The 288,358-nt window shown below is 35.6% G+C and overlaps 18 protein-coding genes, 3 long non-coding RNA genes and 1 pseudogene across 29 annotated transcripts; 8 read left to right on the top strand and 14 right to left on the bottom strand.

Annotated features, from left to right (window-relative positions):
• Positions 1-2,921: 2,921 nt before the first annotated feature.
• Positions 2,922-11,946, bottom strand: LOC110706868 (splicing factor 3B subunit 2-like). The gene is made up of 18 exons (XM_021884845.1): positions 11,592-11,946; positions 9,508-9,627; positions 9,253-9,378; positions 9,053-9,115; positions 7,931-8,038; positions 7,282-7,359; positions 6,648-6,740; positions 6,446-6,532; positions 5,411-5,512; positions 5,218-5,337; positions 5,016-5,078; positions 4,770-4,906; positions 4,556-4,637; positions 4,390-4,448; positions 4,249-4,294; positions 3,542-3,633; positions 3,360-3,429; positions 2,922-3,267 (listed from the first exon to the last, which is right to left on the bottom strand). Exons 1-18 carry the CDS (start codon positions 11,832-11,834, stop codon positions 3,196-3,198), a joined length of 1,761 nt encoding a protein of 586 aa, XP_021740537.1. The 5' UTR covers positions 11,835-11,946; the 3' UTR covers positions 2,922-3,195.
• A 23,419-nt stretch (positions 11,947-35,365) lies between these two features.
• On the bottom strand, positions 35,366-37,676 carry LOC110706870. The gene is made up of 3 exons (XR_002508400.1): positions 37,433-37,676; positions 36,732-36,787; positions 35,366-35,589 (listed from the first exon to the last, which is right to left on the bottom strand). It is a non-coding gene; the product is annotated as an uncharacterized LOC110706870 (long non-coding RNA).
• A 23,522-nt stretch (positions 37,677-61,198) lies between these two features.
• On the top strand, positions 61,199-66,735 carry LOC110706871 (probable polyol transporter 4). Of its 2 annotated transcripts, XM_021884847.1 has the most exons (3): positions 61,200-63,670; positions 64,669-64,842; positions 64,936-66,735. In XM_021884847.1, the coding sequence occupies exon 3, from the start codon at positions 64,947-64,949 to the stop codon at positions 66,309-66,311; it is 1,365 nt and encodes a 454-aa protein (XP_021740539.1). In that variant the 5' UTR covers positions 61,200-63,670; positions 64,669-64,842; positions 64,936-64,946; the 3' UTR covers positions 66,312-66,735. The 2 variants fall into 2 exon arrangements, with proteins under 2 accessions (XP_021740538.1, XP_021740539.1); XM_021884846.1 differs by lacking the exon at positions 64,669-64,842 and having other exon boundaries at positions 61,199-63,670.
• Positions 66,736-69,300: 2,565 nt separating this feature from the next.
• On the bottom strand, positions 69,301-70,801 carry LOC110706722. Its single transcript, XR_002508388.1, has 2 exons — positions 70,656-70,801; positions 69,301-69,521 (listed from the first exon to the last, which is right to left on the bottom strand). It is a non-coding gene; the product is annotated as an uncharacterized LOC110706722 (long non-coding RNA).
• A 5,909-nt stretch (positions 70,802-76,710) lies between these two features.
• Positions 76,711-78,542, bottom strand: LOC110706872 (lactosylceramide 4-alpha-galactosyltransferase-like). Its single transcript, XM_021884849.1, has one exon. It carries the CDS (start codon positions 78,411-78,413, stop codon positions 77,091-77,093), a length of 1,323 nt encoding a protein of 440 aa, XP_021740541.1. The 5' UTR covers positions 78,414-78,542; the 3' UTR covers positions 76,711-77,090.
• A 9,987-nt stretch (positions 78,543-88,529) lies between these two features.
• Positions 88,530-91,944, bottom strand: LOC110706873 (protein RTF1 homolog). The gene is given in 3 exon segments (XM_021884850.1): positions 88,530-89,538; positions 89,540-90,775; positions 91,722-91,944. Coding segments are annotated over 2 exon segments (1,947 nt in total). The 5' UTR covers positions 90,743-90,775; positions 91,722-91,944; the 3' UTR covers positions 88,530-88,794.
• Positions 91,945-92,967: 1,023 nt separating this feature from the next.
• On the top strand, positions 92,968-96,101 carry LOC110706763 (annotated as a pseudogene).
• LOC110706874 lies at positions 95,949-107,799 on the bottom strand. 2 transcript variants are annotated; one of them, XM_021884852.1, is made up of 13 exons: positions 107,025-107,799; positions 104,116-104,215; positions 102,791-103,130; positions 101,674-101,786; positions 100,550-100,675; positions 100,316-100,412; positions 100,035-100,145; positions 99,144-99,772; positions 98,397-98,668; positions 97,417-97,561; positions 96,863-96,960; positions 96,690-96,756; positions 95,949-96,425 (listed from the first exon to the last, which is right to left on the bottom strand). In XM_021884852.1, exons 1-13 carry the CDS (start codon positions 107,576-107,578, stop codon positions 96,342-96,344), a joined length of 2,736 nt encoding a protein of 911 aa, XP_021740544.1. In that variant the 5' UTR covers positions 107,579-107,799; the 3' UTR covers positions 95,949-96,341. The 2 variants fall into 2 exon arrangements, with proteins under 2 accessions (XP_021740544.1, XP_021740543.1); XM_021884851.1 differs by having other exon boundaries at positions 96,690-96,771.
• A 3,045-nt stretch (positions 107,800-110,844) lies between these two features.
• LOC110706723 lies at positions 110,845-112,715 on the bottom strand. Its single transcript, XM_021884680.1, has 2 exons — positions 112,172-112,715; positions 110,845-111,707 (listed from the first exon to the last, which is right to left on the bottom strand). Exons 1-2 carry the CDS (start codon positions 112,437-112,439, stop codon positions 111,169-111,171), a joined length of 807 nt encoding a protein of 268 aa, XP_021740372.1. The 5' UTR covers positions 112,440-112,715; the 3' UTR covers positions 110,845-111,168.
• A 573-nt stretch (positions 112,716-113,288) lies between these two features.
• On the bottom strand, positions 113,289-115,203 carry LOC110706724. Its single transcript, XM_021884682.1, has 2 exons — positions 114,807-115,203; positions 113,289-113,709 (listed from the first exon to the last, which is right to left on the bottom strand). The coding sequence occupies exons 1-2, from the start codon at positions 115,051-115,053 to the stop codon at positions 113,405-113,407; spliced, it is 552 nt and encodes a 183-aa protein (XP_021740374.1). The 5' UTR covers positions 115,054-115,203; the 3' UTR covers positions 113,289-113,404.
• A 13,428-nt stretch (positions 115,204-128,631) lies between these two features.
• LOC110706875 (late embryogenesis abundant protein D-29-like) lies at positions 128,632-131,223 on the top strand. Its single transcript, XM_021884853.1, has 2 exons — positions 128,632-129,279; positions 129,833-131,223. Exons 1-2 carry the CDS (start codon positions 128,979-128,981, stop codon positions 131,023-131,025), a joined length of 1,494 nt encoding a protein of 497 aa, XP_021740545.1. The 5' UTR covers positions 128,632-128,978; the 3' UTR covers positions 131,026-131,223.
• Positions 131,224-134,700: 3,477 nt separating this feature from the next.
• LOC110706876 (RNA polymerase II C-terminal domain phosphatase-like 1) lies at positions 134,701-146,258 on the top strand. 4 transcript variants are annotated; one of them, XM_021884854.1, is made up of 17 exons: positions 134,701-135,633; positions 136,286-136,765; positions 137,043-137,253; positions 137,388-137,545; positions 137,642-137,712; positions 137,934-138,039; positions 138,211-138,294; positions 138,460-139,185; positions 139,305-139,368; positions 141,534-141,664; positions 141,764-141,817; positions 142,373-142,469; positions 143,370-143,578; positions 144,239-144,325; positions 144,653-144,718; positions 144,873-144,943; positions 145,346-146,258. In XM_021884854.1, the coding sequence occupies exons 1-17, from the start codon at positions 135,349-135,351 to the stop codon at positions 145,449-145,451; spliced, it is 3,006 nt and encodes a 1,001-aa protein (XP_021740546.1). In that variant the 5' UTR covers positions 134,701-135,348; the 3' UTR covers positions 145,452-146,258. The 4 variants fall into 4 exon arrangements, with proteins under 4 accessions (XP_021740546.1, XP_021740548.1, XP_021740547.1 ...); XM_021884857.1 differs by lacking the exon at positions 134,701-135,633 and adding an exon at positions 135,648-136,159; XM_021884856.1 differs by lacking the exon at positions 145,346-146,258 and having other exon boundaries at positions 144,803-144,897.
• A 1,584-nt stretch (positions 146,259-147,842) lies between these two features.
• LOC110706879 (clathrin light chain 2-like) lies at positions 147,843-152,522 on the top strand. The gene is made up of 3 exons (XM_021884859.1): positions 147,843-148,369; positions 151,502-151,655; positions 151,744-152,522. Exons 1-3 carry the CDS (start codon positions 148,011-148,013, stop codon positions 152,203-152,205), a joined length of 975 nt encoding a protein of 324 aa, XP_021740551.1. The 5' UTR covers positions 147,843-148,010; the 3' UTR covers positions 152,206-152,522.
• Positions 152,523-152,752: 230 nt separating this feature from the next.
• LOC110706878 (putative serine/threonine-protein kinase) lies at positions 152,753-157,859 on the bottom strand. The gene is made up of 7 exons (XM_021884858.1): positions 157,439-157,859; positions 156,763-156,840; positions 155,437-155,549; positions 154,857-155,067; positions 154,520-154,757; positions 153,748-153,898; positions 152,753-153,474 (listed from the first exon to the last, which is right to left on the bottom strand). The coding sequence occupies exons 2-7, from the start codon at positions 156,836-156,838 to the stop codon at positions 153,169-153,171; spliced, it is 1,095 nt and encodes a 364-aa protein (XP_021740550.1). The 5' UTR covers positions 156,839-156,840; positions 157,439-157,859; the 3' UTR covers positions 152,753-153,168.
• Positions 157,860-166,261: 8,402 nt separating this feature from the next.
• Positions 166,262-184,593, top strand: LOC110706880 (mediator of RNA polymerase II transcription subunit 16-like). Its single transcript, XM_021884860.1, is given in 18 exon segments — positions 166,262-167,133; positions 168,145-168,213; positions 170,277-170,365; positions 171,475-171,587; positions 171,807-171,908; positions 173,276-173,366; positions 174,307-174,900; positions 176,205-176,820; positions 177,122-177,201; positions 177,420-177,502; positions 178,908-179,144; positions 180,177-180,348; positions 180,816-181,066; positions 181,068-181,325; positions 181,732-181,908; positions 182,612-182,989; positions 183,362-183,522; positions 183,885-184,593. Coding segments are annotated over 17 exon segments (3,723 nt in total). The 5' UTR covers positions 166,262-166,867; the 3' UTR covers positions 183,509-183,522; positions 183,885-184,593.
• Positions 184,594-186,509: 1,916 nt separating this feature from the next.
• LOC110706882 (trafficking protein particle complex subunit 13-like) lies at positions 186,510-195,808 on the top strand. Its single transcript, XM_021884863.1, has 12 exons — positions 186,510-186,959; positions 187,057-187,141; positions 188,935-189,065; positions 189,144-189,246; positions 189,365-189,379; positions 190,738-190,880; positions 190,957-191,158; positions 192,212-192,286; positions 193,019-193,132; positions 194,194-194,238; positions 194,857-194,955; positions 195,336-195,808. Exons 1-12 carry the CDS (start codon positions 186,673-186,675, stop codon positions 195,354-195,356), a joined length of 1,320 nt encoding a protein of 439 aa, XP_021740555.1. The 5' UTR covers positions 186,510-186,672; the 3' UTR covers positions 195,357-195,808.
• A 204-nt stretch (positions 195,809-196,012) lies between these two features.
• Positions 196,013-199,467, top strand: LOC110706881 (isoflavone 2'-hydroxylase-like). Its single transcript, XM_021884862.1, has 2 exons — positions 196,013-197,623; positions 198,525-199,467. Exons 1-2 carry the CDS (start codon positions 196,751-196,753, stop codon positions 199,140-199,142), a joined length of 1,491 nt encoding a protein of 496 aa, XP_021740554.1. The 5' UTR covers positions 196,013-196,750; the 3' UTR covers positions 199,143-199,467.
• A 12,305-nt stretch (positions 199,468-211,772) lies between these two features.
• On the bottom strand, positions 211,773-215,942 carry LOC110706883. The gene is made up of 6 exons (XM_021884864.1): positions 214,732-215,942; positions 214,328-214,502; positions 214,006-214,169; positions 213,634-213,919; positions 213,352-213,521; positions 211,773-213,185 (listed from the first exon to the last, which is right to left on the bottom strand). Exons 1-6 carry the CDS (start codon positions 214,748-214,750, stop codon positions 213,022-213,024), a joined length of 978 nt encoding a protein of 325 aa, XP_021740556.1. The 5' UTR covers positions 214,751-215,942; the 3' UTR covers positions 211,773-213,021.
• Positions 215,943-229,556: 13,614 nt separating this feature from the next.
• LOC110706725 lies at positions 229,557-231,614 on the bottom strand. Its single transcript, XR_002508389.1, has 3 exons — positions 231,559-231,614; positions 230,904-231,472; positions 229,557-230,478 (listed from the first exon to the last, which is right to left on the bottom strand). It is a non-coding gene; the product is annotated as an uncharacterized LOC110706725 (long non-coding RNA).
• A 20,132-nt stretch (positions 231,615-251,746) lies between these two features.
• On the bottom strand, positions 251,747-253,629 carry LOC110706884 (stem-specific protein TSJT1-like). The gene is made up of 4 exons (XM_021884865.1): positions 253,110-253,629; positions 252,659-252,899; positions 252,437-252,557; positions 251,747-252,080 (listed from the first exon to the last, which is right to left on the bottom strand). Exons 1-4 carry the CDS (start codon positions 253,328-253,330, stop codon positions 251,887-251,889), a joined length of 777 nt encoding a protein of 258 aa, XP_021740557.1. The 5' UTR covers positions 253,331-253,629; the 3' UTR covers positions 251,747-251,886.
• Positions 253,630-257,927: 4,298 nt separating this feature from the next.
• LOC110706885 (stem-specific protein TSJT1-like) lies at positions 257,928-259,791 on the bottom strand. The gene is made up of 4 exons (XM_021884866.1): positions 259,466-259,791; positions 259,013-259,253; positions 258,776-258,896; positions 257,928-258,389 (listed from the first exon to the last, which is right to left on the bottom strand). The coding sequence occupies exons 1-4, from the start codon at positions 259,684-259,686 to the stop codon at positions 258,196-258,198; spliced, it is 777 nt and encodes a 258-aa protein (XP_021740558.1). The 5' UTR covers positions 259,687-259,791; the 3' UTR covers positions 257,928-258,195.
• A 4,395-nt stretch (positions 259,792-264,186) lies between these two features.
• LOC110706886 (splicing factor U2af large subunit B-like) lies at positions 264,187-277,468 on the bottom strand. 4 transcript variants are annotated; one of them, XM_021884867.1, is made up of 18 exons: positions 276,313-277,468; positions 275,579-275,751; positions 275,340-275,405; positions 274,084-274,160; positions 273,438-273,508; positions 273,284-273,328; positions 273,117-273,176; positions 271,953-272,013; positions 271,708-271,820; positions 270,759-270,874; positions 268,124-268,222; positions 267,897-267,972; positions 267,392-267,480; positions 265,738-265,804; positions 265,550-265,648; positions 265,390-265,471; positions 265,158-265,225; positions 264,187-264,683 (listed from the first exon to the last, which is right to left on the bottom strand). In XM_021884867.1, exons 1-18 carry the CDS (start codon positions 276,406-276,408, stop codon positions 264,546-264,548), a joined length of 1,596 nt encoding a protein of 531 aa, XP_021740559.1. In that variant the 5' UTR covers positions 276,409-277,468; the 3' UTR covers positions 264,187-264,545. The 4 variants fall into 4 exon arrangements, with proteins under 4 accessions (XP_021740559.1, XP_021740562.1, XP_021740560.1 ...); XM_021884870.1 differs by lacking the exon at positions 276,313-277,468 and adding an exon at positions 273,740-273,905; XM_021884868.1 differs by lacking the exon at positions 276,313-277,468 and adding an exon at positions 273,663-273,905.
• Positions 277,469-288,358: the final 10,890 nt, after the last annotated feature.

Genomic DNA, 288,358 nt, shown 5'->3' on the forward strand with positions numbered 1-288,358 from the left:
CTTCCACTTATATTACTTGTATAATATAAAGTATTTATAGCATAAAATGGTCAATTATTGAAGTGTAATATAATTACTAGTAGTTTAAGCTTAAGTGGTAAAATCCTAATGGTTTAGTGTGATCTTATAGGCCAACAAATCTATAATACGCACAATTAACTAGTCATCTCATGTTGATCATTGATGTGACAAGTAAGGAATTTTGTTCTCTTCTCTCTCCTTGCGTCATTTGCTACATCAAGCTAGGAGGGTTTATCATATAATTAATTATACTTCGTAAGTGTTATCTTTAATGATAATCTTAACATAGTTTTTTTTTTAAATAAAAGACTGTTAAGTGTTAATGTAAAAATCCCAAATAGTCATTTTATATGATTTTTAATTGAATTTGTGATAATGACCTTCAAGCTAATGTGATACACTCGTATTAGTTGTACTACCTCCGTTTCATATTATTTGCAATTTTGAGGTATTATTTTATAAGATATAAAATATTCCAAAGTTGCAAATAATATGAAACGAATGTAGTATAATATAGAAAGGGAATGTGTACTAATTAAGTTGGGTAGTGCGGCCTAGATCAATCTATTCATTTGTTTAGTGATTAATTTGTGAACATTATATGTATATATATGAAGCATATTACTTCAACTTAATTCCTGGTTAGGTTTTTATTAGTTGTCTGTTCAAACTAGTTTGAGATTATGATTTACGAATATCATCATTTTTGTGACCTTTATTATTATATTATTCCCACTTTTATATAATTTGGTTCACTTATGTGCTTACACAATTACATCCTATATGGTAAAAGTTAACTAATGCGCTAAATCAATAGAGAAAATTAAACCTCACAATTATTATAACATGTATTTTGTGTAATTTAGAAAAGTAACTTAACCCCGATGATCCAAATTATAATTGTGATGTGTCAAAAAAAAATAATTATAATTGTGATATGCATTTTATATTAGATGTCCCAAACGTTAAACTTCCTCCCCAAAACACTCGTTCCTACTTCCTAGATCTTTAATTCTTCATACGTGCATTTTATGTGCTCCAAATCGATCAACCTAACGAACCAACACTATAATAAAAAAAAAAAAAAAATTAAACCAACACGACGAGTCGATCAAGTGCACAAAAATAACGACATTATGGATAATAGTCTACGTACTACTCATAACTTTAATAGTTGTACCATATGCCAAGAACTAAAAGTCTATCCATCCATCCATTTCCACTTTGTTTGGTTTCTTAATAGATAAGTACCTTAGTAGGCAGTAATACCAAAAATGTCATAGAAAATAACAGAAAAACTATAATTTCAACTTACCAATAACTTTATATTATACAATCATCACTTTTATTAAAAATGACTTTTAATTTGAATTCATGCAGAAAGTAGTGAGAGTGCATGCATGTGATGAAAGCCCACTAGAATAGACTAGTGTATTTCATGCTGCCTACCTCTACAATAATATCTACATGCAGTAGCTATAATTTGTGGGTCTTATGTTTCATTGTGCCTATTTTAGAGGTTTTAGGGTATAATTTTCCAGAATTATGGCATGTTATTCAACTATGTCATCATTATATGACAATATGTTTATGTTCCGCACAATTTTGAGGATGTTTTTGGACCTTCCCATATGTTTTATGCTCTCTGTTTTTGGTAGGTTGTACAATTTTATCATATTTTATAGACTTTTGGTTGTACTTGGTGTGAACGTCAACTACGTTGTGTGGCTCTTTTACAATCGGAGTAAAAGCACATCAATTACTTGTATAGTATAGCCGACTTTCCTTTATCCAAAATTGATTGTCACGTTAATAATATAATTTAATCTGTAAGCCTATAAAAATGACCACCATTTCTAATAGAGCAAGTGTCAGCCGAATACAACTAGCCAATTTAAACTTTTGAAATATGATAGACACAAAATTATAAGATTAGACGGACAAGTGATCACGAGAAAATAAATTAAAAAAACCAAATTACGGAAAAGTAAACAAGTATCCTTGTCCATGAACAATTTATTGCCTTTAAGTAGCAGCCTGTTAGTCATGAGCTCATGACCCATGACTTCATGAGTAGGGTTCAATAATTTCTTGAATAAACTCATTGATAAATTTAGTATTGAGTTAAACTTGGACTCTTTCGATTATTAGAGCCCCATAAAATGTAAACTTTCAGACAACAAACCAAAAAAAAGAGCCCTCTAGCCTCTGATTCATGAACAAAGATTAATCACGTGACAAAAAATCAATGGCACATATTTTTGATGCACCCAGCATTCTGTTGTTTCTAAACTTGTCGCTTACCGGGCAGTCGGACACCAAGTTCACCTCGACCATTCAATATTTTCCAGTAGCTACAAACTATTTCAATCATGAATGAGCAAGCATTTCTTGCTCTTAATTATAATTGCTGAGAAAACCAAATTCGGAAAATGAGTAACTGGGCGCTATTGGCCATCGCCCTTCCCTACTTGAAGTAGCAATGTAACAGGTTCACATTCTTACTGTCCCCTTCTCATGTTCAAAGGACATGATCTGTTAAGCCTGTTAGATTTAGAATTAACTGGTGAAGCCATGCGAGTTGCGCCGTGATTAGAGCTCAGACCACAGCACCATGCTTTGCAGAGCAGAGGACCCAGTCCATCAAGGTAAGAGACTACTACCACCCGCGTTATGATGCATCGTGATTAAAACAAGGTGCTACATCCACATTTCGGGTCAAAGCTGCAGGCGATAAGATTGAATTGATATCTATCAATCAATGCCTTGGCGTAAATTCAGATTTTTACACCTGAATATTATCACCTCCAATCAACCAAACTAAAACCTCACACCAGTAAAACAAAAACCTATAGAAAGACAAATCCAAAACAAGATAGAAAAAAAAGTAAACTAAGAAATAAGTACATAAAGTGTTATCTTTTATACAAGTAGGTTCATAGGTTTATACATCCAAGTTCAAGACAAAACTTTTAACAGTGGTTGCGGCAACACAAACAGAACTATATTCTCTGAACTAAGATATTGCAGAACAGAGGCTGGACTAATCTCTGCTTAGTCATTAAACAAAAATGTATGCCACCAAGGATCTAGACCACACGGAACAAATCCCAACTATGCGATAAACTGCTTAACCTGATACAGATAAAATACAAAAAATGCATTTGAAACATCCTAAAACTTGAAATCCTTCTTCTTCGACTTCCCTTCCTTATCTTGCATCTTGCGCTTCCTTTTTTTCTCGTTCTGTAGCAGAAAATATCACAGAAAAAAAAGAATTAGCAATGACAGAAACATGGAGTTCTTAGTTAAATTAAAATAAAAAAGCAAGCACCAACCTCTGCAACCATATCACTGAAATCTTCACGCTGGCTACGTAATCTTTCCTCTTCCCTTGCTTCTTCATACCTGAAACAAAGCATAGAAATAATTTACATAAACAAAATGACAAAAATTTGAGCTAGTAACAATGAAGGATACAAAAACGGGTGGACGATATCTCAAATAACTAGAAACTTACTTCGCAGCCAATACGTTGTCAATGGTCTCCAATTCTTCTGGCTGTAGAGACACATCCACTTTATCTGCCTTTTGACCCCTAAGAAGATCAACCTGCAAACATAAACCATGAATAAACATCAATAAGTGAATTAAGAGTTTCCACAGGACTAATTCCTGTAACCTCATGTTCTATTAGTGAATGCTTACCTTCTCTAATTACTTACTAGGTCAAGTAAATAAAAACGAATTGACATACATTACAAGACTAGAAATCTGTGTTATATCTTGTTATATATATGAAGACATCAAATGCCCAAAAACACTTACAATGTTCTACTAGGATCAGCTATTAAGTAGTCAGTACAAAAATTATAAAGTCATTCTGAAGAATGGAAAATTGGGCTACATAACACATCCTGAAAAGCTAATGGTCTGTTTCTTTCTACTTATTTTGTCTAATTTCAGATAAATAATTTCAAACGAGGTGATATAAATTAAGATAAGTTCAGATAAAATCAAATTTGACACTGACAAATAAGTTATGCTGTAGTGAAATAAGTGAATAATATCAGTTGAGTATGATTTCAGACAAAATCAATTGAACCAAGCAGAGCCTAAGACAACCCGTCAATTTATTAATCTATATAAAGGACTATTTTGTGACGGTAAGAAATATAAGGTTCTGGGGGAGGGGAGGAGGACAAGAAAGAGAAGCATATTTTTTACCCTCTTAGCTCCTGCTTTGTCTTGATTAGTAGCTCCAACAACATACCTGGTAACAATAAAAGATACTTCAGCAACGTGAAAATAGACAGTAAATATTCCCAGAAACAAGACAGACAAATTAACAAGGACAAGAATACATACGTATGACTTGTTCCCAACAATGTGCCTGGAGCAATTCTCTCCTCTTTTTCTTCAAGTACCTTAAAAAACACACGAAACAAAAATAGATTAGAAAACAGTCAATGGCACATTAAGCACAAAGATTATAGCCACTGAAGAGCAGTAGCAGTCCTAAATCCTAGCTTACTTGATAAAGAGGTTTCTCGGGCTCTTTCCTCTGTTGCTTACGAAGGTCAATAACATCAGGTGTTTCAACACCAGTAGGAGTACTGCAAAAGAAACAAAGTAAAAAATTCATCACCAGAGGAAATATACCATGAATATCAACTCGATAACAGCCTGACATACACGGATATTTCTTTCCTGAAAACAGAAATGCAGCACATTAACTAACTGAATACCTTGATAGACTATCGATAGACTGAATGCCATCTTCAAGCTCCTCCTCCTCGAGTTCTTCTTCCTCTTCCTCCTCTTCTTCCTCCTCTTCTTCTTCCTCTAAATCTCCCCAATGCTTTGACTTGTCCACTGGTTCTTCCTGAATCCATTAAACACAATTAATTTATCTTTAAAAAACAGAACGGAAAATGAGACTGGCCACATAATAAAGATTAAATATATAGAAACAACCCATGAACCCAGTATACCTCGTAATTAGGTTGATCTTGCTGCTGAATACCAAACACATCTCCATACAGTGGGCGTCCATACTATCAAACACAAAAATAAAAAATAAAAAAATAAAAAAATCAATAAAAAAAAAAAAAAAGAAACAAAAAATCAGCAATCAATTATGGGAAACAGAGCTAAGAACCCCTCAACTCAATTAGAGTTAAATAAAACACTTACTTCATCAACAGGAGGTTTTCCCCAGCCACCAGGATGATAACCAAAACTCGCACCAGGTGGAATAGGAGCATTTAATCCAGGGATTTTCAAGTGTGGGTATGATGGTGGGGGGCCATATCTCTGAAACAAGAAAGAGAATTATAAGTAACCAAGAAACAGATGCATACCTAAGGAGAAGAATTACAAAACTTACCTGCATATTAATAAGCCATGGAGGAGGGGCACCCTCTGGCATCCCAAGAGCTTCCTTCAGCTCCTTAGACAAGGTGCCGGGCTTCATCTCCCTGAGTTTTACCTGCATTAAAACCAAAAAGAAGTTGTCACTAATCATTTGATGCCATATGCGGAAAAAACGTGTACACCACCTTGCTCTTTAATAAAGATTATTACTTCAACATTATAGCCCATTTGATATGAGAATGAATAATGGTGGTAATGATAATGAATAATAGAACTCCAACAACAACAACAACAAAGCCTTGGTCCCAAAATGATAATGAATAATAGAACTCCATCCCCACATATTGAGTTTTACTTTATAAATTTACTCTATCATTGAACATCTACTTTAGATGCAGTAATGAAAATTTATGAAGACATTGAGAATTCAATGGGAGGACAAGCATTACTATAGACCTTGAAATGAGATTACACTTACAAAATTACAATATAAATCCGTTACCAATACCATCATTTATCAAAGCCACAAGTCAAAACTGATTAAATGTGAGCAATTACATTAATGGTGAAGTCATTCCCAAACACACGCACTGTCTACAAGGCCCTAGTCACAGAAGCTACAGCAGATATAAGAAAACTGTACAGATACTCAGCATACTCAGGCTAGAATATTAGGGAACATGTCCGTACAGATCGAGAAATAACATCACAAATAACAAGAGAATTCATTATTCTCTCCTTTCCTTGGTTAGAATGAATAAAACAAGACAGTCATTATCATTTACTCATGTCATCCAGAGAGCACCATTTCCAATAAGAAACCAACTACAATGATACTTGGGACAGAAGCAGCCAAAGCTCTTGTCCTCAGGTATAAGATTGTCATACAATTCAGCACATTAGGCTTAGACATCCATCCAAGCCATATTCTTTTATGGTGATTGAACATGTAAGGAAGATGATAATTTTGGCAAAGGAACAGACTGTAGAAGCAAAATCAACATACAAGGATTAATCGCAGTAAAAATGGAGATTCAAAAAACCATACCTCAAATTCTTTTCCTTCATAATACAAATCACCATATGACGTCAACTTTGGCTTCGTCTGATATTTGAAAAATGCATCATGCAGAACCTAAAAGAATGAAAGAAAAGATAATGTCAAACCACCCATCACCAAGACTATCGAGGACATTTCCATAACCAAGCCATATAATACAAGGCACAGCACAATGCACCAGTCAACAAACCTGATAATCAATATCCATTTTGCCCATCTTTGGCTGCATGCGTTCCCGTTGTTTTTGCTTTAACTTCTTACTATCCTCCTTTTCAATATAAGCCTGTAGAGGTAAAGAAATATAGTGAAGATTAAACCTTACCAAACCCATATTCATGACCGAGTATTCTTAGTAACAGCAAAATTATCTTATTCAATTACAATCTAACAAGAACCCCTAAACTACAAGTAAATATTACCTAGATAATGACAACAAGACAGCAATTAGAGACGTCAACATGCACTAATAATAGCTCATCAATCCAATCAGAAAATAATTATCTAGGACAACTTTTTGTTAAAGATCAGACTATGTCAAAACAAGGACAGGCAATCTAAGCAAATTTCTTCCCCTCAAATTCCAAATATGAATTTTAATTGAAATTGATATGAAGGAAAAGAGGATGACAATGAGCTTAACTTTTTTCCAATGTCACCAAAACAAAAAATAAAAAGAATCATTAATAAAAGTACAGAAGGCTAAGACCAAATAAAGATTGCTTCAGCATACATGGGGAGTGCAAGCTTCCTTATCTCAAGTTTACACTACATTCCACAATTTAAAGCTATACAGGTCAACAATCCCTTATAGTTTTTAAGGTTACCTGTCTAATCTTTTCGATACCAGTTGCAGCAATAAAATCAGGAAGTTGAAACGGCTGCTTTTCGATACCACGCTTCCCCTGCAAAACATTGGTCAACGATCGATGAGGGAAAAGTTCATAATCCAATATGGGCATAAAATTTAACCGATAATAAAATACAATTTAGAATTTTAAATGTTAAACTGTGAGTCCAATCTAGAATTTTAGCCAGATCTCAGATCATCTGGGGCAAACATGTTCAGCCTAAGCAATACTCAAGTGTGCTGAGGAAGCTGAAACCAAGTAGAGACATAACACTGACAAGATCACAAACACACTGAATATCAATGTGGGAAAAGCAAATATACAGCTTAAACATCTTTAAACCAACATTATCAGGTATCAATCATGTTCTACAACCCAGCCCACACCGCCTGACATGTTACAAGAGAACCCATTCAATGGTCCCTCAGCAGAAACCTACCTGTCTCGTCTCCGTGAATGTCACAGCCGCTACCCTGCAAGAACCACATATATGCGTATAAGATAACACCTCATCGACTGTTATCGACCTCATCCTCTCCCCCAAATCACACACACTAATAGACCCATGCTTATGCATACATATAGTAATATAAGTGTAGAGGGTACATCAGCAACATGTACTAACCTGCAAATATTTCCTCTTCTGACACCAATGCCTAGGGACAGGAACTGTATTTCTGTAGGACTTGAGAAACACCAGCAACTTCGGGTCATGAGCAGTTGCATCCCAGATCTAAAAAAAATCAAACATAATCAGAAGTAATCAATGGGGCAGAGCAACAAAGATATGGTTATAAAATCCCAAACTAGTCAAAATCCAGTTACAAAATCTAGGTGTAGAGTTAATGTATAGGTATATAGCAAATCTTTGTCAATCAACAGCATAAACTATGTTAACTCTTCATTTCACCTCAAGCATCCCTGTCCAATCAATGACGCTCCAACAGTCATCTGAACACTTTGACATTCAATTAAGGCCAAAACCATGGATCAAAGAATAGCAAATTCGGACACTTAAAAAATACCTATGTCAGACATAACTGAGTTCGAGTAACATAAGTAACATATTAGACTCTTCGTGTCACTTCAAGTACCCATGTTGCATCTTTAAACATCCCGACAAGGGTATGGACACTTTATTTTAGGTTTTTCAGGACTTTTTGTGAAGAACTACCTTATACATTACCGTTTTTGTGAAAAACTACCTTATTAAAAAAATATTGTAAGAAACTACCTTATAAAACTTAGATGTCGTAAGAAACTACCTTATAAAGCACTAAATGCTGTAAGAAGCTACCTTCTGCCGGATTATTGCATTGAATAAGGGACTTTTAATGACCCATTTTCAATCATTTTTTCTCCTTTTCCCACCCAATTTCTCCGTAGCCCCCATATAACCCCTAATTCTCCTTCTCTTTCATTGCTAAATCAAGCACATGGTAGCAACTTACAACATTTAGTATTTATAAGGTAGTTTCTTGCAACAACCTTTTTATAAGGTAGTTTTTCACAAAAAAACCAATTTTTCAAATATAGTATCGCCAGACAATTGGACACATAGCCATGTCAGACACAAGTACTCAAGTTCAAGTAACATTATTACCAAAGGTGATCATATCACCCCTCAAATTTTATAATCTGGATTTGTCCCACACATCCCCCAACCCAAATGAAACAAAAATGAATAGGCAAGAAACATGTTGCATTAATCAGTAAAATCTTTAGAGCATTAAAATAAGCTACACACCTCTACCACATCAGGCCTTCGGCAAATCTGCTTCAGCTCGGCAATCTTCATCCTCCTTTGCAGCTGAAAAGGAGTAAAAAGACACAAAACAAAAAAAAAAAAAAAAGAAAGGTATAAATTGGAGGAAGACATTACTTTCTCGAATACATACTACACACAAAGGAGAAAATAAACATAAAATTGTAAAATAAAAGCAATACCTTCTTTTTCTTATTTGAGATCCCTTTCTCCTTCTGTTGATTATCCTGATCTTCCTCATCAGAATCTGAGTCAGCTTTCTTCTTTCCAACTGCATCTTGATCTATCTCATCCTTTTTTTCATCAGCCTGAGTCAATTAAAACAAACAAAAAAATGCTGATGTTAAGCTCAAAGCATGTTTTCAATAATCTTTGAGAAAAAAAAAAAAAAAAAAAAAAAAAAAAAAAAAAAAAAAAAACACTAGCAATCACAATACCTCATCTCCTTCAGGTTCTTTGAATGAGAACTTCTCAAAAACCCTTTTGAAATCATCAAGCAAGTCATCATCCAAGTCAGCTTTTTCAGGCACATACTTCACCTCAACTTCCTCCAAAACCTGAAAAAATGGAGAGAGCACAAAGGTAATATATTGCCCAAAGATTTTCAATGAAGAACAGGAAAAGCCTCGCAACACACCGTAGATTCCAGAATAGACAACAGAGGAAGACAATGGAAGCTGTGATTATCAAACAAAGAATCAATTATACATTCACAACTAATTACAAAATCTGCAATCACAGCAGAGGAAGACGGAAAAAACTTTTACAGTGTGTTTGTATAGAAAAAGGAGAAGGAAAAGAAGGGGAAGGGGTTGGAAGGGGAGGGGAGGGAAGAATGATGAGTTTTCCTTCCAAATCTCTCCATTGATGGAGAGATCAATTTCTAGCAATTTTATTCCTCCATTTCCCTCCCTCCAATTCTCATCCTTCCTTGTTTGCTATCCAAATGAAAGATTATCCATCCCTCCATTTCCCTTCCCTTAATTTCCTTCAATCCAAACAAAGTGTTAAATCCAATGAAGACACATTAAAAGTAATTGCAAAATTCAAACACCAGCAGAATAAAACAAGAGAAAAATCTATTGATCTACATTAAAAATATAATATTAAAATAGCCTTAAGTGGATCACAAATTTCGACCAAAGCCTGCTCACCATCAACTATGTTTTGGAAAGAGAGACTGCTTGTAATTACAGCTAGACCTTTTGATCCCTTCTTCAACTCGGCTATACATGCCTGATGCCTCTATGCATAACTTAACCACTGAAACAAAAAGAGAATTCTATCCACCCCTTCCAATACCTGAGATGAGCCTCTCTATAAATTCTTTCAGTGAACTCAAACTTCCCTATGCTTAAATCCTTTCTTTTACCCCCAATCAACGCTCAATCGACTCACAATAAACGGTTTTCAATCCAAACTCCATATTTCAAAATTACCCTTGAGAACTCACCATAAAAGTTTTTGGTACCTGACGTCATGACCCACAATCAAACTTATATTTTATCCATTGAGCTATATAAACTTGATCCATACCAGTCTAGTTCTGCAATATAATTATAAGGATTCCCCTCAATGACACTTTCAAACTTAACCCTCTTGTATTTCACTAGAACTATTGCCTCACCTCCACTAGATAAGTCAAATATAGAATGACACAGACAAAGTGACAAAATTATGTTGAGCATTTTGTCTTTGTAGTAATTTGAAAATACCAGGAAAAGAAAAATTATTAAGCAAAACTGGCCATTAACTTCTAAACAGCCAAAAGAAAGAAACCACTCATGACTAGTGTAAAGTGCCCGCAGATAGGACAAGAAAAAACTGCCCCTTTACATGGTAGAAGCAACCTCACGATGATAGCATTAGCATCCAGATCTTAGCAAAAAACAAGCAAAACAATTTAATTCCGAGCAATTTATACTTGTTCATTATCATTTAATACAACAAGGTTTACCAATCAAGTATATTCAAGTCGAATGACAATACTGATAGCAAAGGGACGGGAGGAGCAGACGTTTGAACATAAAAATCTACTACTACTACCCATGCTGTCATGCCCTGTTTTACTGTGATCGGAAAATCTTCGAGGGGAAATTGTATAGCCTATCATTTTTGAATGTGCAAGCAAGTTGTTTTAAATGATTCCTCATCACAAGTAGCCTTATAACGAACATTCGAAACGGCATGAGAATTAGAAATAACTTCCAATTCATAGAAAGAGGAACAAGATGAATTCAGCATGATTAAATCCAAAAACATAAACAACAATCACATTAAAAACTCATCTCTAAACAAAATTCCTCAAATCAACTAACTCAATTTAAAGAATAGGCCAGAAAAGAAACTTTTATCACAGCATAAACAGTAAGAAACCCTAAAACCTAATGTAAATCAAAACCATACACAAAAACATCAACCAAAATACAAACCCCAAAATCAAAACCCTAAACTCACCAAAACCCAAACCCTAACCCTAACCATAGAAAATCAAAAACAAAAAAAAAAGAGAGAGAAAAACCTGTTGAGGAGCGTCGCCATTAGAGACACCACCATCAGCATCACTATCATTTCCATCATCTTTAGCTTGAGAAGAAGCACTCTTCTTCTTCTTCTGCTTACGACGGCGGCGGCGACGATCGTTCTCCTTCGATTTTTTAGGGTTTGCATTGATATCTCCATTAGCGACGCCGCCGTTCTGGAAAACCGTCGCCGTCGCAGCAGCAGCGGAATCGACGCCGGTTTTCACTAGTTCCACCGTCATGGCCGCCACAACAGTAGGCTCTCTCACTATTTCGGAGTGTCTGGGTTTCCGATTATCAGATTGAAGGAAGGAAAAAATTAGAGAATGAAAAAAAAGGGTAAATCCGATAGTTTTGTTTTGATTTTTATATAAGTATATACTCGGAAAGGTATGTCATGGCGCGTGACATTTGATATTTAAAGTAACTAACGTGTGCCTGGGCGTTACACCGAATTAACGTAATGTTAATTTGAAAAAAAAAATTAAAAAAAATAGGAAAAATTAATTTAAATAATCCTATTTTGATTCGTTCAAATCTATTAATCTAACCTTTCCAAGCTTTTGGGGTGTTCTTTTCTATTAGGCCAAAGTGACCGGAGGTTGTTTGAATCAATAATTGTTCATGTCTCAAATGACAATAACAAAGTCCCGTTGGTATTTTTAGATTTCATGTTGGTATAATTACTATACCAATATGAGGTCTAAATATACCAACAAGATTGTTGGTATTTTTAAACTTTATGTTGGTATAATTACTATACCAACATAAAATATAAATGTACCAACAGACATTTGTTATTGTCATTCATAACAATAGTAATTATGGGCATGGACTTTTTCAAGTGACTGAGAAATTCTCAGGCTCTAGGAACTTTTATCTTAAAGGCCTCTAGTAAACAGTGGGCCCCACGTTGGTCTGCATTCTAAATGACTTGGCTTGACAAAAAAGGAAATCTTAAAAAAAAAAAAAAAAAAAAGACAATAATGTTGGCCCTTGTGTCATACTTTGTCCCTTAAGTTATTGTTTCTTCCGCCAAAAAGAAATCGGTAGCGGCAATTTTCTCAATCTTCCCCCCAAACTCACAAATTTTTTTATTTTGATTTTTCTTTTTTTTTTTGGCAAACAATAAAAATCGCCATAATAATTTGTTGAGCATTTCTTTCTTATAATTTGTTTTCCCATTGAATTCCTTATAACTCATTTTTATTTTCTCAATCTCCCCCCCCCCCCAAACCAAAATTGGATTTGCTCTGTTTGGATTAATTTTCTCAGATCTGGAAGGTGAAATTGGTAAAGATGCTCAGTGTTTGTAATTGTAGTGGTGATGGTCGTAGTAATGAAGAGGTTAGTGCACTTTACATTTTTCAATTTTTTCAGCTTTCTAATTATTTGTGGAATTATTGTCACTAAGTAGTGGAATTATTTGTGGAAGAATAAGCATTAATTAGTATTGTTGTTGAATACCAATTATTAGGTCGAAATTATTGATGTAAGTAGTGGGATTATTTGGTGAAATTATTACTAGTGTTGTTGAATAGCAATTGTTGGAATGAATAAGAATAATTTGTGTTATTTTGTACTGTGTAATTAATGGTAGTGATATATTAGGTTGGATTTAGAAATTCTGTAGTTAATGAAGTATATAGAAATTTTGTAGTTAATGAAGTATAATCATGTAGGAAGCTGTTCTACTCTAGTATGAAATTGAGAATCATACCAATTACTCATTTAATTGATTAAAATGTGTCGCATTATATACCAATTATTGATTAGTTGGTATTCGATAGTAATACCATTTGTGCCAATTACTCATTAGTTGGTATTCAACAGTAATACCATTTGTGACAATTACTGATTAGTTGGTATTCGATATTAATACCATTTGCGAACTGAATTGTTCCGTTCTGATATTATGTTTATGATTGTTAAGATGTTTATACAAGGTGTATGTGAAAGTGAAATTGTTGTTGTTTAGAACACAGTATTAGACTTGCTATATGCTATGATGATTGATATTGTGAGTTACTTGTATAGTTAAATTGTCCAGGGAAATTATGTTGATGTTCAGGGAACGACCATTGATCGAGATGTAGAGCAAATTGGTAGTTCATGTACAGATGATGAGAGTTCGGGAGAAAGTGATGTTTGTGATCATGTAGGGGGTGATGGTATAGACTTAAATCATGTAGAGGTAGAGGGTGATGTTATAGACATAAATCATGTACGGGGTGATGGTAATGACATGAATCATGTAGGGGGGTGATGGGATTGACTTTAATCAGATTGCACAGGGAGGTGATGAAGGAGTGTTTGTGACTCCGTCGAGGAATGTCCCCTTGGTGCCTCATCTAGCAGTGGGGATGGTTTTTTAAACTTGGGGTGAGTTAAATAAGTATTATCGTAGTTATAGTAAGCAACAAGGATTTGGGGTTGTTTATGCTGGTGGTGGAAAGGAGGTGAAAAAAGAACTGGGAAAGTCTAAATAAATGGGTACCTATGTGTGGAAATGTGAGTGTTATGGAAGGACAAAGTATAGGAGGAGGGTGAATGGGAAGTGGATTATTGTGCATGATGAGCCGATAGTGAAGAAAAAATTGAAGAAATACCAGTGCCCGGTAATGATCTATGCCAAAGTGAATAAGGAAGGACAATGGCAGCTGAAGAAAGTTGTGAATGAGCACTAACGTCATACCCCTATCCTAGGAAAGTCAAAGCACATTTCTATGTATAAGAAAGAAAATATAACAAAGCATATTGAATATAGGATTGAGAATAACCACGGGTCAGGTGCTCCAATTGCTCAGATTTTTAATAACATGGCCAGCGAAAGGCACGGTGTTGAAAATATGGCCTGGGGTTCAATAAGAAAGATATGCATAATTTGGTGAACCGGAAGAGGACGTTGAAGTTGAAAAATGGGGATGCAGCGACGATGCTAGAGTATTTTAGTAAAATGGCCGATGACAATCAGAATTTTTACCATTTGCATAGGCTAGATGAATGTGGGAAACTGAAAGATGTGATGTGGGTTGATGCTAGGATCAGAGTAGCTTATTAGTACTTTGGTTATGTTGTGTGCTTTGATTTGACCTACCTCACAAATCAATATGAGTTGTCATTTTCTAACTTTGTTGGTGTGAATTACCATGGACAGACCATCCTATTAGGATGTGCTTTAGTGTCACATGAGAATGCTGAGACTTTTGAATGGCTGTTTAGGCAATGGGTTAAGTGTATGGGTGGGAAATCTCCAGCAGCGATCATGACTGATCAGGATGTTGCCATGTTCAAAACTTGGTGCCCTTGCCACCTACCCAAAAGTGAAAGAGTTACTTCATCATGTGATTTACAATAGCTTGACACCCGAGGATTTTGAACAGTCGTGGTGGAAGCTGTTAAGCAATTGAAGCTAAAAGAGAAAGAGTGTTATGAGTGGCTTGAAGATAACTTACATTAATATTTGTAATTGTATTATACTTCATATGAATTTCATGGCAATTGTTGTTGTTTGTGACTGTGTTACATAAAAATTATTGCTGATTTTGAACATGTAAATGCATATGTTTGTTAATGTTGATATTGTGCTTTCATGTGTTTGTTTGTTAGTTGTTTGTGTGATATCTGCACAGAATTTGGACATCTAAATCCATATATTTTTTTATGTTGATATTCTACTTTCATAGGTGCCTTGATCCTTCAATTTATGATTTAGGTATATGCCGTATTTTCATATACCAATGCAGATTCTGTTGGTGTATTGATGGGTGTTGTTGGTATTTCAGTAATATAGTAATTATGATGTATTTTGGTAAACCCATGCGGATATTGTTGGTGTATTAATGGGTGTTGTTGGTATTTCAGTAATGTACTAATTATGTATGTACAGGTTATAGTTTAAGGGCTGTCCTTTTGTTTGTATTAGGTTTGTATGCGGAGCGAGAAATGTGGATTCCTGCATACGTGAACGACGTTTTTTGGGCCGGGATGCAGACTACACAACGGGTTGAAAGCATCAACAATTTTTTTTATGGCTGCCTAAACAAACACACAAGGCTGTCCGAGTTTGCTCCCCGTTACTGTAAGGCAATGGAAAGTCGGGCTAATGATGAAAGGGAGGCTGATGCAAATGCATCCTGGTATGTAAGGCCTTTAGCCACATAATTCTCTATCAAGAGGAAATTCCAAAAACTGTATACGGATGCCAAGTTCTTGGAAGTACAAATTCAGTGTAATAGGCTTGGGTATCTAACTTGTGAATCTAGGAAGATGTTGTCTAAAAGTGAAGTGGAGTATGTCTTTACGGACCGTGTATGGATATATTCCAAGTTTTTGAAGAGGGAAATTCCCCTTAAGGAGAAGTCTAAGCAGTATGTTGTTGTGTATAACAAAGAGAGGAAGGAGGCGTTTTGTGATTGCCGCCACTTTGAATGCCATGGCATTGTATGTAGGCACATAATAAAGGTGTTGGATGTGAATGATGTGACGGAGGTGCCCTCTGTGTATATTTTAGATAGGTGGAGAAAAGACATTAAGAGGAAGCACACCCTTGTGAAAAGTGGCATATCATGATCCCTCAAAAACAGAAGAAGTGAGAACGTATGATAAAATGATGGTTGGCCTTGAACCATTGGGTATGCGTGCTTCTGCCTCGGATCAAGATGTAAAGATACTTATAGATATGATTCAGTTAATAAGCCTCGTTTGGATGAATTAGGTGTATCAGAAGATGGTTTTGCCCCTTCTTCTGTCGGTACTGCGAAGCCACTTGAGGAAGGGGGAGGGGGTAACTCTCATGCTATACCTTCCACTCCCTGTTCTGTTAATAAAGCTAGCTGCTCCAGTACCCCCACCCCACACAACACAACACAACTACCCTTACCCCACTGAACACAACAAGTGGAATAACCCCAAGCTCGCAACACACACCAAGTGATCAATGTCCGCATCACACACCTTGTATAGCTGCTGTTCAAGACTCCGAACCAAGGGGTAAAAATAGAAAAGGAAGACCACGGGCTGGACGATATGTGTCTGCTGCTGAAACGGCTACCGTTGGGAAGAGTGGAGGAGGCCGGAAAAAACAAGCCACGGTGAAGGTCAATGGCCAAACTTTAAACGAGGGAGCTCCTCAAGACATTGCGCATTAGGTGAATTTTTGTTGCCTTTATTGTGTAGGTATTTTTTGTTTCAGAATGTTGAGTGTAAGGTGGTTGTTATTTTTTGGTTTAATATGTTGTTAGTAATTTTTGATTTTATGCTAGGGTCCTCATGTTGGTATATCTTCTGAGGTTTCAACAATGCAAATACAGGTGGTTGGACCTCCAACATTTCCACCTCTAAATACATTACTGAGGATGCATGACCAACCCACAAATAACATGTGGTCTGATATGTATGGCCATGCTCAGAAGTTCACCCAAGCACATGTTATTATGAGCAACAATACATTTGTTGTAGGTTATAATGTGTCGGTTGGCTAATTAATTGTTTTTTTACTTTGTTGTAGTGGGAACAAATGTATTTTTCTGGAATTGGTAACAACAACACTTCAATATGCTATGATGATGGTGGTTGGATGTTTGTTGGTGGGATTCACTTGAATTAGGCGAATGAAGCGCATGAGGCGCTGCCTCCACGATACTTTACAACGAACACTTTGCAGGGCCAAGTGCGTTACGGTGATCCCAGAGCTCAATTTTTTGTAGGAGGACATGTTCCAAACATGGAAATCGGTGACTTTTCAAGCTGTGGCACCCAATGACAAATTAATTCACTCGTTTAACGTTGTCGGACTTTTTACGCATTTACTAGTTTGTATAATGTTTTTTTTTTTTTTTAAGTAGAACAAGATTGGACATTGTAGTTGTTATTAATGTCAACTTGTGATTAATATTATCTTATTCTGATATGTTATACCTAGGGTTGTACACAGTTTGGTCTGGACCGTAACCAAACCGGAGTCTTTGTTCGACCCAAACATTTCGACCCACCACGGGTCAACCCAAACTCTATCTGGGTACCCGATTGGCCGATTTGACACCTCTACCTCCGTTCCCTATTTTTGCAACATTTCCATTTTTAGTGCCAACTTCTATAAATTTTAACGCAAAATGATATTAATACATAAAAAAAAATATAGTCAAGTGGGGTCTCGTTTGAATCGTCACAACGTAAAGTTCAAAATATCAAATTTGTTTAATTTTTTTCTATGTATAATTAAAGATATAATTGATCAAATATACATTTAGGATACCGTGTTGGGTCAAATGTTGCAACTTTAGAGGGACGGAAGGAGTACCAGCAAAATTATTTAAGCAGAAAAAAAATATGGAGAACAACAATTTTATTGATAATTTGTTGGCTACAATTGTCGTAACTCTTTTGATTCCTCACTCCAAGGGATAAGGGATTTGTGTTTTGTTTATGGTAATCGGGGTCTTGTCGACTTAATTATTTCGAAACATATCCCTACAATTTGAGGCAATGGGGTCCTTGTGACCAATGGCGGATTCAGGGGGGGTTCAAGTGGGTTCATTGAACCCACTGGTTTTTCGGGAAAAAATTATAAGTTTTAATTTTTTTTTCTTAAAAAGATAAAAATATAAAAGAAGGATAAAAGGATTATTTGTATACAAAATATTTTTTTTCTTAAAAAGATAAAAATATAAAAGAAGGATAAAAGGATTATTTGTATACAAAATATAGTGAAGATGGGAAGTGGTGCAGTGGTGTATGTTTTGAACAGAGATCTATCACCTAATTATAGTTCTCGGGTTCGAGACCTACCCCCCACCAAATTTGTTTTATTTTTTTTCCAGGTCGTGGGTTCGAGTCCCACCCCACACCAAATCTGTTTTATTTTTTTTCGAGTAAATATAAAAGTTGGGTACTAAAATTTGATGTTTGTTGCAGTTTAGATACTCAAGTTTGGGATGTTGCAGTTTGGGTACTAAAGTTTGCCTTGAATGAATGTTTACCTATGATAACAAGTTACCATTAATTAATATTTAAAAAAAAAATCTTCATTATTGGAAGTACCACAATGTCAGAGAATTAAAAAGTAGATGTTACAATTCATCCAACTATAAATATGAATATATCAGTTGTTGTGAATAAAAAAATCAAAATTTTCATGTTAAGTAATTTCTTGCTCCAGCAGCTCCAAAAAAATTCCTAAGTACCTAGTTTTTATATTTACTCATCTTAAGAATAATTTGGCTGACCAGAGATGCCAAACAGCCACACAAAAGAGAATGCTCCAATGGTTGTCAATTTTTACATAAGCAGCTAGTTCAGGTTCAACATTTGAAGCACACTCTGTCTTGCATTGTTGAATTCAGACAAGACATCCTCAGCAAACAACATCTTCTGTGCTTCTTCAATGTTACCCTACTGCCATACATTTAGTTGGTTAGAATACCCTCTCCCCATATATCTAATTTAGTTAGAATAATGACCAAAATATATTATTGAGACACATTAAGTATCTTACCACGGAAATACAACCCACAAACTGATATGCATTTAACTTGATTGCAGCTAGCATGTGAACACCACAACTAACCCTGCAATAAGCACACAAGAATAAAATGATTTGTTCCAGAATAATAAAGATTAAGAAATAAAGAAGCGTGTGATAGAAATATTACCCATCTTTTTGTCTGGGCATGTCAAGAGAAATTCTGCCCCACTCAGAAGTATTTATGTTGCAATTTTTGTCGATCATTTTGAAACCTTTGTCCATGGTGGAGCACTGATAATATACCCCAAAAAAAAAAAAAAGCAGAGCTAACAGAATTAGAGCACCACAATTTCTGATGAGGGACACATGTCACCTCCTATCTAAATTCTAAATTTTAAATTCCAAATTTATATTTAAAAACAACATTAATAAACCACAAAATTAATAAGTTCAGTTCAATATCTACAATAGAATACTATAGCAAGGTTTAGAAATTTACCGCAACAACCGGATCTAACATAAACATGTTACACTTTTGAAAGTGCTTTTCCCACACCTTTGTATACAAGTGCGCGGACGTTTTCCCAAAGTGAGCTTTAATAACAAAATATATACGTAAGTAGTTCCGTGGCAAAAGTATTTACCAAACTAAGCTTCCAGGGTAAAACGTTGTCTCGGACAGCGTTTTATGCCCTGGTTTTTTTTATAAAAAATTCAACTTAAAAACGCTGTCTGGGACAGCGTCTTTGTTGTTGACCTTTTTTTTTAAATTTTTGTAATTGCCTTTTATTTATAAAAATGTTTTTTTAAAAAAATAAACAGTTATTCAAAAGACGCTGTCTGAGACAGTGTTTTACGCTATACTGTAAACGTTGTCTCAGACAGCGTTTAAGGTTGTTAATGAAACGCTGTCTGAGACAACGTTTCTGTCGTTTTTTTTTCCCTCCAGCAGCGTATTTCATTTCATTTCCTCCTCCTTCATTCTCAAACCCCTTCTTTCCCAAACTCTAACTTAATCCCCCTCTCTCTCATACTTGTGCTCCTCCGTGTAGACCGCCGCCGCCACCTCCACCGTCGCCCGCCGTCACCTCCACCGTCGCCCTTCGTGTAGCCCATTGTACACTCCCCTCACCCTGAAATAGGTATTCATTCAACTTTCTTTGTGTTTTAAATTCTAGGGTTTATGTTGGTGATTTCTAATTTTTTTCGGAATTGGGTTAAAATGTTGATGAGGTTGAGTTGTTAGTGTTTAAAATGTTGAATTGTTAGTGTTGGTATTGTTGAATTATTAGTGTTGGTAATTGTTGAATTGTTAGTGTTGATAATGGTAGTGTTGATATTGTTAGTGTTGATAATAGTTTGGATAATGTTGAATTGTTGTTGTTGGTTTTGTTGAAAATTGTTGAAAATTGTTGACAATGGTTGATAATTATTAGGTTTTGAACAATTGTAATTACCTACATTGTTGTGTAATAATGGTGATTTAGGGGTCCTTAGTAGTTAATTTGTAGAGTATGTAAACATTTTTTGTTTGATTGTGGTGATTTAGGGATGATTTAACGGCTTTACGTAAAATGTGTTTTGGTTGTTATGTAGAATATGACGGGACAAAATGTAGTGTTGTTATGCCGTTGGGGAGGTGAAATTTTGTGCGATGGATCAAATGTTGAGTATAGTGGAGGGAATATGGAACCACTAACTCTTGAACCGAACATGACAGTTAATGAGTTGATGAACGAGGTTCATAGTAGTATTGGTTCAAACCCAATGAATGTGGAACTGAACATTAAAATGAGGTTTGATACTAGTCATGGGGTTCAAGTGTTACCTGTCTCTACGAACAGACATTTGAAAGCTTTGAGGAGCATTGTTGTAATGAAGGGTGTTCCCAATGAGATATATGTCGAAACGGTGCCTATATGTACCCAACAAAGTACTCGGGCAGAACAGCAAGCTACATATGTCTCCGATTACAACACCGCGCCTTCCAAGTGCCCTCAAATCACATTGCATCAAATGAATATGGGATGGGATCCTTCACTCGAATGCTGCAGGACGACCAATTTCACTTGTTGTTAAGTTCTCATATTGCTTCACGAGTACAGGCGGGGGGATGTGTGACAATGTTCGTCCAACCCGGTCCGTCGTCATCGAACACCGTTGCATCTTCACTGATGCAATTGCATAGCTATTCGCCTATGCAAGATGATGTTCAAGCATCACCGTCTCGAGAAGAGCCTAATTATTTTGATGATATTGTAAATAATGAATTGTCGGTGTATGATGTGTATGCGGAAATGGATGATGAGGACGAGAACGGAGAGGAGGATGATGAACCTGCACAGATGGAAGTTGCCGAGCCCTTGGTTAGAACTCCCATACCTTGGTTTAGTGAGGTCCCCGAGAACTATGAAGTTGATCAGTATTGGACCGAATCGGGTAGCCACACATCGTTTGTTCCTGGGGGGAATTTGAGAGGGGAATGTATTTTGAAAGCAAAAAAATGCTTCAAGAAATGGTGAAGATGTACTCTATACAGAGGAATAAATTCTACAGCACAGTGACCTCGAATGATGGAGTCCTACATTTGCGATGCAAGAAGAAATGTGGTTGGATGCTAAGGGGTACCAAATCCAGTGAGCACTCCCGTGGTTTTAACATAGCGACGTACAAAGGCCCCCATCGGGAGACATGTGTCACTGAAGTACTGTCTACTGATCACCCACACTTGGATTCGTCCATAATAGCAGAGTATGTGAAGTCGTTTGTGCGGAAAGATCCGTCTTTGAAAGTTGAATTCATCCAGGACCTCATCTCCAAGCAATTTCATTTCGATGTCCCTTATCGACGAGCGTGGTATGCCAAGGAGAAAGATATAGCTGAAATATTTGGGGATTGGGAGAGTTCTTACGGCAGACTTCCGCACTTCATGCAAGCACTCCTACGATCAAACCCGGGAATATGTGTCGTATGGAAACACAAAGCTTTGGTGGATGGTGTATACTACAGCAACATGGAAGTGTTTGAACGAGTTTTTTGGGCCTTCGGTCCTTGTATTGACGGCTTTAATCATTGTATGCCTGTTATCTGTATCGATGGGACGCACTTGTACGGGAAGTATAAAGGAACATTGTTGGTTGCTACAAGTGTTGATGCAAGCTTTCAGGTATTTCCTCTAGCATTTGCGGTGGTTGAAGGGGAAAACACATCCAGCTGGTCTTGGTTCCTGAGTTGTATTCGGGATCGTGCCACGCAACGGGATGGCCTCTGTGTTATATCTGATCGACATCCTGGGATCATTGCAGCAATGAATGATCCTAATGTAGGATTCATCGAGCCGCGAGCCTGTCACAGGTTTTGTGTCCGTCACATAGCTTCTAACTTGAAGACTCACGTGCGAAGTAACGACATGAGAGATATGTTCAAGGTTGCGGCGTACCAAAGGCAGGAAAGAAAACTTCTGGCTGATTTGTGTTTCATCGATGAGGCATGTACCAAGGCCATGGAGTACATTGCTCAAGTCCCGTTCACAAGCTGGCCTCTCTTTCACGACAATGGTCGCAGATACGAGATATGTACTACAAACTTCTCGGAAACATTTAACAACGTGTTGAAGGGAGCTCGGTTTCTACCGATCATGTCCCTTGTCGAGTTAACCTTCCACAGAGTTAACAAGTATTTCACTTTGAGAAGAGAGTCTTCCGAGGCTAGGTCTGATCAGGGACTTCCATACCCCCCAAAGGTCACTTCGATCCTGGAGAAAAACACCGCAAAAGCCAGATATCATAGAGTGGATGCGTATAATCGCCGTTTGCATATTTACCAAGTGACAACAGAGAGGGGAGAGCGAATTGGTTATAAAGGAGGCCACAAGCATACTGTTAACTGGCAGTTGAGAACGTGTACATGCAACAAACCGAAGATATTCCACCTCCCATGTTCTCATGTTCTAGCAGTCTGTGCGGCGTACTCATTTTCGGAGCGGCCGTGGGTGGACCCATTGCTGCAATCGGCCGCCTACACGAACACCTATGCACCACAGTTCTGGCCTATCCCCTGCGAGACAACTTGGGCATAGTGGACACAGTACGTCGGCCCTAAACTCATTCCGGACGGCACCATGGTTCGTGGAAAAGGTCGTCCAAGGTCGAAGCGCATACACAATGAAATGGATGACACCAACCGGCCTCCGACCAAATGCAGTCGTTGTCACCAGCAAGGTCACAACCGAACTACTTGTCCATCTAGACCTACATAGTACCCTTGTTTATATATGTTATTTGTTGTAGTAGTATCTAGTAGTGTTATTCTCAAAACTTCGGTCACTCGGAGGATTTATATGTCACTTGAATGATTTATATGTACTACTCTGGCTGTTGTAAGTAATTTTCTATCTTTGCCTTTAAATTGTTAAATCGTCCATCCTATTTCATTGTTAAATTGTTATTCCAGTTATTCTGTTGGTGTATATTATGTAACGTTTTCAATGAACAGACACCATGCACGGACAGGATTGGACGCCCGGACCCCTTGATCCTTCCGTCCTGACTATGCAGGACACACATCGAAGCGTCGACGTATGGAACTAGACGGTAATATTTCATCTTGTACTTTTCTGGATTCATTGATGTACTATCTAATATTAATTACAAACGGATCATGCTTTTTCAGGGTGACATAGTGAAGGCGCTGAATTGCAGGCACTACACTTCCCGGGCTCTGGGCGGATGGGTTGTCGATGAACGCTGTCTTGCGTACGTCGAGTACGCTGGCTTTGGTGGTATTCATCGGGTGGCGTTCAGGGAGATCGACCGACAGCTTGTCACTGCGCTAGTGGAGCGATGGAGGCAGGAGACGCACTCCTTCCATCTACCAGCCGGGGAGGCCACCGTTACATTGCGGGACGTGGTGATATTGACACGCCTTCCTGTGCATGGGTCTGTGGTGACAGGATCTGCGATAGTCGATCCAGCCGGTTTGGTTGTCCGTGTTCTCGGGGTGCAGCCGGGTCCCGACGATATTAGGGGCTCCGGGTTGAGGACTGTTTGGTTACGAGATACTTTCAGTCACATGCCTGAGGACGCTGATGACATCACAGTTCAGAGATACGCTCGAGCATACTTGTTCCTGCTCATATCCGGCGTGTTGTTCGGGAACAAGAGCGGGAGCCATATGCAGCTTATTTACCTACAGCTGTTAGACCACGACTGGGATCATATCCGTGGATACAGCTGGGGTAGTGTCTGTTTGGCGATGTTATATCGCAATCTCTGTAGGGCCTCCCAGAGTGGTGCAGTCGAGATATGTGGACCTCTGATCGTGCTTCAGGTAACCAGCCTAGTTTTTCACAAGCTAATTAGGCAATGGCCACAGATCATACTTAACATACTTTTTCATTTTTCTATTGCAGTTATGGGCTTGGGAGCACATCCACGTAGGAAGACCAGGTAGGCCTGCTGTACATCGTCCAGGGCAACAGGACAGGGATGACCAGTATGAGCCGTACATCTCTCCACCGCTCCCGGCAGCTGATGAGGCATACGGTTGCAGGTTTGTGGCATTTTTCAGTCTTTTTTGTCCCCATAAGGTTTCATTTTGCTAACAAACAAAACAACTTTGTTGCCATAGGTGGGTGGTCCCCAGACTCACACAGGCGCATGCGGAGACGGGTCTTCCGTACTATCGAGACGCCCTTGATCGACTCACTGAGCAGCAGGTGGAAACTTCTTAGATATTTGTGAACAATTATGTGCTTTGTGTACCGTATGTGGACTAACTTAATTATAATATTAATGTTGATGTGTTATTGCAGTTCACCTGGGATCCGTATGAACCGGCGTTGGTAGATGTCATGCCTGCACATCTACTGGATCATCAGGTAGAGTGGCGTGCCAGAGTCCCCCTGATTTGTTTCGAGGTAGTGGAGAGTCACCTACCCGACCGCGTCATGCGACAGTTCCGACTACGCCAACCTATTCCCCAGCAATGTGACACTAGTGTACGCCTTCACGGCATTGACCGTCGGGGAAAGGGGGAGACGAACTGGGCATTGGAGCATTGGCGTTTCCTTGAGCTATGGCAGCAACGGCTGGAGTTCGTCGTTGGCGGTGACCCGATGCAGGGCGATATGGATCCTCACGATCCGTACATGGTATGGTACAGGCGTATTACACGCCGTTTCATCAACCCCAGCTACATACCACCGTCCACACATTACCAGCCAGCACATGACGTCATTCGCGGATATGTAAGTTTCTTTTATTGTACATATCGTCCTCATTTTTTATTTTTTTATATATCATGTAACTGACTGATCGATGATTACTGCAGGCGGCGGATATGGTGTCGATGTTTGATGCACTGTCACTCGCCCTTGTAGACGGACCCACCAGAGCCCAGGTCGAGCGGATGCGAGATATGTCCGTGACTTCCTTACAGAGACATGGTCACGGTTATCTCATCCACCAGCGGGACGGTCAAGATAGTGCATCCCATTTCCAGGCACAGTTCGACCCCGGCCAGAGCAGCGGTGGAGGTGATCATACGACACCGACAGACGCAGAGGAGTACATCATCCACACTACTGCGCCCCCCGGGACTCAGGAGGACACATCGGCCAGCCAGCTCACTCCAACACCGCAGCGAGACCCATTCACCACCATGTCTCATTACAGTAGGCGTCATAGACGGACGGACGACACTCAGGCTAGGGAACCTTTATCCCGAGTTGATGAGTAGGGATAGTATCGTATGATTTATTTGTTGTAGACAAACATCTTCTACAATGCTGTATATAACGATTACATTATTAATATAATACATGTTTGTTGAATGAATCTGTGTGTGGTTTGATGTTTAGTTTCCTTAATTAGTGCTGTTGGTTGTGGTGGGTGGTGGTCGACGGTGGTGGAAAGGTTGGGGATGGTGGTGGAGGTGGTTAAAGTGTTGTTGGGGGTAGTTGGACTGTTTTGAAGTGCATAAGGGTGGTCGAAACTGGCGGAAGGTGGTGGTCGATGGTAGGGGTTGGTGGTGGGGGTGGTGGTTGACTGTGGTGGCTCAATCAAGGCAGGGGGTGGTGGGTTGGGGCAGAAATTGGAGAAATGGCTGCAAACTGCTGGTGCATTGCAGATCAGCAGAAAAACGCTGTCCCAGACAGCGTTTTTGGTTGTACATAAGACGCTATCTGGGACAGCGTTTTTAAGTTGATTTTTTTTAAAAAAAATAACCAGGCATAAAACGCTGTCCGAGACAGCGTTTTAGTCTGGAAGCTTAGTTTGGTAAATACTTTTGCCACGTATACATTTTGGTAAATATTTACCAACAAAGACTTACTTTGGGAAAACGTCCCAAGTGCGCAACTACACGAACATACTGGGCAAAGCAAATCATTGTTCATTGAATTAATTAGATTGAATGAAATAAAAGAATATAAGACACAGATTGTAAAGAAGTAAACACTTACATTTGTTGAAACTTCCCCATTTTGAAGCACTACACCACAATGAATAAGCCATGCATATTGTTCACCACAATCTATGAATGAGAGATTCCTGTAAATGAGCAAAAAAAAAGTCTATAGGTCAATTTCCGGCCTCGCATGTGTCGAAACAGAAGAGGAGGGTAGGCATTCTTACTTATCCGAATAATCGCGCACAAACTTGCACAATGAATATTGCTTTTTCCAATCCCCAACCCTCCTCCAATAACTCAGATTGTCGTTATTCACATAATTATATGGCCCTTTTGTGTTTTTGCCAATCCTCCGAGGTCAGCTATTAATTTTCATAAAGGGGAGTGGATTGGAAATTTGGGGAGGGGTGTCTTGAAAACTAGAAGTGGAGGGAGTGGGGGTTTGAGGATCGGAAAAGCTGTCAGGGTGGAATTGAGGATTGGAAGAGTTGCAAGCCGGGTGAACTGTCAGTGCCTGACTACTGACCCGCCCTGACATTCAACAAAAAAAAAAATAAATTAGCAATGGTAGGAAAATCTTTTATTGGAGAAGGTCTGATCGATGATGAAGGACTTGGTGATGGACGTGGTGATGAAGGACCTAACGAACCTGACAATGACGAAGAAGACTCTGATGATGAAGGGCTTGGTGATGAGGACTTGGTGATGAAGAGGCTGATGAAGATGAATCGTCTGAGAAGAAGAGGATCACATTAAAATAATATGGAGTAATGAGCAAAGGTGGCATAAAAACCACAACAAAATATGTAAAACCAAGAAAATTAGTTCTCTTTTTTGCTTTGGTTTTCGAAAAATTAGTAGATATTTGTTTTTTCAAACACCCGAGCCGAACACCCTCTTACCTCGCCTCTTTTTTTCTCTGTCTAGCTTGATGCAAAAAGTCATTGGGACACGGATAGGTTCTTTTCCGCTTTGCAGGTTTTGCCAAAGACTAAAAAAAAAAAAGAGTTCAGGGTAAGTTTTTGTTTACATTTTATCTTTGAATAATTTGAAATCGTTTAAGATATATGAATATTCTAAATTATCGTACCTGGTGAAATTCAAAAGTTGTGGTTACGCATTCCTCATCAGGAGGCAAGGCGTTGAACATCTAGTTTGGGTGGTCTTTCCCATACCAAACTCCAGCTACAAACTGAAAGAAAAACTATTAAGTCAAAAAGCGTACAAACTAACATTTGTTAAATTAAATTTACCTTGATCTCCCTATATCTTCGGAAATTATGTGTAAATCTAAGAAGCAAGAAGGGCTAGGGATTCAAGATTGCATCAAATGGAATGTGGCTGCTGTGGGAAAATATATTTGGGATATAGCTAACAAAAATGACAGCTTATGGCTCAGATGGGTTAACCACCATTATATCAAAGGCAGAAGCTGGGAGAGTGGGTTGCTAAGCCCAGACAAGCTGGCAATGGAAGCAAATCTGACAAGTGAAAGATCAGCTCAAAAATGGTTTTTCTGGCAACACTTGGAAGCATAATGTGCATGGTTATACAGTGGCTTCTGCTTATAGATGGCTTCAAGAAGAAAGGCCTGATGTCTCTTGGTGTAATTGGGCGTGGAACAGATACAATATCCCAAAGCATCGTTTCATTCTTTGGATGACAGCTTGGGGAAGGATGAGAACAAAGGACAAGATAAAACTATATGGTATGTTGAATGAAGATGAATGCCCTTTGTGTGGTAACTACACTGAATCAAATCAGCATTTATTTTTTGAGTGTGACTATAGCAGGAAAATTATGAGCTTTTTGCAGACAAGAGTCAAGAAAGGAATGGATTTCAAGTCCATGGAGGAGTGAAATGAATGGTGCTGGAAAGCTAAGAATATATTTCAGAAAAAAGTGATGCATAGCTTATTGCAGCCATGTTTTACAGCTTTTGCTTTTCTAAAAAAAAAAAAAAATTACCTCAATGTTGCCAAAATCCCCTTTTGAGCATTTGTCGGCATTCTTAGCATCACGGACTTGTTCATCCGTCCATGCACCAATTCTTGGGAAAAAATTCCATCTCAAAGGTGGTCGATTGAGATGATCTAAGTATATGATCTGCAAGTATTGTATATGGTCAGTCCTTTATTCAATTGTGAACATAAAAAGAAAAGGCAACAAAAAGTAACAAGGAACTCACCATTAAGACATATACAGATCCTCCGATACCCTTTATAGGTTGACGGGCAGAGCACTACACAAATGGCATACAAAAGAAACGCTTCTTTAAATTCTTTTTCAGAATCAGAGTTCAATGAAGCTGTCTTCAATGTCTCCTTAAAGACACCTGAAGTTTTATTTTTTTTACCCCTCGTTGTTTCATACTTAGCATACATTTGTTTGGATTGTGACAGTATCTTGAGGCATATATTTTTTTCCTTTATTGGGATTCCCTACACCCATATGACCTTTCACTTCGTCAATGAGAATTTTTCCTCCGTGATGGTCACGGATAGACATGTCTGTATAATTCATCCTAGATAGGACTAGTATGCAAGCTGTCGAGAAAGGGACTTCCCTGCTAATAATAGCAGGTGCTTGAATCCCATGTTAGTGACAAAGTCGACCTTGTCTTGCGATTCCAGCAAAGAGGCAGCAGTGCGCCCAAAACCTATAATGTCACAGTTTAGGTTCGCCGACTTTGCCTTTTTCACGTCGTCACGTGACTTCAAGTATGACTCTTTGTACGTACTTATAACGCACCTACTATCTCGAATTACGTCTCCCTTCGATCGCTCTAGCTAAACAAAACCATGTGAACTACAATATCATCCATGTGAACTAAAAATTACACGTTCACACATATTATGACTCTATCACTCTATGAGTCATTGAGTCTATGAAATAAAGCCTGAAACAATTACAATTCACAAATTTACAATTCCCATTAATCCATTATAATATCAATTTTTTTTAAAAAAATCAGAAATATCAAGAACAATTCCAAAAAAAATCAGAAACCCTATCTCCCAAATTGTGTGAATCATCCATGTGAACTAAAAATTACACATTCACACATACTATATGAATAAAGCATGAAACAATTACAATTTACAAATTTACAATGCCTATTAATCCATTATAATATCAATTTTTTTTTAAAAAAAAACAGAAATATCAAGAACAATTCCAAAAGAAAATCAGAAACCTTAACTCCCAAATTGTGTAGAATATATAACAATTTATTAGTTTAAAGCAACATACACACTAATTTGATAAATTAAACAACATAAACAACTGATTTAAGAATCAGATCAACCTAAAAACTCAAGGAAAATAAGAAATTGAAAACTTTAAATAAATAAATTCAATACATAAACAACTAATTACCTTCGTGAGCCGGTGAGGCGTGACTGGATGACTGCGTGGCAGTGTGGGCACACCGGAAAGTCGGAAACAACGGCTAAGGCGGAAGGAGACGGCACGGCAGCAGGGGCAGTATTCGGCAGCGGTAGTGACTCAGTGAGTTACAACTTCTTCGAACAGAGAGAAAGGGAAGAAGAGGGAAAGCAACGTTAATTATGGCGGCAGATTTTAAAGATCAATAATTGAATTTAAAATTCAAACTTAAACTTAAATGCAAGCAATAAAGAGCTAGATGCAGAAAGATTAATTTTTATACCACTACGCCAAAATATGCTTTTTACAGCGGTTTATAACCGCTATTAATCGATGTGCTGTTAAAGGTATAATGTACATTTTACAACGGTTTTAAAAACCGATGTCAAAAGCGTGTTTAGGATTTTCGGAATTTTTCTTTATTAGCATACTCCAACCGCTGTAAAAGGGTTCAAATTTCTTGACCCAAAGGCCATATTGATGAAAAATAAATATTGTTTTCAAATACTCGGCCTTGGCCGGAATTACATGGATACTCGGCACACAGGCCGAAAAAGCAACAAATAAACTAAGGCATCATAATCAATCCACTTTCTTGGAACCATGCCCGACAACATGTAGAGAAGAGAGAATTTTGGGGAGGAGAGTAAAAAACTTTATGTCTGTATTCGACGAAAAAACGAACACCCCTTTTAATTAAAAAAGGAAATAATCGCAAAAACCGCAGACAAGGGAAGCAGCGCGGGCTCTCCACCAGACCGCGCGGGCGCGCCTCCCCAATTCTGCCAAAATTCTGCAAATTTCCAGAAACTTGGCGCGATTTTGACGTGCTTTTGTCGCGGGCAGCGCTGACCTTGCACGGGCGCGCTTAACAGTGGCACGAGCGCTCCACTCCGACACTCTAAATAATCAACACAACATTCATCGGGTCCTCAGTTTCGTTGCCATCCTCCGCAACGTCTTCAGGCGACTCATCCTCAGCATTTTAGTGGTTTGGTTTGGTTTACGGTTTGTAAAAATATGGTATGGTTTCGATTTTTTTAATAAATACGGTTTACGGTTTGGTTTAGTTTTTCAAAAATTATAAACAAACCAAACCGTAAACCAGTAAACCGTATTTTAATATTTATATAATTTTAAATAAATTAAAATAATTATTATAAATTTTTTAAAGAAACAATCAAAATATGAAAAATCAAAATACAACAGGGTATACGAGTATACGACTATACGATCAGTAAGTAAATAAAAATATGTTGATGTTGGATGAGTGCTTGGACATGTGGTAATACTGCTGGCCTGATGTGAGCCTCTGATGTTATCAATCTTGTCATGTTGCCGCCAATTTGTTGTTGCCAATTAGACATATGTATAAATTATAATAATGACTATAATGTATTATGAATTTATGATGATAAATTGATTATTGTATTATGTGTCAACAATTAGAATGTTATTTTTATTGTAAATTTGTAATACAATTTAATCCGTTAGGCTAATTATTTAAACTTTATTATAAGTTAATCATGTATTATTTTTAGGGAAAAATGACGTCTCATCATAAACCGCAAACCAAACCGCACCAAACCATATTATTATAGTTTGGTTTGGTCCGGTTTCAATACTAATATGGTTTAGTTTGGTTTGAAAATTGACCAAACCGTATTTTGCAGTTTGGTTTGGTTTGGACTCAAACTGCATCAAACCAGACCGTGTTCACCCCTAGTTTTACCATATTAATACGAATGACACCAACCTTGGTATATCATGTTAATCTCATTGTAACTTCATTTGGTATATCAACTAGCTACCAATAAACCCCTAGTTTTACCATATCGTGAGTTGGTATATCATGGGAAAACCAATAAGTCATGACATGATATATCATGTCCATAATTAAATAAATACAATACAAAGTAATTAACACAATAATGAAATAGTACATAATATCCATGCCATAGTAAATCCAAGCCAAAGCAGTCAACACATACATAGTAGTGGTTCACTTAAAGCAAAAAGCTGATGTATTAGGGACCTCTTACATAGTAGTGTGGTAAACACATGAGATATTAGTACGACCTTACATAGTAAGCAAAAGGGGGTTCTTAAAAACTAAGTTGTTTTTAGCCTTAGCATACCAACGGAGACCAAAGTGGTGTTGTTTTTGAATGAAATAGAAAAGAGGGTTGAATAGAAATTCAATGTGATGTTATATTTTATGTCACATTTTCTGTCATTTTACGTGAGAAAGAGCACACCTGCATTGTTAAGGATTTTAATGCAAACATTTAATGTTCGATTTAACGTTGTTCTGTGCTTTGTATTGGTATGTGGTTTCTACCATTCAAGATAGAATTTGTACCATGTGAAATGTTAGCATAATATGCTTAATAAAATTAACAAATGTGCTTAATAAGTATTACACAAGGATAAGCTTAATAAGTATTACACAATAACATAATATGGTTAATAAGTATTACACAAGGATAAGCATATATAATAAATATTACACAATAATATAATATGCTTAATAAGTATTACACAAGGATAAGCATAATAAATATTACACAATAACGTAATAAGTCTTAAAATTAGTCTTACACATAATAGGTAATACATAATAACTACTACAATAACAACATAATTCCAAAAGCATAATATTTCTTTTACTATTACAAAATAGCTCCAGTACAATTAGTCGCTTGCCAGATGGTGGATAGTCAACTGTTCCCATACTTCAGTTCTTGCAAGATACGTCTCACATTGCTACACAAAGTCCAGTTGTACATTACATGGTATACCAACGGAATGCATATATCATTGTATTGGTATTATGATCGAAGATAGTTATACTAACGAAGAAAGTAAAAGTAAGTACTACCATTAGCCCATCAGTTAGTAGAACCTGGTTAATGGTAGATCCTGGTTACCAAACAATTACCTTATGGAGAAAGAAATGTCAAACAACTCATTGTAGAACGGATTGGAGGTGAGGTTAGAATTTGAGAACCTTGGTTCATATAGTCGGTTCCAAACAAGAACTACACCACCAATGTACCCATGAGGACATGTACTCAGGACGCGATACTACCCTGGCATTTCAGCAACAGTTTGACAAGGGTTTCCCGATCAACTCGAGATTCGGTAATGACCCATACAACTGGACGAAGATCATTGAATAGTGTTCTGAAGTTTTGAATGAATGAAGGACGATCAACACCCCTCGCATTCCAGCAGAGAGCAGTGGTACCTCTGGGGATCAAGTTGGCATTGTCAGTGTCGAGCCAACGTTCGCAATGGAGATCCACCTGTATGTAACGGCGTGGCCTGAAATACATTCTAGCTCCTCATAGTAACACCAAAGCATAACAAGTGGCAAGTGGAATCCACTCGAACTACATGGAGAGAATCGGTGTAGGGTGCTATAAACAGCGTAGTGGGGGACTTTAGGAAACTGTACACCACTGGGTTGTGAACTTAGAGGTCAGGAGTAGGATTTATTATTGAAAGTAATTTTTCTGGAAACAAATTGGTAGAACCAGATTCCCGCAACTTTGTTGAACACCAGTTGAAGAACTCCCAAACACCCGGATGGATGTCAGGATGATCGTTGACAAAAGGAAGATGTAGCACGATAGCCTGTTCACCATCAACGGTCATGACCCCAGCTATGAATCCATTCCGATCAGTTTTGCTGGAGAACATAGCCTTGATGACGTCATCCGCATTGTGTGGATTCCCATGGTAGTAGTCATTCTCACTCAGATAGTATTTCGTTTTGTTGTAGTTAATCTCTGGTTTGGTGTTTGATTTCAAAGGCTAAAATAGATTACAGCTTTAGGGTGGTAAAAAATGTGGTTGCCACCTTGAATCTCATTCATGGCTGTTTGTTTGGGAAGGGAGCTGTGTTTTTTCCTTGTAAGGAACATTTTATGGATTTGAATCTATTCTCTCCTTTTACATGTTATATATCATAATAATTTGTGTAGTGTGTTTCTGTAATACCAACACCTTACTCCAATGCTACCAACTTATGTTTGATAGTATTAACATTGTATACAAACATTGTTACCCGAGTTTTCAATACTTGAAGCACTTCATTTGGTGAACATGCTTGTTTTGATGATGTCGTATACCATTTCGCCTTAGGTTGTGCTAATTGCCATACTAATTAAAAATAAAGTAATCGTAATAGTATACTATCTACTTGATCTTTGAGTAAACAGCAGAAAGAACCCTTTGAGTGACCTAGCTGGTGTCCATATATGTACCAACAACACATGAAATCATACCAAAAGAATTGTTTTTGTTTTTTTAGACACATGTATTTTGGGGGGAAATTTCTTGCCTACGAATTCAACCTTATAAACCTCGTTCTTCACCTATGCTCCTTAAGTTTTCAAAGTTAGAACCAAAGTAATCCAAAAATAGCCTTTTAATCTTTCAACAATGTCAAGGGTTTCTTCAGGAAGTTTTGGGCAATTACTACTAGCCAAGATCTCAACCTAGTAGGACCTCGATGTATGTTTGATATAAAACTCGAAGGCCTTGCAGATCCTACAAATGGAGCTTCAATATCATAATGAACATAAGATTTTACACACAGAATAATAATTCCTTAATAGCAAAATATAATTTACAAAATTCTGGTATACCAACAGAACCTAAAATAATACCATAAGCCCCTGTGTTAGTATGCACCCATTGTTTGACATACATACTAACAAAATCATCAAACCATGTCATGGTATACCAACTTAACCTGAAATAATACCATCACCCACATGGCAAAATGTAGTGTCCATACGGAAACTACCATCACCTAATACCATCATCACCTACTAGCAGCATCATAACTATAAAAAAGTTTTACAACCACAAAAATAATTACAAACTGCACTATATTGAGATACATTCAAATCATTTCCCTTCCTCGTTGCCTCTACTAACTTGTGAACTTCCACCCGACGTTCGTTGGACGAGCAACGTAGGTCACCCAACAAAAGTCGCGCTATATCAATCTCAACCGTCTCTTGAATAGCAATTTAGCCAAAATACATTTTAGTACTCGTAATAAGGAAGTTACACAAACTAACTACAAAACCAAACGTAGGTGGCTTACCCAACGAAACTTAGTCTGAAACCGATCAACAGAATTCTTAATGCAAGCTAGCATCAAAGGGCCACAACAAATACTATAAAATCGGCACGTCAATGAATTAGTTAGGTCCTCCATGCAAAACATGAGCAATGTAAGATTACATGCAAAACTATCCTTACTCGTCAGTCGATTCTTTGATGTCCATAGCTTCTGTGGGCCATGTCAACATAGGTCCTATAATACCCTGGAAATTTCCTCCTTTTAAAATACTCTTTCTCTAAATAAAACTCATTTCAGGAAATAACCAAGATATTACCGCCATCGTGATAACGGCTAAGGCTATTTTCAAAGTCACACAGCGGAAGACTAACTTTTAAAAAGTCAAATGAAATAAAGTTTAGTAAAACAACTCAACTTTAAAATCAACTAACATTAAACCAATAACTTAGAACCATTGAAGGCCCTTTTAAAAATCAAACTAAAACATCAAAACAATAATTAGTGTTAGTGTCAACAATTACACAAATAATTCAATACAATAAATAGTAAACAAAGAAACATATAAGCCTCTTCGCTCAATCCCATCATGCTTGATATGCTCCTTCTACCTGTACCTCTCTTTATTTCAACCTCACTACTCGCCATATAAAATGGGTCATAGTAGGACCAATCCAAAGAAAAGCCAAACACAAACAACAAAGTACGAATCAGCAAAAGCTGAGTACATATGCACCAATAGGAATAATCACACTAACATGAATATCCTAACAATAAATAGATAAATAAATAAATAAAACATGCTTGCCATATAACACAAGTCAACTTACCTTTGACTCATGACTCTACTTTAATTTATTAAGATATAGTTTTGGATAACGCATCGAACGAGATTCCTTCCTTAAAAATAGCCCATTAAAATATTGAGCTTCCAATTAGGGAGCTACCCCAATTGGCACCTACTATGTCACCTTGTGACGGAATTTGAGCGCATTAATAATGAAAGTACAGAATCCTGTACCCCTGTAGAAGCTATGGTTAAATATAAAACCCCATAACTCCCCCCATATGTTCATACTCAAGGTATATACGTTCCAAGAGTTTTAGTGCGTATCCTCTTACACTTTACGTGATTTACCAATTTAACTTGTGATGACTCCAACCAATCAATCAAGATAAACATCACAACAAACAACACACACTTTCATTTCATTCTTGAATTAGTTAGTGAGCAAATACTATTTATTTTAATTAGGGTTCCTTGCCTAGTTTTGTGCACAAAATTGCACGATTACTATCTTGGTGCATAAAATGCACTTACAAACTTCCTTGACTCAATCTCAACTTATGTGAGTGAGTAATAAACTAACTTCTTTGACTCGACCTCAACTTTTGTGGGTGAGTAAATAAATAACTAACTTTCTTGACTCAACTCCAATAATAAATGGGTGAGAATAAAATCATGAATCATGCTCAATAAATATAACCTTATCTCTTTTCTATAAACATAAGACTTGCTTATTAAATACATGCTTTCTTGATGATGAATAATAAATAATATAACATGATTCAATTACTTTTAACTTGCATCAAGCTTATAATAATAATAATAATTCCAACATATTTACATGCTTACACATAAGACATGGATAACCAAATAATCAATTCAACCAAGTATCACCACAATAACTTAACATGATACTAATCTCATACTTGATACCAATTTAACTTTCTAACATGGTACTACGCATAATTAACACAGCCTACGCATATACGTACCTCAAATTGCCTTTCCAACTAGCCACAATGCTAGAAATTACTCAACTTAAAGTCTCCTACAATACCAAGTATATAAACTCAATTAATCCTTTGATTACACAAATTTCCAGCAACTTTTAAACACTTTAAAACCTCTCTAATAAGTCGAAATTTTGGTTTAAAACCTTTAAAACTCTTTATTTTTAAGTGGATAATTAAAACCACAAAGTAAAAACTCATTCATGGTGTTAATATAAAAATTCCAGCACACTTTTTAAGGTTTAAACCCCTCAATAAATCTGAAAATTCCATTAAAATCAATTAAAACCTTCTCTATCTATGGGTAATTAACCCCCTTTTATTAAAACATAAAATTAGTACTTAAAATAAAATTCCAGCAAAATAATTTTATTAGAATCTCATCAAAACTTCATAAAAACATACTTTATATGCCTTATTAAAATTAGAAACAAGAAACATATAAAACCCCCAAATTAATTGATATTAGAACCCTAAAAATCAAGTCTTGAATAAATTAAAAACCCTAACTTTTAATACTTATAACTTTTGAAATTATAACACTACATAATCTGAAATTATACTCTTTAGTTGTGAAAACACAGTTATACCACATACTAATATAATTTATTAATCAAAAATCAAAACCCAAAACAAATAATTACATAAACAATAATTTAAAACAAGGATGAGGAGAGACAAACCACCGCGGTGGCTGGGCTGGCCGCGGGTCGCCGGCTGGGCGACAGAAGGTGGCCTGCAGCCTTGGGTGACGTGGCAGCAAGTCTCGGTGGACGTGAGGTGCGTGGCAGCAATCCCACGCATGAAAGGAAAAGAAAAAGAAAGAAATAAGGGAAAGAAAGAAAAGAAAGAAAAAGAGAAAAAACAAAAGGAGAAAAATAAAAGAAAATAATACTTACCCCAATCTAATTATTAAGCCTCTTTGTGTGGAAAATTTTTGGGTATTGAGAGGTATTTATAGAGTAGAGAATAAAGATTAGGGTTGGGCTTAATAATTAAGTAGGCTTTAGTTATGAAATATTTGACCCACAAGGGTTCAAATATAAGAATTTGGCTTAGTTAAATGAAATGGGTAAGTCCACTAGGAGTATGTAGGAATCGTTTATATACCATATTTAAACAAGACCAAATAATTGATAAATGTTTAACCCAAAATATATTTACTTTTACAAAACTTTATAATTAAATTACTTTAGTCCTTTATAATATTTAATTAAAATACTTGAGCTCGTAAAAATATAATTTATAATTAATTAAATAATTTATAAAATACATAAAAATACGGAGTATTACATGTTCCTCTTGCTAGGTGTCGTCGAAATGCTTCAGAATCTTGTCCATTCCGACCCTCTGGTTTAATGAATACATGTTTGTTATCCTTTATTATGTATTAATGGAAAGTTATAAATCCGACGCTAAATTGTAACTATATTCTCATTCATACCAACTCATCTAGGGCATCATCGTGGGTGAAAGCTGGTTCTGGGTGAATGGAATCTATGAGCCATATCTTCTTATCCTTCAAATGAAAAGCAGCACACCACCAATGTTTTTCCATGAGAACGGGGACAAATACCTTTCCAAATGTCATGACATGAATCTCTTAGATTTATTTATTAGAATATGGCATAAATTAATATATTAGCACTATAAATCAAGTACAACTCACAACAGCTATATTCCTTGACGGGACATCACGCAAAGCATGACAATATTTGTCACCAATTTCCTTAGCGTATCCAGGTTTATGGGGTCATTTTGCAACACTATCCCTTTTCCTCTTACCTCCTTTTGTTGGAACTTCCCCCGTGTCCTAGACTACTGCACCCCCATTACCAGTACTAACATCATCCCGTAAAAAACCAACTTCACCCGTACCATTCCCACCAAATACCGCACTGAAATCAATTTCTCTTACTCCCTGGTTTCACGGACACATCACCAACACACAAAATATACCTTCAATATTAAACTTGGAAGACAACTATTCAAAGGGACCACAACACTGAATATGCTCAAATAAAACCATAAAAACGCAATAATTAAAATCAATTCAAACAACCCAGAGTCATTCACAAGTTTCAAACTAATAAAAACAAAGAAAACACCCAAAGTATGTGTCTTTACAACAAAAACTTAACAAGTAATTATAAGCAATACCGAAAACATACTAAAGTATTTTAGGCTACCACAAAACCATATAAAACCTCAGTTGTGGGACTTCATTGCTGTTTACTCTCCAAGTCTGCATAGCTAATGGCATGCGGGTCAATAATTATTTCAGTTTGCGGTTGTTCTTCTGCACGTGGCCCTTCAATCCCAGCAGTTCGCTCCCCAGTTTGGTCAACACTAGCCTCCTCAAGGTTAGCCTACAGGTTAGCCTGAACATCTGTGTAACACACCTAAATCTCCCTCTACGGAAACACTAGTATAATACATATAATTATACCGTAGAGGTAGACTTAGGCGTATTACCGCCGCATGATTACGCAAGGCTACTCAAACTTCTAATTAAAACTACAACTTCGCAGCGGAAATTCAAACTCTTTCTTTATTAATACTTAATAAAATTAGTAACCAATGTTATGAGTACTCAAAATAGAAACAAGGACCAATATTCCTAAACTAGGTGAAGAACATCCCAGGACTCCCAACTGCTCACTTATTGACTCCACCTGAAAATAGTCAACACTGCTTACCATTAAGGCAAACAGGGCGAACCATAACAAATAGGAAATACGAGTTAGCAAAATATGCTAAGTACGATAAGTGCAAGATAAGTAAATTCAATTTATTAGGAAACATGCTTTAAAAACCAATTCCGATAATTAATTCAATAATTCCAAAGTCATGATTTAAAAAAAAATTCTCAATATACTCAAATATAATTAATAACTCAATAATTCAATAATAGTGATTATTAAAAATCAATTCTTTTCAAAAACCCAATTCCTCTCTAAGTGTGCACACCCCCCAAGCTAGTATCTTTATGTTGAAAGGCTATCCTTGAGGAAAGACTAGGTCATACAAAGTCCATAGTTTTCAATGAATCTGCATAGTGGGATTAATATAATACTCATGCTTGTAAAGCTTTTAATAAATAATTCAATAATTCCTCTTTAACCAATAATTCTAATCTTTATAATAAAACAATTTAAAACCTCCTTTTTATTTAATTTAACATGCTTTCAAACTCAAACCTTTTAAAACATGATGAATAATTTATTCAAAACATGATATAAAAATCAATCCTCAATTTATTTATCAAAACCAATTCTTTAAACATGCTTTTATTTCATAAATCATAAATCATAATTCAATTCAATCACCATAAAATTATATAAAACATGTTTATTCAATCCAATAAATTTCAAAGGTATCTAGCCACCTAAACGTACCTTTGATCCTTGCTAGCAACACAAAAAGGGATTTCAAGAACTTTGATCAAATACACCCTACAAATAAATATAATCTTAATTAATATAAGGCTAATAAATAATCACAAAAATTAAAATAAAACCCCCAACTATATGTACATAAACCTTATAAGTTATTTTTCATAAACTTGAATAAAAATCTTATTTTATTTAAATAAAAACACTTATAATAATTTTTATAAAACCCCCATAATAATAATTAATTAATTAATTAATTAAGAGAAGAGAAGAAGAAAAGGTAGAAAACCAAGGAAAAAGGAGAAGAGAGATGGCGGCAAGGGTGGCTGCCGGCGGCTGTGGTTGGCAGTGGTGGTCGGCGTCGACGGCAGGTGGCAGCCGGCAGCCGGCGGTGGAGGTGGTGATTTGTGGTGGTGGTGGCGCAAGGGAACAAGAAGAAGAGAAGAGAATTAGAGAGAAATTAAGAGAGAAATTAGAGAATTTGGTGTGAGTGTTTAGCTATGATTCAAGGGGTATTTATAGGCTAGTTCATGCAAGAATCATAGTAAGAGAATTTAGGAAAAATTATGGTAAAAATAATGAAGGATATTACTTGGAGAAGAGAGCTAAAGAATATGGAAAGTTTAATGTTAAGATGACTAAGAAATAATTAATTAATGGAAAGTATGTTGTCATGAAAAATAATATGGCAATAGCTTTGCTTGGGGAATAATCAAGGATGATGTAAGGTAGGGAAATAAGATGATAAAATGTTTAGGAGATGGGAAATAAGAATTAAGGAAAAATAATAGATTTAGGGGAGATAATTAAAAATACAAATTACAAAAATAAATCACCCAAAAATCAACCAAGGTGGCCGAAAATTTTGAGCTTCCATAGCTCAAATTTTCGGACCCCTTATGTAGAATTTAGGAAATTATTTTGCTATATTCAAGGAATTAAAAATGATTGCGTAAATAATATATTTTTTATAAAATAATTAATTAGAAAAATACCAATTATTTTCTGTAGACACATGATTGTGTCTCCCCAAAAACCAAACCAGTGATGAGTACCTTTCACGTCTTTGATTATCGAGTTAGGTGAAGAGTTAAAGAGTCTCGTAAATTTCCCTTTAGCCTTGACCATTTCTAACCTGTCCTTAGAGTTTTAATCCAAAATAATTTATTTCGTGCCTTTAAACCCAAAATCATTCACTTCGTGTCTTCGAAAATCGTTCATTTCATGTCCAATTTATAAAAACGTCCAAACCAGATTATTTTGGTCCATTATTCTGGTTCAATAATTTTGTAGTTGGATGTGGCTTGAAAAGAGCTTTCCAACAATATATCATAAGCCCAAATCCGACTTATAACGAAGAAGATATAGCCAAAATACTAAATCGAGCCTAAACCGAGCCTTACCTGCGACCCTATGACCATGTGGAGGGTCCGTTAACCTTAACATCATTCCTAAACCAATTAGGATTTATTGTGATCTTCTAGAATCCTCTAGAAGTTTGTATTCGATCCTAAATCCCTTAGAATTTATTATTAGCTTCTAGAATTCTCTAGAAGGATCTAATTTATCCTGCTTTTGAAAAGATAAAGATTTAAGAATTTTACTTCGGATAAACTTGTTTTAATTTTGATAAAATTAGAATACGTACGGAAATTCGATTAACCCAATTTGATTGGAAGTGGGATTCCTTACGGATTCTATCTTCTAAAAGCATCGCTGAGCGATAGAAATATCGCGCTGCGATAAGCCTATCGCGCGGCGATAAATCTATCGTGTCTCGATAGAAATCTATTTTACTCCGAGTCGGATTCTGACTCTTTTCTGATCTTTCGACCCTCGTTTTTCCTTATAAATAGAGGTCGTTTTACCCCATTTTCATTCACCAACAATCATCATCTAATCCCCTTTCTAAGCTAAAAGCTTTTTTCTCTCTCTTGATTTCTTAGCCTAGCCTAAACACATCCCAACACTATTTTCTTCAATCACACACCATACTTCCTTCACGAGCTTTAAATACTCCAAGTCAATCTCGTAGTTGCCTTCGACCTCGACGTGAAAGGTTGATAGTTCTGAGGGTTTGGTCCCAAATCTATATTTCAATTCTTAATTGATTTGTTTGATTTAATCTTTCTTGAAGTTACTAACGTGTGTATTGTTTTGATAGAATGAGGTACGAGGCATCAAAGTGAGTAGATCTACTATCCTTATTCCTCTCTTTTGATATAGAAATCATGTTTAAGATATTATTATATTAATTCCTAGTATCATGTTAGAATGCTTTTATGATTTCTAGTACGTATCATGTTAAGATGCTTTTATGATTTCTAGTATCATGTTTAGGATAAAGCTTTGATCTTTATTGTTAGTGACATACTAGGGTTTTTTATTAATCCGTTTAGTATCATGCCTAGGATCTTGCTAATGATGTTTTGATGATATTATTATGATGATGATTGTTGTGTTAATTATACGTTGCTTGATTATTCATGATTGATTGTTATTGCTTGATCACGCCCTTTCTTGCAGGTTTAAAGGGAATTTGTACTTGAAATCACGCCTAATAAGATAATTAATAATTTGATTTAGGTTTAATATGATTTTAATTCAAGTGATCGCCAATAATAGATTTATTTGTGCATCAATAATCAACCAACATAGATTAAACAGGTTTAGGGCTAACTTGACGTATGTATGTTCATCGGGAAGCGAACATGAATATCATAAGAATTAAGTAGAGGCCGATTTAGGGCGGGTTCAATCTTTTTTAGGTTGGATTCGTACCATCGTGCCCGAATATCCAGTCATGGTTCCGGACCACTATGGAGTTAGCGATCTCTGTGATCGTGAATGGGGTGTAACCTTCACACCCGTGAACGGTTTACAAGTTCCTAAAACTTTTTGGCGACTCTTTTTCCTCTAGCTTCCTTCCCTTTGGACGCCACCATGCTTAAGTGCATGATCAAAGTGGGGCTCAAAGTTGATGTTTGAAATATTCCCTATAGTTTTTGGCGACTCCACTGGGGAGGATTTCTAATTTGGATTCCTAAAATTTATTTTGGCAATTGACTTTAGAATGAGTGGATGATACTTGAAAGATTCTAAATATTCATGTGCGTAATTTTGATTAACATTGTGGCATAAGCATAAAAAGGTCTGCATTGGAAAGACCATCCGAAATTCATAAAAAACATAGGATTTTTACACGTAGGAAAAGCCGGAAATATCTTTCACAACTAGAATCGAAAAGATACTGCGAAAATCGGAAAATCCGAAGAACACAGAAAACTGCCGCAACACGCAGGAACTGTTGCGAGACGACAGTGTCCATCGCCATGCGACAGCTCTATCGCGACGCGATAGGGTTTCGCTGCGCGATAGACCCTGTTTTCTCGCGCCGAGTTCTTTCGACATCGTGCCAGTAATCTGCCTTCTTGTTTTGACCGATTCTAGTACTGTCTTGCCGATTCTATTTCCTAATTGAGTTTTTTCTTCTTTTCTGAACCCATATGTGTTCTACATATGGCTTTAGCCCTTGGGAATTCACGCTTCATCTACCCAATCAAACTCTCCGTGCAACGACGAGTACATCCGAGTTTGTGAATTCACCATGGAAGCAAGTCTAACTTGCGGGGTCCCATCCATACGCGCCCAACCCTTCCAAAGGTAAGGCTTTCACGCGATGCATCCAGACTCATAATCATGGACTCTCTTTTGACTACCATAATCCTCGAACTTTAGAGAACTAGAGCCATGTTTAGGTTGCAAACTCATTACATCATATTGTGACTACTTGTGCATTCCTTGCTTGTTCATACCTTACTTGTGATGAACTAACCTCTTGTGTTTACTTGTGTTTGTAAATAAAGTCTAAACAAACTAATCATTGACTAAAAGGACTTTGCATAATTAATTTGAATTAATAAAGTCTAAATATACTTGAATTAGTGAGACTATAGGCTTATACCTTCAAAAGAACTACCGAAAACAAATTAAACTAACGCTCCAGTTTTGGTGCAGAAGTATGGTTTGTGCCGCCGAACGCCAGCTTTATCGCGATGCGATAGTCATATCGCGCCACGACGGTTCCATCGCCACGTGATGGTTCGGTCTTTTCCTTCCGAGTCTTCACGTCGAGTCTAAATTTCATAATTAATTAATGTAATGTTTAACCGATGTCCTAACCTAGTCCTTGTTTGAGTCTAATGACATATTTAGTCCATGGTCATTACACGAGTCTTGAGCATGTCACTTTCACTCACGAGCCATAGCACACACTTTGTACATGTCTTTTCACCATTACCATGTCTTAGGTCCATGCATGAGTCTTTTTTCCGTCATTTGAGTTGAGGGTTCATCTTATTCCCAAAAATTTCCATAACCTTCCACATTCACATATACCTTCCCACATACTTTCCATACATTACACTTTCCCTCTTTAACACTTTCCACATTCACATACTTTCCTCTTACATACTTCCCCCATACATATCATTCCCCTCATAAACTATGATCTTTCCCATCTATGCATGTCGGATCGAGTTTGAGTCAAGTCATTAAAAGAGTCAATGGTTTAATTCTATAGCGCTTGGTCAAGGAGAGAAGGTTGTTTAATTAAGGACAACACTTTTGTTTAATTATTACTCTTTGATAAACCGATTCGACACAGGAAAAAGTTCGTAATAATGGCCAGTCAAGGAGAATTCGAGAAGCTTGAAAAAACTATGAATGGACTTGCCAAAATGCTCAAGGGACTCACTACTCGAGTCGAAGACCCTAACAAGCAAGTACCCATTGAAACCATCAAGCGCATGGAAGATAACTTGAGTCAAATCTCCAATGACTACAAGTATTTTGGAATAAACTCCAAAGGGGTCTCAGTGGATAAGGATCTTCTTCCGCAAAAGTTCTCTGCCAATGACATCCCTAAATTCAAAGCTACCGACAACCCTTACTTCCACTTGAGGGCCTTTGAGACGATTATGGAGATTAAGGTAATTGACAAGAAGGTTTTCCCCTCACTTTTCTCTCTTTCCTTGGAACCAGTATGTCAACAATGGTTCTTTTCCATGGACTCTTAGAAAATGGCTACTTGGGATAGTATTACGCGTGCCTTCATTGATAGATACAAGTGTAACATTCAAGTTGAAACTGACTATAGAGAGCTTGAAATCTTGAGGCAAAGGGACAATGAAGGTTTCACCGAATTTTATACTAAGTGGAAGGAAGTTTCTGCCAAGATGATCATCGTCCTATATGAAAAGGAATTTGTGAGGATGTTCATAAAAAATCTTCAAGACAAATACCAAAATCATCTGATATATCAACTTCTAAGCACTTTCAAAGCTGTCTACAATATAGGTATCAAAATTGAAGATGACCTTTTGAAAGCTGCTAACAATAATAATGTGAAAGTAAAGAAGATCGACTATCCTTCTTCTTCCTCTCCCATTAATGAATTACATGCTACGAACACTTCTAAGCAACGAATCCAAAGGTCGAAAAGAGTGTTTACTCCACTCGGTATGAGCTACGAGACAACTTTCGATAAACTACACCACAAAGGACTGGTCATGCCCATAGGACCTATCAAAGACCCAGTTTCGAAGGCCAAACCACCTAAGTGGGATCCTAATAAACATTTCAAGTACCACTAAGGAAGGGGTCACAATATTGAGGAATGTTGGAAACTCAAAGAACCTATCCAAGATTTGATCGATGATAACAAAACTTCCGAGGTTCTAGCCATCGCTGAAGATCAAATATTATTTGATCCTTCTCTCCTCCTTACACCTGTTGGTGAGCCTATGATTGAAGAAGTCTATACAACTTCCATTAACAAAGTGGCCATGATTGAGGAAGATGAAGAATTTTTCTTAGATATTACAAAGGAAAATTCATCAAGTCTAAAAGAAGACGATCATAAACTTCGAGATGTCGTTGCCATGCTTATGAGTATGGTGGAAGGCCTAGCGAATCGAATATCAGTCTTCGAACAAAACTCTTATTGTCAAGTTTGGAAGAATAAAAAGAACGAGCATCCTCCTTCTTCTTCTTCCCATCAAGGACTTAAGGAAAAACTCAATGCTCCTAAGCCACAGGTAAAACATGCCATTGATGAATACACACCAATAGGAATGACTTATAATGAAGCTTTCGACTATGTCCATGGCCAAGGTCTCATTCATCCCATTGGTCCAATCCAAGATCCAATACCTGAGAAACGGTCTCCCAATTGGGATCCAAACTCCTATTGCAAATATTATAGAGGCCATGGTCACACCACCGAAAAGTGCTTCACCCTTAAAGACCGCATTCAAGACCTCATTGATTCAAATTGCCTTCATATTTCCCCAAGCAAAAAGAAGGCCAAGGCTAATAACAATAGCGATAACGGCAAGAGCAGGAAGAACGACAATCCTTTTTCCTCTTCTTCCCATCAAAATAGCAACTACATCAACGACGATGAAATCTGGGCTCTTGACAAAGATGCTTTAAAGACCAGGGAACCAAAAAGAGAGTTCACACCTATTGGAATATCTTATGATGTCGCTTTCGATCGTCTCCACGATCAGGGCTTAATCAAGCCTATTGGCCCTATTGAAGACCCAACGCCATAAAGACGATCTTTAAGATGGAATCCCAACTCGTTTTGCAAGTACCATCAAGGCAACGACCATACCACAGATGAATGTTACAGGTTTTAAAACCTCATTCAAGATCTCATTGATGCAAACAAGATTCCATTCCCTCCAACAGGCAAGCAGATCGAGTGATGACGAAATAAGGCATAAGTGATAGAACAATGTATACTATAAGAGGGGGGTTGAATGGTAGATTATGTAAATTTTTGCGGAATTAAATCTTCTACTAAGAGAATAGACACTCAAGATAGGCAATGAATAAATTCACTATGTAAAAATGATTTACATTCACTAATACACTGCCTAGACTCAAGTTCCGTGAGGAACTCATCCTTGTGATTCTACTCCGAATCACTTGTATAGTATGAAGTACTCTCTCAAGCCTCACACTTTACAACTCTCACAACCCCAATCCCAATTACACAGTAATTATAAGGATTTCCTAAAGAACTCAAGAGACTTAAGGATGGAAGGAACTTCTTTTCAAACACTTAGAAACTCTATGCTCAGAATACTTAGAATGTTTTTCCACACTTTCAAAACTTAACGTTGATCTGTTTTTATAGGGAGATTATCCAAGCTTCCATCAAGTTCCCACTTCCCCCTTAATCCCACGTTCACCTTGACTGGGAAGTTGGGATGTAAGTGGAGGAAGTTGTGAAACATGATTATTTCACTAGCTTGACTCCCAAGTTCAACGCACTCCTTGATTTAAGCAGTCAATATTTACCAAGTCAAAAATCAGTTAAGGATTTAAAAAGATAATTATTTATTAATTAAAAAAAATAATTGTTTATTAATTAAAAGATAACTAAATAATTAATTAATTTAAAAACTTATCTTTTAAATTAATGAATTATTTTGATTTTATTTATTTATAAAATAAATCTTTTTCAAAACTGATTTTATCTTTTCCTTAAATTAAGGGATATGAAAACTGTTTTTGAAAACCATCGTTTAAACACTTTTCTGACCATCAGTCAAGTTCCTTCAGGAATATCAGGTTCCATCAGGAACTTTGAGTTTCTCATGGGTTCCTTCCAACACTTTTGTTTCTTAAGTTCGTACACTGAATAACTAAGTATTTATAGTTGTGAGGGGATCTTAAAAGCTTGCATTCATCATCAAGTCTTCCAAACTCTGTTGTTCCTACTCCGCGACATATTACTTCAAACCTGAATCTTCTGCTTAACAAGACTCTTAAACATCATTAGTCGGAGTTTGTTTTACGTAAGTCAATCATCAAAATATAAGGTAGTCAATTCAACAATAAGGCACCTCAATTTTTAGGATTTTCATGACTTCTTTTTCTTATCTTTTGTGATTCCCCTTCCCCAATAAGTCTAGCATAGGCACCCTCCATCATTTCTTAGATTTACTTTCATGAGTTTGATTTTTTACCCTTTCCATTTCAATAAAATGAGCATTTTATTTCCTTGCATATGATCATCGCATTGCATTAAAAAAAAATCCATACCAAACTAAACACAAGGTATACCAATGATTTGAGGCACCCCTTGTAGCCACATCATATCACCTTTACCCCTTTCGAATATACAATCCTCTCTTGATAAACCACTTTGAGCCTCGTCTATTATAGACCTTTATTTTTTCAACTCACATCTACCTAACCTTGGGATGGGATGGTGTGTAACTTATGCAATATACAAATCCAAGTACAAAATCTTGAGTGATTTTACCAAAATTTCAAAAGTCAAAAAAAAAAATAGCAATACAAGTGTGCAAAAGGGCAAGTGTTCCAATGTCTTTGATACGAACATGTCTCAGATTGCGTCTCTTATCGAGTGATCGGTACCGTGTTGAGAAACATGAATGCCAAGTGAGTGATAGGCCGCATGATCAAGATTGACCGTGCTTATCTTGGGTTTTGATCCTTTATCCTTTTTTCTTTAACCTTTAGCCTAACCCCGTTGCAACCCTTGAAAGACCTCTTTAAGGTGTACACATACTTGTGCGAGGTTCGGCTAAGAGCTACGTTCGGCCTGATTCCTAATGGATATGTAGGAAACCTCACATCGGGGTGTGACCGTAATAATTATTCATCACATATTCATGCATAATCATATCGAGGGATCTCCAACGTTCATCCCTATCCATTTAGAGCTAGACTTGGGGGCTTGAACCCACATCATTTGCCTACCAGCCTAAGATTCACCATCACTTGGCTCTTCTCACATTTTTTTCCACTTTCACACACATCATAGATACGTAGCCAAATAATCCTTCCCATAGGAACCCTTTGTCATGAAATTTTGATACAACTCTAAGCATGCCTTGTCATCTAGAATCACTCATTATCATAATCATCATTGCATCACAAAGTATGAAGTACTTAGTCTCTGCTCCTAAGTTACCCAAATACTTTCATCAATTAAGATAGCCTAGGATGCTACAATCCTTGCACCATGAGATACAACATCAATTAAGCTCACTCAACATACACCGTCACTTGATTCATCTTTTTCCATGTGAGGAAGTTCAAAGACATCATCTTTCACCAACACTTTACCTCTTTTACTTTTCACGTCTTTCTTTTCGGGAGAAAGTCGGTACCCTCCACAAAAATAACGAAAATTTTTGCTTAAATTTTGCTTTTTTTGGCATTTTCGAGTGCACGAGCACAATCACAATACAATGCGAACACAAGTCATGTCAAGTCATATCACATCGAGTTGAGTCTGCACACATGTGTCAAAACACATCGGATTGATTTAAACACATTAAGTCACAAAATGACTCAAGTGCACCAAGCCTTGAGTCAACCTCAAGCTAACCAACCATAATGAGTCAAGTAACACCAAACCTTAGGTCAAACCAAAGAAAACCACTAGCAAAGTCCATTGGCAATATTTGATTTTATAGGATACAACAAATCATCGAAGCTTCTGTTCGGAGTCAATCGAGCAATCTCATCAAATCATCGAAGCTCCTGTACACAGCCAATCAAACACTCTCGCCATTTACCTTTCAAAGCTCCCTTGTTTAGAGACGCGTGGACATTTCATTCAAAGCTCTTGTGCTCAGAGACACATGGATGATATGTCTATTTTATATAGTGTTTTACTCCCGCCCCTTGGTGATATTTAGGAGTATTTTTGGCTCTACGAAGCTACTTTTATTACTCATATGCGCTTTATAGTGTTTTCGTAGCTTTGGTATTGTTTTATAGGAAATTGCAGATTTGGAGCTTTTTCCCAGACTTATTTGAGCCACTACGAGCATTGGAGTAGGATCACGTTCATATGACCACATTCCATAGCCCAAGACCGCGTTGGAGAAATCAAACCAGTGATTAAGGGCTCGACAGTTGAGAAGAGATCGAGGCAATGGACCGAGTGTTAAGGACCCAAAGAGGAAATTTGTATTGAGCCAAGAAATTAGCCCAATCGAAGTATCCATGATGCCCGGAAGCCCGCTCGACCGGGGAAGCCCTTGCCCTGAGGCGCGCCCGGTCAGGCGAGGAAGATAGGAAGGAAACACTCTCAGCTCTGAAGCGCGCTTGACCCGACGCGAGATGAGAAGGCTGCCAACCAAAGGCGGGCCCGGCCGGGCGAGATGGCGCCCGACCGGGCCCGTGGTTTTGAGGAGCGTTTTTGCGACTTACACTTTGTTTTACTTTAGGATTTAGGAGCCTAAGTATAAATACACTTTGTTAAGCAAGATTTGTCGACATCATCATCCATTAGTTAATTTCCAGATTTTTAGTTTTAAGCTTTTGATTAATACTCTTGTTCTTTCAACTCTCTTGGTTTATGCAATTCATTATTTCCGTCTATTTTGGTAACGATTTCTTTCCCTTTTATTTTCAGTAATTTAATTGCTTTGATTAATCATGACTTGTTTTATTGCTTTGTTTGATTTAGATTTTAATATGTTTGAGTAGTTTTATTTCTAGGGTTGTGGGGATCCATAAATAATATGAAGGGGTAATTTATTATTGTTTATTGTTAATGCTCGATTGATTTCCTATTGATTGATTTAATGCTATGTTATTAGATTTGGATAGGTTTAATTGTATGAGTTATGCAATATTGATTCGAGATTCGAGAGATGAGAATGATGTTTTGGCTTAGTTTCAATAGGCAGGTTAATTTATAAATGGTTAAGTCAAGATTCGAGAGATGCGATTTAATACCGGTAGATTAATTCTTTGATTGTAATATGTAGCGAAAGCCCTTTATGATCTGATTAATTGATGCGTTGATGATTGATTATTGTGTTTTACCCTGGAATATTATTTATTGGTGAACCTATACCGTAAGCCTTGATTTATTGATTTCCCCTTAGTTTAATTTTGCTTTCGTTCATTTATTCTCCTTAGTTTAATTCTCTCAAAACAACTTGGTTACTTATAGTTTAGATTATATTAATTATTTAGGAATAGAAAGACTTGTTTCCCTATGGAATTGACTCTACTTCCCTATCTTCTTTAGCTAGAGGACTTAGGTAATTCTTTTGATTTGGTGATACGACTAGATCCTGTCAAAATTTGGCGCCGTTGCCGGGGAGACGGTTTTAGTTTTATTCCTGATTATTTTTGTAGTCTAATTATTTTTCCTTCGTCTTAGAGAACGCAAGTTCTTTGAGATAGTTTCTCATATTTGTGTGTTTAGTTCTGTGTTTATGCCCAGGAGTTCTATATCAGGTTACATTCCATTTAATCCTGAAATCGAACGTTCTTTTCATAGACAGAAGAACCTTTTCAGACAAGTATGAGCTACTTCCGAGGGTAATATACCTTTGGAACCCCCATCTGATTCTAGCGACACAGAAGTTTCTTCAGAACCATAAGAGATGGCGAATCCGCCACCACCACCACCTCGCAAGCTCAGCGATTATTCGCAGCCGTCCCGACAAATTTCCCACATCTTGCTCCTACACCAAATCTCGAGGGAGTACAATTCGAGATTAAACCCCAGTTTATTACTATGATCGTAAGGAAGCAATTTAGGGGAGCTAAGAGTGAAGATCCAAATCTTCATATTTTGGATTTCTGCCAATATTGCAATACCAACAGACAAGCTGGGACCACGCAGGACCAAATCAAGGAGATTCTTTTTCCTTTTTCTTTATGTGGTAAAGCTAAATTGTAGTATAATGGATTGAATAGGAATGCGCTTGGTATTATTAACTGGAATTCTCTTGCTATGAATTTCTATAATAAATAGTACCGTGTAGAGAGGACAGCTTTGTTGAGGAGTTCGATCCTTAATTTTTCCCAAGAAGTGGATGAAACTTTATATGAAGCTTGGGAAAGATTTAAGGATTTGCAGAGAGAATGCCCTCATCATGGGATAACACAATGGCACATAATCCAAACCTTCTACGATGGGCTTGGAAATTCATCCAGATCAATCCTAGACTCAACAGCTAATGAAAGATTTATAAATCTTCAAGAGGATGTAGCAGGCACAGTTATCGAAGAGATGGCAATCCTAGAGATTTTGCAAACAAAGGGAAACACAATGTCGATTCCGTATCCTTTGTGGAAGCTCAATTAACCTCTATTTTTTCATAAATTAAATAATATTAGTACTGCTATTCCTGCTTCTTTAGCTAATGTTTCTGCTGTTAATAATAACAATACTAATGTTTTTTGTGAAAATTGTGGAATTGTAGGTCATTGGGCACAAGATTGTAGGAATTCAGTAGAGCAGGTAAATGCCTTCCAAGCCTATAGGCAAAATAACCCATACTCCAACACTTATAATCCTGGTCTTCAGAACCATCCAAATCTTTCCTGCCGGAGTACTAATGTGCTAAACCGTCCACCTCCAACACAACCACAACAACAAGTCCCACAGTAACCACAGCAAAAATATTACCAACCCCCTGACAAAAGGACCCAATCACAAACTCCACCTCCATCTACTGATCCTGCCCTGTCAGAAATTAAAACGATGTTAGCCAATATGAAAAAGCAGATTCATAGTAGGGATGCACAAACTGACCTGATCCTTGCACATAATAAAATCATAGATAATCAAATTGCGCAACTTTCCTATACTCTGCAAACTCGCCAGCAGGGAGCCCTACCATCGCAGCTAGTACAACCTACAGATCATGGTAATGCAATTACCCTGAGAAGTGGTTCATACTATGATGGGCCATTTATACCCAAAGATGATGAACCTGTTATAACAAAAATTGTTAATCCTGATTCTGTTATACCAAATGATGTTGTTACTAGCCCTGAAGGGCTCCAAGGTAAAACCAACACTTCTGATAATTCTTTGAAGGGTAAATCTCAAGACAAGAGTAAAGATGTGTAGGTCCCAGCTATCAAACTTTCAATCCCTAATAGACATTTAAAGAGTAATTTGGATAAGCAATTTGGTAAGTTCCTGGAGGTTGTGAAGAATTTGCAGGTAACAGTTCCTTTCACGGAATTAATTGTTGACCCTCTTAGTATTTTGATGGTTGACAAAACAAACAAACTTTGACTAATGATGTTTGATAATCTTTGGTAGAACGAAAAGATTCTGGTGTTAACAAACTATTCCGGAGTAGGAGCAACCGAATTGGAAGTCTTGATATTCATATGCAAGCTTTCAAGAAGAAGAGAAAATTCTAGTCCGTAGAATTCATTGTAAGCACTAGAGTCTTTATGTGCAGAGAGGAACTCAGTTAGGAACTAAATGTTTTAACATAAATACAAAATCAGTTTTACTCCTTAAAAGAAGATAAAATAAAATCAGTTTTCAAAATAAGTTATATTTTGTAAGTAAATAAATAATAAATAATTGTTTAATTAAAAGATAAGTTTGTTATTTTTATATTAAATAATTATTTAAAGTTTTTATCTTTTTAAACAATAAAATCTTTTTAACTGCTTTATTTTGACCAAGTAAAATTGGTTATCTAATTTTAAGGAGGCACGTTGAAAGCTTGAGAGGAAAGTCAGGGAGATCTTACTTCCCACTCTCTGATCAACGTTCTTTAACTTCCAAGGTTAAGGTGAACGTGGATCATGTGAGGAGTGGCAAACAAGATTAAGGCTTTCCACCTCTATATAAATTAAAAGGCTTGCAACGAACTCTGATTTTTGGTGTGGAAAAACATTCAATTTTTAGAGCTTAAGTTTTCATAAAATATTTACTGTCTAGAGCTGAGTTCCTTCCTGCCTTAATTTTCTCTAGTGCATTAGGAAAGTCTGTAATTACTTTTGTAATTGGGATTGGGGTTTAAGTGAATTGTAACTGAGATACTTGAGTGAGTCTGTTACAAAGTTGTAAGTGATTCATAATCGAATCACTAAGAGAGTTAAGCTACGGTAGAGGGACCGTAGCTGGGATACTTGAGTTCTTAGAGGAACTTAAGTGTAGGCTGAATCTTCACATTTGTAAAAGAGCTTTTGCATAGTGAAATAATTCAAAAAGCCTATCTCATGTGTTCTCTCTTTTCATACTTTGTTTAATTCCGCATAAAGCTCACAAATTTTTATAGTCTACAATTCACCCCCCCCTCTTGTAGTAGACATCAAACTAACATTAATTATACAAGTTCCTGCATATGCTAAATTTATGAAAGATGAAGAGAACCTTTAATGAGGTAGAGACTGTAGCTTTTACAGAGGAATGTAGTGCTTTATTGCAAAATAAATCTCCACCAAAATTAAAGGATCTCGGAAGTTTTTCCATACCTTGTCATATTGGTAATATCTTCCTTGATAAAGCATTATGTGATTTGGGTGCTAGTGTTAGTGTAATGCCATCGTCTGTGTGTTCAAGGATTAATATGGGTGATTTAAAAGTTATTAACATTACTTTGCAAATGGAAGACCGTTGTGTTAAATACCCCTTAGGTATTTTAGAGGATGTACCTATTAGAGTTGGTAAATTTTTTATCCCTATTGATTTTGTTGTTTTAGACAAGGCTGAGGATACACAAATTCCTATAATATTAGGTAGACCTTTCCTCCACACTGCAGGAGCCATTATTGATGTAAAAAATGGAAAACTCACTCTTTCTATCGGAGATGATAATATCACTTTTAATTTAGGGAGAGTTTTGAAAGGTCCTATGTTAGAGGAAAATTGTTGTAGTATTGATGTGATTGATATTATTGATGTTATTTGCAATGATAGCTTACCACAGGTCCTTGCAAGGGACCCTTTAGAGGAAGTTCTTTATGGTGATTTTACTCCAGGTGATGCTGGTATTTGAAGTAAAGAGGTGGATGCTATTGAGGAAGCTCTTGCACTTCAACAGCTTGACCCTAAGGAAAGCAAGAAGGTAGTAAAATTAGTTCAGGAATCGAAACCTGCAGAGGTTAAGAAACCTGAGCTAAAACCTCTTCATTCTCATTTAAAATATATATTTCTTGATGAGCAGGAACTGCACCCAGTGATCATTAGTACTGCACTCAATGATTCCCAAATTTCCCAACACTTAGAGGATCTTCGAACCCACAAAAGGGAAATTGGGTATAGTATTGATGATCTGAAGGGTATTAGCCCTGAATTTTGTATGCACATGATACACTTAGAGGAAAATCACAAGCCATGTATTCAACCCCAGAGGAGGTTGAATCTCAACATGCAGGAAGTAGTCAAGAAAGAGGTTATGAAATTACTTGATGCTGGTATTATCTATCCTATTTCTGACTCAAAGTGGGTGAGTCCTGTACAGGTAGTTCCTAAAAAGGGCGGGATGACTGTGATAAAAAATGACTTATCAGCTCGCATCGGATAACCGTTAATTTTGATACCCAATAACAAATTATCGGATCGGGTACCTAAACCGTTATGGTTATCGGAACGGGTACCCTAATTTTCGGTTCGGTTACGGTTTGGGTTTTCGGGTTTTTGATTTTTCGGATAATTTTGCTCAGCCCTAGTTGATGCATATAAACAGTTTATATGAGATCACCGTGAAGAAACGCATTTTTGACATCCAACTGATGAATAGGCCAATCTCTCCCCATAACAATACTCAAAACAGTACGAATAGTTGCAGGCTTCACCACAGGACTAAAAGTATCATCACAATCAAGTAATCAACACCAACCTATTGAGACTTGCCATTGACAACAAGTCTCGCCTTATGTCTCTCCAATTCACCATTTTCCCTGTACTTGTGTTTGAATAACTACATAAAACAAATAATATTCACCCCTTCCGGTCTGGGAACAAGATCTCAAGTATGTTGTTTAGTTAGAGCATTGAAGTCCTCATTCACGGCACAGTTCCAATTATGGTCAAGTATGGCTAATTTCGGACTTTTGGGTAAAGGAGAAATAGCATGAACCGTAATATTAGCTTGATATTTGGGGTTCAGCTTGAAAATACCACTTTGAGCACGAGTGGTCATAGAGTGTGTAGCTTGGACAATGTACGGTGGTTGAGGAGTGTGGACCGGTGTAGGGGATGGCAGGGATCCGAATTGGATCAAATTGGGTGAAGGTGGGCTGCTGGGTGATGTTGGAGAAGTAGGCAGGGGGTCCGCGGATGGGCTGTGGTGTGTTGGGTCTGGCCGCGGCCTAGACCTGATCAAGCATGGCCCGACCCGATTTTGGGCAAAAAAAATTCGGCCCAAAATCGAGTTTGGCCCGGCGCGACCCCATTTTTTTTTTTGTGGGGGCGGGTTTGGGAATGTGTTTTATGCATATTTAGTTGATTTTTTAGGCCTGGCCCGAAAATGGCCCGCACGGCCCGACCATTTTGGGCGGGTTTGGGCACAAAAATTCCGGCCCGAAGCTTGGCCCAGCCCGAGAAGTGGGCATAATTTTTTAGCTTTGGCCCGGCCCGGCCCGCCCAATGATCACCTCTACCGCGGTCCATCTGCGGTGTGGAATGTGTATTGTGGGGAATAGTAGGAGTGTTAGGCGGGTTTGTTTGAGGAGCTGGGCTTGTTGGGGTAGGTGTGGGCTGCGTGTGTAGGTTAGTGTGGGATTGATGTTGCAAGAACATGGGTAAAAATTAGAAGAGTTATTTGTCTCTAAATAATCGTAATCATTTTCCCTAGATTGCTGAAGATTAGAGAAAGAAAAGCGGTCTTCAACAAAAATCACATGACGAGAAATAATTATTTTATTGGAAGAAAGACCATAGCACAAATAACCTCTATGATTAGATGGAAATCCCAAGAAAACACACAGTGTAGACCTAGGGGCAAGCTTATGGAGTGTCGTGGCACTTGAGTTTGGGTAGCATAAGCAACCGAATATACGAAGATGATCATAGGTAGGAGTCTACGAAAAAGAATTTCGGTTGGATTGTGATTTTGTATGGTTGTTGATGGAAGAATGTTTAGAATGTAAGCAACCATATGTATCGCATAGACCCAAAACGAGGGAGGAAGAGAGGCATGGAAAAGGATAGTACGAGATATGTTATTTATTGTGCGTATAATTATTTCGGCTTTGCTATTTTGAGAGGATGTGTTTGGGCAAGAAAAGCGAAAAATCATGCCATTATTTGCACAAAATTTGTGAAATGGGTAATTATTAAATTCACGACCATTGTCACTTTGAAAGGTTTTGATGTCCCTTTCAAATTAGTTTTAACATATGCTCGGAAATTAAGCAAAATATCATAGCCTTGAGATTTATATTGAATAGGAAACCTCCAAAGAAAATGAGAGAAACCATCAAGTAACACAAGATAATATTTGTGACCCAATTTGCTAGAAATAGGAGATGTCCATAAATCCATATGAATAATGCCAAAGGGGGCAAAAGTAACAGAAGTAGATGACTTGAAAGGAAGTCATACATGTTTTCCCAATGGACAAGAATAGCAAAAATGAGAACTATTTCTCTTATTACAATGAATTAAATTTTTGTTTCTAAGAAGATCAAAAACTGGTTAGCCAGGGTGTCCAAGTCTATGATGCTAAACAGAAGGAGAAATTGCAGCTAGAGATAGATGACTATTGCCATATTAAGCTGAAGAAGTTGAGAATGGATAGAAGTCCCCTACACTATTACCGAGCTAGAGTTGTCCCCGAATGAAGGTCCTTCACAGAAAAACTGAGAGGGTTAAACTCGACAGAAACTGAATTGTCACAAGCAAATTTTCTAACATATATTAAGTTTTTAATAATGTTAGGAACATATAGGACATTCTTAAGGTGGAAAGGTGGATTAGGTGAGGGGGTAGTGGTTGTGCCATAACCATGAATAGGAATACGTTTGCAATCACCAACAAAAATATATTGAGGAATGCCAAAATTAAACAGTTTAGAAAAATTACCCGAATCTCGAGTCATATGAGAGGTCGCCCCTGTGTCCATATACCACCTGTTTTCGGGAGGTTCAAGACTCATCGAACTGTAAGCTTGACCCAAATCAGTAGGGGACATAGGTAGGCCGTAACCGGGTGGAGCCAGTCCAGCGTAGTATGCATGATTTTGGGCGGAGCATGGGCCCAAAATCGATTGCTGCCCATGGAATGCAAACTGAGGAGCTGGGCCAGTGGGAAATGGGCATGGCGGAGAGGCCCATTGATCTTGCTACTGGGGCGCCCAACTTTGCTGACTTCCTCATTAAGGGGCCTGCTGGGCCTGATTGCTATTGGGCCTAGTAGCTTGTTGTTGCTGATTATTGTTGTTGTTGTTTCCGTGACCTTTCCCACGACCCTTCCCCTAAAATTGCTGCCACGGCCTTTGCCCCGACCCCGACCACCACCTCCCTGCTGCATCTGTCGCCGGGAGATGTGAGGCCTGAGAAGCGATTAACGAGGCTGGAGCTTGAGAGTGTTGGGCAAGAGAGCATGCTGGCCAGATTCGTCTTGCACTACTAGAAAACAGCCAATCAACGACGGAAAAAATCCGTCGGAAAACCCTGAAATTCTGTCGGAAAGCGTTGTCGGAAGACCCTTTGTAGGTATTTTGTGATATTCCGTCGGAAGAGACCTTTCCGACGGATTTTGTTCTGTCGGAGTCAAGTTTGACTTAATTGTGAAGTCCGTCGTAACATTCCGACGGTCTGAATTCCGTCGGAACCTACAACCTTTCGTCGGAAACCACTATGCTTCCGACGGAATATTCCGTCAGAAAGTTTAATAAAAAAAATAAAAAAAAAACAGCCCCCCTACCCACTTCCCACACCCACCACCCCTAACCCACTGCCACCCCCTAACCCACCACCCACCACTACCCACATTAACCAACCCCCACCACCGTAACCCACCCACACCCTTAACCCCACCCACACCCTTAACCCCAACCCAACCCCCACCACTGTAACCCATCCACACCCTTAACCCCACCCACACCCTTAACCCCAACCTAACCCACCCCACCACCGTAACCCCACCAAACACCCTTAACCCACCCCCTAACCCACCACGACCATCCTAACCTAGATTCACGCCACTAACAACCACGCCACCAAACCCATGAAACCACCCACAACCCTAACTAACCCTAGCCCACGCCACCAAACCCCACGAAACCACCCTAAAATTCCCACCTCGCCACCCACCACTAGCCCACACGTTATACACACACACTACAACTAATAGGCTCAAAAATTTCAAAAAAAAATAAAAAAAACTCAGAAAACCGAAAAATTAAAAAATAAACATACCTTGAATTGAAGAGGGCTTCGAATTTCACCATGAAAACGGTTTAACAAGGCCAAATTCGGCCATAAAAAGTCTAGATCTAGACTTTTATTGGTCGAATTTGGCCTAATTAACCTTTAAAATAATCAAAATCGACGAATTTGGCCATGAAAATGCTCCGTTGTGTCGAAGAGAAGAAAAAGGAAGAGGAAGGACGAAAGAAAAGGAAGGACGAAGGAGAAGGAAGGACAAGGAGAAGGAAGGAGAAGAGGAAAGAGGAGAGGAGAGAGAAAGATCGAAAAGAAAGATGAAGGAGGAGGAGATAGAATGAAGGAGGAAGAGAAGAGGAGAGGAGAAAAAAGAAAAAAAGAGGCGGATGAGAGGAGAGAGAAAAATAAGGGTTTCCGGGTTTTGTAGGTTTTTTTTTTTTCAAAATTCCGTCGGAAGGGTAAAATTCCGTCGGAAATTTCCTACGGATTTAAACTCCGTAGGAAATTAATATGTTCCGACGAATTAATTTTCCGTTGAAATTTACAGCCTCCGACGGAAAATTCCGTCGGAAGCAGTAAATTCCGAGGGAAAAAAATCCGTCGGAATATTTTCGAGGGATTTTCCGTCGCAACATATATTTTCCGATGGACTTTTCTGACAGACCGAAATTCCGTCGAAAAATTCGAATTTTCCGACGGAATATAAGTCTGTCGGAACGATTCCGTCGGAAATAGGCCTATTTCTAGTAGTGTTGTTTATTTTGGCGAGTTTCCTCCAAAATGAACATTGACCGTGCTTTATTAAAGCTTGGGGTTGGTTCGAATTGAGAAACAATGGCAGCCATGGTATGGTATTCTCCCTAGGTGAAACCCGCAATGAGTTGCATAACCATCTTACGATCGGACACCGGGCAATCAACATTAGCAAGTTGATCTGTTTAGAGTCAATGTGGTTTAGAAAATTGAAAGCACATACTGTAATTTGAAAGAGTTCAACCCACGTTGCGTATTGTCCTTCCTCATTATCAACACTGACGCACACGTGATTTTTGATGTTTGAAACGAAAAAAGCCAGATGGAAGTTAGGTATGTTTGGGGGGGGGGAGGAGGAGGAGGAGGAGGGGGTACCTCGTCATCACCGGCCATGGTACGGATTGAAGGAGGTGATGTATGGTGGTTGTTGGTGGAAAACGACTAGAGTAAGGATCGAGTAGGGTTTGGCAAAAGAGAGAGAAGAGAAGAAAACCCTAGGTGGAATCTGAAACCATGTAGAATTGTGTAAATTCTCCTTAGTCGGAGTATTCTCATTAACTTGGATATATATAGGTGAGTACAAACCTAATTACGAGAATACAATATTTACTAAATTACACTTAGATATATCTTTACTAAATATTAACAAGATAATAGTAACCTATAATCTATCAAATTTATTCTTAACCTATTTATCATATATATCTCTAGATCTCTACTACTTATAAAGCAAAGGGGTGAAAACTTTTAATTCTTTAACAAGAGAGGTAAAAGCCAAATACGATTTAATAGATTAGATGACTATATACCTACAATGCTCAATATTGGAAAATCCTAGATGTCTAGCTAATAATCAAGGATGCTAAGCATGAGGTTGGCTTTATAGCTCCACATAGATGGTTGCTATCCATCCATCCATCCGAAGCTAGACAACACCAATGTTTCCTCCTCAATGTCTTCTTTGCACACAATTGTGGTAACAATGATGGTCAATATGCACAAGAGTGTAGAAGTATGATTGAACAACTCAATGTTTTCCTATCCTATAAGTAGAATAACCCTTATCCAAACTTATACTTCCTCCGTTTCATATTATGTGCAACAATTTCCAAAAAAAGAAGTTACACATTATGTGCAACAAAGTAAATATTTCCATTTGTGGTAAATTTTTTGTGTAAAATAACCAATCCACCCTTACTTAATTTCAATAACCTACCTTAAATGAGTAAGATTATATGTTATTAACATATTAACCTACATTAATTCATTCATGATTTAAACCCTAATCTCAATCTCTCTACTCCCTCACAACCACATCCACCACCAACATCACCAAATTTTCTCTCACCTCCCTCTTAGCCACCACCACCCCACCACTATTTTTCTCACTCTTCTCTCATAGCCACGACCTAGCCCGAAATCCCCCACCAAGCCGGCCACCCCCCAACCCCGAATCCACCTAAGCACCACCTCACTCCGCCCGAAATTCCAAGAAATCCTCCAGCCACCACGAACCTTGTTATTGCTTCTCTTTCTTCTCTTTTCTCTCACAACCACCACTAATCGATTCACCGGTCTCCTTTTCCCTTGTCAAAGTCGTCGCCGGCTCCTTTTCCCCTTGTTATAGCCGTCAGTTCTCCTCAAAATTAAAATCCTAAAAATTGATTTGGGTTTGTAGTGGTTGTGAGCTGGGCGAGGTTGGTTTTGGGTGGTTATGGACGGGTTTCAAATCTTGGTTGTGGTGATTGGGTTACGGTTGCGGTGTTGGTACGATTTGGCTGGGGTGAGTTTTGGGTGATTGGGTTATGGTTGCGGTGCTGGTGCGATCTGGCTGGTGGGGTTTCGAGTCATGATGGTGGTGAGAGGGTGGTTACGAGATAGGGTGGTGGTGGTGGTTTCAAGGAGTGCGGTGGATGTGGGTGGTGGTGGATGTTGATGCTGGTGGGGTGGCGTCAGAGATAGGCCATGACAGTTGGTAGTGGTGGTTGATTAATTTTCCCCCTTTCTCTCTCCTACCCTTAATCACAAACCCTTCACTTTGTTAATCAACCATAAACAAATTTTGTCTTTAAAAACGTGCAACAAGGTTTGTTGCACATAACGCGAAACGTAGCACATAATGTGAAACGTAGGAAGTACAATGAAGGAATTAGAAATCATTCATAATTATCATACAAGAGCACAAATGTTCAAAATCCTCCACCACAACAACAAACGTAGGAGTATACTATTGCATTACCGGAAGAGTTCTACTTCCTTACCCTTCTTTTGCAAAACATGATACATTATTTGAATATTAGATGATAAATTATTGTATTATACTATTGTATTTATTTTTGAAAAAGCTTTTCCAATTCTCCATTTCCTTCATTTTTTTCAATTTTCATTGTTTGTTTCATTAGACGGTGAAAAACAATTTTCTCATTTTAAGATAAGGAATTTTATTAGGAAAGTATGTCACAATTTCCTTTATACTTCTCACTCATTCCATCCCCGCTTCTCTAATTTCTCTCCTCTATCTTTTCCTCTCATTTTTTTTTTCCAATGTATAAGTTTTTCTATAATCAAACACTCAAAGGAAAAGCCTTTTTCATGATTAATTTTCCTTAAAAATGATTTTCAATAGAAAATGATTTTTCATAAAAGATAATTCTCATCAAAACTAGTGTTAAGCAAAACTATCCAAAAATCTGAACATCAGATTTGATACTTTAGAAAATCCGATCCCATACTATTTTTATGATTTTGAATATCAGAAAATGAATCCAATCTAAATATCCAAAACTTTAGGTGTTATTTTTATATTTTATTTATAATTTTTTTGGATATTGGATATTAGATATCCCAAATATTGAATCGGATTCGGATTCCTAGTTTTGGATATCGAATAATTGATCCAAATAAAATCATATAAAATTATAGAGTATATAGATTATAGAGTATAATAATTGATTAAATTGAATGAAGCGACGATAATCCTTGCACCGACAACCATCAACCAAATTCCTAACCAAAGGACCATACTACTCTACAACACATTCCACAAACCCTACCATGCACCTCACCACCAACAGCTGCCACGTCACTCACAGCCATTCATAAGATTCCATCAGTTACGTGGCAACACCTGATTCCATTACCCAAAAAGGAAATAAAGCGCAAATTCTCTCTCCAAGGATATTTGCGTGAAATTTGGGTTTATTTTTTGTCTTAACAAAAAAAAAAAAAAAAGGGTTGAAATTTACACAGCACCCACTTTTTGACTCACCATCACTTTCTTTGTCCAATTCTGCTCTATGAATTTTCTTCACTAAGATCTCTCATTTCATAAAATTTGATGAAATAATTGTATAAATCAAAATAAACCCAATATTTTTTTATTTCTTGATTTTTTAGGAGTCATAGAAGAAAAAATGAAAATGGGTATTATTGAAGAAAATGGGATGGAAAATATAGGATTGAAAAATATAAAGAATAAATACAGAAGAATGGATTCAGATTTGAGTGTGATTTCAGAAAATGAGGCACATATTTTGAGGAAAAGGAGTACCAGGAAATTTGTAATGGCTTCTGCTGTTTTTGCTTCTCTCAATTCTGTTCTACTTGGTTATGGTAATTTTTATTTTCCCTCTTAATTTTTTTTATCCCAATTTGGTTAGCATTAAAATCTTGCATTTATATTTGTTTGGTGCAAATATTTTTATTTGTGTTGTTGGTGCACATTCATTTTATATTTATGAATCTGATTTTATGTGCACTTAGAACAATGAAGTGTTCAAAAAGTTAAACTAAATGCTGAAATAAAAAAATATTATTTGTTGGTTCTTACCACTTTGGGTTGTACATGTACATTCATATATTTTTATTTATTTATTTATTTATTTTTAATGTTGAATTAAAAATGTTGTATACTGTAAGTACATATCGCTAATTGTAAATGTTTTGTGGGGTAAAAAAAGGTAATAGAGAGAATTTAGCCATGTAGTGTATTGAACTTTTCATCAATTAGACATATTTTAGAGAGTTATGTGATATTGATATTTTGATTTTTAATGTATCACATTAATCTGATGTACTCGTGTACGATAATTATGCTTAAGACGGAGTATACAACAAAAATAATGGTATGGAGTGATGTACAGTGTACACGACCCTTGATTTGTCTTGCGCGCTGCTAAATGCAAAACATTGTTTTTTTGGATGGCAAGGGAATTGCCCTACCGCTCTGGAATCTTGCACGGGTCAACTCTAGGGAGTGATGAGCAAGGTGAGGGCAATTCCCACCCCCAAAATGTCTCTAAGGTTTGATCCCACAACTTCATGATATGAGAGTTTGAGACACAAAACTTTACCACTAGACCTTGTGTATGAGGATTTGTGCACTCGTCATTTACAATGTCATGATATAGATACATTGTTTCATACTCCGTGACTTTTTGCTTCAAGTGAATACCAAAAATGAAGTATGAGTACTTGTTGTAGATGTGTATTTTCTTGTAAATGCTAGTATGCTACTTTCAAGTGGACATAGTATGGAGTCTATTTTTATGTAGAAATAGTTTAAACAGCGCGATCAATTTATCTAACACGGTATTGATCTCTACTTGCAGTAAGTAAGAGTTGAGGGGAGTGAATAAAGTAAAGACATTGCATCTTTTCACATGGTATCAATTTAATTTCACAACTGTTTGGTATCTAATCTGACTCTTGATGCGTACAATTGGGTGAAAATGTATGTACATAAGAGCTGTTAAAGACGATTTCAGCACTACTACTTAACTACAGTAAGAACTGGTGCAATTTTAACTGTTGTTTTTTTGTCATGCTTCGTCTAGAAGTGATCAAGTGAAGTTAATGTTTGCAAATTTTTGTTTCAGATGTTGGGGTGATGAGTGGGGCAGTTATATTTATTCAAGAGGACTTGAAAATATCAGATGTGCAAATTGAAGTCCTCATCGGAATCCTAAGCATAATTTCGTTATTAGGCAGTTTAGCAGGTGGAAAAACGTCTGACACAATAGGTAGGAAATGGACAATGGCATTAGCTGCCACAATATTCCAAGTAGGAGCTGGTATAATGGCATTAGCACCAAATTTCGGGGTGTTACTCGCAGGAAGGCTTTTTGCTGGAGTAGGAATTGGCTTTGGTGTCATGATAGCTCCTGTCTACATTGCTGAGATAGCACCAGCAATCGCTAGAGGATCATTAACATCCTTTCCTGAGATCTTCATAAACTTCGGAATTCTTTTGGGTTACATTTCTAATTATGTATTTTCAGGGCTTCCTGCTCATATAAACTGGAGAATAATGCTTGGTGTTGGGATTCTCCCTTCCATTTTCATTGGTGGTGCACTCTTAATCATACCTGAATCTCCTAGATGTCTGGTAATGCAAAATCATATTGATGAAGCAAAGGTTGTTCTTCAGAAAACTATAGATAACGAAAAAGAAGTTGAGGAGAAATTAGCTGATATACAGCAAGCTGCAGGAACCACCAATGCTGACAAGTATGAAACAAAAGCAGTTTGGCAGGAACTCTTACATCCAACTCCAGCTGTTAGGAAGATGTTAATTGCAGGGTGTGGAATTCAGATATTCCAGCAGATAACGGGTATTGACACTGTTGTATATTACAGCCCTACAATATTCAAAGATGCTGGAATTAGTAGCAACACTGAGCTTCTTGCTGCAACAATGGCAGTTGGATTTACAAAAACTTTCTCTATCTTAATCGCTATCTTTCTCATTGATCATCTAGGTAGAAAGCCTTTGCTTTATGTGAGCACAGTTGGAATGACTGTTTGTTTGATAGGGCTCAGCCTAAGCTTAGCCTTACTCGGGCATGAGCCAATTGGTATTAGATTGGCTTTGTTGTTTGTTTGTGGAAATGTGGCCTTCTTTTCTGTGGGAATTGGTCCAATTTGCTGGGTTTTGAGTTCAGAAATTTTCCCTCTTAGGCTTCGAGCTCAGGCATCAGGTCTTGGGGCTGTTGGAAGTAGGCTCAGCAGTGGCCTAATCTCGATGTCCTTCCTTTCAGCTGCCCATGCAATCACCGTGGCTGGAACCTTCTTTGTATTTGCTGTAATCTCAGCCTTGTCTATTGTATTTGTGTACAAGTGTGTGCCTGAAACCAGAGGGAAATCTCTGGAAGAGATCGAGGTGATGTTTGATGAAGATAAACACCCAGGATCAGGTGAAATGGAGCTTGCAGATACCGCGAGTCTTGTGCCAAAGGAACCAAATGGAGCATAGTTCATTGCTTCGTTCTCATCACCATGGGTCCAATGAGACTTCATAGACGAGCATTTACTTGCAGGGACCAGGGACTACAGAGTGTGTATAGCACAGGATGATAAGCATTGGGGATATTTTTTTTTTCGAGTTTGGCATCGACTCATGATACGCCTAAAAGATTGTTTGGTACGAGTCTAAGCAGGTTATACAAGTATTCTTTTCGAATGATAAGAAAACAGTAGTTTGCGCTGCAGCTGCAGAGCCTGCAGTATGTTGAGAACGATAGGGGGGGGGGGGGTGTGTAGGAGTTGCTTCATCAAATGTGAGTGTAATGTAAGTTGCTTTGATGTGGATTCCCCCAAGATTATTAGAGGATTGGTTTCATGTACGTATGGCACATTCTTTTTATGATATGTTATAAATCCTACATTTTTTCCTACAATTTGAAGCTCAAATCAAAGATCCGATTTGTACTAAATGTGACAATAGATGTCACAAAATTTGCGAAAGAATGTGAAATTTGAACTCCTAAAGTCTTACTACATACTATTTGGTATGTACAATCACACAGATGTAGGAGCTTCTTTTTAGTATCAAGAAAAACACAACTCAGGAGTTTACAATTACATATGTTACAGTAAGTTTCAACCAATAGTTTCCATGAATCTCAAAAAGAAGACCATGTTCCAACCTCTCATACCTAATGTTGTTAATAAATTATATTAGAGAGGTAGAAAAATTAATTGTACTACAATAATTCATATACGAAGTACTCGTATAGTCGTATATGTCAGTGATAAAGGCATCAAAATATTGAAGTTAAAAGTTGGTGAATCGCACAGGGCATACACTGGTTGCCTAGCTGGTCTAGCTAGTTCTTAGTTATAAGGTTGGGAGTCAAATATTGACATGTATATATCTACATTTACTCGTTTAGGAGTAGTTTATGTGTATGTTAGAGTTTTAACAAAAAAGAAGTCGTGTTCCGTAAATCTCAAAAGAAGACATACTCCAACCTCTTACCCCATGTTTATGAAATACTCCCTTTGTCCCCTTTTATTTTCACTATAGGCCCACTTTATATAAGAGGTTTATGAGTCATATGGTGCAATGTACTGCAAACATAAAGGGACAGAGAGAGTAAGATAGAGAGATTGAAAAATTAACCAAAATTTCCAATCCATATACTGATATACATATATGGAGCACATGTATGTTTGGGAAGAAAGATCTCAAAACAATAAACTTAAAATAAAATTTTCTAAATGCAAAAGCATTGACTCTTCAAAAGCTATAAAATGGACTTCTTACCTCTTAGTTCAAACATTTAATAATCGTTGTTGAAGGACCAACTCATCCAAAAACTTAAACTAATGGTTTAGGCTCAGAAATATGTTTTATACTCTATTACGTTCTCTCACACGAGTACCCGTTGGGTTTGAAGTGTGGATGCAACATGGGTTCTCCTCATAACCTTTGCTTAATATTCTACTTAAAAAGGGAGGAGTGGATGAGATTCGAACCCGTGACTTTCGTGTCACGCTGACTCCATGTTGAAGGACCAAGTTAACCAAAAGAATAAGTTAATGATCAGGGTCGTCATAGGGAATTTGGGACCATGTGCTATTTATACAAATCAAACTCAGATCAAAGTTATATGCACAAATTAGTTAATTAAAAAAATACACTATTTATAGCATCGGCCTAAAGAATAAAAAAATTATTTTATTCAAAAATTGACATTTTAGTCCAAAAAATTCACTCTTGCAGTTGTGCTTTCTACATAAAATTAAAAATAAAAAATAAAATAAATAAATAAATAAAAATCACAAATCCACACTTCAATCTTCAACAAGAGAAAAAGGAGAGCTTAAACTTTCTTCAACAAAACCAAATAACACGTACAAATTAAAATACGCTAAATAACAAGTAAATAAGATTTAGTGAAGAATTATTCAAAACTAGGAATAGCAATGGGGCGGGTCGGATGCGGAGGATGGTACCTCCACACCCATACCCGCCTAAAAATCTTATACCCATCCTTGTCCCCACCACCCATGGCGGGTACAATATTCACATCCATACCCGCCCCGTCGAGTACAAGTTAATATCCATCCCCGCCCCACCATCCATCTGGATATCCATACCCGCCCCATACCCGCTACCATAATGACATTATATGACAATAATATGAAGAATTATCATTTCTAATAAACCTCTTTTTTCATCCACTTGGCGAAATTCATATACGACGTTAATGTTATTAATAAAATATTTTATGCTTATTATTATATTATTATAGTCTAGATTCTAAGCTCTTCCAAGCTTGTTTCAACCTTTACAAAAATTAGTATAAGGCGGGTATGAGGCAGGTGATGGGGCGGGGCGGGGCGGGTTTACTCTAAAATCCATACCCGCCCCACCACCCATGGCAGGTACAATTTTTATACCCATCCCCGCCCCATCACCCGCCAAACCTCCCTCCATCCCCGCCTCACTGCCATCCCTATTCAAAACCGCTAAATACAGTACGAAGTATGAGGTAGTTAGAGTGTTTACTAGAGGGGAGTACAAAATTTTACCTACACCCCTATGTAGGTAGCTCTGCCTGCACCCCTTTTCCATCATAATGACATCATCTTTTAATTAATCGGGTTTTGAATCACATATAAAATGTTCATTTATATACATATAAATGTTCAATTTTGTATCATTAAATGTTCAATCTTGTTAATACGACGTGTTATATTCAAATTAGTATTATTTTTTTCCATTTTTATTTTTAGACAGTTTTTCTATTGATTTGTCTTATTATTTAGTTAAATTAATAGGCTTAGTTTGAAAAAATATCTTTCAAGGTAGAAAAAAATAAATTCAATTACAATTATAATATCATTTTAAATTAATACATACTCATTGTTTCTTAAGCATAAAAAGGAAATCTCTTAAGTTTTCAAATGTACAAATGCTTAATTTTATTAACAATAAAAAAAATTGCAAATCTTAATAAACTTCAAAAATATACATATCATATATATGTGCCTTACAAAACGATTATTGTCTTTTAATTTAATACATTTGGTATAAATAAAGAGTATATAGGATCATTGTCCTTGTCATACGGTCGTACCCCTTCTACTCTTATGATGTTTATTCATTTTCCTTTATACATATCTTTTTCTTAATATATACATAATCATTTTCAACTTTTTTTTTTACTTCATTATCCTGTGTAATGAGAGATCAAAATATTTTAAAGGAAAGTGTTAGTAACAATCATAATACACTACAAACAAAACAAAATAATTAAATAAACATTTACAAAACAAATTTGAACACATTACCATAAAATGAACATAGTGCAATATGAGAATGAACAAGTAGTAAAATCTATATGAACATCTTTCAACATATAAATGAACATATACCAAAAGTCAAATGAACATCTTCAATACGAGAATGAACAAATATAAAAATTTATTTGAGCATTTTTTTGATATAATAACAAACAAGTATTAAAAATTGAAATAGATATCTTTTAATATGAGAATGAGCCAATATAAACTAAATGAATATGTTTAGATATAAAAATAAATATTGTATTAGATTGCAAATGAATATATTTCAATATGAGAATGAACATGTACTGCAAAGGGAATGAAAATGTATCAAATTTAAATGAGCATAAGTTAAATTTTTTTTTTCTTAGATTTTTATTAACTAATTGTTACATATACTTCATGATCATTATTAAAAACGAACATTTAGTTATCTTAAATTGAACATCGAATATATATTGAATATAAACAGATTTTATTTTATTTATTTGTGCACTTATGTACACTAACATGTGTGAATTAGTCTTAAATAAATTTAATATATAGGGCATTGCATATAATTTACAAATGAGAATTATATAAATATGTAAATTTGATGAAGATGACAATAATATGAACATTTATCAGAAATCTAATGCTCGTTGATTGATATGCGAATGACCATTTACTAATACGTTAATGGGCATCTATCAAAACGAAATTGAACATTTTTCAAAAAATATTTTTCACAGTAAACTAAATTTACATCTCAAAAATCTGACGAAATAGATCAAACTATCCAGAAAATTGGGACAGTTAACCCCTCTGTTTTCAATTTTTTATGTCTAATAATTTTATAATATAACAACACACCATAAACTAATTCAACACAAGAGTACATTAAACATTGATATAATTCAACCAATATATTAAGATTTCCTGCTAAGATTTGACAATTAATTTGGGGAAAAATTAAAGTAATCAAATCATCATTTAAAAATTATATCAAATTGTTGAAATGAATAAAAGAGATAAAAGTTAATACCTTATGAATGAATTTACGTAAACAATAAAGCTCCGGTAAGAGGTGACATGAATAGATGATGATTAAACTTCTATGATGGAAAATATGAAGGTTTTTAGAGAGTAAAAATTGAATATCAAGGTTTTTGGAGAGAGAAAATGGAGATGGTGAAATTTTTTGGAGAGAGAAAATGAAGGATGAATATGTTTAGAGAGAGAAACCATAGAATCAAGCTTTAATTTTTAGAAGATAACAATTGTGATTTTTTTTTTTTTTTTGAAGACTTTATTTGGGAGAGAGGTAAATGGATGGGGGTGTAGGTATATTTTACCTACAGTATTAATAATATGGAGGGGAGAAAGATAAATTAATCAATAAATGGGCTTATCCTATGTTAATTATAATAAATGACAGTCTTGCTGATTAGAAGAGAAAGAAGATGACTTATTGAAATTTTCGAGGATATAATATGCATTCACGATACCTAGTGAGAGAGAAGTCGATTAGCTTTAATAAATGAGTAAATGACAGCTTTGCTCAGTTTTTGTCTCAATTGGGTTTTGATTAAAGTAAATTTCGGATTTTTAGGCCCTCAAAAATGTGGGATCTTCGCACACCCTCTTTAACGGACCTGCTAATGGTTGAAGTCTAAAAATATATTTTATACTCTATCAATCATAACTTTAAAAGTGACCACCTTTGTATCATCAACTCAATTAAATAACAATACGGAGTATCATTCATTATTTTAGAGAGACAAATTGGTTTAGAGAGGCAAATTAAGCAGCATACTTCATTCACAGTAAACTGTGGCTACATCTCACCAACCACGCATTTATTTTGTTTTGTTTTTTGTTTTCTTGCATCATTGTGATGTACTCTTTCTTAACATTCGAATTATATATTTGCCTTATCTTCATAAAGCAACTAAATATACGTTTTATTATCGTCATGGGTGGACTGCTAACAAGATTATATTCCTAAGTTTTGGATTATATTTCAATAATATATGCCCACGTCTCCATCAAATTACTCCATGAATACATGCCTTTAATTAAAAATGGGTACATTGTAATAAGACGTTACTTTTAATTGAAATTAAGTAATAGTATAATTATTTAAAGAGGAAATGAGCTGCCCAAAGGCCAAAAGCCCAAAACCATACCATGCAACTGCACGACCTTTTTTCCACACACAACGTTAATAACTACTATTGTACTACTTAGTTGTTTTCTTCTTTGTTAAATCTCAAAATTCTTGTGTTTTACCTAGTGGAACTTATTCATTCAACGGATGCATCATCATATTTATATGACCATATGCTTGCATTTCATCACCAAAATAGTTTTATTGTAATTATTTAATTTATCTGCAATAATCAACATCAAAAATAAATAAAATAAGGAATATATGATACCTTGCCTATTCAAATTCGTTCTTTTTTTAAAACAAATAGTTTATGTTTTTGTTGTCACTTTTTTTGTGTGCTGATTTTGTAACTCGAATCCGAACCATAATCAATTGTAGCCCCATACAAATGGAGACCAAATTAAACGCAAATAAAACCTTGTCTTTCGAAGGAGTTCGAAAAACCTTGTCTTTCGAAGGAGATAAAAAAAAACCTTGTCTATCGAAGGAGATAAACCCTTTCTTTCAAGGAGAAATTATTATAACCTGAGAAACAAAAAGCTTAAAAGAAATAAAGATTAGGACTTTTCACCGGTGAAATCCAATGTAAGCCCCTTTAAAATTAACAATGGAGGCTAGAGTTTAGGAAAGAGAAGCGAGAAAAGAGAGGTGGATTGCTAAACATCGCCCGCAAATCTCCACATAAAGCCCACAAAATTAGAGTGAAATGACACTTTTGCCCTCAAAGTAAAAAACACAATTTCTTCTCTCTATTCTCTACTTCCACTTTCTCTCTCTAAAAAACTTTCCGAGCGATGTCGAGGCGGCCCGGCAAGGAAGTGGCGGCACCGGCGGCGGGTGGACAGCGGTTTTCCGGCGAGAAGGTATTTTTTATTAATTTTGTTTTTAAAAAATAAAAAAAAAAAGTTCGGAGGCGGTGGCGGCGCCAAGGCCAGACGCCACCACCACGGCGGAGGCGCCTAGGCCAGACGCCGTGACGGTGGCGGCGGCGCCTAGCCCAGACGCCACCACCACGGCACCAGCGTCTGGCCAATGCGCCGCCGCCGTGGTAGTGGCGTCTGGGCTAGGCGCCGCCGCCACCGTCACGGCGTCTGGGCTAGGCGCCTCGTTATATATTTTTTTTTTTTAATTTTTTTTTGGTTTTAAATTTGAAATTTTATTTTCGAAAATAATTTTTTTTTTTTGTTTTTTTTTTAAATTTGTTTTTCTTTTTTTTAATTTTAAATTTTATGTTTCTGATTTTTTTTTTATTTTGTTTTAAATTTTGTTGCTTTTTTTTAAATAAAATTTATGTTCCTCTTTTTTTTTTTTTTTTTAATTTTTAATTTTATGTTCTTGTTTATTGTTTTTGTTTTTTTTTTTTTGAATTTGTTTTTTTACTTAAAAAAAATTTTATGTTCCCTTTTTTTTTTATAAATTTTTTTTAAAATTTTGATGTTCTTCTTTTTTTAAGTTTTTATAATTTTATATTTTTTAAGTTTTGTGAGTTTTTTGTTTTGGTTTAAAAGATGTATTAAAAAAACTTTATTAAAAAAATTTAATTCAAAAAAAAATTAAAACAAAATTAAACAAACGCAAACAAAAATCCATAAAAAAAACATAATTATAAAAAACAAATCAAAAAAAAAACAAAAACAAACAAATAAACAAAAAAAAAAATTCAAAACAAAAAAAAAGAAAAAAAAAAGAGAAATTAAATTAAAAAAAAAAAAATTTTAAAGCAGCCCATAGTGGCGCCTGGCCAGGACGCCGGAGCCACGGTGGGGGCGCCTGGCTAGGACGCCGCCGCCATGGTGGCGGCGTCCTGGCCAGGCGCCCCGGCCGTGGCTCCGGCGTCCTGGCCACGCGCCACTCCCATGGGTGAGGCTTCCCCACCAGGCGCCTATGCCACGGTGGCGGCGTCCTGGCTAGGCGCCACAACCACGGCATGGCCTTCTCGGCTAGGCGCCAGCCACCATTTCGTCCTTACGATACGTTACGAACCTCGTTTTCCGGCGACGATGGCGACTCTCCGGTGCATATCGCCGCCGACGACGTCTCTTCGGTGATCCACATTTTTTTAGTGCGAAAAATTTGTTTTCGGTTAAAATTATAAAAAGGGCAAATTTGTCAAAAAATTATAAAATGCGGGCTTTATGTAGTAATTTGTGGGCGATGTTTAACAAATCCCAAAGAGAGAGGAGGCTAGGGTTGTTGTCACTTTTTAAAATCAACATGATTATCATAGGTGTGACCAATTTTAAAATTTATCATTTAATATTATTATCATATACATCATTTTATGTTACTTCTAATACAATACTTTCAAAATAACCGAGATAAAAATTTAATGTCATAAACCAATACTTCGTATCTTACATTATTCTTAATTTTACTATGCCTTTGTCCTCTTCAAATTATTTAGAGAAGCTTTTTCGTGAGACCGAACTCACCGTGAGTTCAATATATCTGACAATAATATTTTAATATATGACATTAATAATCTAATATCTGACATTAATAATCAAATAATCTAATGTCAGATATTAAATTATTGGAAAAATAGAAACTAATAATCCCACCTTTGCCGATCTGCTTAAAACAATCCTACCTTTTCGAAATCTGGAAACAATCTCACCTTTAACTCCCATATTCTCAAAATAAGCCTTTTGACCTACAACCTGATAAACAGGTTAATTTTTATTTATTTTAACTCTCTTCTTCAAGCTTAAGTCTCCCTTCTCCAAGCTCCTTCCATGGCCACCACCGCACAAGCCTCCCCCGACCACCTTGAAATCCCTTAACCCCTGAATCCGACCACCCCTTACCCGAAAACCCCCTAACCCCTAAATTCGACCACCCCTTACCCGAAATCCGACCACCGCAGTCACACCAAAACCCCTCCCCCCCCCCAAAAAAACCCCTTGATATGAGCCCTTTTTATCAAATTTAATTGTTTTTTTTCTTGGATTTTATTTTATTAATTAATCTAATGCTTTTAACTTGACTCAATTCTTCATAATTCTTGCATTTTTTTTTTTTTTTTGGAGATGTTGAACAGGAGCAGACTTCAACATTTGGTGCGATTTCAAGACTAGAAGATGGAAAATGCATGAAATTTGAACATTACTAAAAAAAAAAAAAAATTGATTTTGTAAGGTGAATAAAAGTGAATTGAATTTGATGAGTATGAATAAGATTATTTCATCCTGGGTTCAATTTGGTTTGTGATTATCGAACTCGATATTGAATTTCATGCTTTAGTACAGTGTTCAGTTCTGATAATTGATTATAATGTTCGCCGGCGTGGGGCCGTTGTTCGCCTGGGAGGGGGGGTTGTTGTTCGCGAGGTGGGTGATGTTGGGTGGTTGGGATTCAGGGAGAAGGAGGCTGATTCTTTTTTGAAAAAAATATATATTTTTGCTTTGTTTTTTTTTTAATTAAAAAAATTAAAATTGGACCAATTAGAAGGTGCCACGTGGCAAGTCACCTTCTAAAACAAGTTATCAATTTCACAAACCGGTAAAAGGCCAATTGGGAATATGGGGGTTAAAGGTGAGATTGTTTTCAAATTTCGAAAAGGTGAGATTATTTTGAGCAGAAATGACAAATGTGGGATTATTAGTTTCCATTTTTCCTAGATTATTAATGTCAAATATTAGATTATTAATGTCAGATATTAGAATATTAATTTCATATATTAGAATATTATTGTCAAATATTATATTATCATGGTTAGATATATTAGACTCACCGTGACTTCAACTCGCCCAATTTTTTCCGAATTGTTTAAGGTGTTTTGATTTGAATTTTTTAAGTTCTAGTATGACTTGGCCTGGTTTGATTTGTTATATCGTCTAGCTAGATTTGAATAATCTTGGCCGCCTAATTTGGTCAACTTTTGTTTGATTTTTTAACTTTGACTAGACTAATTATCTTTATAATATTGTTGTCTTATTTGATCTAATATGATTTAAACAAGAATAGGGTGAAGAATATAAACTATGTCATACTACTTTTTGTTTTATGATAATTTTACCATAATTTACATTTCCAATCCTATTAATGCAATTACTTTGATCACAAGAAATATAGGAAAGGATCTTGAATCATCCCTTAGGAGTTAGAGCTAGCTTGAGGGGGGCTCCACCGCCCAAGTTAGTCGGGCAACAAGCTTCTTAATTATTGGCTTGTTATGTTTTTGTGTTACTAAAAAAGTAAAGCGGTGTGGCTTGTTTTCTTTGTCATTGATATTAGCTAGTAATACGTACTACGTAGTATAGTGTAACTTTCAATCAAGTAAATTAATTGATTTTAAAGAAAAAATACAAAAGCAAACCATGCATAAAGATAATAATTTTATTAATAAAATAAGTTTGAATCTCTAAAATTCAATCTTGATCAATAAAAATAAGTTTTAATTAGTAAGGGTAATTTAAACTTGTTTCATATGAAGTATTAAGGTAAAAAGAATAAAACTTAACTATGGGAAAAAAATTGTTGAGAATAGTCTTATATTTCCTCCATTCTAGTAATATTACAACAATTAAACTTTTGCACTATTCATCATGCTTGTTTGACCACAAATTATGATTTATACGTAAAATAAAATATAGTCATGTGGGGTCTTGTTAGATTCGTCTCGTAAAATATTTTCACAATATCAACTTTTTACAATTTTTACTCTTATATAATTATATATATTTAACATATAAAATGTGTTTTGAGATGCGTAATTTCATCCTTGTTGCAATATTTGTGGAACAGAGGAAGTATAGTATTAATATGGGAAGCATTATTGATATATTTAGGATAAGATCAATAAATTAAAATACAAAATATCTACTTAGCTTAAAGATGAGATCCTAATTAAACTCCAATTAAACTCCAACAATAATGCATAATGAAAATGATTTGAAACCTATGTTGCAATTTGCAAGCCACCATATTGACACGCTATGTTGACAACATTGCATAAAAATACTATATGTGCTAAAATCTTCAACCAAACATAGCTAAGTATTGAAAAAAAAAAAATCAAAATTATTACTACCTCCGTTACATATTAGTTGCAACTTTGGCTATTATTTGTGAGAGGTAAAATATTTCAAAATTGCAACTAATATGTAACGGAGGTAGTAATTACAACTAACGCTTAAGTTACAAAGGATTTTAAATCCCAAAAGTTACAAAATAGCATGACTTATGAATTAGACTAATCATGGAAGTTTTCATAATCTGATAAGTTACCATATTATATTTGATAGCAATTGCATGATCAAATAGTTATTGATACAAGCATCCAAGATTACCTCCTTTGTACCATTCCTAGGAGATTGTTCTTGACACATTGCAAAAAACACAAGCTTTCTTCATCAAATGACGAATTATACTCCCGTCTTCAACCTTAATCTCTCTACTTTGCCTATTCCACAAGTGAATCGCGTAACTATCTCTTTCAATTTGATCAATCTTATCATCCAACCACTTCTGATGAAGTTCATCCATGGGCTTTCTAAATAAGTCACCAACCTTACCCCACTCCACAACGTAAAACGCAGATGGGGGCAAAACCGTAAATTTACTCGCACCGCCTTTTGTGCTACTATTGGTTACCCTCTCCACAACCCTTGAAACAAGGTAAGGACCATTATGCCCCCACTTATTCCCATCGAAAGTAAGTGCAAATTCCACAATAAACTTGATCAAAAGAGGGTGTTTCTTATCAAATATCATCAAAGCATTGTTCAATCTACTCCAATTTTTCGTCTTTGGATCAACGGTTTGTGCTCCGATCACATTCCTTAGAGTGTCTAATCTCTTTATAACTATGAAATCAGTGTCCATATACACTCCACCATACTTATAAAGCAGAGAAAGTCTAAGCAAATTCGAAAGATTTTGGCCTAATGAAATTTCTCCTGGCTTAACATTTCCTTTCTCCAATTGTTGATACCAAATGGCAGCCATTGTATTCTTGAATATGAACTTAAAATCCGGCGAAACCGCCATAACCTTGAAATTCAACCTTACAAAGGGTTCTAAAATTTGTGATCCTCTGTTTGAGTCCATAGAATTTGACACTATGATCAAACAAGCATTTGGGTGAAACTTGAAGAGGCTCTCAATGGTGAACTTTTCTCGGTCTCCAAACGACTTAATCGACGATATCCATGTCATAAATACCCGAAACTTGCAAGAATTCTCATCGAAAAACCGCCTCACTCGCCTCGAAAATGATCTCATTTCATGAAGAGGCTCTTGAGAAGGAGGTTTGATCACTTGTCTGACTCTTCGGATTGTTTTAGGACTTAAGTGGGTGAATTTAGGAGAATTATGGGAAGATTTGACGTGGGTTTTCGTCGAAAATTTAGGAAAACTCTCATCATTCATTGCAAAATTAGCTCTTGATGAGGATAATTGAGAAATGGGCATATTTTTCTCTGTTTCTTTAACATTTTCCATGGAAAAAATTGGGATAAAATAGAATATAGTGAAGGAATTATACCCAAGAATTAAAAGAAGAACGATGGCGAAAATCGACGTAGGGAAGCAAAGATTAATTGGTTTTTTAGGAAGATTTTTAGAAAAAAGAGATTGAAGTTTAGAGAAATCATCATTCCTAGTAATATGAGTAGGTGGTTTATCCATGGTATTTGTGCGTTATTTTTTTCAAGTTTGGTTTAATAAAAATAAATGGGTGTTTAAAAGATTTATTAAGAGAATTAGAAGGGTGTAAAAATGATGATTTAGTGTATTTCATAAGTAGGCGCGCAAAAGATGTTAATAGTAAGTGTGAAATTAAAGAATTGGATTAGGATTAAGCTAACTTAGAAACTATGAGACGCAAGGTTCATGCCATATTTTATATTTGGAAATATTCTATCATAATCAAAATAATTTAAGAAATTATTTTGTGAGGGATATGAAAATTTATTACTATCTTATATCAAAGTTGACTTAATACGATTAATTCAATTAATCGTGATCTTGACTTGTCTATTATTTTAATGACCATATAATATCATTTCAACAATAATAAGGTATCACTATCAACTAATTAAGCATAGGTGGCTTCATAATTCAATTTGTTATGACATAGGAGAATTTTCATTCAGGTGGTTTGATCTATGATTTGTACAATAGTATATTGCAATAATTACATGAGGTATATTGAAAAATCGTCGTAAGGAAGTACTATGTATGTCCTTATTACCGATCAAATTTAAGTATATTCGTTTTTTGCCCTTTTTAGTTGAAGGGATTTGGTTAGAAAAGAAAGAAATGGAAAAGATTTTAATATGTTCTCATGTTTGATTTGATAAATGGCACTGAGAATTCACATGAAAAGAAGGGAAATGGAAGGAAAACTCTTTACAAATTTTACCAAACATTTTCTCCCAAATTGGAGATTGGAAAGAGAAAAAAGGTTGTATATCAAATGTCCCTTATTTCCCCTTGATTAACCAAATATTAAACAAACATTAAAAAATAAATGTCTCTTCCTTTCTTTTCCCCAACCTCTCTTCCTTTCTTTTCTTTTCCTTTACTAATATTAAACCAAATAAAACCTTGTCATATTTTTATGTCTAATATGTGTTTCATGGCACACATATTAAACTACTTCTTCTCCTTTTTTTTTTTTTTTTTATTTTTTTATTTTTTTATGTCTAATATGTGTTTCATGGCACAAATATTGAACTTTTTTTTTTTACAACAGCAAAACAGACAAAGAAAGTTAAAAAGAGCTACAGAAAGTAATTAAACCAATCCTACAAAAGTTAGCTATCCGATGAGCACCGTGCACTTGCTCCCATTGTACCTTGAGAATGTTACAAAACTCCAGTTGACGTCCTAGTCTTCTTATTTCTGTAATAGTTCAGTGTAAATTGACGTCCCTTTGATTGTTCTGACACAAAATTGAAATAAGATTTCAGAGTCTGAAAAGATTTGCAACTTAACAAAATTCCTTTGTATGCCCCATTTAATAGCTTCCAACACAGCTAAGGCCTCCGCATGTAAAGCCGACACCTCTACACCATGGTTCCCCCCACCCTCCAATTCCACACTATTATCCATAGTAACCGTCCAGCCTATACCATAACAACCCCTCCGCTTGTCCCACAATCCATCCACTCGAAGTAAGCAGCTTTGACTCCCTATCAAGTGATTAAAAAACTGCTTATTGAGACCTAGCCATACTTGGTTAAAACCAGGTGGAATGGCTACTTGTGTTCTCGTATTATCATCATTAATCCGTAGCGTTCCCAACCGTCGTAGATCTGGCTTATTAAATTCTTCTATAGAATACAACGCAACATCGATGTTTAAATAAAGCTCCCTGAGGTACCCATCGGAATACACGTTGACATCTATTCACCCATAATCCCCATAAGGTTGCAACAAAGGTACGCAAATTCGCACTATCAACACCATCCTGACCATAAAAAGAAGGATACATTTTTGGATCCACTCTTCAAAGGTAGTAGATCCACTATTTTCATAGCAAATATGAACTGAAAAATGATTCCACGCAACTTAGCCAACGAACATGTAACAAAAAGGTGTTTGGCATCCTCCACCTCAGTTCCACAATAATCACATAGCCCATCAACCTGCAAGGAACGAATTAAAAGATTTGATTGTACCGCAATCCTTTCTTTACTAGCTTCCATAAAAAATACGCAACTTTGGGGTAATTTTCAAATGCCAAATCCTTTTATAAAAATCATAAGTTTCTTTCCTATGTAAAGGTTCATCCTCCTTCATCAAATTTGTAAGGTAAGCATAACCTGATTTCGAGGTATACACCCCTGACTTTGTTCGTGGTCAGTATAAAAAATCAGCTTCCTCCTTCATCAGATGCCAAATCCTTTTTATAAAAATCATAAGTTTCCTTCCTATGTAAAGGCTCATCCTCCTTCATCAAATTTGTAAGGTAAGCATAACCTGATTTCGAGGTATACACCTGATTAGGGGATTTTTCCCAACCAATCACCATCTGACAAGTGGACCAATCAGGTTCTGCCATGTGTCCTTCACATGGGCTAATAGGAGCCTGCCACGTGTCAAGCAGTGATCCGTCCACCATGGACCAATTACGACACGACACGTGTCCACCCCATGACACATGGGATAACCGGCCACCAAGGCCCAATCCATGTGTAAGGCCCAGTCAGCTCTAGGTTTAACCTAAACCTAGAAATTGGCACGCTTCCCAAGGTTATAAATACCTTCATTAATCCTCATTAAAGGGGATTAAGCACATTAAACACTCTCACCTAGAGAGACTCATTTACCTTTTTCCGCATTAATTACTCCCTAAACAAGTATTAACTTGACCGTTGGAGGCGGAACTCCAATCACTCGGAGTCTCCGTTTGTTTTGCAGGTACAGGCGTCCGTTTCCAGTCTCGGAATTGTAATTCTCCCGCAGGACATCAAAAAACCCTGAAACAACACCCCTGACTTTGTTTGTGGCCAGTATAAAAAATCAGCTTCCTCCTTCATCAGATGCCAAATCCTTTTATAAAATTAATAAGTTTACTTCCTATGTAAAGGCTCATCCTCCTTCATCAAATTTGTAAGGTAAGCATAACCTGATTTCGAGGTATACACCCCTGACTTTGTTCGTGGCCAGTGTAAAAAATCAGCTTCCTCCTTCATCAGATGCCAGATCCTTTTATAAAATTAATAAGTTTCCTTCCTATGTAAAGGCTCATCCTCCTTCATCAAATTTGTAAGGTAAGCATAACCGGATTTCGTGGTATATATCCCTGACTTTGTTCGTGGCCAGTATAAAAAATCAGCTTCCTCCTTCATCAGATGCCAAATCCTTTTATAAAATTATAAGTTTCCTTCCTATGTAAAGGCTCATCCTCCTTCATCAAATTTGTCAGGTAAGCATAACCTGATTTCGAGATATACACCCCTGACTTTGTTCGTGGCCAGTATAAAAAATCAGCTTCCTCCTGCACAGGAGTTCCATCCTTAGAATTTTTGCCGCACTTTCCCACTCAAAACTTGCTCGTATAGCATCCACCTTCCAAGTCCTCGTATGCAGATCAATAAAATCCTTAATTATCCAAGTTCTACTATGCCTCAAAAGTTGGTTCGATCTGACAACCGGAACCTCAGCTTGCATCCACTTCTCACTTGTTGCAAATCAATCGACACCCCCTAGTGATTACCAAACACCAGTACCAGAGAGATCCGAAGTAAATCCTTATAAACTTGAGCTTTTTTAGGGCTCACAGAAGGGCTAAACTTCACAAAAGATTTGGAAAAATTGACCCTCTGGCCCGAAGCCGATCCAAACCTATCCAAAATGTCCGCCACCAAAGAGCATGAATCCTCATCAACTTTGAAAAAGAACATAGCATCATCTGCAAAAAATAGATGTTATATAGAAGGTGCGCGCCGTGAAATTTTGACACCTTTGAATAATTTGAGATCCTCCACTAAAGAGAGCATACGGGACAAAACATCCACACAGAAAAGGAAAAGGTACGGAGATAGGGGATCTCCTTGCCTCAAGCCACAATGTGGAGAAAAGGCCTCCGACACCTTTCCATTAACCAGAGCCTTATAGGATACCGTACTGATACATTGTGAAATCCATTGGATCCATTTAGGCGTAAAACCATACGCCCTAAGAGTCTTCAATAGGAATAACCAATCCACTCTATCATAAGCTTTAGACATATCAACTTTGACTGCCGTCAATTCTGTTACCTTTCATCTGGAATTGATAAAGTGCATAAGTTCCTGCAACAGAAAAATATTATCCTCCATATGCCTGCCCGGGATAAATGCATGCTGGAAATCCAAGATCAACTCCGACAAAATTGTTTTAAGACAATTAACTAGGCATTTTGCAATGCATTTATACACCGTATTACACAAACTGATTGGTCTAAACTGTGAAAGCAATTCCGGTGCATCAATTTTTGGGAACAAAACCAATAAAGTAGCATTAAGCTCCTTTAACAAAAATCCATTATCAAAGAAATGTTGAATACTCTGGAAAACTGTGTCCTTCACTACCATCCAGTGAGAATGAAAAAATTCTGCTATAAACCCATCAGGCCCCGGGGCTTTCGAAGGTGCTATCCTAAACCTGTTGTAAAGTAAAGGGTTTCTCCATATCCTCCAGGGCTAGAGATAGAGATTGTTGGGAAATTCATGAATTTCCCGTAGTAAAAGGTCAATATTCTCCCCATGTACAGGAGACAAAGAAGAAGCATAAACATCTTTCAATAAGTTAATAATAAGATCGGAAACCTGTTGTTGTCCCTCCACCCAATCCCCATCATCATTTTTGAGAGTAACAATTTCACAACGTTTCTTCCGAACTTTAACTCTATTGAACATTCTCCTCGTTGGCATATCACCCTCCTTGATCCAGCTACACTTCAAACGTTGTCGCCAATATTGAAATTCCAAGTGACATTCGGAATGAAAAAATTCATGGCAATACTCCGACCTTTAGCCCATTCTTTTTTAATAATCCGACCTTTCGATTATTATTTAATAATCCGACTTTTGGGGGTCTTTAATTTTTATTGGTCCCATTTGACCAGAAACCGGTTGAAGAGGTAATTTTTTTTTATTTTTTTTAAAATACACGTGTCATTACATAATTAGTCAAAAAAAAAAAACAAAAAAAAAAATAAAAAACACAAATAATTCAGCCACCACCATCCCCTGGCAGCCACTCCCCTGACAGCCCACCCCCACCCAAACCACCACCCCCACCACCAACCAGCCACCTACTCCCTTTTCCCCTCCCCTTGTAGCAACCCCACCACCGACTAAGCCACCAAAATCGTTGCCCCCATCCAGGTCAACCACGAAAACCACCCCATCCACAACCTTCCACCAGCTAGCCTACACTCATCGTCAACCACCACCACGAAAACCGCCTTACTCTAGAACCACCACCCAAACCCCAGAACCACCATCCCCCTGTGCCGGTTTGCCCCCTCCCCCACGCCGGTGACACGACCCACCCTCCCACCGCACTCCTTCAATTCCCTCCTTTATCGAACTCCCCATCATCGCATCTCCTTGAAATGGTCGAACTCCCTTAAAACCACCTCCATCACTCCCGAATACCTCCAAACACCCCTCCCCCACCATCAAAAACCCTAGCCGCTAGGGTTTCTAGGTGGGGGGAAGGGCGGCTGGAGGTTTATGGGCGTGGAGGAGGGGTTTATGTGGTGGCTGCGTGGGGGGATGGGAGGGGGTTACGGGGAAGGGGTGGCAATTTTGGCGGTGGGGAGAGGGAGGAAGTGGTTTTGTAGGTGGGGCTGAGAAGGGGAGTGGCTGCCAGGGGTAGGGCGTTGGTTTAATTATTTTTTTTTTTAATTTTTTTTTTTTGACCAATCACAGGCCGCCACGGGTCATGTAACCTGTTATAACAGGTTACATGACCGGTTGGGACCAATAAAAATTAAAGACCCCCAAAGGTCAGATTATTAAATAATAATCAAAAGGTCGGATTATTAAAAAAGAATAGGCTAAAGATCGGATTATTGCCATAAATTTTTTCTTCCGGAATTACCTCCCTTAAATTTTGAACAAACTCCGAATGTTTAAGGTAAATCTTATGAAAATTGGTATAATATGGAAAGGGAAAAACAATTCTAACGATAAGTAAAATTTTCTACCTACTATGTAGATTTGTTATACATGAAAAGATTCTCTTGTTATTTATTGTTACATTTCCATCAAGACAATATGTGGCTTTCTTAACATGTGCAAATAGACACATATTAGAAAATTCTTGTTCTTTAAATAAGAAATGTAATTGAAATAGCGAGGACATAATTTATTAACAATGTATTGTGAATTTGTGATCACACCTATAAAACATTTTATATTTAATTTCCCTCAAAAAAAAAAAAATATTGTTTCCATTTTATCTTATTAGTCCTAGCAATAATGAAAACAATAAAATACTTTTTTTTTAAAAAAATTATTTATTTTTTGTACGAGATAGTTTTTAGGGTTTTTTTTTTAATGGAATAGGGAGGAGTGATTTCATTAAATAATAATACAACGGCACTTACAATCATCCTTTAAAAGATCAAAATTCTCAATACAAGAATTAAACACCCCTAAACTAATGGCATCGCTTCTGAACTGTTCCTGAAAAATTTTAGATGTCTTTGCATCGTTCTTGACAGAGCTCCATTGATGTATAGTCGTAAAAATGATAAAACTTGATTGATCATCAAGATTTGCAAATTTGTAAGACGAATCTTCTAAATCTGCACCCTACCCCTATACCAACAGACCTGCAATTCTACAAATTTGCAAGACGAATCTTCCAAATTTGTATCTCTGTACACACAAAAAACAAACAAAGAAACAATACTAAACCCTACATGAAGGGACTGGCAAAACCCAACATGGGGGGATTGAATATAATCACCATACTGTTGGTGATAATCTTTATTGGCTAAAAACATTAAATTGAAGAAGAATTTGGGGCTTACCATCGATAAAAATTAATGACAACCCCTAAGTTTTACTATGGTCTGTTTGAAGAGAGAGAATAGAGAAGTTTTTTATTTTGAGACTTAGTCGTTAAAACATGATTCTCATAAACGTCCACTAATTATGTAGTAATTTGATAGAAATTGTCCAACATTTTCTTCAATTTATAAAATTAAAATTAATAAAGGGGAATAAAACCTATCCATGTTATTATTTTTATGCAATTAATCATCAATCGATTTAATTGTTGAATAATTCAAACCAATCATTTTCCTCAAAAAAATAAATTCAAACCGATCACAGCTTGACATGAGCTCGACCCTTTGCCTTTTCAGCTTGCTTATTTTAGGCATGATTTGACTTCTGCTTAGCTTATTCGAGCTCTAAGTTTGGGGAAACATTGGGTGACAATGGAGTACTTTGGTTTCAATTTTTTTCTCCAAACAAATAATGGAATCAATTATCGTGTTACAATCTCATGTCTCTCTAATTTTCAATGCGACGGTCTGATTTGCAAGATAAGGTAACAATATGAGAGTTTGAGACCTATTATTTTGGATCAATTGACCAGATTGTTAAATAAAAGAGACCCATAGCGATAATTTGGTAAACAAACAAAAAAAAAAAAAAAAAAAAGCAAGCTTTGGCGACAATTTGGTAAATATAATCATCTCAGGGAACAATTAACCCAAAATATACAAAAATTTTAGATAAAATACCTGCAAATGCTTAATTTAGTTCATTTTTCATGGTTTCTTACCTAATTTTCCAACCCCTTTTTCAAAATTATCAATTTGAAGAAAAATTATTGTGTAAATATTATATTTCACTTAATTTTCCTTCCCCCTTATTAACGATTTTTTTTAAAAAAAAACGGTTGAAAATAAATTTGATATTGGGATTTATGAGCAAAATAAAAGGAGATGACATATTAATTTTAATTTTTAAATGGGAAAAATAACTTTAAAAAACACAATAACAAATTAAATTAGGAAATTTGAAGACTTTTGTCGGCAAAATTTTATATTTTGGCCTATATGTCGCTTGATATTAATTTTTTTACCAACTTGTCGCATGAAGTTAACTTTTTTTACCATATTGTCGCAGGAGTTATTTTTTTTACCAAATTGTTGCTAGAGATCTTTTTTATTTAGCAATCTGGTCAATTGGTCTATTATTTAGTAAGACACTAGGTTAGGTCCCGTGCCATGCACGGTAATTTTCAATAACTACTCTATAATTATTAACACTATATTTAATTATAAAATAAAATCTATTTAAGTTACTACTTTGTAAAATGAATTAATTATGAAAGAGTCTATTATTAGCAAAATAGATAATTTAAAATACACATATATGTATATTTATATATATTTCACTAACTAATTTATATCATTTCTTCTTTTAACCAAATGAATATCGTATAACTATGTATCTAATTCGTAAATAGATTTACTTTTTATACACTATTAATCCATTCCCTCTTACGCAGTATTTATTTTTCTTCTCAATAATCAACTGGCTTAGAAAAAAATTCATATCTTTCCTAGCAAGCTTTTCAAACATAATTAAATACAAAAATATTTTTTATAAAAATAATCCTTGTTGTAAAAATGGTAAGAGTAGTATATAGCACTATGTATGTCACAAATCATATTAAGAATTTGATTTTCATTTTTTTAACTTTAGCTTATGGTATCAATATATGTAATAGAAGGATACATTAAATCTTTTTAATCTTCTATTTATATATAAGATTTGTTCCTAAATAGTTTTTTTTTTTTTTTTTTGGACACACCAGAAAATGACACTTGTCATTGCTGGTGTGTCTTTTAGTATATAGTTATTGATTGTACTTTATAGATGAAAATGAGTAAAATGAATTAGAGAAAATTCAATTTATACGAACTTATTTTTTCTACATAATACGCATTTAATTAGTTTAGCACTAATGTTCAATTTCATGTACCAGTAATATAAGGATCACGAGTTGGTTAGTATAGTTTTATACGGATTTTATACATGTGTACAAGTTTTTGTACTCCGTATTTCATTTTTTTCAATTATTTATTGTCAAGGCTAATTGAAAGATACCACACATTTTTTCTGTCAATCTCAAAAGTCCATTGTCATTAATTAAATTTTTAGTTGATCAGATTGAGGAAGTTAATGCAGAAGGATTAGCTTATTATCTGTTCGATCATGAAGAAATTTCTCACAAGCTCAAGCTTTCAATTCTCCATTGGTGAAGGGCTGTTTCGTGTCCCGGTATCTTGGAGGGAAATATGATATTCAACTATCTACGAAATTCCGGATTTTACTCCAGCAGAAGGATTTTTCACAGTATGATGACTTATCCAATGCAAGTTTCATTCATCTTTTCATAATGTAGGTAGGATATACAGACTGCAGAGACATCATTCAGTGGACAGGCAGTGAAGCAGATATCTGTTTTCGTGACGCTGAAGAGAGCTCTAACTTCTCAAGGAACAAAGGCAGGAAATCATGTTTAGCACACCCACACATCTGTATGTCTATTCTATAATACTATACTTAAATGGAAGCCAATGAAGCAGGTTTTCCTCCTTAAATTCCCTCCATGACGCGCTTCTTCTAGTGTATATTTGTATAGTAGGTTAGAATGAAGTCCCCTGATATAGTTCTCTGCCAGAAGTAATGGGCCTTTTTGTGCGCTTGCAACCAGCCGCGCATACAAGAAAAGAAAACTCCTAGGTTGACCTTTGTTAGTAATGACAGGCACCTCGATGTAGAGTCATATAAAAAAGGCATTTGTCATCCATAAACTCCAGGGTTGATAAACAATTCGTAAATTGTTCTTCCCATGGCTGAAACTGAGGGGTGATAGATGCATATCAGAAGAGGTGGTTTGGAATTGCTGGGACTATAAGGGGCAGTTTGTGTGACAAATGTACGAATTTGCTCGCGGGTATATATGCTTATACTTTCTTGCTTAAAATCAAGGGACATGGAGCTGTGTTTTAGTTATTACTATGTAATCTTTCCTGTATCTCACAAGCGAAAATTGTAATGGGAAAATTATGGCAATGGGCAACTGGGAAGCATCTTCTTTAGTATGTCTACAAGAAATCCATGACCCTGAAAGGCTGAAACAGAATGACAATTGATTAAAGCAAAATTAGATATAAGAAGTAAAAGAAAAAAGTATTCAAAACCTCATGCTGAATGGTCATTCTACGAGTTTACAACTATGAAACAAGCTAGCAAAAAGCTGACGAAATGGAGATGAATACCACAGGAAGTAATACCGCTATAACCTGAATTGTGTCCATCTCAGTTAATACACGAGTTCACGAGAGACATTATAGGCTTGGAGCACTACAGAAATACAAGTATGAGATTATTAGATCATAATGGAAAATAAGTAGTGTGTGTGGATTCTAATGTTACAAACTTACAATGGTTGGACAACCCATGAATCAACCCTTCTGGATTCTTTCCTGGGTGTAAATCAAATGTCCAACATAAACAGATACTAAGAAAACACAAATTCATAGCAGTCCTCTTCGCCTTTTGTAATCACTCACTGACAGAGTCAATGCATGTCTACGACCATCATTCTCTGGGACTTGAAGTCCCATCGTTGCCTCAAGCCTTTGCTTCCTAGCCATAAATCCTGATAAAACACCCTGTGCTCCTCCAAACCTCTGCAGTGTATTCAATGAGATTGGTAGGTCAAAGTTGTGCAGCATATTATATTCTGTCCCTTGGTCCACAGGGGCCATTGTATCCACCAACTTTCCAGCATCAGCGGCAGCCTCTAAGGCTGCTACTGTGGCAACAACTCCAGACTTCTCTCCTCCCTTGTTCTCGGCACTTCCTTCAGCTCCACCAACTTGCTTATTTTTATCACCTGCAGAATAATAATTAATAGACCTAGTCCACCTCCTAGAGAAGGGATCATAACCAGCTTCTCCCGATTTCAGGTTAGCACTCATTGGCTTCACTTCTGATGCATTCTTGAAGTTTTCAACTCTATTCTTTCTATTCATCTCTGACAGTCTGTGCGCCTTGGAATTTTTATTATCCTGTGCTAGACGAACAGCTGCCAGTTCCTCCAACCTAGCCTTAATTTTCTGCACCTGAGCTTCATCATTCCTGTATTGTGCTGCTTCCATTTCTCTTCTCAGCCTTTCCTTCTCAGCTGCAATGTTCAATGGCCTTGTTGCAGCTGATTTTTTCTCCTGTAACATATGCTTCACAGTTTCTGCAGAGTAAACAAAAGAATTTGTTTTTTTCGATTTCTTCCTTCTTTTCTGAAACTTCTTGCCTAGTGGGCATCCTTCCACTGCTGCGCTCCACCTCTTTCTTCCACTGGTTATACTCTTCTTCAAGAGGAGGAGAGTCAGAAACTCGAGCCATCTGCCACCTAGCAGCAGAACTTTCACTACCCCACACACAATTCAAGTACTTGTAAGTCATCTTGTTTTCCAGCTTATATTGCTTATCAGGGTCTGAAGCATCTACATTCCGGACAATGCATAACCTGTAAATGCTCTGCCCAGACTTCATACCAATGCCCACTCTTACGAAACAACCTATAATCAATTCTTCAAAGAAAGGCTCCATGAACCATTTTGCTAACTTTGACCTCCTAATTGTAATTCCTTTGATGTCTTCATATGTGGGGATGTTCGATTTGGGCTTAGACATCTCATCATCACTATCATCTAATCTCCCACCCCTTTTTGATCTCCCATCTTCACTCTGAGAATCACTTTCACTGTCGCTCTGGCTGGAACTGCTCAGACCAGCAGAGGTAAAAGCTTTTCTTTTGACAGGTGAGTAACCCCGGGACCCTGAACGATCTCTGGCTGCATCATTTCCCTGTTGCCTCATTCGCTTTGCTCGCAACTCATTCAAAGCTTCAGCCTTATCGCCCTTATGAGCTGCTCGGTCAGCAGACCTTGCAGATGTACGTACCCCACGAGAGGAAGCTAAAGGAGGAGTACTTTCTCTCTTAGGTTGAGGCTTACTGTCATTCTTCCACCTTGATTTAACTCTTTCATGCAATTTCTTATCATCTAGCTTCGTTGCTCGATCAGATAAGATCAACTCTCTCTCAAGCTCAGTCAATTGAGCAAGCTGTTGTCTGTCATCTTCGTCCTTGTATAGATCACTCCCAACATCCGAATCATCCCCACTTCCACCCCCACCCCCACCCCCACGACCAGAACCTTCCCCGCCCTCCTCATCATCCTGACTGCCCTGATCATCATCTCTGTCTTTGCCCCTCTTTTTCAGCGGGACTTGGGGTCCATTGGACTTCCTTCCCCCATAACCCCGATTCTCATCCGAATCCTCATCCTTGGAGTCACTCCCATCATCTGAATAGGCATTTTCACGTCGCCTTCTTGATGAAGGAGCCGAGTGCCTGCTTCTACCTGATCCTCCAGTTCTCCCAGCTGCCTCCAGGAGCAAGTTTTCCAAGTCTGCCATAATCTGCTGCTCCTCTATCCGTTATGCTAACCCCTGATTATATACAGTTACTATGAATTAGCTTATTTAGCACTGAAGACAAACTACAAATTCAATAAACTTCATACATATTATACTACAATATACTTATATAACACCCAATTATTCTCCAAATATTTGTTAAAACATTAGTATACCAATCTGAAAATCTGTGTATTCATACATGACATGAACGGCGAAAACTGATCAAATAAATATACAAAGCTAAGCTCTTATCACAACTACACTGAATTGTAACTGCAACTCGAAAATTTAACACTATAAACAGATTCATACTCATGCATAACCCCAAAAAAATTTTGAAAATTACTCTTACCTCTAATTTAGTAGTGAAACAACAAAATTTTCGTTACAAACTAGAGTAGCGCAACAATGTAATATTCATAACTCACTCACTCCACTACAAACTCGAACATTAATTACACTGATCAACTCAAGTCTCCATTGTTTTACCATTTTCGACGAAAAAAAAAAAATCTAAAGTCATTCGCTTTCAGCTACCAATTGCCATATGTCAAACTTAAAAATTCTTTCTTGATTTGGTAGAAAATCAAGTAGTGTAAAATCGAATATCAAAATTTTCCAATTGTAGAGGATATGCATCCAATTTGAATTGATTTTCGATCACATCATATCCAAATTCATCAAATTTTCATAAAATTAAATCGAATCCGCAGACAATCATGATTCTCTAAAACTAAAATCAAGTAAAAAAAAAAAAAATCAAATTTCAAGAATTATGCATATCAGTAGCTAATCAAACAATAGCAATTCTCAAAATCTTAACCAGATCTTCAATCAGAAATTAAAATTACTCAACGATCTGATCTCAAAATTTGAACTTCAATTCAAAAATCAGACAATCAAATTCAGCTCAAATTTCAGCCGAATTCTGAAATTCAAAAAAAAAAAAAAAAAAATCAATCAAAACAACTTTTACCAGAAAAATAAAAATGAAAAAATTGAGAAGTAAGATCTTGCACGATCGCATTTGAGTTGGTACTTGCTGCTATAGTTCACACTTCACCATTTTTCTCTCTCTAAAATTTCAGCTGCGATTTTTTTTTCTCTCTCTTTAGTTTACTTATCTACTTTTTTTTTCAAGCAATGGAGCGAATAATACGGTTGACTGATCTTGTCTTTATTTTAATTTAATTTTTATTTTGGAAGAAAGATTTTGAAATAAAGTCGTCACGCAATGTTTTATTACTGGGTGCTGTAATAAATTTTGCATATCTCCGGCGGAAAATTAACTGCCCAATGGAGGGAAAATCTTACGCCTTTGAATTTACCACTTCACCCTTGTAAGATAGCACTTATAAGGTCGACCCGTGGCCGTGGCAGTGGCACAACACAACCCAACACAAAAAGGCACAACATTGTTATAGAGTACTCGGTTAGACAATTAGTACTAGTGGTTTTACCAAATTATACTACTCCGTAGACCTGTTCACCAATCGGATATCCAATTTGTAATGTGATTTTGGATCGGACATCTGAATACTTGAATATCAAAAATTGATATCTAAATTCGATCCAAAAATTTTGGATATTCAAAATTTTCGGATCGGATGCATCGGATATCCATTATCCAATATTAAGTAAAATTGATTATGATTACTTTCTAAATTTCACTAATTTTACCGCTTTTTTATCGCTAAGTTGTACAACATATTTAAACAAAATAGTAGTCTTTTTGGAATAAATATTATCATTAAATATATTAAGATTATTATAATAAGTCAATAGTACACGTCAGTTTTATGTGAACAATTTAAAATTTTTATATATATTTTAATATTTCAGCCTTTATATTTCGGATATCGGATATCCGAAATTTTGAAAATCAATATCTAATCCGCATCCATATCCAATGAAAATTCGGATCGAATAGCCAAAAAAAACGGATCGATTGCGACTCGGATTCTCGAATAGTTTTGTGCAGGCCTATTACTCCGTATTTTAAACAAAATGTAAAGCCCGTAATACCAACAATTATTATTAATCAAGTTAGAGCTCCGTATTAAAAAAATGTAAAACCGTTAACGTTAGAAAAATATTAGAGCACATAAATATAATTGGATGTATAATAGAGTTATAGAGGTAATTTTTTAACTCGTGTATGAGTATTTAAATAGCTGTAAGAAGAAAGCAAAAGAGTGGAGGTTGGAGTTAGAAGTCAAAAGATGGACCAAATTCAGCACAGCCACATTGAAGTAAGAGGATTGAAACTCCACATTGCAGAAATTGGAACTGGTATCTTTCTATATCTCTCTCCTCTTTCTTTTTCCAATTTAAAATCTACTTCGTATATTATATATTGAATTACTACTCATTTCATATTATTTGCAACGATTACACATTTTATACTCATGCTTTATGTCAAATTGTTGCAAATAATATAAAACGGAGGTAGTATATATTGATCAAATTTCATCATGTGTTATGATTAGGATCAACGGTGGTGATTTTGCTACATGGGTTCCCTGAAATATGGTACACATGGCGTCATCAGATGGTTGCTTTGTCTAATGCTGGTTTTAGAGCCATTGCACCTGATTTCCGAGGCTATGGTCTCTCCGATCAACCCGCTAATCCTAAAACAACGTTGTTTAAGGATCTTGTCGATGATCTCCTTGGAATTGTCGACCACCTAGCCATTTCTAAGGTCTCTTTCTTACCTCCTCATTTTTAACCGTTATGATAAAAATCAAAGCGTGTCAATTACAAAGTATTATACGAAGTATAAAAAAAGGTCGTATATGGATGATAATTGTAGATATTTTTCTTTTATTGAATGTTACTCCCCTCGTTTCTTTTTATTTGTTATATTTTGATTTTTACGGTCTTTAATACACATTTTTAACTATAAATATGTTCAATTACATAAATGTTAGCAAGATCCATGTAAAAACTATTAAAATTTGATACTTAAAAATCACGTTAAGACGAAACCAATAACAAGGTTTTTAAAAATTGATCACAAAAGTCAAATTGTAATAAATTAAGAAGAGGTGGAGGGAGCAGGAGTATTTTTGGTAATATAGATTATTATTATTATTATTATTATTATTATTATTATTATATTTGATGTAGGTTAATAAAGAGATGGTAATTTAAGGCCTCTCATTACTCTTGCTTAGATATGATATGGTTAATTAATAATGGAAAATGCTATATATAGCGCTTAGGGCTATATATAAGCATTAAATACACACTAGAAAATCGTACAGTATAAATTTAGAAAATCATAAAAATATAAATACTAATTACATTAATTTACGCGTGTTTTTTGTCATAAATTCCTAATTTTATACAATTTTCAAGAGTATATTTAATACTTATAATATAGATTGATTTTATTCCATTTCCACTGATTGTTTCACTAATTGTAAATGATATACTATCTCCGTCTATTATTATTTGCAACAAAAAGGTATTATTTGTATTTTCTGTGTATTTTATTGCTTACCCCACTTTCTTTTACGGTCTTATGTTATTTTGCTCCGTTTCCTTCTTTGGAAAATTTTAACAATATTTTCTTACCCCACTAGTGCTCCTCACATATCATATATTAATACGAGTATTTTTCATATTCTTTCCTCCTCACTTAAACATGCTTTTGATTTTTCTTATTCTTTCGACAACCCCACTTTTATCATAAAATAATACTCCGTACATTCTACTATTCCTCCTAAAACTCTGAGTCCGCAGAAATGGAGCAACTAATAAAATACGAAGGGAGTAAGACATAAGTATTTCTTTGTTGCATATAATAAAAAAAAAAACGGAGGCATTGTGAATGAATTTAGTTGGAAGATTTTTGGTCATATAATTTATTTTAAAAAAAATTTAATGTAGAGAGATGGTGTTTTACTGTTTTACAGGCCTCTCGTAACTTTTACTTTAGTTTAATTGAAAGTACTAGACTACTAGGTAACATGTAAACATGATTTTAGCATTTCAAGTTATCAATGAGATTGTAATTTTCTAAAATTGTAAGATCCAGTGAGATTTTAAGAACTAAATTGCGATGTCATAACAAAATCCAGCTCCATCAACCATCTGTAGACATCTACCCGAAGGTTTCTACATAAGTAGATGGCAGGTACAAAATCCTTATCTTTCACCACTCCATCTCCTATTTTTTACCTTCCTAATATCAGGAAGTTGGAAGAGCAGAAGCTGATTTTAGTCGCTTTGATGCGAAAACAGTAGTGAGAAAGATCTACACCATGTTCTCCAGGAGCGAAATACCAATAGCTGATGAAAACCAAGAGATAATGGATTTGGTTGGACCGTAAACTCCTCGAGGAAGACCTTGCAAATTACGGTTCTTTGTATGAGAAATCTGGATTCCAGACTGCTCTGCAAGTTCCTTACAGGTAGTGATTTCTTAAGTGATATCAATCATGGTTGGTTTGTTTGTTCTTAGGATGAAGTGCAATCAAATGCCTTGATTGTCACAGTTTAATAGGTAGTTTATTAAATTTACTGTGATATTGATTCCAGGTCACTGAATGAGGAGTTTGACATAAAAGCTTCCTGCGTTGACGATCATGGGTGGAAAAGATTACACTCTCAAGTTTCCAGGGGTGCAAGACAACATCAAGAGCGGGAAGGTTAAAAAGTTTGCCCCAGCATCCGAGATAGTATTCTTGCCTGAAGGTACTCATTTTGCTCATGAACAGCTTCCTGAAGTGATTAACAAGCTGATCGTCGACTTCTTGTGTAGCAATGCTAAGGAAACATGATACAGAGAATTAATTAGCTTTGTGGGTAAAGACAGATTCTCCCATTCTATGTTTGAATTTAAAAAAAAATCTTTGCTGAAGAAGCTGCCTTGTGAAGAGACTTTCTCAGGGGTTAATCACAAAATATTTGATATTTTGACATGATATCAGCCAGCATAATAGCAGTTTGTTGTCAAATTTAATGTTAAATGAAGTATTAGATATGCTATATACTATGCCATTTCAGGTAATTACCAGTCTTCAGAAATAGTACACTGGAAAAATTATACCCCATCGTAATATAGTGATGCATGTCCTCATTGAGTTCAATGCAACGCAATGTCCTCAACTGCTGACGGAATTGCTAGCAGTGTAAGGAGGCCGCGGGAGGGGGATGAGCAGAGCAGTGATGCTGAGTCTCTGACAAGGACAAGGAGAGCAATTACACATTACAACTTTTGATTATAGGCATTGCCATCATCTTTGTATACACTATAAGCTATCCTCATCCTCAAAACAAGGTGGGATATAGAGCTAAGACTTTGCTGTGAAATAAAAGAATTACAAGAGCGCCAAAAATACAGAAACCAAGATCAAGAAAAAAGTGTGGCTAATGACTAAATCATAAACTACAATTTTCAACCTTGGTTGACCATTAAACATCGATTTTTTCTTCTGTGCTATTTTGGGGTTATGATATTTTGGAGTTGATAATCCCAAAAGGATCCTAAGAGCAAGGGCATTAATCACCATTAGTCAACCAAGACTAAGATATTATCGACCAATAAAAGCAGGGAAACCTGTACACAACCCTGTTCTTTCGCCTTTTAAGGCAGTCTACATGATTCGATTACTTCACTCACGGTTCTATGGGTCTCTGGTGAGATCATGTTCAATGTCAGATGAAACGTCTGAAAAAATATAAAACAAGTCAGATTAATGTGTCAATTTATCACTAAAAGGGTTACAAAGCTAAACGAATGGCAACGGAAAAGAGAGGAAGCAAATTCCATGAGTTTGTGTAGTCAGATAAATCATGGTACGACATTAAATACAGTTACTGACTTACTGTAAAACATCTGTTGCTCTCAGCTAACGTCCTGAACTTAATTAAATTCAATTTTGCTCCTTCCAACATAAAATGGAATAGCATTATATTGAGTGCATCAACTTACCACAAATCTCTCCAGCACGGGTACAAGAATTTTCAAGCTGTGATCCGGTAGATAATTCGCAATAGCACTGCGTATGCTTTTGCTGGTTATATCAAAGAAATGCCTTCAATACTAGGAACAAAGACAAGAAGCATAATCATAGGATATATACAAAGCAAAGGGAAGAAAAAAACCTCTCAGTTGAGAGAAATGCCAGCAGTAGTGCAGCGTATGCTTCTACAATCATCTTCTCAGCCTCTTTCTCCCCTTGCAAAACCACTTCTTCAGCATCCTGTGCATAACGGAGAAATATCCATGTTTAAATATAATACATGACATCAACATTTTGACCACGAGTAATATGACTTCTGTCAATTTTAATTTCTAAATTTCCACCATTTTGAATAGCTAAATCATTTGCATCATGCCAGATGCTAGTGTTTGTTGCAAATTTGCACTTGCAAATAAACACACCCTTCCCATCTCCAAGAAAAAAAAAATCTTCAAAAGCAATGAAAACACATTGTTATATACTTATATAGGCTAAATGTATTGCATGGAAGACCTCGCTAAAATTAATTTTTCGGTTCCCTTAGCAAATAATATACTGGTTCAGCCCTTGCCAACTCCCCACAAAATATTTTTGGTTCTGCCCCAGCCAACTCCCCAAAGGACAGATCCACAGTCGAATACTTGAAAGATAAGCAAAAGGGATGAGAACTAAAAATGGAAAAGCTTTATCACTCACCAAAGACTGAAGTTCTTCTTCGGCTGCTTCACCAGCTCCTCTATTAACCAAAAATATGGAGCATAATAGCGGTATCACCCCAGTATGAACTTCAGACAGCCGACTTGAACACTGTAACGAAACCTTAGCCGCTGCAAGCCGTGATCTGCAAAAAACATCATAACTTCGGCATGAGGACGAAGGAGCTAGATACTGATAAATATGAAGTAAAAATTTCAAATGGCATACATCCACAAATAAAGATCTCTGCAGCGAAATGAATTTTGATCACAATGCATCAGAAGTTTTTACAAAGAGAAACTTAGTAAAGCAGTTCTGTAATCATATAAATTTGGTGATAAATCTTCACTTCTTTTGTGATGCACAAATTATATCACGAAATTTCATCTCCCCACACATGATTATATGAACACTCTGAAATTACTACTTCACATATGACTTGAAAGCTGATAACCTTCCTTACAACCAAGCCTTGACCTTAATGGCTACAGTACTACAGAAACCTCCAAAACCACATAGGCATACAATACTTCGAATAGCTACATTTTTTCTTTAGCCAGAAATGGGTCAAAAGGAAAAGTAAATTTAGTCCAATCAGCACATTCACATCTATCCATACATATCTTCCAGATATTTCTCATTAAAAAGACATCTAGCAATCATACAAACTCAGAGGACACCAAGACAATACCAGATACAGTTAGATAGAGGCAACACATGGAATAAAAATGAAAAGAACTGTAAGCTTTCTCCCCAAATACCCACACTAACAATAAATCCAAACATCTCAAGGCAGCATATATTACAACTCCCGATAAATAACATAACAAAAGTTCACATACAAGTTACTAAAATTAATCATTAGATGACCAACTAAAGACAATCTTACGCTTAAAAATACACAGCATTAGCATCAACAGAAACAAGGTGGGTGAAACAGGAAGTAAAAAACCAATAGCAGGATTTTCATGCTGACTAACCTGTTATCACCATTGTTCTCCACCATATTAACAAGCAAGCCCAGAATTGTAACAAGAAAGTCTAACTCTTGGTCATTTAGATGTATATCTGTCTGACTTTCAAGTTCCATAGTTGTACCAGCGAACAAGGTCTTCTCTTTTTTCTCACTAGAAGTGAAAACACTGAGTTTAGGGAAGTGTCTTGCTATCAAAGATGAGAGCGTTTCAAGTCCACCACAAGCAGCAATTTGCTCACAGCCAACAGCATTATCATTTGTCAGGTTCATGAGCACCTGTAAGAAAATTTAGGGTCCATCTTGGCTTAAAATCTCATCTTAAATATATACACATGAAACAGCTGAATCCATAAACAGAGTATCCAAAGCGAGAGTCAAGTGCACAAGATATGACAGATTTTCTAGTCCTTGATTGGAGACCAGCCAAAATTCTAAAGAATCAGCAAGGCTGCACTCTCAAAAAAATGTAAACGATTTTCTTTTTAGAAATGTTAACCTGGCGCGAAGAAGAATTTCGAAGAGGATCCTGATTGAAGAAGAACACACCACAATACAAAGACGGAAAAAATTGATTTATCAACAAAAAGACAAAAAAAAAACACTGAATCAATCTGTTGATACAGGACCTAAAGAAATTTTCCAGGTGAAAGGCATACACAGATCATTGGGGAGATAAAACTCGTCAAGAACAGCATTGAAACAATGAATAGACTGTTAGGATTGTAGGCATAAACTGAGCAACAAATCTTACCTTGATAGCAGTCAACAGACAATCAGCAACAAGGCAAGAGTTTTCTTCGTCAATAGCAGTTGTACACGAAGTGTCACTTGAAATACGATTTCCCACGTTTTGTTCACCATTGCCAAAATCTTCTTGGCTTAACATTGTCTGAGATACAAAGTCTTCCTGACTAAACATTGGCAGGGAGAAACATTCCTCCGCAGCATTTCCAAATGATGGCCTTCTTTTTTGTTTGCGCTGTCCTCTATGCCTCCCTCGTAGCGTTTCCCACTTTGAGGGCGCAAGGTCCTCTTCATCAAATGCAAAAGGATCTTGACTGTCCTCGAGATCTATAAACATGTCGTCATCATCATCATATGGGCTTTTAGCAAGAGCCAGCTTTGTTTTTGAACTATGAGCGATCGCAGGTGCTCCAACACAAGAGCTTTTTGATGTCTGACTGCATGAACCAGATCCAAAGGAACTAGCTGCTTTCTCTAACAAACAATTTCCCACGCCAAACCCTGTTGTAGCTCCAGAATTTGATGATGACAATCGCTGGCTGCTCTGGGATGTACTCAAACCTGTATCCGAAGAGTACCTTCCTGAGCTGCTACACTCTTGAGAAGAACGGAAGGAAAAAACCCCATTGCTGTCCACTGAAATTTTAAGAATAAAATGAATAAGCCATTAAGAAAACTTATTAAAAGCAAATGTTTTATTAAAAAAAAAAAAAAAGAAAAGGCAATTTCTATGGAAACCCACATCAAGTCATGTACACAGCTACGCTGATAACACAAGCCTAATTTTACAAGTTACCGCTATAGTTATTTTGTTAAAGACAGACTGACCCCAAGAAATTAAGCAATTATTACACTAAAGTCAGATTATGCCACGATATGTAAAGTATATAGCAGCTACCTTTCTGTTCTGCATTAAAATTAAATTCATGATAACGATCCGTCCCATTTGAATGACTTGTAGGCATTTCAGGACTAGAGTTTGTGGAGGAAATTCTCAGTAGTGAGAGCTCTGCACATGAACGAAAAACAAGAAACAATAGGTAAATCATATCAACATGGAAAGGCTGATACTTCAAGTGAAAGATTTTACCAAACTATAAACACACAAAAGCAAAAAAAATAAATAAATAAAAATAAAATAAAATAAATAAATCCAAATCACCAAGTTGTCAAATTTACCTGAGAGAATCTTGATGAAACTGATCATGAGTTTTACAAAGGATAAAGAAGAGCCTTGACCAGCAGCCAAGTTTCCTTTTAGTCCAAGCAAGTGACTCTGGAATTATGAAGTTTAAATTTTAAGTGCAAGAGACTGGAAACTCAAGGATGTTGAAAATTTAGGAGTATTTTTGCCTTCAATATATGAAAGAAGTAGCAGAGAAAATGAAAAGTAAACTACGGTACATCATTTACCTGATTTTCCTTGCTCAAAAATGTTGAATTCTCCATAATCTTTAAGCACTTCAAAAGCAGTGGCAGACTTTGTAGTTTGCCATCTTTCAACTTCCTTGTGGAAGCTGTAACATGATCAATTGAATCCTGGAGGAGAATTTTAAGTCAAATTAACACAACACAGCAAAACAATTATTCAAACTAACTCAGCTAATAACTAGCTCACTGACCCTCATCCTACTCCCCGCTCCCCCTACAGAAGGAACTACATTTAAGAACAAGGAATCTATTCAAACACATTAACAATGCTGTCTCATTTTCAGCCAAGACATGTGCTGACATACTATTCATTTACACTTATATTCTACAATATATGAAATCACCCTCTTCACGAACTTTTTTGAATATTAACTCCAAACAAATAATATAACTAATCACAAACTTGCTTTCACAAATTACAATTTGCTCAGCAAGTAAATAGTTAACCAGACACAAAGCCATTAAATCATAGCACACTTACACTATGTTTGGATAACAATAGTGAAGTGAAAGGGAGGGGAGGAAAAAGAGGGAAGGGAAAGGGAGGTGAGGGAAGGGAAAGGTGACCTTTCATTTTCCTTCCAAATCCCTCCTACAATGGAGGGATTTGGTTTATTAAAAGGTGAATGAAAATGGATCCTCCCAATTCCCTCCCCTTTCCTCTTTGCATTAGGTATCAAACAAAGGATGATGCATCATTTCTTTTCTCTTCTCTTCCTTTCCCTCCATATCTCTCTATCCAAACATAGTGTTATTAGCTTCCAATTCATAATATTAACAAGCCAAACATAAACGAAAGGACAAAAAATTTACAGTAACCCAACTAAATAGTGAGAATTCCCATAATGTACTAAAATTCTTAAGGTACAGCCACACGCAACAAGGGTGTGATCATATGAGTTGTGTAGATAAATACAAAGGAAACAATACCACACAAATTGTGCAAACAATAAAATTATTTTACTAAAAGGGTTAATCGCCGCACCACACGCGCGCGCGCGCGCACACACACACAAAACAAAACAAAAATATTCACTTTTTACGCTTTAGCATGATAGCATCTCAATGCATAACAAACATGATGCAATAAACATACAAGCTCACACCTCCAAAGTGGAATGAAAATTTATTGCAAGCTCAAAAACTGCATCAAGTCCCCCCAGCTCTCGTAACTTTTCCTTGAAGTTGCCACCTGTTTTCCTTACTGTGCCAGAGGTATCTGAGAATACACAAAAGAAGAAAAGCTATCAAAGACCATGGAAGAAGTTAAGAAAAGAATCCAATTGTAAAGAAGCTTGAGAAGTCTACACAATGACAAAATACTACTATATAGAAATGCTAAAATAGTAATGACAATGAAGTAAATAAGTATTTTGCTGTACTAAAAATAGCAATGAAGTATAATTACAATATCAAATCTTCAAAGCAGCACAAGAACTGATATAGGAACATAGGTTTCTAGCTTTTGTACTATCAGGTGCAGGCTGACATATACACAGTTTATAATTTTAGATTGTGGATGGTTATAAATGTTTTTGGCTTATTAAAAAAAAGTTCTTTTTTTTACTTCGGGGGGGGGGGGGGGTCAAAACAAAATCATATATCAGTATACAGCTTCACAAATAGCTCTGACTTTTCATATTGCAAAATACAGAAACATAGGTAGAATCTTCTCCTGCCAGATAAATTATACTCCTTCACGCCTTTTAATGTTGATTTTGTTAATGTATTTTACCAAAATCCCGTGTAGAAAATATATAGGTTCCATAATAAGACGGGAGAAGCTAAAACAAAGGAATATAGGCCAAAGAGGGAAGGGAGTTCCTCATAGAAGTCACTTTGAGACATTCACCCCCATACAATTCCGATTAGAAAAAATAGAAGAACACATGGACGAACAAATATTTGGTGCCACATAGATAGCCTCATCAACACCCAAACAGCTAGTCATTGCTGAGATTTGAGAAGACAAACAGAAGACTTCTTCCCCAAGGAAAAGGAGTAATGCAGAGTGGAAAGCCTCAGCTAGATGGGAATGAATAGACCCAAATTTATAAGTAATGATGAACAAAATAAAGTTGGGTAGCCAGGACATGACTCAAACAAAGGAAAATGTAACATATCCTAACTCTTTAAGTTGAGTGCTTAAAAATATAAGAGACGAAAATTTTATATGACAATGCAATGATGCATGTATATTAAAAATAAAAGATTACGCCTTACCTTCAATAGAAATTGAAGACAAGCAAGCCTTTTCAAGAGTCAACAAAGATACCCAGTTTGGATTCAACTCTGGCCTAGAAAAGTCATCATTCTCCGCATTGCTAGCCTTCAAGTCCTTGCAGCTAACAAAAGTCTCCAAAACCTTTTGGAATATTGTAGAGGAGCTTGAATCAGCTTTTTTTGTCATATCCTGCGACAGAAGCAAATCCTTCCGCAGCGCAAGAAGTTTCTGGCTTATGCTTGGTGCTTTTTCAGGAGCAGTTTCAGCAACTATTGGTTTCAACAACTTAAGCAGAAATCGAACAGATGGAAATGAATCCAAAAGGTAACTGTCCTGACCCTAAAATAACAAATATCAAAACTGAAACACTTAAGTAACGATAACTTAAAAATATTTAGGAGAGAGAGAGAGAGAGAGAGAGAACAGCTCATCATCAATTTTATAATTCCCCAACTACTATCAATACAAGTAGCAAATTTTATTGAAGTTAGAAAAAAGCTTTTTTTTTTTATACAAAAACTTTACAAAGCAACTGGAAATCCTGTACAAGGAGACCTAAAGCTAGCAGAAATGAACACAAGATGAAAGCAGGACCAAGAATATGTCCTCCTTTTCTTAAAATTAGCAACACTTTCCTTTTTGGAATGTCTAAAAGACAGGAGCAACATTATCTTTTCTGACTGACTCAATGAAAAGCCAACTCAATCTCACGACCACTTTAAATCCATCACAAAGATGACATCTATTCGATTGTATAAGGGGGGGGGGGTGTGGAGGCTTTGCTGGTGTTCGAGACTGCAATATCATCCTATCCAACATGACCCAGTATGCAACCTAAACCATACTCGTGCAGTGGCTCACAGATTAATTAACAAATCCAGAAGATCAACGCCTTACCCACAGAAAACACATTTACATATATTGGGAGGCAATCTGAAGAGAAGAGTAACAGCAAGCTAATTGATGATTCAACAACCTAGAAAATCTGTAGTTCGATAATTCTGGACGTGAGCAACAACCAGGCAATATTACTCAACATGCATACCCATCATGGTTTGAGTGTAATATGGTGCAGTCCAACATATGCAACTTTAACCCTATACATGCATAAATTACACAGGCATACAAGAATAGGCAGAGAAACCAAGCCCCTAGATAACATAAAATAAATAAGTTCAAAATTATCATTCCAAATATAAGTTATAAGAGTAACATCAATTTTATATCAGCAAATAAATTATAGATTGAGAACGGTTACATCCAAAGTTCAACCTCAAAAAGGATTCAAGAGAAGCGTTTAATATAGATTCCAGCAATTACTTACATCACTTGTCAGTATATAAAACAGAGTCGCAGCAGCCAGATTGCTTGGTGAATCATCAAGGCTTAAATTCAAGATTGAATCAATAATAGTCTTTGCCATGCTGAAAAAATAGAACCACATCATAAACCGTGAGGAGTTTGTGTTGATAATGAGGTGAAGCAATTGTAATGAATGGTATATAAATCTTTAATGGACGTAATACTGGCATATATACAGAAAAATAAACCCAAAAAATATATCTTACAAGCAAAAAGAACCACCCCCTTTGTCTATGTACTTTACCAGCTTACTTGGTAAATGGTACAAGTTCATTAATTAAGAGGATGGTAATGTCTATTCCGTATTTGACTAACAAAATTGTAGCATTTAACTTAAGGAATCCCATGTGCTTCATGAATCATAATGCATCTCCCTATTATGTAGAAATTTTATTCATTAGTTATCGTTAACATAAAATGTACCTGAGGATATGGGTGTGAGTTGTAAAGAAATAGAGAAAATCAATGAAAAATGGGAATACTCTGTAGTCTGTACTTGTCTACTTGATGATAGCGGATACTAAGTACTGCAAACATCTAAAAAAATAACATACTTCCTCCGTTAATTGTTAATTGCAACAATTACTATATTTGGATGCTAAGCTTTAATTACAACAAAAAAATTTCTTTCCATTTTTGGTATTTTTTTTAACCAAAATGACCAAAATACCCTCACTTAAAAATTATTAACACATAATACTATACATAATTACAAATCATTATAACCCTAATTTAACTTAATTATCTTTCTCTCTCCTTCATCTTCTTCATCTCTCATTTCCATTATCTTTCTCTCTCCTTCTTCTTCTTCTTCTTCTTCTTCTTCATCTCTCATTTCCATTATCTTTCTCTCTCCTTCTCCCCATATATTTCTCTCTCCTCCTTGGACCCATTCTCATCAATTGAAGAAGAAGACCACCTTTTAGTTATTCAATTTCAGAATTGGGTTGTGAGGGCTGCGCGGGTGATTCGTGGGTGGTGGTTTGGTGGGTTCGTGGTGGTGGGTCGCGTGGGTCGTGGGTGGTTTCCGGGTTCTTGTGTGGTTCGTGGGTGGTGGATTGTGGATTTAGGTTCGCGTGGGTTCGCTAGGTAGGGCGGGGGTTCTGGGTTCTAAGTGGCGTAGGTGGTGGTACTAGGTAGTTCAGTTTAATTGTGGTGGTTATTTTTGTTAGATTAGTATTAAGTACATGCCCTTACTTTTCATTAATCATGGTTAAGAAATTTTACCTTGGGTTCCGCGCACACCCAATTTGCAATTAACAATTAACAGAGGAAATAAATAAAATACACAAAACTTACAACCATTGCTTTAGTTTATGAGTTACGACCTAATATCACACAAACCGCAAGTTCATCCCAGCAATCAATCAATCAATCAAACAATCAAAGCCTTAATCCCATAAGTAGAGTCGGGTACATGTAACAAATTTGATTATTCCGTGTAGTCATCGACAAAAATCTTCCTCCTCCATCCCTTAGAATCCAATGCCTCATCCTCATGCAAATCCATATCCTTCCAAATTCCTTCCCACCAAGTCATTTTCAGTCTCCCTCTCCCTCGTTTAACCCTTCCATGGTCCCACTCTTTCACTTTTCATACCGGCGCACCCTCGGGTCTCCATCTTACATGCCCAACACTTGACTTAAATTAAAACCATAGGCACTTGCATCTGACTCAAAAATGTTGAGCAAGGTTATGTCCATTTAACTATTTGTTGAAGACACTAACTCCATACTATGGCTCATTCTTCCAAGGTCATCCCAGCATCAGAACCAATAGCAATACCTAGTTCAAAAAACTAACTATGCATATAATATCCCAATATATAAACATTATTCTCTTCAAACGGCTTTCTGACACATAGATGGAAATCTTTACCCATCAAACTAGATAACAGTTAGCAAGATGATCCGACAAGATAGCAGCATAATTCAATATAGGCTCACAACATATTCAACATCAAGATAGCCTATCATACGTTATGACTTCCACTAAATCTCATTTACTTAAGCTTAATTTTGAGCATTTAAACAAACAGCCTACTTCATAGCTTTTCAATCTAATGTGCACAAATTATAAGGTTCCTCAATCGATCAATCCTGAGCCATTTAATTCTTATATTAATTAATCCTTCTATCCCAGCTCAAGGTTAACATTTACCCAAAAAGGCATTTTCTCTATGGTTTTTAAGTTGGGACTCACATTCACCCAACCACTTTTTTTTCTCTCCACTTTTTCTTTGTCCTTAGTTTTCGTACCTTAAATTAATGTTCACTTTGACTCCTTGACCTGGGAATCTAGGACTAATGGAGAGAAACAACTTTAGCAAATCACCTATGAGTGCATCTTCACCTCTCACCTTAAGTCGATTATTCATCTCATGTCTTTTAAGTTCTAACAATTGCTAAGAGCACACCAAGACAATACACATAGGCTTAATAAACATATGAATAATGTATCAAGAGTTTCAATTCATTGCCAAACTCAAAATGTTCAGCATTGTTCAATATAGGATACAAAATATAGCTATCAGAAGCACAATGACAATTCAGTATGGTTTGATCTTAAGCGAATCACCAACATACAAACTAAGAGTCAGTACCTTTCACAGGACTAAAATAAACTCCGAAGAAAATCCTATATTCTAATTTGTTCCAAAGTAGAGCTCTTCCTGTTTGTTTCGAAGCAAACTCACATTTTCCCTACAAACTCTACTGAAATCTAATCTGCCCTAGTTGACATACCCAATACTATAGAAGTAATATAATACACAAGTAATAATACAATCCCCAAATTCATAATATTACACTACATATGACATACCCAATTCAAAACAACGAAAATTAAATTAAAAATTCATTCATTCATACCCTTGAGCTTTAAGGAGACGCCGTTGATGAGTAGACCTACAAACATTCAACAAAGACAACAAACTCGCTCGCCGAACCCTAACCCCTTGCCGTCTCCTCAACCCATCCAATGCAAAATCAACCTCATCCACACACTCCATCATCTCACCATACTCCTGCGTCTCCATCAACGTCGTCGTCGTCGTTATCATCGTATTCCGCCTCGATACCGCCTTTTCTTTCCCCATATCCCTCCTCCCATCATTCAACTTCCTCGCTTTCTCTCTCCTCCCTTTCCCAGGCGCCAAAAGCTGCAACGACGCCACTGAGCTACTATTCTCACTCTCTGAGTTAACCCACCGAGTCGAATCTTGGGATGAAAATGTAAAACTCCCAATTTCTTGAGGGCTTTCTTGGAATTGCGAATACGAGGTTGATGTTGTTGTTGTTGTTTCCCTAAAAGTAAAAGGGTCATCTTTTTCTTCTTCTTCTTCATCCATTGAAACGTCGTCGTCAAACGATAAATCTGATAAACTTCTCCCGATCTTCCGCCGCCCGTATGTCCTCACAATCATCACTTTTTTGCTGAATTTTTTTTAAAATTGGGGAAACTGATTTCGAAGAATTTGAATCTTTGTCAAATTTTTCATGAATTTGAAATTCAACATTGGGGGTTTTTTAGAGGAGAGAGAAAATTGGGGGTTGAATGAGAGAAGAAGAGGAAGATCTTCAAGCTGTTTTTCGAAGGTGAGAGGAGAGAGAAAATGAGGATTTGATTTCTGGAGTTTTTTTTTTTTCTACTTTGGAAGTTTTGGGTGAATTTGAAAATGGCGTCTTGTAATTCCGGTTTTGCCCCTGAAAGTTTGATGAAATTACATTGATTTTTGTACTGCTTTTGTTGGAAGTAGGGGTAGTTGAGGTAATTTGAAAAAGGGGTTTGGGTTAAATCATCCGTTGACGTAGGGTTGAAATTGAAATTTAACCGTACGATTTAGGGCGAGTTTAATTTTTTAATTTTTTTTTTCAATTTTGTAATAGTATGTTTTTTTTTCACAACTTTGTCCTTGTGCAAGAACAAACACCAACTTTATTGCTGCATTCCAAATTTATGATTAACCCATTTGCCTCACCAGTCACCACAAGAACCATGAAGGGTACATCAAGCACCATCTTGTCGAAGATTGACCTTTACGGTTCCTATAATGCTCGGATAGATCCAACCTTTTTGAGTATGATGATAGCGTGGAACACATTTGTGTTACGAGAATTTCTCTGTCTCTGATAATTTAAGTCATAAATGACTCTAGTAACATACGTTGGTAATAAATTATATCATATAAATACCAACAAAGAATTATATCGATACCAATAAAACAAATTTCATTTATAGGTAACTACTAAAGAAGTATTTTGGAATAATGATCATACCATCTAAAGTACAATTTAATACCAACGCGTGTTATTAGAGTCATTCATGACTCAAGTTATTAGAAGCAGAGAATTTCTCTGTGTTACTAAGTGATGTGTCACTTTCTATTGGAGATGGATTAGAAAATACAAAGTCATTGGGATGTGACATTGGGTCGAGGAGGAATTACCTATTACCTGCCTTATTGGCTCCGCCCTAACATATACTTTCTCTTATTTCTTTTATCTGCAATATAGTGGCACGCTTTTTAAGAGACGATTAAAGTAAGTAAAAACGAACAAATTTATCAAAATATTTCTAGTGTTGTGAATAAGGAAGAGTTAGGTAATTCGTATATTAATCAATCTTATTAATTTGTTCTTGTACATTAGATTAGAGAAGCTTTTGCGTGACACCGAACTCACCACGAGTCTAATATATCTTACAATAATAATCTAATATCAGACATTAATAATCTAATATCTGACATTAATAATAATCTAATATTTGACCCTGACATTAATAATCTAATATCTGATATTAATAATCTAACATTAGTAATTTAATATCTAACAATAGTTATCTAATATATGACATAAATAATCTAGTATCTGACATAAATAATATAATATCTAACCTCATTAATCTAATATCTGCAAATTTAGTAAACAAGCTATGAACACTGGTATGACTACTCTCGTTTTCGATCGTCTCCTACTCCAATGCTCTTGCGTCTCTCATTCTCCTCCCTTTCTCTCTCTTCCTTCACAGTTTCCCTACTTTTCTCTCAATTCCCTCCTATTTCATCTATTTTCTTCTATTTTTACATGAAATTTACTCCAATTTTGTGTGTTTAATTGCAGATCAAATATTCCCCCCGCTAATTGCAGATCAAATCTCCCCCCCCCCCGCTAAGTTTAATTACAGATCAATTGCCTGAAGCCGACGTAGATTCGCTGGAAGTCATTGGAAAAATTATGTTTTCCGCCGTCTTCGAAATCACCGCCATCCGTTATGTTGACGAACTCACCGTGAGTCCGTTCTACACAATTTTTTCGTTTACATTATATTATCTAAGCTCTTCGTTAAATATAAAAATTACTCCCAACTGTTTTTTTTTTTAATGCATCCTTTGTTACTTTTTAATGTTTTAATTTTTTAAAAATGCATCACTTCTATATTTGATAACGTTATACCATTTTATATATCTATTTTCCCTAAAACCCCATTTTAACTATTTACAATATCATTTATTATTTCCCTGATCACTTCACCTTATTTTTACTGAATTAAAATTATTTTTACTGGTTCTCTATTATATTTCTTCTAGAGTTATTGATTTTTACTAAAATTAACTTATTTTTATTGAACTGAAATTATTTTTATTGAATACGGAATATTATTTTTTAAGGTGAACTGAACAGTGACTTACAAATTATCTCTTTCAAGGTCCACAAGCTCCATGTAGTACTTTTATTAAAATAAATTAATCATTCATTTACCCACATGTACAATATAATATTAAAACAAATAAAATCTCTTAAAACTCTTTGTAAATTTAAGTAATGCTTTAAAAAAAAAAAAAAAAAATCGAAGGGACTACCATACTACCTTTGTTCTTTATGTAACGATGTTCCAATTTACTTCATACTATAAAATATAAATGCACAATTTTAGGAAAGAGGAAAGAGAGTGTAAGCTATGAGGGAAGAGAAAACCCCCAACATTCTTTCTTACTTTATTAACTTTGTCTTATTTGATTCTTTTCACAAATGTGCATTCAATATATATGTTTTAAAGTTCGAGCAACCTGAGCTTAAACTATGTATCAAAAGTTAATTTTAAGATCGCATAGTGAGAATATGAGACACATTTAACAATGACATGAATATAATTTTCCTTGTATATATTGATGAATACTCGGTCAAGTTTTCTCTATTTCAATAATAAATTGTCTTAATAGGTAAAATAAAAAAGAATGGAGAAAATAGTAATTAATCTAGTCTTACTTGTATGTATGTGATGCATGTGTAAAAATTAAAAACTCTAAAACTAACATTGTGTATGAGTTATGACCACTCAAAGTACATTAATATTGACAAGAATATAATTTTGTATTAAAAGAGTAGAGAGTAAGGTAAGGACACATTTGGTACTTCAAAATTTGAGCACCAATGCAATACCTCAAATATTTAGCTAATATATTAGTCAAAAAATATTGCAATTTAAGTACGTATTCAGATAGTTAATCAAATATATAAACGAGTATTTAATAGTTAATTTTTGTAATGAAAACTGATAGATAGTCAAATAGCTACTTAGGAGGTATTAATTATACTACGTATTAATTAAAGCAAGTCAAAATTATAGTCAAATAGCTACTTTAGTTTATCAGAATGGTAAGCTTAATAATTTCAAAATTTTTACAATATTCATAAACAACTAATTTGTAGTTTCTTGCTCTCATGCCATCACAAAATTTCTAATTACTTATTACATCTATATCATCTAAGCACTTAACTATGTCCCAAAAACATATTCTATATCATCTAACCACTTAACTACGTCCCAAAAACATATTCTAACGATCGATAAACAATAATAAGATAAAAACTACAATTCGTTCTCATCGTAGACATCCCCAAGACCCTCCTTAACACAATGCAAATTTAACTCTTACCACAGTCCCTCCTTTATAGTAACATCATGCCCTTCCTTAGCCTTTTCCTTCACAAATTCCATCCAAGATCATATAAATTAAAGCTCATTCGAATCTTCGATCACCTTCCGTTCATTGATCACCTTCTTCCTCCTATTGTTACCCGTCGTTTCCTTAGCATTTCGAGCATTATTTTGGCTCACCGTCCACTTTTCCTCCTCGGCTTTTTGGGCAGCCATTTCTTCTTGATGTTTGCCCATTTCTTTAACCACCTCCAAGTCTTCCTTAAAATTCTCTTTGGTTATCTTACCCTTTACTTCTTGTTCTTGGCCTTCTAACTTGCCAAAAACTGAATTTTTCATTAACAAAGCCCTGTTAACTGCAGATTTAGCTTTATCCTTTATACGTCGAATTGTCTCGCCCATCTTATCCCCCCATAGCTTGGCATGTTTAGATGTCTCAACAGCGGCGAATTCTGTCACAGGAGGAGCCCTCTCAACCGGAACATCATTAGCAATTTCACATGATTTCATTGAATGTTGGCAATTGCGCTTTGCTCTAATGGAGGCTTCTTCGGCAGTTTCATATGCCCTTAAGGTTGCTTCTCTAGGAATGTTGGACCTTAGCTCTCCATCATCTGTATGCCCAAGAGATCGATTATTTAGCATACAGTTATCAATCAATTTTTAAGTATGATTTATTTTTAATTTCTATTTTTATTTGCTATATAACTATAAATAGCCTACAAAAGTGTCAATTGGATGGCAAGGTGACACAACTTCACCAACCCTCTCTCATTTCGATTCTAACAAAATCTCACCTGACTATTATTAAGTAAACAAAGATGACTAAAGAAAATAAAATAAATTGAATAGTGTACAATGCAAAGTTAATTTGATGTAATGAAGTAAATAAAAACCAATGAAAGTAATAAAAATTGCTATTTTTTTTTTTTTTTGAATGGATAAAAATTTAAAGTATATCTTTTATTTAATTAAATTTACACATGATTGGAGACATTAATGACTGCAAGTGTAAAAAGACAAAAAGTAAAGAACATAAGAAAACGAAGGTAGTACACGATAGTGTAATTAGCAATACCTTGTGGCGCCTGAGGAGCATCGCCGCCAACCCTACAACCCGAGCGATTCAACCGGAGGCCCTGCACAATCATATCCTTCCCCCAATCGGTGGCCTCCTTGGCAACTCGACCCCAACTCTTCGAAGCTGATCCTGGATCATCAATCATCTCTTGCACCGCCGCGCTCGCTATTGTACCATTACAATTCACCCTCGTCACTGCCACCACCGCCGCCACCACTAGTACGAGTACCTGTACCTCTAGTGCAGACCACCGAGATGCCGCCATTTTTGTCCCGGAAAAATAAAGAGTTGTGAATATATATACAATTATTCTTTCTTTGTTGTAAGTGTGACCAAGTTTTGTTGGAAGTGGTGTTAGAACCTAAAGAAATTGATGATAATGCAGCTGCTGGATAGAAATAAATAAATCAAATAACAGATGTAATAGTATGGTGTAACGAGTTGAAGGGTTTGAGCACGTGGCAACTTTACGACGTCGTCGTAGTTTGGGTACGATCGACTTTTCTTTACTTTTTTTTTACAAAAATTGGATATTTTTCGTTGTGATCATCTGGCTTTAAAAAAAATTGGACATTAATTATGTTTTCACATAAAAGACATTAGAGAGTGTCTTCTCAACCGTAGTGGAGCCAAAAAATATAACTCGAGGGGACAAATTTTGAATATTATATAATTTGTCAAAAATCAAACAAAAAATACACATAAATTATTTAATATTTGAATCGCACGCATAGTGGCGGACCTAGGAATTTCCGACTGGTGAGTCACAATTGATAACCAAATATGTAAAAAGAAAAAATTTACCAAAATTCCCAAGAAAAATTATTTACAAAGATCATCCAAATAGAAAATTGACAAGATTACAGTACTAACTAATAATTAACAAGCTTAAAATTGACAAGACTAAAATTAACAAACTAATAATTAACAAGCTAATAATTGACAACATGACAAGCTTAGCTCTCTAATAATTAACAAACTAATAATTGACAAGATTAAAATTTGTACAAGCATTAGGTTCACATTTCATCAAAAACCCAACAACATTAACAAAAGGTTCAAAGTTAGTATTTTTTTTTAAAAAAAAAAACTTAGAAAATAATTTATTTTTTTATTTTTTTTTAAAAAACTTAAAAAATATTTTGGGCCCTGGTGAGTCATTTGACCCACCAGGCATAAGGCCAAGTCCGCCAATGCGCACGCATATGAAATTTACACCATTATACACCATTATAGCTCCGCATCGTGATGCCGCCAAGACAGCATCCCCCGGACCTTCTCCATTGCCGTACACAAACTCTCACTCGCCTTCTTCTTGGCAACATCACTCCTTTCTTTGAAGCTTCCATATCCTTTCTCCGTTTTTGCTTCTTGGGGCTTCTTAACAAAGGCATCCTTAACATGTAAGGCCTCGTTGACTACTTCATCAGCAACTACATTTGTCTTCTCTTTCACGTTGTTAGAAACTTTATTAGCTGTTTCGCATGCCTCTGATTTTGCTTCCTTCGCAGTTTTGGCTGTATAATCTACTGCATCTGCCAGCACAATAAGTAACAATTCATACAAAGTGGATGATAAGTTTCATATATATTACTGCTGCTGTGCCATGTTACATATATATATATATATATGCATATCGTGCTAGTATGCTACTTAACTTCTCAAAGGTCTAAAAGACTAAAAGTAGATATAAGCATCACAATTAAGTGTAGTACTATGTCTTTTCTCTAATACTAGTATTTGAGTATCTCCATAAGTTAAAAGTACTACATACCCATTCTGCACTTTTATTACTCGTATTAAAAATTACTCCGACACATTTCAGCTTCGAATTCGCTATTAGTCCGTAGAGGTTACTAAAGGTGCATTCTATCTAGCTTTTTAAGTATTAATCTGAACTTATTAAAGCTTACTTTTCAAATATAAATTGAAATTGCATAAACCTTAAAACCATGTAAACTTATATGAGCTTATCTAATTTGCAATTGTACGTCAACCCCTTTTGAACTTGTTTTAAAAGAATTGAGAATAAGGTGAACAGAAATGGCCTAAAATGTCACATTAGATATTCTACTGGGCTTAAACATAATACCCTAAAAGTAAACCTCATGGCTAATTAATCCGGACTTATTAGGCTTTCATAAGTTAAAAATCAAGGTTAATTAGGTCTAATAATAAGTCGCTCAAGATTATAAATTCAAGGGAAAGAATTTACCAATGAACACAAAATAGGTACACAAGTACACAAGCACATAACATCCACTAAATTTTTTTCACTGCTCGAAGATTATAGACTACCCTTTTTTACTTATAGGATTATAAGAATTGAAGAACAAAAATTACCCCCATTAACTATTTAATAGCCTTTAAGAACAAGTGTAATGGATTAACCAGGCTACTATTTTATGGAGATTATTTTTCCTATGTACTTTTAGACGCTTTATCCTTTAATTAATGTTTTAGTTCGACATTTATCTCAAAAAAATTATATACCGTGGGAAGTTTATATTTTGAGAATAAATCTTGTAACAAAGTAAAATTTAAACTTGTTTGACACTAAAAAGTGAAATGAAGCAAGAGATTTAAGACCGAAAGAATATTAAACGAAGTATAATTTGTAATAAAGCATTACCACCAGCACAACGAAATGCGTCCTTCAACCCCATGCCACCTTGAATGGTCTCCTTGGCCCATTCCTCAGTGACCACCTCGCCAACCTGAGCCCAACTCTTCTTCGTTGCTTCACCGTGATCTGATTTCTTCATATTGCCCGTCGCCGCCTTTACTAACGTGGAGTTGCATCTCACCGCCACCACGGCCACCGCCGCTAGTATTAATAGCACTTGCACCACCTTAGTCGACCACCGAGACCCCGTCATTTTTTTCCCCGGATAATAAGAGAACAAACGACTAGTACAATTATTCTGACCACTAATTAACGTGTATTATTAAGTATTAACATTAATGTTGCATTTGTAAGCGGTTTTGGATTGTATGTGGTGAATGGTGATGCACTGATGCATGTACATACTCCCAAGTCCGTAATAATGCTATTGTGCAACATGTAGACGTGTTAAATAGAATTGGACACTTTTCGAATTCTAATATAATCCTATGAGAATTGAAAATACTTTACTGGGTAATACTTTATCTAGTGTTAAGACAAGGTTACGACTTACGAGATCAATTTTTACAAATTTGGGTGCGGATTTGCTTACTACAAATATTTAAAAAAAAAAGATGTACTTTTATTGTACATCCGTTATAAAGTTACCTTAAAATGATTAAAAGTTTTTGTTAAAAATAAAAAAATGATTAAAAGTTATTAGATAATGAATGAAAGTTACCCCGTATATATAAGTTACTCTCATATAAATAAAAGTTATTTATACTGCATATTGATAAAAGTTACTCTAAATTCAATAAAAGTTATCTCAATGTACAGTAATAATTAGTATTATTGTACCTCGGATGTATACAATTTTTTTTGTATTTTTACCATTCCCTTCTATTCCAAAGAAATATTAACTTACAAGTACACTAAGTTAGGTTGACCTGTGTGAAATTCTGAACAAATTAATATATTTAATCATATATTTACAAAATTCGCTTTGTTCAGATAAAATGTTGTGTGTAATATTAATGGATAAAAAAAACGTTTTAAGAAAATAATTGAACTATAATTTTGGTCGTTACTAGATTTGACTCAGAATTCTATTTTCGTAAGAAATAAGATTGAATAATTTCATTGTTTACGAATTTGGTTCTCTCTAAGTTTTCTTTAGGCCTGATCACGGATCAGATATCCGATCTCGGATCGGATATCCGAATCCGAAAATTTGCAAATTTGATATCCGTATCCGATCCGAAAGGTTTCGGATATCCGATATCCGAAATTTTTCGGATCGGATACTTCAATTATTCGTTATCCGAAATTTTAAAAACCTATTTTTTTAAATATTATTTTTTCCATTTATTATAATAAACTGTTTCATTCATATATTAAATTATTAATATCGACATCCCTTCAAAAAAAAAATTATTAATATTGACATTCCTTCAAAAAATATTTTTATTAATATCGACATCAAATTACTAACTGAGAGGCAGCAGCAACAAGTCAGGAGAGCTCCAAACACAGGCAACAGAAGGAGTAGCTTCAGCTGTTAGACACCACTAGATGGAAGACCAGAAATGCAGCAGCGAACCTACTAACCAGCAGCTTGCAAAGCAGCAACTTTTAGTAGCAGCACATGGGCAGCAACAAATGTAGCAAGCAAGCAGCAACAACAAAACATAAGCCCAACAAGGAAGCAACATCACCAACGAACATGGAACAGCAACAAGCGACTAGGCAGCAACATACAGAGGAGGTAGCAGCAGGATCTCTCTTTAAAGCAGGCACCAACAGCACCAAAGGCGGCAACCTGTCAGCCTAGCAGTATAGTAGCAAGAAGCAGCAATGAAGGGCAGGCAGCAAACAGGGAGCAACCAAGCAGCAGTAGGTCAGCCTTATAATCCCAGGCAAACAACATCAAAGCAGCAGCAGTACTGTAAGACAGGTAACAAGCAAAAAGCAAAGCAGTAGGGCCAAAACCACTAAACCAATTAACCAAATATTAAACACACAAAAATATATTAAACACACATAAAATAATCTCTACAAAGCTCCAAGCCACTAAGTCCACAAACTCCAAATTAGTAAATTACACCACAAAAAACAAAATAAAAAAATTACAACTTCATCTTATGTATTTCAAGCTCCAATCTCCAATCTTCAAGCTCATCTTCAACTTGTTACATGTAATCATCAACAACGCCACTTGAAGGTTGCTCAATAAGTGGTGATAACTCTACACAACAATTTTTAAAAAGAATATAGAATAAAAAATTAGTTAGAAGTTAAAACTAAATTATGCAAATTAATTAAAAAAACATAATAACTAATAAAATGTTATACCTTCTTCAATTCTCTCAATATCTTCAAGATTTTCTTCAACTACTAAAGGGCCACGAGTATTTCGCAACCAATCTTGAGCACATATCAAAGCTTCTACCATATTTGATGAAAGTGAGCTGCGAAATGGATCAAGTACTCGTCCACCCGTACTAAATGCAGATTCAAACGCTACAGTGGATACAAGAATAGCTAACACATCTTTCTCCATAAGAGCTACAATAGGGTATCTTTCCCCACGATTCTTCCACCAATCTAAGGCATCAAAGCTCTTTCCAATAGTGTTAGGTTCTCTTTCATCATTTAGATACTTATCCAAATCACTCTTTTTCTCAAAATTACTTTGACTTCCTATATCCCTCTCAAATTCAAATTCATTCATGTCATGCCAATCCTCAAAGCTTTCCATGTCTCTTGTAGTCAAATCAACCATATTGGATGGACTTGACCCACTTTGTGTTTGTTGAGAGGCATAATGTTCATACAAAGAATTCAACGCATCCCTAATCTTATCATACAACTCTTTACCCTTATCCAAATCATATTGATCATCAATAGCCCACTTCACATATTGCATCTTTCGCCTAGGATCAAGTACAACAACAACATACAACATCAAATTGATATTATTCACATTTTCCCAATACTTATCATGTTTTCTTTTCATTCCATGGGCCATTAATCTTTCACCAAGATCACTACTTTCACACTTTCTCTTTATCATCTTTCCAATGGTAACAAGTTCTTGCAAATACACATTAGAAGTAACATACAAGGACCCAGAAAGTCTTAAAGTAGCATCATAAAATATCTTTAAAAAAGGGAGCAAAGAAGCAACACGATCCCAATCATCATCAGTTGGAACACCATTAGACTTTGTCAATTCTTCATTAAATTTACCACCATCAGAAGTTTCAAGCAAATCAAAATCCTTACGAAAAATAGAAGCATATTCCAACATCATGTAAGTTGAGTTCCACCTAGTTTCAACATCTAAGCAAAGATGACGTTTAGACTCAATTTGCTCTTGATTGACACAATTCTTAAACTTCTGCAATCTTCCAGAAGAAGATCTAACAAACCTTACCCCATTTCTTATTCTTTTTATTGACTCGTCATTTTCTTTCAAACCCTCCCTCACAGTCAAATTGAGAATATGAGATGCACAACGCATATGCACAAATTCCCCCCCCCCCCAATACAGCCCCATCTTTCCATCTTTGAAGTCGTCTTCTTATGTATTGAATACCTACATCATTTGAACTAGCATTGTCCACTGTTATAGTCATGACTCTACTAATGCCTTACTCAAGCAAGCATTTTTCTATCCTTTTACCAATAGCCTCACCAGAATGACCGCTAATTAGACAAAAATTTAAGATTTTTTTGTGCAATATCCAATTATCATCTATGAAATGAGCAGTCAAACACATGTAACTCAAGTTTTGACATGATGTCCAAGTATCGGTAGTAAGACAAATGCGAGAAGAAGACTTGGAAAAGTAACTTTTTAGCTTCTTTTTTTCCTCTACATATATACGATAACAATCTCTTGCCACGGTAAAACGAGAGAGGAAAACAAAGTTGGGTTGTGCAAATGACATGAAATAGCGAAAACCCTCATGCTCACAACATCTAAAAGGTTTCTCATCTATTATGACCATCTTTGCAAATGCTTTTCTACATTCATCTTGCTTAAATTTCCAAAGATCTAATCTACCTTTTCTCCCATTTACAAATGTCTCCGACATATTGTCATCCACACTACCATCTCCCTTAACTTGTTCAGTTTGTTCACTTTGAAAAGAAAGAAGTCTTTGTGATTTATCAATGTTAGGAGGGTATTCTTTGCACCTTGTAATATGATTTTTCATAACACTTGTACCACTCTTTGAGTCACCACAAACATTAGTTTCACAATAGTTACATTTAGCCCTCTTGTGAATGACACAAAGTGATCCCAAACCCAAGATCTTTTCTTCTTACCTTTTTTTGGAGCTCCAAGATCATCAAGCGCTCTCTTGGTTGGAATTTGGGCCTCTGAATCAGGTGGAACATCTTGTGGCTTTGGTGGTGAAGCATTTGCCGTGGATGTCAATGGATCATCACTTGAGGGGGTAGCACTTTCCCCTGTCATATCCGCCATAAATCTGTCACTATAAGAGTATGTTAATATGTGAAAGACCATATATGACAACTATTGTTAATATGTGAAAGAGCATTTATATAAATCATCTATTAACATGTGAATGACCTTGTACTAAAATATAAATGAACATTCATAAAAAAGAACTTACCACTTCAAATTAAATCTACATGTCTATATTAGTACAAAATAGATCAAATTTTCTAAAAAATTATGACAACAAATTTACTCATTTTTAACAAAAACTAGTAAAACTTTATTATACTACTTCTCAGGTCGTATTTTTAGAAGCTGTATGTATACTGTTTCGGGGTTTTCTGATGTCCTGCGGGAGAGTTACAATTCCGAGACTGGAACCGGACGCCTGTACCTGCAAAACAAACGGAGACTCCTTGTGGTGGGAGCTCCGCCTCCGACGGTCAAGTTAGTACTTGTTTGAGGAGTAATAAATGCGGAAAGTAAAGGTGGGAGATCTGGTTCCTCTAGGTGAGGAGTGATCAATGTGTTTAGACTTCTCTAGGTGAGAGTGTTCCCCCTGTTTATGGAGGCTAATGACATGTTTATATAGCCTCGAAGTACGTGCTTGCCTCGGGAATTGGGCCTGCGATGGTCGTTTTCCAGGTTGGCGAATAATGGGCCGCATGATGTGACCTGATTAGTCCATGTTGGACCTCTTAGGGTGACAAGTGGCGGACGCTGATTGGCCCATGTGGTGGACACGTGGCAGGTCCGGATTGGTCCATTTGTCATGGGTAATTTTACCCTAAACATTTGCCCCTCGGAAGGAGTTATTTCTCTTTCCAAGAGGGATTGCTCCTTTTGAAAGTTAGACCCTCGAAGCTTTGCTAGGTCGGCATCTTGTCTAGTTCTAATGGGAGATGGACTTGATTAACTTAGAAAATTTTGATACCTTGGGCGGTATGACATTTTCAAAGTTAATCAATCATAATAATGATTGCCGCCGAACTAGACAGATGTCGATTCTTTGCCCCACTATGCAGATAGCCCCTGATCAGGTGGACTGTCAACTATTGCATAAGGGGTAAGCGTTTAGCATTATTCAGCCATTGACCTCTTTTGATTCAATATACTAAGTTTGGTACTTAGTTTATTTCGTTGGGGGATGGCTGGTCGTCTGCTTTGGTGGCTGCATAGAAGCAGGCGTCAGACAGGACGTCCAACCAAAGTAGCTACGCCTGTTGGGTTACAGACGACAGCTTTTAAGTACAGCCAACCTAGTAAGAATAGTGGTCGAGTACCTCTGTTTACTAAAAAACAGGCGGACTCCTCATACCTTTTAGGTTCCGTACTAAGGAGGGCGACTGGTTAACCTTGCGGTTAGTCAATCACTGCCTATTTTGTTTGAGTGGTAGGGAAACCAGGCGGCGGGGGCCGGATAGTCCCCTTGATTCGCCAAGTTTTGCTTGGCTATTAACTCAAAGGTTGTTAACCTAGCAGGAGTAGTGGTTGAGAGCCCCTGTTTGCTAAAAACAGGCGGGCGACTCATACTTTTTAGGCTCCATACTAAGTTTGAGGGAGTGACTATAAGTTAACATAGGAGTTACTTAGTCTCCGTCACACTCTAGCTTGAGTAGTAGAGGTACCAGGCGGCGGAGGCCGGCTGATCCCCTTGATTCGCCAATGTTTGTTGGCTATTAACCCAAGGAGTGGTTACCTAGTAGGAATAGGGGTTTGAGTGCCCCTGTTTGCCAAAAAACAGGCGGTCTACTCAAACCTTTTAGGTTCCATACCACGTTTGAGGGAGTGACTATGAGTTAACGTTGGTGTTACCCAGTCGCCGTCACTCTTGCTTGAGAAGTAGAGGTACCAGGCGGCGAAGGCCGGCTAGACCCCTTGATTCGCCAATGTTTGTTGGCTATTAACTCAAGAGGTACCCCCTGCATTTATCCCAAGTAATACAGGCGGTCATCTTGACTCAGATGTCAACTGCTACCACTGGTTTGGTTAGTGATAGAGTTATCCTTGTCTCAAAAACGGCTACGTGGTTTCCCTTGAGGACAGTCGTATAGGTGCCGTGTAATTAGTTTATAGAGCAATGTTCCACCCAAAAGGGAGCTGCTCTCTGCGACGAATTTCATCCGGAGGGATGCCGCCGGACGCCTGCTATGATGTTGGGACAGGTCGTATTAGTTTAAAGATTGGATCAGTTGGCTTGGCGCCTGGACTGATCATTCGGCTTGTGGCCTTGGTTAGTTCTTGGTGAACGTAGGTGCTAAGTAAGAGGAGGGTAGCCGCCTGTTTAGGCACAGGGTCGGCCAGGCCCTAATCTTTTTTAGCTAAGTATAAGGGGGGGTGGCTGTGTATTTGGAACCAGTCGGCCCTCTTCTATGGAGAGTAGCCGACTATATGTCCAGACGGCATGCCCCTATGGTGATAAGAGTAAAATATTCAATGGAGAGTAGCCGACTGTAAAGGTACAGACGACATGCCCCTCTGAAGATAGAGTAAAATACTCAATGGAGAGTAGCCGACTGTAAAGGTACAGACGACATGCCCCTCTGAAGATAGAGTAAAATACTCAATGGAGAGTAGCCGACTGTAAAGGTACAGACGACATGCCCCTCTGAAGATAGAGTAAAATACTCAATGGAGAGTAGCCGACTGTAAAGGTACAGGCGACATGCTCCTCTGAATGAGTATCAAGTATTGAAATAATTTCAAGTGTTAGAGTAGATAGATCACTTAGCTCCCTTCCATGGAGGATTGGTGACTACTTTCTTCGAATGGGAACAATTGTTTTAATGTGGTTTGCGACCTTGCTGTTCGGCCCACACATTTTCTGCCGGTCTTTAGCCCCTTAGTGAAATTAATGAGGGTCGACTGCTTTCATAGCTTCGAGACTTCGTCGTATAGGGGGCCGACTACTATTCATGCCGCCTCTCTTGCTTGATAGATTGTCACACAAATAAGTGGAGGACGGTCTTCAGTAAGGTGTCGCCTAAACAGAAGGGAGACGGTCTTCAATAGGGTGCCGCCTAAACAGCCGGTTTTACTAACCTTAGGCAAATTTTTATTTTTATTTTATTTTTATTTTTTTTACTTGCAATCATAATAATGTGCTTATGGTGACAACTCACACATAAGATGAGACTTCCTGAACAATCATGCGGCAGGTTTTATACGATATGCAAGGCGTCAAGCTCCACACATGCTTGCAATGAACAAGCAATCGACTACTCTTTGGGTTTTGAGGCCGGCTGCTTGAGCTACGACGCTTTACATGCCGCCTGCTCAAGCTTCACATCCGGCCAAGCATGGTGCCGGTCTCCTTTGTTGGTTGTTCAAAGAGAGCTGGCTCTCTCATAGCACCAAGATACGAGGGGGTGTTTTCAATAATCAATTGGCATGCCGCCTGTTGTATGATGTCGATTGCCGAGCCACTTGTATATAGCTTGCATATTCACAGGTGGCTTATTATGCCGCTTGTGTTTCTAATTCATCTTCAGTTTTCCACTCAGCAAGGAGTCTATCAAACATACGGCTTTCGCCCCTTGCTTGTGCTACTGCCGGATGCTTTAATCATAGGTGCCCATGCTCCACCTTGTACTTTGTCAATGATTTCAAAGGCCGGCTGGTTCTGCCGTGATGTGCCGGTTGGAGTTTGAGATGCCGCCTGCTAGCCTATTTGTGAGGACCAATGAAGGTGCTATCGAAGTGGACATGTCGGCTGAAGCTAGGTGACTAGCGCATGGTGCCGGTTGCATGCTATTTACGTGCTTGGCATTATTTAGACAAAAATGATCATAAGACTCGGCCCCTATTTAAAAAGTATGAAGACCCACTTTTGCTCATGCCCTTTCAACCAAGTGCCGGTTGTTTAAGGTGAGTCTAGCTGGGACTGGGCTTGAGTCTTGAAGAGCACTTGTGGCCGCCTGTTTTCATTAACAAGGGTCTGAGCACTGAATGCCGGCTGAAATAAGAGCAACGAGGATTCCCTAACTTAGCAAGTTATATACTCTTGGGCTCATAAATTTGGCTTGGATGATCACTTCATGCGGCTCTTCAAACACATGGATACACATTTGGTTGGACGAATGGATAGCTTAGCATCTACTTGGCATGTACTCGTACCCAACATCAACGTCAAATCTCAGCATGATATTTGAACTTAGCACGATAATTGTGTTTCATGTGCCGCATGTTTTACTATGGCTAGCTTCTTTGGTTGCAAGTGCCCCCTGCTAGCTTGAGCTACGAAACCTAGATGCCGCCTGCTCTCGAATGCTTCGACCATCTGAACTCAGCCAAGCCGGATGTGTTTTAGAGCCGCCTCCTTGCTGTGTTGCTAGGACTAGGCTGGCTGTCTATAGACATACAAGGGACTTGCTGTTGCGTGCATACACATGGTGGTTGTTTCTTTACAAACAATAGCAATGTGTCGTTTGATTCTTGATGTTTACCCATGATACTATGAATTTTCAAAAGGCACTCATTTTGAGCTTACATGGTGCTTTGGTAAGGACGCCGAGTTGCTCTTCTCAATGGAGCTAACTTTCAAAATTTTATTCGGCTACATGATGCCGTATGATCAGCTTGCCGCTTGTTTTAATTATGTTTTGATCATGTTGGGCATTATTTAGACCAAAGTGATTCAAGACTCGGCCCTCATTACAAAACATGAAGACCATATCACCTCACGCATTGCTTGATGCGTTCGCTGTGGATGCCGCCTGCTTTCATGAAAGACAAGTGGTTTGTTGGATTTACTTGATGGCTAAACAGCCGGTTTCAATGCTTCCCATACATAAATACAGCTGCCTAGCTGCCTATTTTTTACATACACACGAACTCATTCGTCTCGGCCTTTTGAGTTGCTTGTTTTTGAAGTGATCAATCCGGCTGTTTGGTGGCTCGGATTGGGCTGGTTGTTTAGGTGTCGCCTACATTAGCATGGCTAGCTGATTTGTCATGCTTCGTGGCTAGGACTAGGCCGGCTGTCATCTGGCCGCCTGCTTCCTTGGGCGAGACGCCAATGCCCAGCTTTCACAATAAGAGACTAGCACATGAACAAGTTAAAGCATTCACTCTCATGGCCAATTATATTACTACGAGCCAAACGCTACTCCTCTCGGCAGGCCGAGAGATTTTTATATGTGCGGGTATTTTGGCTGTTTGCTTTTGGAAGAACAAGCTGGAACCAAACTCATTTGTATCAAGTATACTTGGCATTATATTTTGAGCAAAAACCTTGCGACTGTACCTTGATAAAACATCATATAGAGCCGGCTGTTTATGCGAGAATGAGGGCTGCTCTTATGGTTGCCGCCTAAAAGCTCAAAGGCTCGATGTTGGCATGCCACTACTGCACTCACAGTCGGGCCTTTATCGAAGGAAAAACAGCAGGCTTCCTAGACATGTAGAACAACCGACCGAGGAAGCTGTTCGTGACAAGCATCATGGGAGCCGGCTATGTATATAGCGATGTGGGCTGGTAGTTATGATACTACTTATGCCACTTGATAATATCAAATGCTAAGATTAACTTTGTAGTAGGTTGCCACCTAAGGCTCTTAGGTGGAGCTTTGCCATACAAAATCAGTAAGTTAGGCGCATGTGGCCGTATGATAATGATTTGATAATAATGATTTTTTTTATTTTAAAATCAATATCATAATAATGATTTGATAATAAAATTAATAATAGCTTACAAGCTTATCCATACGAATCTTGGCATCCGACCGTACGACGCTTGTAGTACTTGGTTGTCGGGCCGAATGATGGGAGGTTGATATTTTGCCGGATGTACCCATTGAGTGTCGTGCTAGGCGTATGTAACTTCAACTGGGAGTGGTTTGATTTGGCCGACTGTTCCTTTGCAGGAACAAGCGCCCTTTGGTTGATCAAGTCTTGGATCTCCCCCTTGAAACTACTCATGAGGGTCATGAGTTCATTCCTGGTGATAGGGGCAGATCCCTCGGCCGCCTGTTGATGATTAGGCGGCGGGCCGACTGGTTTACTAGATTCAGCCAGGCAGTCTCCCTGTTCCTTCCTTTCGATGGGACGGGTGCGTCGAGCTCTTAGGTGGAGAAGCTTGACCGTCTGACTCTTTGCATTCGGCCGTATGACGCCTGCAGTAGTTGGCCGCCTGGCCGGATGCACGGAGGCTGGTATATTGCCGGTTGTACCCAGTAGTTTCATGCGAGGCGCATGTAACTTCAACTGGGAGTTGTTTGATCTGGCCGACTGTTCCTTTGCAGGAACAAGCGCCCTTTGGTTGATCAAGTCTTGGATCTCCCCCTTGAAACTACTCATGAGGGTCATGAGTTCATTCCTAGTAATAGGAGCAGATCCTTCGGCCGCCTGCTGAGTCTCGGGCGGTGGGCCGGCTGGCCGACTGGGACCAGCCTCTCGTTCCCTCCTTTCGGTAGGACGGGTGCGCCGGGCCCTTAGGGTCCCGTCTGAAGCTGTGTGAGCTTCAACTTCAAATTCTTCCTCAGTATCATGGTCCGACTGAACTTGAGGGTCGTCTAGGGGACGCCTCTCTTCAGGAGTCGGTATAGACGTGGATGCCATCTCAGAAGTACTCTCCCCACAGACGGCGCCAAATGTTTCGGGGTTTTCTGATGTCCTGCGGGAGAGTTACAATTCCGAGACTGGAACCGGACGCTTGTACCTGCAAAACAAACGGAGACACCTTGTGGTGGGAGCTCCGCCTCCGACGGTCAAGTTAGTACTTGTTTGAGGAGTAATAAATGCCGAAAGTAAAGGTGGGAGATCTGGTTCCTCTAGGTGAGGAGTGATCAATGTGTTTAGACTTCTCTAGGTGAGAGTGTTCCCCCTGTTTATGGAGGCTAATGACATGTGTATATAGCCTCGAAGTACGTGCCTAATACTAGGTTTTCTGGGAAAACCTAGGACTGATTGGGCTTGCCTCGGGAATTGGGCCTGCGATGGCCGTTTTCCAGGTTGGCGAATAATGGGCCGCATGATGTGACCTGATTAGTCCATGTTGGACCTCTTAGGGTGACAAGTGGCGGACGCTGATTGGCCCATGTGGTGGACACGTGGCAGGTCCGGATTGGTCCATTTGTCATGGGTAATTTTACCCTAAACATATACCTCTAGTCAATTACACCGCTACATGAACAGATGCATATTAACCAAACTAGATAAAAACTGGAATATGAAATAATAATAAGCCTGTGCATTATAATGAATGTTGCATATTAATAACAGTAACTCATAATTAGTTCTGTATTACTGGGAAATAATTTGTAGATAGTGACAGAGATATGCAATGCATCTTTTATGAATCATGAAGCATTAGAAACCTGGAGAGCAAGACAATAGATATACACAATAGATATACACAAATTAATCAATGGGTGATTCACTAATTCAGAATTTCAAATAGCATTCAACTATTCAAGAAAACCCTGATTTCAGTAGAAGTTGTGAAATTTGTAAAGATAGATGGAGTTTTACCTGAGCGAGCGTTAGTTGGAAGCAGTCAAGCAGTGCGGCGGCCGGCGAGAGGGAATGAGAGAGGAGTCAGGCAGAGAGAGAGGGGGGGCAGCGGCGCGCGAGAGACAGAGAGAATGAGTATGACTGAATTTTCGGATATTATAAAGGAGGTAAAGAGGGCAGCGGCGCGTGAGAGACGGTCACAGAGAGAGAGGGCGGCTGCCGACGAGAGAGAATGAGAGTTGAGAGAAGCAGAGAAGGAGGAGTCACCGAGTCAGGCAGAGAGACTAAGAGAGAGAGAGAGTGCAGCAGCGCGCGAGAGACAGAGAAAATGAGTATGAGGGATTGAGGGTTTAGGGTTTACAGTTTACACATTTTAGATTTTACTATTTTAGGCCCAAAAAGCCAAGCCTAGCTTAATTTTCGGATATCAAATCGGATACGGATACGGATATCGGATATCCAATATCTGATTTTATCGGATATCCGAAATCTGAAAATTTACTATCCGAGTTGGTATCCGGTATCCGACATCCGATCCGAAAAAAATCGGATCGGATATCCTAAAAAACGGATCTTACGGATCGGATTTTCGGATTTTCCTGCTCAGGCTTAGTGATCAGGCCTACCTGGGAGGGTTTTTTTAGTTATCTCTAGGTTTTCTCCCTTGGGAGGGTTTTCCTAGCCTCCATTGCTAGATTTTTTCAATTTTTTTTAAAGGTTTCCATTCCCTCTTATCCCTTTTCTCTCCATCTCTACCATCTCTTTCCTCTTGGTCTCAGTTGTGAATCTTTGTAGGGGCTTCTACTGATGTTCTTACCAGTGGTAAGCCCCAAAAACCTTTTAATTGTTTTCAATAAATAGATCTCATCCTTGAGATGATGATTTTTCTCTTGAGTTTATTTTCTTTTTATGTTTGTATGGCGAGAATTGAAGATCTAGGGTTTCTTAATCTCAACAAGAATCGGGAGGACCACATGAGTATTTTCACTCAAACGACTACGCATCACTGGAGATTTCAAGCCGAATCAGTGCGAATTCACAGATTGTATTGCTTCAGATGAAGTTTTTTTTAAGGCAATTGTTAATCAAATCTACAATGTATTTAGTTTTAAGGTGTGTATTTATGTTGGAATTCCTGAATATATATATTCGCCACTAATTCTATTCACATGATTTCATCGAAACTTATAATTACGTGCATCCTAATTTCCTAAGAGATAAAGATGAAGTTCACTTTGTCAATTGGTTCATATTTTATTTAGTAATGTAAGATTGTAAGGTGGGTTTGCAGAATGAAGTTATGAATGCTAAAAACTTTACAGACATGTCACATGTTAGATTATCCCTTACACCTAAACTGCTGCTATGATATACTATACGTAATACGTGTTTCATTGGCCACACTTCCTTCTACAGTAGGTTAATCAGTGCACTTTGCCCAATCCAGAATATTATTGGACGAGATTTATTGTTTTGGTCTGCTAGTTTTTGTCACCAATATGGCAATATTTCAATATAACTTTCAAGTTTAGTTGATAAGCTATGACTTCTTCAGATCATACACTAAAATTATAAATTAATTAGGTGCTTTTTTTTACTTAACCATAACAGTAAGAGCTACAACATACTACGAAAGATATAAAAGAATTTACTCTTAATTTTAATTAAGATGGTCTCTTATATAGTTTATACTAAGAGATACAACATACTACGAAAGATCTAAACGAATTTACTCTTGATTTTAATTAAGATAGTCTCTTGTATAGTTTATACTAAGAGCTACGACATACTACGAAAAATATAAACGAATTCACTCTTGATTTTAATTAAGATGATCTCTTGTATAGTTTATACTACGTACATGTTATTTATAATTTTCATTATGCATTTATCAATTAATATTTCGATTATGTCTTTAATTATTATTAAATATAAATTATTTAAAAAATATTAATATTGTGAAAATATAAATAGAAGCAAATCTAAGCTGAAATATATTAGGAAAAAAAAATTGTTTAAAAAAAAGCGGCAAAAATATGTCACATATTCACAGTGACACGAAGACACCACAACTTCGCTTGATAAGAGGACATGTGTCCATCCCATGAACACGTTAACCCCTTCTAAAATACGTACATATCATTATTTGTACCCCCATCAACTGCCTTAAACATTTTATGTACTTAAACAACAGTCTCTTACAGTTAATTTAAACACTACAAAAACAAACATACTCCATTATTCCAACCATTTCTATATTTTACGGGAGAAATATGGCGGATTTTAAGTGGTCAAAAGCGGTGGTAAAAGTAGTCCTACTGGTGGTGGTGGCGGCGGCGACAGTGGTGATAGTCGATAGCAACTCTAGCGTAGCGTATGGAGGGAAAACCGCGGCGGTGGATAAGATAGAAGGGAATCCAAAAGCAGCAAAAGATGGTATGGATCAAGCAGAGTATGAGGTCTCTGAAGAGGCTGCCCCTTGGACTGAATGGGCTAAGGAAAAAATTCAAAAGGGCCTCGGCTTGAAGAATACGGACACAACCAATAAAGATAATATCGACCAAGTCGTTACGGGTACGTATATATACTTAGTTGTACTAGTAATTGTACCGGCGTGGAGTTTTCTTCGTGAGGAGGGTCTTTATAAAATATATATGTAGAACAGTAAAATTATATGGTTTAACACTGTCTTAAAATTTTGATTGTTTGATTCATGCTAGTAGTTGGATTATACATGTGCGTTGATACAGGGGTTTGAGATCAATAGTTTGGACTTTGGATTCATAGTTATATCATGACTATAATAAATTTAAAATAGTTTGAAATTTCGATTTGATTTATGTTGTTTGTCTTGTGAGATTGCTTTATAAATTATAACAATCCGCGTAAATATTAGTTACCATGAGAAAAATAAGTTACCATGAGATCAAGTTTACTTTTGTTTATATATTTTGGGGGAAATAGTACTATCTTTAGAGTAGAATATATTATGTCTCGATTAGTTAAGTTAGAAGAAAATATGGTTGTATATATGGAAGATTTTCTTACAGTACACTGTATGTGATCAAATAATTAGCATGATGCAGACCATATATATAGTATTGATGTATGTCTCTTGGGCGTGCAGATACTGGAGAACATATGTCTGATGCTGCCAAGGAAGCATCCGGCGAAACAAAGGAGAAGTGTAAACAAGCAAAGGGTAAGACACATGAAGCTGCAAATGAAGCAGCCAATAAGGCCTCAAATGTCAAAGATGCTACTCTTGAGAAGTCCAAAGAAGCTAGGGATAAAGGATATGAACGTGCTAACGAGGCCGCTAACAAGGCTTCATCAGTAAAGGACTCCGCCACTGAGAAGGCCAAAGAAGTGGGAAACAAGGTCCGAGACAATGCTGAAGAGGCGTCGAAGAAAACTAGTGAAACAACTCAACAAGCGAAGGACAAAGCATATGAAACTGCTAATGAGGCAGGGAAGAAGGCTTCAAATGTTAAAGATGCTACACTTGAGAAGTCCAAAGAAGCAAGGGATAAAGGATATGAGCAAGCTAATGAGGCTGCTAACAAGGCTTCATCGTTCAAGGACTCTGCCACTGATAAGGCTAAAGAAGTGGGAAACAAAGTTCGAGACAATGCTAAAGAGGCCTCGAATAAGGCAAGTGAAACGGCTAGGCAAGCAAAGGACAAAGCATATAAAACAGCTAGTGATGCTGCTAAGAAGGCTTCAAATGTCAAAGATGCTACTCTTGAGAAATCCAAAGAAGCCGCTAACAAGGCATCATCGTACAAGGACTCTGCCACAGAGAAGGCCCGAGACAACGCTGAAGAGGTATCAAATAAGGCAAGTGAAACAACTCGACAAGCCAAGGAAAAAGCCTATGAAACTGTTAGTGAGGCGGCTAATAAGGCCGCTTCAATGAAAGACGCAACCATCGAGAAGGCTCAAGATGCAAAGGAAACAATCCAAGATGATGTAGAATATGCCTCAAAGAAAGTTAAAAACAAGGCTCAACGAGAAGCAGAAGTAGCAGCCCAAAAGGCTAAGGAGGCCAAGGATAATATAGCCCAAAAGGTTGAGCAAGCAAAGGAAACATTGTCCCAAACAGAACAAGATGCGGAGGAGACGGCAAATAAATGGGGGACTAAGATACCCGAGGAGGCGAAGTTCAAGGAGGCCGAGGCGGAAGGAAACTTAAATTGGGCCAAGGAGAAGGCCAAGGAAGGGTATGATAGTGCCAAAAAGAAAGCTACTGATAGTTTGGATGGCGCCAAGGGTGAGGGCCAGGATACGATGTCGCAAGGCCGTGGTGAGGAGCTTTGATTGCTTAGCGTTTAATTTGTTGCTTGTGTTATAGTAATCTTTCTAATTGGTTAGTGATGGTTTTTTTGGAGATCTTTTGATTCTCTTTACAAAATATAAACGTTAGTTTATTATGAAATTGTTCTTCCCTTAATTGTTATGATATGTAAGGATTATGCAGCAATTTGGTAAAGTAATTTGATAAAGTTAACATACTAAGCTAGTAGATTTCTTCATTGTCAATTTGTCATGGTTGTCAATTTATCATGTACTCTATACTGTATTTTGTTTTGGAGACTAATATTATACGTAATATTACATGTTCAATGAAATTCTTGTAAAGAATTTTTTTTGTTAGGTTTACACAGGTACTTACGATAAAAACATATACATATATGACAATTAGTAATTACTACTTGATGCGTGTATATGTGAGAAAAATATCTAAATGATATTGATTTCGAATATTATAAATACTTGTAGTATTAATGTGAATATCTGATAAAAAAAAAAAAATTATTAATTAATGATCAGGTATAAAATAGATGGTCCTATTTGGAATTAGCAAGCTAACTAGTATTGCTTTACAAAGCTACAACTTCAATTCTACTACATTGGTTAAGCTACAAGCCCACAAGCCTGGAAAATATATGGAAACTGCAAAAAAAAGGATCAAGCTCAGCTCGACTCCAAAGAACCACCGGAGAGACAGTGGAACGATCCCATGAGGTTCCGAAGCTTCTGCATAATATTCCTCTAGTCCTGGCCTTTGATACTACACTTGATGTGTTTTTACTTTGGTGAAAGGAACTTAGAATTCTAGCTTATGTTGATTGTATTTGGTTGGAAAATTCTAGCTTTTTTTTTTGGAAAATAATAAGAGATTTTATTACCAAAGTGTAACCAAAGTTACAGCAAAAGGCCTAGCTCAAAACAACATCAGCAAAGGCAGCTAATAGCAGACAGCCTTGCTGTTTGCAAAAGTAATCTACATCCATCAGCTTAAGAACATCTGCAAGCAACATGGAAGATAGTATCCTTCAAAACACTGATATCACTCTGATCCTATTAGCATTTCTAAAAATTACAGCATTCCCGTAACTCCAAATCTGATATATGGCCTCAGTAAAGCTTAGAAGAAACCTTGTAGCTTCTGCTAGCTTTAATTGCACTGTCTGATCCAACTCTAAATTCAAGTGCTCAAGAGATCTATTGCAACCCAGGACCCTCAAAATACAAGTCCAGATTTCAGCAGACTTAGAACACGCAAAGAAAAAGATGCTAAGCAGATTCAGCATTGGCTCGACAAAGAGCACGTATAGGATCACAGGACACTCCCAAGCCTGTCAGTAGCATATATATAACTTGTTCTGAAATGCCAACCATGTAATATGGATACTCCTAGGACTAACCTGATTATTATAAACTACTCTTCTCTAATGTACTTCAACAAAAAAATCACCTTGCAAACACTTATGCACCACCTTATCCCATCCTCCAATGTGCTGTATGAAGTTTCTGCAAGACATAATTTTCTTGATTGCCTAAGAGCAATTGGTAGGAAAAGGAAAGGAATAGAGATTGCTGCTTTTTTCCAGTTAGCCAAATTCTTAATGTTCAGGCCACCAGCAGACTTAGGTAAGCATATTCTATTCCAAGCAACTAGAGCTTTTTAAATTAGCAATATCACCAGTCCACAAAATTACTCTACAACAAGTTTCAACCTACTCAATCATCTTCTTTGGAAAAATGAAAATCTTTCAAAAAAAGCTTGCATCCCAAAAAGTTGAAAATGAAAATTATAGCTTTAATACTAGGAAAACAATGTTAAAAAGTTGATATCGAGGAAAAAAAGTTGATATTTTGAATATACATTTCAAATCAAATATAATGCCCAAAAAAAAAAACAAAAAGGTTACAATAGTTTTTAAAGTCAAAATTTTAAAAAGTTGATCATAAAAGCCAAAACTTAACAAATAAAAATGGAATATAGGAAGAATCTTAAATTTTATAAAATATACATATACAAGTATAGAAAGATATCCCTCCTTAATCATCGTGTCGCGTCTCTAAAATTGTACTCATGGTAAAATCTTGTGTCGGATTATGAGGTTCTTCCGCAAGGTAATTCTTGGGCTGATCCGGGTAACTAAGTTCTAGTTTTGGTTCTCTTTAAAGACTAATTTTCCAATCTAATTTTCAACTTCCTCTTACAGACGGAGCTGCGTAAGGGGAATATGGGAGGGATGATTACTCATTGAATGAACCTCAATGAAATATTGACTTTAAATGTTTTTTAACAATGCATTGTTATTGATTGCTATGGCAGTCGGTGGATGGTGGTGACCCACTATCCATAGAACCTGGATCCGCCGTTGTCCATACTTGTGTCAAATAAGTTAAAGTTACCTCATTTTTATGCCATCAACTTACTTTTGACAAGGAGAATCAGGGTATTAATTATAAAAGGAAAATGGGAAAAATCTTTAAAAATGTAAGTTGTTAACAATTTTACCGGTTTCACATTTGTACCAGATAGGTAACAACTTCATTTTACAACCATCAAATTATTTATTACAAAAAGGTTCCAGACAAAAAAGTAAATGGAATATAATGCGAAAAAAATGTTAAGGATTGTTGCAAGTAAATAGTTTCTTAAGTATTTTAAAAATGTAAGGACAAAACATAAAACATAATCTATTTATCGGTCTTTTTATTTTTTTTATTTTTTTTATTTTTTTGGAAATGGTGACATAAACCTAACTGTTTGCAATCTTTATTTTTTAATTTTTTTTTATACAAATTTGCAATCTTTATTTGTGGCAAAATATGTTAAAACTAAACATTGATTGTTACTCCATATTGTTAAGGAGGCTATCTTACCTTGCTCAAGCAAACTGTGTAAGTTCAACTTCTAAAACCCATTAGGAATCATTTAGGCCTTGTTCGTCACCATAATTAGTTTTATTAAAACTAAAATCAGATTTAATTTTAAGTTTTCAAAATTTTCAAAACTGTTGTTTTATTTTTTCCCTCTATTTAACTATTGAGAAAATATCAAGCTTGTCACTCACACTACCTAGTATTACTGTAACCATAAATAACATTATACGAACACTTTCATCGAATCTTCTTCTTCATGCTCAGTTTTCGCATGGATCTTACTGTAACCATAAATAACATTATACAAACATTTCCATAAAAATCATCTGCAACTCATGTGACAAAAAAAAAAAAAAAGTAGATTTTGAATCCACTGCAAAGCAACCCAAATGAAAAACTATTAATAATATGAACAAACAATCTATGAAACATAGCCTTAATTAATCCTTTTTATGTGTAAGAGTGAACTTTAGTCATTTAAAACAAAAGACTTTGATCATACCGGTAAGTGAACAAATTATCTTCATACTGTCTTATGATTTACGAAAGATGATAATAACATATCTAACCTTATCTTGCTAGATACAACTATAACAACTCAATAAGTGATATTAATATCACGTCCAATTAAGCATAAAATTTTAAGTGCAAGTGCGAGCATAATCAGGCGCAGATTTTATGTGCAGCGAACCTAAAACGTAACGCTCATGAAACCAAAAACTAGTGGTAGAAGGAAAACCCCCCTAGCCTAGCAAAGGACATAGAAACACAAGTACAATTATCACTATATATTTATACGAGTACCCTAAAGTTTATTTTATGTCTTAAAAATTGTAAATTGTAATACCCTCAACCACAGCTTTTTGGAGTTCCAAATTTAACCTCCTTTCGATTAAACTAGGGTTTTTCTCTCTCCACTTTCTCTCTCATAAATTTTTTGTTTTCCTCTTTATGTCGCCGAAGATTCCATCATACTATCATCATCAACAAAAATTACAATAGAAAGAGAAAAATTATCAAAAACCCTAATAAAAATCTTCATATGACGGACTAAATCTATCGAATTTGATCCATCTGAGTTGGTTGACGCTAGCGTTTTTGATCATTGTTCCTTCTTACAGATCAGATCTGCTTAAAAATTGGCCAGATTATTCACTTACAAACCCTAATTTCACCTCTTTCTTTTTTTTTTTTTTTTTACGGATTTTTTCTTTTTTAATTTTTTTTTTTGGAATTTGATAGATCTGCTTGTTTACATGTTGAATTTTGAATCTGTCGGAAGAAGACGACGAAGAAATTTGAAAATTCAGAAACCCTAATTCAATCCAGATCGAATTCGAACCCAGAAAAGTTTGAAGTCAGAGAATAATTCCCCCTAATTTTTTCTTTTACAATTTGATTTTTCTTTTAATTTTCTTAAAAAAGTAACAAAAAAAAAAAAAAAAAATTGAATCAAAAACAATGATCAAAACGGTAGTATACCAAGGTGATAATCTACTGGGTGAAGTAGAGATTTATTTTGAGAACAACAACAACAACATAGAATTACTGATGAAGGGGTTGAGGATAAGTGATTATTCACAAGCAAGTGAGAGATGTCCACCACTTGCTGTTCTTCATACTATTACAAAATCATCAGGTGGTGTTTCTTTCAAAATGATGGAGAAGTTGCACTATTTTCAACAACATCAACAACAAGATTCCCAGATTTTTGCATTGCATTCTACCTGTCTCAGAGGTAACAAGGTAAAAACCCCTAATCCATCCAACAACAAAAATACCAAACTACAACAACAAGAACTTATGACTCAATCGATTCATTACCGCGAATAGAACCGAACACGAATGAATTCGGATCATTAATAATAATAAGTGGACTTGTGGGATATATAAATTGGAATTTGGAATTTGGAATTTGGAATGTGGAAATTTTATTTTTGGTTGGGTTGGCTGTCCATTTTTATTAAAATTAGAATGTGGGTTAAAGTGATTGCCATTTTATCTGAACAACTGTACTAATTTGGATTGTGATGGATATTTTGATTTGACTCTGGATTGAATACATTTTGGACTTGCGTTTAGTATTTTGGTTCATGTTAAATTAAAGAAAAGATAAGAAAGAAAGAAAAATAACTTGTATTGGGTTAAAAAAGATTGAACCTTTGAAATAACTGGAGAAACGGAAGGCCAGCTCGTGTTCTTTGATAGTGTTTATGAGGAAAATGATATGGAGAAAAACAAAAACCTAATTTGTGGGTTCAATTCTTTTGAGGTAATGATGCTATGGACTGGAATGGTGTAGAGATTCATGGTTTGCGTGACTGTAATATGGGCTAGGCACCATATACATGTATATATTAATTACTAGTAGTATTATATTCTTGTGAATTTTTTGCAGACTGCTGTGGTGCCCTTTGGTGATCAGGAGATCCATTTGGTGGCAATGCGTACTAGAAGAACGGATGGTGTAACAGCCGCTTGTTTCTGGGGTTTCTGTGTCATGCCAGGGTTATATGAATCTTGTCTTGGGATGTTAAATCTTAGATGTCTTGGTATTGTATTTGATCTTGATGAGACACTAATCGTTGCAAATACACTGCGTTCTTTCGAAGATAGAATTGAGGCCTTGCAAAGAAAAATGGGTGTAGAAGTTGACCCGCAACGATTGGCAGGCATGATAGCAGAAGTGAAGCGCTACCAAGAAGACAAGGCAATACTTAAGCAGTATGCTGAAACTGATCAGGTGGTGGACAATGGGAAAGTCTATAAAATTCAAGCAGAAGTTATTCCAGCTCTTTCTGACAACCATCAAACTGTTGTTCGCCCACTTATTCGGTTACAGGATAAGAACATTGTCCTTACTCGAATAAATCCTCAGGTATGTTGCCTGTTTGATAACGTGGTTTATGCTGAACTGGCCGATATTACTGCTTTAAATTTTTCCCCTTTTAATTTAATGTCATATTATCTCTGTCTGATCAAGTGTTGACAAACCAATGTGTTTGCTTCACTTGTGAGTGTGTTAACATTGACATGTGAATAGGTGATGCTATCTTTTAGGTCAATGAATTTTTTGGTGTGTGGATAACTGAATTTTTATTGATAAGTTGTTTTGTTTCGGTTTCGGCAAATGCTTATTTGATGCATGTGTCCAGATTCGTGATACAAGTGTTCTTGTAAGATTAAGACCTGCATGGGAGGATCTACGCAGCTATCTAACTGCCAGAGGTCGTAAACGCTTTGAGGTTTATGTTTGTACAATGGCTGAAAGAGATTATGCTTTAGAAATGTGGAGGCTTCTCGATCCTGAATCAAATTTGATAGGTGGGAGGGAACTTTTGGATCGCATTGTTTGTGTCAAGTCTGGTAAGAGTTAAAAAACATGGTTTGTAAAATTTGCCAATTTTCCTCCTTGCCAATAAGAGGGTGCACACTTTTTTTTTTTTTTTTTTTTTGGTTGAATTGTATTGTTCATTTTCTATGTTTCATTTATTTGATAGGATCAAAGAAGTCGCTGTTTAATGTTTTCCTTGGTGGAATTTGTCATCCCAAAATGGCCTTGGTGATTGATGATCGTCTAAAGGTGTGGGATGAGAAAGATCAGCCTCGGGTGCATGTTGTTCCTGCATTTGCTCCTTATTATGCACCCCAAGCTGAGGTATGTATATCTAAGTCGTCATGGAGCCATTAATTGGTTATTAATCTATTTTGTTCACATTCTAGCATTTTAACCATATGTGTCTTATTATGTTAGGCAAGTAATGCCATCCCAGTTCTCTGTGTGGCTAGAAATGTAGCTTGCAATGTTCGAGGTGGTTTTTTCAAGTAAGTCATTTCCATTTGTATACCAATAGTATTAATTGTATCAAGGTTATGTTCTTGTGAGGACATTACATGATTTTGATATATATCTATCTTGTTACTTATTAAGTAAAAAAAGAAAGCCTTTGATCATTGCCTGGACTGAGTAGGGCTTTTGATTTTTGCATTGTTCTATGTTATATCTTCTTCTAAAAACTTCTGCTTACATGTGAGTTTCACTACAGAGAATTTGACGAGGGTCTCTTACAAAGGTTGTCTGAGGTTTCTTTTGAAGATGATCCCAAAGATTTACCTTCCCCACCTGACGTGAGCAATTATATGGTATCAGAGGTATTTTTGCTACCTTTTCCATTAATTTTATATATTCTGGCCCCTGGAAGATGTCTCCTGTTGTTATTGGTTATTTGTTGCTTTGCTTCTGTATATGGGCAACAGTCGTTGCTGTTATTTGTCAGCTGCTTGTTTTCCTGCTTGGCATGTTGTTAACATCGTTACCTGCAGGATGATGGATCTGGTTCCAATGGAAATAAAGAACCAATTTGTTTTGACGGGATGGCGGATGCAGAGGTTGAAAGAAGGCTTAAGGTAATTTATCCCTCCTTGGGGGACAACTAAGGGGATTTGGCAGCTTCTTTTCTTCTTTTTTCTGGGTACAGTTAGGAATTCAAGACTTTGTCCATTATAATTTTGATCTTCTATGTTATTCTTCTTATCGAGATGAAAATATATTTGGCTTTTCTCATCCTCCAGGAAGCAGTTTTATCCTCTTCAGCCCTGTCACTTCCAAGTGCAACTTCTTCGGTGAATGTTAATCTTGATCATAGGCTTGCATCTTCTATCCCGTTCACTGTTGCTCCTGCTTCCATGACAATTCCACATTCTGCACCCCAAGCATCCATTGCACCTTATGGTAACCTATATTCACAAGCAGGTCCATTAACTAGACCTTTAGGTAATATTGGTCCTAAGGACCTGGGGCTGCATAATTCTCCCGCTCGAGAAGAAGGTGAAGTACCTGAATCTGAGCTAGATCCTGATACAAGGAGACGACTGCTCATATTGCAGCATGGCCAAGATATGAGACCAAACGAGTCTCCATTCCCAGTAAGAACTCCTGCTCAAGCTCCTGTTGCAGCTCCAGGTTCTGTTCCGGTCCCTGGTTCAGTGCCTGTTGCAGGTCCCAGCCCAGCTCCAGTCTCTGTCTCAGTTCCAGTTCCAGGTCCAGGTCCTGTTCCTATGTCTGGCCCTGTTCCAGGTCCTGTTCAACGGGTACAATCACGTGGGAGCTGGTTTCAAGTTGAGGATCACATGAACATGAGTCCTCTGGGCCGACCACCAGCTAAAGAGTTTTCTATACCTCCTGATGCTGTACATGTTGAGAAGCAGCGGCCACCTCCCCCTTCTTTCCCACGAAAAGGGGGGAGTCCAGTTTGGCCTGATCGTTCTTTTCCTGAAAAACAAAGACTGCTGAGAGAGGTAAGTTTTAGCTTTTTGACTTGGACCTAAAATCTAGGTGTGTACTAAGGTATATGCTACTTGCTTTTAAGCATTCTACCGTTCCTTTTTTTGTTTCATTCTGAGTTTCTCTTCTGCAGGCTCCTCGCAGAGATGACAGGTTGAGGTCAAACTTTTCAGTGCCTAGCCATCAGTCATTTCGAGGTAATTATTGACTTGAAGTGCATATCTTCATTTAATTGTGGGATTGTTGCATTTTGATTTGTGACTGGTGCTTGCTCTGTTCCTACTTGTGTGAATTGCCTGTTTCTTCGTTTGCATATATTTCATGGAAGTATATTTGTGAGTAACTAAATCTATCCAATCTTCTTTTCAAAGCGTTGTCATGTGCATGCTTTGGATGGCTGTTTTAATTTGTAATAGTACTCATTAGAGTTGTTGGTTGCTTTGGGAAGATGGTATATTATTGCTCATATCTAAAGGCTAAACTGATTATTTATTGAATAGAGTTATATTTCTTGGTTGTTGATAAGATATGCTACGAATGAATTTACAATCGAATAATTTCTTGGATTCCTCAGAAAAAATAAGTCAACATAATCATAGTTATATAGAAATGAGTTTACTTTCTGGTTGTCACTTTACTTGCTTTCGTAGAGCGGAGTAGTCCATGTCTGTCTTGCTTTGTTAAGATTAGAAATGTACTTCTCTAATGTACTAATGTGGGAAGCTTTATAATTTACAATTCAGGATTCCTCCTTGTTCTGGTAACTTGTCTCTTTCTCTCTCCAATTATAGTGGTTGATCATGTTGATTAAAGTGAAAGTGTTTAACTTATTGGTTTGGTGCACCTTTTTTTACATAAAGAAAATCCTTACAGTCTGTTCTAATGGTGTTTGTGAGGGGGAGGAAAACATTCTGCCTTTTTTTTCCTTCCCGACTTGTTAAGCTCGTCACAGCTTCTTTATGATCCCTTCTTATTTAATAGCTAGTGTTTTGAGTCTTTTGACTTGATAGCATTGCATGTTATGAAAACGGGACTTGTTTGAACTTTTGGTCATAATGTCATATAGGCTGGCTCTGGGTCTAAGTTTGCATATTGGACAAGAGTGCTAAATCAGCAATAAATCTTGCTGGCATAATTTTGTTAACGACACGATCAAGTTACATTCTACTTGCATGTATGGATTTCTGTTTAAGCCATTTGGAATTTTGGATTCTGGATCTATGTCATTCTTATTTTTATTTATGGCAAATGCTAATGAGCGCCTCCAGGGTGCTTGTTAAGGAGAATAAAAAATAAATCTTATTAGCAATAAATGAGAAATTTTTTACTATTAATTTTATGTCTACTTTTATTTAACCTTAAAATTAATTGCAGCCTAAATTAAATGCTTCCTACCCATATTACACGATTTTGCTTCCCCCAAAAACTTCATCCCTATACTGTAAAATTTTTGAGTAAAAAATCTACCCCCCTCCACCCTCTAATCTCCGCCACTTGTAATACCTCCATTGATTCTTCTCCAACCTTTTTCCTTGTAAATTGGTTCTTCATAAACCATACCCAAATCTTCATACCCAAAATTTATTGTCTCTAACCCATCAATCAACAAGCCACTGCAAGAAATTAGTGTCAAATTCTGTCCTGTGGAAATAGCATCCAAAAACATCATGTTGTCATCTCAGCTTTCCCAAGAGGGTTGATTCTTCCCCTTTTTTCTTTCCTTTTCTATAGGGTTTTCATTTTATAATCGACGGCGAAGCCGTTGATGATTTACCGCTGTCCCAATAATGATTCTTCCATGTTAAGGGGCAAGGAAATGCTGTGCGAATTCAAAAGAGGGGCTTTTTTCTTGTTTATGACATGGTTGTGTGGTGGTGGTTGGGACTATGGAGGGGGTGGGTGGTGGTAGTGGTAGCTTTTGGGTGACTGGTGACTGGCGGTAGCTTCTGCCTTCTGGGTAGAGGCGGCTACACTGGTTGGGGGTGGGTAACTTGGGTACTACTACCATATTGGTATATAGAGAGGGAAAGAAATACGAAGTAAATACTAGGATGGTTTATTATGAAAAAGTAAGTAAATTAAATATTCTGCTACTTTGGAAATTAGAAAGATTCTTTTCTTTTAATTAAGTTAGATATCTAATATTAAGGATATGGGAAATCCATACTAAATATAAATCAAATCCAGCGCCCCAAGGACATTCTTTAGCAGGATCCTTTATTTTTATTAATCCTTTGTTTTTTTTGTTTTGTTTTGTTGTTTTGTTTTGTTTTGTTTTGTATACATGCCCTATGATATTAATATTTAGTAAATGATGATTTTTCTTCTTTGAATTCATTATTGTTGTTGTTGCCTTTTGAAGGTGATGAAATCTCTTTGAGCCGATCAGCTTCAAGCAACAAAGATTTTGAAGTCGAATTTGAAAAAAGCAATACTTTGGCAGAGAGCCCTTCAGCTGCTTTACATGACATTGCAATGAGGTTGGGAACCAAGGTAATCACATTGGTGTTAATAAAAGAGGTTGAGGAGACTCAAATAATTTATTTATCTCACTTGTTTCTACCTTTATGTTGACTTACATGAATATTGCAGGTTGAGTTTAAACCAGGGTTGGTTGCTACCCCAGAGTTGAAGTTCTCTATGGAGGTTGTCTACCTGTCTTAAATCTTACTATGCTAGAATTGATCATTTTTTGTAACTTTCTATCGCACCGGTTTTTCCTTATAACCAACTTAAAAATATGTGTCATTCTGATGTTCTTTGGTTTATACTAAAAAGTACACTGTTGCCTGACCTGCCTAACCATGCTAATAAGGTCATGGATTGGAATGTTAGAATTGCTACTATTACTTGGCACTGGTAGCTTTTGGGGGTAATTTTTAGTGGTGTATATTGTGAATTCTGTATGTAATCTTTGTAATTCAATTTCATACAACATAAAGCTTCTCATTTATGTTCTTGTTTATAATTTGGCTGTACCTGATATTAAGAGAAACTACCTGAATAAACTAGGCTCTCTTATTAAAGTTACTTTTAATTTTCTGTCTTTTTCGACATTATTGCTTACATGGTATATTAAATTCTTCTGATGGTGTTGATTTGTTGTCTGAATTCTGGTGTTCTCTCAATTTAATGGATTGTCTGTTCATGTTTTTGACCTGATGAATCTTGCTATAACTTCAATAACTTATTATTTTGTAGGCTTATTTTGTTGGAGAGAAAATTGGTGATGGGACTGGTATAACCAGAAGGGAAGCCCAGCAATGTTGTGCAGAAGCTGCTTTGATGAATTTGGCTGGTAAGGTTACCTGAAAAAAATTTCCATCTTTTTTTGTATTACATGACATTTTCTTCTCTGCCTCTCTATAAATTCCTTAATATGTGAGGGTTACATATCAACAAATTTGGCTTTACTGCTACAATAACATATCCGGTATGGAGATGCTGTCCCAAAATACTATTCCTGCCTTTTTAATATGGAGATGATGTCCTGTTCCTAAGAAACAAAGTAGAGGATCCTCAAATACTTCTTTCTTTCTTTCTTTATTTTTTTTTCTTTTTTTTTTTTTTTTTTTTGGTTGGTGCTAAAGCTTATCTACTCACCACACTATCAAGGAAGCTCCTAATTTTATTATACTCCTATAAAGCTCCTAATTTTATTATACACCTATACGAAATTACCAATCCGTCTTCCATCCCTTTCAGCATGCCTCAGTTTTTTTCCATTTCATTGTGAGAATTGTGAGATTAGATGCTTTCCTTGTTGCCTTTGATTAACCTTATGTTGTGGGGTATAGCTTTAGAAGCCATTTCTGATTTCACATTGAATATTGTTTAGTAGATAATTATGCCCTTCTGCATCACTTACATCTTTGGATGACTTGTATCTTCTGGCCGATATTGTACTTGGTTATTTTGTGATTACAAAAATGTTTTCTTCTCTCCTGACCCTCTTTATCTCATTGTGGAATCAAGTAAAGGGTTTCGGTATATCAAAAGCCAAAGAATGAGGAATCCTTCTGCTTTTATTATCTTCTGCTTTTATTATCAAAAACTCAATTCTAAATTACACTACTGATTTTTTTTTGTCCTGCCTTCGAATGATTGTTTTGCTAAATTGCAGATACTTGTACATATTTGATTCATATGTAATCTGATTTATTGGTGATTCTGAGCATTTGATACTTGTTAATTGCAGATAGATATTTGACCCATATAAAGTCTGATGCTAGCACACCACAAAGTGATACAAGTAGGGGTCAGAGTCCAAGTGAGATGGGATTTGTTAGTGATGCAAATTCAAGAAAAGAAGAGACAGTACCTTCATCGGAGCTCACCAGACTGGATGACTCTATTGTAGTTGGCTCTAAGGACCCCATGGGCTCAGTTCCTGCTCTTAAAGAATTGGTAGGTGGTAATATTTGTCTATCGTCAAATTTTGCCTTCTCTTTTAATCTATACTAGATTAGTGCCTGTGCGATGCACGGTAGTAATAATTTTTTTCCATAATTAATTGTGATATAATATAAAAATAAGGCAACTCATGTGGAATAAACAAATGCAATGCATATAGAAAAATAAAATAATTAGGCAAAATTTATAAAAACTACAATTGAGAAAAAAAAATATATATATATTTTTGATTAGTTGTGTTGAATTAAAGTAGTATATATACATTATATTACATTAATGATGCATATTATTCCCAATAAAACTATACAATATAGTGACTATATGACTAAAGACTTATTTATAAATGTCTTTTAATAAACATGAAAATATTAATCAAACAACGAAAATATTTTAGGTATATGTGTATGGAAGAATATAATTAAGAACACGAAATAAAAAGAAATACATTTTATGTAAAGATAATATATAAGATTTGGAATAATATTATTATAGTTGTATTATACAAATATTCCAAAAATAAAAGATTATTGTTTGCTAAAAGGGGAGGGGGAGTTTTGGAGGGAATAAACAGCACCAGGAAATGACACGTGTCATTCCTGGTGTCTGTTTTAGTATTATGTTATTAATGATTGAATTATTGGTTGTCATTTCCAGTGCATGAGAGAGGGTCTTGATGTGGATTTTAAAGGTCAGTCTCCGACTTCAACTAATCAAGTCAACAGAGATGAAATACACATGGAGGTACTAAATCTAGCTTGAGGTTACTTGTGATCCTGTTTTGTTTTATTCTATCTGTCCAGAATAAATTTCTCATAAATTTTTTAGTACTTGCAAAGTTTGTCACCTTGACTAAACATGTGTGTGAAAGGGGGCCTGTGAATAGTCTGACTATGCAGTCATGGGGGGATGGGACACTGAAGATCATTTGTGGAGTATGGACATGAAATTACTTGTATCTGGGCCCAATAAAATGGAGATCTCTTTGATGTGACAGTGTAACAAGGTTCTAATGATTTAATCTTGGTTTCACTTATTGATTATGTCTCTCTGGTCTAAATTGTTATGTAGGTGGAAGTAAATGGACAAGTTCTGGGCAAGGGCACAGGATCGACATTGGATGAGGCGAAGATCCAGGTATTAGCTCTTTCTGTTAAGTCTTTTGCAATCCTCCAATATCTTAAGAGACACTAACACATGCACCTTCACACAAAGAGACAGATTGAATGAACTAGAATCGTGTGGCCTCTGTATCAAGGAGATTATGTAATCATTTTCTGCCTTTTATCAGGCCGCTGAGATGGCTCTTGCAACTCTTAAATCCATGCTGGGTCAAAACACTAAGCGTCCAAGTTCTCCGCGGTAAGTACTCTTAGACGTTTCTGTATAATTAGTTTAGCCTTGTATGCCCAAATCTTATTAGTAGAATAGTTACGGATATTGTTGATGGCCAAGGAAAGGCAGGCAGGGTGATTAGATTTGAAATCAAAATTGAATTAACATAATCTCAGAATGGAGTATAGAGCAGGGTAGTGAACCTTGAGTTTATGAGTTCTTGATGTATGTTTTTTTTAAGATGATACTCCATACTTCGGCATTGAGAAAGGGATGGTAGTCTTAGCTGCTTAGGTTACAATGAGAAAATACAAAATAAAATATCTTAGTAGGCTCTGATTGTACCTCATAAGCTGTGAGCCTGTGGCAATGCTATTGAATTGACTTGCTATAAGAATTTTTCACACTGTTTGATCATATGAATTACAGGTTGTTGCAAGCGATGACCAGTAAACGCCTAAAACCAGAGTACTCTCGGGTTTTAGAACATATGCCATCTTCAAGATATCCAAGGAATGCATCACCTGTGCCTTGAAACCAAGAACATACAATGCTCTCTTTTGTGATTACATGGTGTGGCCATGTACAGTAATGCCACACCTGGCACCAGCATTGGGTGCCTGGATCTTGGGACCCTCTTCATTCCCCCAAGAACCCAAATTTTCCGATCGGCCTTCTTTGGATACATAAATTTTCATGACAAACTCGAGTAATTGTGTTAGTTTGATGTCGAGTGTATGCTTAGACTCAAAATTAAACCATGTTTCCTACTTGTCCAATTTTGAGATTTTCAATGGTCGTATGGAAAAAATGCTGAAGTTTCTTCATCAATTCAGTGTATAGTCTCTTGGAGAGTTGGATATTATCTTTTGAGATAGTCTCTTCACCCCAGGGCTTTGGAGGGGTATATACTTGACTGGTAGAACGCATGATGTACAGTTGAAACTCGTTGCTGTAGAAGATTGGTTAACAAGCATTCCTCTTGGCGTTTTTGGTCAAGGTGGCTCTTTGCTTGCAGGACGGGGAAGATACATATTTTTGGCTTACATATACATCTGACAATGGTAAACTTGGCCTGGCTGAATTTTGTTAGAAGCCAGTACATTGACCAATTTCATTCTGATGTATCATAATATGCCTTGTATGATATTCATAGCATTATTATAGCTAGTATTAGTTGCACAATAGGATCATCATATTCTCCAAACAAAATCTAAGAAAAATAGTCATTAGTTGCTGCATTTTTTGAGCAAGATTTGGAAGGTCGAGCTGACTTATAAAGTCATTACATGCCCATTTTCTTTCGGGCAAGTAATGAAATTATTTGCCTTATGGACTTATATACATGCTTGATTTTGGAAAGTCTAACAAAAAATGCTCAACAAATATGTTCGAGCAACGCAAGTTGAGTATCATTATGAACTACAATTGTATCATTTTTTTAAGTTTGATCACTTTATTGTTTGGCAGGTCTACTAAATTGGAACAAATAACAAGGTTATTGCAACATATGAGTAGTCAATTTGAAGGATGAACTACAGTATACTGTATACACATGATCATGAGGCAATAAATAATTAACCTTCTATATCAACCTAGTAGAATTGATCAAGATTCAATTCAATGCGAAAAGTAATCTTTTATGTTCCAACATTTCTTGATTCCACCGTTGCACCCCTTAAATTTTGCACGATTTACAATGTGTATTTTCGCTGGTTAATTCATTAAATTTTATATAAATAAAATCATAAAAAAAATTAAAATTTTTTGAAAATATTTATTGAAATGACAATTATTTTTCACCTTTTTAATTTTGTGGGAAAGTTAGGCAGAAACTTATTGCAAATCAAGTTCTGCCAGAGTAAAAATGCTTTGGGGAAAGAGTTCTCATACTCACCAAGTGTAAACAACCATGGCCCACGGGTTATCCTACCGAGTAACTAGGTGAGCTATTGAATTTTCTGCCCTCTTAAAATGAGAAACAATAAAAACATTTAATGACGAAACAAGCAACTCCTTAAGTAAGAGCAACCATAAAGGAACCACAGACTCCTCTCCATTATTCTAGTTTTGTCCGCTTCGTTTAAGAATTGGATGTTTGGAACACAAAAAGGTTTATTTCCACCATTCTAATAGCAATGTTATCATTCAATCTCCATACATTCGTAAGGGTACGCTTCATTGCTTCAACATTGAACGGTTTAACGGTGCAAAGTTTCCCGACCAGCGCCAATCTCAATTGATTCACAAAACCAGTTTCGCCCTCCTCATTCGTTTCTAATCCCTCCTTACAACGATATTCTCATCTTCAATCAATTGAAGCTTCTCCCATTTCTTGATTAACTCCTCAATCATAATAGAAGAAAAATCGAGCGAGAATACTGCAATTCGATTGAAACTGAGGTGAAATAAGCACAAAACGACAAACCATATACCACGGACAACAAACACTAACTTAGGACGAAACTGGCTAGACATTGTCTATTTAAACAAGAAAAAAAAAATCACTTTTTAATAAACCACAAAATACTATTTAAATTTATTGTTACTTTTGTCAACAACAATGTTACTTCCGTCATTCCAATAATATTGCAACAATAAGATTTTTGCACTATTTATCACTCTTGTTTGACCATATAATATGATTTATATGTTAAGCAAAATATACGTGGGATCTTGTTAGATGCGTCTCATAAAATACTTTCACAAAATCGACTTTTTATAATTTTTACTCTTATACAATTATAGATATTTAACATATAAAATGTGATTTGAGAAGAGTAATTTCATTGTGCAATATCATTGAAACCGGGAAGTATGTCCTAATAGATTTTTGTTTTAAAATAAAATTTGATAAAAAAAAATTTCAAAAAAACAAATTATTTTTAAAATTTGAATAAAATAAAAGTCTACCGATAATTACTACTTTGTAGTCGTATAAAAACTCAGAAACTTGGAAGCACCAGTAAAATTCCTCAGATCACAGAGATCCGCCATTTTTGCACTCCGAGCTCTCAACCTACTCTTGGAGAGCCAAATCTAGAGCGAGAAACTACGCAACAAGGAGAGAGGAACCTAGAGAGAGATAGTGACCATGTCTTCCTTCGACACCTTCAGCAATGATGGCGATGAGCTCAGAACCACCGATCATCCCTTCGACGATGGTTATGGTGGCTTCGATTCTTCACAACGTTTCGATTCCTCAGGCTTCGGCGCCGTTGATGAGGTTACCGTTGAGACTGAGGTTATCGAAGATGATTCTCCGATGCCGTTTGGTGGAAACCCTAATTATGCTGATTCTCCGTTCAATGATCCGATCCCTGTTTCTAATGGTAATGGAAAACCCTACGATTTGGGAGCTGATGAAGATGGTATTTTCTCCTCTGATGGTCCTGTTCTTCCTCCTCCTGATCAGATGAATGAGGAAGGGTCTGCTCTTCGTGAGTGGCGTCGGTGAGCTTCGATTTCTTAGATTTGATCTTAATTGTTTTGTTTTTGTTAGATCTGATTATTGAATTTTATTTAGATTTTTTTTCATGTTGATGATTTTGTTTTGTTTTGAATTTTGAATTAATGTTGATGTAGAGTGTTTATTTCAATCTTTAGATGCAAACACTATATGATTATAATTGATTTGGACGTTAATTCTTCTCATTATGAATTGGATCCAAGCTTGGGATTGAATTTATTATTGTATTATTAATCTGTTTGGGAAGTAATTTCATAGAATGTGTACAATCTTGATTGGTTAGGGATAAGATTCCGTGTGTCTCGAGAGTTCATAGATATTGCCATAAATGAGATTTGTCTTGCGGTGGCGGCAGTTTTAATTGAATTGTGCTAATCAGGCAGTGAATCTTGTTGTTAGATCTATCTGGAGTTTAATTCTAGGATTCGTTGGTTTGTTAATTGGTTCGTTGGGAAATTTATGAGATGCTTCCTTAATATGGTTTTATTACATGAGGTACTACCCAAACATCAGACTATGAGATCAGGAGTATGTGAATTATTATTTTACTAAAGTAGTATCCTTGAGGTGTTATTAATGAAGATTCAATTAAGGCCGCATTTGGTTAAGAAGAAATGATTTGGAATTGAAAACTTCTTTTTCATTGCTTGGTTTCTTGCTGGGAATGTTAGAGAGGAATAATAGACTGGGGAGATGGAAGGGAGTAATTTTCAGGGGATAGAGGAGTGGAGGAAGATGAGAGTCATTAGACGTGGGATGAGTGATGTGGCATTGTCTTCAGTCTTCAGGTAAGTAAAATCTTACCATTCTCGGGAAGACATAACCGAGCAAGCCAGCTTAATCACTTTTTCAAAAACTTGAAATCTACCTTTCTGGGAAAGATATTCTTCCTCAACCTTAATTTTAAAAAGTCAGCATAAGAGTGAGCTGTTCCTGTTTTAGTAACATAGATAAGGATAATATAGAAGGATTTAGGCACTTTACATGTTTTCTATGTAAAGCAGCTGAGCACACTCGATTACTGACAGTAATGAAAAGTAATGAATTCATGTATAATTTTTCAAAAGAATCCCCTACTACTTCTCCCTTTCAGCCTCTTAATGACCACCCCCCCATACTATTTACAATCTCTCCGCATACTGTATACTGCTCACAGTCTTCTCACTATACCACTAAAAGCTCATTCCGCTTTGCTAAATTTTGCAGTACGATCTTCGACTGCATAATTGGCTGTTTCTGACATCATTTATTACAGTACAGTATTGTTTGATAGTTAGTGTTACACTTACACCTGATGTAGATGGGAGAGATTAAAGGATGGAGGGTTGAAGTGTAGAAAAGAGTGCACCATTTTTCCACCGTGTTTGGTGTCTGAGCATGTTAGTTTAGGTAGTTCAAATCTTTTGTGCTGTACAGCTGTGTAAGTAATTGAAGAATTTTGTTTTGTAGATTGATGTTGTTGCCTAAGTTTGTCCTAATACTCCAAAAGAAGAATGTGATACGAGAAGTTACTGATCCTTAATTCCTTATATTCACTTATAAAAGTTCATATTACGTAGAATTGAACTGTTTTGTTATTTTTCCTACACATACCTAATTATAAACTTAAGCTTTGTGCTGCAAAAGGTAAGATGTTTATTGTCACAATCACATTTTATTGTCTCTATCACTTTGTGTAACTAGGATGGCTTTCTAAAGATGTCTCTTCCTTTTCAGTGTCATTTTATGTTTATTTTAGACTAAGTGAGGTTCTTGTGAGCGTGCAATTTTTATTGAATTTTAAGGATTGTAGATTTTGCTTAGAATCACCTTGTATCTTGGTAAGAAAGAAACTTCAAACCATTCTCTGATGGACTTTGTTGATAAATACAATAGCTTAATCCTTTCACAACTTTTAATTGCACTAATTAGCTGATACATGCACCTCGTTAAGCAAGGAGTTTGTTGTTGAATAACAAAAGATACAGAACTGGCAAGAAAGGAGTCTAGATTTTGTTTAAGGCTATCTCTAACTTTTATTGGTAGGTAATGTATGTATAATTAACAGTTGTTTTATTGGCTAATGTTAATTGTTGCTTTAAGCCTTCAATGCTGCAAAAACTTTTAATTTTATTTCTTAGACTTTGCTCCCAAGGCCCTATCTAATCACCCAATAATAAAGAATGTAGATATGGTGCCACATTGACGCTAGAGAAATTTTTTGTTTAACTGTATTTGACTTCTCTAGATTTGTTGTAGTTGTATATTGAACCCATTAAATCTTATTTGAACTTGTGGAACTTATTGGACTTGTTGAAACTTATTTGATGTATTTTTTCTGGAATAAGTTACAATTAGTAGAACAGAGCACGTCTGAGGTACATCTCCACCCCCTGTTATCCCCAAGACCTAATTGCTTATTGAGCTAGTCTATGACCTGTTGACTGATAGCTATAACGTCCCTATCAATGAGGGGTGAGTAAAGCATATGGCAAACTTACCCCTAATTAAAACTAGGGAACAATATAATGATTGTAATTATAAAGAAGTTGGACTAAAACCGGTAATTCGTCTGTTCCTCACTATAGTAGACCTCTTGATTGGACGGTTTTATACCTTTATGGAATGGGTTTACCATAACTTGCAAGTTTTCCAAACTAAATGTAAAATGTGGACTATTATGTTGAGCAATTTGAAATAGAACTGTGATCTTATTTGATGGAAATGGAGATGAGTCAGATGACAATCATGACATGCCAATAGCTAGGCTACTGTTAAATTTGCTGCCTGTGATTAATAAAATGTATAATATCTGTATCATGCTTGAAATTTTTAGATACACATCTAGTGATAGAGTGACACAGTTTGGCTGTCCTTGTACAGCTTCCCCACCCCTACACCCACACCCCTAAAAATAAAAAATCACACACTTGGCACAACTGTAGGGGAAAGTTATATCATGCTCCTATGATAATACATGATTTGTTCTTCCTTTGTGCCTGATCTTTTTTACTTTGCAAAGAATTTGTAATCTGGAAAGAATGTTCTATTGTGGTACTCACTTTTGAATTTGTAGTTTTTTACCAGGAAAATATTTGAAGTGTTTAAATTTAATTTGGATGGTGATTGTGATACAGTCAAAATGCCATTAGGCTGGAGGAAAAGGAGAAAAAAGAGAAGGAAATGAGAATGCAAATCATTGAAGAAGCTGAGGAGTACAAACGTGCATTTTTCGAGAAGAGAAAACTTAACACTGAAACCAACATAAAGAACAATAGGGACAAAGAAAAGGTATACTTTATATATGCTGCCATGCTCTGCTTTATTGCCAATGTCACCCTTCTTTAAATATATGTTCTATGGGCTTGGCATTGATCAGATATACTTGGCGAATCAAGAGAAGTTCCATAAAGAAGCAGATAAACAGTACTGGAAAGCAATTGCTGAGCTCATTCCTCATGAGGTTCCTACCATCGAGAAGAGGAGAGGAAAGAAAGAAGAAGAGAAGAAGACATCAATCACTGTTATCCAAGGTCCAAAGCCTGGGAAACCCACTGATATGGGCAGGATGCGACAGATACTAGTGAAGCTGAAGCATACACCCCCACCCCATATGATTCCACCAAAACCTGAGCCTGCCAAGGATGGAAAAGATGGAAAGGGCGGGAAAAATGTCAAAACTGGTGAAGATGCAACAAAAAAGACCTCCGGTTCTGAAAAAGGTGCTACTGCCAATGGTACTCAAAAGTCCGAAGCTGGGCAACCAACCCCAGAAGTTGAGCAACCAGCCGCAGAAGCTGAGCTGCCAACTCCAGAAGCTGAGCCAGTAGCAGCTGCTTGATTGATTATACATGAATATGTTGTCCAAATCTCTTTTTTGCTTGTTTTATTTTCATACGGGATCCTAATTACACACTCTTCTGATCCTCCCAATGTCATGTATTATGGAGAAAGAAATGTATTTTTTGTTCCGTGTTCAGTCCATGAGACTTCTGTCTTTTTTCAGGCGTAGAATTTATATTCTTTAGTTCTCTCATTTGGGGAGTTGGTATCAAGGTTTTGGATTTGTTTTTCATGTTGTGTTAACAAAAACTCGAAACTTGTTGCTCCTTGAGAACTTTTGCTGTAACAATGTCAATTTGTTAATTTTTTCGTAGCAAATTAATTTGTTTAATTTCAGTTTACTTGCACCTGTAGGCTGTAGTTTATGACATTCATTTCAATTTTGCATTAGAGTGGCAAAGTTTGTAATCTAAACTATTAATATGGTAATAATACTTCATCTGTCCTTGAAAGTTAGGCTTTTCTCACCTTAGAAAAACAGTTTTAGGAAATATAAGGACCCTTGTGAGATGTGTGTGCCAGAGAATATAAAATAAATAAATAAATAAATAAATACTATTTCTGTTTCACATCATGTTCTACAATTAAAATTTTTATATCTTACAAAAAATACCCGATTGTTGCACATAATGTGAAACGAGGGTAGTAAATAAAAGCACTCAATATAGAATCCCATAAAATTGGCTCTTTTAGTAAAAATAATTGCGATGCATCATGGTGTACTGTCAAGCTGTCCTTTAACACAGATATAGTTATGTATCTTGTAGCTACACTGAAACAAAATAATTATGCATCATTCTCATGCTGATAGCTGCTAGAAAAAACTAAAATATCAAATCTCTTTCTATTAAATTATTAAATAGGATCTATGCGCCAGTGTCTGCCATGAAAGGGCGCACCATAAAGAATGAGAAACAATACTTTGAAGAATCAATTAAAGAATTATGTGCAACTTCATTCTTCATCTGGGGATCACTTCAGAGATGGTGATGGGGGCAGAGCTAATGTGAATAGAGCTAGAGCCAGCAGATGTCTTACCCTTTTGGGTATCTGGAAAGAACCCTGGGGCTGCCAACTCCTTCTCATTTAGATGTACTTTCGGAGACAGCATTTCAATAACCTGACTCATCAGCGGCCTTCTATTAGCGCCAGCTTGGGTGCAGAAGAAAGCCACTATTATGTACCTCATAACCATGTCCTCTGGATATTCCCCCATTTCTGAATCCACTAGCTCCAGCAATCTTCCTTCCTCGTACAATTGCCAAGCCTATTGAATGACACCATACCATCTCTATGAGCTTGGTAACCAATATGGTCAACCAGAAAGCATAGAAACACTAAACAAATAGCATCAAAGTACAGGACGGGGAAAAGATAAAGCATGAATGCAGAATAACTGCACCAGATGTTTGCTACAGTCTGAGCATTATGAGACTACCAAGCCACAAGTTATGTTGTCTAAGCATTAATAAAAAACCAGCCAAAAAGAGATGGAAAGACAGCGAAGGAAAGGCTAAGGTACAACAATAAATGTACATACCCATTCCAGAAGAAGTTTATTTGATCCACCCCAATTTGACTTGGAACTGCTTTGACCACTAATTATTTCAAGTATAAGCACACCAAAGCTGTAAACATCTGCCTTCATTGTCAGATGACCACCCATAGCATATTCTGGTGCCAAGTAGCCGCTGCATCATAATCCAAAAATTGAGTAAATTTTGGACTCCTACACAAGTTTTCACCCTTTTCAATCCCATTTGTTTTGGAATTGACAATGCAGAACCAGTGTTAAGGTGAGAACAATGAACTAATAATGTATAGAGCTTAGATAATGATTCATCCTGAATCATCAATGGTCACGAATCATCAAGTTGAACTCAAAAGTGGGAACTGGGAAGGTGACACCCCACCTAAAAAGATAATTATGGTATTAAGCATTTAGCACAAGATGGGCTAGGTGCAAAACCTCAACTATGGAGTAATTGACCATGACTTGGTTAAGTTACTAATGTTTTATACAACGCATTTTACCAGTCCGATCTAAATAAGTGTGAACCTAATAAATGGAGTGATTGACCATGACTTGGTTAAGTCACTAATGTTTTATACAATGCATATTACAAGTCCGATCTTAACAAGTGTGGACCTCATAAATGGAGTAATTGACCATGACTTGGTTAAGTTGCAAATGTTTTATACAATGCATATACAAGCCCAATATTATTAAGCAAGCACTTCCTGTCATATGAACAGAGGAATGGAAGCATAACTATTAGAGAAAAAGCTTTGACGAAGTAAAGAATACATACGTTGTTCCAGCTATTCTGGTGCTGATATGAGTAATATCATCAGGGAAAAGTTTAGCCAACCCAAAATCGCCAATCTTTGGTAGAAAGTCTTTATCAAGGAGTACATTACTTGCTTTGATATCCCTATGCACAATATGTGGCACAAGTTCTTCATGAAGAAAAGCAAGAGCCTTGGCAGTACTCAAACATATAGCAGACCTCTTATCCCAATTCAGTTTACTACGATCACTGGTATAACCTAATAGAATAACAGTTAAAACAAACTTTTTTGCAAAGACCATCAAGTAAGAATCACTAAGAGGCTGCTCAGCTTATTCTATTAAAATTTTGATCTTACCTATTAATGCACGGTCGAGACTGTTATTTACAACAAACTCATACACTAAGATGCGGTTAGCTCCTTCGACACAACATCCAATTAACTCAACTAGGTTTGGGTGCCTGACATTCGAAATAGTATTTATTTCAGTCAAAAATTCACGCAATCCTTGTTTTGATTCAGCAGAGAGTGCTTTCACAGCAACTTGCAGTCCACTTTTGAAGGTTCCCTAGCCAAAATAAACAACTAGATCCGATAAGTAACATGTGACACTAAGTCTTCATAGAGAACCAATTATATTTGATGAAGTACATTTGAACAACAATAAAACAACTAATCACTTGCATACATGGGACACCAATCACGCAATTCAAATTATATCTCACAAAGTGTATGGCTACATATTTACAGAAAGGAGTATAAATACAGCACTAAGAATGAACTTGAAAAAACAAATAGGAGGTGTGAGGGCATGGAGATGAACTAAATGACAACTTGGGAAAAAGTGACAGAGTAAAATACTCAGCAGTCAATCCAAACACTAAGCAGTTAAGCACCATAAAACCACAACACAACCACAAGGATATACACAGATTACCTTATATACTGTTCCAAAGCCTCCACGCCCTATTTTATTGCTCAAATTAAAATTATTTGTTGCTACTCTTAACTCACTGTATGAAAAGTGTCTGATGTTCTTAAGCAACTGCCCTGTTTACAAAATTAAAAGAAACTATATTAGCTTTAAAAGGGAAAAGGTATTGAATAAAAAAGGGATAAAATGGCTTCTTAAAATGTCACAATAATACTTACAGGTAAAAACCAGATCAATAAGAAAGAAGTAACTTAACCTAAATTCAGAGTGATAAATTCTGTGTGCATGGATTCATGGAAAAATGAAGTGCAACTTACATGGCTAAACCACTCATTCAAAAAGAACCGTCTCACAATACAATCAAAGAATTACTAAACATTGACATGTATGATATATGTAGAAAAGAGTGGAACTACTTGCGAGAAATTGCGACTGAACCAGTCACTCATACGTCATAACACCAACAAAACAGATATCACTCATTCAATAGTGACTCGTGTCATACGAAAATATAACAGTTCCAGAATTGCTCCTTCCTCCTCAAACTGACCACCTTTGACTTTTATGATCAAACCTTGTACTAGCTAACCATTATTATTGATAGCTACCTAGAAGTAGAACACATACAAGATATAATCCTACAGAAATATCCACTGAGAGGTATAAAAAAAGAGTGTTTTGAGTCATAAATCAAAATATTGTTTGAGAATCTAAAAGGTTTTATTAAACCTTCGACAGCAAAAGTACTTGGTATATATATTTTTTCTGGTCTGCGTATCTATTTAGCACGAAAATGACTTGGGTTTTGGCTAAGGAAGCGTTTTGAAAACAGGAATTCCTTAAGTTCCAGCCATTTCCAGGCTTCATTAACAAGGAAACGGTGGGGTTTCAGAAACTAGGAAACCTCAGGTGTTTGCGTGCTTCCAGTAGTATTATACTTATCATGTCACTTCAACCAATTCTTTAAAATTACTTGTGAGAGTTGTGTACTTTTGACTGCAACATTTTGGGGCAGAAAAAAATGGCCCTACATTCCCATGTTATAGAGATAGCCTCGACTAATCATAAGTTATTAAGTCAATACAAGAAGTTATTACATTCGACTGCTCAATACCAAGAAACCCCTTCCCTACAAGCAGGGAATAAAATAAATTAATCCTAAGACAACTAAAATAACTTCTACTGACCATTTGCGAGTCAGTGAGAAACATTATCACGTTTACCATGAACTAAATCAACTTAATTACAACATATTGTAGCAATTACACAATATTGAACATGAAAAGCAGTAAATAGTTAAGATAATATTATGTTTCTTAGTAACCTTACCGTCTACTTCTTTCAGATGTGCAGCAGGATTCTTTTTCTTCTGTGAAGAAGGGTTTCCAAAGCAGCCACAGCTCATATCTGCTTGTTTGCAAGATGTATTACAAAGCTCATATGAGACAAATCATTATTAATACAATAAACCCCAGACACTGTCTGTACCCAGAATTTAATACAGGAATTTAAGTAATATAAGTATATTTTCTCACAATCCTCTAGATTATATAAATCCAATTTTTTTTCCAAGTAACATTAAATTATCGAAGCAGCTTTTGCAGAAACCCATCCACATGATCAGAAACATAAAACTATAGTATAAAATTTTCTCTCAACCCACCAAAATATAAATCATATCATGATTATAAAATGAAATTACCCCCCACAAACTGAAAAATGAAGAAAAAAAAAACATAATTAGCAATACCCATCATTTCTTTCTTAATCAAAATTGAAATAATGAACTACAACTTAGTTTACCTAAATTACTTGAACTCAAAATTGAGCTCAACCTCATTTTAAAAGTAAAAAGTCAAAGAAACCCAAATAAATTAAACCATAAAAATACAGTAATCAGCAACAAAATTACCCTTAAAGATCTAAGAGAAAAAAACACCATGATCAGAATTTCAAGCATCATTTAACATCAAATCAAAATAAAAACAGTAGACAAATTAATTACCTTGTGCTTACAGAAGATGATGGTGGCAGTTATCATTAAAAGGGCTTGAAAATCTGAGCTTTCATACAAAAAATTACACCCCTTGATTTGTTTTTGGATTTTATAGGTAACAAACCAAAAGTTCCCAAGAGTTTTTCCTTTTTTTTTAAAAGAAAAAATTAAAAAAAGATGGGTTTTTATGGCAAGAAAATGGTCCAAAAAAATTATTTAAAGAAAAAAAATGAATTTATTTTTATAATTCAGAAATGTCTTTATCTTGCTAGTTGCTACCCTCTTACATAAGCTGGAAATGGAAAAGGTAGGACAGAGAACGGAAACCTGAAACTAAGTGGTTGGATTTTGGATATGCTGTATGAGAAATATTTTCACTCGTATAAAATTTTATTTGGAGATAATCCAAATGTTGATACATTTTCTTGTTTTGGGTCCACAATTTGGCCATTGTAGTTGTGTGTGTACACATTCCAATTTTCATGTTTTGTGTTTTTGACTTTTCGTTTGGTTTGATGTTTGAAGCTTTCATAGTTTGTATATCGTAGTCATGACTTTAAGATGACTGCAACTTGTTCGTAGAATACTAATCAGTGATTACCAGGACATACCAACTTCGCTATCTTGTCTACTCGTATACGTATGGCAACTATGACGTCACGATATTTTTCTGACCGAGTTGACTCGTGATAGGTACTATTTCGATACTTCGTACTCGTATGAAATAACATTTTATTATCTATAAATAAAAAATAAAAAGTTTAGTATGGTATTCCCTCTATTCCTTGTAAATTGTCTTAATTTTTATTTTTAGTTTGTTGATTGTCTTATTTACGTCCAAAGATATTTTCTGCTCATTTAATATCCCTTGTTCATTTTAAAATCTTTGGGCATTATCAAATGAGCGAGAAAAAAACTTTAAAATGTATGTGCACCTATGTGACCTACCTTTATGTTCACCTAGGGTGTATATATAATGTGTGGTTTTTTATTTTCCCTAATTTGACCAACACAATTGTCAATGCAAAACTTTAACTATTATTAATATCTTTATTTACGCTAATAATGAGTACATTTATAAAAAGTTGATATTCGGTAAATCCATAAATATATACATTGAGACGATTCTAACAAGTATTTATATGACTATGTTTGATCTTTAAAACATATATAAAGCATAAATATTGGTCAAGGTGGTGTATGAGAATTGTGGTATAGTCAAACTCGAGCACTTAAAAAGGCACCTAGGGAGTATTCGTTAACTAGGTCTCCAACATTCATCTATAATACGGAGTAATTTTTTTTTTAAAGTGCAATAGTTTAACCGGCAAGAAGTTTTATGAATTTTGGTTTTGTTAAAACAATAGGTGAGTGAGGTTTGTTAAATAATTAAAAATTATTTTTTAAAATTATGAATGTGACTGAAAATGAATACGAAGAAATAATAAAGAAAAAATTAAGACCATATATAAGAGGAAAAATATACGAATAAAAGGTAAAAAGTAGAGTGAATTTTTATTTTTTGGAAGTGTTGCAATAAAATAAAATGATCTGATCTATTTAAGAAAGGAGGGGGCCAAGGTTAGTAACGTTGATAGACATAGACCTTTCTTGTTAATCAAACGACACTTTGTAGGAAAAATTGTCAAAGTGGGCTTTTAATAGAAACAATTTTTCAAAGTAGACGAGTGGCAAAACTATTTACCAAACTAAGCTTTTAGGGTAAAACACCAACCAGGCTGGCGTTTGTAACCTGACCAATTTTTTAAAAAAGTTTCAGTCAAGGCAAAAGCGCTAACCTGGTTGGCATTTTACCGTTGTACCAAAAATGCCAGTTGTATCGGGTATTTCAGGCAGTGTGATGTTATTTTTTTCATTGTTCTTCAAGAAAACGAAAAGCCCCAATTTCCAAACCCTAACCCGCGCCACATTGCTCGTCCAATCCTCCATATTTGCAGCAAATTCATCACATCCCATTACTTAGATCTTCATCATACTCACTAAAAACTATTCCTTCTTCTTTGTTTAACACTTTTACGCAGTAAATTGATCGTATTTGAGTTATGTATTGAACTTAACTACTTTACTTGTTTATGATGTTTTTTTGGGAATTTATGTTTGTAATTTACAATGGTGTACTATATTGTTGTTGTTCAAGTATGCGAAATAAGTATAACTACATTACACATTGTTGTTTAATTATTGAAATTAAGTACATTTATATGTATGTTGTTTAATTTCAAATCATGTATATTTCAAGTATGTTTACGAACTACATTGTTGAATTAGGTAAATTTAAATATATACTACATTGTTGATTAACTAGGTAAATAAGTACATTGTTGAACACTATGTTGTATATACGCTTAGCTTGAGGATTTAATGGAATCATTGTGGTTTTAGTTGTGTTGTGTATTTGTGTCATCTAATATGTGTTCTGATTGTTATGTAGAACATGGCTTCACAATTGATTGTTTTTTTATGCCGTTGGGGGGGTGAAATTTTGTGTGTCGGATCGAACGTCGAGTATAGAGGAGGAAAAATGGAACCGTTGGCATTGAAACCTTGTATGACTTACAATGATTTGTTGAAGAAGGTTTATACTGTAACTGGTTCAAACCCAACGAATGTTGAATTGAACATTAAAATGAGGTTTGAGAGTGCCAATGGGATTCAAATCTTACCTGTTTTGAATGATGACTATTTGGAGGTTTTGAGGGGTGTTGTTGCAATGAGGTCTCTTCCCGCTGATTTGTATGTGGAATTGTGGAAATGGTGCCTCTATGTACTCAACAGACTATTCGATTGACAGAGCAACAACCTACATATCTTCCCTCATACAATACAAGCTCGTTACAAATGCCCTCATACAACATTCTGTCATTTGAATATGGAATGGGATCTTTCAGTAGAATGTTACACGACGATCAATTTTTATCACCGATGTCAATGTTGCAGCAACCTGGTCCATCTACCTCAAACAATAACATTTCATCACCTATCAGTTGCATAGCCGCAAGAACATGTTCAAGCAACACCATCTCAAACTTTGGTGACTGCTGAACCTATTGTAAACGACGAATTGTCTGTTCTTGATATGTATGAGGATACAAATGATGAGGGTGAGGGCGGAGATGAGGAAGAAGTTATAAACAACGAATTGTCTGTTGATGATGTTGTGGCTAGAACTCCATTGCCTTGGTTCACTCAAATAAGCGAGAACTATGAGGTGGACATGTATTGGGCTGATTTGGGGAGCCAGACTTCATTTGTTGTCGGGGGAGAATTTGAGAAGGGCATGATTTTCGATAGTAAGAAAGTGCTCCAGAAAATGGAAAATTGTATTCTATAGAACAGAATCAGTTCTACACCACGGTGACATCGAATGAGAATGTCCTTCATCTTAAATGCAAGAGGGAGTGTGGTTGGTCGCTACATGGTACAAAAACAAATCTAAACACACATGTCTTTAAGATCGTATCTTACAAGGGCCCACATCGTGAGAACTGCGTGAATGAAGTTCCGCCCAGCGATCACCGACACTTGGACTCCTCCATAATCTGTGACTATGTGAAGTTGTTTGTGTAGAAAGATCCATGTTTGAGAGTTGAATTCATACAACATCTCATCTCCAACAAATTTCAATTCGACGTTCCCTATCGAAGAACGTGGTATGCCAAACAGAAAGCTATTGCGTAACTTTTTTTTTTTGGAGAGTTCATACAACAAACTTCCTTTTTTCATGCAAGCCCTCCAAAAGTCAAACCCGGGCACCATAATTTTATGGAAATACAAAGCTATTGCTGAAGGCGTTTACTACAGCAACATGGAGGTGTTTGAACGAGTGTTTTGGGCCTTCAAGCCTTGCATCGATGGGTTAAAACATTGCATGCCTGTTCTCTCTATCGATGGGACACACTTGTATGGGAAATATAAAGGCACACTTTTGGTTTCTACAAGTGTTGATGCTAATTTTCAAGTATTTCCTCTAGCATTTGCAATAGTTGAAGGGGAAAACACCTCCAGTTGGTCTTGGTTTCTAAGTTGCATTCGGGTTCATGTTACTGATCGAGAAGGCTTATGTGTTATATCTGACCGACATGCTGGGATTATTGCTGCAATGACTGACCCGAATGTTGGATTTCATGATCCACGGGCCTCTCACAGGTTTTGCATTCGACACATGGCCTCTAACTTGAGGACTCATGTGAAGAACAACAACATGAGAGATAGGTTCAAGGCTGCTGCTTACCAACACAAAGAAATTTTTTTTGATGAAGATATGCGTTTCATCGGTGAATCTTGTGTCAAGTCCCTAGAGTACATTATGGATGTGCCGTTTCGCAGGTGGTCCTTGTTTCATGACGCTGGTCGTAGGTATGAAATATGTACTACAAATTTCTCAGAGACATTTAACAATGTGTTGAAGGGAGCTCATTTTCTGCCGATCATGTCCCTAGTCGAGTTAACTTTCCACAGAGTTAACAAGTATTTTAATATAAGAAGGGATAGTTCACTTGCTAGGCGTGCCGAAGGATATGCATACTCACCTAAGGTCACTTCCATTTTGGAGAAGAATAACGGAAAAGCAAAATACCATACAATGGATGTCTATAGCCGTCAGCTTGGTATATACCAAGTAAAAACACACCGGGGAGAGAGGATAGGCAGAAAAGGAGGTCATAAGCATACCGTTAACTTCAATTTGAGAACATGTACATGCAACAAGCCTATGATATTTCACCTCGTGTTCTCATGTTCTAGCCGTGTGTCTTAAGTATTTAGTTTCTAAGGAACCATAGGTGGACAGTTTCCTACGATCAGAGGCGTATTCGAATACGTATGCCCCACAATTCTGGCCTATTCCTTGTGAGACGACGTGGAGGACATACAAAGGGCCTAAAATCATTCATGATGAGAGCATGGTCCGAGGACATGGTCGGCCAAAGTCGAAGCGTATACGAAATGAAATGGATGAGACTAACCGTCCACCAAGAAAATGTGGTCGTTGTCATCAGGAAGGACACAATAAGAGAACTTATCTATTTCGAACGGGCGGGTACTAGTATTGGTCTTAGTTTATGTCTTATTTTAATACCATGTTGTGTGAACCATGTTTTCACTTAGGATGTAGCTGATTTCTTGTTTTACATTGTGCAATGAACAGATATCATGGAGGGACACGATCAGGGACCACCACGAGCTGACCCAGGACCAGATACCCTTCTGACACTTCAGGACACCCATCGGAGCCGTGACATATGGGAGCAGTCAGTAAGTTTTCATCTACCAAATATTTATTCTTTTTGGCAATTTTTATGTTAATTGATCTAACAATGTAATTTTGTGGGTTGTACAGTTTGATCCAGCACGGTGCTTGCTTTGCAGGCACCACATTGGCAGGGCGGTGGAAGATTGGGTCATTGACCTGCGTGTACTACATTACATCGATTTTATGGGTTTTCGCGGATTTCGTAGGATGGCCTTCACACCTATAGATCGAGCGCTAATTACTGCGCTCGTTGAGAAATGGAGACGGGAGACTCACTCCTTCCATCTACCAGTTGGGGAGGCCACCGTCACGCTCCGAGATGTGGCGATACTGACACGACTCCCAATACGTGGTAGGGCAGTGACAGGGCCCATTATACAGGACCCTCGTGGCCTTGTTGAGAAGTTGTTAGGGGTGAGGCCCGAGGACGCCGATATTAGAGGCACAAGACTGATACACATGTGGTTACGAGAGACATTTGGGGTGTTGCCTCTTGATGCTGATGATGGAGTCGTTCAGAGATACGCTCGAGCGTACCTGTTCATGTTGATAGGATCGTTATTTAGTAATAAGAGTGGTAGTCACATACAGTTGATCTACCTATAGCTGTTAGAGAACAGCTGGGAGCGGATACGTGACTACAGCTGGGGTAGTGCGTGTCTGGCGACCTTGTATCGCCATCTTTGCAGAGCATCCTAGCGAGATAGATGGGAGATCGGCGGTCCCTTGATTGTGCTTCAGGTAGCCATTTAATTTCATACCATTTTTTAACTATTACGTACTTAACGATGATTAACCTTAACTTGTGTTTTTTATTACAGTTATTAGCTTGGGAGCACATCCACGTTGGTAGGCCAGCTATGGCTGCTAGCCGTTGACGGCAGGATGGCCAGGAGGAAGACGATCAGGAGCATGCATATGAGGCTCCGCCACTCCTTCCACCAGACGTGGCACACGGTTGCAGGTATGTATGACTTATTGTTAAGTTTTCCACATACCGCTTTATTTTGCTAATAATTTCTCATGAACACTGTTATTATATGTAATTAGGTGGCTGGTGCGGAGACTTACTCGTGTGCATGCAGTAAGGGGTTAGATATCTGGATTTTCTCTGGGAGGTATGAGGGTAGTGAAAAATTATGATCTACTTTGTATAACACTATAAGCATACTCGAACTTTAATTTTGACAAAAACCAAGGGTATAATAAATAATGTAAGTATGTCGGTTGTAAAGTTACCCTAAAATGATAAAAAGTCACCCACTCACCCCCTATATAGATTATAGTTACCCAAATACAATAAAGTTACATATGCTTTATTTATAAATTTACTCTCTTTACTTATAAGATATAAAGTAAAATAAAATCTCGGTTTGTGAGCCAAAAAAGTTAAAGCTACCCCAAATTGGATTAAAGTTACCTTACATATTCAAAATATATTAGAATTATTGTAAATCGGGTGTAGTATGGTGAATATATATATATATATATATATATATGTATATATATATAATAAGTTAATAACTAAACATTTAAGAGCATATCGCCCCGAGGCTTCGCTTGAGCCTAAACACTCATGCTTTTGATGATCAATGTAGATGTCATATGGCTTATTATTAAGGAAGTTTTGATTTTTAACACCACAGATTAGCACGAAATTGATTTTTAACACCAAAAAAAAAAAAATTATTTTAACACCACCAAAATTTTAAAAAATTAGTTTTTACCACCACTCATTACACTTACGTGTCAACATTTTATTTGTCCAACATAATTAAAAAATAAAACAAAAATAACCCAGCCACCCTACCTCCACCGCCGGCAGCGCGCCGCCACCACTGCCCCACCCTGACCCCTCTGGTTCCCAACCGAAACCACCTCAAACTTCGCCAGTTCGCCCCCTCCCTTTCCCCCTCCCCACAATCAGCAACCCTCCCCAATGACCACCAAAATAGGGCGTCACTTTTCACACCCCCTACAATCGGCCACCAAAAACGGCCGGTAGCGGTCGAAATCGTCCGGTGTTTAGGGGCTAAGTGGTCGATTTCGATCGTAAGCGGCCATTGTTGGTGGTCATTTTTGGGTGTTTAGAAAAATGGTAGGGCATTTATTGGTGGTTGTTGGGGAGGAGCTGTTAGTTTTGGGGAGGGGGCGGAGTTTCCGATGGTTGGGGCTGGGAATAGGGGTGTCTGGGTGGGGCAAGGGTGGGGGCGTGCAGCCAGAAGTGGGGGTGGGTGTCAAGGTTAGTTTTAGGGTTTTTTTTTTTTTTTTTTTTTTTTTTTTTTTTAAAAAAAAAAAATATTTTTAACTAATAATATGGCGACATGTAGCACAGTGAACCCCACTTAACGGTTTTTTTGGACGGAAACTGTTAAGTGGTGGTAAAATTAATTTTTTTAATTTTTGGTAGTGTTAAAAATCATTTTCATGTTTTTTTGAGGTATTAAAATTTTTTTGAGGTATTAAAAATCAATTTTTTTTTTATTATTAATGATATTCATTTTTCGGTAAAAAAATGTATTTAGATTTGGGACAAACAAAATATGCCCCCCAAAAATGAGAGACTAAGACAATATTTCATATATACAAAGCACTCTGTAATACTTTAGTGGTTACTCACATCTAACGACGTAGCGTTTTTTTTTTCCCGTCAATACTTTTTTTTTCTCTTCCATTTTTTTTTCTTTCTTGAAAAAGCTAAATATTGACTGCAAAGTACTTTTATATCGTACATTATCTTAAGGTACATATAGCTAATCTTAAGGAAATCAAATATTAACCTTGTATATATGTGATTACTCCGTCTAATTACAAAATCCACTAAATTTTATTGTAGATATGAATTTCCTTTTGTTTATATTGTTTTAATTTTTGTAGTTTGGTTTATGTTAATACCAAGATTTTACATATTTTAAGTGATGACGTGACTTGAAAATGTGTACAAATGTACAATTATAAATTCTTTTTGTTATATCCGTGCATCGCACGGGAGCTAATCTAGTTAACTAACAAAAGTGTAGCTAGTTGCCTGGGTATCAAACCAAAAAAAGTTGATTTTTTTTTAAACGCATTTGTGTTATGGAAACTCATGCCACATAAGGAATGAGAGATAAATTGAAAGTAGATAATCCAGGCAAATTTAAACGAATCAACTGACACCATTGATAATAATGTATTATAGAACTACATCAATCGATTAAAGGCACATATACCATAATCATTACAAGGATTCTTTTTACTCATTATTATCGGAGGATATGAGGATGTATCATCTAATTATATACCCCATTAAAAGAAGCATACAAATAAACTACATTTTCACTCCATTTGATCTTCAAGAAAGAAGGTGTCACAAATACAACTACATACTTTCACTACATAATAAGTGTAAACCGAGTACAAGAAAACAATGGCAATTTAAACCAACAATGACAATTGATGTATGTTGTGAATAAGTCGTATCAAAATCTCTTAAACTAACGTTAACGTTGACTTCAATCACGAACGTTTATAGACGGATGTTTATAAATTGTGAACAAACGACGTTCTTCCATCAATTTGTCCAACGCTCGTTGACATGACAATAATCAATCATTCTCACTCACTTATTGTAAATGTACCAAAACAACCCCGAGTAAATGTTGAAAATGTCACTTATACCCTGTTGATTGCTGTAAAATGAAAATCAATTAGACCTCCTTGTATTTACTGCTCTTCGCACCTAAAAAAACAACTTCAACAACATTTAAAATCGATGAATTTCTAATTGACTGCAATTCTACAAACAATCTCTAATTCATTGTCCTATTACCTAGCTAAAAAAACGAATACTTCAAAAAAAATAAAAACACCTGGAATATCATTTCCCCTTCTTTCTAACACACATTTGTCTCCTTCTCCAAGAACCCTAATTTCAGCTGATCTCATCTCACCCAACAAAAATCCAATTTTCCCCAAATCAATTGAATTCAATCCAAAATCTGAAAATCACATTCACCCCACTCACTCTTTCTCTCTCCTCTTACAGTCATTGCTGTCGCCCTCAATCGCGACTTTCTTCCACCACTACCCACAATTCTTCCCCCCTTTTTTCCCCACTTTTTTTTTTTTCTCTCTCCCCTTTTCTTTTTCCATATAAATTAGGGCATCTTTTAGTGTTCCAAGAGATGACTTCTTCTTCTTCTATCAATAATATTAATAACCCAGAACCTGATTCTTCTACCCCACCTCCTCAACCTGCTTCTGAAGTTGTTGCTGTTGATTCTGAGAAATTTGAAGCTGAAGAAGAAGCTTTCATGGAGAAATCTGATGATCCAATGGATGATGATTCTGTTAATAGTCATCCTGCTACTGTTTTTTCTATCAAATTGAACCAACCTCGCTCTAATTTGCTTCATAAAATGAGTGTTCCTGATCTTTGTCGCAATTTTAGGTATTTCCCTCTTTTTTACTCTACTTCAGTTGCAGCATTTATTTTTAATTGAACTCATTTTTGGAATATACTTCTTAAATGGGTTTAGTTTTATTTGGGGTTTATGCTCTATAATTTTGTTTTTAAGGTAGTTTATTTGAGTGTGATTTATTAATGATTGATGATTTTAGGTGTTGCCCTTTATTTAATTTGCCTCATTTGTATCAGTTTTAGCATTTACTTGTTGAAATATGAAATGGGTTTTTATTTATTTTTATTCTTTGAGTATACTCTATAATCTAGTTTTTAAGGGAGTTTATTTTGGTGTGATTGATAAAAGATGCTAAAGTAGATGTGTCTGGTTGTTTGTTCGATGAAGATGATGTATAATACGAGTATTAGCGAGATAGTTTACTGTTTATTTACCGAGGCAGCTTCTCATGGTGTATAAGGGTCGTTACAATTTCTTGGACTTTTGGAAATATGCTGATTGAGTTGGTGGGGCACTGGAAACTATCAATTGAGTTGCTTATGGGACCAATTTGCTGATTGCCAAAATGGGATTGGGTCTAAATTTGTTTTATACTTCGTATATAGGGTTAACACATGTAATCTAGATGGATTATCGTATTAAACAATATGCAATTTGCTGATTACTGAAAACGGTCCTGATCCTATTTCAGTTATAAACGTGGAACCTCATGTGATTATAATTGATCATCTTGTTAAAGATTTAAGGCTTTTGATTTTTGTGCTAGATATATTTGGCAACTTTTTTGTTGTTGTAATCTTCCCTTTTGTTGGTGTTCTAGGCTGTTGAGGAAGGTTGGTAATTAATAGTGAACTTCAAGAGTAGTAATAATGATATGGACTTAATATCTAGTCGACATTGTCAAATTCTTTATTCCATTATAATTTTGTAATCGACAAGTCAGGTTTTGATTTGTTGTTTGTTTGGCAAATTAGGCCTTTGCTTTATAGCTTTATCTCTTTCAATACTTACCCAGACTATGTTGTTTTCTGTTCTTAAAGTGCTGTTGCCTGGTGTGGGAAGCTGAATGCAGTAGCATGTGCTTCAGAAACTTGTGCAAGAATTCCAAGGTTAGCTAACTTAGCTTATTGTTAAATTCTTTATTTTGGCTCTTTTTTTATAGTTTGTCACCTTTAGCTGTTATTCTGACCGTCATATTAGTGGAGTGTTCTCTACCAGTCACTTTATGTTGAGATGGTCAACTATTCCTTGTATTTGAAAATGAAGAGGATGAGATGGAAAGAAACCTTTATCTAGTTAATTTATCATGTTGACGATTGTCAATAAGCTTCACTAGCACATTGAAATGACAGACCTTAACCTTTTATTAAGATTCCAGCACATAGTTATCTTATTCATAACTGCAAACTGAATGGGTGTAAGAATTGAGGTTTATATACTTACTGATTTTATTATAGATGATGAAATAAAGGAATCCTCCTTACCCCTTGTGGAAAAACCCAGTGTTTTTTTTTGAAGGAGGAAGGAGTTTGATTTTGTTTATCAATAAGGGGCATGATAATTGTTAATTTGTTGGTATGGCATTCTTTAACTCTTTCAGTCTTCATGTCATCCTTCTTTTCCTTCCTCTTAGAATATTATTCTTAGCATAAGTGCTACAAAATTTCTTTTGCACCTTCATTTTGCACTTTGCCTTTGAACAAGGAGGAAGAGTTGATTTCCAAAGTCAATTCTGACTTGACCCTTTCGATCCTCATTTTTGTCTTCTTTCCTCTCCTGGAATATTACTTTTTTATATAGATGCTACCAATTTACTTTCACATCTTTGTTTCACACTGTCTTTGAAAGTGCTATTTATCGAAATTGTCTTCTTACACGAGAAGACCTGTAAGGAATATTACAGTCATTGGATATGACTGTTTATTCATAAAAAGTGTTGGTGCATCAGCTATGCACTCTATCATATCCTGAATATCATCTATTTTACTCGGACTCAGGAATAAAGTTGCTGCCTGGATCATGGATTTTCATGTAATGAGGGCAGTGACATGTCTGTGCTTGTAGGGACACATAAATTGTTTCAGGGACTTGGTCAATTGTTTTACTCTACCAGAAGTCAATTAGAATCAAATCTGCAAAATAAAGAAGTGAATGGTTCTGTAATGCATCCTGTTTTATTAGGCTGGAAAATCTAAGCCACATCAAGTTGTTTATTGTTTGTGCCACATGCAGTTATCCAATCGGGTTCCTTTTTCTGGCAGTTTAAATGCCATGGCAGAGAGGAAAAAAAAAAAAAAAGAGAGTATTTTGATGTTATTGGGTTAATTTATTTTCAATAAAAATTTGTGTCTGCAAAAGAAATATACTCCTTTCATCCCATATTGTTTCTCCCATTTGGGTGTCCCAAAATAATCTTCCTATTTCCTTTTATTCCCATTTTTGGGCACTATGAAAAGTCCAAATTGCCTTCATTTTTTTTGGTTTTTATTTACTCAACTACCTAAAATACCCTCATGTTTTCTCTACATATTTGTGCCTCCACTCATGTGCGTGTACTTTTTTCTTTTTCATGTACTTATTATTTGTGCCTCACTCACATTTTCTGTACTTTTCTCTCTTTTTAATGCACTTCATGTACTTCCTCCTCCCATTTCTTAATTCCCGTGAAATTTGGCAAATGGGAAAAACAATATGGGACAGAGGGAGTAGAAAAGAAAATGAGGAGGGGTGGGGGTGGGTGCTAGGTAGGAAGGGGACAGATGGACCCACCTGAAATTCATGGAGTGATCTGCTGTATGTTGTGCAGATGTTGGGTCTCTGAATCTGGACCAGATGCAAGATTGTTGTTTGATTAGGTATCCGTGGTTAACATAAAGAATATAAGAGAGCTGCTTTTACCCTGGCATTATTGACTTTCCCTGGGCCTCCCAGTTCACATATAGGAAAAATGCCAAACCTGATGTATCACTGATCGGTGGATTGTGAATATTGAACAATTTCTTATAAACTTCACTGTTGTTTTTGATTTTTTTATATTAAATGGTCTAAGAATTTTTTGTTAGTGCCTTGACAGCTGAGAATCTGTTTTGAGTAATAATTTGAGCTTTTTTCTTTAATTTATATCTGATTAGAAATGTTGCTCTGATGCTGCTGATCTACTTTAACGTTGTAGCTCCAGTGCCAATCCGCCATTCTGGATCCCTATACACATAGTTATTCCAGAGCGTCCCACCGAGAGTGCTGTATTCAATGTCATAGCAGGTATTATTACTGAGCTGCTGATTTAATTACTTTGATTGATTTTAGGTTTCCTCTAGTGATTTTGCTTTTGTTTAAATGATATCTGGTGGATGTTAATAGATTAGATCCGAGATGTAGTTTGTCATTTATTTTATTTTTTCTTAATTTGTAAATGTCATTCTGATTCCTTGACATTCTTCCTGTATTATTATTGCTACTTTGAGATTTTCATTTTGCCCTATAAGTTATTCAGAACTTTTCATTTGCTCCCTTACACTAAACAAATGTTAAGTCATGCTATTTTCTAGTTCATTTAAGGTCTAATTTACAATGGCTAGACTCTAGATGAAAGTACTCTTTAGTGAGTAGTGACTTGATTCAAGTGGTTTTTTGACAATGTTTTTAGCCTCAACAAAAATTTTGATATTTACAAATTACAAGAATATTTCAATTGATTTTGAAAATCTATAAACACAGGGAAAAGAGTTATGTATTATTTTGAGAGCCCAAGGGTCTTTTTGTTTTTTTTTTTTTTTTATTATCCTTAAAGACAAAAATAAACTGGATTAACGTGACTTAGTGCTGTGTGTGTGTGTGGGGAGGGGGGGTTAAATATTAGAAGTTCTGCAAATTAATAAAACGTCTTTTTTCATCCTGACCCCTTGACAATTGGCCTAGTTTTATCTCAGTGCCCAAAGATTTGAAGAATATTAATGAATGTCTTTTCTTATCTTGACCCCTTGACAATTGGCCTAGTTTCATCCCAATTCCCAAAGATTTGAAGAGTATCATCTCATAAAATTTGCAGAGCTTCTATTGATTAACCCCCAAATTCTTAGAAGCTCTGCAAATTAATAAAATGTATTTTCTCATCATGACCCCTTGACAACTGAGAAAAGGAACTCTAGCCTTACCTTGGTGGAAAATACAAGCAAACCACAATAAACATACCCCATAAATCCTTCATCTCCCCACTCTCTTTCACCTTTTGTTCATTGCTTAAACACATTTTTTCAATGGAACTGAATCATTTCAAACACGGTCCTCATCTTTGGATGGTATTACTTTTTCTTTGAAGCCATGTTAAATTGTGATGCTTTGGTATAACCTGTTTTGAACATCATATGCAGATTGTCCCCGCGATTCAGTTCAGTTTATTGAATGGTCTCCGCCTTGTTGTCCGCGGGCATTATTAATCGCAAACTTCTATGGAAGAGTAACAATTTGGTCGCAGCCGACACAGGTTAGATTACCCATTGAATCCTTGGGAGTAGTTTGTTTTTCTTTCATTGTCTTATTTTCTTACTCAAACTTCTTATATTGGCTTAAGTCCTCTTCTTATAAAAAATGTGTATTTGTTTATGTATCTGGTGATTCTATTGAATTCCATTATTATGTTTTTTTTTTTTTTTTTTTTTTGCCTTTCAAGTGCTTTATGAGACCCTAATAAAATTCTAATCAGGGGCCAGCTAACCTAGTGCGAGATGCTAGTTCCTGGCAGCGTGAACATGAATGGAGGCAAGATATTGCAGTTGTAACAAAGTGGCTCTCTGGTGCTTCTCCGGTAATTAATCTTCCTATGTGTTTAGTAGTCATTTTATGGTTAATACTTTTGCTTTGTGATGTTCCTGATGCACTACATGTAATCCATTTCTAGAGTGAAACCAGAGAGTTTCAACTACTGGGAAAAAAGAGCAATTACTGTACCCAATAAATGAAAAATGTTGGGTCTTAAAGGGTTTTAACAATTGCTGGATAGTGACATCCATTGATGATTTCTATGCAATTTACCATTACCTTTTCCGGGGATTGGAAGGATATCAATCACCTTTTCTTTCCATCGGCCATGTACATATAGAAGTTTCTAATATTCATGTGGTTTTTGCATAATTGCTAAATGTGTCTATTTGATGTCTTGAATTATTTTCCAAATTTGGCTTAATAAACTCATTGCTTTCTAATTACTGCTAGAATGCCAATTTGACGAGTTAATAGGAAAAATAGGAAAAAAGAGATGACTTTATCTGTGAGGCCATAATAAATAAAAAAGGAAGATTGACAAAGGAGGATTCTGTAAAAAGCTGTAAATGTTGAACTAGTGTAAATATTTCATAAGATGTGCTAATGTACCCATGTCATCTCGGACAAGCACCTGTACCTGATAACTGCACCCAAATCCATCAGCTAGCATAGGTCTTTAGTTTGTATAAGTGTTCTTCTGTTGGTTGTCAGCTTGTAACATGCTTGCTATATCACTCCAGTTCTTAATTTTCATAACATCAGGCTTACCACTTGCATTGATGAAAGTCTAGTTTATAGGTACTTCTATGCATTTGAGCACAAGTATGATATTGAACAGTTTGTCTTTCTCTTCCTGACAGATTGTCGGTATTTTATAAGTGATGTGTAGGTTTTAAAAATTCTCTACGTCTTGGAGGCTTGGTTTGTTGATTTTTGTTTTATCTAAGCTGTCGGTATCTTCGTTCTTTTTATCCTACTTGTTTAATTATCTTATGCTGCTATAGCAATAGACTTCTAATGTAGTTTAGCTTGCTGTTATATGCTTTGAGATGTATGTCATTATGTCACCCTTAACTGTCAGAGTGGGAATTTCTATTCTCGTCATTTCTGGTATCAGTCCAGTGTCTGTGCAAACATAATCTTGGTTATCAATTCTTCTTCTTACACCCCTTTAAAATAATTTTTTTGAGAATCTGTTCTGTTTTCCTGTTGTCATCTATATAAGGATAAATACTTTCCCTACTTTCTGGATGATGGATTTTTGGTCATTATGTGTCGTCAACTGTTTGAAGATCAGATACTTCTTTAACCTATATTTTGGTCACAATGTTTAGTCAACTGTTTGAAGTTCTGATACTTCTTTAACCTATATTTTGGTCCCTGCCTGACTTTTTACTTATCCTTGATCAGTATAGGTGGCTTTCTGCAAAATCCAATAATTCTACAAGCTTGAAGTCAACTTTTGAGGAAAAGTTCCTTCCTCAACTTCCACAAACTTCAGGTTGGTTGAGTATTGCCCATTACAATTTTTGCCTGACATGTCTGTTGATTTTTGTGTGGAAAATCTTGTTGGTAGGTAACTATGTTTGTAGTTGAGGATATATTGTCCGGTGAGCAGTATGCTATAAATTTATCATTCTTTACTTCTATAGATGGTTGTGTTATTGGAAGGTACAAAACTAGGCGTTAATCATGATATTGCCTATTGTTTTGGCATAGAAAGTTGTTTCCTCTTCGGATACTTCCATTCCATTTAAATTTGGAGCATACTTGTTAACTTGCACGATTGCACTCTATTTTTTTTTAATTGTTTATATCATCCCATCTCTGATGAACTAAGTATGCATGTGATTGTATTATACTAGTATGCGTCCTACTTTTGCCATAGAATTTCTGCTTTTGGTTTACCTTTCAGCAATGTGAGTAAAATCAACTTCTCTCTAAAACTTGTGATATTCAATCATGAGTCAGACTTTATTAGCTATAATTAGATACTATAAATAAATCTGTTTATTTCTATAACGACTTTTGCTTATTAGAATGTCTTTAAATGGCTGGAAAACTGCATATTCAAGGCTGTTTCTAGGAAGATTTTTTCCCCATCTCTCTGGGCCTTATACAGAGCATGATAGCTTTTAGTATTGAGCCAAGTCTCAAGCTATTATTATGCTTGAAGAAAGTCGGTTCCTTGAGACATCTGTTCTAGTACATGTGTCGTGGCTCTGAACAACATTACTTAGGTGAATTAAATAAGTTCAATTACTTGGAGTTTTATTTGTGGCTTACTTTTATTGTCTCAATCTTGTTTAGGGTAGCATCTGGCTTTTTTCTAAGTTGAAGAATTTGGTTGTGTGTATTTGCATTGCTCTTCTGCACTTTTTAGTCAAGACATTGGTTTAAATTTTTGATATGCAGTTTCTCTATTTTACTTGTCTTCTCAGCTAGGTGGCCGAATATTCTTTGTGTATGTTCTGTATTTTCTTCTGGATCTGTCCAACTTCACTGGTCTCATTGGCCACCTCGAGACGGTGCATCAGCGAAGTGGTTTTGCACCAGCAAAGGGCTCTTGGGGGCTGGACCCAGCGGGATCATGGCAGCTGATGCAATTGTGACCGACTCAGGAGCCATGCATGTTGCAGGTGTCCCTATTGTAAATCCATCAACAGTAGTTGTCTGGGAGGTCACTCCAGGACCTGGAAATGGATTTGAATCAACTCCAAAGACTACAATAAGCAATGCAGTCCCTCCTTCTGTCAATCCCCCTAGTTGGTCAGGGTTCGCCCCCCTTGCAGCTTATTTGTTTGACTGGCAAGAATACTTCATATCAGAGGCAAAACAAGGGAAAAAACACTCAGATAAAGATTTTACTGAAAATGTATCACTGTATTGTTCACCAGTCTCAAATTTTTCGGCATATGTGAGTCCAGAGGCTGCATCACAATCAGCTGCAACCACTACGTGGGGTTCTGGTGTCACGGCTGTTTCATTTGATCCAACTCGCGGCGGTTCAGTTATTACAGTGGTGATAGTTGAGGGTATTGTACTTCAAACAATTTGTTATATTTGAGAATGCTTCCTTGTCTTGGGCTGTTGGATATTCTTGATATATGTTTGTTTTTCCTAGAGAATGCAGATTGATCATCATTAGATTTATGCTCTCCTTATTTGAAGAAACATTAGACTTTGTAGTTAGTATATTGTTTATATTATAAGCCATTAGCCTAACGCCCTGGATGTGGTTTTTGCCTACGGAGTGGGGTAGGTCTTAGATGTATATAATCATGCTTCTTGAAATTGCAGACATGCTTTCTATTGACCCTCATGATGATGTTGTCCCAGGAATTGTTGGTTAGCCATAGCTGAAGTTGTGCAGTGTTGATCAACATTACTATATACCTATTATCTCCCCTCTTGTAATGTTTTACTTGATTCTCTCTTGATTTAGCATTACTTGTGTATCACTGTTGAGATCTTGGGTCTTTATGGAGAGAGCTGTAGCATTTGAGTTTTGATATGCTTTCCATGAGTATTCCTAGATGGAACATATAACTAGATCTTAACCATAGTTTTGAAACATGTGACCTCTGATGTAGCCAAAGGCCTTTGTTTTCTAGTCTGAAATTATCCTATTCTGTTTGGATGGTAATATGCTTACCAAGCTTACATAAATTTTTAGTTTCATCGTCATTCGAAATTTAGCTGTCATATGTTGTCGCCGTTCTTGGTTTAATAGGTTTGTTGCTTTCGATTGATGGAATGTGAGTTTTCCTGGGAGAAAAAACACACTGTTCTTCCATGATATTTAATACACCAAGCAAGGAGCAATACTTTTTGACTTGATTGGATAACAAATTACAAAGTTATTCCAGGTCTAAGGTTGACATTCATAAAACCTAGTTTGAAAGTTGAGCTACCAGCTTGCATGAAATTGGTATGGGACATTAAAGACAAGCAACCCTCCCTGTGGTTCCAGTAAGATCTGGTCATTGGTTGGTTGTCAGTCGTCTGAGAGAAATGCAAGAGTGAGTAGAGTGAGGCATGAATGAGGGAGAGAGATTCACGACCAGCTTCTTTTAAGTGCTAGATCATTAGCATTGCTTCTTTTTAAATAAGGTATACTATTGGAAAGAATAACAAGCAAATTATAAACCCAGGCCGATTTGTGTTTTTGTATCCACTTTTTATTTCATACTGCTTGCTAAATGAGCTTGGAATTTTAGGTGTCTTGAGATATACTTGTTAAACATGTTGGTTAATTTGATAATGCATTTGTTGCATTGCTTTAGATCTTTGCTTCTCATGTAATCTGAGAATGATGTGTTTTATTCTTGTTTTGCAGGGCAGTACATGTCTCCATATGACCCAGATGAGGGTCCCTCAATCACAGGATGGAGAGTGCAGCGTTGGGATTCGTGTCTTAAACCTGTTGTCCTTCACCAGATATTTGGGAGTCCTTCCAATTTTGGAGGGCAGCCACCCATGCAAACTGTTTGGGATACAAAGGTCAACAAAAGCATCCCACCAACTGATGATTTTAAGTGTCAGCAAGTAGCATCAGCAGGACCAACTTCTGATGTTCAGCTCAAACCTGAGTCAGCTGGTGATAAGGAAAAAAAAGTCACATTTGATCACTTTAATATGCCCAGTGACGTTAGAACACTTGCTCGCATTGTATACGCTGCTCATGGCGGTGAAGTTGCTATTGCTTTTTTACGTGGTGGAATCCATATTTATTCAGGGCCAAACTTCACACCTGTTGATACATATCAGATTAATGTTGGCTCAGCCATAGCTGCTCCTGCTTTTTCTTCAACAAGCTGCTGCTCAGCTTCTGTATGGCATGATACATTTAAAGATTGCACTATGCTGAAGATAATCCGTGTTCTTCCACCTTCTGTTCCCAGTAATCAAGCAAAATCCAGTTCTCCTACCTGGGAACGTGCAATTGCAGAAAGGTAAACCGTAACTATGTATGCAATTTTTTTTGGAATTAGTCAGTCCCGCTCTCCTCCCTCTTTCTCGTTATGATTATCCCAACACACCTTGTCTTGATCTAAACACGAATGCCAAAAGAGCCTGTAGGTTCTGGAAGTACCCCCTTTTTCTGAATTGCTAACAAAAGCTGATGCAAGAAAGCATCCTTGAGATACTAGAATTTGGGCAAAGGGGGTAATGTTTGTGAATCACTACAATTTGAATTGTCAGTCTCGCAGTCTGGAGTAATGTTCATCTTGATTCTCTTTTCTTTTTGAGCAGGTTTTGGTGGAGTCTTTTGGTCGGAGTAGATTGGTGGGATGCTGTTGGGTGTACACAAAGTGCTGCTGAAGATGGAATTGGTATGAAAGTGTACTTTTCCTGAAAATACCTGAAAACAAAAAAGCCCCTAAAATTATTTTCTATAACTATTCATTTAGATCATAGAAGGTAGATGGAAAAAGTAGAATGTTAACTTGTCTGCTATTATATTCAAATTCTTTGATTGCAAGTTTTTCTAATGGTTCTGTATTCTGTTTATGTTTTATCTGAAGCTGTTTTGCTCGCTTTCCATTTTCAGTTTCCTTGAACAGTGTTATTGCTGTTTTGGATGCTGACTTCCATTCCTTGCCCTCTACTCAGCACAGACTGCAATATGGACCTGTATGTTGTTCCTTTTCTTTTTTCTAAACCATAATACCTTCCATTTTGTTGATAATTTCTTGTCCTCTACTGTTCATAGTTCGGGAGCGTTGGAACAGTCTAGCTTGTCTGTTCTGTGTATGCTATATTGACGATTGCAGCTGTTGCAAGATGTACTAGTCCAGTGTATATTATTGTCATTTCTGAATGGGTCTTTTTTTCACGAGTTTTTGTTGCAACTAGGTATAATTCATCTAGTCATTTGGTAGGGGTGCATGTTTATTGAAAGGTAGAAAGGGATTTAAAGTTGATTATATATATATGTGTTCCATATATTCCCCAACATGGTCATAATAATCAATTGATTTTGGTAATTTTATTCTGTTCAGCATTCTAGCTCTTCTATTATGTGTGGCTATTTGGTGATTGGTGCTATTGCATTATGTACGGGTCCGTTGCTCTTTGTATAGTCCTGTCATTTTCTTTTTGTTTAGGGGCCGTTTGGTTCGCAAAGGTGGAAGAAAATGGCATAAAGAAAGGGAAAGAGGGAGGAAGGAAAGCAAAAGCCTCATATGTCTTAAGTTGTTTGTTTTGAAATAAAGAAAGGGAAACATAAAATATTACTACCACCCTTCCATGGTTCCATCTACAACAACCACCACCACTACTCCTCCCCTCCACCACCATTTCACTCCCCCCTTATGCCAGATGCATCTAGGTTTTGTTCACGTGGTCTTTTGGTTGGGGATTGTAAAAGAGAAGGATTTAGAGTAAATTAATCAATTAACTATTACTAAAACAAGCCAACGCTGACATCATTCACCCCCTAAACTAGACACATGATTCTCTTATTAAAAAATTTCCCTCCAAATTTATCTATGATGTCAGCACTTTATTTATTTAATTTTTTTTTATATTTGTTTTGTTGATCAGCTTTAGATTTTTGTGGATGACTTCACGGAATAATCAGATTTGGTTCATGTAGCCGACCCGACTTATGGGATTAAGGCTTTGATTGATTGATTGATTGATTGAATGATTTTTTGATCAGCTTTAATATTTCAATTTCCTCTCCTATTTTATAGTTGCAGATAACAATGGCATGCTATTTGTTACGGAGTAGATAATAATGTCATTGCTGACATCATAAACAATTTACTTTGTATGACATTATCCTTATTAGTTTTTTTCCTTAAAAAATGAATGATATTATTCCTACATATTTTCTAAATCGTTCGACTCTTGGGTTTAACCTAGTCCTGTATTTATATATAGAGCTGTTAAATGAGGGGTTTGGGTTGGTGTATCAGATCAATTAGCTGGTTAGCCATGCTGATCTTCTCAGCCAGGCTAGTTTTGGACTCTTCTAATATTTCTGATAATTTCTTGTGGGATGGAAAATTTAATCTGTACTATTGTATTGCAGAGTCTTGACAGGATAAAATGCAGGCTGCTGGAAGGCACAAACGCTCAAGAAGTCAGAGCTATGGTTTTAGATATGCAAGCAAGGTTGTTATTAGATATGCTTGGGAAGGGGATTGAATCAGCATTGATAAATCCTTCAGCTTTGGTTTCTGAGCCTTGGCAGGCATCTGGCGAGATGTTGAATGCAATTGATTCTGAATCCATGGCTGTTGATCCAGCGCTGCATTTAAGTGTTCAGGTCTTAAACTTGTGCTAGCCATTATTATTAATCTGAAAATTTTCTTTACCTTCAAGATTAGCAGTCCCTAGTCCCTAAATTCTTGATAATTTGATAATATGGTGAAGCAAAATGGTCATTCCAAACTTTAAAGGCTCCCAAATTACTTTGTCTCTCTAAAGTTCAGAGCTTCTGGTACCTGGGCTTTTTTAAGGAAGTGATAACAAGGCCTTGCGAAGAATATGTTCATAATTCCATAATAGATTTATCTCAAGGACTTGATTGATTATTATTGCTCTATGATATCAGATCTCCTCAGAAAAATTCTGTTTACCATTGCAAACTTGGTAAAATGACATTCTTATTTATACTTCATTCGTTTCATATTAGAAGACACATTTCATTTAGGCACGTATGCCAATGCATACGTAAGAATGCAAATATCCTTGATTACCTATTAGCAAAATTTATATAAAATTGATATTTAAATACGTAAGAATGCAAATATCCTTGATTACATATTAGCAAAATTTATATAAAATTGATATTTAAAAAATAGATGTTGAGACAAATCTAACAAGACCCCACATGACTGTACTTTTTCTCAACATGAAATCACAAAACAAAGTCAAAGCAGAAGAGTGCACAAAGTCAAATTGTGTCATCTAATTTGAAACGGAGGAAGTGTATTGGTATGCTTTAGGAGCTTCGTATATTTTTTTTTCTTATGATTTGAAGAGGGGCAGGGTTACCCATTTTTGTTTTGCTCTTGTCAAGTACTGTTAAATTCAATGTTCTGAACAAATCTGGTCCAATAATATTTGTGATTCCACTCTAGATTTATTCTAATTGATGAAGAATTAATCAATTTTAACAAACATGAGAAGTTTCCAAGTCTGGCTTCAAGGCTGCTGAAAAAAATTTGATTCCTGTTAAAGTGATGCAATCAATCCCATTTATTTCTTTCATTCAGCTTATAACCATCAATATTTGAAAAATGCTCTGCTATATTTCTCAATTACCATGAACCTAATTGTGAGCATATAAATACAGGCCTATGTTGATGCTGTTCTAGATCTTGCTTCACATTTTATCACACGTCTACGTCGTTATGCAAGCTTTTGTCGCACATTAGCGAATCATGCTGTTCAAGCAGGAACCGGTGGGAACCGGAATTTGGTGGCTAGTCCTACACAGAGTTCTTCATCTCCTGCTCCAAGTCAGGGTGAGTGGTTGGAATTCTTCGTCAATGTGCTACCCTTCTAGCCCAATATATAAGTATCACTTATTTTTAAAATCAAGTTTAAGGTTGCTTTTCGCTAGGAGATCTTGAAAGTATCTCCAGTGGTCATGGAGAAATTTGACTGTAAAAGGTTGCCTTGACTGCTCTCTGGTACTGTATTAATCTTGCATTTCTCGCTTCCTACAAAATATTGGAATCAAACATGGGTATAAGTATGTGAAGACTGAATATTTATAACTATTTTTCTCCATTCTTCCAAATTGTGGTTTATGTAGACCAACTTTAACTTTTTCTTGCTTGGAGGGTGATGGGAATTTAGGATTAAAGTTTTGTCACTCTGAACCGTAAGCATATGTGGACTTAATGCACTGCTCCTCCCCTGTATATATATATATTATCTACCTGACTATCTTTGACTGAAAATATATTTGTTGTGCTGCTGCTTTCAGGAGCTCAAACCGGTACACCAAGCTCAACAGGAAACACCCAAATGCAGGCTTGGGTCCAAGGTGCTATTGCTAAGATTAGTGGTACACCAGATGGAGTTTCTAGTTCAACTCCTAACCCCTTGAGTGGGCCAACTTCATATATGCCAATCAGCATAAATACTGGAACTTTTCCTGGTACTCCTGCTGTCAGGCTTATAGGCGACTGCCATTTCCTGCATAGACTGTGCCAACTTTTGCTATTCTGCTTTTTTTTTCCGACGGACAAATCTATCCCGCTTCATCCCAAGCTCTCAGAGAATGGCTGATGCAAGTATGCAAAAGACCCAGCCCAATGTTGCAAGCAAGGTTGAAGAGAACCAGACAAAGTCCATGCCAGTATCAGGCAGGTTGGAAGATGCTCAGGGTGCTCGTAGCAATCAGTTAGTTGCTGGTGTCAAAGTCGAAGATGGTCCTGCCGGCAGAGTTAGAATGGGGACTGGTAATGCTGGTCAAGGATACACATATGAGGAGGTAAATGCTGCTTGAACTTCTAGTATATATATTCTGGCTTAATTATTGCTTCATCAGTTTTTTTTTTAATTTTTTTTTAAATTTTTTTTTACGTGCAACACACCTTTTATGTACGCAGTTTTAGGAGATGATTAGTGAAGGTAAACGAGCGATTTATCAAAATAATTTTAACACGAGGATTAGAGTAGGGTTAGGTATCATGTGTTAAAATTATTTTGAATAATTTGTCCGTTTACATTATATAATCTCGACCTCAAAGCGCGTGCCACAAGGCTGGGTTGCAAGTATATAAAAATGGAGGAAGTATGTTTTTTTAGACAAAACTTCAATTATTTTATCTGGAGATTGTTGGTCTAGCTTTCAAGTTTCTAAAATGAAGCTCAAGTTCAATCTGCTCTTGCTGTAGGTCAAAGTGCTGTTTCTGATACTGATGGATCTCTGTAAGAGAACAGCAGGCCTTGCGCACCCGTTGCCTGTTTCTCAAGTTGGAATGTCCAATATCCAGGTTCGGCTACACTATATTGATGGAAACTATACGGTATTGCCAGAGGTTGTTGAAGCATCACTTGGCCCACATATGCAGGTAGTCATTGTCTTCTCTTAACATTATCGTGATTCTGTTTTGGATCGAGCAGTGTACACTGCACACTGATAGAGCAATAAGAAGTGTTGAGTAAATCTTAATAAACTGCAAATCCCAAGTGCAAATAAACCAATATTCTTCATTGTATGTGACATAATTAAATTAAGAACCTGGGAAACCCTTATTATTTCTTGGTGACTTATCCCCTTGTAATTAAGTTGTTTGTATGAGGTAAAAAAGGGCGTGCTGCCTTCCAAAATTTTGGAAAATGGCAGCTTTGGGAGGGATTAAGAACATATTATGTGGAGACTATTTCTCTTGATCTGTTGATTGTGGTGGAAAGGAATGGAAAATATATCAGACTACAAATATGTCAGAGGATTCTTGTTTTTCTTTCATGGATACCTTTTATCCTTTTTGTTTTTACAAAAAGTTTACGCTTTTCTTTGGCTGTTTTTATTGATTTGAGATTAAGTAATTGACAGTCTATATGCCAAGGATGAAAATACAGTGAAGATATTGGCTGCTGAGGATTTAAATGCAGAATAAAATGAATGAAGTTTGTGTTTAATGGCCTTCAGCCTGACTAGGAGTTCTATTTAATAATGCTGCTGTTCTCTACTCTGTATCCTAGATCGTGACTTCATGAGCTGTTGCATCCCATTTCCTTCTTGGTTGTACTCATTTTTGGTACTCTCTGCAGAATATGCCTAGGCCTAGAGGTGCAGATGCTGCTGGTTTACTTCTACGTGAGTTGGAGCTCCACCCTCCTGCAGAAGAATGGCATCGTCGGAACATGTTTGGGGGTCCATGGTCTGATCTTGATGAAATGGGTTCTGTTGATGATAACCCTAAGCTAAACACTTCTGTTGATCCACTTGATTCAAGCTCAATGGAGAGTTGTGATGTTTCCTATGGAGTGCAGAGCCTATGGCCAAGGAAACGCAGGCTGTCTGAAAGGGATGCGGCTTTTGGCTTTAACACCTCAGTTGGTCTAGGAGCTTATCTTGGTATTATGGGATCTCGACGAGATGTGGTGACTGCTGTTTGGAAGACTGGTTTGGAGGGTGTTTGGTTCAAGGTATGCCTTCTTCATTTTTGTTCCTTATAAAGTTTCCGGGTATGATCCCAAAGTGAACTATAAATCATAATCTAGTACTCCTCCCATCCCAAAATAGCTTGAAAACTTTCTTTTTACACCCATCCCAAATTAGTTTGAATGCTTCCTGTTTGGTAGAAACTCCCCTATTTTTGTAATACCTCTCTTTTCACTTTTTTTTTTTTTACAAAAAAAGTAAAGACCCCATTTTCACATTGAATAAAAAAAAACACCCCACTGTCTTAATATAATTGCATATATTTACGGTTTACTCTATGATTCTGCATCTCTTCAAGATACCTACTCTTATTCACAAGTATGCTCTTTCTTCTAACATCTGTTAATTCCTTGCAGTGTATAAGGTGTTTGCGACAAACCTCGGCTCTTTCCTCAACAGGCTCTACTAATTCATCCAATCAGAATGAACGAGAGACATACTGGATAAGTCGCTGGGCTTATGGTTGCCCAATGTGTGGTGGAGCATGGGTTCGAGTGGTATAAACATTGTTAGTTAGGTAAACCATCGCTAACCTCGTTTATTTAAGGATCCGTTACTATTCAGAACTTATATAGATAATTTATCTTAACTCTTATTTATTTATAATATTTTTGAAATGAACATGTCGAAATTCATTAGAATTCACTCCAGCTGCATAAATAGTTCTTCATCTTTGTTTCCTGCTTCTTCTGCGCCATTCAATTTTGATTGGGAATCATGTTTTACAGACAATGTTATCTTGTTTATTTTGTCATGATTAATGCACCATTAGATGCATGATCTTGGCTCAGCAGATTTTGATATCAAATACTTTGTATTAGGTTCTTGCACCGTGCTCCGTAAAAAAATTCTAATTTGTGTATTTTGTCCGTGTTACAGGTTGTACATTCTTTTATTTACAGTCTGCTGACCAAATCAGCGTTTTCTCTCCATCAAAGAGGTCATGACAAAGCTTTTTTTAGCTGAGAAATGGGGATTGCTGGACGTTGTGAATATATGCATCCTAATTGTAGTGTTCACACTGGTGGATGATGAGAGGAAGATGTTTACATTGCCTGCATGCAAATAACCCTCTCGAGTCTTAGCGGTGAAGAAGATTGCAAGGATCTCAACCCTTGTTGAACAGAGTAACGAAGAGAGAGAACAAGTTTCTTTCAAGATCTTTAATCCAGAAGTGGTAGTTTCGGATGGATGCTGCTGCTGTCATTCTTTGAATATATGTTGGGTTCCTGTCAATGCTTTGGAGACCTGAAATCGAGATTTCAGTTGATGCGTTACTAATCAGCTGTAAGAATGGGATTAAAAGCTCGATCTCTTTGCAATGCAAGAGCTTATATTAATTGCAATTTTGTATAACTCTTACGTCTCTATTGATATGTATAGACTATAGTGCGTTACCAATTTTCTAGTTGATGTCAAAGAATTTTGGCCGTGTCAAGTGATGTATTCTTCAAACTGGAGTTTGAAATCACAGATGCAGTCAGTTTTACACTTTTACTCCCATTTGTTAACTGAGGACTACAAACTTGAGATTAAAAGTTGCAGAACTCAAATGATAAAAACTTTGGGATAATTTGAAGTAAATTAATTGATTGGAAATATGTCACCCTATGTCACCCTATGTCACCCATGCTTAAAGTTGTGTAATCCCCATTGAGTTGTTGCAATAAAAATGAATGCTCTAATACCCTAATTTGGCAACAACGGAAAGTATTCAATGTTTAGATTTGAAGGAAGAGATACAATTTCAACAAGCCAACATTTTTTGCTTAGATTGTCTGGTAATTGCATACAAAAAATTTGTCTTAAAATTGACTCACTTAAGTCATACTAATTCACCTATTAATTGCTTTTCGTACATTAAACCAATTTGTTTTTTATTTGATTCGAGAATGAACGGGTCATCCACATGATATTTTCATCGGGCTATCACTAATTCACTATGGCTCTTCACTTTTGAGGTTTCTTTGCGAGCATGTCCCCATTAATCTCCCCGAATAACAAACCATGTATATCCCATGGCATGGTTGTAAATAAGTTTTTAAATATGAATAAAAATAATAAATTTTGGAAAAACATCTTGCAAAACTAGAAAGTAGTCTGCCACGTGATATTGTAAAAAGTAACGCCTATGAGACGATGTGGGTTAAATTAACCTAGGGATTCTCTTCATCCTCCTTCTTCATTTCTCTACAATAATGGTGAAATCAACCAATCATCAAAACACTAGTATCCCCAACACCACTAACACCGCAACAAACTTCGATCCCAACACACCATCTCCGACGGCTTTGTTGCCGAATTACACGAAAAACCCTAAGAAAAATATTGAAATTAAGGGTGAACCCTAAAGGGTCAGTGTTTGTCATTTGCTAGAAGTGGCGATTCCAGGAATTTTTTGTTATGGGTTCAGAGTTTTCTAACGTAAAATAAAATACCTCCTTCGTTGTTTATTTGATCTAATTTGACTTTTGCACTATTCACACTCACATTTGATCGTGATTTATACTTAGGTTAAAACATAGTCATGTAGGTTTTTATTTAAATCGTCTCAATCTTATCACAATATCTATTGAGTATAATTTTTACTTATTAGAAATCAAATATATTGAAAATTAGATTTATACACTGGCAAACATGATAATGAAACATGTCAAATAAAATAGAACAAAGAATAAGTTATCAATTACAAGTCATAACCATAATTATATTTGAAGGCAACAACTAGGGGTATTCATAAATCGGTCTGGACCTAAAAAATGGACAGACTTGACCGGACCGACCCGACCGAATTAATCGGTCCGGTCCAAAACCTTATAAAAAACGGTCTTGGACCGGACCAATTTTCTTGCTTAAAATTATGCGTGATACCTTAAATAATTGTTAAAATTATCCTTAATAAGCATAGAAAACTTTAATTTTATGAGATTTTTTTTTACTAAACATACAAAAAATGACGTTAAAATATAGTTTTTCCTTTACTTTTTATGAACACCCCTAGCTGTCGCCCCCAAATTCTGGTTGAAGGTGGGTTGTAGGGGTTTTAAATTGATATGAGAAAAAAAAACGTTGGTGGGTTAATTTAACCCTAGGTTACCTAGCGTCAAAGGCGATTTAAAACGTTTGTGTAATTATCAAGTAGAATAAAATTCGCTTTCTGAGTTTGTCCATACATTTACAGTGTGAAATCTCGAAACTAATCTTGGAGAAACATTTCAAGTTAATCTAGGGTATAAACTTGATTTTTCTCGTTTATTTGCCCCTTCTTTCTCCCATTTTTTTTTTTCTCTCATATGTATATCTCCTTTTATACCACTCTTCATCGATCTGTCTAGTTCTAATTTATACCATTATCACAGTTTTATATACATAAATTCATAACTCCACCTAAAAATGGCAACATATGCGGATTGAGCTCCCCCATTAATAAAAGTGTTAGTCGTTAAGACGAGGGTAGGAAAAATGTGCTATCAATCTTTAACGTGCCAAAATTATTTCCCAAAAAACTAACACTCTAGAATCTATTATCTATATAGTCTGTTAGTCCATACTCCCTCACGGTGCATTTGATATTGCATAGTCTTCCCTCTCCTCTCCTTCAAACTAAACTGGTCAGTGATCACATCTCAGATTCTGACCTCCTCTCTGCAAAAGTCAAGCCACCAAAATGAGTGGAGCAAGCGGCGGAGCTCAGGCGAACCACTCCCTCGCCTTCCGAGTAATGCGGCTTTGCCGCCCATCTCTTCACGTCGAAACCCCTCTTCTCTTCGACCCCGCCGATCTCCTCGTCGGCGAAGACGATTCCTCCTCTCTTTTCCCTCATTCTCTCTCCTCCGACAACAACAACAACGATGGCAACGAAAACGATCTCTCCTTTCGCTCTCGATTCCTCCTCTCTGATCCATCTGCTGCTTCCGGCCTCTCCGGTCTCCTCGTTCTTCCGCAATCCTTCGGGTTTTGATCCTCTCTCGTAAATTTGTTGTTATTTTGATTTTATTGTTTGAATTTTGTTGATTGATGTGTTTTTTGTTGTTGTTTGTGTGATTTTTAGGGCGATTTATTTGGGAGAGACGTTTTGTAGCTACATTAGTATCAATAATAGTTCCAATTTTGAGGTTCGAGAGATTGTTATTAAGGTCAGTTGATCGAGTTTTGTTAATGTTTAGTTTATGCTTATTGTTTCTAGTTTAACTTTGTGTTTTTGATTATATATTTCGGAATTTGATTTTAATGTTGTTTCCTGAAATGTCGTCATGTATGTAATGTGTGGACTTATAGGTGAATGGAATGATTTTGATTAGTTTTTAAGAATTTGGAATGTTGGACTTTAGGATAGATGTAATTTGTCTCAATTCGGTGGTTTTTGCTGAGTACAAAATTGTGTTATTAATTGGTGGAGATATTGTTTATGGACTGGTGGTGATTTAGTTCGTGGAGTATAATATTAGAAACTCGGTCTTTGTTAGCTGGCTAAACGATGATTGCTTTAGCTTCAGATTTTTGTAATTTGGTAAGCTATGAGTTATGAAATTATCTAGAATCATCGCTACTTATGACTTTTTATGACAAGATATTGAAATACTACGTATTAGGTTTGGTTGATAAGCTCTTATAACTTGTAAGGGTTGTTTTAACTTAGTGGATCTCTACGGCAAACCACTACCACTTAGCATGAATGCACCGCATTATTCCTTATTATCCAAATGTAGGATTTATGACATAGGTTTTTCTAGTCAAGGTATTGTGTAACTTTTGAAGTTGGACTATATGCTCGGAAATTTGATCCTATTTTTTGTCGGTTTGTAGGAACTGATCTGTTTCTGATGACAATGGTCTTTTAGTCACGGAATAACTTTAAGATTTCTGTTATGATATATTTGGTAGATATTATATTGATGTGTAAGCATCAACAAACCAATTAAATATCTGAAATTTGCTGACTTTCGAAGATGCAATCTTTTTTTGGGTCTCTGGGAAACTTAAACAAATGCAATAAAGATACCAACTTGATTCACTAATCACAGAGGTTAATGAAATCAAGGGTTTCAATCTTAATCTCACACAATTTTGATAAGATTGAGAAAAATCACTAAGATCTTGAACGCTCACAAATATGCTTCAGGAGAGTGAAAAATTCATCCATTCATAAATCATCAAAAGTTGTCCATACAAGCTTTCTTTACCTTATTTATAGGGGTTGCTACTACTACTACTACTACTACTACTACTACTACTACTACTACTACTACTACTACTACTACTACTACTACTCTAGGTTTCCTTAAGGAACGTCTACTGATGATCCTTGGATTTCAATGAAGGGCTAAGATTAAATTATTTTAAAGCAATAAAATAGTCCAAAAATTCCAGCTTGGGTAAGTTGCATGCTCATGCAAACCTGCACGAGCTGTCATTCCATTGCAGTGCTTCCCCTTAGTTTTGCTCTCTCTTGCACAAACAATTACTTGCAATCAGATGCTCACATTTTTTCTGCTGCCTCTTTTGCATGCTCGTGCAAACTTGCACACCAGTAAAGCTCCATTGCTTCAAATGCTATCACTTGACTTTCCTAGGAATCCTCAGCTTTATCATAAGCTGTACAAAATGATAATGTTTGATCCTTAGGATGGTCAAACCCAATAGTTGACCTCTCAAGATCCCTCCATGCTCACTTGTCATGACACGCGGCACCATTAAGATCTGCACATCAACCAAGCTCAATGCCCCGCACCAAGATGGATGCTTATGAGCTATAACTAATCTGTATTGAGGCTCTTTGGTTAGAGAAAATTAGGGTGATGTTAACTACAAATCATACAGAAAAAACAATGAAATAGCTTATATGTTCCTTTCTATAAGCTCAGCTGTATAATTTGTAGAATCATGTTAATGTTTTGCTAAAATTTTTCTGATCTGTCTCTGGTTACAGGCAGAAATTCAAACAGAAAGGCAGAGGATATTGCTTTTAGATACTTCCAAATCGCCTGTTGAAACAATACGCGCTGGGGGACGTTACGATTTTATAGTCGAACATGATGTGAAAGAACTAGGGGCACACACGTAAGTTGGTTATTTCAATTGTATGTTTATCTTTTGCGGTTCCTTTTACTAAATTTTTCTTATCTCTGTCATTTTTAGGTTGGTATGCTCTGCTATGTACAATGACAGTGATGGTGAACGCAAATATCTGCCTCAGTTTTTCAAGTTCATAGTTGCCAATCCACTTTCAGTTAGGACAAAGGTATCATCTAGTCACCTTCATCACTTTTACAACTGATTACTGCTCTGGATTTATATTATCTCTTTCTTAATGTCATGTTTGTGAACTTGGATCTTATGTTCAATATTTTTTGGTGCAGGTCCGTATGGTCAAGGTAGGTAGGTCGCTCTTCCTTAGCATTATTGAAGATAGTAAGTCCATGACTTCCTTTTAATGTGTGAATATATACTATTTGTTTCTGGTTATTGCAAATTCAAAAGTTTAGTGTGAGCTTGTAAAATCAAGCTGAGCAATCCAAAGAATCAACAATATTTTAGGAACTGTACAAGTTTTGGAAGTGGGATGGAAACTTTCATGTCTTGGTCCCCTCTTTATCTTTGAATTGTGTTTGGTTGAAAAGGTTTTAATATAAAGAACATGTAGAATTGTTGCTTTGAGTAACAAAGCTATGGGGTTGTATTTTTTATGATAGCTGAGCACTAAAATGTAATGATTGTTCTATCTTGTGCTCCTTTTTGATGGCCAAAAGTTATTTGTAAAAACATTTATTTTGACAATGAAAGCTTAGGTCTCTGGTTTTTAAAAATTTATGTGGCCTAATGCTTTAATGGAATTTTTCTCTTGCGTTCAGTTATTACTATCTCCCTAGACACTGTTTTGACTGAAATTATACTACGTTCATCTTTGTTGGAGTTTGTGTTTGGAGTTATTTTATCAAGTGAGTTGCTTTGGGATATCGTATTCGATTTAGCTTATTTTCCTTATATTTTTGGTCTCTTGGGGTTTATCAGTTATTTGAGCTTGGAGATTCCGGAAACTGGGGGGAGGGGGTTTGAAATAGATTTTTCAGATTGAGGTACAGGTTTTTCTCTGACTCTGTACTCACTTATCTGAAAATATCTGTATTCTTTCTACTGTCAAAAGGGCTCTGACACTGTACTTACCTTTGTGAATCAAAGTTTATAATGTAGTTATATCCCTACCTTTTAAATTGTTCAAGAAAACTCTTTTGAATAGTTTATGGACATCTATACCCCTAAAAATGTTTACTTATTTGCCTTCATTAATGTTAACTGCCTCTTTTTTAACTCTTATAAATAGTGTGCCGACATTTATACCCCTAAAAATATTTATTTACATATTCCCTCATTAATGTTATCTGCCAACAACTACATTTGTGGTATAAGGCCAAGCCGAAAGAGCTTGCCGGACATGGCTAGCTATAGCGCGTGCATTAGCTGCCCTAATTGTGGTAAAAGCTATTTTTTAGTTGTATTTTTCTAGTTAACCAACTTGATAAATCAACTATTTAAGTTTATTAGTTTTTAAAATTTTGTTGAATTTTCAATCTGAAAGTTATGCAAACAATTATAGCTTAGGTTTTTGAAAATTGATTGTTGTTCTTAGCTCCCATGGAAGCTCTAAAACATATGGGGTCAGGGCATAAAAAATTAAGGCTGTTCTGGTTGATGACTACTCCTTAAAGCAAAATTTTTCCTAATCATGTCTCAGGATCTCACTTTTTTGGAGGCTTGTATTGAAAATCACACCAAATCAAATCTTTATATGGACCAAGTCGAGTTTCAGCCAGCTCAGCATTGGGGTGCGACAGTATTAACAGCTGATACGAGTCTTGCTGAACAGGATTCTACTAGGTTGGTTAGGAAGATCTTGATACGAGTCTTGATCCCTTGCAATTATCTTTCAGTGCTAACTTTGAACTATTTACAGTGACAAAGAAATTTTTAAGCCACCGGTTCTGATAAAATCTGGAGGTGGAATCCACAACTTCTTATATCAGTTGAAGTTGTCTGTTCAAGAATCTGCTCAAGCGAGAATTGAGGGAAGCAATATTCTTGGTAAACTTCAAATAACGTGGCGTACAAACTTGGGGGAGCCAGGCCGCTTGCAGACACAGCACATACTTGGCAGTGTAAGTGCTTTATTATATTTTACTTATGCTACTCTGGTAACTGTTTGTATATGCTCCTTAGCTTTGTAACGGGTTATAGAACGGCTGTTCTATACCCCTTTTTCTTCATAGAGTGGACTCCACATGGAACTTCCTTATACCTCTCTCTGAAACCCGTTTCTAAGCGCCCGGTCTATAACTCATGACCCATACCTCATTTGCTGTCGAATGACCTTTATACTTGATAAAAAATGATTAGTTGCCTCCTTTTAATACTAACTGTTGTTTAACTTTTGTAACAAGTACCAAGGACCGAGAAAGGTTGATTATCTAGAATTTTATGTAAAAAACATCTCTTAGCCTGAATTAAAGGGAGTTTTGGAAACTGTTATCTGATGTTGGTTGAACCAGGTTATTTTTGCCATGGAACAAGCTACTTCATTTCTCCCTTTTGGCAGAAATACACTACAATTTACAATCTACATCAGAACTAGGGTATTATCTTTTGCATGCCTTTTCACCTTAGAAATTGAGCTTAGAACTACGAGCAAAAACGAAATCCTTTGAGGTTTCCAAATTTATGAATGAGTGTTTCTTGTATTCTTTTTAAAAAAAGAGAAAAAACTGGTAAGAAATATTAAGCCATCTGTTAAAAGTAAATAAGCATTTTTTTTGGGGGGAAGACAATCCTTCCAGAGGTGGGGGTGTTCATACACAGCAGGAATTGCATTTGCGCTGCTCTTCTACAAAGCTTTGAAAATAGTTATGCAAATGCCAGAAAACAAAAGACATTCTTGTGCTTCTGTTCTTTGAAGCTGTAAATGTTGACTAAAATTGAACACTAGATTTTAACAGCTTCAGCTTCATATTATCTCTCAAGTCCCTATCATGTATGTGCATCAGCGATATCATAAACATTGCTTAAGGAATACAGTGTGATTCAGCTTCATATTGTCTCTCAAGTCCCTTAATAAATGACGGCACTCTTTTTTTTCAATTCTCTATGCTTGTTGTCGATTTGTTTTCTTGTTCTCTTTCCAATGATTGGCTACTAATTCGACTTGTTTACTGCAGCCTGTTCCTCGCAAAGAGATCGACTTGCAGGTGGTGAAGATTCCATCAGCCATAATCTTGCACAAACCCTTTGAGGTGACTGTTCTTTTTGTTGCTGTGTTGCGTGTGAATGGGAGGTCATGTAAATTTTGGTCTGTTGGACTTACCGAAGGTTTAACCGAACTTTAGAAACCAGCAGTCCATATCCTTTATAGGTCTGCTACCCCCTTCCCATCAAAGGACCTTCAAATAGTTAGGAGAGTATTCAAGATTGCTATTCGTAATAATCTTTCCATAAACTTAATGTTTGATCAATTATATATTTATTTACTAAATTTTCACACATGTTATTTTAAACTACAAACCTTTTTTTTCCAACAAGGAAGTATATTATCCTTATAACATTAATTTTAATCTTGTGCATGGCATGGGCCACCTGTCTAGCCTTTATGGTAAAGGGACAAGTCTAGGTGTTTGGGTATTTATTGTCTGCACATGCATTTAGACTAACCCTGACCATGCCCATAGTAGGATCTCTAGGATCCAGGAATAGAATGCTCAATCTTTTTCTCTGTTGCTTGTGGTTTATAATTTGGCCCATTTATATAAAATGCACATCTCATATGTGCAATGCATATTAGGTGGTAGGTGGTAGGTGACTAGGTGGTAGGTGGTTGTTGATCTGCATTGGACTTGGGAGTCAAAACAAATATTATTTGGAAATCAGAGAAGTGAAGAGCAAAAAGAGGGGAAAGCTTGTTCTGGGGGTGGTGGTGTTGGGGTGCAAGATGTGAAGATCTATGTTTACTGATCTAGATTCTCTTTCAGGTGCAACTAAGTCTCACAAACCAAACTGAGAGGGCCCTGGGGCCATTTGAGATCTGGTTTTCAGGTGATGCTAATGGGGAGAGGGCATTCATGGTTAATGGCCTCCAAACTCTGGTAAGTTCTGCTTGGAACAAAAAGTAAATCTTGCTTCAAAGTTCATGCTATCTATTATCTTCTGTTAAGGGAATTTCACATGATACTTGGTTGTAAATAGCATTTCCATTGGTTCAAAAGGTGGTCAAACAGAGTAGCAATATCCTGCCTTTGGCCACACGGATTACCAATTTGGTATATAAAAACTGCGGGTCTTCCTAAATTGGGATAAAGAAATCTCCAGTGACTAATACCCCTGGATTTTCACCAAGAGGTCCAAACTAACCGCATGTGCCATAATTTCTTCTTTTTCCAACCATATTTCTAATATTATATTGTTATATAAATTCTTAAATATTACAAATAAATTTATAACATTGTTATAACTTATAAGTAAGGTTTTATTCTCTTCACCTTAAATAATTAAATTCCGTAAATACACAAATTTAAACTAAGTTGTAACTTAGAACAAATAGAGAATCTGAAAACAAAAAATTAAAATAATTTAATTTCTATAAGGATAATTTCAAATCAGCAAAAATAATTAAAGTTTGATATATATTAGGCAATTGTGAAGTATTGTACTTGCACTTGCTCCAGGTTTTTTGCCATCTCTCTTTTTGTATGCCAAAATGTTTCTTGGTTTTTTCTATAACCAATGTGGTTGGTTATATGGCAAATTATTGGTTATAGGTGTTGTCTTCATAGCAAATTAATTTTTTTTGGCATTTTGTTTTCAGGATTTAAGTTTGACTATTTTTTCTCTAAAGAGTCTATTCATATGTCATCAAATAACATAAGGGCTAAGGAAATACTAAAATGAAAGTAATTTTGAAGTTAATTTGTACTATGTAATCTGTACTTTGATAGTCTAATTCATTATGACTATTAACATATTAATGGCCAGATTTACTAAACTTGCATTGATATAAATATAACTTCAAATGTTTTTTTGAAGCTTTCTTCGTATAAGCTCACCATCTTGTCTGAAGTTTTTGTTTTTTTTCCTCACATTTTATACTTATTCCTTATGGAGCCTACAAGCACTTTATTAACTTGTACATTTGGATACATTTATACAGACTTTGACAGAGATTCGGGCTCTTAGTTCCACTGATTTTAAAATGGTAAACAGCTTCCCTGTGTTATTTCCATTTTTCTGATTTTACAAGTACATTGGATTGCTTAAATTCCTCTTCCTTTTTTAGTTGCCTTATTTGGTTTGTTGTGCTTGAATTTTGTAGTCCCCTGACCCTAAAAGGATGTACAGTGTTGGCTTTAGTGAGATTCAACAGTTTCTTTACACTGGCTAAAGTAGCGCCTTCTTTATAACAACATACAACTATTGAAATGTTATGTATTTGAGTATTTCACATGCGTATAATTTGTCCTAAAAGGCAGAGGACCCAACTTTTTTGGGTAGTACTTTCTGTTTTCTGCAGACACGGGGCAATTTATATGGTATCAAGAGTAAGAAAGATTTGAGCCTTGCACTTCGATAGTCTAACGTTGTTTGACGTGTCTACCCATGAAGAGCACACTGAGAATAAATTGTGGGTGCTTTACTGATTCCACTTGTAAATTGATTTCCTGTAGTGGGTTTCTCTTTAAACCTGATTCCAACGTGTCATTTAAAATATAGTAAAATGTACTCAATTGTCTGGTTATTAGAGCAACTTGCATTACAGAGTGATCCAAAGTAGACAACTCAATAAATTTTCTAATTGTTGTGGTTTCTGTTGCAGAACCTGATTGCAACTAAACTCGGAGTCCAAAAAATCACAGGGATAACAGTTTTTGACTCGATTGAGAAGAAGACCTATGAGCCCCTTCCAGATCTAGAGGTATGTCATTAGAAACAGTTGTCAATTATCTTATACATACTCGCCCGTCAAAATCCTGATTAACTGTTTTGTGCATGATTAAAAATCAAATGCACATTAAGGTAAAAATGGTTGAATGAGAAGTTGGACATGCTTGTCATGTAACTGCAATAATCATTTAATATGTGGCATAAATTTTCTTATGTTACTACTTCACGTTGAATTTGCTAACAATCCATTAGATTATAAGTTTAGTTTAAGTTGCAATCAAATCCCTTAATGATTTACTTTCAGCTGTGCTCCGACTTCGGAGAGTTTAGCCTTTTGTGTCATATATGTCATACTATTGAAAGTTTTGGGGGTTTTAACAAGGTTAACGTTTATTATTTATCTTGCTGTAGATTTTTGTTGATTTGGATTGAACTCTGGCACAAGTGTGATGGATGAATTGGGTTTAGCGTTAACAAGATGGACTTATGTTTAGTGACCTTAAGACTGTACTGGCCTCTCTTGTGAAGCCAAAACCCAAGATAATTGCGTTTTGCTAAGGAGCTGTTATAGTGGAAAGATAGAAGGTTTTTGTCTCTAGATTTAACCAGCAATTGGGAAGTTGTTTTTGTGATGCAACTTATATTGTTAGCCAGCCAATGCAGCTTTACTTTCCTTGATCTGCTTCTTCACCATTATATAATCGAATGATCAGCAAACTAGTGGGTTTGCCTCACTACAAATTAGCTGTGAGGTTTTAGGCATTTCATTGTATCTGCCAGTATTTGTACTTGTATATTACAAGGAAGCACTCTGAAAACGCAGGGTATTTATTTCAAAAGCTTCTATCCTGCCTTGATTAATTGAACTTCAACATTTAAGGAAACGACCCTATCAGCTTTTGTGAAAAGCTATGTACTGATCTGGTATTTGGTAATTTTGGTTGTTACGATACTCTAATATGAAACAAGTTGGTTTGAGTTATAAAACTACATAAAACCAAACGGTATTGCAGCAGATATAATTGTTGATCAATTTTTACAAGGAAGTGAATATATGAACAGGATTCAATCTCTTGAAACTTAGTGAATAAATAAGGGTTGAGAGAAAAATTATTAGATAGTTACTCAGACAAAATTTGTTAAAAAAGGCACTTCCTTTGTTGCTCTTGTTCTTCCCTGTCGTAGCAATGGAATCCAAGGATAAGAGTATAAATTACTGAGTAACATGTAAGCGAATTAAAAACAAAGAGTCTTATTTCACTAAAATAACCCCAAGGGCGTATTCGTATAAGGTGTCAATTGCTTGTTGACAATTTCTTCCCCAAACAGCAATATAGGTCTAATCATAATTAAGTTGGATCCCAATTCAGATAATCTTATACCGTTCATACATTTGATTTTTGCTTTATTTTTTTTTGAAACAAATCAATTCTTTAATAAAGAGCTATCCGGCATCTACAAGATTTTTGCTTTATTTAAACTAAGAGGAATCACATTTCCAAGTATTGCTATATTTATTACTGTCATTTTCAATTATTGCTAAATCTGTTGTCGTCTTAATGAGCATAGCCATCGTGCAACGAAATTATTGCTCTTGTGCCCACTAAAATTATAGATAATTGTGTGGTTATTATATCTACTTGTAACAAAACACACTATACTATTCTTCAAAAAAAAAAAAAAAAAAAAAAAAAACACACTATACCACAAACTACAGTACTTCACTAGTATTGAGAGCAGCACAACAAAATTGGTGTTATAGAGCAAGAAAAATGCATTAAATATGGCTCTATGCCTTGGTATTCTCTACCATTTTACCACTTTTCATGTTCTTCTTCCTTCAAAAATACAACCTACTAAACACAAAAAACAGGCACAAAATTCTACCACCAAGCCCCCCTTCTTTTCCCATAATAGGTCACCTTCATCTACTCAAAAACCCTATCATTCATCGCACCTTACGACATCTTTCCTTGCAGTATGGTTCCATATACTCTCTAAATCTCGGTTCTTTTCCTATCGTTGTAATCTCTTCACCTGATGCAATCGAAGAATGTTTCACGGAAAATGACATTGTTTTAGCCAATAGGCCTCAAGTTCTTTCAGGGAAGCACATCCACTATGAGTGGACTACCCTTGGATCAGCCTCGTATGGTCCATTATGGCTGAACCTACGTAGGCTAACCACCGTAGAGCTGCTCTCAAGGAGCCGGGTAAGCTCCTTTGAGGGTATAAGAGTAGAAGAAATTCGATCCTTGGTTAAAGGCTTGTATGCAAGTAACAAAGAAAACTTTGTTAGAGTTGAAATAGGCTCAAAGTTATCAGGGTTGTCCTTAAACATTTTGACTAGGATATTAACAGGGAAAAAATACTTGTTTTTCGGTGATGATGAAAATGAAGGTGGCTCAAGTCAAGAAGCTGAGAAATTTCTTGGGATCATGAGGGAGGTTTTCGAGCTTAGCGGTCTATCGACTGTGGCTGATACTTTGCCATTTTTGAGGTTTATTGGTTTTCGAAACATCGAAGGAAGGATGGTGGCCGTAAGGAGGAAGATGGATAGTTTTCTAGATGGTCTAATTGAAGAGTGTAGGAGGACCAAAAATGAAGGGGAGACTACAGCCATGGTTTATAAGTTGCTGGATTTGCAGGAGTCAGACCCTACTACTTACTCTGATCAAATTATCAAAGGGTTTATAATGGTATGTATTCCTTTATAATTGCACAAATTAAAGCATACCTTTCATTTATTCTTGACATCCTTTCCATGATTTTATTAATTTTACAAAAAAAATTACTTAAACTTGACTGATTTTTAAGAAATGGAAACGTTTGGTGCAAAGAAAGCTTTAAAATATAATGATGTAATTCGATCCCTAGGTGGTGTTGTTCTGACCTGTAAAACTTTAACCAACTATATTAGTTGGCATCCAGTTAAGAAATGAAATAGGAGCTTCTCGCCTGTGATTAAGAATGAAGTTCTATATAATTTGTATCTCATAGCTTTTGGATTTATGTTCCTTGTTATTATCCTCCAGATTGCACAAGAACGGGTATTAACCCGGATACAAGAAAACGTCTATCTCAAAATAAGGGACACCGGTACAGGATGTTAAAATTAATAAAATATATTTAAAAAAAAAAAAAAGAATTTGACCATATATTTGTCATTCCGTCCTCTCATTAGATCATATTGTATCATATAAACAATGAGTTATATATGAAGGCACCCATATTATTTAATAATTACCTTATTTATCTTACTTTACTTAAAATTTCTCATTAAAAAAAAGTTGAACAACCCATGTCATAGTAGGATACGTTCCAAGACGTGTCGTCGTGTGTCTCACGAGTGTCGGTGTCTGACACGAACACGACAGATGGATGAAGTGTTCATGTATCCTAGATTATCTTGGTATACTTTATACATTCATGCCTAATACAGAGTATGAACACTAGCCTATAAAAAAAAAATAATAAGAAAGTGAGGAAAACTAGTCATTTTCTATGCGAAAACCAAAACAAGTTCCTAAAAAACTCCCACCAAAACAACAGAAGCATAAATTGACCAAATACGAGTATGATTCTTTTGAATGATTACAGGTAATGTTGATAGCAGGAACAGATACATCAGCTGTTACAATGGAATGGGCTTTATCCTTGTTGCTTAACCACCCTAATGTACTCAAAAAGGCAAGAGAAGAGATCGAAAATTGTAAAGGTAATGATGGATTAGTAGAGGAATCTGATATCCCTAAGCTACCTTACATCCAATGCATCATCAACGAGACATTTCGACTCTTCCCAGCAGCCCCATTACTAGTCGGACACCTAGCATCCGAGGATTTAACCATCTCCGGATATCACATTGAGAAGGGTAGAACTTTATTGATTAACGCGTGGGCGGTTCATAGGGATCCAAATCTATGGAAGGACCCTTTGGAGTTTAGGCCTGAGAGGTTTGAAGGATTAAAGAGTGAAGACTATAGATATACTTTGATCCCATTTGGACTTGGGAGGAGATCTTGCCCTGGTGCTTATCTTGCTAGTAAAGTGATAGGGTTAACTTTGGCAACCTTAATTCAATGCTTTGATTGGGAGAGGGTTGATGAGGAGAATGTGGACTTAACTGAAGGTGTTGGACTTACAATGCCTAAGGCTAAACCACTCGAAGCAATGTGTAGAGCTCGCACGAACAAGATCGATGTATTGTCCATGTAACATTATACTGCTCATAAGTAGGGATTGAGGCTTAGATTATTCATAAATTCTTCAATCCAAATTTTGGGCATGAGACCTGACACGACCCAATACCATCTTTACTAATGTCTAAGAAGACTTTTATCAATGTAAATGTAATTAATTTAGGTTTTTTTTGTTTAAAGTGGCACATTTATCCCATTGAGAAATATAATTGAAGCACTACGTTGTCCAAGAGCAGAACATCTCAAACCAAAATAGGGGATACTCCGTACAATCTGTACATTGTTTAGTAATTGAATATGGAGTACCAAACAAAGCAATGAAGCATTAATGAAACTTATACTCCGTACTACTTCAAATTTGAAACTAATTATTGTTTGTAATGGAAAAGGACGCTTCACATTTCCATAAGTCACTCTCTTTCGGCTTTCCCCACCTCCCACTCTTTGTCTTCTTATCCTATATTCCATCCATCGGTTCTTAAATGTTTGTGTATTATCTTTTTTACATCTATCTTTTTAAATTTGTCCCATACTAATATAGGTTGTTGGAATCACGAATTCACAACTTTACTCTTAAATCCTTCAAACATTATTAATTAAAATATTACTCCCTTCATTTCGTAATATTAGGGTAGGCACAAGGTTTTTGAAAAATCATAAATAGTGTCCAAAAAGGGAATTTTATAATATAAAATATGGATAGTTGGGATATATTTATTTGTAAATAGGAGAGAGAAATAATTTTTAAAAAAAGGTTTTGTAAAAAAAAAAAAAAAGTAAGTGGGGTTGGTAAAAGAAAGAAATAGTAAAATATGAGTAAGTCCTTACCAAATGAGAAAGTGTTGCAATTATTATGAAATGGATGAAAAAAGAAAGTGTTGCAATTATTACAAAACGGGGAGAGTACTCCTACTTCATATGTATTGCTAATATTCTATGATTGTCTAACAAATACTCCATCCGTTTCGTAATAATCGCAACACTTTCTTTTTCATAGGTTTCATACGAATTGCAACACTTCTTTATTTGATAAGGACCCACCATTATTATATTATTTCTCTTGCCTACCAACCCCACTTATACTACTTTTTTTTTAATTATTGTTTCTCTCTGTTATTAACAATTAAATATATATTCACTAACTATATTTTATATTATATAATTCATTTTTTGGTCTCACCCTCTAATTTTTCTATAGCTTTGTGTTCTCCCTACTATTACAATTATTACGAAATGGAGTATTGTTTTGCATCATTAGTTCTAAGCTTAGTATCTTCATCAATATACTTTTTATGCTTGTCAACAAAAAAACAAAATAAGAACAAATAAATAAAGACAATAAAATTTTATGTTTATTTCCTTCAAAAAAGACTTCCTGATTTATTTTAATTATCATTGATTAATAAGAAGTATGCCTCAATTCGTGTACTCGTATGTATATTAACTGGTAACAAGGTATTAAAGTAAGTGTAATTAGTTATACTTTAAATTATTACAAGTATCTTTTAGTGTATATATTTAGGATCTTGCTAACGAACGTCCTTGGGGCATTAGATAAACATTCAAAATATTTCTTAAATTAGTATTAATTTAGGAATGCATGTCAAAATCACGTGTCAATCGGTGTAATTAACGTTCATTTTAATTCAATATTTCTACTTTTAGTTATCTTATCAAACGCTCCCGAGGCATTCATTAGCTTTTGCCATGTATTTATACAATCGTTGACTTAAATTTAAAGTTTGTCCAAAAGTTTTATAAAAGCGTAAGTGTATGAGTGTATGACCATCAATAATATTAATTTGAACTACCTTCGTTTCAAGTTAATTGCAACTTTGAGCTCGACACGGATTTTAATACAAAATTTTGTAATGGTTGATTAATGAATTAAAGAATAGTAAATTAAGTGTAGGAGAGAGAAAGTGAAGGTAAATAAATACTAAACACCCACCATCGACAATACCTGCCCCCACCAACACCGCTAAACAACAGCCACCCCGAAACCACCCACCTCACACCCTGAAACCACCCACACACACCCCAAACAACCATAAAACCACCTCCTCAAACAGAGGGCATATTATTATTATTATATCAAATCAATCTCCGTCAAGTCAGAGAAACTTTGCGGATAAGAACCAATTCACACAAGTTCATAACTACTATCGGTATTACATGCCCTACTAACATGAGAAATTTTGAAAAAAAATCAAAACACAAGCTATCTAAAATTATATCATCAAAGAGAAGGTAAATAGGAGTTGCGCCTCTGCCCAAGCTAGAAATTGCTTTAACAACATTCATGGAGTCACTTTCCACCCAAATGTTCGAATACCCAAGTCTTCTTGCAATGCGCATACCAAACTGAACTGCCAAAGCCTCAGCCAACTCAACATCAGTAGCCTCGCATTTCCTTGTAGTAGCCACCAAAGTTTCCCCTCTATGGTTTCTAATAACCGCACCAAGACCCCCCACACCACTCTGAAGCACATGAGTGTCAACGTTAATTTTCACACAACCAATGGGAGGGCGTGACCAGGAACTAGGCCCTGCAGAAGCAGCACCCCTTACTGGTTTGAAAACTTTCTCAGCATACGAACAATACTCCTCCACCAGCTTTCAGAAACCTGCAGCCAATCTGATTGCATCAGGTTGCTGTTGCTCAAACACGAACAAATTTCGGCATCTCCATGCTGCCACATCAAACTCGCAATGGTGCGTAGCTTCTCAGCAGACACCTTCTTAGCTAGCCCATAACCAGCGCTCCTGCATAGATGAAGAGGGAACAGCTAGCCCACTCGCTGCTAATTAAATCACAACGACCCCATATATCTTGGGCAGCCTTACAGTCAAAGAGAGTGTGTATAATTGATTCACTAGCAGCCCCACACACCGGACATTGTGCATCACCAATAATGTGGCGATACTGTAAACATTCTTTGACAGCAAGCTGGCCCTTGCACGCGTTCTAGAGAAAGTGCTGCAGTTTCGGAGGTGCATTTAATCCCCATCTAGATTGCCAAATCCGCTCCTCATTAGATCCATTCTGCAATGCTTGATTTTGGGTGTTCCCCATTGTTGCCAGCCAATACCCGGTTCTCATAGTATAAACTCCATTTTTTAGCCAATACCCGGTTCTCACAGTATAAATTTTATGGATAATAGAGTCACCACCGTTCAACAACCGCCACACTTTTTTAGCCAAAAGAGCTTGGTTGAAACACTTTAAATCACGAAAGCCTAAACCTCCCATCGCTTTCGGTGAACATAATTTTTCCCAACTTTGTCAATGTAGCTTTTTGGTTATCATCACTCCAAAACCGGCACAAAAGCACATGAATTTCATCAATGAGATCCTCCGGAATTTTGAAGATACTCATCATGTACGTACGTATAGCTTGTGCCACCGCTTTAATGAGTACTTCCTTCCCCGATTTAGATAGTAGCCTCTCCTTCCACCCACTCAATTTTTTCCAAATTCTCTCTTTTAAGCACGCAAAGATAGCTTTTTCGACTTCCCAATCATCGTCGGAAGCCCCAAATACTTATCGTGCCTGTTAACCTCTCTCACCCCCAAAGTATCCACAATCCCATTGCTAAAGGTAACTTCTATCTTACTTAAATTAATTTTCTGACTAGATGCTCGTTCATATTTCCTGATTATATAAACAACTTTTGAGCATTCCCTCGTGTTTGCTTCAGCAAAGAGTATACTATCGTCAGCAAAAAATAAATGTGATATCCTTGGAGCACCATTACAGACCTTAGCCCCATGCACCTCATTTAGTAAACAACAGAGTAGAAAGAGCATCAGCACACAGTAGAAATAAGTATGGAGAGATTGGATTTCCTTGCCTCAACCCTCTTGACGGAATAACTAAACCAGAGATATCACCATTTACTTTAAAAGCAAAAGAGACACTAGCCATACAATCCATGACTCTACGAACCCAATGCACACTAAATCCCATTTTGTACATGACTTTCTCCAGAAAGCTCCACTCAACTCTATCATATGCCTTCATCATGTCTAGTTTGAGAGCCACCGAGCCCTCTCTCCCACCTCTCTTCCTTTTCATCGAATGGAAAACTTCAAATGCGATCAAAGCATTATCTGATGAGTCTGCCGGAGATAAAAGCACTTTAGTTGACAAAGATAACATCGTTTAAGAATGACTTTAATTTATTAACCATTGTTTTGGATATTATCTTATACAAGACATTACAATAGCTAATAGGCTTGAATTTTGTCATTTTTGTCGGATTTTCACATTTCGGAATTAGAATAATACATGTTTTATTTGCCTTCGACAAATCCACCAAGCCCCTCCACCAATTTTTCACAAAGAGAAATATATCACTGCCAACAATATGTCAAAATTTTTGAAAAAAATAGAGCATGCATACCGTCCGGTCCCGGCGCCTTGCTTGGGTGTATCTGAAATAATGCATCCTTAATCTCCGCATCGGAAGGCTCCTCATCAAGCACCTTGTTCATTCTCTCTGTGACCACTAACCGAATGCCCCTCCACGCCTCTTCGAATTCAGCTGGATTATCTGATTTAAACAGCTCTGCAAAGTAGTCCGACACAATTTTTTGCATTTCTTTCTGATCATCGTGCCATACATCGTGCTTGTCATATAAGCCCTGAATATTATTTTTCCTTCTCCTCCTCCGGCTAGCTTTATGGTGAAAATATGTTGTATTTTTGTCCCCATCTTTCATTTCATTTGCTCTAGCCCTAGCATACCAGTATGACTCTTCTAAACGGTGCAACTCATCAAGCTTCGACGATAGTTTTTTGCAACGGTCTAACATCTGAGTACTCACTCTTTCATCCTGTGCATCCCTCAACTTATTTTCGACCTTTGCAATTTTCTTCTTGATACTGCCAAAAGTCTCTGCGGACCACCTTGTTAGCTTCGCAGCACAATCTGCAAGCCTGGCATGTGGTTCAGCAGCACAATTTCCAGACCACGCCTCCCTGATAACCCCCTCGCAATCTTCACGAGATAGCCAAACTGCTTCAAACTTGAAGATTTTTTTCCAGCTCAAATTTTCGAATGAGACATAACCCTCCAGCAATATTGGGGCATGATCCGACCCGTATATAGGAAAATATCGAACTCTGAAACTCGGGAATAGCTTACACCAATTGTCATATGCCATAAATGGATCAAGTCTTTCACGAATGACAGTTGTTGGAGAAGTACCCCACTACCAGGTGAACACACTACCTCAAAAACCCATGTCTCAAAGAATCCATTTTGCTCCACCATCTTTTTCTGACATCCCCGTTATTTCGTTGAAATCCCCGAACATAACACAAGGGCTAAGTCAAATCCAGAAAGTTGAATTCGTGAATGTAACATCAGAGGGTTGTTCATCCCCTGATATTTCCTTCAGAAGCAGCTAGCAATTGGTCCTTAAAAGTCCACGGGCATCCATTCAAAACTTTCTCTTTGTACTCAACGCACAAGAATTCAAAACCAAACAGATTTAACTCCACACTTCGAATTGCCACGGTTTATTATAGGCTCTAAGTCGAAACAAGGGTTCTCTTAAAAGCCTCAAAATTGAATGGTTTTGCAGTCATAATCTTACCGACACCATCAGTGAAATCCTTCGATTCATCATCATCGTCATTATTCCCATCTCCTCTTACAACCAATTCTTCTTCTTCGGTCAGTTTCAATTTTTCCCAATCCTCCAGTAGTGTCTCTGCCATCGCTACACTTTGAATCAATCCAAAAAGAAAACACCAGGACGAAAACTACTGAATCAACTTGCCAAATTGCTAAACTCTGATAAAAACCACCTTAAAAACAACAATCCCACGGAGGGAACTCACTGGAACTCTAAAACCCTAGAGAGCACGGGTTTAGAGCACTTTTCACGAAGCTGGATTAGTCATATAGCACAATATATATATATATATATATATATATATATATATATATATATATATAACCGAGTTACGGTAAGAACTAGCCGAATAAATAGGAACTAAGAGCTAATCTGGACCGTCAAATCTAACACATAAGGCGCGTGATCTAACGGCCCAGATTAAATCAGACGAATTGAATGAGTTTCACGAAATTCTCACCTCCGTGATTTTCTCTCTCCTCCACCAACCATTTTGTCCCTCCTTTTTCTCATATCATTTCAAGTATTATTCAAGCTTCGTCAATTCAATCAACAGCTCCAATATCAGAAAAAGTTGCTACAATTTACATAATTCTTCAATATTGTGCTGAATCCGTTGCAAAATTTCTCAACGATAGAGGTAAGCATTGAAAATTTTGTATAAATCGATGTTTAGCGTTTAATACCTTTTTCGCCTAATTAGATTATATATCCTCAATTTGCAGCATATATTTGCAAATTTGTCAACAATTTGGTGCGTTTTCAGTTTAGCTTAGTGATTATAATTGTTTTATGGTGAATTTTGAAGCTCGCAGTTATGCGAAACTTCAGAGATGTTGGATTTAAATTTTGTTTGATTTCGGTAGTTTATTGTGATTATGATCAATTTAAGGTTCATTATAGTGAAAGTCGAATTTAATTCAAAAATTTTGAGGTTAAGAATGATTTTAGAGCTTGAATCCTAAACAAGTCGATCTGAAAACTGGCATTCAAATTTATAAATCAATTAGACACAAGTAAATTTTCATATTGTTAAACGAGTTGTTTGTATTGGTTGAACTGGGAAGATGTAATTTAGTTTCAATTGTTCTAGTGTTAATATTTGTTGCAAATTTACTAAATATAAATTAATTACGCTGAAATATATTAATGTAAACTAAAATGGTTCAAATGTAAATTAAATCTCTTCAAAAGTAAAATAATTCTTGGTAAAGAGTGAAATATGTCAAGTAAGAGCCTAGTTCTATAATGAGAACAAATGTACATATGTTTTTCAGAGTTTGAAGTTCAAAATTCCGTGAATTTCCTGATATTTTGTGTATGAGTTTGTGCGAATTATGAAAATTATTGCTAGCAGTTGTGTTGTTGTGCTGGTTGTTGCGGTGACATTGATGGTTCGGGTTTGTGAGGTTTAGAGAAGAGGGCAAGATACATGTTTGTGGGTTGCTGTGTGCTGGTATTGTGGTATGGTGTAGTTTTTGTTAAGGCTAGGATGTAGGATGGCCGTGGCTCCATGTTATTGGCTCACGGTGGCTTCCAAATATGGCTTGCAAAAAGTAGTGCTAGAATGCGATGTAATTTTGTGAATGAGTGAGTAGAAACAACGTAGAATATGTGAAAGAAAATGGTGTGTGATGTTGGGTTTATATAGGGTGGTGTGAATAGATAGATAAACAAAGATGCTTATGCAAATGCAAGTTGTTTTTGACAAAAGTACAATAATAAATTAATAATACATCCATGTGAGCTGTCAATCTAATCTTCTCTATTTAATTTTCTTATGAAATGAGTCATTTATTCTACTTATCCATAATCTTCATGATAAGAACTACCCTTTATTATACTATGTAGTTTTTATTAAAGATGATACGCGTTGTAATTTATTGAAATACCCTAAATTTACTCGTTAGCGTTATACCTGTATTAAATTTTTTGAAAATTATTTTTTATATTTGAGTGTTGTATAACTAGATTCTCTGATGATTAAACTAATGTAAATTTTGAATGAATTTGTTTTAATTGCATCATATTTAAACTAACCAAAAAAATTTAATATGGAGTACATAAAAGTTTAGTTAGATTTACTTTATGTTTTCAAAATTGTCTAAACAATATGTTCAAAAAATTTAATTTCATGTTTTTTTTTTATTTATTTATTTTTTTCTCACATTGAAAGAGAGTTTTAGAAATAATGCTTCTAAATATCATGTCATTCATACAACCACTCGAAGCAATGTGTACGGCTCGCACCAACATGATCGATGTACTCTCCAATATGTAACATTATATTGGTCATAAGTCGGGATTCATGCTTAAAATATTCATACCGTCTCTAATCCAAATTTAAAGTATGTGTAGAATTGGGAATTATGAATAAACTTTGGCTTACCTTTCATTAATCACAATCAAACTATTTATAATACACTTAATCATGTTTTCTAATCTATTTCAAACTCTAGGTAAATCAAGATAGAGTAGGAAAAGCTAAGATATAAATCCTAAAGATATTATCTAAGTATATCCTAAATATATCTTAATACCCCCCTCAAGTTGGAGCATGACAATCGTAAATGCCCAACTTGGAAAGAAGATTATCAAACTGTGTTTTTCCAAGTGGCTTTGTGAAGATATCTGCCAATTGAGAAGTAGTAGACACATGTTGTGGAGAAATTAGGCCTTCCGTAATAGCATCACGAACAAAATGACAATCGACCTCAATGTGCTTGGTGCGTTCATGAAAGACCATATGCTTTGCTATATGCAAAGCTGATTGACTGTCACAAAACAACTGTATTGCCTTAGGATGTTGAATGCCCATACTTAATAATAAAGCCTTTAGCCACTTTAACTCACAAGTGACTCCTCACATGGACTTGTATTTTGCTTCTGTAGAGGATTTTGAAACTGTATCCTGTTTCTTAGTTTTCCAAGAAATTAGGGATTTTCCCCAAAAAACTAACCAACCTATTAGAGAACGACGAGTGAGAGGGCAAGCCGCCCAATCCGAGTCACACCATCCTTCCAATGTTAGGTCACTATCGGAATGCAATAATATGCCTTGACCCAAAGTACCCTTCAAATAACGAACCACTCTCAAAGCCGCTTCCCAATGATCCATTCGAGGAGCTTGCATGAACTGAGAAAGGATGTGGACTGAATAAGCCAAGTCGGGTCTCGTTACGGCAAGATAAATGAGCCGCCCCACTAACCGCCGATAAGGCTCTGGATCAGTCAACAACTCGCCGGTAGCAAGAGCTAGTTTGTGATTTTGCTCGATTGGGAAGCCGCTAGGCTTTGCGCCTAGGAGTCTTGTTTCAGATATTATATCCAAAGTGTACTTTCTTTGACATAAAAATAACCCTAAGGAGCTCCGGGCTACTTCTATCCCTAAAAAATATTTAAGAGCCCCGAGGTCTTTCATTTTAAAACAATCACTAAGATAGACTTTGAAAATGTTAAGAGCAGCGGAATCATTCCCAGAGATAATAAGATCATCCACATAAACCAAGACATTAATTTGAGAGTTGCCGTTAGTGTATGTAAATAAAGAATAATCAGAGTAAGATTGCAAGAAACCATACATTTTCAGGGCCGAAACTAGCTTTGCAAACCAACAACGAGGAGCTTGTTTTAGACCATATAGAGACTTGCACAGCCTACACACCAAGGAAGGATATGAACATTCAAACCTAGGCGGCAACTTCATGTAGACCTCTTCAGTAAGGTCACCATGTAAAAAAGCATTATGGACATCCATTTGATGTATTTCCCAATTTTTGGAAGCTGCTATTGCAAGAAAAGCTCGAACTGTAGTCATTTTGGCTACCGGGGCAAAGGTTTCGTCATAATCAATACCAGCCTGTTGATGATTGCCAAAAACCACAAGTCTAGATTTGGGTCGCTCAATTTCTCCATTTGCCAAATATTTGGTCTTATAAACCCACTGACTACCAAGAGCACGTTTTCCAGGAGGAAGATGCTCTAGGGTCCATGTACCATTGTCCTCTAGAGCGTGGATTTCTTCTTTCATAGATTTGCGCCACCCATCATGGCGCATTGCCTCCTTAAAGGATTGAGGGCCTTTACCCTTAATAATTGCTGCAAGAAACTTTTGATAATTCACAGAAAAATTGTCGCAATTAATATAACGTGCTAAAGGATAAGGAGTACTTGAGGAGTGATTGGAGGAGGAAGAGAGTGGACTTTTAGCAAAAACTGTATGTGTCACATAATCACGCAGCTTGACATTAGGAACCTTTGGTCTTAAGCCACGACCCAATTGGGGATTATAAGGCCCACTGGTAAAAGAAGGAGAAACGGGCTGTAGAGGGAGCCCCCCCTCACCCATAGGAATACTGGGCTGACTAGCAGGCCCAGCTTGCGAATCCGCCCCAGGCATGCTGTGAGTAGGTGAGCTGGGCTGAGGTTCTTGAACAGGCCCAGCTGGAGAGGCGCTTAAGGGAGGATGGAGGAAAGGCTGAGCAGGCCCAATGGCCGTCCCTTCTTGGAGCTGGGCCTGATCCGCATCGTCATAAATTGCAGGGGCCTCTTTGTGGACAATTTGAGCAAAGTCTTCATGCACTAGATGATCAGTGTATGAATGATGATGAATATTAGCTACTTAGGGACTTCTAAACAGAATGACCTCCTCTACAAATTTCACATCCCGAGAAACAAAAAAATCCTTTGTATTTAAGTCGAACAATCTCCAACCCTTTTTATCATAAGGATAACCCACAAATACACAATTTCGACTGCGACTAGCAAATTTATCTTCTTTAGTGTTTTGATTGTGTGCAAAACATAAACACCCAAAAGTCTAAGAGTATCAAATGAAGGAACTTTGTTAAACAATATTTCAAAAGGTGTTTTATTATTTAACAATGGAGATGGGGTACGGTTAATCAAATGGGCAGCAGTGAGAACGCACTCCCCCCAAAAATAAATAGGCAACTTAGCTTGGAAACGCAAGGCCCTCCTAACGTTTAAAATATGTTTATGTTTTCGTTCTACACAACCATTTTGTTGAGGGGTACCCACACAAGAGGTTTGAAACAAGATCCCTGTGACATTAAAATACTCAAGCAAACAATTAAATTCGGTTCCATTATCAATTTGGACTACCTTAATTGTTTGAGAAAATTGTCTATCAACCATGGCAACAAAAGTCATAAACATGCGAAAGACTTCCAGTTTATCCACCAACAAATGAATCCATACGGCTCTAGAAAAATCATCAACAATAGTAAAAAAATAACGAGCCCCACAAGACGAAGTATGACGATATAGACCCCATAAGTCACAGTGGATTTTCTCAAAAATTCTAGAAGCGTTATTGTCACTTAAAGGAAATTTAGTTCTCGGATGCTTAGCATACATACATATGTCGCAACTATTATTTAGATGATCTTTATTACTACTAAGATGAGGAAGTAATTTAACCACTCTTTTAGAATGATGTCCAAGGCGCTTATGCCATAATTCCAAATTTGATGTAGCGTGACACAAAAGGTGGTTTGCTAAAATAGTATAGTCCATCTTTCCTAATTCCCGTTCCAATCAGCTCCTTTGTTTGGTCCTGTATAGCACAACCATTAGAATCAAATTGGACAATAGTTCGTAAATCATCATTAAGTTGAGAGACCGCTAGCCAATTATATACTCCATTCGTCTCTTATTTTTTTGTCCCATAGCTAATATTTGGATCAAACTTTAAAAATTTTGACTATATATTCCCCTGAATCTATAGGAGATAATATGATCATGTGGAATTTTTTTGGATTGATTCATTGTATATTTTATTAATATCAAGTTTTTATAAATTTGGTACGTATAAAAATGAAGATATATACGTTTTAAAACCCGTCTTGGAAACCATGAAAAATCAAAGGGGGTAAAAATAAATACAGGACATAGGCAGAACAGTACATGACATAAATCACAATTTTTGTTTTCGGCTCCGGTTTGATATCACTGTGCTTTTCTTTTTTGGTTTTTTGTTTTCAAGATCATATTTTATGTCATACAATGAATAAAAAAATTGGTTAAACATTTTAAAATCATGCTATTATTGAAAACTGACAACAATAAAGTGGAAACACTTTTTTCTCCATTACTGTATTTGATTTTTTGTTTTCAAAAAATCATAAAATAAAAAACAAAAAATTACACCAAAAAATGCTTTCATGTTTTTATTTATTTTATTATATATATATATATATATAAACCATCAAAAGTAGCCCTATTATCTAGCTCCAATCTTACAAAGATTACAAATAAAAAAATCGCAACTTACAATAGAATTTCATTATTAATTTAGTTAATTTTTCATGCGTATTCCCAAGTTATAGCACATATTATTTTTAAGCTCACACGTTTGTTTCTTCTACCATTAGGTCGGCCAGTGTCTCGTGCCAATCCTAGGTGCTTTGAGGTAAGTTAGACATTGTTCACTTTTGTTAAGCATGTGATGTATAATTCATGAGCGCTTTAAACTTCGGCGAGATTGGTAATCTTCACTTTAAGCATGTTTGGTAAAAGTTTTTTCTGGGTTGGAAACGGATTAACTTAAATCATTACTGTTACCAAGCGTTTGGTTGGAAGGTTTGGGTTATCCATTTGGTATCTCTTTAAAACCTAAGATAACAATTATCCTTACTCTCTTCTTACAAAAATAAAGTGAGATAGGTTAAAGTGATTCCTTTCGATGATTAAACCAAACAAAATAAAAGACAAGTGTTAAATGATTCATTTCCTCCTTCATTTCTTATTTGTTTGCTTTCCACTCCATTTTCATTGTTCATACCAAACACCCCCTTAGTTTTACGTATTTAAAACACAAACATAAGGTGTCATGTGTCCTTTTCTTTTACCTTTTATTTATATATATATAATCATTCTCTTCTTAAATTCAAATAGAATAACATTTCCGACTCCCCCCATTATTTTTAGTTCAATAAATTGAATTTTCTTAACCTTCTCTTCTCCCTCCAACTTTCAATTCCATTTCATCACATTCATTATTTAAATCATTGACCAATTATCTCCCCCAATCTCTAATATAAATACAAATTTCCATACAAACTTTTATCTTATCACTAGCTAAGTTCCAAGAAAAAAAAAAAGTAGAGATTTATCTCTCAATATTCTATGTAAATTTTTACTATAATAAAGATGATGATTGAACAGGATAAGAGTGAGGTTGCAAAGAAGGGAAAATTTGAATTTGTTATGAAAAATATAGAGATTCATGTAATAAAGATTATTATGGTAATTACATAGTATAACATTGCTTCCATATCATTGGGCCATTAATTTCAAGGTATTAAGCGCCCTCTAAGAGAAATAGTTTTGGTAAAGAAAAAATTTATATTTGACGTAAGAAAAATAGAATTATAAAAAGAGCTTGATATTTAGTTTAGTTTTTTTTTTTTTTTTTTTTTAATACGAATTATTGATTAATTATCATACAATTAGATCATTTGATTATATAATTTTTAAGCCAGATTTTTAAAATGTCAAAAGCAAAGTAAAATAATAAAGTGATTTAAGTAATTTATTAGTTTAAGTATAAATGATAACTTATGCACGCCAGTGTGTATAACAAGCTAAAGAACAAGTTATTGTTAAAAAATGTTTCTGAATAATCTCCCTCGCTCCATTCTTGAAAATTTGATTTACTTTGCATTTGAGTGGTCATATTCATATTGTATATCATACGGGTGCAAGCTAAAATTTATTGAATAGAAAATTTTAGAAAATATGGATCTTTATGATACTTTTTATAAGAGAATAATTTGTATAGAATTGTTGTATATCTTTACAAATTTTGGTAAAACCGTGCATTGCACGGGAATTAAGCTAGTATTTATAGCCAATGAATGTTACAACCGGAGAAGAATATATAAAAAATACCTTAAGTAATACCAAAAAAACAAAATCACAACTATGAAAAAGGTTATCATATCATTTAATAGTGAAGTAAATATCCCAACATCATAATTATTTCATAATCACGTGGTAACAAATACAATAATTTAATATAATTTAATTGAAATGAAGGAAATTACATGTAAAACCCTTACTTTAAGAGTAAGGTAAAACCATGTAACTCTACAGAAAGCGTTTAGGGATAACACAATATGCCTTGTGTAAGAGACCTTGGTTCGTTTCATACATACTCGATGATTACAACCAAAAAACATTCAATACAAATGAAGAGTATGCATCGATGGTGGTTGTGAACATCTTATTCATCAACGTCATTGAGAATAAAGACACTTTTGAATTGGACTTTCACATTTGCAGTTTGTAAATAATCATATTTGGTTGTCGAATTAAAAAAGGCTTCTCTTTCAATAAACTTAGAATAGCCCGATGAATCCTTTTTGGTATGGTACCAGTCAAGGGCAGCTACAAGAGAAAAACAACAATTAAATAAAGAAAAAATGTTGTAGCTTATAAATTGTGTAAATTTTACATATTGTGAAATATACAACCACCATTTGATTTTATTTTTAATAAAAGATCACTTTTTATTCACAATTAAAAAGGGAAAAAAGAAAGGCTCTCATGATACCTGGCATGGAATAAGAGTACGATCCAGTACTTTTATTTTTTAAACTTAATTGAAAATTAACCAACATGCTCCTTCCATTGGAAAGCTTGTTGATATCCACAAGAATCAGATACAGCGATACATGAGAGTCAGTTCCCTCAGAATGTCCAGTTAGGTATAACCGCAGTTTCCTACAAAGATTAGTGGAAAAAAAAACGAGTATTTAATGTATAAACATAATCATGGTACAAAAATTTATAAAAACGAGGATTCATCAACTATTTTAAAAAAATAGCTACGCACCAGGTGTAAGTATTTCCATCTAATGTAGCGGTGAAGGTAGTAGAATCATAATAATCACTTTCGATATCAAATTTAATACCAATTTCAAATACATTTTTGGAAATGGAATTGACTAGCGACATCTTCGAGTAACTAGGCTCAGCACTTGTAATAAAAACCTCGGCTCCAAAGGTACAAGTGTTATCAACTAGAAATCCATTGTCTTTATCTGTAAAATCATCCAGCGCGATAGCCTGTGCGATTCCCCACTTTCTTCCTCGGACATCAAAATGCTTTTCTCCCAAATCTGTGTTTAATCAATTTAAATAGATACTAATTAAATACTTTTAATATAAAATCGAGGGAATAAGTGAATTATCAACTAAAGCATACCTTCAATGACAAGATACTCATCTGAATTTTGCTCCAATATGAAAAATTTCATCGAAGCATTAGCTTCTTTGCTTCGACCGGCACTCTTAAGCCTCTTCAAGTATAGAGACACATAATCACTCCCTTGCCTTTCCTTATTTCCGTTAGGATAGATGCACATACTCCTGCATTACAAACAATAAAAGTTTAAGGAAAAAATATTAGTAAGGTCGATCTTTATTGGACATATAGCGTAGCGAGCTAGCTAACTGTTGCAAAAATATATGTTAATATTGAATTTCAATAATCATGGTAATAAATGAGAAGATAAACACTATTATACCATTTCTCATCGCCAACTGTAAAATCGGGTGTCTCGAAATATTTCAGGTTGGCTATTTCCATTGATTCTACAAGCTGTTTATAGTTGTCGATTTCAAAGATGAAGTGGCAAGGCCTTCGTGTTCTGAATGTCCTAACTGGTTTACTTGGATCAGTGAATTCGAAACTGTAGTTTCCTGCATTGCATGTTACTTTGATGTTACATCGCATAATTGCTACACTCTATCCCTACGTTCTCTAAAGATTATTTTCGAAGTCAAAATCATTAATTTGTATTTCATATATTAGAAAAAATATAACAATGTCATACATATTTTTAGATTCGTTGCAATTTGATAAGAAAATATACAGCCCTACAAGCAAGAACCAAATTAGAGAAAACAAAAATAAATATATTAAACTTACTGCCTTTCCATTCCTTCATGTCTAATTGCAAAGCTTGAACTTTAGACAACGAGGTAATGAACTTGACTGATGTGTTTGTATGTTCGTTGTTTTGTGTTGTCAATTGCAAATTATGGAGTAGTTTATATAGATAAATTAGGATCTCTTTAAATGATTAATTATTATGACTCTAGATCAATTGGTCAATTTTTTTTAATTATATCTTCAGATTTAAGGTGAGTACATTATTAAAATTTTAAATAACTATTAAGCTCAACACCATTCTTTCCTAAACCCCAGGGCTATTACTAATATTTTCTCCGTTAGTTAATATATACACTTTTTATTTATTCCCACTGTTTATGAATAAATGCCTTATTTTGACATTTTGCACTATTAACCGAAACCTTTCTTTTTTTTTTTTTTTTTTTTTGAGGAGTTTAACATAAACCATTTTGAGCAATGTTAATAATTTATAAGTAAGAGAAATATGTATATTCATGTGCGTATATGTTAGAAACGTCTCAATGTAGTGGAGGACATAATATACAACACCTCTGGAGTAGTCTTTCTTTTTCATTTAAAACTCATCATTTTTTTCAAGAAGAAAGCATTAAAAATAACGACAAAGAAACACATATTTTTTGTCCAATTTTATAGCCCGTTAGGCTAAAATGCTCGTTTGATATATATTATATACAACGAACCCTTAGGGATGTTTATAGCATTATTCTAAAGAGAATAGAGATTTAGTTAAAAAATAAAGTCTTCTTCTCTTGTTAATTATAACAATATTTTTCCTTTTCAAAATTTTTAAATTCTCCCTTTGTCTATCTGTGTTGTTCCTATTTTCTTTTCCGCTGTATCAAAGTGTTGTTCCTATCTATAACCTTTCCCTTTCTAACCCCACTTACACATTTATCGGGGTAACCTTAATTATACCGAATATGTTTTTCATACTATAATAATAAGCGTTAAAATACGGTAACGTATTTTAATTAACTCTCAAAGATTTGATTATTAATTTTTTCAAAACAAACTTATCAATAAAACATCGCAAGTTTTTATACCAGCCGCGTGAGTTGATACCCTTAATTTCATACTTGTATGCAAAATAAAATGTTGTACAGTAGTTTGTAATTAAAATAATACTTAGAAAAGTTGACTCGAGCCTCTTTCTTTTTTAAATGGATATCACTACTTCGAAATGTTAAAATTGTTAGGCCGACAATTTCTGCCTTTATTAATGTTGTGCGACAGCGGAAGCAAAGGTCGAAAACAAACAAGAAAACAATAAAGAAATTCAATGCAAACAATAAGAACAACACCAAGAATTTACGTGGTTCACTATCGATGTGATAGCTACGTCCACGGGCACCGAGATCGAATGATTTCACTATAAACTGCAAAGATTACAAAGATGATTCTTGTATTTCTCAAGAACGGCTCTCACTCTGTCTCTCTTAACCCTAATACTGATATTAGGGAGGTTTTATATTAATCCCTAATTAAAAGATACTTGGGCAAAAAGATAATAAAATAAGATAACCTAAAACCGCAAAATCCGCGTTCCGTATTTTTCCTTCTCCGCCCGGTCAGACCGGGCAAGGTCTGCCCGATCGGGCGCGAGAAGAAGACTCCATACGAATGCTTCAACGTATCCAACCCCCACCGCCCGGTCAGACCGGGCAAGGTCTGCCCGATCGGGCGAAGGCTCGCCCGGTCGGGCGAAGGCTCGCCCGGTCGGGCGCGAGAGCAGCTTCTTCAACGAATTTGCCAGGCACCTCTTCTTCTTCCGCCCGGTCAGACCGGGCAATGTCCGCCCGATCGGGCGGACAAAGCTACGAAGTACGAGTCACCTAATATACTTATCAACAATCTCCACCTTGACGAGAACTCGTAGTCAGCAAACGACCCCATCAAGACATAGTGAAAAAACATCTCAAGCCAAACCCGATGCAGGACTCATGCATAAGCCATACATCCCGATAAGTCTTCAACCAAGACCCATCACATACTCGTCTCCAAGTATAACAACTCATAATGCTCCACCTGCATCACAAGCCCCGGGCAAGCTCCACCTTAAGGCCAACACACCTACACCAGGAGCTCCCCAACTTCGCCCCTCAGGGCCTACTACATCACGTAGTAATCAATATTTAACAAGTCTAAGCAATGTTTAAACTTGCTAAACGGAACAGGCTTAGTGAAGAAATCAGCCGGGTTGTCAGCAGTCCCAATCTTCTTCACCTTAATCCTCTTGTCAGTACGTAAGAAATGATACCTGACATCAATGTGCTTCGTCCGATCATGGTGTACTTGATCTTTAGCTAAGCAAATCGCACTTAGACTATCACAATACACTGTAGCAAAATCCTGTGCAATACCCAGTTCACCTACTAGGCCTTTGAGCCAAATAGACTCCTTAGCTGCAGAAGTTAAAGCCATATACTCAGCTTCAGTAGTTGACAACGTAACTGATGACTGCAATGTAGACTTCCAACTAACCACAGAACCACCCAAAGTGAACACATAACCAGTCACAGACCTCCTGGTATCCACATCAGCTGCATAATCAGAATCACTGTACCCAGTGACCAAGCATTCCTTACCATTCCCGTACACAAGACCAATATCAGCTGTCCCTCTCAGGTAGCGAAAAATCCTTTTCACCCCTTGCCAGTGTTCCCTCCCAGGTCGAGCCATAAACCTGCTTACAACACTAACAGCATGCGCAATATCCGGCCTAGTACAGACCATAGCATACATCAAACAACCAACCGCATTTGCATATGGAACTCTAGACATATAAGACAACTCCTCCTCTGATTGAGGTGACATAGACAAAGACAACTTACAACTAACAGTAGTTGGCGTACTTATAGGCTTCGATTTTTCCATCCCAAAACGAGACAAAATCTTTTCAATGTAGCTTTTCTGAGTCAAGAAAAGCTTACCTCTAGCCCGATCCCTGTAGATCTCCATACCCAAAATCTTCCTAGCTGCACCCAAGTCTTTCATGTCAAACTCCGAGTTAAGCATCTCCTTTAATCTAGCAATATCAGATTTATTCTTTGTGGCAACCAACATGTCATCAACATATAACAAAAGATAAATCATGGAACCATTATCCAGCTTACTATGATACACACAGCAATCATATGAATTCCTGTCAAAACCTTGTGAAACCATAAAAGAATCAAACCTTTTGTACCACTGTCGGGGGGATTGCTTAAGTCCATACAATGACTTTAGCAATCTGCAGGCATAGTGTTCCTTTCCAGGAGCTTCGAATCCTTCGGGCTGCTTCATCAGAATCTCCTCCTCCAAATCGCCATGAAGGAAGGCCGTTTTAACATCCAACTGCTCCAGCTCAAGATCAAAATGTGCTACAATTGACAATAACACACGGATAGAAGTATGTCGAACCACAGGTGAGAATATCTCAACAAAGTCAACCCCTTCTACCTGACTGAACCCCTTAGCAACTAGCCTAGCCTTAAAACGTATTTGCTCAGTTTCCGACAACCCTTCTTTCTTCTTGTAAATCCATTTACAACCCACAAGCTTCCTCCCTTCCGGTACCTTTACCAGTTCCCACACTCTGTTCTTGTAAAGAGACTGCATCTCTTCACCCATTGCGGCAAGCCATTGCGCAGACTCACTACAACTAATTGCTTGTTTATATGTGGCAGGTTCAAATGACTCTACATCATCAGCTACACTCAATGCATAACCTGTCATCGCATCAACACAGCAATTTCTTCCCTCCATCTCTTCAATCAATCTAACAGGCTTCTTGATAACTCGTTTAGGCATCTCAAGAATGGTGTCAGGTTGACTAGATGACCCCTGATTAGATTGCTCCACCTCATCCCCAGAGTTAGAATGAGTAGGAGTAATCTCAGGTTCAGGAGTACCCGGCACTGGAACATCAGCATCATCATCAATATATTGTACCCGAGGTAAATCAGCAATGGTAGACTGATGTACCTCAAGTACCCCATCTGTCTGTAATAAATTGTCTACTTCCCTTCTCAAATCTGAAATCTCTGCATTTTTAATTGAATACATGGTGTTTTCATCGAAAGTAACATCCCTACTAAGAATGACCCGACCCTCCGAAGGTGAAAAAAATTCTAAACCCCTTCACACCATCCCCGTACCCAACAAAACACCCCTTCTTGGCTCGTGGATCCAGCTTACCCTCAATAACATGATAATAAGCAACACAACCAAAAATCTTCAAATTCGAAAAATTAGGCAACTTACCACTCCAGATCTCAAACGGAATTTTGGAATCAATTCCAGAATGAGGACCCCTATTAATGACATAACAAGCTGTTAACACAGCTTCACTCCAGTACCTCCTCCCAAGCCCTGCATTAGAGAGCATGCATCGAACTCTCTCTAGCAGTGTCTGATTAACTCGTTCTGCTACACCGTTCTGCTGTGGTGTCTTCCTGACAGTATGATGCCGATCTATACCCTCATCTGCACAGAACTGATTAAACTCGTCTTTGCAAAACTCTAGCCCATTGTCCGTTCGTAGCTTCTTGATCTTCCTTCCTTGTCGATTTTCCACCAAAGCTTTCCATTGCTTGAAAACTTTGAAGGCCTCATCCTTTGACTTAAGCAACCTAAGCCATGTGTATCGGGACTTGTCATCAACAAATGACACAAAATAGTGGTAACCTCCCATACCTTCAACTCTAGATGGACCCCAGCAATCTGAATGGATGTAATCGAGCACTGCATCAGTAATGTGAGCACTCTTGCTGAACTTTGACCTGTGTTTCTTACCAAACACACAATGCTCACAAAATTCAAGGTTGGCAACCTTGACCCCGGATAGAAGACCCCTCTTGGACAATAGCTGCATCCCCTTCTCCCCCATATGACCAAGCCTCATGTGCCAAATCTTAGTCATCTCCTGGTGAGATACAGATGCGCAAACCGCAGAACTAGGCAGTGTAACACCCTCAAAAACATAGAGGGTGTTCCTTTTGATACCCTTAAGTACCAACTCAGAACCTCTGAAAATACACAACTCCCCATCTGAAAACACACCATTGTACCCCAATTCATCCAGGGTACCCAATGAAATCAGATTCTTTCCTAAAGCAGGAACATGCCGTACATTAGTCAAAGTTAACCTCCGCCCATCAACAGTCCTCAACCTCATGGAACCAATACCTGTGACCTTACATGGAGCATTGTTACCGACTATAACCATACCCCCATTGCGAGGTTCATATGTATCAAACCAATCTCGACGTGGACACATATGGAACGAACACCCCGAATCTAGAACCCAGTTATCAGATAAATCATCAGACCTAGCAGAACTGACTAATGCTAAATCTTCCTCTGAATTATAGCTCTCATTCGGTTTCTCTTCAACTACAGCAGCCTGGGACTTGTTTTTCCTCACCGGACAATTATTCCTAAAGTGACCCGGTTCTTTACAGTAATAACATGTTTTAGTAGTAGTTTTACTAGATCCATCCTTGCCGTTTCCAGCACCCGACCCAGCATTGTTCCCCTTGTTAAACCCCTTATTCTTTTTAGACTTTCCGGACTTAACAAACAACCCACTACCATTATCCCCATTATCACTCGTAGCTTTCATTCTGAGTTCCCTAGTATGAAGTGCTGCCTTCACTTCTTCTAAGGTTATAGAATCCTTACAAACAACAAAAGACTCTACAAAATTCTCAAAGCTAGACGGTAGAGATACAAGTAAAATCAACGCAGCATCCTCATCATCAATTTTAACATCTAAATTACGTAAATCAAGCAAAATAGAGTTAAGTTTTTCTAGATGTTCCCGTAAGGAAGTACCTGACTGCATCCGGAGGCTAAACAACCGCTGTTTCAGTAATAATTTGTTGGTCAACGACTTAGTCATATACAATGACTCCAGCTTCAGCCACAATCCAGCCGTCGTTTCCTGATCAGCAACCTCCGTGATGATTTGATCATCAAGACTAAGTAATATGGTAGAGTGTGCCTTCTCTTCCATAACTTCTAACTGCGAGTCAGTCGGTCCGTCTCCTGACTCCGAAGTAGTACTCTTTGGAGCCAACGGACGCCATATCTGCTGTTGTTTTAACAGAGCCTTCATCTTAATTTGCCATAGCCCGAAACTATTTTTCCCGGTAAACTTCTCAATTCTTATTGTTGAATCTCCTGCCATTGTTATCTTCAAGAAACTCTCCAAGGATTGAACCTGAGCTCTTGATACCAATTGTTGTGCGACAGCGGAAGCAAAGGTCGAAAACAAACAAGAAAACAATAAAGAAATTCAATGCAAACAATAAGAACAACACCAAGAATTTACGTGGTTCACTATCGATGTGATAGCTACGTCCACGGGCACCGAGATCGAATGATTTCACTATAAACTGCAAAGATTACAAAGATGATTCTTGTATTTCTCAAGAACGGCTCTCACTCTGTCTCTCTTAACCCTAATACTGATATTAGGGAGGTTTTATATTAATCCCTAATTAAAAGATACTTGGGCAAAAAGATAATAAAATAAGATAACCTAAAACCGCAAAATCCGCGTTCCGTATTTTTCCTTCTCCGCCCGGTCAGACCGGGCAAGGTCTGCCCGATCGGGCGCGAGAAGAAGACTCCATACGAATGCTTCAACGTATCCAACCCCCACCGCCCGGTCAGACCGGGCAAGGTCTGCCCGATCGGGCGAAGGCTCGCCCGGTCGGGCGCGAGAGCAGCTTCTTCAACGAATTTGCCAGGCACCTCTTCTTCTTCCGCCCGGTCAGACCGGGCAATGTCCGCCCGATCGGGCGGACAAAGCTACGAAGTACGAGTCACCTAATATACTTATCAACAATTAAAGTTGAAACTCAAATATTAGCTAGTTTTAGGTTAACATGTTATTATTGTCAGTTGCCAGTATTTGTAGTAGTAACCATGCATGGTAGCAATAGTATTATAGTACGTACTGCGTAATGATCATAATTACATTAATGTATTGCCAATTACCATTTACATATAAAAGTCATAAATCTTATTGTCGGTGGGTTTCTTTCTAGCGTTAGTATCACATTATTATTACTCCAGTAATCATGGTACGTAGCTCTTCAAATAAGGGGGTTGCAAAGTTGTAGCTTGCAATAAGAATTACAATAATAATAAAGAAAAAGAAAATACAAAATATATTGACCGGAGCCTCTTTTCTTTTTTTATTCTATTTCACGACATTGAAAAGTTGAATTTGATAATATGCACTTTGAGAAATAGATTAAATAAAATGTAGATGACAAGATATTCAAACTAATTTATACTCATAAACTGTAACCCTTATATACTCTTGATGTTAAAATTATATTGATTTATTAGTTCATTTATTTTTTTTCTCTTATCATCCCCTAATAAGTTTGCGTATCTAAAAGGTGTATTAAGTAAATGAGAATTGAGAACTTTTTTTTTAATTTATTTTTAGATTATTTTTTACTTTACCACCCACAAATAACCCACTATTTAAAATTACCACCCAAAAAATTTTTACTTTAAATTACCATCCAAAGAAGCCAAAAAAATTAGATTTCACCACCATTTAACACTTTCCGTTAAATCTAACGTTTAAAAAAAATTTCTTCTGTTTTCGTGTCAAAAGCATCCAATTTAGATATTTTAGTGGTCATTTTTGCCATTTGTTCCGATTTGAAGTCAAAATTTACAAAAAAAAAATTTGAAAATGCCTCGTTTTGCATACTATAAAAACCCTCAATTTGCGTGTCACACTCATATGAGGCATTTTTTATGATTATTTGTCAATTTTGACCTCAAATGCAAAAATGACCTTCAAAACTTCTAAAAAGCACGTTTTAAGCACGAAAATCAAAGAAGTTTTTTAAAAAAAAAAATAAAAAATTGTAAGATTTACTCCAGTAATCATGGTACGTAGCTCTTCAAATAAGGGGGTTGCAAAGTTGAGCTTGTAATAAGAATTACTATAATAATAAAGAAAAAGAAAATACAAAATATGTTGATTGGAGCCTCTTTTCTTTTTTTTTTTATTCTATTTCACGACATTAAAAAATTGAATTTGATAATACGCACTTTGAGAAATAGATTAAATAAAATGTACATGACAAATTAATCAAACTAATTTATACTCATAAACTGTAACCCTTACATACTCTTGATGTTAAAATTATATTGATTTATTAGTTCATTTATTTTCTTTCTCTTATCATCCCCTAATAAGTTTGCATATCTAAAAGGGGTATTAAGTAAATGTAAATTGAGAATTGAGAAGTTTTATTTAATTTATTTTTAGATTATTTTTTATTTTCCACCCACAAATAACCCACTATTTAAAATTACGATCCAAAAAAAATTTACTCTAAATTACCACCCAAAGAAGTAAAAAAAAAAAATTTCGCCACCATTTAACACTTTCTATTAAATCTAACGTTTTAAAAAAATCTTCTTTTTTCGTGTCAAAAACATGTTATTTAGATATTTAAGTGGTCATTTTTACCAATTGTTTCGATTTGAAGTCAAAATTTACAAAAAAAAAAACTGAAAATACCTCGTTTTGCGTACTAAAAAATACCTCAATTTGCGTGACACACGCATATGAGACATTTTTTATGATTATTAGTCAATTTTGACCTCAAATGCAAAAATGACCTTAAAAACCTCTAAAAAGCATGTTTTAGGCACGAAAATCGAAGAAGTTTCATTTTTTTTAAAAAAAAAAACCTATTAGATTTAACGGTTTTGGTTGTGAAATCTAATTTTATTGCTTTTTTGGGTGGTATTTTTTTTTTGGGTGGTAATTTCAAAACGTGGGTTATTGGTGGGTGGTGAAATACAGAATTTTCTTAATTTTATCTGTGTTTAGTAGTAGAAAAACTTTGAATTTTAATACCACTTTAAACACCGCTTGATTTTTACAACATTTTTTAAATTTTACTTTATTTTATCTATCACAAAAAAACAAAAAAAAAACACAAAGAAATGGTCCAAATGGATTTTGCTAACTTGTGGATATCAGCTCCAAGAATAGACATTGAAGGGCTAATGTGTTGAGGCGTGGGACTAACTTTAAGGTGGAGTGGGCATTTCATTATGTAATTCAAAGCCTAGATTGTGTAATTAATTAAATGTTCCTGCAAACATTTCATTAAGGACTAGATAGGGCTTAAATACAAGCACACTTATCATCACAAAAAAAAAGACTAAGCTAGAAGAAGATACTGAAAACTCAAGGTAAAAGATAAAATCGAAAGAAAGAGATGAAAATATACCACAATCTTATCATCACTTAACAATGACTTTAATATTTTACCCTCATGAATAAGCTCAATAACAAAGGAGTCTTTGACCGTACCACTATTTCTAAAATCAATGATTTTTCAACCACCAATTCTATAACCAATGATTTTTCAACCACAGATTCTATAACGGATGGCTCTTCATCCTCCATAACATTCAAATTATAAAAATATTCATCACGAGTCTTCCAACAACTTTCATTTAAAATTAACCATTTATGAAAATCATCATCATATATATATATATAAAGTAGGAATCTAAAATTATCAGGAGCACGCACACAAGACTCATTGAATGGGCAATCAGGATTTACATGAAAAAGACGAAGACAACAACAGTAGTTCGATTCTACGTAATGATTTTCACAAGCATGTAAAAATAAATCTTCTATGATCAACCTCGAAGGCATGCTTATTTTCAACTAATAAGAAAATAACATAGACTCTAATAAAAATTAAAAATTAACAATAAAACCGTTTCTCCGGCAATGACGCCAAAATTTTGTTAACTTAAAGACTTATCACCTAATAAAAAATTATTCCTAAAACCACTAATTAAAATAGATAGGGAAGTAGGGACTAATTAAACCTGATCAAATTCTAAGCCAAGCCGAGTCTAAAAAAATCAGCCCACACTTCTTGAGCCTGACCAAGCTTCAAGCCGAAAATTACATGCATAAACCCCTCCAAAATGGGCGGGTCGTGAGGATTTTTTTGCCCGAGCAAAAAATATTAAACTAATATTGCACAAAAACGCATTCTAAAGCCCGACCAAAGAGTTTTTAAAAATCGGGTCGGGCCAACCCGGCCTTGATTTCAGGCCGGAAAAATTTGCCGATATTCCGATGGGGCTGACTTTGATTAGCTCTACGTCGAATCCACAGCGAAACAATAGTTTTTTTTTAACTCCTAATTAATATTATAATCTAAATAATCAAGAACGAGTATTTTTGTGAGAATTATACTACGACAATAAATAAACTTTAAAAATATCAATGATAAAAGGCCTAAGGTATAGGTCCACCAATAATTAATGCTCTGGGATAATAAAGCATAAAAATCAACGATCAATATTGAAATTAATCAAATTAGAAGGCTCTTGCATTTATTAATCATAGAATTAAAACTAACATGCTCTCGAATTTATTAGATCTGATTCCTCCTATTTAAACTAGTCTTTGATATCGAAATTACATCCGCTCGATTCATAAAATCAACATTTCTATACTATAGCAATTAAAATTAAATTTGTTCGATTCATTACCTAATTAAATCAATTAAATACCGAAATTAATATGCAATATCAACAACCAACAATAATAAATTATCCCTTCATTTAAATCATTGATCTCTAAAACCTTAGAATTAAACTACTCACATTATTTTATTTTAACTAATCAATGCAGTTAGATTAATTTAAGCATAATTAAAAACAATAATAATATAATAAACTAATAAGAAAGCAAATAAAAAAAAGTAAATTAAAACATTTAGATAAACACTTACAACGTAACCCACAGTTAATGATCAAAACAACTAAAAAGGAAAAAATAATGTTTTTTTTAATAAACTTACTCTTAACTTAAGAAAAATAAAGAGAATAAAAAAAATTCCGATTAAAAGCCTAATACACAAGAATCCAACCCAGGTCGCACACCAGGCTTGGCTTATGGTGGGTGAGTCTTCTAACAAGAATTTCTGCACAGAGAGACCTCCTTTAAGCGACATCAAGTTGCTTATTACTTGACCCAACTCTTATTGGTCTGTAATATTTGTTTATTCACATAATTTGTGCGAAATGAGCAATTTTTTTGCTCATTTATACAAAATTAGCAAATTTTATTTTTTTGCTCATTTACACAAAATGAAAAAATCTACCCAACTTCTTCTTTTTATGGAGTACCTATTTCTCTACTTTTTATACCACGCACACACTTCTTTTAGCCCATTTGTATAAAACGAGTAAATAATTTTTACTCATCTACGTAATTTTAATTTTTACTCATCTACATAAAATGAGCAAAATTGTCCAACCTTTTTTTGTTTTTCTTCTACTTTCACTTCATTTTCCTATAACCAACACCATATATTCTTCATTCATTTGAACAAAAATCAGTAAGTAATTTGCGCAACCTCCTCCTATTCCGGCCTTCCTCCGAGAGCTCCCTTTCTTACTACAAAATACCCTTTTTAATGCACATTTTATACACAAAATGAGCCAATACTTCATCTTATTTTTCTCATTCATACTATTAAAAAAAGCAAAACTACTTGACCTCATTTTCCTTATTGTTTGTTGCTTTTATTTCAAACATATCAAGTAATGTTGTTACTACCAATTCATACACAATTTCGAAAATATCAAATTGAAGCGAGCAGAAAAATGTAATGATTAGATTTTATTATATCTTATATTAACAGTTACAATAGAAAGTGATGAAGAGGAGCACAAAGAAAATTAGTTAGATGATGAAGAAGCTAAGGGAATAAGAAAATAAGTGAGATGGTGAAGAAGTGGAGGAGAGAGATTTGAATTTGTCCCGTAATAGAATTTGATTAAGTAGACATGTAACGGATTAGCCTTAATGTTACATATATTTACAAAAAGGCCACTAGTGGTACTTTGTTAGGTACCACCAGTGGTACGATGCATGAATTATTACATATCTACTTTATAAAAATTAAAAAAAGAATTTTAAAGAAAGTCAAACACCTCTTTCAACTAAAACTAAAACTAAACCTCTACTTCAACAATGAAAGCTGCTTAAACCGACAAATTCAACAGCCAACAAAACCAAGCAACATGCCTAAGAATGTACAGGACGAACTGGAATACCCGACATGGCAAGCCCCCCCCCCCCTTAGGCATGGTCAGTCTTCACGCCCAACAGCTTCTAGGTAGCCTTGGAACTGATATAATCTCGTCCGTGGCTGGATGAATGTTGGGCGGTTTAGGCCATTTTAGTTCCTTACTTATTCAAAACTCCTAGCTTTATTATACTAGGGTGACTAACTCGCGTGATATACGTGCCATAGCTAGCCATGTTTAGGGAGCTTTTTCGGTAGTTGATTACCTAGTTTTTTCTCACTAGAATTTATTTTTCATTGTAATTCAAGATTCGTAATATCCTTAATACTTTTGTTAATCATGTTTTCTTTAATTATTGTTATTATTCTTGTTGACTTGAGCCTCTTTCTTTTTAAATGGATATCAATACTTCGAAAAGTTGAAATTGGTAGGCCGACAATTACTGCCATTATTAAAGTTGAAACTCAAATTTTAGCTATAGTTTAAGGTTAACATTATACATGTTAATATTGTCAGGGGAATGCCAGAATTTGTAGTAGTGTCAATCCAATCATGCATGGTAAAAATAGTATTATAGTACGTACTACGTAGTGATCATAATTACATTAATATATGTGTTGCCAATTGCCATTTATAAATAAAAGTCATTAATCTTATTGTCGGGTTTCTTTCGAATATCAGGTTGAATGAAATAGCCAACCTGAACTTTTAATTCTACTAGGAAGTTTGTAATTCTAGTAAATACACTGAAATTTCATTGATTCTACAATTGCCATTATATATAAAAGTCATAAATCCTATTGTCGGGTTTCTTTTTAGCGTGTATATTATATTATTTCTCTTAACTACCGCTAGCCAATTATATACTCCATTCGTCTCTTATTTTTTTGTCCCATAGCTAATATTTGGATCAAACTTTAAAAATTTTGACTATATATTCCCCTGAATCTATAGGAGATAATATGATCATGTGGAATTTTTTTGGATTGATTCATTGTATATTTTATTAATACCAAGTTTTTATAAATTTGGTACGTATAAAAATGAAGATATATACGTTTTAAAACCCGTCTTGGAAACCATGAAAAATCAAAGGGGGTAAAAATAAATACAGGACATAGGGAGAACAGTACATGACATAAATCACAATTTTTGTTTTCGGCTCCGATTTGATATCGCTGTGCTTTTCTTTTTTGGTTTTTTGTTTTCAAGATCATATTTTATGTCATACAATGAATAAAAAAATTGGTTAAACATTTTAAAATCATGCTATTATTGAAAACTGACAACAATAAAGTGGAAACACTTTTTTCTCCATTACTGTATTTGATTTTTTGTTTTCAAAAAATCATAAGATAAAAAACAAAAAATTACACCAAAAAATGCTTTCATGTTTTTATTTTTTTTATTATATATATATATATATATATATATATATATATATATATATATATATATATGTAAACCATCAAAAGTAGCCCTATTATCTAGCTCCAATCTTACAAAGATTACAAATAAAAAAATCGCAACTTACAATAGAATTTCATTATTAATTTAGTTAAATTTTCATGCGTATTCCCAAGTTATAGCACATATTATTTTTAAGCTCACACGTTTGTTTCTTCTACCATTAGGTCGGCCAGTGTCTCGTGCCAATCCTAGGTGCTTTGAGGTAAGTTAGACATTGTTCACTTTTGTTAAGCATGTGATGTATAATTCATGAGCGCTTTAAACTTCGGCGAGATTGGTAATCTTCACTTTAAGCATGTTTGGTAAAAGTTTTTTCTGGGTTGGAAACGGATTAACTTAAATCATTACTGTTACCAAGCGTTTGGTTGGAAGGTTTGGGTTATCCATTTGGTATCTCTTTAAAACCTAAGATAACAATTATCCTTACTCTCTTCTTACAAAAATAAAGTGAGATAGGTTAAAGTGATTCCTTTCGATGATTAAACCAAACAAAATAAAAGACAAGTGTTAAATGATTCATTTCCTCCTTCATTTCTTATTTGTTTGCTTTCCACTCCATTTTCATTGTTCATACCAACCACCCCCTTAGTTTTACGTATTTAAAACTCAAACATAAGGTGTCATGTGTCCTTTTCTTTTACCTTTTATTTATATATATATAATCATTCTCTTCTTAAATTCAAATAGAATAACATTTCCGACTCCCCCCATTATTTTTAGTTCAATAAATTGAATTTTCTTAACCTTCTCTTCTCCCTCCAACTTTCAATTCCATTTCATCACATTCATTATTTAAATCATTGACCAATTATCTCCCCCAATCTCTAATATAAATACAAATTTCCATACAAACTTTTATCTTATCACTAGCTAAGTTCCAAGAAAAAAAAAAGTAGAGATTTATCTCTCAATATTCTATGTAAATTTTTACTATAATAAAGATGATGATTGAACAGGATAAGAGTGAGGTTGCAAAGAAGGGAAAATTTGAATTTGTTATGAAAAATATAGAGATTCATGTAATAAAGATTATTATGGTAATTACATAGTATAACATTGCTTCCATATCATTGGGCCATTAATTTCAAGGTATTAAGCGCCCTCTAAGAGAAATAGTTTTGGTAAAGAAAAAATTTATATTTGACGTAAGAAAAATAGAATTATAAAAAGAGCTTGATATTTAGTTTAGTTTTTTTTTTTTTTTTTAATACGAATTATTGATTAATTATCATACAATTAGATCATTTGATTATATAATTTTTAAGCCAGATTTTTAAAATGTCAAAAGCAAAGTAAAATAATAAAGTGATTTAAGTAATTTATTAGTTTAAGTATAAATGATAACTTATGCACGCCAGTGTGTATAACAAGCTAAAGAACAAGTTATTGTTAAAAAATGTTTCTGAATAATCTCCCTCGCTCCATTCTTGAAAATTTGATTTACTTTGCATTTGAGTGGTCATATTCATATTGTATATCATACGGGTGCAAGCTAAAATTTATTGAATAGAAAATTTTAGAAAATATGGATCTTTATGATACTTTTTATAAGAGAATAATTTGTATAGAATTGTTGTATATCTTTACAAATTTTGGTAAAACCGTGCATTGCACGGGAATTAAGCTAGTATTTATAGCCAATGAATGTTACAACCGGAGAAGAATATATAAAAAATACCTTAAGTAATACCAAAAAAACAAAATCACAACTATGAAAAAGGTTATCATATCATTTAATAGTGAAGTAAATATCCCAACATCATAATTATTTCATAATCACGTGATAACAAATACAATAATTTAATATAATTTAATTGAAATGAAGGAAATTACATGTAAAACTCTTTAAGAGTAAGGTAAAACCATGTAACTCTACAGAAAGCGTTTAGGGATAACACAATATGCCTTGTGTAAGAGACCTTGGTTCGTTTCATACATACTCGATGATTACAACCAAAAAACATTCAATACAAATGAAGAGTATGCATCGATGGTGGTTGTGAACATCTTATTCATCAACGTCATTGAGAATGAAGACACTTTTGAATTGGACTTTCACATTTGCAGTTTGTAAATAATCATATTTGGTTGTCGAATTAAAAAAGGCTTCTCTTTCAATAAACTTAGAATAGCCCGACGAATCCTTTTTGGTATGGTACCAGTCAAGAGCAGCTACAAGAGAAAAACAACAATTAAATAAAGAAAAAATGTTGTAGTTAACATGCAATGGCAGTTTGTTGCCTAACAACTTATATTAATAACTTTAAAATCCAAAGTACATAGTACTCCTAATTTGCGGATAAATATGAAATCATCAACGTTATAGGCAGGTACCTCATGACGAGAGTATTCATTGTCTGACTCAAAATAGGAGTGATTCAAAATAGGATGCTTAATTAGTTAAGATTATGTCGTTAGTGGTGAGATTATATATTTTATGCAATCTGATCATGCAAATATCTCCCTAATCGTTAGCTTATAAATTGTGTAAATTTTACATATTGTGAAATATACAACCACCATTTGATTTTATTTTTAATAAAAGATCACTTTTTATTCACAATTAAAAAGGGAAAAAAGAAAGGCTCTCATGATACCTGGCATGGAATAAGAGTACGATCCAGTACTTTTATTTTTTAAACTTAATTGAAAATTAACCAACATGCTCCTTCCATTGGAAAGCTTGTTGATATCCACAAGAATCAGATACAGCGATACATGAAAGTCAGTTCCCTCAGAATGTCTAGTTAGGTATAACCGCAGTTTCCTACAAAGATTAGTGGAAAAAAAAAACGAGTATTTAATGTATAAACATAATCATGGTACAAAAATTTATAAAAACGAGGATTCATCAACTATTTTAAAAAAATAGCTACGCACCAGGTGTAAGTATTTCCATCTAATGTAGCGGTGAAGGTAGTAGAATCATAATAATCACTTTCGATATCAAATTTAATACCAATTTTAAATACATTTTTGGAAATGGAATTGACTAGCGACATCTTCGAGTAACTAGGCTCAGCACTTGTAATAAAAACCTCGGCTCCAAAGGTACAAGTGTTATCAACTAGAAATCCATTGTCTTTATCTGTAAAATCATCCAGCGCGATAGCCTGTGCGATTCCCCACTTTCTTCCTCGGACATCAAAATGCTTTTCTCCCAAATCTGTGTTTAATCAATTTAAATAGATACTAATTAAATACTTTTAATATAAAATCGAGGGAATAAGTGAATTATCAACTAAAGCATACCTTCAATGACAAGATACTCATCTGAATTTTGCTCCAATATGAAAAATTTCATCGAAATATTAGCTTCTTTCTTTTTTAAACAAACATATTTGCACTTACTTTACTTGTTTTTTAGTCTTCCTTCAAACCATTGATTAGGTCATGCAAATTTTTCATGTTCGCATCACTCCAGTCCCTAATCCGAGGTAAATCATACTTCCAAATGTTATACAGTCCATCTCTAGGGGAAAACTCACAAAATACTGCTTGCATAATAACAATCAAAGTAACATAAGTGTGTACAGAAGACACATTTTATTCAGTGTACAGGTAATCCCCAAAAACATATTATGTAAATACATGCATACAGAGAATACATGACAAAGTAAGATTTACAGATTGGTATTTATCAAAAGGAATATTGGTTAAAACCTAAAGACACATGATCACTCATCAGAGTAAAATCAAATTTTTGAATACTCAACAACTGTATCATTGGTCATTATCTAAAAAATAAAATACAGGACACAATAGGATGTATAAATTCGGTAACCATCAATGACAACAATTGAAAGTACCTAAATACACATAATTTTACAACAAAATAATTTAAGTTATTGGTAATCAATAAATTTATCATTGGTCATTACCTAAAACATAAAATACAAGACATACTAGCTATATTCAAATTAGTAATCATCAACTACAACAATTGATAAAACCTAAATAGACATTAAGTGCAAAACAGAACAATTTAAGTTTTTGGGTTTTTAAGTGTATTATTGGTAATTACCTACAACATACAATACAGGACACAATAGGATGTATAAATTTGGTAACCATCAACGACAACTGTTGAGAGTACCTAAATACACATAATTTTACAACAGAATAATTTAAGTTATTAGTAATCAATAAATTTATCATTGGTCATTACCTAAAACATAAAATACAGGACATACTAGCTATATTTAAATTGGTAATCATCAACTACAACAATTAATAAAACCTAAATAGACATTAGGTGCAAAACAGAACAATTTAAGTTTTTGGGTTTTCAATAAGTGTATTATTGGTAATTACCTACAACATACAATACAGGACAATGAACTCAATAGTGTAAGTAACATAAATATTAAAATTAAAAGTAGCTTACTATCAAGAGCAGAGTACAACCTCCTAAATTTGTAGGTGTCGTTTGGGACTTGAAATCTGTTATGGCGTCCACCAAACTATCTAGCACAAACTTTGCGAAATTCCAATGCCTTATACAATCAGCTTCGACAACAACATGAAGCCATCCCTTTTGTGGCCTATCATCCACGTTTGGGCATATTAGGGTTGTCATGACAAAAACTGTAAGCATACGTTCAAATTGTGGATGGTCATGCGCAATTTTCCTTACTTCCAATGACATGCCTTGAACTTTCAATTCTGTAAATCTCAAAAGTTGTTCATCAATTGCATCCTCATCGTCTAACTCCGCACCATCAAACTCAAAGCCATGGTCTTTAAATCCCAAGAGGTACTCAACATGGGTGTTTGTGATCTGTATTTTATCCCCATAAAGTCCTTGTAGACGGATCAAAGTGGTCTACCACCCACTTACACATAGTTTTTCTTGTTGTTTTAGTGTTGTAGTGTAACAGAATCCCAAAACCCATAGCCTCCAACTTATCCTTTTTCTCTCTTGGAAAGCCTTTCACTAATGACACAAATTCGTTAAGTTGACACAATGGGTTCCACGATCCCTAGATAAAGAAAATTTCAAATACTTTTAACTATTAAGAATTTACTATTATTAAAAAGAACAATATGAAACTAAAGGTATTTGAATTTATACCGTCGTTGTTGTGGAACTTCGTGTACGGAATGGCTTTAATTTTTTGTCTACAGGTGCAAAATGCATTACCAGATCCTGACTTCCTTTTTCTTGTAGACATGTTTGCCTTTAGCAATGTTACACAAACAAAATTACTGTTCAATTATCTAATTATCATACAAAATGCATATTAAACTTTTTCTAAACAACCAAAGTGAATAACTACACAAAGAATTAGCATATCACAATTACCAATCTTAATTCCAAATTTTTGATTGTTAAAATGACAAATTGCATGCAAATTACATTGTTCACCTAAACACACAATATAAATTTAAGCACATAAAACCCCCTTACTTTAGTTAATTTCGAACTAATGTTGGGACATTTTTCCCATATAATTTGTAAAGCAAATAAGAAAAAAAAAGCCCATATACAATCCCAACTGAACCACTAACCCGAAATTGTGTTCATACTTTTAACAAAAAAATAAAAAAGATAAAATTTAAAAATTTTAAAAAAAATAAAAACAATAAAAACAAAACAACCCAAAAAATACCCAAAAAAACCAATAATCACACAACCCACAACCCAATTAAAGAAAACAGAAACTAAATACACTATACACAAAAACGAAACAAGTGAATGGTAAATTATACTAATTTATACAAATTATACAAAAAAAATAGAAATTATACAAAATTATACAAAAGTTAAAGTGAAATTAGTCAATGTGACTTACAATGTAAATGAATGTGGTTCTTTGTTACTGTTGCCGTCGCAATCGCCGCCTTCTTCACCGCTTACTTCACCGTGTTTGAGACTTTTAGAGTGATGTTGTGTATTTCTAGAAGGAAAACTAGAGAAAGAAAGATAATAATGGAGAGAGATTGTAAAGAGTGAATAGTAACCGACTTTTTTAAGAAATAAGAAAAAAAGGTAAATACACAAAAGGTAAAAAGTTTAAATTTGCGGTTGTAATTGAGTTTGGTTTAAATTTTTATTTTTATTTTTTATTTTTTGTTTTGGCAACTGCAAAAGCATAAAACACGGATTAGAATACTGTGCAATTCAATCCCTTCTTTTATTTTTGTAAAGATTAAATATTTTGTTATTTTTCTTTTTTTTTTTAAAACATATAGTAACAATATATAAGATTCTTTACTATCATTCGTTATATGGAAATTTATATATATTTTTATATTTTATACAACATATGAATATAATTGTATGCTATATAATAATCGATTTCCACTTGTTATATGTTTCAAAATAAATTTCATAATTATTTAAAATTCGTATAGTACTGAAACTGGTAGGTTGTAGACAGATTTTATTTCAACTATTTTGTAAGTATTTAATGTCATATAATACTGAAACAATAGTAAGCCTATGCTTTTCCAAAAAAAAAATGAAAAAACCTTCATCGTTATACAATAAAAAAAACATAGGAAATCCCAAAAAAAAAAACGATCATTGCCAAATAGTACTTCGCTACATAAAATATAATAAAAATAAAAAGGAACAGGTAATAACATGTACATGGAAATGTTACTGTTAATGCCAAAGAGTATTGTGCTATATAAAATATTCAAACATTAAAAACATAGGTAATAACATATAAAAGCAATGCTCAATGCCAAATAATACTGCGCTACGTAAATTATTAAAAAATAAAAAGTCATAGGTAATAACATATAAAGGAAATGGTCAATGCCAAATAGTACTGGATAAAAAAAAAAAAAAAAAAAAAAAAAAAAAAAAAAACATCTCAATTTCCGTCGAAAGCTACTTAAAAAAAATTTTAAAAAAAAAAAAAAAAAAACCCAAAGCACTACCAGCCCCAACCACCCTAACCCACCCTGTCGAGCCACCACTTCCCCACCTAACCAACCCCCTAACCCAAACCATAACCCACCCACCTAGAAAAACGAAAAAAAACCACCACGCCTAACCACCTCCAACCCACCCACACCAGACACCCCACCCCACACCACCCAGACTAGACCCCCCCCCCACCCAGACCAAACCAGACCCCCCACCCCACCTACCCACCCTGACCAAACCAAAAAAAAATAACAAAACAAAAAATATTCAGAACACCGAAATCGTAAAAAACAAATCGAAACAAAAACCAAAAAAACGAAAAAAATCGAAAAAAAACAATTTATACATTACATAGTCCAAAAATCCGAAAAAACCAGATCTACAAACATACATTACAAAATTTATAAACTTACATTACAATTTCATCAAAAAAATAATTATAATCATAAATTTTGTGAAAAATAAAACTAGATCTACAAACTAACCTATATTTAACCTATATTTTCGGCCTTCTACGGTGCTTGACGGTGGATGACGGTGCTTGACAGTGAACGACGGTGCTCGATCCAACATTGAAAGAACAAGAAGAGGTGAAAGAAAGAGATCTGACTAAAAGAAGAAGGAGAAATAGATCAGAGAGAAGAGGAATGAGAAAAGGACGAGAGAAGAGAGGAAGGAGAAGAGAGAATCAGAAAAGAGGAGAGAGAAGAGAGAATCAGAGAAGTAGAAGGAGGCGGAAGAGAGAAGGAGTAGAGGAGAGAGAAAGAGAAATGAGAAATGAAAGGGGGAGGGGGTGTTCCGGTTTAATTAGGGTTTTTATTTAAAAAAAAACCGTCGGAATTTGAGATCCGTTGGAAGTTAATTATTTTTCGACGGAAAATCCGTCGGAAACTAAGTATTTTCCGATGGATTTAAATTCCGTCGGAAATTTCCGAGGGATTTCCGACAGAAAATCTAAATTCGTCGAAAATTTCCGACGGAATTTAAATCCATCAAAAAATTCGTTTTTTCCGACGGATTTGTGTGTCCGTCGGAATACATCCGTCGGAAATTGACCTTTTTCTAGTAGTGTTGGATCCCAATCAAAGATGGTGGGAAAATTTTCAAATTTGGTGACTTCATAACAATCGGTCGCGTTTGCTGCATCGCTAGCGGTGTATGTCCTTGGCAGGAATTTTTTCAATAGCTTAACAAAACCACCGCGTTTGATGACAGGTGTCATGGTTGTTTCAGATGTTGTAGGAACATTATGAACCAAGTGAGTGATATCATGAACACCACGACCAATATCATGAACCCCCTGGTCGATATTTTCATTCCCGGTGGTTTTGACTTCACTCTTTTTGGGTCTACCCATGCCTTTTCCTTTATTAACCTTTTGATCTTTTATAATGTCCTTTTTCAGGATTTATTTTCTCATTTTCTATTTCCAGGAGCATTTTTGCTAATTTGTCTCTGACCCAAATAGATCGATCATACGATATAGACACGATTCTGCAAAGTTGTGTACTTAATCCAGTGAGGAATGCATAACATCCATTTGCTGATGCCTGGTCGTTTCTCTTCTAAAAATCAGGCTGCTTGAGTGAATTCTTAAGATGCATTTTCGCTCTGATTGTCCACCTACGAAGAATACAACCAGCTGGTATCTCAACCATTCCTTTGAACTTCATTACTGCAAACATATGTCGACATGGTAAACCAATAGAGTTGTACATCATACAACAACAAACCATTTGTGGCGATTTCTTGTTGTAACACACAACGTAATTGCAATCTTTGTCCACACTGTCATTTAACCAAAAAGTAGTAGAAGCCCCATCACGATTCCCTTTCTCTTCCTCGGTCTTGTTCACAATGTGTCCTGATTCAAAACTTAGTTCCTTACAAAACAAATGGTACATACACGTTCCTTCTGTAGGTTCATGTTGCTTGTGTCATTTTTTTCAGACAACACATCGGTGATAACTGGAAATGTATGTGTAGAGATGTAATCATCTTTATCTTCTTCAAATCGGATATATATGCTCAAAGACTTGGTCATACAACTCCACAAAACGATACAGCATTATTTTTTATGTTATAAACGTTTTCAATGTACTATTCATGGACTCACATCTTTGAGTGCTTCTCATGCCTGCGTAAACATGTGTATTAACCAATACTGTAATTAGGTAAATCACATAAATTATCGTTTACAAATAAAGATATGGAATAACACTTAAGGTTACTAGTGATTACCTATAGACATATTATTCTGACAATCTGTAAGGTAATGACACCTTATTTTATTATAGATTACATAAAATACAATATTTAATTTTTAGTGACATATTCAGATGATACACATATAACCAAAGTGTTATGTGAGTGATATAGGTAATGACCAAACACTATTTACACTTAAAAAGCGCTATGTCAGTATGCATAGGTAATGATTAAAATCAATATATGTAATTACTTTAAAAAGTAAATGTACTTTCCTGCATAAAATTGTCCAACCATAAAAGCCTCCGCCCATTTTTCCTTGTCATTGTACAGATCTTGTGCCCACTTTTTATCTCTCACTACATCATATACTTTCATTAAGTCTTCCCATGCCTCTTCAAACTCAGCTGGTGTACGAGCACCGTCTACACATTTCATAAATCCACTGCAAAACAGTCTGTTTGTGTGGCCCTTGATGTTGTGCATAAGATTCCACAGACATAGCCTATGATGCGCATGTGGGAAAACGACCTTAATAGCGTTAGCCATGGCCTTGTCCCCATCTGTGACAACAGTATATGGAGCAACGTTACTACAAACCTCAAGTAATTGTTGTAGCACCCAAATGTATGTCTCTGTTTTTTCGTTTGCAATCAAAGCAACACCTAAGGTACGGTCTTCCTATGATGGTTTACTCCCACGACGATAACGAATGGTTTATGGTATGCATTGACTTTGTAAGTCGTGTCAAACGCTATTACCTTCCCCGAAAGCCTTGTAATCTCCTTGGCATATCCCATTACACCAAAACATTTTGTCTATCCCATTATGTTCATCTCGTGTGTATCAAAGAAAAAAAGAAGGGTGTGAGGCAATTTTCCCATGTAAATATGCCAACACAGTTTCTGTGTCTCGTCTTTTTTTTTCTTCTCTTTTGAACTTCTCACATGTATTGTACAAGTCTTTCTTTAGGAATCCTACTTCACGTATTCCCCCAGCACTTTGTGCCAAATTCCTCATTGTGATAGATGGTTTCACTCCAAAGTCAATTAAGGCTTTAATACGAATCTTATCGCCTTCGGTCACTTCACTATGGCTCCTGTCATAAATTTTAACACACATTAAATTTTAAATAATTTAAATTATAGCACATGTAGATTACATTTTTTTTAATGGTTTAACATATTTTCAAAAATTGACCTTTCGAAATGCATCTGATTCATGGGAACTAGGTCATGCCCATTGTGCTCAGCTACAAAATCCTTCACGTACCATGAATCGGATCTGTGATCCCACTTGAAACTGATTGATGCTTTGCAACTGCAGCGTGTTATTACCTTTTCCCTACGCTTCCTATCAAGTCTATGCAAGTGGTTTGCTTCTCGAAACCCTTCCCTATTACACCAAATCTTTTGGGAAGTTGGATGACCATCAATTTTGCTTGTTCACTACAAGAAATAGGCCGATTTCCTACGGACTGTTTCCGACGGACACGTATTTCCGTCGGAAAAATCGGAAATTCCGACGGATTTTCGACGGAAGTTAAAAATTCGTCGGAAATTTCCGACGGAAAAAAAATCCGTCGGAATATATGGTGTTTTCGACGGAATATTCTGTCGGAAATTTAAATTTCCGGCGAAATTAAAATCCGTCGGAAATACCATATATTCCGACGCATTAAAAATCCGTCGGAATCAATTTTTAAAAAAATAAATAAATAAAACAGGAAACCCTAATCACACACACCGCCTCTTTCTTTCCCTTTTCTCCTTCTCTTTCTCTCTCCTCTCCTATTCTCTTCTCCATCCTCTTCGTCCTCTCTTCTCTTCTTCTTCCTCTGTCCTCTTTCCTCTGTCCTCCTCTCTTCTCCTTCCTCTATCCCTTTCCTCTTCTCCCTCCTCGTCTTTTCTCTGTCCTACTCCCTCCTCGTCCTCCTTCTTCCTCCCCTATCTCTTCTCTGTCCTCTCCTTCTCACCCAAACAACTACCATAACCAACACCAACAACAACAACTCCTTCTCCCTCCTCGTCCTCTCGTTCTCCTTCTCACCCAAAACCACCAACACCGACACCACCAACAACAACTCCTTCTCCCTCCTCGTCCTCCTTCTCACCCAAAACCACTAATATCGACACTAACAACAACAAATTTGCCAAAAACAAAGGTTTTCAAGTTAAATTCGACCATGAAAACTCTAGATTTAGAGTTTTCATGAACGAATTTGACCTCGTAAACCCAATTTCGCCGTTTTGTGTGGTCGAATTAAGGTATGTTTCTTTTTTTCTGGTTTTATTTTGTTATTTAATCAGTTTTTTTTTTATATATACGGTTGTGGTGGGTGGTGTGGCTGCTGGAGTTCGGTGTTGGTGGTTCTAGGTTTTGTTTGGGTGGTTTTAGGTGATAGATGGTGGGTCGTGGGTGGTTTAAGGTGGGTGGGTTCGAATTAGGTGGGTTTAGATGATAGGTCGTGGGTTCGAATTAGATGGGTTAATTGGGTGGTTTAAGGTGGGTGAGTTCGAATTAGGTGGGTTTAGATGATGGGTCATGGATTCGAATTAGGTGGGTTAATTGGGTGGTTTAAGGTGGATGGGTTCGAATGTTGGTTAAGGTGGTGGGTCTGGTGGGTGGGTTCGGGTTTGGTGGGATAAGGTGGTGGGTGGATTCGGGTTAGGTGGATTAAGGTGGTGGGTTAAGGTTAGGTGGGTTTGGTGTGTGGGTTCAGGTTAAGGTGGTGCTGGTGGGTGGTGTGGGCTGGTTAAGGTGGTGTTGGTGGGTTGTGTGGGTGCTGGTGGGTGGGGCTCTTTTTTATTTATTTTTTTTAATTTTTCCGACGGAAATTTCCGCCGGAATATACCTCTTCCGACGGAATTTTTCGTCGGAATATTGCGACGGACTTTCAATTAAAGTCAAAAAAGCGCCGACAGAAATAAATCCGTCAGAAATTCCGTCGAAAAAGGTCGAATTTCCTACAAAAGGTTTTGCGACAGACTGTTTCTGACGGAATTCCGTCGGAAGGCCATTTTCCGACGGAATTTCCGATGTTTTCGACGGATTTTTTCCGTCGGAATCAAGCTTTAATAAACAAGATTTAGCATTAATAATATTAGTAATGTCAATACAATATTAATTAGATATCACAACTACATATAAGAGAATTACTTTTTTGACATTATAGTATTAAAAAGATTAAGTCAAATTAAAGCTATTACATCCACTTGAAACGTAGATGTTGCAAACCCATAAGTTTAACGTAATCCGGCTTTGGCCTCTTGATTTTATGTCCAGCGCGGTTGTCATGAAACCAAGTCTACCTATGACGCACTCCAGAATCATTCACAAAGTACGGTATTTCCCTCCCCCATTCACGATAGACAAGCATTAATTGAGCAACCATTTTTTCACTCATTTTTGACCAAATTAACTCCATCACAGACTTCAATCCGCCTACACAAGGACTTTTAGGATCCATGGGTTTCACATCATGAAATGTGCACAATTGAAAGTACAATGCTTTTGGCAACGGAGGAAATGGCCACTTAGGGTCCCTTGTTTTATCTTCCATTATATTCTGTAAATAGTTGCAAACCCTAGTGTCTGATGGTCCGTTTCGTTCATCGATTATCCTCTTTCTTTTTAAGAGCCATTCCTCATAGTATGAAACATCATTTCCCTTTTGTTTTTTGCAAGCTGTTGTATTGCATCCTTCGTTGTTTAATGGCCTTTTGCTTTCGCGACGAACATCCGGTCAATTAACTTATGTTAACATCTACGATAACATGCGCATTTGTGATAACCAAAGTCAATTTGTGTCAACACACATTTTGTAACCAAAACATTCATGCATCTTCCCTACAAATAGTTTCCAAATAAACATATTCAATATATATTTATCTTTTACAAACAATAAATAAGTACAAATATAAAAAAATATATAAATAAATAAATAAATAAACAAACCAAAAGACAAAAAACATAGTGTATAATAACATTAGCAATTAAAAAAAAGTATTGGAAAATTTAAATAAAAGTACTTAACAATTTAAGACCTGATTATATGATCTCTATTTACAAATGCTTTAGGAAATGAACAAATATAGGAAATGCATTAAATACGAACTTTACTAAATAAAAGATATTGTTACTATATTTATGTAAGTAGTAAGGAGTATAATAGTATAATAAATTTAATAATATTAAAAAATATCGATTATGTAAAAATAACTAACACATACAATTTCTTGCTCTTCCTCCATGCTGTCTGGATTAATCTCTTTGATCTTCATTTCCAAATGTAACAAATTGTACTAGAAATTTTTGTATAAAAACAAATGCTGCTTTTTTGTTTTAAAATACTTCCTAGTACAATGTAATGATTTATATAGAAGTTAATTTTAATCGTTTTTTTTTAAAAAAAAATTATTATTTTTTTCATTTTTTTATTGGTGGTGTTGTAGTGTAACCGTTATTTGTAGACTACAATATGAAAGTTACAGTTTTTTTTTTTTTTTTTTTTTGGTTGAGGGAAGTTATAGTTATTTTTTAATTCGTGTTATTTATTTAAAAAAAATTATTTTATATTAACGTTTATAGAAAATAAAAAAATAAAAAAAATAAAAAAAAAGACTGTCAGTCGTTAAGTTTTAAAAAAAAATATTCATTAATTAAAAAAATTGAAACCTGACATATATTTAATAAAAATACATAGTTCATTAAAGAAAATGGTATTTTTATATATCATGGTAATTTACTTGTTTTATAGCAACTATTCAACATTGAAATTCTAGTTAATAATGGCAGGTATTCTATATAAGATATTGCCTCAATGACTATAAGTGGTGATTGCTTACTTATAGGAAAAATGATTCCATTACAAATTCTAACGACTTTTTTTTTTGATACAAATCTTCATAATTGGTTACATTAGTTTAGACAGGAAAAAAAATATACACAACAGCTATTATAAGCATAAGTTCTTTTTTTACAAATCCATATAATCCAAAATTATGTTTAACTCAATTCATAACTAAATATACCACAAAACACATTAATAGATGGCACTACTTGACATGATTACAACTCACACGAAACAATGACGTGACCACTCATATGCTACATATGTTACCCTCAACTAATTATTGAATGCTTTGTACTCCATATAATACATATAAACTATTGGATTACTAAGCTACTTGTTTATTTATGTATAAGGATTACTCATGTAAAACCTCGTTTGTTGGTCACTTAAAATCATCCATAAAGTTGTTTATTAGGTGGAAAATAAAGTGTGGTTAGTGTAAGCACATACAAATATCTAAATTTTAAAATATAATAATTAGGAGCAACATTAGAAGATAATTTTTAAAATAAATTGTTTTTCTTTTATAAATGTTGTCAAATATTTGGCTACATAAGAAAAAGAAATTAATAATGTTACACCTAATTTAGATTACCTAATTTATAGTTGTGTGATCTTTAGGTATTAACCTATAATATAATTATCTATTACCAACAAAATTGTGTGTTTATTTATTCAATAGGTACTAACCTATAATATAATTAATAATTACCAACAATATTACAATACATAAAATATTAGTATTTGAATCAGATTTTAGTATAAAGTTTCATGATTCAAATGGTAGTAGGATATTACCGGTTAAAATTGCAAAGTAAAGGAAATACAATATAGCAATGTCTAATTATTATTTAGAAAGTACACAAACATAATCTAAAAATATATTTATATGTAAAAATAAAAAAAAATTAAATAAATAAATCATTAAAAATAAAAAAATAAAAAAAAATCATTTAATGTCATCATTATCACATCTACCTAAACACTCCATCTCACCCCAACCACATATACACACCTCGGTTACAGGAGAATAAAAATTTGAAAAATAAAAATGAAACCGTCAAATTTTAAAATTAAAAGGTAAAAATTTATTCCTCCCACAAACCGCCATTCACAATCCCCAATTTTCCAAAACCACTCTTCTCAACAAAACCTCTCCAACCTCGCCATTCACATTCAACCTTCTTCAAACTTGAGCACAAGGTATGTAAGTTAATTTTAATTTTGTTTAATCTCTATATGTTTTTTATTTTGTTTATTATTGTATTTTATAAAATTTAAGGTTTGAACCTAAAGCATAAATAGTTTTCTTATTGTCTAAAATATTTTGTCAAAATATGCCTATTTTCAATTTTTCTATGAAATTTATTTTAGGTTTTATATAATCGCCGCCATCGATTTGTTGTATAGTTTATGCATAATTTGTGTATTTAGATTACGTTTCAATGGAGGATTTGATTCCGTAGTTGTACAGTGAATGAATTAACTCTATTTCTTTCTTTTTTTTTTTTTTTGGTTCCAAGTGTATGTTATTTGTATAGTTCATATTCTTTATTGCGTTAGTATAGTTTGTCATGTCGATTGAAAAAATATAATGTCCAAATTTACCTTTTAAACATAATTAAACTGAGTGTTCAAATTTACTTTTTAATATTTTGTCATGTTAGTGACCATATGTTTTTCAAATTAGAATAAAAGGATTCATATGTTGTTGATTTTTGCCTTTTTTTCCAATAAATGTATACTCTATTGTGTTGCACTTAACAATAGCCTTTACTCTACTTGTTTAGAAAATCAAAACTATAGTTGTGCAAGTAGGTACATGTTCTGTTTTTTTTATGCCTTTAGTTGCTAATGACACTAATTTCACTCTTATGATTTTTTTGGCAATGACCCTCTACTTTTTGCACCTTTGGGTATATACATCTTATGTTTTTGTTAGCGATGAGCCTTGGTATTTTTGGTGAATACCAGTTTATCTTTTACAGTTTCACTCTTATTTTTTTTTTGCAATGACCCTTTAATTTTTGCATCTTTGGGTATATACAGTACATCTTATGTTTTTGTTGGCAATTACCTTTGGGAATTTGGCAATGACCCTTTATTTTTGCATCTTTGGGTATATGCATCTTATGTTTTTGTTGGCAATGACCTTTGGGAATTTTGTTGAATACCAGTTTATCTTTGAGAGTAATGTCAACATGATTTTTTTTTTCATTGGCGATGACCTACTAATATTATGGTTAATACCTGATTGCATATAACAGTAAATCCACTTTACTGTTTTTGTTTGGTAATGGCCATTTAATTAGCTTTGGCCCTTTATTTCCATTATGTGAGTTGTTTCTCACTATACTATATTTATTTTTATTTTTTTCAGTAAAATGGCTAGAGTAAAGCAACAAGCAAGGCGACTGCCCTCGCGTAAGAGAAAAGGGCCACATATAATCATTGGCCTTGAAGAAGAAAACTCTCCAAACACAAGGTCAAAAAGGCAAGCTTCGGCCGCTGCTACCCCATCCTCTCCTGCTGCAGCTGGTAGTAGCAGAGGCCAAACATCAGATGATGATGAAAGGTTCCGGTCTTCCCTGTACCATGAATTGTACTTTAAGACATTCACGAAACGGAAAATTTGCGAAGGGCGGCATGTAGACTTTGACTCCCTTGATGAAGCTCATGCTGGTTTTATAAGAAAGTGGTTTAAATTCCAAGGATGGGACAAGTTGCTTACAAAAAATCACCCCATATACCCGACCTTGTTCGACAGTTCTACACTCACTTTGATCATGCAAACAAAAAAGATGGAATAATATACACTTGGGTGAAGGGAAAGGAGATAAAGTTGGATGAAGCTACCTTGAGCAGCATCTTGAAAATTCCTCAACTAGGGGTGCATGCTAAGCTCCCGAGGAAGAAATGGAGTACTCTAAAAGAATTTGATGTTGAGAAATGTCTCAATCTTGTGCTTATGGAAGATGAGTCTGGCAGAGATAAAAAGCCAGAAGTGTATGAACTTCCACTGCGTACTCGTCTTCTGCATTTGATTCTCTTCAAGTCCTTCAATATGCATAATGGGAGAACATCCTCCTTAACATACCTAGACATGTTGGTCATGTATTTTTTCCTCGCCGCTGTGAAGATGAATATGCCAAGGATGATGATTGATTACATGATTGCAGTTCAAAAAGGAACAAAGGAAGGGTTGTTCCTTCCTTATGGTATGTGGTTGACCAAGGTTTTTGAGAGATTTGGTGTCGATTTATCAGATGAAGTGATGGAAATTGAACCAAAGCAATCGTTCAACAAAGGTATCATTCATAATGTTTTGGGTTACAAATATGATGATGAACAAAGGTGGGTAGATAAAGAGGTTAAGCGTGCCCCTGTTCGAAAGCGGCAGCCTGAAGAGGAAAAAGACGATAAATATGATTATGAGGAAGATGGTCAAGGAAACCGTTATGCGTCATCTTTTGAATTTGTCATGCGTGAGAGCATGGTTGTGCAAGAAATGCTTAAGCGCATGAGGCCGGACATCTTCACTGATGCTGTTATGCGTGAGGTCCAAGAGAGTGCACAGTCTAGAATAGACGCTCTTAATGAGGATTCAGGCTATTTACTTTACTTATATTTCATTTTATATTGAATTTCTGGTATTGTTGACCTTAACTTCATGTCTCATTACATATGTAATTACCTTATACATTGTTGTATATTGCCAATTAAGTGTTGTGATGTTAATTAAGGTTTTCTTTGTTTTGTCATTGGTAATTGACTAACTATAAAAGGGTAATGACTAACTATAAATTGAGTTATTGCCTTTTTTATTGTACTTATATGTTTCATTTTCTATAGACATTCTGGTATTGTTGACCTTAGATTCATCTCTGATTCTATATGTAATGACCTTATATGTTCTTGTACATTGCCTATTATGTTTGTGACCATGTTTATCTCTGTTTTGTCATTGGTGATTGACTACCTGTTTTTGGGATATTAACTATATTGATGAATGCAGGATCTCAATTCTCTGTTTTAATATAAATGGGTAATGACTAATTATAAACCGGGTTATTACCTGTTTTTCATTGTTCTTATTTTTCATTTTCTATTGACATTCTAGTATTATTGACCTTAAATTCATCTCTGATTCCATACGTAATGACCTTATACATAGTTATATATTGCGAATTATGTTTGTGACCATGTTGTTCTCTATTTTTTCAATCATAATTGAACAAGTGTATTTAGTATTGTACCTATATTGCTGAATTCTAAATTACAAATCTCTTTTTTATAAAAATGGGTAATGACTAAGTGTATTCGGGTCATTACCTATTTTATTTTTTAATATCAATTCAAGAAAACTAACCAAATTACATTTGTTCTTTGTTGGGAAGATGCTGAGGAAGATGAGGGCAACAGCTATAGAAGAGCAGAAAAGGCTTCTGGTGCACCTACTGATGAAGATGATGATTCTGGAAATGACTTGTTCGATGATAATTAGGCTTTCGATTTTTGTTTTTGTTGTCTTTTTATCTATGTATGCCAGGGAGCTATATACTTTGAATGTTGTATATTTGTTTTGTTAACTGTGGTCTTAAGACATTTTTAGTAGTACTTTGTAATCTGGGTACTAGCATGTATTTTGGTCCAATGTGGCAAAACTATAATTGTGGCAATGTCACCTATTAAGTCATTGTGATGTATGGTCTGTTTGAACCTTAACTTTTAATTTACTCTAGTTACTCGATGTTAAATTACTTTCTGTTCATACCTTGAATTAGAAGGGTCTCTATTTTCACAACCTTTACAATATTAAAGGGTCTCTATTTTTTTTTTTTTTATTGCGATTATTTTAAGTTAAACTTAGACTATTACCAGTAAATTGTACATGAATTTAGTAATCCTTGTATATTATTATGATTTTTAAAAGTTAATTTTGAAAAGTTAGTTACCAAAGTTAATTAACATGTGTTACTATTAGAAACATATCAATTGATATCCCCATTTTATATGAACTTAATTAGGATATGTAAATATTCCATTATATCTACAACTTATTAGGTTATTAATAATGCAAGTACTGATAATAAGCCATTTTCCTATGATAACTCGATGTATTGAAGGCATATTCTTTAAAAATTAGCATGCATTGAGAAATCAAATAATTTTTTAAATTTCAATTAAATGATATGATATTTTAATGACCTTAAACATACTAGGTCATAACATTTATGTGATAAAAAATTCTTTTGAATTTAAATTTGTTTGTAATTATCAAAATTGAATTTGAATTGTTGTATCAAATGATAATTTTGTTATTATAACATAAATAAACAAACAAATAATATCTAGAATTAACCAAATCCTCAACAACTGATTCTGCAATGCATCTTATTCAATTATATATGGCATTAACTAAATCATTCTAATAATTGACTACAAATATAGCCCATGACATAACCAGTGCAAATAAAGTCACAGTTGTGTATGCAATATATTTGTTCTTCTCCATAGTTGATTGACATAATTGGCTTTTCAAGTCACATATTTGTTCATGAAATTGTGACTTTTTAATCTTCACTTTGTTTAGCTTCATAGTTAGAGATTCAACTTCTTTCTCAATTGCATCCAACCTCTTTGACGTCATCTCACACTCGACGCATCCACCGACATCATACAACCATTTGAAAAATCCACAGACAGCCTCCTGTAATTTATAAAAATTAAAAAAAAATCCTAATTGGTAATTGGAACCCTAATGAAAGATTATCACATTTACTCATATCCATTAAAATTGTTAAAATTAGATCACCATCCCTATACCATTTAAGAAATGACAAATGGGTTTAGAAAAAGTACCGCAAATTTACCACAACCACGAAATTTTCTTCCCCTATTATGGTTAGGCTTATTCACAATTCGAATCTTAGAGGAACGCCACATCCACATTTCACCATGAACCCCCCAAAACTAGAAAATGAACCGCCAGAAATGGAATTTTGTGAATCCCCCATTTTTTTGTTTCTTTTTTTTTTTTTTTTTTTGTGTGTGTGTTTGTGTTTAGTACAAGGGTGAGTGTTGGTTAAGGATATAATTGACGTTTTAAAAACTAACCTCCGAAAATCAAGGGCGGTCAGTTGAAAACTTTGAATTTAATTTGAAAAATTCAATGCACAATTTAATTGAAAAAGATACCGCGTCACTTTGTCAATTTAATTTGAACGTATAATATGCTTTATCCTGAATATGTTTGTGTCATTACCCGTTTATATAAAAATAATTTTTCTTCCGCTAAGGTTCATTTGAATAACAATCTAGTACTTAAACATTGGGCCTTAAACTACATATAATTATCATTAGGTATAAAACATATGTGACAAATATATCAATGTATTATGTAATGCTAATTTGACTCTTGCCTTGCCTCTATAATCGCGTAATGTATGACTAAATTCTTATGAATAGTTCTAACCATGGAATTTCTCTAAAGGTGGATGTTTTAATTAGTTATATTGAAGATAGGTGGATGTTTTAATTAGTTATATTGAAGTATATGCCTACAGAATTAAAACCACTAAAGTAGATATATAAGTTACCATTGATATCAAACCTTAGCTTGGTAACATAAAATGTGATTTGTCTAGTGAAGACCAAAGTCATATTCACTATCAATTAAGAATATAACAAAATATTAATGAATTAAAAAGCAATACTTGGTAATGTCCAAAGTAACGTATGGTCGTGGCCAATAACATATAGAGATGTTTCATATGGGTAATGTGCAATCTGTATTTGTGTTAATTACATATACACAAATAAGATTTAAATTAACATAGTGTATTTTTGGATCAAACAGGTTTCGCAAAAAAATTGTATCGGTTTCTTCTCAGAATTTCCTGTCGAACCCAGATTCTTGAAAAACTTAAAAATTTTGATTTCGATTGCATAAAACCAGCGATTTCGCATCAATTGATGGATTTTGTACAATAAAAACCAATTATTCAAGGATTAAAAACCAATCCCATTTGCGCTAAATATAGGAATTCGAAAAACTTAAAATTTCGAATATCCTGCTTAGATCTGGCCATATTTTTTATGTCAATCGTTGCGCAAGTACTCTTAAAGGAAACAAATCATTAATTGGATGTTAAATTCATCCATAGATGAAGAACATTGAAGAAGCATGAAGAACACGAAGAACACTGAAGAACAATTTTTTATATTTAATTTTTTAATTTAATTTAATTTTTGGATTTAATTAAAAAATGATTTTTGTAAAATAATTTCGAAAATAAAAAATAGAATTTCGGAAAATCAAAAAATAATTTCTGAAAAATAGAAAAGAATTTTAAATAGGAAAAATTAAAAAAAAAAAGGTTTGACCAACTATTTAAGGAAAGGTAAAATTAGCCAATCAAATTGAAGTATAGTGATGGTCATAATGAGAGTGACCATATTAGAATTTTCGGCTATTTCACCAAATGTCATTGAGTACTTACGAAATTCACCAAATGCCATCGTGTTTTTCAGAATTCACCAAATGTCACTGAGTTTTACACAAATTCACCGAGTGCCATTAATGACTGACAGCCGTTAGTTGACCCCACCACTTGCCACGTGTCACCTTTTGATTGGTCCGTTTTTTAAAATAAAAAAATAAAAAAAATAACAAAAAATTAAAAAAAATTAAAAAATAAAAACTGAAACCCAAACCCCAGCCACAAGCCCAGCCGCCGGCGGTCCCGGAACCCCAGCCACCAGCCCAGCCGCCGGCGGTTCCCGAACCCAGCCACCCACCACCTACGAAATCTCGTGAAACCAAACACCAACAATAATCCACAATCTAAAGCTGGTGGTGGAGGTTTCGGGATTTCGCTGGTGGATTTCGCATTGTGGTGCTGGTGGTCGGGGTTTCGGGATTTCATTGGTGGATTTCAGAGTTTCTAGTGGTGGTCGTTTCTGGTGGTCGGGGTTTTAGAGTTTCGCTAGTGGAGTTTCTGGTGGTGGTGGATTTGCGGGGTTTCTGGTGGTGGTCGGGAGAGAGAGAAAGCTCTGCTCGAAATATCACAACTCCCAACAATGGCGGAACACAGCGACAATGGCTTTAGCTTCGGCAATTTTAAATTCGAACCACCACTTCCTGCTTCTCATCTTCAACCTTAACCTCAAAACAATGGCGTCACTTCCACCTCCAAAATCGCCGACATTTGGGGCGATATCTTCTTCATTTTTCACCCCCTCAATCCTCCCCTTCTCAATCCTAATTCAATTTCCCCGATAATAATGGCTTCGGGGTGGTGGAGGAAGGGGGGTGGGGTTTCGGGGTGGTGGAGGAAGGGGGGTGGGGTTTCGCAGGTTAGGGGGTCGCGACGGGATAGGGGAGGGGTCGGGTTTCGGGGTGGTGGAGGAAGGGTGGTGGTGGCTAGGGTTTTGGGGTGGGCAGGGGGCTCGACGGCAGGGAGGAGGTGGTGGCCCTCTGTGTTCCTGTTTTTTTAAAAAAAAAAAATTTGTTGTTTTTTTTTCTTTTTTAATTTGCTATTTTTTTATTATTTTTTTATTTTAAAAAACGGACCAATTAAAAGGTGACACGTGACAAGTGGTGCGGTCAACCAACGGTCAACTAACGGTCGTCAGTCATTAATGGCACTCAGTGAATTTTTGTAAAATTCAAGAGCATTTGGTGAATTCTGAAAAACGCAATACCATTTGGTGAATTTCGTAAATACTCGGTGGTATTTGGTGAAATAACCGTAGAATTTTTAATTATTTATACTCCTTGTCCCTAAAAATAAGCTTGTATTTGAAAATAGACATCCCTATACTCTCTTCCCCCACCTCCTACTCTTTGTCTTCTTATCCAATATTCTATCCATTTGTTTTTAATTTTTTGTTTTATTATCCTTTTTAAATTTGTCTCATATTAATTTTGGTTGTTGAAATCCACTACATTAGTATCTATTACCTTTCCTCTTTTAAATTCCAAACAATCAAATTCAGATGATACAGAATTACGGACTATGAAATCAAACATTACCTCTAATGGAGCAAATAAAAAATGATGGAGGAAGTAGATAATATTTTGCATTGAACGCTTGTCTTATTCAAGTCTCAATCCCTTTAAAATTGCACGATTGTGAGTGATGCAAAGCTTAGGAATATCTAAGCTGAAAAGGATAGTTGATGCTCCATAATTTGGGTTTCACACTTCCACTCTCTCACATTAATTGCGGAATATGGACCATAACATTAACTTCATTAAGTTTTGCATGATTATATTTGGCCCATATTTCTAAATTAAGTCCACTTGGCCCAATTCAATTGGCCCACTTCCCCTACATTGATGCATTTTGTCAGTTTGTGTTATAAATTTACAAAATTAGGATAAATTGATGTAATCTTCCATGAAGTCACTTACATCGAACCAAATTGGTTAAACAATTTAGAAGGTAAGATAAGTCGGATTAATTATATCAAATTAAACAAGTTCTAAAATATTCTCCGTATATTGATTATCATTTCTCCATTATTCATAACTCAAAAGAGTAAACCATACATAAAGTTACTACTTACTAGAGTAAAAAAATCTTCAAAACATAAAATTCCGAATAATTTTTTATTTTGTTAAAAAAAAAATTCAAGTTTGGAAACCACAAAGGGCCCAATTAGCTTCACTTCCAACACGAGGCATAGTAGTTTTCTTTGAGTTGATATCCACCTTAAAGTTTGCTCCACACATCGCCCCTTCACTGTCTGTTCTTGGCATTGCCTTCATTTTATTCTTTGGATGTTCAAAGCTCATTAACCCTACTTCACTGTGGTACATACACCCTGTAAAACCATAATTAACACACCCCGAATTAACATTCAATTGTCGTAATTAATTGAAGAGTAGTCGTCTAAAGTGATCAGATATGACATTAAATAAAATACTTGGATAGTTGAAATTAAGAGTCCGAGTAATAGGTAAGGATTGGTTTAGGAAATCAAGGGACTGCAACCCATTAGGTAAGTTAACCACATTTATAATGGCTTACAATTTTTAGATTAATAGCCGGTGGGTTGAGATTTCAACCCACAACCCATCGACTAGACCAGCCTGCCTAATTAGCCTAAAATTGATGTTGGTATGGGCTTAATCCAGACCAACGTCCATTAAGTTGAACAAATTTAATGAGCTTAATTACCAGATGGAAAGGGTGCAAAAGATTTAGCACAGCCTGATTTTATGACATCCAAATTATCAGAAATAACAACAGAACCATCAGCAGCAATTCCCCAATAAAGTTTAACTCTTTGATCTGTCCCCTGTTCACCAACAGGTCAAACAATTTTCAGTCAATAAAACAAAAAAATATATTTTTGTGGACAAAATTGTAAAAATTTTAATTTTGAGAAACTTTAATTACTTGAGCAGCAAAGACAGTCCCAGCAGTTTGATCAAATATGACAAACCCAAAGCAGCCTTCAAGATCCTTAAGGACTTGATCAGCCGGGTACGGGCCACGGTCTCGGAGGGTCCGGTAAGCTTCAATGACAAACATGGCTTCATTGGTAGCTCTTCCTAAACCATATTGCTTATTTAAGGCGTTCAAATTATGCAAACTCCCCAAGAATATACAATACATGTTGTCCATCCCACTAAACAACCTACAAAAATATGTGTACATTTACACAATTAAAGTTAGTGTAACAAATTGTATACGTACTCATTTTAATATAATAACAGCTGTATCTCTTTTTTTTAAGTTGTCACGTTGACCCACAAACCATTTGACAATTAATCATGGACTAAAAATTTTCAGCTTCCAAATAACAAAACAACAATAATATAAGAAATAAACAGGTTAAATTTAGCACCTTTGGTGATGAACTTGAGGACCTTTAGAAGAGGAATAAGCAAGAAAAGCAGAATTGCCAAAACCAACAGAAAGAGGGGTATTTTGGGAATAAGCTTGTTGGAAAGTTTTCACAATATCTTGAGGGTACTTGGGCTTATTACCCGACCCGGATGAATGTGAAACCGGGCTGTTTAGCTCCTTTGGTGGATCCACCAAATCCTTGTTGAATATAGCCAACATTTTTTTAACTTAACTAAAGAAAAACACTTAACTCTTAATTACAAAGTTAATTAGGAGATTAGATGATGATTAATTTTGTGAATGAGAGTGAGTAGAAACAACATAGAATATATGAAACAAAATGATGTGTGATGTTGGGTTTATTTAGGGTGGTGTGAAAAGATAGATAAACAAAGATGTTTACGCAAATGCAAGTTGTTTTTGACAAAAGTACAATAATAATATATCATTGTGATCTGTCAATCTAATCCTTTTTTTTTTTTTTTTCTGTTATGAAATGAGTCATTTATTCTACTTACCCATAATATTCTTGATAAGAAGTACTCCTTATTTAGTTTTGGATCAAAGATGATATGTTGTAATTTTGAAATATCTTAAATTTACTCGTTTACATTTTATTAATATTTTGATAATTTTTTTTTGTTACATTTGAACTTTTAATCTAAGCAAAATTTATTAAATGAGCAAAAAAAAATTTGTTAGTAGTATTCAATTTTAAGTTTATTTGAGTGTTGTAGACATTTTGCTATATTTAAACTAGTGTGAATTTGGACGAATATATATGTTTCAATTGTATTATTTTTAAACAACCAAAAGAAACTAATATGAAGTACATAAAAGTGTAGATACAATTGTATAAACTACAATTGTTCAAAAATTATAATTTCATCGTTTTTTCCAAATTGAAGTGTAATAAAAAAAATGCTTCAAATTATTATCTCATTCGTACAAGATTTTCATTTTAACAGAAGATCTTACAAGATATTTTAAGATACTTACGCATAAAATTGTAACGCATAACGGTATAATGATACGGAGTAGTGAGAACGTTTCCTTATCTTAATGGGAGATTATAAATCTAAAAATTGAAATTAAAAAAAAAATTAAAAAATAAAAAATAAAATAAAAAAACATCAATGGAAGATGATTATTTTCTTAACATGAATTATGGTCAAAGAACGTGTCATGTAATGACAGAGGCTGGAAAATGTTGTGTTTTGTTTTAGAAAGTGGAGAAGTAAGGAAAATGCGACCAACTATAAATTGTTGTTTACTTGATTTAATTTGGAGTTTATCTACACGTTAGATTCTAAGAAAGTGACTTAGATATGAGTCAGCATATAAGAGTGATTTAAAAAAAAAAAAAAAAAACATAAAAATGCTGAAAAGGTTCTACTCGACCATCCTTTCTGACAATTATATAATGAACGAAAGTCCACGTAAGGCATGCAATCACCTTGTATAAACTCTAAATTTATTAATACAATTCAATTAATGTAACGTTTAATTGCAGTCCAATTCAGTTCATCTTAAAGGTTATTGTGCTACTTCTATTAATTTCAATTCATTTTTGTTACTTGCTTGTAGTTGTATATAATAATTTTAATTGAGTTTTCTTATTTACATAATTACATATGTACATATAAAAGTGTACATCAACAGAACATATTGATAAAAAGAAAAAGGCATGAAAGTTTTTTATTTTGTTGTCAAAGCTCTATTTATATTTGATTTTTTTTTTTTTACGGAATATTTGATTTTTTTTGTTACTAATCTCAATATAAGTGAATTCATCCGTAAAATAATCAGAAGTTTTATTATCTAAATATATTTTAACTTCGAGCTTGGTTAGGGGTATTCAAAGCTCATGAAGGAGGTATGGTGTTTGCTTGGGGAGAGTATCAAGGATGTGTTTAGGCTAGGCTAATAACATAAAGAATCAAGAGAGAGAAAGTATTAGAGTGAGATTGATGATGATTGTTGGTGATCAAGCTTGTTGATAATTGAAAACGGAGGAAAACGACCTCTATTTATAGGGAAAATAGAGGGTCGAAGGATTAGAAAAGATCTGAATTCGAATCGGAATAAAACTATTGCGATAGGCAGCAGTTTCTGCGATTTTTGTTTTTATCATAACTTTTGATCCACAAATCGGAATAAGATAAATACTATATCGCTGGAAAGAACTAGAAGTCTACTTTCCAACTCTATTAGAATCAAGTTGATATCTATTTTAGAATTTAAGATATGGACGAAATAGTGGAACAGTGTCAGTTTTTGATATAGTTTGGTATTTCATTCATATCTTTTTCGTTATAGCTCGGATCGAAATTGGGATTATAATATATCATTGGAAAGATAATTTCAAGGGCTATCCAATCATCTAATATTTGGATAAAAATTATGAGGCACGAAAATCGTATCTGAACGTCTTTGAATTCGAATAGAATAAGGATATTCAAAAAGAGGAGTTTTATTCAATTTCAAACTCTTTGATCTTTATCTTTTGGAAAGGATAGATTAGAACCTTATAGAGACTTTTAGAAGTTTCTAATGAATCCTAATTGTTTTAGGATTGGGATTAAGGTATTTGGACCCTCCACATGATCATTGGGTCGTAGGTAAGGTGGACTTATGTCCGGTTTGGGCTTAGTTTAGTATTTTTGGCCATAACATATTCGTTATAAGTCGGATTTGGGCTTATAATATATCGTTGGAAAGCTATTTTTAAGCCCTATCCAACTAAGCAATAATTAGACTAGGATTATGGACCAAAATAATCTGGTTTGAACGTTTTTATAAATTGGACACGAAATGAATGATTTTGGGTTTCAAGATACGAAATAAATAATTTTGAATTAAAATATTTAAGGAAAGGTTAGAAATGGTCTAGGCTTAAGGGAATTCACGAAAATCTTCAACTCTTCACCTAACTCGATAATCAAAGACGTGAAAGGTACTCATCACTGGATTTAGTTTTTGGGGAGAAACAGTCAGGTGTCTACAACAACCTATTTACACCCTCTAAACTAATAATTACGTGAGAGAGAAAGATATATAGAGGGGCGTGAAGAGAGAAAGATAGAGGGACGTGAAAAGAAGAGGAGAAAGAAAAAAGAAGAGGATTGAAGGGGCGTGAGAAAGACAGAGTTCAAAGAAGAAATGAAGAGGAGAGAGAAAGAGAAGAGAAGAGGAGAGGTGAGAGAAAGAGAAGAAAAGAGAATTGGGAAATGAAAGGGTTAGGAGGCGGTATCTGGTATCAGGGTTTGTGGGTTTTACTTTTTTTTTTAATGTTAATTCCATCGGAAATGGTCTTAAAATCCGTTGGAAATTTCCGTCCATCGGAAAATATTACATTTCCTACGGAAATTAAAATTCCGTTGAAAATTTCGTATTTTTTGACAGAATTTCGTGTCCGTCGGAACTTATCCGTCGAAAATTGACTGTTTTCTAGTAGTTAGATCAAGAAACCCGCTCCGGTACCATGTTAAATTTGAGAGTTTAGGGAGGAAGAAAGCAAAAGTAGCCATTGAAATTAGGCTTGAGTGTAGACCGTAGAGAGAGACAAGGAAGGAGTAAATGTGTATTTTATTATGTTGTGTTAAAATTGAAATAATACAATATACAACCTATTTATACTCTCCAAACTAATTACATGATTAACAAACTTAATTTGAGTGAAGGAAGCAACTAATAAACTAAGTCAAAATAAGTTTGACCAAAACATAAACTCCAACATTATGTTCTAATGGACAATTGTCCATTGATTAATGCGGTACTAAACGTTTCTAAAAAAACACTAATGACTATTATGAGCTATAATTAAGTAAAGGTAGCAATTTATTTAAAAAAAATAAAAAGTAAAGGTAGCAATTAATCTACTCAACTCGGGTTCAAATTCGGCCAATTCATTTATGTTGAATCATATTCGTTTAAGTGAGAGTATTTTGGCTCGGGTATGAGTCAACTCAAGTCAAATAACTTTTGGGCTCGCCAATTAATTAGTTTACTATGAGATGGACGGGTTCATTTCTTTTTAGTTGAGTTAGTTTAACCATTTTAAATTTTGAGTTGGACTGAATCATTTTCTTATTTAATTTGAGTTAGTTTCAATCAATCTAATTTATAGTATGTATACGATTAAAAAATATGTTTAGTACTTTGGTTGAGTCCGTTCAATTTTGGTACAATTAGGTCTAGTTATGTGTAGTGATTGGTGAAGATTCGATTCTAAGTTTGCTAAGTGTATAAATTGTTTTTACCAATTGACTGTTGGTGTAGTGGTGATTTGGGCTACACTTGGTAGGAAGGACCGCGTGTTCGATCCCCCGCAACAATAATTGGAAGGAGACTGGAACCTAACCACCCAGAACTGATCCTCGAATTCGAATTAGCCCAAAAGGTGAATCGGGTGAAACACCAAAAGAAAAATTATAAATTGTTTTTGTGATAAGGATACGGTACAGCATTCATGGCTAGCCTAATTATTAACCTTTACAAAACAGTTTGAATTACAACCTTTTTTGCAATGAGTATCATAATATTAATATCAGTCACAACTTTTAATATAGGCGATATTATCCAATCAGATCTCACCATAAAAAATAAAAAAATAAAAAATAAAAAAAAATCTTGCACACTTTTGTTATGTGGCCTTGATGCAATGGCACCAGCTAACCTTGCACATTTTGTCATTTCTAGCATAGAATGAAATAAGTGCGTAGAAGTATCGTGTGTATGTGACTATTGGTTTCGAATCGAGTACACGATACCATTGTGAGATTATTTCATAATCAGAGATAATTTGTAATGTAGAAAGTTGGAAGACATTAGGAAGTTTTCTTTTCATTAATTAAACACAACTCAAAGTAAACTGTACATATAAGGGTATATTTTACCCTCATGAAGAGTGGGGATTAGATCTAATACAAAATAAGTCCCTAAATACATAAACTATGAGGAATGCTCAAACAAAATTAAAATACGTAGTAGTTAAAATATGGAAAATGGACGACTTAATTGTATAATTAGACCCCAAAATCGACAAGATTAGTGACGAAAAGGCTCAAATTAGTGATGATAATTCAAGCTTGGGAACCAGATAACGCCCAATTAGCTTCACTTCCAACTCTAGGCATAGTGGATTTCTTGGAACTGATATCCACCTTAAAGTTAGCTCCACACATCGCCCCTTCACTGTCTATTCTTGGCATTGCCTTCATCTTGTTCTTTGGATGCTCGAAACTCATTAGCCCTACTTCACTATGGTACATACACCCTGCAAAATCATACGTAAATAATGTTACAATCATAGAATTGTAATTTCGAGTGTTCAAGAACACATCGTATACTTGTGTGTAAGAGTCTCAAGAACTAATCACACTAAAATGAAAAATTCGAATAACATCATTTGATCCTAATATCCTATAATTAAATGTCACATTGTTGGTGGAGGTCGCATCAATATTAAAGTTCAGTGGTGACCATTTGACTAGGCCAATTCGATTGTTAGGCATATCATATTTTTATGGTAAACCAAATTTGTAGATCGGGTCTAGTTAAGTCGATCTCATATCATATCATATTCGGTTTGAACCGGCCTAGTGGCCATTACTTAATATAGAAATTTTAGTTATGAACATAAAAGCCAAACTTGAAACTTACCAGATGGAAAAGGTGCAAAAGATTTAGCACAACTTGCTTTAATAACATCCAAATTGTCAGAAATAACCACAGATTCATCAGCAGCAATTCCCCAATAAAGTTTCACTCTTTGATCTGCCCCCTGTTTTTCCAACACATCATCAAACAAATTTTAGCCAAATTTTCATAACATTTATCAAAAGTAATTAATGTAAACAGTTAATTAAGGTATTAATTCATAATTAATTAATTAATTACCAGAGCAGCAAAAACAGTTCCAGCATTTCCATCATAGATAACAAACCCAAAGCAACCTTCAAGATCCTTAAGAACTTGATCAGCCGGGTACGGGCCGCGGTCTCGAAGGGTCCTATAAGCTTCAATGACAAACATTGCTTCATTGGTAGCCTTGCCTAGACCATATTGCTTGATCAACGTGTTCAAGTTGTTCAAATTTCCCAAGAAAATGCAATACATGTTGTCCATGCCACAAAAAATCCTGCTCATCATAAAATAAAATCATATTACTTCTTAATATTAGGTGTAAAAATAATAATACCAAAAATATAACATTCAATCAATATTGGTACAAAATCATTATGTCCCTATTTATTAGTTGTTAGTTTGTCACGTTAAGGGTCAAGTTACACTATCTACGTGACTATTAATTAGTGATCCGCGAACAAGTTATGGTAAAATTAGTATGAGTACCTTTGTTGGTGAAGTTGTGGGCCTTTGGAAGAGGAATAAGCAAGAAAAGCAGAATCACCAAAACCAATAGAAAGAGGGGCATTTTGGGGATAAGATTGTTGAAACATCCTAACAATTTCTTGAGGGTATTTGGGTTTGTTACCCGACCCGGATGGGTGTGAAGCCGGGCTGTTGAGCTCCTTTGGTGGATCCACCAAACCTTTGTTGAATATTGCCAACATTTTCTCTTACCAAATTAAAATGAATGAAAAACTCTCAAACTTCGAAAATTACAAAATATTGGATGATGAATGATTGATGAAGTGTTGTGAATGGATGAATAGAGAGTGTTAAAAGGTTGTGTATTTATAGTAGTGGTGAACAGAGGATAAAAGTAATAAATTAATTATTGATAATACAAAAAGCTCATTTTCTATTGTGGATAAGGTCGTAACCTAAGAGGCTCCTTTTAAAATAAAATAATAAAAAAAAAATTCTTTTTTTTTTCCTTTTTTTGTAAAGAAATAAACTAATAAATTATACGAATAACGTATTAATTTTATTATGTTTTGGAGGTGATACTAGACGTTAAGGTTGTATTTCACAATTTTATTTTTAATAGGTAAATTATTCGTGATTGATTTTATTTTTAATAGGTAAATTATTCGTAATTGAAGGCTATAATATCGTTTGAAATCATATATGATCATTAATGTGTTTATATAAATATCCGTGATGCCATGAGTTAATAAAATATGCGTAAGTTGTAAACGAGTAAAATGGCAGTTTAAAGGGAAAGTGGACAATTCCACCTAGCCAAATGGACTCTCGGAGTGTATTGGGGTTTATGGTAAGCATCTCGACAAGTTTTCTTTCTGTATCCAAAAAAGTAGAAAATTGTTCAAAACTAAAGAAATTAAACTCTAATATGTTTACCTTACAATTGTATACTATGTAATTTGTGTATCATTATCCGATTTCATAAAACATAAATTCATTACATAAATAGATAAGTTTATATATATAGATTTTTTTATTTTTTTTAATTGAGCGTCACTAATCACATTGATAGATAAAATTAGGATATCATGTAATTGAGAATATCTACTTTTATTTTTTTTAGCAATATGTACTAAACATTAATGTCATAGATTACTACTTGTACTTTTATTTTTTTGGGATTTGATAAGTCAGATTTTCTGATTGTCAAATAAAATAAATCGGGTTTCCTTTTACAAAAAAATATTCAATATACATTCGCTAAAAGTACATGTAGTAATCCAAACTTATAAATTCTTATCTTGAACGTAAAATATACTCCATAGGACTGTGCATCGGTCTAAAATTGGACCAGACTAGAACTGGAACCGGAATCGGAATAAGAATGGGTTAGCTGGGTCAATGTGCTCATGTTTCTCACGTGATGATGATATGGAGAATATTAGATATAGGCTGTTTGTATATTAGCGGCGAGATGTAGGCGACTGACATAGATAATTGTACTTGTAAAGCAGATCCAGGTGTACGATAGTGGTTGAAGAATATGACATTGATCTGAGTCAGCCTATCCACTTTGTACATATCACTCAATTCTGGATAAGGCTGACCCCACACTTTTCTCACTTTTCAAACTTATCTGACGTGCCACCACGTTTGGTCTACTGTAACCCTCTTCAACGCATCATGTCTAACTTTTTTTTGTTTTTTGGTGAAAGAAACCAGGAGGATGAGATTATACTAGCTTCATTTTACTTTCTCCGTTTCATAATGATGCATTGATGCTATTGTTTAGAATTTTTTGTGTAAATTAAGATAAAGGAAATAATCGGTCTGAATCGAATAATAACATTTAGACCATTTAATTATTATGGGACCATCCTTTTTTTGGAAAAAAAAAATTACATTGAAACCACTTATTAGTTTGAAATAAATCACATTGAGACTTTTTTTTTTTGGATTGGGACCATTAAAATGAGGGTATTATGGGAAAATAATGAAAATATTTGAGGAATTAAAATGAAAAGTAGGAACATCATTTTGAAACACCCGAAATGAAAAACATGAACATCATTGTGGAACGGAGGTCGGAGGGAGTATATTATTTGCAATGATTAAACATTTTTTATTACTCCCTCCGTTTCAAGATAATTGCAACATTTTTCTTTTACATCCGCTTATAATAATTGCAACACTTCCTTATTTAGTAAGTACCCAAAACTATTTTATTATTTCTCTCCCCTACCAACCCCACTTATACTACTTTTTATTATTTCTCTCTCCTACTAACAATTATATATATTCCCACTAACTATACTCCCTCCGTCCCTTATTTACATGCCTACTTTCCATTTTACACGGGAATTAAGGAACTTAAAAGCCATGATTGGGAAAGTACAAATATGCATGTAGAGTTAGAGAAAGATAGAGATAAAGAAAAAGGTAGTTGGTAATTATTGAAGAGATAGAGAGAGAAAGTGTTGGAAAATAATGTCAAAAGTAAAATAAAAAAAAAATAAAAAAATTGACAACTCATAAAAAAGAGGGAATATTGTCAAAAAGTACATTTTTAAAATATAAATAGGCATGTAATAATATAAAGGAAAAATTGCTTTAAATAATACCACCTTTCATCCGTCCGCTAAAAACAAGTCCACCTTTTGTTTATTTCAGAATAATACGACCTTTGGGGGGGTGTCCGCTTTAAACAAGTTATGACTGGTTATTAATTTGATTAACAGGTTATATGGACACGTGTCATTGTTTGATTGGTTTGAAAATTTTATTTGTTTTTAAATTTTTTTTTAATGTTTTTAATTTTTAAAAGATTATTAATTTTTTTTTTAAAAAAAGAAAAGGAAATAACTAACCCCAACCCAACCCCCACCTCCCCTCAGGCAGTCCCCTCTCCCCACCTCCCACTACCAAAACCTCCCTCCCTGCAACAGCCCCCGGGCCCCAGCGACCCACCTTCACCGCCGGCACCCCCTCCCTTTCCCCCTTATATCCCGTCGCGACCACCCATCGCCACCCCAACCAAACCCAAACCCCATAACCACCACTCCCATCGCCACCCAGACCCGAAACCACCACTCCCACCTCCACCTTGACCCGAAACCACCACCCCCACCCAACCAGACCCTCATCCTATCCTAAAAAACCCCACCTTCGAAAACCAAACAATCCCCAATTATTTGTTCTTCATCTTCATCATCAAAATTTGAGGTTGCAAATTGGAAATTTTGGGAATGGGAAATAGGAAAGGATGGCATGCAAAAGACAATAAGACATTGGAGAAGAGAGAATTGAGTGGTGAGGGTGGTTGCTGTTTAGGTTGGGGTTAGGGTTTCGGGTTTGGGTGGGTGAGGGTGGTTTCGGTTGAGGGAGGGAATAGGGGGCCAGAAACCTGGCGAGGGAATGGGAGGGGATGGGATCGACGCCGGTGCCGTGGGAGGGGAGATCGAGGCGCGGCCGGCGCCGAGGGGTGGGTTGACAGGTTGCCGGGGAAGGGGAAGGTCGTCGGGGAAGGGGAAAGGGTGGCTAGTGGAGGTGGATTTTTTTTTTTTTTTTAGATTTTAATTATTAATTAACCATAATTAAAGTTTTAATTAAGAGTTAATTAGATTATTAAACGAATTTATTGAAAATTTTAACCGGTTATTAAGGTTGTAGGTAAGATAACTTGTTTAAAGCGGACACCCCCAAAGATTGTATTATTCTGAAATAAACAAAAGGTGGACTTGTTTTTAGCGGATGGGTGAAAAGTGGTATTATTTAAAGCAATTTTTCCTAATATAAATAGGCATGTAATGTTGAAACCCCCAAAAAGGAAAGTAGGCATGTAAATAAGGGACGAGAGAGTACTTTATATTACTCCGTATAAAATTTTCCTTTTGGTCCCCACCCTATAAATTTTCCTAAAACTTTGTGCAACACCTAGTGTTGCGATTAGTATGAAACGGAAGGAGTAATACTTTATGTCAAATCGCTGTAAATAAAATGAAACGGAGCTAATGTTAATTATTCCTTCTGTTATACTTTTGACTTTTGTATTATTTCGTTATTTGTATACTCCCTTCGTTTCATGATAATCGCAATATTTACTAAAAACTGATGTTACATATTATTATAATTTACAACAAATGTTTTATTTCCTTTTTAACTTGATATTTCTCTATATTTTTATCCTCATCACATACATCTACATTATATCTATCTTATTTGACACTCAAACAAATTTTGCCTAAAATTTCGTGTCAAGGCCTTTGTTCCACATAATATGAAATGAAAGTAGTAGTTCATTACTTGACCTTTCAGTGAAAAATAATAGGGCAATTGTCATTAGACTACTAGAGACAAGCTTAATGTCTCTTGAATACAGTAATAATGTAATGGTCGCATTTTGCCCTTTTAAACTACGTAGTAATTCGTTTACAAGAACTTTTTTCTCTATTTTTTTCATATAGGATTGTGAAAGGGGTTACCTAAGGAAAGGAATAAACTAGTTTCATATCATATTACGGCGTATAAAGTTAAAGAGTAAACTTTTGGTATACACTATACAAAACCGTACTTCTAAGAAAACATTCTTTAAGAACAACTCCAATTAATTTTACGAATGCACACCTAAGGGACTTTAATCCCCTAAAAAAACATGTTATCCGTACCATAAAATACCTATAAACCTTCTAAAGTTGTACTCCGTAAGTACTACTATTAAAATTAATTCAAAAGCACCCCAAAAAGAGAACAATACACATACCTCTATTAAGTTCACAGTAAGCCAAAATTTATGTTACGTTGTCTATACTCGAGCACATACAGTTCCAGAAAACATACAAATATTAGTGTAACACCCTTTTGACACAATACAATAAGTAACAAGGAAGATTTCCTTTTAAGATATCATACAAGATACTACACTAACAGGAATAAAAACTGCATTCTGCAATAAGCAGGTCATGTAGCTGATATATATGTAGTACAAGTGTCGATCATGGACTACTAAGAGCGGGAACATATGCCGTTGAAAGCCTTAAAGGTGAAAATGAAAATAGAAGTAATGCACCTATACATCTATTTTACATGCCATCACCAAAACCTTTCACCCGCTGTAATCAGCACTGTAGAATTTGTCTTCGGGGTAGTAATCAGCAGTGACAGTGTTACCACCAAATTTTCGTCCACCAAGCATGTTCTTTGCATTTGAACAGGCAACAGTATCAGCATACTCCAAGAACACCTGCAAAGAAGATATTTGAGATGTTGCACTTCAGCAACATATATAACACAGCCACAATGCTAGAGAGGAAAAACAGTTATTGAAAAAAATCAAGCCGTGAAGCAAAAGGCCAAAAAACTCATGCTGACAACGATGAACAATTTGAATTGAATGTTCATTTCTAACTACAATAATTGGAGAGTTTATTTGAAAGAAGCCAATTGTTGTGATTAGTGGTGTTAACGAACCAAGCCTGCTCGCAAGCTACTCGATGCTCGGCTCGGTCAAAGCTCGAATCGAGCGGGCTCGGTCTCGGCTAGGCTTATTAGCACCCTTAATTATGAATTTATAATAATGTCACTAACTCACTATTCTGCTGATTACCAAATTGAAAAAAAAAAAGGGAAGCGCGCACACACACACACACACACACACACACACACAAAACAATAGAGAGATTAATATGAAATTCAATGATAAAGAAACCATCATTACCTTCCCAACACCAGGAATCAGTTTCCCCTCCATATCAGGTCGAGGAATAATAATATTTGTCAGGCCTCCTAAGCAAAGTAATAATCATGCTAGTTAGTTTCAGCCCAAGGTGAAATATATGAAAAAACAAGAAAAAGTGCTGCTTGAAAAAATCAGTAAAAGCACAGAAATTTTAAACAGGATTGTCCCAACATTCTACCATAAAAAAGAGAAATACAATCATAGCACTCACCAAATTTAGCACATTCATCTCTCATATCTTCCAATATTTCATCATACTCATTATCATCTCTAAGTTCATCAATAGTTACCACCTGACCAAGGCAATAAAAAATTAAGGCCATTGAAGCGTTAAAATATAGAAAACAGATAAGTTTAATGATCATAGATACCTGATTCAAGCAAAGGATTTTGGTAGGATTTTCTGTGGTTGCCGAAGTTGGTAATGTGCCTCCAAGAAGATTGAAACCACTAGCTTCTATAACCATTTTCTGTTTGTATAATTATGCTAAGAGATTACAAACCACTCACAAACAAAAAACTAAAGATTAGAAACCTTAGATGGGTAAGATTACTTCACCTGCATGGCTACATGCTGGTGCGCATGCGCCAAGAGATTTTCATGCTCTAATTTTGCCTGCCCAGTGCTGCATAGTCGTACATGATGAGATATAAAGCATGTACATAGAACCAAAGGCTAGTCTGGAAACTGCAAAAGTGCATACAATAACAATTTCTATTTCTAAGCATTTCATTGTGCACTCTGATAGTCTAGGACATCAAGTAACATCTATAGCCCTATGACTTGGAAATTTAGAGCAATATATATACAGATATAATATTGATTAGCTTAGACAGGCTTTTTTTTAAAAATAAATAAATAAAATAAAATAAAAAACCAAAAAGCAACAAGTTCAGCATCAAATTAAATGCTAACATCGATATTCAAGTTGTTCATAGATAGTAACAATAAATTGATTTGATAGATAAGCATAATTTCTCAAACAGGAAAGCAACAGACTTGATGCACAGTGCTAAAAAAACAGCAACAGCAATTTGACAAGGTTGGGTGGATGCGGATTAATAAAAATTAGGCCCACACCAACTTGTACGGAGTAATTGTATACACGAACTACTCCCTCAACAACAACAACAACAACAACAACAACAACAACAACAGCAACAAAGCCCTAGTCAAAATGATTGGTCGGCTAACATGAATATAGAAACTCATTTCATGGCCCAACCTTCATTTTATTGAACTTTGTGCCCAACCTGGCGAAGAGAGTAGTTAAATACAAAACAAGCATCATACATACATTAACTGTGAGAAATTGAGTTTTTGCTTTTGACATTAGCAGATCTAATTTACTTCCTCCGTTCTATTGATATTGCAGCATGAGGGGGAATTACGTTTCCCAAAGCAAAATTTAAACCTTAAGTTTCTTCAATTATTTAATGGTAAAAATACATTGTGAAAGTATATAGTTAATTTGTGATGAACCTGCCTAAGGCCACTGTGAGGCTGACATATGCAAGGTGTAAGAATAAGGGCAAATAACGGAAGCTCAGTATTTCTGTAAAATGAGCTGGCGATAAGTCAAAAAATAAGCGAAGATTTGACAGAGAATATTTAGGAGTATAATCAGGGATTTGCTGCACTGCTGCAGTGTAAAGACTGTAAACAAAAGGAAAATAGTTTGGATTCATTCAGCAAGAGTTATCTGGTTGCTTGGGAGATAATTGAGCCTCTCGAGTGCTTAATAACTTGTTACAATCTATCAACCTATCAAAAAGTTACATTTCTCTTTCCTGAATCTGCTTGTCACAATTTGTGGTTAAAAAGAGTATGAATATCACCAAAAGTACGAACATTGAAAACTTAAAAGAGGAGGAGATATTCTGTGATAGAATTATCTTATTTTTTGCCCCAAATGTGTTTCAGAAACATTTACTACTAAAGTATGATTACAAATATGAGATAGGATGGGTGGACTTTTTTAAATATAAAAATTAAAAAAAAAATGTAGCAAAAAGTAAAGCGTATAAGGAACAAAGAACAAGCCAGGTTTGAACCATAAACCAAAAAGGTCAAACATAATAAACATAAAAACAAAGTTAGAAAGGCAACTAATTGAAGTTTAAGTATGCAAGCTGACAAAATGAAGTTTCTCCCAGTGAAGAAATGGAACATCAAACACCCAAGGTTCTAATAGTTCATTAGCTCAACATACCTGACAGCAGCCCTTCTTACAGTTAAGGTTTTATCACCCATTTTCAAGCCATTAAGGGCATCACAGGCAATATCAGTCACAGCCGAATCCTGTGATATATAAGCACACAACATTTAGTAGAAAGTTACATGGAAAATCATCCAATCTGAAGTTAAAATTTTCAAAAAAAATTAACACAGCCTTAGTCCTCAAATAATTTGGGATTGGCTAACATGAACTATCATAGGGAATCGTCCGCAAATAATGAAAACAAAGAAAGAAGCTATAAAATAAAAGTGGACGAAAAATCTAGAAAAAACATAGTGAGCAAAAAACAAGGGCAGTGTTAAGTGAAAACCCAAAAGAATATGTAAAAATAATCTTTGAGGAAGTTAATGAAAGAAAAGTAAGGGGATGATAAAAGAGAGGACAAACAAGCAAGTAAAGAAAGTTTGAGAAAACCTAAAGAAGCAAGTTTATCTAAACCTAAATCTCAGACACCTATAGGACGAGGCGGTAAACTAACCTGATAAACACAAAACCCATAGCCTTTGGAATTTCCTGTGTCTCTATCCTTCACAAGGTCAAATGCTTTCAGAGGTCTACAATAAACAAATAGAAGATGTAAATATGGATAGTTATATCACTCGCAATATAGAATGGCAAATGTGGTAATAGTAGTTAAGAGACAATGTAAATATTATTACAAAAAACTAAGTACATCCACAAGCAGTTGAATCAACAGTTACATACCCAAATGATTGCAACAACTCTCGCATCTGATCTTCATTAAAATAGTAAGGTATTCCACCAACAAAGATACGGTCAGGTCCTTCTGTCCCAGCTACAGCACTAACAAACAAATAACAGCCATTGAGCACAAAACAATACCCAGTTCCACAAGATTTTTATAAGAGAAGAACAAGCAGAAAGATATCAGTGAAAAAACCCAATGAATATTATAGAACTTGATTGCCCTTACACTGTTGGCTCGTCATGGCCCTAAAGATGCCCAGATATAGGCAGCACTGACCGTGCAAAAATAGAGAAGTTTCTAATCCTCCCCCCAACCCAGCTCTAATCCAGTAGTCAACACTGTCTGCTATGTTGCAATAGATAAAATTTGATGAGGCATTATAGTCTAGTTCAATATAACCGAAAGTGACTCTTGAAAAGAGGCACAAATTTCACCATATAATCCAGTACTTATACTTCCAACAAAAGGATGGAACTACAAGGAAAATATCATAAGATTAACAAACAATCTTCTCCAGTAACAGGTTCATTAATTATGATTCACACATTTTATGGGAGGTCTGCAAGCTATAGCACACTGGGAGGAGGGAACAGAGTACGTGAGTAGCTAGTAATGGACAGATGGACAAAGTGACAGGTGGACATTCCTGAAATAACAGTGCTCCTTAGCTAGAAAAAGTAAAGACAAGCAGATAAACTATTACAGGATCAAGATAATGACGACTACGTCCTAAGAATGTTATACATAACATTTTCATGTTCTCAAATGTGCTTTTGAAATAAAGTAATATCTTGACTCAATATTAATTATTAGTTGACTATAATGTGCGCAGAAATAAAATTATAAAGGCAAGGCAGCAGAAGCTAGTTATTTAAAAAATCCTTTATCCCCAAACAAGTGTCATGCTCCATGATTACGATTTTAAATGAAACCTTTTTGCACCTTTTTCTTTAATATAAACCCATTCACCCACTCATCTTTAAGCAAGTAGACTTGGTCATATAACATATATTCCACTAATACTTCCTCCACCCTATATGTGTTGCAACATAGGGTAGAACCACCAGACGCACGTGATTATGTAAAAGGAAAAGAGAACGAGCTAACATGTGGAAGTAGTAAGGGCAAGAAAGTCATTTTAGCTCAAAACTGTCCAAAATTAGAGATACAACTGAGAAATATGTTGCAATAAAAAGACCAAAGGAAGTAACACTTTCAGAGAGATGGAAGAAGCATGTTGCTTTTGTTGATGTTGTTCTAAACATTATATCTTAAAATGCACAAAATAGTACTCGGTACCCAACTCTTTTATAACGGTGTCTATCACAAACTGTTACTTTCCAGTACATGAGAGATAGTTGGCAAAACAAACCATAACCCACGAAGCAATGTGAAAACTCCCATATATTTAGCCTTCTACTTTTAAGATTTAATCTCAACCGTTTAAGATTTTGTCTAATTTGTTGATCTTGAACTTAGTTTGAAAAGTAGATGCTAGCACTTTTGGATCCTATTTGTTTCTTACCCTAGTTCATAAATTCTTTTTGCACTGGTATCCAAAGATAAGTATTCCCAAATACGAAGATTCTATAATGGTTTTCTAAAAAAGACAATCATCATATTATTTTAATCTTAGCCTTCTACTTTTAAGATTTAATCTCAACCGTTTAAAATTCATTTTTTTCTTAGTTTGAAAATTAAATAAAAAATTCATCTTTATTATAAAAACCCTTTTTTCTTGGACATGTTTGGCAAAGCTATACTTGCATGTGTATTTGGTATTTAACCACAAATACTACAATTTTAAACAACTGTATTTTGGTATTGGATACTTTAAAATTATGTACTTGGTATTTATCAATATCAAATACAATTTTTACTACTATGTATAATAGTAAAGTTATAATACCAAAATCATATAGTAATTACCCGATAATTTAATACTATGTATAATAATAAAGTATATCAAGAAATATAAGAACTAAATTTTTTAAATACACATACCAAATACATATGCAAATATTAGATTTTAATATAAAAAAATTGAATTTTAATTTAATTTTAGATATTTAAGAAAAAAAAATTTTAAACGGTTGAGATTAAATATGAAAAATAGACAGCTAAGACTAAAACATTATGATGGTTGTCTTTTTAAGAAAACCATCATACTATCATAGAATCCTTCTCCCTCATATCCCCATCATCTGCAGTATGGCAGAAAGCTATACAGTAGTTCTAACACTCTCTATGAAAATATAAATACCAGATCCTCTAATTCAACTTTTAATCAAATCAAAACCAAACAGACAGAACAACATTTCTTCACTTTTGAACTAAATCTAAATATTGCCATTAGGAAACAATAAATACCATGTTTTTAGGAAACAAAACAACAGAATTATCATCAATTTTATTCAATCTAAGAACTAAGGTATCGAGTTTTATCCACATCAAATTTCAGCTTCCTCAATTTCCAACATATAAAAGTAATTAATAAGAAAGTATCCTGCATTTCATAAGAATCAGCTGTATTCTTCTACTTTGGTAAGCAAGATTTAGATGTCATGCATGATGAATCACATCATCATATCCGTACTATTCTGTATCAAACATCACAAGAATAAAACTCACCCTGGCACAAGGCCAACAGCAGCCAGATTTAAATGGGGACTTGGTAAGCTTGGACCAAGGGCTGCAGCTAATGCTGGATTATAATCGGTGGGTCTCTTCACTCTCACAGAAACCCCCTAAGATGACAAATCAGACATATAAGCCAGGTGTAAATAATATGGAGTCAGCATCTCTACTCTGCCAACATTGATCAAACAAACAACTGCATCAAAAATCTGGAGAAACAGGCAACGAAGACTTGATCATGTGAGCCTGGCTCCACTAGATAAGCAAAAATAACCTTTCTAAGCTTATTCAAGCCATGTAAAAGCATTTATTAGATCCTTGCATTTCTAATTTTATTAAGAAAATGGAAGGATGTCTTAGCCTACAGATGCAAAACGCAGCAGCATTCTGACTAAAAGCATCAATGCAGCATAGAAATTTAATCATTCACAACATACCACTGTAAAGCTTTTAATAAAAAATAGAGCAATGCTGTTATATAAAATATTAAAGAAGCTCAAAAAGGCTGCCATAATTATCATTCTTGATAAAAATTTCTCCTGCATTATATAACAGAAAGGAATATGCCAGCAACTTAAAAGAGCAGGACAAGCTACCCAAGCAAAAATACACTTTTCCAATATATGATCATTGATTAAAACTTCTGTGCTCCTTAACATGACTAGGAAACTTGGAAAATCGTGGCAAGATCACCAATGACCCTTCACAATTGGGCATCATCAACCACACTCGACCATTAAGGAGCATGTAATAAAAGAGGTGTTGTGGTAGTAGAAATGAACATGGGAATGCTATTCGCTACATTATTAATTCAAACCAGTCCAGTGGATTAAACCTTGTAACACATGCTTTTGCACACTAATGTGGTTTTCAGAATGACCAAATCCTGAAGAAAGATAGAATAAGAGATGGGAGAACAAATCGAAGCAAGGAAAGTTCATACCTCAAATGAAATGCCATCCAATGCCATTGCATTGGAGGCTTCTTCAACAGATCTCATTTCTACAAAAGCAAACTTTTTTTCATGATTGATATACACATTGACAACTGCATCTCCTGTAATCACAAAAACATGTTGCACAAGTTGGAACTTACAAAAATTTCTTCAAAATCAAGAATGACATAACCCTCCATGTAATCATACAAAAATCATGAAATAATAAAATATTATCAATCAATCCAACTGACCAGGACCAGCAGCATTTCCACCAATTGCAGTCATAACCTGGCTGAAGAAGGTTGCAATTGTCTGCATAAATCAAGAGGATTTTTTTTAATAATGGGTTAAACAATGATAAAGCAGCACAGGAAAAGACAAGGAAACAGACATCAATCACACTTGGCTGCAGTTGCTCATTAATAAATAGCTTGGGGCAGGATAGCTTCAAAAGAGTATTTTTACTACTAAATGACAACTTCCAATAACAAACGAAAGTAAGTGACTGGTCAAAAAGCTACCAAAACATACAAAGGCTGAGGAAGTGTTTTTCCCAATTGTCAAGCACAAGATGATCTGGTTTCATATAATTAAAAGCAGAAAGCTAAACAAAAACAAGCATACCCAAATTGAATATCCTAAAAGACTCAAGTACTCTAACGGCCCGTTTTGGTAGGCAATAATAGTAATGAATTTATATGTGCTTCTGAAGTAAACTCCCATGTCAATGATAATGCAACTCCATCACAAACATGTGTTTTTTCATTCACATTATCACCTCTAAGGCCTTGTTCTTGTTGCCCTTGGCACGAGGCACACTTTGGTGCCTCTTTCGAGTGAGGCGTACTGTATAAAAATTTAAAAGCTTTGACTGTAGTGCTCCACACCTAGAGCAAAAAAAAGCACTCTACCCTAATTGCCTAGCGCCTAGGCATGCTTTTTTGTACACTGGGTTAAACTTATTTCGATTTGTTTTCGGACAGAAATGGTTCAAAAATGTTCCAAGTTCAGAAAATTATGGATATCTTCAGACAAAATAACTTTTGATAAGTTCGGACAAAAAAAAAAAAGTGTATTTCAGACAATTATATGCACAAAAATTGAAAATTTAGACAAAATAAGCTTACTTCCAGATAATTAAGTTCATATATGATAAGTTCTAAAACGTTAAAATAAGCTTAGATAAGTTAAAGTAAGTTAGATTGGAAGTGAGTAGAAGAGGAGTTTATAGCTCAAAATAGACATGTGAAAACTTTTTGATACTGCTTTAATATGAAAGTGTGAATACCATTGAGGAACGGAGGGAAGCGAAGAGCATCAGTAAACAACATGATTTTGAAAAGACAACAAAGGATTTGCTGCTCTTCATGAAATTCAGCATGTAAGCAATAAATAGTACAACATCAGAGTACAACCTGCTCATTAGCTGAAGGAGGAAGTCCACCAACATAGACTCGGCGAGCATGCCTGGTAGCCTATGAAGTAGAAAGAAATGAGGGGAAAAAAAGGGACAGAATACCAACTAAAATCATGGTTATGATTGAAGGAAATGGTATACATAGATAAGTGGTAACTTATTTACCTGTTGAGTCATAAATTGTGCTGGCATCAAAGGGAGAGATCCCAACTAACAAACAGGTAAAAATTCCAAACAAAAATAAAAAACACAAATCAAATTCTTGGATGATCAAGGAAAATCTATCAAGAAAATGGATAAAAGAAAGGTACATGCACACCTGAGCTGACCCTCCAGTAAACATACTCTGTGATAACCCTGACATTGGCTGAGGCATACCAGGTAGTTGATCTACAAAATCAGGTATAAGGGAAATCAAACTCAACTTATGTGATCCCGCTGTCTCAGAAAGCATGTGCAAGATGTCATTAATGTTAATTGAAATATCTGATAATTTATATATTCCTAACATTTAAATCATCAATGATGATAACCTATTTCATACCTAAGAACAAGATCATTGCACAATAAATAAGAGATAAATTCCATCATGGAAGAAGCTGATGTTTTTTCGTAAGCTACCAAGGGACAAGAGTTGTCAGTTGACGGCGGACAGGTTCTCGCTAAGCCTTGCAAGAAGTGTTTCCCGTTGAACACAATAGCTACAGTGCTCATGTCCATGAGTAGCACAGTTGGACAGGTAAACCACATTGTCTTCCTTACTCACACGATAAGCATAACAAACAAACTAGAAACCACACACACAGCCAACAACACAGCAACAATTTTCAGTTTCTATGGATAATGATACATGTATACAAAGCAACATAATAAATCAAGATGTTTACATTCTCCAACTTCAGATCTTGACCAATAACTTCAGAAGAAAGCTTAGCCATATATTATACAGACAGATTAAAGCAAACCTTGAAACCCTTGTCCTGGAGCACCGGACGTTAAGTTGCTTGTAGGTGGTGCCATGTCAAAGCCACTTGTACGCTTGCTACACACATGTAAAAAACATGTTAAAGCCAAAACATAATCCAAGGAAACAGCCCAAGGGGAAAGGACTGCCAATCAAAACTCCCAAGCCTTAAACAATCAGCACCTCTATCATAGGCATCGAGTAGCAAATTTTTTTACCAAATAAATCTGCAGTCACATACAATTCAGATTGCAAAAACTAATTTCTGGATCCCTAGATTAGTTTAGATGTGCAAATTAAAATTCAAGAACTAAGTCAGCTAACTTGAACTTGCCCAATAGCAGAATCCCACTCCAACCCCCAACCTACAAAGAACTCTTACTTTCTGAACCACATTAGTTCTCTTAGCTTAAAAGGACTCTTAGTCAAATGCTCACAACCGATTGTCAATTCATAAACATTCACATGTCTTAGCACAGTACGTTACAGGTTGGAACCTCCATCAATAATCAAGGCCTAGATCTTTAAAAGTAGCTAGTAGCCAAATGATTACAAGGCCAATTAAGCAAGCAAATGTACCAACACATGATGTTAGCACATGATCTTCACCTCTCCCACAAGGATTCCTAGGAACATTACACTAGAAACTTTGAAGCACAAACCTGCAACTGAGAAAACAATTAATTTGTATTCTCAAAGACTCAAACTGGAAATCATCTTTATAACTTCAACAAACAGCCTCATATCACCTATCCTCAATTTATCAGTTCTCTTTGGGGCTCAATATGCATGCACTTAACTACGCAGGATGATATATTTCTACTCTTTGCAGGTTGCACTATTGCTGGCAGTAAATACTCATAGCTATTCCAATAATAAATCATGGTTACAACCTCCTAGTACCAAAAGACTAAGTCCAACTAAACTAACACACAGTACGCCAATTAGAAACATATCTGTGACCAGAACCTATAATGCAACAATCATAACTAAAATCAATCAAAGCCTTAATCTCATAAGTGGGGTCAGCTACATGAATCTAACATGATTATTCCGTGTAGTGCTCACGACCTCCATTTTTCAAGTGGATGCCAGGCACCTAAAGTGCTGCGGATACTTTCAGATTTCAAATTTAATTTAACATGTAAACCAAGCAACATCAACAAATAAAAATATCGACCCTTATAGATAAAGAACAAAGTCAAACAAGTCCATACAATTACGAAATTGCAGTATTCCACAATAAACCATACATACCTCTTTGAATGAGATGGTGAGCGAGAACGTGATCTACCTCTATGCCTCTTTTCTCTATCATATGACCTATTAAGTCCAGCAATATCAAATGAAGTGTCAAAACACTACAGGGCATACACTCAGGGACATGGCCTGTCACTATTCAATACAATGAACAAGCAGTACAAATGCGAAAAATACAAAACCAACAACACCAATCAGTTGTAAAAATTACATAAAAAGGTTAAAAATGTGTTCACCTGTCATAGTCACGAGACTCACGACCTCCATAATCTCTTCTTCTTTCATCCCTGCTACTTCTATCTCTATAATCCCTACGATGATCATCACGATCACTTCTTCTATCCCGTTCTCGGTGATGATCCCGATCTCTTGTCCTCGGCATCTCATGGTCTAACTCCCGCGACTTATGCTGAGGCATAAAAATGAGTCAGTGACTTAAGTACGTTGTAGCAATTTGTACAACATTCACCTACTACAAGTTCCAATATAATTCAACAATATCACTGTATTTTCGACTAAAAATTGTTTCGCATAAACACACTCTTCGTCACTCAAAGCTTGGCCTCCAAAATATAAAACACACACTAACAACAAATATACATTACATTGAAAAAGCACAAAAATAAATAAACTGGTAAAACGCCATGACATTCTTGGATCAACTTCACACTAGAAATGTGAATGCGAGCTGGTTTAATTGGTCAAAGTCTTGGGAGGTGATATGCAAAGTGATTGAATCTATTCTATATTAGTGCGACTCTCTCAACACTAAAGCACCCTAACATATATCAAAACCGAATCGAAAAAATCAAATTAAATCAAGTTAGATTTACATGGGAAAAAAAAATGCAGCAATCAAAGCTGAAAAGAGGAAACAAATTTCATTGCAAAAACAATAAGCATTCTCTCGATGAAAATTGAAACAAAAAATTAAAAATTGAAGATATTTTGAGACGAGCTAGAAATGGACCTTAACACGAGAGCTTCGATCATCAGAACCTCTTCGAGGTGAAGACTTTGCATGATCACTACTCATACTTTCCGATAGATTATTGTAATCAGTCATCCAAATTCAATTTTAGAAATTTGCGGAAAACCCTAACCCTAATGCAATTTGTGAACTGTTTAAAAATGGAAATTTTGGCTTTAACGTTTATGTTAGCGAAAAAAGGTACTGGTTTAGGTTTAGGACCTTTAGGTAATTAGGCAATAGGAACCACGGAAACATTGTATTGTATATTATTGGCCTAATGGTAAGGAAAGAATTTTATGAGAGGAAATACAAATTGATTTTTTTTATCAACAAAGTTTGTTAATCTGGTCGAATAGTAAATAAAAGCAATAATTGGCTATTGAATATGAGAAAATATCCGGCTGTTTGGTAGGAGAGGTTGTTATATACGCCCGAGTGTACCAACATCTATGAGTATTTGTTCTAATTTGATGATTGTTTATCATTTTATGATCAAATGAAGAGTAAAAACTAAAGTTACATTAGTTGAGTGTACGGTACACCTGGATATATATAACAAATTCTAGTTTGGTAGAAGGAATAGAAGGTAGGGTCAAGGATTTATTATCTCTCCTCACTTTTGTCCCATGTTTGTTTACAAGGAATTGAATTTTTTAGTGGGATGGGATAGGGATTAAATGGCTTCTTATCCCTTGAATCTTGTAACTGGGGGCAGGTATAAAGAATGGGGATTAATTCTTCTTGTATCTAGTTACTATTCTACCCATCATCTTCAACCTTAGACAACTCCATCAAGCAGCGCCACCACGCAGAGCAACAACCACCACCACCACAACAGTGGTTAACAGAGGCAACAACTCACGACTCCCACAACTCACGGAGACAACTACTCAGCGTCAAAGAGGGAAGAAAAGAAAGACAGAGAATAATGGGGTTTTAATTTGGTATATTCAAACAAAAAAAAAAACTACAAACGATGATAATTAGATGATGGATATTAATTTGTTAGCAATTTATGAAATTAAAATGAGAAAATGATGAGAGACTCAGGGGGAAGAGCGAAGAAACTGCTAAAAAAATGGAGGTTTAGAGTCTTTTGGAGAGAGAGAATGGTGTGGGTTGGGGTTGGTTGATGATGATTAAAAGGGTAATACAGTAAATATGTTGTTTTTCTATATCAATTCCCTTCCTTTATCCTCTTTTTATATCCTATCAAGTATCAACCAAACAAGGGATAGAGATAAAATAAATTTAATCCCACTTATTTAGTCCCTACCTTTATCCTTCCATTTATCCCTCTTTATCCTATCCCTCAACAACTTTTATTAAAAATGACCCATACTAGTTGAATTATTTACAAATATGTCATGATGACTTGGCAGAATTGTTGATTTATTTACAGTTCTTCCATTTGATAAAAGAATTTTGATTATCAAGGAGATAAACTGAGGCTTTGTCAATTGAATATTGACAACTCATCAAATTGCAAGTTCTTTCCCTTTCTTTCCCGATGATAACAAGCTTCCCTCTTCCTCTCTAATGAAACCCAACAGTCGCCACCACATTCCTCCAACTTCACGCCAGTGAAGCACCATTTCTAGGGTTGTTCAAAGTGCGGTCTGGACCGCACCAAACTGCAATTTTGCGGTTTGAAAATTGCGGTGCGGTTTTCGAAAATGACCAAACCACACTTTTGCGATTTGGTGCGGTTTCCAAAACAATTTACACCAAACCGCACTTTGATGCGGTTTGCGGTTTAGATTGTCAAACCGCAAACCGTTATACCAATTTTATACTAATTCTATTAAAAAATATATAAAATAGCTTTAAAATATGATGTAATTTTTTACTATTAGCTAATTAAAAGTTAACAAAAGAGTTTAATATTTAAATTATAAATTAATAATCACAAAATAACATAAAAAGTCTTTTTTTAAAAAAATATTTATAATTTTAAATAAAATGTGGCTAAACCGCAACGCACCAAACCACATTTTGTGGTGCCGTTTGGTTATAATTGCAGTTTGAAAAAAATGCAAACCGCACCGTGAACACCCCTAACCATTTCCTCTCATGTCCCCCTTTCTACTTTGAAACCAAATCACCACCACTAGGCCCACCAACGATCTTCCCGTGTGCTCGCCGAAATCCATTATCGCCATCACCACCATCTCTCCGTCAACTTGCCAATCAACCGTGAGCACATCCTAAAATGGCGCTTCGCGACATGGATGACATGGTCACCCTACCTTGGGTTGACCATGCCTTGTATTTCTCCTTTTTCACAGGGTTATTGTTTTATTGTCGATGGAAGGTGGGTGGAGATCGAGGAAGAAAGAAGGAGGAAGGTTCAATAGTGTCCAACTCAGCACAGTATTCTAGCAACGCATCAAATGTGAACACCACAGATCTGATGTGTATGGCCCCATTGTGCCTTTAATTTACAAATTATCCATTATATAAACAAAAACAGTTTACTCCCTCCTTTTTAATAAGTGCTCCAATTTTCTTAGGCACATATACCGAGGCAAATCTTTGACCAATATTATCTTTAATTATCAATAACTATAAAGTATAACAATTGAAAAATAATAATGTATAATATTCATTGAGGCAATTCCAACAAGCTAAGTAACCACAAGACTATGTTTCTTCTAATGTATATATCATAAATTCACAAACATTTGTCAAAGTAAATCAAATGAGTATAGTGCAAAAAGTGTTAATAGATCACTTAATAAATGGAGGGAGTATTAATAAGATCAATATGGGCAACCTCATTTTCATGAAGATGTTTTGTAAAAATAAAATTCGAAAGAAAAAAGGAAATAAAAACTATAGGAAATTTTTTAACTCTGGAGATGACATGTGTTAAACTTGGTTTTACTTTTATGTAGTTATATATAATAGTTATTGATGTAAGCCACTTTAAATTTTATTTTCTCAAAGTAAACTTTAGTTATAAGATTACTGACATTTTACACTACTAAATCGCTGGATTATTATAAGATTTTTATTAGTGTAATTCGGTCATGAAATCAAACCCCCTATTAGCTAATAGAGCCTGGAGTTGAGGCACAATATGATTGAGATTTACTACCATCCTACTCTCGAGGGTCTATCCAACTAAAGGTTAAGTAAGGTGACTTGTGATTGAGGGAGGGTCAATTAACAGATGAATAATTCATCTCTCCTTCCAAAAAACAACTTCACTTCAACGAATAAATGACAAAATTATTTTAAAGGTCAGTGCTTTTATATGAGTAATATGACCATCGACCACTAATATTTTAAAATGTTGTTGTCCTTAACCTTGCTTACATAAATTAGAGTGTGTGTTGATCCAAACATATTTATACATATTAGTATATTACTGTGGATCTTAACCTCCATTTATATGAATGTACTTTAGCTTTGGATGAACTTGAGATGTAATATTATTAATATTCATTCTTAAATGACAGACCAAATTTCTATTTATAGTTTATCCGTTAAAAATTTATATATTTGTTTAGTGAAATGTTACTTACTGTCACAAAATTACTTATATTGTGATGATATATTGATATTGTACAAATATTCCCCAATCTCCCTAGTTTCTCATAACGAAGAATAAGCAAGGAATAAGTTTAAAAATTCAAACTGATCCTATTTTTTGATAGAGCTTGAATATACATCAAGAGATATAGAGTGATATATAAATTTATAAAAATGAGACCTTAAAGCTATCAAATAGAACTCAAGTGTCAATTCGGATGATCGGATCGGGTATGATGAAGTCGAGTCGAGTCAATTTTTAAAGTTGAGTCATACTATATTATTGTGTCCACGCGAGTCAAAATCTAAATCGGATATTTTTCGAGTCAGTTTCGAATCAGGTCGGATCGGGTGTGATTTTGACACCTCCCACCACTAGATAAATCCTTATTCGCTTTCTTCATAAATTGTGCTAGTCCACTTTTAGATATTGGTGCACAAGTTGCAAAGAATTCTCATCATCAAGAGTCTAATTAACACCATAAAATCAGCAAATTTCCTCAAATAAAAAAAGTATATTAAAAAAAAGAAAAAAAAAAAAAAAACTTACAATAAGTACCCTTTGAAGTTTGAACTCAAAAAAGAAAAACTAAAACTTTACTCTTTTTTTTAGACAACCCCGTAAATCAACAAGTTACCTCATTAGTTTTTAAATATTGCACGATACAAAATACGTACTATATGTAATTAACTTATTATTGTTTCAACGACGGATAATAATTATACTCCGTATCATCAATTTCATAGGTTTCACACTTTCACCATTAGAGTTCATGAGCTTTATGTTTCACGAGCTTTTGCAGATAAGGATATGGTCTTTATGGAATAATATATATCCACAAAAAAAAATGAACTATAATTTGATATGACATGAACAATAGCCAAAATTTTGTAGGAAAATACAGATAAATTATCATTATATTGGTGGGTAGTCTTCATCAATACGTGTCGTTTTAACGTTACAATAACATGAAGCGAATTGATAAGCTGGGGCCATTTTTGGATCGCATTTCCATTTTTAGCTTTTTTATAATTTTAATTTTTGTCCTTGGATTGCCGTACGCTGATTTTATAAAAATGGAGTCATTAGGTGGATTGTACGGCTGATATTTAAAGGTACTCGTAGTACCAACAGAATCTTTTGTGTTGCACTGTCATGGCTGACGCATTCATTTGAGCTTTCTGTTTCACTATACTCCGTACTTTCTACAAGTATTTTCTGGGATAAACATATTTTATACATACAAGTAATTTTGTTTTAATAACCCCCCATCCTAATGCGGATATTTGTTTAATCCCCATTAAAGACACTTTGAGGGTGGGGATCCCTTACCCTTCTCCCCCTCACTCTTAAAATGTCTGACCCGTAAATACCGGACCAAAAAAACCATGAGGGTTGAGGTTTGGTCAGGGTCTTTCTCCGGGCCTGTTCCAATATACTGAAAATAACTGAACTGAACTGAACTGATTGAGACTGAATTGAACTGAACTGAATAGAGCTAAAATGAATTATTTATGAGAGAAGCAAATTAGGAACTGAATTGAACTGAAATTAAGCTGAACAGAACAGGCTCTCCTTACCCAAAAAAAAAAAAAAAAAAAAAAAATTGTTTTAATTGATTGATTGGAGTATACGAATTGTTTAAGGGGAGTTGATGAAAAAATAATTCAATAGGTCAAAACTCACTAATGATTTTGCAAATTTGAAGCCACTAACTATTTAAGAATATAATAGAGACAGTATTGGGTTGAGGGAGAATCTAAATTAAGTTATACTTTGTAATAGGTCACAAATTCAAATGTCCTTTCCTAATTGTAAATTTATTTTAGATTATTTGTACTTATTCATATTGCGACATGCCGACACTTCATCTCACTTTTCCTTGCTGTGTATCTTTTAGATTTATATTACCTTTCTTTGGGGTTTATCATTTAAAAAAAAGAAAAGGAAAATGGAAACTAATAATCCCATCTTTGTCATTTCTATTCAAAACAATCTCACATTTTCGAAATCTGAAAACAATCCCACCTTTTATCCTCCATATTATCAAAATAGGCTTTTTGACCTACAACCTGTTACACAAATTAATTTTATTTTTTTATTTAACTATCTTCTTCAAGCTTAAGTCTCCCTCCTTCAAGCTCCTTCCATGGCCACCACCACACCAACCTCCCTCCGACCACCTTGAAACCCCCTAACCCCTAAATTTAACCACCGCAGCCACCCCTAAACCCGACCACCCACGAAACCCGTAAACCCCACCACCCACAAAACCCCTAAATCCGACCACTCCTTACCTGAAACCCCCCCTAACCCCTAACAAATTCCTAGAAATGTAAGCAACTAACGTTATAACCAAATCAAAAAAAAAATTTAAAAAAAATTAATGAAAGGAAAGGAGTAGCTTAAGGCCTCGTTTGATTGCATATGGAAATTAAATGCCTATACGGAGTTACAATACATGGGAAATTTTATTGCCTAGGAAATACTAAAATTGTATTTGGTTGACATATAGGAAATCGTAATTCCCATGAATTAGTTTTCTATGTTTTGCTTGGTTAACTTATGTAATACCCATGTATTATTATAATTTGAACTACTTTCCAAAAATGTTGAGGACAATAATGGAAATTCATTCAGAACACATGTAGGAAGTTTGAGTGACCAAGCTAGAGTGTGGGAAATTAATTCCCATATTTTGTAGGAATTCCAAATTCCTTAAAAATATCCACTTCCTACATAATTTTTGTTAACCGAACAACTACTGTTGAATATATTTCCCCAATTATTGAAGTGCAACCAAACAAGGCCTAAAATAAATCATACCCTAAATGTTATAATAGAGTAGCAGCAATAACAACTAGAGGTGGCCAGTGGGCCGGGTTGGACCCAGCCCACCCTAACCCGCACGACTGGTGGGTCACGTGGGTCCGACCCGGTTTCAATCCGGTCCCAACCCGGCACAGCCCGGATTTAACCCGGGTTTTGTAGTGGGTCCAAAATTTTCGACACAACCTATTTCAGCCGAGCACGTTTTAACCCGTTTGATTCGACCCAACTCGCACAACCCGTTTTGACCCATTTAATTCGACACACCTAGCCCGTGAACCCACCTAACCCGACCCACCTTGCACGCCCAACCCGCACGGCCCACGACTCAGCCCACCCGCACGCACGACCCGCCTAACCCGCATGGCCCACCCACCCAACACGCACGGCTAGCCTAGCCTAACAACCATTTTTCAAAACTAACGGCTAGTTTTTTGTATTGTGCCGGCTAGTTTTTTGAGTGTATGATCATCCCCTCAATTTTTCCATTTCACTCAAATTTCCACACAACTCAAGCTTTCTTTCTCTCTTACTCAAAAATTCTTAATTGTTCTCAAATTCTCAAGTGTTATTTAGTGTTATATAGTGTTATTGATGAAATGAGTACTTTAGTTATTACTAATGAATACCCTTTTAGTACGGTGAAAATGCAAATATTGAGCATTTTAATAAAGTTGCTTTACAACCTGCATTTACTCGTGTCCCCCGAAATACTCTAAGACGTTATACACAAACTTCTTATTATAAGTATAGGAGTGGTTTGATTGAATTATTTTGTACTTTTGATGGTCGTGTTAGTTTTACAAGTGATACATGGACTTCTAGTTTTGGCGAACCTTTTCTTTGCATTACTGCTCATTGGGTGGATGATGATTGGTTTATTCAAAAACGTATACTATACTTTCAAGCTATGAAAGAAAGGCATACCGATTTTAACATCAAAGTTCGTATTTTGGATTGTTTAAAAGAATTTTACTTGAATAATAAAGTTTTTTCTTTGTCTCTTGATAATGCAACTGCAAACACAAAGTGTATTGACTATTTGAAAAATGACTTCAAGTTGCATTTGTTGTTGGGTGGTAGTCTCTTGCATGTTAGATGTTGTGCTCATATTTTGAATTTATTGTTCAAGAGGGTCTCGCTGAATTGCAACCATTGCTAAACCCAATTAGAATAGTTATAAAATGGATTAGGATTACTCAGTCAGTTAGAAGAAAGTACATAGCTATGTGTAAAGAGAGAGGTCTTAAGAAAAGACAATGGTCTATTGATACCCTTACTCGTTGGAATTCTACTTTCAATTTGTTAAATGATGCTATAAAGTATCGTGACATTTTGACCCAATTTTACAATGAGGCTCGTGTTGATCCTACCGAGTTAATAACCAAAAGTCATTGGACTAATGCTTATTTTGTTCATGATGATTTAAATACTTTTGATAATGCAACTCATATTTTCTCTTATATTTATGAGGCTAACATTCATTTAGTCATAATTGAGTGTGTTAAAGTTGTTCACACCATCGAAGAGCATATGAAGGTTAATGGACTTTGTCCCGTTCTTGATAGCATGAAACGTAAGTGGCATACTTATTTTAGTGAATTTCCAATTATTTATGGAATTGCTGCTATTCTTGACTCCGGTGTCAAAGTTGAAGGTTTGGAAAATCTTTTAGAATTTTATCATATAAGTTTAAGTATCGATTATGATGTTAGTGAATACATTAACAAATGCAAATCTGTTTTGGGAGACTTTTATGATCATTATGCATCTATATTATGGTTTTGATTTAGCAACACCAACTACTACTAGCACTTCCGATTTTAGATTTGGTTTTCTTGATAAAGTTATGAAAAAAAAACACAAAGCATCTACATCATTCTCACCATCATCTTCTTCGACACTTGCTATTAATGATTATTTGTCAAATCAACATGAGACCAACAACAACTTTCAAATTATAAAATGGTGGTAAGAACATAAAAAAAAGTTTTCCTATATTGACGAGAATTGCAAAAGATATACTTGTAGTTTCCGCTTCATCTGTTGCTTCCGAGTCTGCTTTTAGTGCAGGTAGAAGAGTGTTATATGAAAAAAGATCTCACTTAACTCCGGAAAGCATTCAAATATGTGTTTGTAAGAATAATTGGAATCAAGCTGAAAGCAGAACTCAAGGTTTAAAGGAAGACGAAGACGATGAAGATGATCCTGTGATGATATTGGAGTTGTCAACGGATGATGCAGCTTCCGGGGATGATGATGCAACAAACATGGGTGGCTAGAAAAGTCTAAATCAGGTACGCTAAGAACTACATGGGCTTTAATTCTTTCAGGATACGTAGGCAACTTATTTTTCGAAAATTACAATTTAATTGCAAAATTAAATTTTAGTTTTCTAAAGATAGGTCCAAGCCCCCCTCCCCCTAAATTCCAAAAGAAGTACAATATAAGAACTACGTTAACTTTAATTCCTTATTTTATGATATAAGGATACGTAGGCATCTTAATTAATAGCAACTGAGCAAGCCATCAAATTGTTAATTTTGTAAAAATTAAAACACCACACAACCCATTTAGCCATTTGGCCCACCCGACCCTAACCCACGAACCCACCCGACCCTAACACACGAACCCAACTCAACCCAAACCCTTCGACCCACTAACCCACCCTTTGACCCACCCTAACCCACTAACCCACCTCGACCTACCCTAACCCACGAACTCAGTCGACCCACCCGCAATCCGTCTAACCCACGAACCCAGCTTGAGCCACCCACGACCCGTCTAATCCACGAACCCATCCACGACCTGTCTAACCCACGAACCCAACTCGACCCACCCACGACCCATCTAACCCATGAACCTAACCCTGGTGTGTCCAACTTCTCCGACCCAACCCACGACCCGGCCCACCCTACCCTACATGTGTCGTGAAACCCCAACCCACGACCGTCTAACCCTAACCCAGCTCGCACGGTGGACACCTCAAACCTTTTGCTTAGCCGCTTTTGCTATAAGATATGGGACAAAATGCGCATTATAATTCAATTGCATCACCATTTTTACATCTGAAAAATGCTCATATAATTTATTTGCATTACCAGTAATTACTTATTATAGAAACAAGAGCAAAAACTTTGATTACCCATCTTCAAAAACTAATTTTTCGATCAAACCAGTTTTTTTTATCTCCTACAGATTACGCTTCTTTACTTAAATCTTGCATCACTCAAAGAGCAATTGAACCTGGTAAGTAGAATACTCCGTAGCAGATTCATGCTCGAAATGTTGGCTTTAAATGTTGGGTTAGCTACACAACTTGTTGGTCTTTAATGTAATTTCAATGCTTTGGTTTATGCCCACCAACTGTTCGATAAAATACATAAGAGTAATTTGTTTTTATGGAACGTTTCAGAATAGAGGAAGGTTGGGCTGCTGTTCGGCGGCAAATGGGGGTGGGGGAGAGGGGCTTCTGTTAGCAGGGGAGGGGGCTGCGGTTCGCCGGCAGGGGGGGGGGCTGTTGGGTGGTCGGGATTCAGGAAGGAGATTTTTTTTTTTTTTTTTATTAAAAAATTATATTGGACCAATTAAAAGGTGACGTGTGGTAAATCACCTTTTAAAACAAGTTACCAAATTCACTACCCAGCAAAAGTCATGCTTGAGAGTTAAAGGTGAGATTATTTTTAGAGTTCGAAAGGTAGGATTAATTTGAGCAAAAACGATAAAAGTGGGATTATTAATTTTCATTTTTTTTAAAAAAAAATCAATTTATACAAAAGCCTCTAATTAGCTTTCTTTATTTTTAAAGTGTTTACAAGACTTGCTCTTAAATCTTAATTACAAATTTACAATGCCAAATTATTTTAGTTGAAACTACTTTAGTACTCATCTAAATTAATTGACAACTAACCACTTCCTAAGTTTTTATTTCTTTTCAATGGCAAATAAAATCTACATTTAATCCAATTTAAGTTAATTAATAAAACCTTTTTTTTTTCTTTCTTTTTTGTATTATACGATCCTTAGCTAATTCCAAACAATTGAAGCACTGAACATCTCATTTCTACATCTTAGACTCCGTTCACTTCACCTTATTTTTGCTGAATTGAAATTATTTTTGCTTAAATGAAAATATTTTTACTGATTTTTTGTTATATTTCTTCTTTAAAATTACTAATTTTTACTTAACTGAAATTATTTTTATTAAACTGAACTTATTTTCAATAAACTGAAATTATTTTTACTGAATATTATTTTTTAAGGTGAAGTGAAACATGGCCTCAGGGTAATAGTATGCACTCTTCCCATCATCTAGAGGGTATTTGCCTATTTATGTGACATGCATCTTCTTGTACTTCTAATAATTTGTGAGTCTCCAAACTTACAATAAATGCGTATTTGATTCAATTTCCTTAAAAGCCTAAGTAAGATGGTCCATTAATCAATCAATTAAACAATATATACACCAACTTGTACACCTCACTTTGATGCTACTTGGCAATCTAATAGGAGTAACACGTATTCTTAATCATTTTCAAGGCATTTCTATGAAAAAAATAAGTATCAAATAAGGGAAACATTTATATAAAAAATAAAATTAAAGTTTGAGTGATTAGGGAGAAAAAATCTAGGTTAAATAAGCGGATTACTTTGAATAATACATTATATAAATATTGTTTAATCATATGTTATAGGTGTGGACAACCCCCAATTAATTTATCAGGTTGAGTATGTAAGGTCTGCCTAACCTTAAAAAATTATTTCTTTATAACTAAATTTCGCCTAACTATTTAAGATTTTTGCAACAATGGCGTAAATAGCGTCACATGTATACATAATGTAAATTATTTCTAATTTCAATTGATAGTATATTATTATCAATGAATGATATGATTAAACTACATTATCAATGAATGATATGATTGAACTATGTTTACGTTTTTTTTTAATCGCATATAAGTCAAATGATTTACATACCTAAAACTATATTTTTTTTCTACAAATTATTGGACATATTTTTTAAAAATGTTTTTCTGAGTTCAGGGTGATTAAGAATAGTAAAACAGACTCATCAAATACTTTGTATTGTATAATATGTGCATTGGCAAGGATTTCCGTCCTACAACAGTGGAGACATACTCTTCCAATTAAGTTCCTAATTAAGGCATGATACAATTAAGCTCACCAATATTAAGAATATGTAATCAATCTAATGCTTTGTGTCTCCGTATATAAGTACTCTGTGCATTCCTCGGCTCCTAATTGTGTTGAAGAGTATTTAGTGTAGTTGGTAGGAGTTTCACCTTATGACCCATGGGCTCGATTCCTACCATTTGTTGTTCTTGGGAGCGAGGATTTCTTATCCTTCCCCCATTTTCCAATGACCTGTATAACTAGGTTGATTTATTTGTGACTTTGTAAGTGATCTGGTCTAGTAGGGTTGTTCTCCTTACTTGCCAAAAATAATTTGTGTTGGTCAGCAGTGTTCATTGTAAAACATACTCCTATATAATGTATTTTTATTTGCACAGTTTATAATTGAGATGTATCTTTGACCATCAATAAATCTAATTTCACATTAACAAAAATTATTAAAAGTTAATTATATTACACATTGAAATGAATTTAACAATATGTAACATGATTATGTTTTATTTGTATGTATTATTGAGAATT

Source organism: Chenopodium quinoa, unplaced genomic scaffold (assembly GCF_001683475.1).
Source record: "Chenopodium quinoa cultivar QQ74 unplaced genomic scaffold, ASM168347v1, whole genome shotgun sequence".
Classification (NCBI taxonomy): domain Eukaryota; kingdom Viridiplantae; phylum Streptophyta; class Magnoliopsida; order Caryophyllales; family Amaranthaceae; genus Chenopodium; species Chenopodium quinoa.

What these genes read in the sequence shown, in the direction of transcription:
- LOC110706868 (XM_021884845.1), bottom strand. Translation starts at nt 11,834, where the DNA reads ATGACGGTGGAACTAGTGAAAACCGGCGTCGATTCCGCTGCTGCTGCG. An exon ending in AAGAACCTGAAGGAGATGAG is followed by an intron (nt 9,379 to 9,507) that starts GTATTGTGATTG and finishes TAATTGACTCAG; the next exon opens with GCTGATGAAAAAAAGGATGA. An exon ending in GACAACGTATTGGCTGCGAA is followed by an intron (nt 3,430 to 3,541) that starts GTAAGTTTCTAG and finishes GCTTTGTTTCAG; the next exon opens with GTATGAAGAAGCAAGGGAAG.
- LOC110706871 (XM_021884846.1), top strand. Translation starts at nt 63,472, where the DNA reads ATGAAAATGGGTATTATTGAAGAAAATGGGATGGAAAATATAGGATTG. An exon ending in TTCTGTTCTACTTGGTTATG is followed by an intron (nt 63,671 to 64,935) that starts GTAATTTTTATT and finishes TTTTTGTTTCAG; the next exon opens with ATGTTGGGGTGATGAGTGGG.
- LOC110706872 (XM_021884849.1), bottom strand. Translation starts at nt 78,413, where the DNA reads ATGGATAAACCACCTACTCATATTACTAGGAATGATGATTTCTCTAAA.
- LOC110706874 (XM_021884851.1), bottom strand. Translation starts at nt 107,578, where the DNA reads ATGATTGTGAGGACATACGGGCGGCGGAAGATCGGGAGAAGTTTATCA. An exon ending in ATTTTCATTCCACTTTGGAG is followed by an intron (nt 100,676 to 101,673) that starts GTGTGAGCTTGT and finishes ATTCTCCTCCAG; the next exon opens with GATTCAATTGATCATGTTAC. An exon ending in GAGAACAATGGTGATAACAG is followed by an intron (nt 97,562 to 98,396) that starts GTTAGTCAGCAT and finishes TGTTTTTTGCAG; the next exon opens with ATCACGGCTTGCAGCGGCTA.
- LOC110706723 (XM_021884680.1), bottom strand. Translation starts at nt 112,439, where the DNA reads ATGGCGGCATCTCGGTGGTCTGCACTAGAGGTACAGGTACTCGTACTA. An exon ending in TGCTCCTCAGGCGCCACAAG is followed by an intron (nt 111,708 to 112,171) that starts GTATTGCTAATT and finishes TTGGGCATACAG; the next exon opens with ATGATGGAGAGCTAAGGTCC.
- LOC110706724 (XM_021884682.1), bottom strand. Translation starts at nt 115,053, where the DNA reads ATGACGGGGTCTCGGTGGTCGACTAAGGTGGTGCAAGTGCTATTAATA. An exon ending in CGCATTTCGTTGTGCTGGTG is followed by an intron (nt 113,710 to 114,806) that starts GTAATGCTTTAT and finishes TTGTGCTGGCAG; the next exon opens with ATGCAGTAGATTATACAGCC.
- LOC110706875 (XM_021884853.1), top strand. Translation starts at nt 128,979, where the DNA reads ATGGCGGATTTTAAGTGGTCAAAAGCGGTGGTAAAAGTAGTCCTACTG. An exon ending in TATCGACCAAGTCGTTACGG is followed by an intron (nt 129,280 to 129,832) that starts GTACGTATATAT and finishes TTGGGCGTGCAG; the next exon opens with ATACTGGAGAACATATGTCT.
- LOC110706876 (XM_021884854.1), top strand. Translation starts at nt 135,349, where the DNA reads ATGATCAAAACGGTAGTATACCAAGGTGATAATCTACTGGGTGAAGTA. An exon ending in ATTATGCACCCCAAGCTGAG is followed by an intron (nt 137,546 to 137,641) that starts GTATGTATATCT and finishes TTATTATGTTAG; the next exon opens with GCAAGTAATGCCATCCCAGT. An exon ending in AGTTGAAGTTCTCTATGGAG is followed by an intron (nt 141,818 to 142,372) that starts GTTGTCTACCTG and finishes ATTATTTTGTAG; the next exon opens with GCTTATTTTGTTGGAGAGAA.
- LOC110706879 (XM_021884859.1), top strand. Translation starts at nt 148,011, where the DNA reads ATGTCTTCCTTCGACACCTTCAGCAATGATGGCGATGAGCTCAGAACC. An exon ending in GCTCTTCGTGAGTGGCGTCG is followed by an intron (nt 148,370 to 151,501) that starts GTGAGCTTCGAT and finishes ATTGTGATACAG; the next exon opens with TCAAAATGCCATTAGGCTGG. An exon ending in ACAATAGGGACAAAGAAAAG is followed by an intron (nt 151,656 to 151,743) that starts GTATACTTTATA and finishes GGCATTGATCAG; the next exon opens with ATATACTTGGCGAATCAAGA.
- LOC110706878 (XM_021884858.1), bottom strand. Translation starts at nt 156,838, where the DNA reads ATGAGCTGTGGCTGCTTTGGAAACCCTTCTTCACAGAAGAAAAAGAAT. An exon ending in ACATCTGAAAGAAGTAGACG is followed by an intron (nt 155,550 to 156,762) that starts GTAAGGTTACTA and finishes TTTTGTAAACAG; the next exon opens with GGCAGTTGCTTAAGAACATC. An exon ending in ACCAGAATAGCTGGAACAAC is followed by an intron (nt 153,899 to 154,519) that starts GTATGTATTCTT and finishes ATTATGATGCAG; the next exon opens with CGGCTACTTGGCACCAGAAT.
- LOC110706882 (XM_021884863.1), top strand. Translation starts at nt 186,673, where the DNA reads ATGAGTGGAGCAAGCGGCGGAGCTCAGGCGAACCACTCCCTCGCCTTC. An exon ending in GTTCTTCCGCAATCCTTCGG is followed by an intron (nt 186,960 to 187,056) that starts GTTTTGATCCTC and finishes TGTGATTTTTAG; the next exon opens with GGCGATTTATTTGGGAGAGA. An exon ending in GCTGAACAGGATTCTACTAG is followed by an intron (nt 190,881 to 190,956) that starts GTTGGTTAGGAA and finishes AACTATTTACAG; the next exon opens with TGACAAAGAAATTTTTAAGC.
- LOC110706881 (XM_021884862.1), top strand. Translation starts at nt 196,751, where the DNA reads ATGTTCTTCTTCCTTCAAAAATACAACCTACTAAACACAAAAAACAGG. An exon ending in TTATCAAAGGGTTTATAATG is followed by an intron (nt 197,624 to 198,524) that starts GTATGTATTCCT and finishes GAATGATTACAG; the next exon opens with GTAATGTTGATAGCAGGAAC.
- LOC110706883 (XM_021884864.1), bottom strand. An exon ending in TGAGTATCTTGTCATTGAAG is followed by an intron (nt 213,920 to 214,005) that starts GTATGCTTTAGT and finishes GATTAAACACAG; the next exon opens with ATTTGGGAGAAAAGCATTTT. An exon ending in GATGGAAATACTTACACCTG is followed by an intron (nt 213,522 to 213,633) that starts GTGCGTAGCTAT and finishes TAATCTTTGTAG; the next exon opens with GAAACTGCGGTTATACCTAA.
- LOC110706884 (XM_021884865.1), bottom strand. Translation starts at nt 253,330, where the DNA reads ATGTTGGCTATATTCAACAAGGATTTGGTGGATCCACCAAAGGAGCTA. An exon ending in GGACTGTCTTTGCTGCTCAA is followed by an intron (nt 252,558 to 252,658) that starts GTAATTAAAGTT and finishes GTTGGTGAACAG; the next exon opens with GGGACAGATCAAAGAGTTAA. An exon ending in TTTTGCACCCTTTCCATCTG is followed by an intron (nt 252,081 to 252,436) that starts GTAATTAAGCTC and finishes ATGGTTTTACAG; the next exon opens with GGTGTATGTACCACAGTGAA.
- LOC110706885 (XM_021884866.1), bottom strand. Translation starts at nt 259,686, where the DNA reads ATGTTGGCAATATTCAACAAAGGTTTGGTGGATCCACCAAAGGAGCTC. An exon ending in CCACAACTTCACCAACAAAG is followed by an intron (nt 259,254 to 259,465) that starts GTACTCATACTA and finishes TATGATGAGCAG; the next exon opens with GATTTTTTGTGGCATGGACA. An exon ending in TTTTGCACCTTTTCCATCTG is followed by an intron (nt 258,390 to 258,775) that starts GTAAGTTTCAAG and finishes ATGATTTTGCAG; the next exon opens with GGTGTATGTACCATAGTGAA.
- LOC110706886 (XM_021884867.1), bottom strand. Translation starts at nt 276,408, where the DNA reads ATGACTGATTACAATAATCTATCGGAAAGTATGAGTAGTGATCATGCA. An exon ending in TTACTGGAGGGTCAGCTCAG is followed by an intron (nt 273,329 to 273,437) that starts GTGTGCATGTAC and finishes CCTGTTTGTTAG; the next exon opens with TTGGGATCTCTCCCTTTGAT. An exon ending in GCTGTTGGCCTTGTGCCAGG is followed by an intron (nt 268,223 to 270,758) that starts GTGAGTTTTATT and finishes TTTGTTTGTTAG; the next exon opens with TGCTGTAGCTGGGACAGAAG.